We start from the raw sequence: 283,377 nt of genomic DNA, 5'->3' as shown, positions 1-283,377 counted from the left end.
GCAACCCTTTATTTAGTCCTACTCAGTGCAGAGAGTCGAGGAGAGGAGGGGGCATATTCTGCGTGGGCTGGGGTGCCCCACTCTGTGCTGGCGGCAGGTCTTACTAAATGATCACAGACCTTTTAGCTGAGCCTGGAGGGATACAGCTCAGAATCCTTCTTAACACAGTCTCAGGGAGCCTTCAGCAACCAGTCACAATCGACATAACAGGTTGAAACTCATCGACCTTCCCTTCTGCAGCCCACCCCCTGCCAAGGATTGAGGCCAGGGTGAGGCCAGGGCTCCTGCGCAAAGCTATCCTTGTCCTGTCCCACCTTGCACTGCCTGTGCCCTGATTTCTTTGTCCTCATTCTGATGCCTAACACAGGACAGGGAGAGGGCAGACAGGATCGTCTGTCATCGCATCTCAGGTTCCTGTGAGGCACTGATGGCCTGGTTAGGGACTTGGCCCCACCGTGGTGCAGTGCCTTTAGATCAAAGATGTCTGGGTTGCTGATCCGAGCACCTTCAACAGCTGTCTCCATCTGAGAACCTGAGACCCTCCCCAGACACATGTCCCATGTCTTCTCGGAGCTGCCCTGGGGCCCAGGGAACACAGGTCCACTTGCCTGGCTTCCTGCCCCCCCGGACTTCACTGTGCATTATCTCCCAGGTTGAGGACAAGATCCTGACCACTAACTTGCTTTTCGTAGTCACTCAAACACGTGAATTAGCACCTACTGAATGCCAGAGCCTGTGGCAGGGGCCAAGGGCTTCCTTGAGCAGAAACAGAGGGTCCCTGACTCAAGGAGCCTGAGGTCTGCAGGGGAAAGAGGTGTGTTCCAAGATGGTTTGTTGAGAAAGCATTAAACTCAGGATCAGAGAGTTGGGAAGTTAGTCCCAGTACTGCTACTCAGGCCTCAGTTTCCTTGTCTGTGACATGAAGATTATAGTCATGACCCGGTAACACTCTCCTCACAGAGTTATTAAAGGATTAAAGATAATTTATTCCATCTTTCAACATTGTTGAGCAGTTACAACATGCCAAGCCTTGCGTTCAACTCAAGGGATGTCATTGTTCTCTTGGAGCTGACAGGAGAAGGAAGAGCAGGCAAATCACTAGGAAAAGACCACACAGAGGGAGCAGAATCCAGATGGGGGAAGCCTAGGTGCTGGGAGAGCCAGGAGAACCCCTAAGTCCACCCAGAAAATCAAAGCAGCCTTCCTGGAGGAGGTGACTCCTGAAGGAGGAGAATAAATAGCCAGGTTAGGGAAAAAGATGTTCCAGGTGGAGGGAGCAGCTTGGGCAAAGGTTAAGCAGTGAAGATGGTGGACGGGAAAGTGCCTGGCAGTGGGCTTTGGCATTTGTTGAAAAAAATGCAAGTCAGGAGAAGGCCCAGACTGGGTGTCCTAGGCTGGATGTGGGACAGATGAACTGGGTCGGGTGTGTCCAGGGAGCTGCATTATTTACTGTCCCAGCTATAAAATATTTACACGGGCTTCCTGATGATTTATGGTGTTTGCTTTCCTACCTCTGGGCTCCTGGCAGGTAAACCACGTGCCCCAGAGCTCACCCCGGGAGGAGTCCTAAGGCGCTTGCGCCAAGTCCCTAACTGGGCTAGGAGGAGGGCTCTGCTCCCTCCAGCCAAGCTGTTCAGCAGCTCTGAACTCTAATGAAGCGTGAGCCCCACAGGCCTGAAACCCTCACCTGAGTCCCCAGGGAAGAACCAAGAATCCAGGGTGACAGAGATCCAGGCTGTGAGGCAAGGCAGGCCCAGACAGTGGCCTGATACTCACTGGCTGTGTGGTCTTAGACAAGGTTCTGGACTTTTCTCCCCCTTCGTCCTCCCCCTGTAAAATGGGGTGAATAGTGCAGTGTTTTGAGGACACAGAGATCACATGGCACAGTATGTAAGCTGGGTGACAGGAAGCTTTAAATTCCTACGTTTCGTTAAATGTCTACAAAGGGTAATATTAGGACAACTTGTCTAATGTAGCACACCTCAACGCTTATAAAGTGATTCAAAAGTGTCTTATGTGGGAAGTGGGTACGTTGTAACCTGCTTGGGTTGAGAGCTGCGCCTGCAGAAACCTTAGAAGGGCCTGACCTCTGTTTTCATAGGAGGGAGACCAGCCTCCTTTGCTCAGCCCCTATCTTGGAGTCTTTCTAGAGAGCGGCCCAGTTTCCCATTCATTTCTGGAAAGGAAGAAAGAGCTCCAGACAGTGGGAGGTTAGTGGGGTGAGGGGTTCAGGTGAACCTCTGTCCAGGCCAGGTTGATGCCTCCTCTTCCTCCAGGGAGAAGCAACCCCTCAGGCAGAAGACAGAACCCCCGACAGCGGAATGGCTCCTGGCCGTGGGGGCGGGAGGTCTAGGCCATGGCTGATGGGCTCTCAGTTCCCGAAGATCAGGCTACGGGGAAAAGTGGGCGCATGACCAGGTGGGCTCTAGTCTGGGACAGCAGAATGGACAGGACATGAGCTGAGCAGGAGTGCTGAGGTCAGTTGATTCCTGAGAGAGCCTCCTGGAGAATCATGATCCAGTCGTGGATGTGGACCAGGGTCTCCTTCCGGGGCCCTCATGGACCAGCTTGATCAACCTCTCCACTGAGCAGACAGGCACACTGAGGCCAAAGAGAGAAAGGATCAGAAGGCCACACCATATCAGACTTGGGACAGGAACCCAGGGATATCATGCCCGTGTTCTAAGAGTCACAGATCTGTGGACTTTCAGAGAGCAAATGTCCTCAGGGACCACCTGGTCTGACCCCCCCATCACAGTGCACAAAAGAGGAAAGTGCACATCCCGGACCTGTTGACCTTTTCCAGCTCTGATCTTTGTCTGTGGAAGGGGGCCAGCCTCTTCAGGCTGCCTTTCCTGCACTTTCTCTGTGGCTTGGTTTAGCCTCTGGGGTTACTGCGGGGGAAAGTGGACAGGGACAAGAAGAGAGACGCTTTGGGCATGTCTCCAGCTATGGCTGCATCTTCTCCACAGCCTCAGGTCCCCCTGGACAGAGCCAATGAGGTTTTAGCTTCTTCTGGATGACATTGATATCAGTCAGTAATACTTAAGTGAGAATCAGCTGATGGGTTCCTTAAGCTCACTGCACAAAGCAGAGAAGCTGGCACAGAGCTAGGGTGAGGAATGCAGATCTCCAAATGGAGAGGGGGCTGAGGAAGTGCAGTGGGTTGACCTAGGCAAGCCCTTTCGTCCTGGACAAGGGGCCTTACCTCTCTGGGCTTCAAGGTCCAGCAGGAAAAGAGAAGCCACACTACGTATTTCAAATAGATGGAATTAAATGCAGGGGATCCACGACACAGGGGAGGGAAGAGTGGAGACGTTATAGAGGGAAGGGAAAAGCAGCCCAGAGAGTAGGACCAGCAGGAAGCCACCCCCATCCCCAGGCTAAAGGGACAAAGGGTTAGGGGGTGGCATGCGTGTGCTACCCCCTGGAGATCCCCTCCCCAGAGCTCCTCGGCCTGTTGGATTTTCCCCAGTACATTTCTCAACCAGGGTGTTTGTAGCAGCAACTTCCCCATTTTGCAGATACTTCCCTCCCTCGGCCTCAGCTCTAGGACACACAGCTCTCTGGAGAATGGCTGCTTCTTCTGCCCAGCTTGTCTGGACCTGGAGAGGCTGGGACCTGTGCCTCACCCCTACCATGTCCAGAGGGAATGCAGGAGCCCTACTAGGCGGAAATGCCAGGGACCTGGGGAGAGGGCTGAAGACTGATGCCCTCTGAGCAGGGCCCTGGAAACCCAGAAAGTTGAAATCTCCATCCCACTGTCTAAACTTCAAACAGCAGCAGCCCCTCGGGGTCTTGAGACCAATGCTCCATCAACCAGTGGACCCGTAAGTATTTACTGAGCACCTGCTGTGAGCTGGGCATCATCATGTCACCTTGGTTTTACCTGACTCTGGGCCTGTGATGTGAGCATTCTGATATAAGCCCATTTTACAGATAGGAAATGGAGCCTTGGAAGGGTCCTGGGTCCCTACACTAAGATGGGGCTGTGCTAGTTTACATTTATTCCCTCACAGTCCTGAGGTGTAGACGTGGAAAACACTTGACATTCACCATTTCAACATCAAGTGTTTCAAGAATTCAAGAGTAACCCCAAAGGTCGGGGTTTTTTCTGTCATTTATAGCATGGTGGAGGCATGACTTGGAACCTTGCCTATGTCAAAGCAGGTGGCGGGAGGCCGATTTGGAGGTTTAAGCAAAGCAAACCAGGCTGAGTTCCTCGGTAGCGCCCTGTGGGAAGGCATGAGGTGTATCAGGCTCCGGGATCAGATTACCCTCTCCCCCCCGCCCCCCACCATTACAGTTGCCTGACCTTGAGCTGGTCCCTTTATCTCCTCAGTTGTAAGATGAGATTCATAATGCTGACCTTGATGAGTTCTTGCAAAGACTGCAATCGCTCATGTAGAGGTTCTGATGCTCCTGGCTCATAGTAGGGGCTGTGAGGTCAGTGATGTTGACTATGGCCTTGTAGATGGCAAACCCATAAACACTCATGGCTACATGACAGGCCATGGGGCCTGAGTCAGAGGGAGCTCCAAGGACAGGCAGGGTGATTCTAGGAGACCAGGGCAGTGAGGAGGGACCGTGCAAGTGAAATGTGAAGGTCAGACAGGCAGGAGGGGCTGAGGTGTGTGCTCAGGGGCTCCGGCCTTTGGGATCCCAAGATGCCTGGGGACAAAGGGCAGCTCAGCCCCTTCCTGGTGGTATGACCTTGAGCATGTTACTTCAATGGGTCCTCGCTTTCTTCTATAAATCAGAGGTATCATCAGTGCCCATTTCCTAAGGTATGTGGGGGCAGGGAAGTGCCTGGGATGCACCTGGCCCATGCTAAGTCAGCCAAGTCCATAGACACTGTTCTCCAACATCCGTGTTTACTGGCATTTTCATGGCAGCGGGACAGGAACTCTGGGGCGTGAGTAGAGGCTGATGGTCCTCCATGGCGCCAGCGATGTTTCCTGGTCCTGAGCCCCACTTGCCTCTCAGCTTTGGCCTTCTCTGAGTGAGCATTCCTCTGGTTTCCCATCACTTCCCATCAGATTTGGGTAGGGGAGTGACCAAACCCTCCTGACCAGTGGCCTTCTGACAGTTTCATGCTCCCCTATGTGCTCGAGTAGGAAATGGGTCTGGATCCCCCCTGGGAGTAGCTGGCTCCCTTGTCCTGGCCTCCGCACTAATGTCGCTCTGCAGAGACCCTCCCTGACCTCTCCCCCCGACTGAAGCCGGCCTCCGATCCCACCACCCCGCCTTCCAGGGTCTGGAGTTATCTCACCAACTGGGTTATTAGCTTACGGTCCCCCTCTCCACCCTGGGAGGAATGCTTCTTGAGTCAGAGTCTTATCTGTACCTTAGCCCCCAGTGTGGTGTGTGGCCCTGAAGAGGTTCTTGGTAGACGATTGCTGAATGCATGAAGGAAGGATGACCGGGGAAAGCAGAAGGTATGTCTCCGTGGGAGGCACAGAACCCTGGACAGAGACGAGAAGACCTGAGTTCCCAGCCTTGATCCTCCCCAGCTGTGTGACCCTGGGCCTGAGTCTCCCCACACATACCATCAAGTCTTTGGGGAGAAGAGATCAGAGATCCTTTCGGGTTCCAACATTTAATGTCCCTGAGGGGTCCCTGCCAGGCTCCAGCTTGGGGAAGCCTCCTCTGCCACGGGGTAACAGGAAGTTCCGATGACGAATACAGCCTGGTCTATCGTGTAATGTATTCTTGGATTGGCTGTATCTGAGCCATGAGTGACTAAGCCCAAAGAATTCTCCCTTTCCTCGGGGCTGCCTTCCAGAGCATGAGGCTTCGGGCACCCCTTACACAAGAGCATGTGTGCACACGTACACACACACACATGCATGCATTACAAGTTCACACACGCACTTACACAATCTGCACACACAACTCTTCCTTACACCTGCATATAAACACTCACGGACACCTGGTCACACACACATGCCCCACAACACAGGTGAACACTCACCCACATATGTGCTCTGTACATTCTTACTCAGGCACATTCATGCTCAAACATACACATGCCTAAAGGCTTACTCACAAATTCACCCGTACCTACTCACACGTGCACACTCACACACACACACACGCTCGCATTCACTGTCACACACACTTACTCATGCATCATGTACAAACTCATTCAGTCACACACACAGGCACACACTCATACACAGTCACACACACCCTCTGTTGCACGAACCCAACCCCCACCTGTCTGGCAGCTTGTCCTTCCAGACCCGCACAGACCTGGCCTCATCTGGTGGCTGCGCCCTCCTCTTTTCCCCCTTGGTTCTATTTATTTTCTTAGTCATGATGAGCATATTTGGAGAAGGATCTATTTTCACCCTATCTGGAAACATATTTCCCCTTGGCCATGAGCTCTGCAGAAAAGTGAGTAGGCTCCGGTGGCCGTGGTGTAGGCCAGGAGGGCTAAGGCAAAGCCAGGGTGGAGACCAGAGAGCCACAGAGGCTGGAGGGCTTCCTGGGATGGTCTTACTGCCCACGCTGGGTCCCCTCCTCTGAAATTCTTTTTGGGTAGCTCTGAACTCAGGGCAGCTGCTCCCCACAGAGGCAACTGTGACTGGGAGAGTCTGACATCCTTTTTTGCTTCTTCTGTCTGACCTGGGGGTGTCCCTTGATCCTTATCAACTTCTTTCTTCCTTCCTTCTTTCCTTCCCTTCTTTCCTTCCTTCCTTCCTCCTTTCTTCTTCCTTCCTTCCCTTAAGATTTTATTTATTTATTTACTTGATAAAGAGAGACAGAGCACAAGTGGGAGGAGAGATGGAGGGAGGAAACTCAAGCAGACTCTGCTGAGCATGGAGCCCAATGTGGGGCTCCATTCCAGGACCCTGAGATCATGACCTGAACCAAAGTCAGAGGCTTTACCAACTGAGGCACCCAGGCACCCCGTCAACCTCTCCTTTCTATGAGGTAGTCAAGCCTTCAGAGATTATCTTGTCCCTCACAGTTTTCAGATGACAAAACAAAGAACATGAGTTATACTTAGTGAACATTTTCTCTGCCTCAACCTCTGTAAAGGCCTTTACATGCATCATTTCATTTCAGCCTTATAATCACCTAGAGAATGTGCTAGTGTTCTCCCGTTTCACAGATAAGGAAACTGAGACTCAGAGTGCTCAGTCTGAGTGGCTCAGTCGATTGAACGTCGCACCCTTGATTTAGTCTCCAGTCATGATCACAGGGTCATGAGATCGAACCCCACATTAGGCTCTGCACTCCGCAGGGAGTCTGCTTGAGATTCTCTCCCTCTCCCTCTGCCTGTCCCTCCTGCTCATGCCCTCTCTCTCTTTCTCTCAGATAAATAAATAAAATCTTTAAAAGAAAGAAAGAGGGCACCTGGGTGCCTGCGTCTCCTGCTTGTGATCTCTCTCTGTCAAATAAAGAAATAAAATCTTAAAAAAAAAAGAAAACTGAGGCTCAGAGAGGTCAAGGAACATGCAGAAGGCACACAGCAGCAGACCCAGAGCAACGTCCTCCTATCTTCCTATCGCTCAGACCTCAGCAGAGCCCCACTGCTGCCAGCAGTCATGGCGCAGAGCTCCCTGGAGATGACCAGGGGTTATGTGGCTGGCCCTGGCTGGGTAGGAGTAGGTTTAAACTGAGAATCCCTGAGGAAGCATACTCAGGCAGGGCCTACCGCTTGCAGTCAGCTTCGGGCTACATGGTATTGATCACACTGGTGTCAGGTGTGGTGGGGCAGCCAATGGGCAGGGTAGCCCCGGGAGGGTGCATTACACAGACAGAGCCTCTGAAACCCAAGGCCCTTGTCCACTCTGTGCCTCCTCCCTTTTTTGGAGCCGTGTCCCTTCCCCCACACACATGCTCCAATGTGACAGCCCTGGGAGGCTGGGCGGGGCAAGATTTCATGCTCCAAGCAGAGTCCCTACGTTTGCCAACACATAGTAGGTGCTCAGTAACTATTGGCTAAAATAAAAAAAAGAATGTTAAAATGGGCAAAGGCTTTCAACAGACATGTGCCCCAAAAAAGACATGCAAATGGCCAATAAGCACACAAAAAGATGCTCAAGAACATTAGTCATTAGGGAAATGCAAATCGAAAGGACATACTGCTTCATACCTGCTAGCGTGACTATGGTTAAAACATGGACAATAGTAATACTGGTGAGGATGGGGAGACATCGGAGCCCTTCTCTACTACCGGTGGGGACATGAAATAGTGCAGTCACTGTGAAAATCAATTAACATGGAGTTAGCACAACCTCACACCCAGATACCAACCCAAGAGAAAGGAAAACATGTATGTCCGCACAAAAATCTTTATGCAAATGCTCATAGCAACAGTATCCATACCAGCCAAAAAGTGGAAACAACCCAGCTCTCCACCAGCAGCTAAGTGCATGAACAGAATGTGGTCAAGCTACACGCAGAACAGGTTCAGCCTTAAAAATTACGAAGTACTGGACGTTGCCCAACATGGACCATTCTTAAAAAAAACCAAAAAACAAAAAAACCACTATGTTAAGGGAAAGAGTCCTGGTGCAAAAGACCTGGCTCTGTATGATTCCATTTATATGAACTTCCCAGAATCAGCAAATCCAAAGACACGAAGTCGTTTCTTGGTATCCAGGAGCTGCATAGAAGCAAGAAAGGGGAGAGCCTGCTAGTGAGTAGGGGGTTTCTTTTGGGAGTGATGAAAATGCTCTGGATGAGATCCTGGTTGACCCTGGCACAACTCTGGGCATACACTAACACCCCCTGACTTGTACGCTTTAGAAGGGGTGAATTTAATGGTACGGAATTATGAAAATAAATTATAGTTTAAAATATTTCAATATGTAACAATAGAAACAACCAAAAAAAAAAAAAAAGTCAAAAGAATCTCTACAGGGTGGGAGAGGGAGGTCCAGAAAGATGGAACGTTTTGCCAGGGTCACAGGGAGAAATGAGGTCAGCCCTGGCATTGTGAAGTCAGTGGAAATGTCGCTGACAGCGCCTGTGTGTGTCAGGCACGCTCATTCTGTGTGCCCAGCGGTGTGGAGAGCTCTGCACGCGTTACCTCGTTTCATTCTCACCGTGACCCACGTGGTAAAGATTCTGGTTACCCCCGTTTTACAGATGAGGGTAGGAGACTCAGAGAAGTGAGCAAATGACTTCCCCAAAAGGCCTTTGACTTAGATCAGTCCATCTCCAAGTGGTAGGGAAAAGGACCCTGGGAGACCCTTTGTTTGTGGTCCGTTTTGTTTTTTAACATGGCAACTGGCACCCTGAATGCAACAAGAAAGACAGGGACACAAGGAGGGGGGTGCTGCTGCAGCCAACAGGCTGTTAGAGGGCAGGGAAGGGACGCTGGTCCCCAGTCTGGGATCCTGGCCTTCTGCTGCGAAGCAGCCTCCAAGAAACCAGCATAACAGAGTCTGGGGCAACTCTCCATGCTGGGCTGTTGTTCCAAAGAGCAGAACACAGCACATTGCTCAGGCTAGGGGCCTCTGCTGGCTCCAGTTCAAATTCTTTGGGGTTTGGGATAAACAAGGACTGCCCCATTTCACCTCTGTGTGACCTTTCTACGTTGCAGCCCTGGGTCCCAAGAGCCAGGCCCCAGGGGCGGTCCCTTCCCACTTAGCATGAGGAGCCCTGGGTGTCTGTGCCATGGCCAGGCCAGCCATATGCCGGTGCAGCTCCTCGCCACGGATGGCCCAGCAGCAGCTTGTAGGAAACAGGAAGGGGGGGGCCTGGGCTTAGTCTTAGCTCTGCTACCTGCTGGCTGTGTAACCCTAAGCAAATCACTTGACTTTCCTGAGCCTCGGTGGCTTCCTCTGTAAAACGGAGGTAATAACAGATAAGACGATGACATAAGGAGTATAAGCCCACCTCGCAGGATGGAGGAGAGGATGACCCGAGGTGTCGCATGGGAAGCGGGGGCCTGACTCTGACAACATTAACCACTATTCCCCTTACGGGGGCTGTGGACCGCGACTCAGAAAGCCCAAGGGCTGAGTCCCAGAGTATACTCGCAGGCATCCACGCCTTCGTGTCCTCCCACATCGCGCGCTCTGCACGTGACCACATAGTCATGCTTTCGTGTCCACACTCACATATGAGCTCACAAGCATGAGTCCGTTCAGGCACAAGAGCACACACCTCCTCGCCCAGACTTTCTGTAACTGAAGGCAGCCCCTGGCAAGCAGGCCTGCTCACACATGCAAGTGCGCGCTCCCCTCACCATGCCCATGAACGCATGTCACTGAATTTGTATTCATTCACACATGCATGCACACCCCCGTGAACTTGTTCTTCTGGGAGCCACCGGCCCAGGACCTGGGCCCAGGCCATTCGTAGGACTCCGCACTCCAGGGCAGTCAGAGCCAATGCCTGGGTCCTCCAGCGGGCTCGGCCAGTTCCCTCCCATGAGCCCTCGCTGCTCCTGCTCCCTCCGCCCAGCACAGCCCTGTGTTTGACCAAGCCCTCTTGCCCATTCAGGCACAGCCCCAAAACAGCCTCTGCAGGAAAGCTTTGCTGATGCCCCAGCTGGAAACATCTGACCCCCCCTCCCCTGAATTTTCCAGGCTCATTTCTTCCACCCCAGCCTGCCTGGGATCACACTTGTGTTCTCCTGGAGAGGGACCCCAGGCTCTGAGAGCACAGTGATGGTGCCCCATTTGCCCTTGCGCTCATTCCCAAGGCACAGCATGGGGTAGCGGCTCTGAAGTCAGGGTGGCATTGAACTGAACCATACTGCACGCATGACAGGTCACGCTCCTGTCTCTGCGCAAGTCAGTGCCCAGAGGAGCCAGCAGAACCCTGGGCCTATGGCAGCTCACCCTCGATGCATGGGCAGACCCTGGGTCCCCAGGGTGACACGGTACACCTTTCCTGGCAAGGAATTTCCCCAAGGCCCTCACCCAGGCACTGCCTCCAGCCCCTGCTGTCCTGACCACTGACCCAAGCCCAGTCCTGACAGCAAAACCCTTTGCCGGCCGGACACGCCTGGGGCAGAGCTCAGGACTTGCTTTGCCAGCTTAAAGCAGACAGACTCTTTTCAGCTCATCGAAGGAAACAGTTCTGTTTTTTTTTTTTAAGATTTTATTTATTTATTTGAGAGAGAGAGGTAGGGGGAGGAAGCACAAGTGGGGAAGAGAGGGAGAAGCAGGCTCCCTGTGAGCAGGAAGCTCAATGCCAGGCTCGATCCCAGGACCCTGGGATCATGACCAGAGCTGAAGGCAGAGGCTTAATGACTGAGCCACACAGGCACCCCAAGGGAAGCAGTTTGTACAGGGTGCCTGAAGAAGTGCCCTCAGGCAGTGCTTCTCAGGGCCCGGTCCACTGTATCAGAACCACCCAGGGTGCTCGTTAATGCAAATTCCCAGGCCCATCCCAGCCTCTTGAATCAGAACTGCTGAGGTGGAGCCCAGGAATCAGCATTAACAAAAGACATTCTGGTTTAGTCCTGGTTGGGATCTGAGAGCCACACTGCCAGGGGCAAATTCCAGCACCACCATTTACTAGACCTTGGGCAAGTCTGTTACGGCATTGAGCCTCAGTTTCCTGCGTCTGTAAAATGGGGAGAACAAGGATGCCTTACCCCATGGGGCCGCTGTGGAAATAAAATAAGATCATGAAAGCGAAATGCCTGAACTGAGCCTACATGGGCTCCGCAAACGTGGACTATTAGTTGCACCGCCGGTGCTCTCACCTGCCCCCCGCCCCAAACACCCCGCCCTGGGACTTCTGAGAGAGGAGCAGAGCCTTGGGGTTCTCCTTCTGGGAGGGGCCCTGGGGGAGGTTCTTGGTGCTGCAGGAAGGCTTGGGAGGGCAGGGCCCTCACCCAAGACACACGCCACCTACTGGCTGGTGCCTGGGACCGAGCCCAGCTCCGCCTCCTCCCAAGGCACATAGCTTCCTCCCTCCTTAGCTGCCCCCTGGCAACCCGCCCCGCCCTCCCCGCCCTGCTTCTTGGGGAGCCTAGCTGACTTGGTGTCAGCCCTGGCACTCCCTCTAGCTTTGTAATGAAATAGCCTGCTTGGGTCAGCTTTCCTCTGCAGGGAGGCCACCTGGCACAGAGGGCAGGATGGAGGGGGGCAGCCTGGGGACACAGCTCCTTCAGTGACCACCATCTATAGTCTGGTGTTTTCCAAACCAGGTGACCCCTGGGGAAGAACCCATCTTCCCTTTTTTCCTAGTGCTTCATCATTCACTTATCACTGCATTCATTCATTCAACATCCAGATGGGTACTCCATGTCAGGTGCTGGGGCTCGACACTGATCACCAGGACTGACAACCTTTTTCTGTAAAAGACCAGATAGGAAGTATTTTCAGTTTTGGGGGGCACACTATTCTGTTCTGATAGCATGACTGTAGCTGCAGACAGTATGCGGACAAGTGGGTGGACGGGGGAGCTCTCCGAGACCACTTTATTTCTGGACATTGGAATTTGAAGTTCATATACTTCTCTTGTGTCATCAAATATTCTTTTGATTTTTCCCGCGACCACTTGAAAATGTAAAAACCGTTCTTAGTTTAAAGGCTGTGTACAAAACAGGCAACAGCCAGCAGGCAACAGTTCACCAGCCTTGAGCTTAGCCTTCTACACAAAACCCGCATATTGTGCCATACCCTGTGGGTACCAGTACTCCTAGGAGAGGCAAGGCCTTTGGGGAGGCTCAGCATGGAGATGAGGGAATCCTCTAAGCCCACTGGCACTTGACCACTGCAGCCCTCCCAGAGTCCATCCCCTTGATGCCAAGTATGTACTCTGTGTTTCAGATATGGGGACTCTTAGGTCTCTTTTGGGACCAGAAGCTTTTTGAGGGCAGGAACATCTCCAAGCATTTAGGGTCAGAAAGCATCTGGGTTCAAATACCACCTTGACTGCCCCCTCGCTGAATGACCTTGGGTGAGTCACTAACATCTCTGTGCTTCCTTGTGCTCATCTGTAATACCCACCCCAAGAGCTGTTGAGGGAGGTAAAGGAGCTGAAACATACATGTACATTGCACACATGAGTGCCGTGCATGCCACGAGTACCATGGAGTTGGTGTTCAGTGCTCATTGATCCTCAGCAAGGTTCCTCCCCCCACCACCCCAGCACCCAGTATGGCTCTGAGCAAAAAGTGCATGCTCAGTCTCTCCTTACTAAGTCCTAACCTCCAGAATGAGAGAAAAAGGTCCCCTGACTCTGTGCCCAAGAACCCCTCAGAGTCTGCATCCTGGACTCCCCTGAGGCTTTGCTCTTTGGACTTAGCCTGGAGCATTTCCCTTTTGGCTTCTTGGCCCTCAGCAAAACGATCTCCTCGTCTCTCCTAGGCCAGCCCACCAGGATGCCCAGGGTTAGGAGTATGTGGACATGAAGAGCTCTTAGTTGGTTCTGCTTCAGGGGCTAGCCATGGAGGAGGCAGCTGCTTGGCTGGGGATAAAGGGAGCAGGAGCCTACCTCATCTGCCAGCTCAAGCTCCATGGGCATGGAGGCATCCAGGTCAAGCCCTTGGGCATCTCAGCCATTAGGCCAAATACGTTAGGCTGACCTTCTGGCACTTTGCCCTCCTCTCTAGGTACAGTCCTGTCCCAGGCGGGTGCCTGATTTACCTTGCCCTCCAGAACAGCATGTCCCCTCCCCCTCCAAAAGCCTCTTATCTGGTTTCATATTTTTCACAGCTCTTATCACTATGTGAAATTTTATTACCAGGACTGTTTCAATTGGTTTCCCTTCCACTAGATTTTAGGTCCCTGAAGGGCCAGACTTTTGTCTGCTTCCATTCTTATCATTACCCTCACAGGACAAATAGATAGAAAATATCTCCTATTCAACAGATGAGCAGACGGAGGTTGCCAGGTTAGTGAGTAACAGAATGAGGATTCACGGCCAGGTCTGTCTCATAGTCAAACACATTCTGAACCTCTACCATTAGACACGGTTTGAGTAATTTGGCAAGATGGAGTGAGGGAGGAGAGGGGATAGGCCTTGAGCCCTGTGGTCTGTTCCCAACAGCACTAGGCAGCTGTAACAGGGCAGGAGGCATTTATGGAACTCCTAGGAGCGTTCCCAACACTGCTGCAGGAGGCAAAGCCAGGTGGGCTTCACTCTTGCCTTCTTGAAGCTCATGGCTGTTTAGGCAGAGACACATACTCTAGACTCTTCACTGCAAAGCAGATTGTGCTAGAAGCTCTAAAGGTCACAAAGTTCTTTCCAGGTGCTTAGGCTGCTGTAACAACATACAAAGGACTAGGTGGCTTAAATGACAGGGATTTATTTATTGTCGTTCTGGAGGCTGCAAGTTCAAGATAAAGTGCTGGCTGGTTTATAGATGGCTGCCTTCTTGCTGTATCCTCCTATGGCGGAGAGAGAGCATTCCTTTCTCTCTTATGTTTTCTTATAAGGGCACTAACCCCATTCATGTAGGTACCACACTCATAACCTATTACCTCCCAAAGGCCCCACCTCCAAGTACCATCACACTGGGGATTAGGGGTTCAACATGAATTTGGGGAGGACACCAACATTCACTCCATAGCAGGTGCCGACTGTAGTACTCAGGAAAGTCAGGACAATGGGGTCTGGGAGAGCGGGTGAAGGGCTGGATAGGCCATCAGGGAAGGCACTTTGGGCAGAGGGGAACAAGAAGGAAGTCTAAAGAAATAGGGCGTGTCTGAGGAATGGTAAGTGTTCCGAATGGCTAGAACCGGAGAGTGTTGGGAAAGGGCAGTGGGGGCGTGAAAGGTGGCTCAGAAAGTAGACTGGGGACAAATCAGGGAAGGCCTAAAAGAGACTGGGGAAGTGGGCTTCCTAGGACTGCATAGTAGATAAGAACAAGGACAGAGCAGCCGATGCTATGTGTTGCTTTATGTTTTACAAAGCGCTTCCCGCCCGTTCCTCTGCTCTGTCCTCACAACGGGTAGCACGTAGGCAAAAGAGGGGATTTTAGGATCTGAAGCCCAGGGTTGGCTCCACTCACGTCTCGTCTTACTCATTTGACCACAGGGCCCAATTCTCAGCTCTTTAGGAAGGATTACGCGCCCGTGAAAATGCTGATTTAACTTCCGGACCTTCAGTCCTTTCTGTGTAAAATACTGGTAATTCCTGTCTTGCCTAATTCTGGGGGCTGTGGTCCAGCTTTGTAAACCAAGACCAAAAGGCAAGAATCTTACGAACAAGGCCGGGGAAGTTGATGTTTCTTAGCTGGGAGGCTGAGAGCCTCACGGACGGGACTTTGGCTGCTTTAACAGCTTCACTTAACCTATTCGAGACGGGAAGGGGCAGGAACAGAAACCTGACAAGCTCAGACCCAACGAGAGAAGAAACGCGGCGCCGGCTCAGTGACGTCACTCAAGCCGGCCGCTTAATGGACCAGAACGTTTCGTGCTCCGCCTCCGCCGCCCCAAGATCACCAATCAAAGGGCGAGTCGCTCCGTGACGCTATCTCTTTGCGACGCGGCCGGTAGGAGGTGGCGTTTCCTAGTGACCGAGTCCGGGCGCTGAAGCTATGGGCAGTAGGGAGGTGCTGGGTCAGGCGGCCCGCCTGGCCTCCTCCGGTCTGCTCCTGCAGGTACTGTCTGCCCGGCCGGCCCGAGCTCGACCCGCAGCCGGGATGCGCGGGGAGGCGGCCCTGGAGCCCTTGTGAGCACGCCCCGGGGTACACTCAGTCCCGGTGTGGACCCCACTAACAGAGGGGTTGGACACGAGGCGGTGGCGGCGGCGAAGGGGCGCCTGGGCCTGGAGCGCGGAGCGCTGCCTGGGAGACTGCAAACAAGTCACTCTTGTTCTGAGCGTTGTATCTCCCATATGGTAGTAGGAGACGGGTCAGGTGGCAGGTGGTCTAGAATATGATGCTTTTAAGGGAAGGGGTTCACTTTCTCCATGCCCCATCGCTGACCCTCAGACCCCTTTTCAGACGCTCTGACTCCCACCGAGTTGAGAGAGACAGTATGGCATAACTAAGAAAAAGATACCTGGTGTAGGAATCCTCGTTCTGCCTTGTGCTAGCTGCATGACCCAGGACAAAGGACTTATGCTAAGACTCAACTCCTCATGGGGAAACTGGGGTCATACTAGTACCTAGCTCATAAATTTGCTGTGAGGCTTGACTGGAGTCATAAAGATAATTGTACTTAGTGCTGAACCTGACTCTTAGTATGCACTTAGTAAATATTGGCTGCATTTTCCCTCTGGCTATGTGACCTTGGATAAGTCACTTCCCCTTTTTGGCCCTAATTTTCATCATCTCTCAGATAAGGTACATGCCAGTTGGTCCAAATGGTCTCTAAAGATTCTTTTAACCTAGGAGCTGGTCATTCTAAGTCAAGGGGCTCAGTTTTTCTGTGTTGCACTCTTGAGCCGTTTAGCCCTTACTCAGAAGAATCCTGAATCTGCCCTCCCCTTTATTTTAGAGGCAGCATTTCACTTGGATAATAGGAGAGAGAACCCAGCACACTTGAGCTCAAGTGTAATCCTTGTTACTTGGCAGATCCCTGCCCTTGTGAAAAATTGCTTTACTTTGAGCATCAGTTTTCCTCATCTTAAATGAGAACAGTAATGCAGCCTCATGGGGTCATTAGCAAGATTAGATGGCATGACTGTTAAGTGCCTGGCTCATTATGAGTACTTAGTAAATGTTAGGTATTTTTATGATGGTAATAAGGATTTTTAAAATGGTCCTTATAGGGATGAAATGAAAAAATCACATAAAGCATGTAGAAGGGTTCCTTGCACAAGATAAGTGCTTAATAAACATTCACCTAACCTTAAAGTAGGTGAATCCTGAATTTACCAAGTCTTTTTTCTTCTATTCCACAACATAAATAACGGAGTTCGGTGTTTTAGCCATAATGCTGATCGTTCAATCTTTGATGATACCTTACCACCCGGACTGGCTTCATAAACAAACAAACAAACAAGCAAACAAACCACATCTTAGCAGAAAATACAATGGACTAGGAGTCAGGTGCCTACCTGTAAAGTGAAGCTGGGTCATATGATTGTTGTGTGATATTGAGCAAATCACTTTGCTCTTAGTCTTAACTTGCTTCCTGTGCATTTACCCAGTTGCTTTGAAGGGGCCCTTACATTTGGTACCCATTTGCCCCGTCAAAGCAACTGAGTACCAAATGTAAGAGCTTTTTTTAAGTTGTAAAGTCCTTGAGGGAGGTGGGTGGGGGACAGGCTAGATGGGTGATAGGTATTAAAGAGAGCACTTGTGATGAGCACTGGGTTTCGTGTGATCAGGATAAATCACTGAATTCTACTCCAGAAACCAATAATTCACTGTATATTAACAAATTAAAATATACATGTATGATGCATGTAATGAATTCCTTTTAATGTGGAAAAATCAACTGTAAAGTCCTTTACAAAGTTAAATGAAGATTGTGTTGCTAATAAGGGCCACTATGTGGAGCAGATACCGTGTAGCATGAACAACTTCAGAGCTTCATTAACTCAACTCTTCAACTAGGAGATAGGGATATAGTCCAAGACATTTTCTTAGACAATGATAACTTTGACTCTTGTTAGCATAAATAGGTGTATGTCATTTTAAGAATACAGCCATAATCTAGGCTTCCTGAGTGTTTTAATCTGTGTATGTTTAATCTCGTATGCGTCCTCAAATTACGATGCAAATATTTGAGGTAGGTTTGCAATTACATTGTATTCTGCAAGAATTTGAGAGCTTATTCTCTGTCTTAATTCTGAGCTGATCGTAGTGAAAGTATGAAGGTCTTTCATTTGTATGTGTTTTTCAAAAATGCTTTCACCTTCACAATCTTATTTGATCCTTGTTCTCAACCCTATAAGATAGGTAGAGGAGTTAGGAGATGATGGGTTTAACAGCTAAGTGGTGATTTGAGTCTCTGAGCTGAGCGCTTTTTCCATTCAGGGCTCCATGAATTGGCTTCAAACGTCTAAAATTGAGTAAAGAATTTGGTATATATATATATATATATATATATATATATATATATATATCTGCATGTTTCTTAGGAGAGCTACAGAGCTTTCATCAGGCGTTTCCCAAAAGGCCACCTTTGACTCCATAAAGGTTAAGACTGTGGTAGCTTGGCTTTGGAGACCTTGTTGCTCTATGACACTTCAGTGTTAGAGACACTAACAGTGTTAAACTGTACTCTCCGTTTTTGGTCATATCTTTCCCCAGAGATTTTCAAACCGTCATGGCCTGTTGGCATACTTTGATTGAAATCTTTCAAGGTTTAGCTGTTCAGCAGCGCTTAGGTGGCTCAGTCAGGTGAGCATCCAACTCTTGATTTCAGTTGAGGTCATGATCTCACAGTCATGAGATCGAGCCCCATGTCAGGCTTCACACTGGGTGTGGAGCCTGCTGAGGATTTTAAGATTCTCTCTGTTCCTCTCCCTCTGCCTCCTCCTCTTCCCTCCGCCCCGCAAAAGGGCACGTGCTCTCTCTGAAAAAAAAAAAAAAAAAAACAAACAACCAGGGATGCCTAGGTGGCTCAGTCCGTTAAGCGTCTGCATTCAGCTTGGGTCATGGTTCCAGGATCCTGGCATCAAGTCCAGCATCAGGCTCCCTGCTCAGTGGGGAGCCTGCTTCTCTTCCCTCTGCTGCTCCCCCTGCTTGTGTGCTCGCTAGCTTTCTCTCTCTCTCTCTCTCTCTCTGTCAAGTAAAATAAACACAGTCTTTGTTAAAGAACCCAAATAACCAAACAAATTGCAGCTGTTCACAGGTAACTCTGGGTGATTTGTCATTTGCTGGGGAGCGCACTTGAGTTCCACCTGCTGTGCTGCTGGATGCAGAGGGGGCTGAGGTTTGCAGCTGGTCAACATCCCCGTTTAGCATCCCCATCTGGCACCTTGTTCTCTGTCTCCTGCAAGAATTCTTTGCTCAGATAGTTTTCTTGAATTGACAGGTTTGAAATCTTGGTATATATCCTCTTCAATGGCGATAGCTGGACTCTTTCTCCCTTTCCCCATTTTATCTTATTATTTATGGTTATCACTTAAAAGTTACCTCATTGTGTGTCGGTGGTAACTTAAAAATTTTTTTAAAGGATTTTATTTTTGGGGCGCCTGGGTGGCTCAGTGGGTTAAGCCCCTGCCTTTGGCTCAGGTCATGATCTCAGGGTACTGGGATCGAGCCCCGCATCGGACTCTCTGCTCAACAGGGAGCCTGCTTCCCGCTGTGTCTCTGCCTGTCTCTCTGCCTGCCTCTCTGCCTACTTGTGATCTCTGTCTGTCAAATCAATCAATCAATCAATCTTAAAAAAAAATAAAGGATTTTATTTTTAAGTAATTTCTATACCCAGCTTGGGACTCAAACTCATAACCCCAAGATCAAGAGTCACATGCTCTACTGACTGAGCCAACCAGGCACCCCTGTACTCAAAAAAAAAAAAAAAAAAAAAAAATTCAACTCCTCTCAGGAAAGTGGCAAATATTTTTCTTTTCTAATTGAGAAAACAAGTTAAAAGAGACTAAAAGTCATTATCAGAATCCCCAGATATTAGTAGGCAGAGAAGAAAGAGAAATTAGGCCCTGTGATTCCTGGAGATTCCGCCGTACCCTGCAGGCTCCCACTTGCTAAGCTTGTGCTATTTCTAAACAGGCTGGGGGCGGGGGGGCAATGTGAAGCACTAACTAGAATTCTCTGTCTCCTGGAGCACCTAACTTTGAACCCGAAGAAATTCACTGAATATGTCAGGGCCTCCCTCTTATCAATAAATTAGGGAGCCTTCCATGTGCCTTTGTGGGTTCTTGACCATCGCACAGGTGTGCTGAAGGGCCCCAAGGAATGACATTTCAGCAGAAATGCAGACAGGTGGCGCATTTCTGAGGGTCTCTGCGAAGGTGCTTTCAGTACGTTATTAGGGAGAACAGCCACATTGTTTTCATTTCACAAGTAAATATTCCCAACATAATTTATTCTTGTGTATTTTCCCTCTTTTTCTGTAGGTGTTGTTTCGCGTGATCACCTTTGTCTTGAATGCGTTTGTTCTTCGCTTCCTGTCAAAGGAAATCGTTGGCATAGTGAACGTGAGGTAAGAAGGGATGAGCCCTGGCACTGCCTACAACCCACACCCCGAGTCAGGGCACCTTTGTGTCACCCTTGGATTTTAGAAGCACGGCCCTTTCCCAGAAGCGGAGTGTTCTAGCAGTGGACTGAGGGAGAGCGTGCTGGGGTGGGGGAATGAGCAGGCGATGTTGCTTCTAATGGCCCCATGGAGTGTTTTCCATTAGCGGCCTCCAAATGCACATTTCTCTGCCAGCTGTTCCGGATTGCCTGCTCTGGGAACCCAGGAGAGGCGTGGGAGTAATTCCTTGCAAACCCTGTCTCAGGTATAATCCTGTGTTCTTGTCCTGCTGACAGCGAGGGAAGCAGGAATTCTGCAGTGCTTGAGGATGTGCTTCATAACTGCAGGCCTGCAGCAGGCTGCCTTCCCTCCTCAGTGACTTTTATAATTGGAGAGTGGAAGTTAGGGTGAGAGCTTGAGTCCCTGTCATGAGTCCCTCGGCGGCGGCTCTTAGAGAGCTGCCTTGCTTTGTCTTTAAGACTCCTTTTTTCTTTTTTTTTTTTTTACTCCTCTCCTTTCCGTTCAAGGGCACCCACACATATTCTGAATTCACAAATGACACGAAAGTATATGGAGTAATGTGAGTGCTCAGAATAGCTCAGCCTCTCAGGTGTAGCTTCGTGTCCTGATAAATAAGACAGTATGTTCCAGACAGCATTTCACACTGAATACCCACCAAACAAGCTCTGGGCTCTGTTCTCTGAGCTGCAGAAGGTTCTCAAACTTCGATGGGCAAAGGAATCATGTGGTTTACAGTAGGTGGGACTGAAGAGGGGCCCAGGAATCAGTATTTTGACAAGCTCCTCAGATAATTTTTTTAAAAAATATTTTATTTATTTGACAGAGAGATCACAAGTAGGCAGAGAGGCAGGCAGAGAGAGTGGGGGAAGCAGGCTCCCCGCTGAGCAGAGAGCCTGACGTGGGGCTCGATCCCAGGACCCTGAGATCATGACCCGAGCCGAAGGCAGAGGCCTAACCCACTGAGCCACCCAGGCACCCCTACTCAGATAATTTTAAAGGAAGGACCATACTTCAAGAAATACTGTGAAAAGCAGGAAGAGGGGCGCCTGGCTGGTTCAGTGGGTGGAGTATGTGACCCTTGATCTTGAGGTTGTAAGTTCGAGCCCTATGTTGGGTGTAGAGATGACTTAAAATCTTTTTTAAAAAATGTAAAAAAACATGGGCACCTGGGTGACTCAGTCAGTTAAGGGTCTGCCTGTAGCTCAGGTCATGATCCTGGGATCCTGGCATGGAGCCTTGCCTGGAGCTCCCTGCTCAGTGGAAAGTCTGCTTCTCCCTCTGCCCCTCCCCCCACTCATCTCTCTTCCTCTCAAACAAATAAGTAAAATCTTTCAAAAATCTTTTTTAAAAAAAGCAGGAAGGAAGGGGACCAAATCTCCTCTTAGGTGCTCAGATTTGAAAACAGTTTGGGTCTCTCGCCATCTGGTCTCCTCCAGATTGGCAAGCCTCTGCTTTGACGGCCATGGTCTAGCCCGCCCCCTACTTACCATATGGTCCAGTCTCCTCATTGGCAGTGGTGGACGGAAGCCTTGGGTGGCCACATGATCCTTGAACAACCTCAGAGAGACCTTAGCAATGGGCTGTTCCCACTCTAGCTTCATCAGCCACAGCCTGTTGATGAGGGAAAACCTCAGCTACCACTCACCCAGGTGCAGGAGGGTCCATCTAGGTACTGCCCACCCAGCAAGTATGCAGACAAGCCTTGCTGACCTGGGTTGCGGTGACATGTGTAACAAGTCTGTTGGCTGTCCTGAGAAAGCTTTTGGCCAGAGCTTCCGCTCAGTAGAGCCTCTGCTTCTCATAAGAACTGATGGGTCACCGGTCTCAGCGTGACCAAGAGATCCGCTTGCTGTGTGTGGTCATACCTTGTCCTTTTCTCTTTAATGTCAGAGCCACACCTCTGCTATTTGCTCTGAAGTGGTATGTTTTGGGGGCCACTGCGGCAGTGTCTATTCTGGCATAATGCTCTGTAGGCACACTCTCAGGTGTCCCTTGTTCCGTTCCTAACTCTGCTGTTCAAGTGGATCAGATTAGTATGGGGCCCGCAGGAACTCACTGCCCTTCACATCAGCACCAGTGACTTATGCCCAAGACTTTTCCTTCCTGTTGCTGGCAAAATCTCAGAAATTCTCTATGTGAAAAAAAAGAGTCATTACTGATTTCTGCTTTTCCTTTACAGGCTAACACTGCTTTACTCGACCACCATCTTCCTGGCCAGAGAGGCCTTCCGTAGAGCATGTCTGAGCGGGGGCCCCCAGCGAGACTGGAGCCAAACCTTTAACCTCTTGTGGTTAACGTGAGTTGTGGTTTGGCAGGAGACAGTGTGAAAGCAAGTGTCTTAAAGGTTAAACAGCAACATCTGCCCAAAGCTGAATTGTCTCCAGCTTTGGTTCAGTGGGGGGTTTCTGGGGCCTGGGCATGGGGCAAGAAGGAGAGAGTGTCCAATTGGAAAGAGTTTGTTGGCTGTTTTCTCTGTGGGTGGCCAAGAGCTCCGGGTGGGGGTTTCGGGGCCAGGTTTCTAGCCCTGTTTCTACCCTCTTGGGAGGTTGTTTCTGCCATTCCTGATGCCCATTTTGGGCCCCACTGGGATTGTGCTATCTTCTTCATTAGTAATCTTTCCCTCTGTAGTCTTTTCCGAGCTTTTAACAACCACTTAGTATTTTTTTAAAGCCTTTTAGAGCTTTCATTATATCTTTCTTCAATTTTGTTAGGTTGATTTCAGTTCTGAGCCTTTTAGAATATTCCTGAAGGTCAGATACATCAGCTAAAACTTGTAATGGCTTTTCTGCAGTTAGATCCCTACAGAGAGGGCTGGTGCTGGCTTACATGACTCCTTCTAGCCCCATGGAAATGACTATCGTGAGGCTGGTAGGTACTCATTTTATTCGAGGTCTGACAGTTAACTACTCAGTCATATTGAAGTGCTCTGTAGTGTATGTGCGAAGGGACGCTGAACACTGGAGTGTTGCTTATTTGGGTGCAAGAACCAACTGGATACTGTCTTTTAGTCATTCATGGTGCCAACAACAGGCATGTACCTTCCAGGAATTTTGCTTATCTCCTCAGCGTAATACACTTGATAGGAGTGTGGGTTTTGGCGTTAGATGGGCATCGGGTTCTGCTTCTGCCCTTGACTAACTGTCCATGACCTTGGCCAGATTAGCCAGTGCTTGTCATAAACCTTAGTTCCCTCATCACTTAAATGGGGATAATGACAGGATCACTGGGAGGTGTCAGAGACGTAAAGGGAGTGGATTGAGTACCTGGCGTGTAGGAAGTGCCTTAATAAGTGGTAGCTATTTTTATGATTTTATTTCCTTTCTGTTCGGTGCGACTATTTTAATGTATATTTATTTTTATACTTAGCATATTAAAAAAAACTCATTTTTTTCCCTTTTCTAGCGTCCCCCTGGGGGTGTTTTGGTCCTCGTTCCTGGGCTGGGTGTGGTTACGGTTGCTTGAAGTGCCGGATCCTAATGTCGTCTCCCACTATGGAACTGGAGTGGTGGTGTTTGGCCTTTCGGCTGTGGTAGAGCTTCTGGGAGAGCCCTTCTGGGTCTTGGCACAAGCACAGATGTTTGTCAAACTCAAGGTCAGTGTGCTTTCTGCTTTGATGGGAAGTGTGAAAAATAAAAGGAAGAGTGGTTTCTTAAAAATGTTTTCTAGGAAAGGATGATTTTTTTTCAGATTTGCATCTAAAAATGAATTTGGAAAATCGGTTTAGTTCATTTCCTTGAAATTTGGCAGACAGGCTGGGCTTAAGTTTACCTCTGCTATACTATTAATGCAAAATAGGTTTGCTAATAGGGAAGTTATTAATTTAGGTAAGAATTTAAGAGGACTGTAAAGGTTTTTCAGATTTTTCTAGTGATTCTGTTCGTAATTGCATACTAACAGTAACTTTTCATCTTTCAAAATAGGTCATTTGATATGTACAAGAGAATATATAGCATGTGTGTGAATCTTAAAGCATGACAGTATACTGAAGACCCATGAACAAACCGCCCAGCCCACTAGAGCATTATGGGTGCTGTGTCTAACCCTGTGCCCCGTCCTCACTGCCAGGGTGACCACTGTCCCAGGCTCCTATTCGTCATTCCTGTGCATCTTTAGCTTTCATTAATGTGAGGTGCCCCCTTTACCCCGTTCCCGCAGGTGATTGCTGAGAGCCTGTCCATCATCCTCAAGAGTGTCCTGACAGCTTTTCTCGTGCTGTGGTTGCCTCACTGGGGGCTATACATTTTCTCTTTGGCCCAGGTAAGAGTTATAGCTTTTCACTTTTGTATAATCTATGTTTCTCCATTTAGTTTTTTCTTCTTGTTCCCATTACTGTGTGATTTGCATTTGCAGTACTCATGCATGTGAGGCAGGCTGGGAGCTCTAAAAAGACCGCCTTGACAGTGCTTTTCCTTTGACTGTCCCTCCTGCTCCACATGCCGTTGCTCCTGGCGTCCCCAGGGGCCTGGTGAGGTCCCTGCACTAGACCTCGCTGTCAAACATAGCGACTCCTTCAGATGTTCTGTGGGCAAGCCCGTTCCAAACTCACCTTTGATTGTCTTATGGAGGAGGGGAGAAAGCAGCGAGGGGGTGGGGTGGGAGTCAAATTGCATGTGTGTGATTTTTCCCTGGATTTCAATCAGGTGTGTTCAGAATAGGAGGAAATTCTGCCAAGCCTGTTTGGAGCTTGGACTGTAATCTCACACAATGCAGAGCACAGGAGCCAAGTCCTGGCAGGCACACTCTCACTTTCGGCAGGCCTGGCCTCGTTGCCATCCCATGTTCTAGTTCTAGTTCATATCCCTAGCTCTACGGAAAGTACAACTGGAGTACGGTGTTCATTTTAAAAATGAAACCTATGATCACGTAGTTATTGGAACAGCTTATAGTACAAAGCAGTTTGTAATTTTTCTTGATGTATAGGAAGATAAGTTAAAATTTTTAGTAGCGACTTATGTGAAAGTCTTTCCCGTATCTTAGCAAAAACTACAAATATTGTTGTGAGACACAGAAAAAGTAGATTTCAAATCAGTGGTATAAGAATGAGAATTGCCTCCTAAAAGCAGTTTGCAAATAGTTGCATATCTTAGAGGAGTTATTTGTGATAATTTTTGCCATGTTTTATTCGATCGGGGACCACAGTTCTCCACATTCATCATGTTTTTGATATACTCTCCCTAATAGGACAGGAGGCCATGAAGATGCCCAGTTATTGGTTGACTCCTCTTGGGAAAGACACTTGTGTTAGGACTTTCTGATGCTCCCACCCAGGATATATCCTAGGTCAGCAAGGCCCATTCCGAGTTTACTTGCTTTCTTATTATAAGACTTGGGAGAGCTCTTCTCTGGCATGTTCTCTGTCAGTGTCTGTGTGAGAGGTCTAAGAGCCAACAGCACCTCATATCAGCAGGCGATCCCCACCACGGCTCTGGGATTCCCCTTTGTCCAACCCACTTCCAGGTTCTTCCTTAAACAGCCCCTTACCCCGTGGCATCATATGTCGAATAAAAGGGTCACTCTAGAATATATAAAGAATTCTTACAACTCTCCAACAAAAAGGCACACTACCCAAAAAGTAGGTAAAGGACCTCAATAAACATCTCTCCAAAGAAGATACCCAAATAGCCAATAACCACATGAAGAGATGCTCCATATCATTAGTCATTAGCAAACGTAAATCAAAACCACAGTGAGATACAGTGAGATACTACTTTGCACCCATTAGGGTGGCTGTTACCAAAAAATAAGAAAATAACAAGTGTTGATATGGATATGCAGAAATTGGAGCCCTCACATGTCTCTGGCGGGGATGTAACATGGTGCAGCCATTGTGGAAAACGGTTTGTCAGTTCCTCAAAAAGTTAAATGTAGAACTGACGTATTATGCCCAGAAATTCTGCCCCTAGGTATATCCCCAAAAGATTGAAAACGTGTTCAAACAACTCATACGCAGATACTCACAGCAACACTATTCACCACAGCCAAAAAGTGGAAACAGGCCCGATGTCCATCATCTGATGAATGGATGAACAAAACGTGGCATACGTGCACAGTGGATTAGTCCTCAGCCATAAAAATGATAACGTGCCACGGCACCATGAACTCGGAAACCATTGTACTAAGTGGATGAAGCCAGGCACCAGGCCACCCATTGCATGCTTCCATTAATATGCAGTGTCCAGATAGGCGAGTCTCTAGAGACAAAGCAGATTTTCATTGCCGGGGTGTGGAGGAGCGGAGCATGATGGCTTAATAGGCACAGAATTTCCTTTTGGAGTGATGGAAATGTTCTAGAATAAAGTGGTGGTTGTACAACACTGTGAATGTACTAAAAGTCACTGAATTGTATGTTTTAAAATGGTTATAACACTCAGTGTTATCCTATGTAAATTTTTCCTCAGTCAAAACAGGGGAAGGATCACGTAGTTAGGATGCCCTCCCTGGAGACTACCCATAGACTGTCACTCTTTCCCCGGGTGCTGGTCTGCGGGAAGGTGCAGGGAGGTGGAGGAGGGAGTCCTCTTGTTTTTTTTTTTTTCATTTGTTTGTTTTGTTTTTAATTTTTAAATATTTTTTATTTATTTGACAGACAGAGATCACAAGTAGGCAGAGAGGCAGACAGAGAGAGAGGGGGAAGCAGGTTCCCTTCTGAGCAGAGAGCCCGATGTGGGGCTCGATCCCAGGACCCCGAGACCATGACCTGAGCCAAAGGCAGAGGCTTAACCCACTGAGCCACCCAGGCGCCCCAGGGAGTCCTCTTGTCACAGGGGCTGTTGCTTCTGGTGGCATGGCTCACGACAGAGCAGAGCTGCCATGTCTTCTTACAAGGCATGAAAGGACGTTGGACTCTGCCTTTGCCACAGGAGCAGGCTTAGCATTTCCAGATTGAAAGCAGGACCTGGAGGGCCCGTTCCCTCCCAAGCTAGTATGCATTGCATTCCTGGTGTGGAGAGAAGGCAGAAGGGAGCCTGTGAAAGGGGCTGTTTGGATACTCCTCCCAACCTGCAAACAAAACCCCAGGCTTCGGCTCTTGGCCCCAAGCCACCCTTTTGTCCTGGCTCTGTGGAGGGAAGGGTGGGCCCGCTAATCACCCCCCAACCCCGAGTCCCTCCCCCATCCTGGAGTGGCTCTTACCCTGCCCATGCACCCGGCTGAGAGGAGGGAGCTAAGAGCTCAATTCTGCTTTGTAGTCCTCGTCACAGCTTATGGGTTTCTGGGAAAGCCCCCGTCATCTAGGACAGGGGTCTCTGCATATTAGCACAGGACATGTGGGTCCTCGTGGGGTGCTGTCAAGGCGGGAGGGTTGTTCCTTTGAGAACACGTCTGTCATTGCAGTGGTGGTGGCACTAGGGGATGTCTGTCAGGGAAATGATGTTCTGCCTGCCCAGAACTGTTCTCCCAGTCAGCTGCCGTGTTTGGAGCCCTTTCCCCAGAGATGCCGCAGTGGAGCTGGCTCTTCCCCGGAGCGGGAGGCACTGCTGACTGGAAGGGGCAGTTAATGAAGACAGTTCTCCTTGTTGTTTGGCCTTAGAGGTCAGATTTCCAGGCATATCTTAATTCTGCCTGTATTAAAAGCATGCCACTTAAATCCACTATTTTCTTTTTTCAGCTGGTATATACTGCGGTTCTAGTGCTCTGCTATGTTATTTATTTCACAAAGTTATTGGGCTCTGCAGAATCAAGCAAGCAACAGACTCTTCCCATCTCCAGAATGACAGATCTGTTACCCAGTATTACAAGAAGTAGAGTAAGTAATACACTCTATCTCTTAGCATTTTAATCACAGATGCTGATTATCCTGGAAAGGAGGAAACTATTACTTTCTCATTGATTGCTGTCATAGTAAGGATGATTTCTTAGCTCACATTTATTGAGTGCTTGTTGTGTGCTGGGGCAGGGTTTCTCAGCCTGGGCACTCCTGACATTTGGGACTGGATAATTCCTTACTGTGGGGGCTGGCCTGTGCATTATAGGATGTTTAGCAGCACCCTTGATCTTCACTCACTAAATGCCAGTAGCTACCACCTCTCAGCTGTAATAACTGAAAATGTCTCCGTGGGGGACACATATCCCATGGGGGACAGCACTGCCCCCCCCTTTAGAACCATTGTGTAGCCACAGTACTGAATGCTTTACCTGCCTTATGTTTTAAGTTTATACCGACTCTGCGAGGCTGACCTTATTAGTTCTATTTTAGGGTTGAGTAACTGAGGTTTAGAGACTAACCCTCTGGCCAAGGTGAGGGTCAGAGTGAGGGCAGGAGCTTGGAGAGCTTGGAGAACTCCGCCCACAGAGCATGGACTGTAACCACCGCATGCGTCTTTCTACTCAGCTGTGTCTTGGTTTTTCTCAGGACTGACTTGCAGCACAGGGAGTCCAGTGCACCGACAAAGCAGGGATGATCCCTGCATTGCTCCATCACCTAGAGCCGGGCCGGTCTTTCTGGTGACGCCCTTTCCCATTGAGGGAAATCCCACTGAGGATTCCAGGTGCTGATGTGTAGGAGCGAGGCATAACCTCTTTCTTCTGAACTCTTCGACGCTCAGTCCATTTGACTTTTATTTCCTGACTCTGGTGGGGTCGTTGCTACTGTTTGCAGCCCCTGACTTGTGCACATGACATGATTGCTCACTGCCTCCGTTCAGTGCTCTGTGAGTGGGGCTGACCCACTTTCCCTTTTTCCCATGCTTGTTTGCCGGCTAGATGCGGTGCACATAGCTGAGGGAAGGCTTCAGCCGCGCTTCTCCTTTTTCCTGTTTTGTGATTACTTGAGAAAGTAGGAAAGTACTTGAGGCATATATCTCAGAACTTCTGGAATCCTGTTACACAGCTTTTCAAGAAAGACCAGATATTACGTAACAAAGAAAGATATGTTCTCATTTGTTAGATAAGAGTTCTACGTTCTGATCAAACAGATCTCACCTTTAACCTAAATCACCATGGCAGTTTTGGGATACCTCAGTGCCTCATCTGTGGGCTTAGAGGGTATGGACTTGGGATCACTTCTGTCTGGTGCTGCTGCCGCCTGCCCACAGAGCAGGTCTGAGTGTTCAGGAAAGTTCCCCTCCTGAGTGCTCCCCAGTGTTCATCTGTATCAGGCCTGGCCAGCTTTTCATACTGTGCTGGTCCCTGTGCCCAGCAGTATTTTGGAAAGGAGCATTTAGTCCATTAATATAGGTAAGGGGACAGTGGGTAGTGACAAGAGCCTTAGTGTATATTTAACCCGGTGGTGGGCTCACAGCTCCAAGCTGCAGTTTCCTTATCTGTCTAAGGTACTTGTGTGAGTATGATGAAATGGGGCATGGCTGACACAAGTGGGTGTCCATAAGTGACAGCTGATACCGTCACCCCGTGCCACTGCTGCTCTGTTAGGGATAGGTCCACCCGCATAGCCTGGCAAGGCAGTGTCTGATGGCATTGGGCTGGGAACTCAATGGTTTAATTGGCATTCCATCCTGCAAGTTTCCAGGCTCCGACTGCTGGTACAGAAGCCTTGACTGTGAGAAGGGATGTGTATCTATCTTAGATAGTGGCACCATCCCTGCTTATAGATAGAACACAGCCGCATGCTGTGTTGGGGGATACAGACATGTAGGAGGATGATTACTGGGCCTCGGGGAGTTTCTTGTGCATTTGCGGGGCAGTGAGTGCAGATATAAAGCCTATAGGACTCTCTCCAGACCTCAGGTCCTTATTTTTAAGGTAAAATTATTTGGTCTACATGACCCATGAGGCCCCTTTGAAGACTTAAGGAATTGTGAAGGTATTTGAACTTGCACAAAGCTGTTCACAATAGCTACCATTGACTGCATGGTTACCGTGTGCCTGGTGCTGTGCTGAGCACTTGACATGGACTTGTGTGTTGAGCCATCCTGGTAACCGTGTGAGATACTGTCTCCATTTTGCCGGTGAGAAAACTGAGGTTCAGAGGAGTCCAGTGACAAAACCAACATGACCTACTTCTCTCTAACTTGTGTCTGTGGACTAGCCTTAGTCTGTAGCTTAATCTCTCTGCTGTGCAGTCTTCCAAAAGAAATTGGCTTATTGCCCAAAGTAGTTATTTGTAGACTTAACGATTGGGAAGTTCGAGGTAGAACAATCCATGATTCAAGTTTATTTTTTGTAAAAGAGGAAGGAAGTGAATTGAATCTGAATGCATTGGATGACTTTCCCACCAGCGGTGTGCCCATCTTGACTCGAGCAGCTTTGTGCCCTGGGGGTTCCCTCAGACAGCTCCTCGAGCAGTTACTCCCAAACCGCTTTGACCAAATGGGGAGATTTGTTTCTGTACTTGTAGAATTCCATTTTCTGTAGAGACTTACTTAGCCTTAACATAAATAAGTGATACCTCAAATTAATGGCTGCCTTTTCTGTCTTTTATATTCTTTGACACTTCTGAGTGATTTCATAGGAGAGATCTGCTAATATTTAGGTAAAGCCGAGGAATTTAACCAGTGAGCATGTATTAAGCAGTATTCTGTGGTAAGCACTGTTCCAGGTGTCCTGAGTGGGGGCCCCGCCCTCAGAACTTGCCTTGTGGAAGGGAGATAAGGTGTGAACTCAGCTAACCACTGCCAGAAAGTGTGTGTGGAGTGTTAACAAAATAGAAGCACAGAAAAAGGACCTGAATTCCCTGGGGAACATTGAGGAAGGCTTCCTGGAAGAAGCTGCTTTTGAGCTGGGCCTCGACACGTGGGCAGGCAGAGGTGAATGTGCACGTGTGGTGGAAATGCGTGTGTGCGGCTCAGGGAGAAAGGACATTTGCTTGGGGCCGTTACATGCCCATCACTGTGTTGGCGTTGGGATTGCAGGGATGACCGTGGTACTTAGGTTGGCTGGACAGTGGGGGTGAGGCGAGGAAACAAAAGTTGGAAGGAGGTTCTGGTCTCCTGGGCTAGGGCCAGTGGTGGTGGCCTTGGTGCCCTGGAGTGTGGGCTTGATTTGGGGGCAGCAGAGCCTGATGAAAGGCTCGGGAACAGTGCTGTGATCAGGTTACTTATGTTGAGGCACTTACCATCTGCTTCACATTTATCGAGTGTCTCGTTCTCTCATTCAGTCCTTAGACCAGCTCTAGGTGATGACTCCTCATCCCATTTTGTGGATGGGATATTGGACGCCTAGCAAAATTAAGTGTCTTGCCCATAGCTTTTGCACTCAGAAGTTGGGAGCTGCAACTCTAGTTGCAGACTAGTCCAGGAGTAGGACGGGCTAGAGAAAAGTTTGGAGATGAAAGAACTCATGAGGAGGCAGTGGCAGTTGTCCAAACGAGAGTGATGAGGACAGTGGGTGGACAGGGGAGTATGGACATAGCTGGGGCAGAGTCGATGGCCCCAGAGCAAGAGGGAGATGAAGGGGTCCTGTGTGGGATGTGGAGGTGATACAGGGTAGGACACAGGACCATGGCTGTAGACCCCCGACTGACTCTTGTCAGTGGAGGCACATGGCTACTGGGCCATCCTGAGGCTGAAGAGTTTGGGAAGGGAACACTGACTCACTCCATCCTGGGTCCCCAAGTTCTGACTGCAAACCTTCCCCCAGGGCACTGCCCATCACCTTTTGCCATCCATGCCTCAGTTTCTCTACTAGTACAGCGAGGCAGTTGAATGGCTTGTTGGTGAAAGGATTCCAGAGAAATGCATAGTCATGAAGACCAGCTAAGCAGTAACAACCTAGCTCTTGTGAAATAGACCTCTTTTGACCTCCCAAATGACAAATCCGTTCTAAAGAAAATGGTAAAAGCCCAAAGAATATGCTACTTCTTTCCTACTACTTAGCAGACACCTTGGAGAAGAAACCCAATCTCTGATCAGACTTCCTGCCTCTATGTCCTGAGTGAGCATTTTGGAGATAAGCAGTGTGATCATTCTTTCTAAACTGTGGGCCCATTTAAATTGAAGCCATTAGGAGAATGGAATGCTCCCGTATGAGCTTTCAGGTCAGACGCACTGTCAAGATTCCACTCTGGTAACCCTTTTTTTTAGAGAGCTCCATCCATCACGTTCCCAAACCCATTCACAGCCTCTGGCAAGTAGGCGCCACGGGAACCCCATGGCCAGCTGTAACTGTTCATTTCCTTGGAAGAGAGCACGGGCACTGCTGCAGAGATCCTCCCCAGGGGACCACCTCGTGTGGGGGTGTAGAGTGCAACAGAGAGAGAAGGTGCTGCCCTTGGCTTTCCTGGAGCGAAGGGCCATCAGTGCTGGAGATGATGCGGTTCACAGTGCCCCCTAGTGGTGGTAAATACTCTGGCGCTCTTTGTTCTGGGGGAAGGAGATGCCTAATTTTCTCCTACAGCAAGAGGGGAGATTTACCCCTTGGACTAGAGCTCCCGGTGGCATCTGCTCCAGGACCAGTGATGCTCTGAGGGCAGCATGGTTTGGGAGGATTCAGGCCCGTCTTCACAGTGTCTGGAAGAAAGGCTCTGAAATCAAGGGATGAAGAGATTTGAAGATGGAAAATGACCCTTGTTTTCAAGGGATTCTCTAGACTTACTCTGTCCTAAATGGTAGCCACCAGCCACGTGTGGCTATAGAGCATTTAGGATTGAGATGGGCTGGGTGTGCAATGCAAGCACTGGATTTCAAAGACTTGGTATGAAATGCCTTTAATACTTATTTATGTGTTGAAATGCTGGTGTTTGGGGCTAAATAAATATACTAAAATAATCTTACTAAGAAATTAAAATAATCTTACTTTTTTTTTTTTTTTTTTTTTTTTTTTTTACTGTTCACTGTGACTGCTAGAAAATTTTAAATTCTATGTGTAGCTTGCATTATATTTCCAGCGGAAACAGTGCTCTATACAGTGGGTTTGGGCCGAGGTAAGGGGACCATGAGACTAGGACAGGTTCCACATCTACCCTTCGGCCAACTTCCATAGCTGTAACTGATCTCTTAGAGAGGTAGAGTGGTCTTGGCCTTTGTGACTCAGCCCTTTCTTCCCAAAGAGCCCCCTGAAATTCTACCTTTCAAAGTCATCACTTTGAGTTAATAAGAATTTTTCAAAATGCAGGTACTCTGAGATTAAAAACCTAACACCTAGACTAAACATTCTGGGATCCAAGGATGCCTCTGAGAGAGAAGGGGCCTCCAGAGGGGACTGCGGGAGATAGACAGAAGTCTTGTTCGGCTGCATGCCTTATTCCTCCGTTTTGTGGTCAGCAGGCTGCCTTTGAGATGGCCTCTCTCTTACAGGTTGACCTCTGCCTTTCCTGAGTGTTTGCTTTTCTTCTTACCCTCCTCGTCCTTAGGAAATGGACAGTTTGGGAAGAGCCATATCAAAGCTCTGGGCTTGTTTTTTCTTTTCCTCTGTCATACCAGTCCTGAGCAGTTTGGCTGACCTAGGAAGCCTGGTTTCCTTTTGAAACACACAAACAAAGCTCATATACTTTGTGTAAAGGGACTCTGAGTGGCTAAATATAGCATTAAATTAAATATAGCATTAAATATAGTGGGGTGTATGGAGCAGAATTTGTTCTGCACCATGGCACGCTTCAGACGTTTTTTAAGGCAAGAAATGACTCTGAGTTGTGTGTGTTGGATACGGCTGGCTCACCTTTCTGGGCAGCGAGGGGACAGCACAGTTCCTTAGGGGTCTCAGAATGACTCTTGGGCAGAATCCTTACATGGGCGCTGTTTCCACCTAGAGACTTTGTCTCTGTGTTTAGCAATGGAAACCCTTTGCAAGGATTCATTGGATCCCTTCTGTGTGCTTAGTATTAAATGAAAAATGAATGGGAACTCTCCAAGTTGGGATTTAGGGAACAAGATGAGTTTGCCTCCTGTGGAGGCTTCTTGTACTAGTAGACTTGGAGTGTCTGGGAGCTTTTTGTTTTGTTTTGTTTTCTCTCCTAGGCTTTTGTAAATTGGAATGAGGCTAAATTGACTTGGAGTTTTTTCAAACAGTCTTTCTTGAAGCAGATTTTGACAGAAGGTAAGTAAAAGTCACTCTAAGCTGTCAGGACACCATGGTATAAGGGAGGGGATTCCACAGAACTGCATATTATCTAGACCCAGACTTCCTGCTTTCTAGAGCCCCTGTGGGCAGAGGAATCTCAGAAATGGAAGCTTTTAAAATAGGGAGAGGGAAACTAACATTGATTTAGTTTGATAGTGAGGGACAGTGCTGTTGCATAACTTCTACGGGGTCCTACAGTAATGAGGAACAACTTACCTCTTCTTTCTTTCTTTTTTAAGATTTCATTTATTTATTTGAGAGAGAGAGAGAAAGTGAGAGAGAGCATGAGAGGGGGAAAGGTCAGAGGGAGAAGCAGACTCCTTGCGGAGCTGGGAGCCCGATGCAGGACTCGATCTGAGACTCTGGGATCATGACCCTAGCCGGAGGCAGTTGCTTAACCAACTGAGCCACCCAGGTGCCCTGAACAACTTATTTTGAATCCAATTCTAATTCTCAAACACTGTTTTATCCTTTGAAGAAGTGTATTATGAAGTTTTATATCAATTAGAGAAAATTTGGAAAATAAAGAAAATTATCCATAGTCTCATTATCCTATTCTTTTTATACATTTCTTTTTTTTTAAGATTTTATTTTATTTATTTGACAGAGAGAAAGGGATCACAAGTAGGTAGAGAGGCAGGCAGAGAGAGGGGGGGAAGCAGGCTCCCTGCCAAGCAGAGAGCCCGATGTGGGGCTCAATCCCAGGACCCTGAGATCACGACCTGAGCCAAAGGCAGAGGCTCAACCCACTGAGCCACCCAGGCGCCCCTACATTTCTTTTTTTGAACATCAGTTTTAAGAACAGGATTTCATCACTTCTTTTCTTTTTTTTTTTTTTAAAGATTTTATTTATTTATTTATTTAATTGACAGAGAGAGATCACAAGTAGGCAGAGAGGCAGGCAGAGAGAGAGGAAGAAGCAGGCTCCCTGTGGAGCAGAGAGCCCGATACGGGGCTCGATCCCAGGACCCTGAGATCATGACCCGAGCTGAAGGCAGCGGCCCAATCCACTGAGCCACCCAGGGGCCCCTCACTTATTTTCTTAAATAAGATTCACCTGTGTGGTGGTTTGGCCAGACTTCCAATATCTTAAGGCTTTCCAGCTTAACGGTGACAGAGGTTTCCACACGGAGGGCTGACATGGAGCTGAAAGTACATCTAGTTTTTCTATGTATGTGCAAGGGTTTATTTGTGCCTAGCTTTAATTCAAAGAATGAGATTTGAAGCATCTAGAAGTGGATAAAGGTAGTGGTTTCTCTCTGTATAAATTTCATATGTCTATGTCCATATATCTATCACCGAATATATTTTTAAATCTTTGCAAAAATTATCTTTTTTTTTTTAAGAGAGCAAGGGGAACACACATGTGCACGAGCTGCAGGGCAGGGAAGGAGGGAAGGAAAGAAGATCTTAAGCAGGCTCCACCCTGAGCACAGAGCCGATGCAGGCTCAGTCTCATGTCCCTGAGAGCAGGAGCTGAGCTAGAATCAAGGGTCGGTCCTTTAACTGATTGAGCCACCTGGTGCCCCTCAAACATTGTCTTTTAATTATAAAAATAGTATAACCTCATTATAAAAATTTTGGAAAATAGAAAAAAGTGCCCTACAGTTCTAGCATTCTAATACAATCATTATTATTACCTTATTATTTCCTTTTCTCCCCTCTCTATCTTTATTTTTCATTAATTATGCTTTGAAAGGGAAGGAACTCCCCTAAGCCTCGCTTGCCCTGTCTGTGAGCTAAGGGATAGGACCAGGAGGGGTCTGAGGGCTCTTGAGCCTTGAGAGTGCTTAGTTCTAGCTTGAGCCTGTAACATTGCCATTTCAAAGTAGAACTTTGGGGGAAACCAGGACCCCTGGGGGAATAAGGGTCACAAGCCTTTGGAGTGAAGGTGCCTTAATTATATGTTTCTTGGGAACAGGATGTGCCATTTACCACTGTCTCCCCAGTACCCTGCTGGAACTGGCACACAGTTGGTGTTCAACAAGTATCTTTTGATAAAGAAAGGTATCTGTAGTGAAATTGTATATTGTGATAGTTTATATTATTAGAACAGGAAAATCAGTAGAGGGAATTTTCTTTATGCTTTATACTTCCTTTTCCTTCCAAAGTTTTAGGAGCAGTTTAAATGAGTTGAGGAGTGGACCCAGTCCAAGCAATGTCCCAAAATTGACTGTCTGGACCATAGTAGCTAGACAGCAGCAGGTGTCAGTGAGCCAGGCCTCAATATGGTGCTGATAGCTCACTCGCCCCGTGGCTGGACCTCTCCAGCCTGACTGGCAGAGGGCTGTTAGGAACCATCTCCATCTCCATCACTGTAAAATAAGGCAGTGACTGGACAAGAGCCCTTCCCCCCCACCCCCAAATTCTTTTTATGTAAAAACAATGCTAAAAAAAAGTTGAAATTGTTCATTGTAAGAGCAAAAATATAGATGCTTTTACCTTCTGCCCCCACATTTCCTGAACACTGTGTGCCAGGTGCTGAGAATACACAGATGAATGAATTATAGGCCACAGCCTCAAGGAGCTCATTCTCTCACTCAAGACGCAGACTTTTGTGTGGTTAGTTATGAACCAGGGCTATGAGGGCTGTACTTGGAAACATTAGTGTCTCTCAAGTGCCATTGCATTTCCTGGAGCTCTGCTAGGAAACCAGGGACAGAGAAATGAGGGAGATGTGTTTCCTGCCTCCAGGGAGCTTACAGAGTGTGGGAAGAGAGGCCAGTTGTACCAGAGCACAGGGAGGTCCCTACGGAGAAGCCAGTCTAGGTAGCCAGTAGTGCTAAGAGCAGAGGCTGGGAGCAGGAGGGGCCCAGCCTGAAGCAGGACTTTAGCCCCGGAGGGGCTAAAACCTGATCAGGTAAAGCAGAGGATGACAATGTAATGCCAGGAGGTGGGGATGAGTTTGCTGAAGAAAGGCTAAAAAGATAGTCTGGGGTCAACTTAGAAAAGGCCTCAAATGCAGAATTAAGGAGCCTGGACTTTTTGTAAACACCAAAGAGCAATTTAAAGGCATGGAAGCAGGGGTTGCCTTAAGATCTGTATTGCTGAAGCTGGGACTGTTAACAGTGAGGATGGATCCAGGCAGTGCAGAGATGTGGACAGGAGCTAGTACTGTCCTGTGGGCCACTCCGAGAGGGCCTGCAGAGGCCCCTGCTACTGATGCAATGCTACGAGAGTGCAGGGAGGCTGAGACCGAAGGGAGACTTAAGAGAAGATCCTCACTGCTTCTGGTCTCTGAAGATTGCTTTCCTTTTTGAGCAGGTTGCGAGGAGGTGAGAATTTGCCCGTTAGGGCCGTGGTCACTCCAGAGCTCCGTCTCCACAGTGGGTTGTGTTTTCCACTGACAGATAATAAAATGTATGGAAGATGGGGGAGGGACTCTGGACTGGTGTCTTCACCTTGAAGGCATTAGCCTGTCTTATATTTGAATCGTGAGCTTGGGCTCCAAAGCCTTTCCAGTCTCCGTGGAGCTTTCTCCACCCAGGGAGGCAACTTGACACATTTGTGCATATGATCATGGACCTCTCATTTCACAGAACTTACACTTAAAATTTGGGACAATCATTTTCATTATTAACATTTTTGTAATCTCCCCCCTCCCTGCTTTTTAAGTTACTAGACTGGTTTTATTGACTTTGTTTCATTTTTAATTTAACTGGTTTGGATATTTGCTGTCAGTAAATGCCCCACCACTTTCCCAGTTGTTACTATTTTGAGATTATTTGAAATCAACATTAGGACAAGGAAGATATCTTCAATTGACTATATAATTTTTTTTCCTTTGAGAGTATTTGCCAGCTGGAGAGTTGCTAGACAATAAGAAAAAAGGAAACAAGAAAATTACGTCCCCTTAAAATGCTAATTATTTTGCTTCTCTGTTTGTAGGCGAGCGATACGTAATGACGTTTTTGAACGTGTTAAATTTTGGTGATCAGGGTAAGATGAAAATTCTTTAGTGAATACCATTAGTAGATACTTTCTAACATTTTTCCCAGCAGTTTGACACATCTAATGAAAAATAAGCCTGATGATTATAAAAGATGGAGACCGTAATAAAATGATGCCTGAAGATTGAAAATTGTGGGTGTCTGCAGATATCTACAGTGTACTGACTAGCCGCTCTCATGTGACTCGGGTGGCAGGTCCTCTTGAGAGGTCCCCTGGTTTCTGCAGGCCTCTGTTGCCCGTTGCAGGGTTGCGGTGCTAAGAGAAAAGGGAGCTTCCTTATCACAATCACAGATCCGCCCTGTGTTTGTGCAGCTGGATAGGTCTTGATATTTTCATCTTATTTATTTATTAAGGATTTTATGTATTTATTTGAGAGAGACACAAGCAGAGGGGAGGCAGAGGGAAAGGGAGAGAGAGAGAGAATCCTCAAACAGACTCACATCTGAGTGTGGGGCTCGATCTCAGGACCCTGAGATCATGACCTGAGCTGAAGTCAGACACTTAACCAACTGAACCACCCAGGCACCCTTCTTCGTGTTTATTTTTAACTGTAATGCTAAAGTAGAGGAAAGAAACATTTTCAAAAATCAACTTTGCATTAATGATTTTTTTTAAAGATTTAGTTATTTCTTTGAGAGAGAGAGAGTGAGGGAAGGGGCAGAGGGAGCGAATCCTCAAGCTGACTCCCTGCTGAGCACAGAGCCTGATCAGGGCTGGGTCCCCGGACCCTGAGATTGTGACCTGAGCCGAAACCAAGAGTTGGACGCCCAACTGACTGAGCCAGTCCGGTGCCCAGCATTAATGATTTTTATAAAGAGGTGCCAGTGACGGGAATGTTCTATATTTGACTGTATCAGTGTCAGTCCCCTAGCTGTGATATCCGCCAAGACTGTCCCAAGATGTTACTGTCCAGGAAACTGGGTAATGGATCTGTTATGTTTTCGAACTACATGTGAATCTATAATTATCTCAAACAGTTCAATTAAAAAGATTAAGTCAGAAAAAATGTTAACGGTGCTCTGAAATTCAAATAGAAAAACCAGAAGGATTGTTGTTTCTTCCTTTTTGTCTTCTAGGTGTATATGACATAGTGAATAATCTTGGCTCTCTAGTGGCCAGGCTAATTTTCCAGCCGATAGAGGAGAGTTTTTACATATTCTTTGCTAAGGTGCTGGAGAGAGGAAAGGATGCCACGCTTCAGAAGCAGGTAGTCTTGGTTCTAATGTCACTATCTCTCAGGTGAATTCTCCAGTTGTGGGATAAACAGACTGAAATGTAGAGCAGTCAGTTTCCCTCTGTTTGGAATTTCCTTCTAGGTCTCATTCTTCCATCTTAATGGAATGATGGCAGGACTCTGACCTCACTTCTTTCACAGCCTCCTCCCTTTGCCCTGGCTGGCCCTTTCCTTCCTACCCTTACTTCTTCTCTGTGACTTCATTCTTGATCCAGAAGTCTCTGCAGCTGTCTGTGGCACAGACCCCCCCCCCCTTTCCATGGTCTAGGCTTAGCTGGAAGATTGAGATCACCTCCTCCATCCTCAGATTCTCAAGAACCAAACATGAACTGAAGGACGCCAGGGCTGGAGCAAGGCTCGCATACAGTGTGGGGAAGAGAGGACATGTTCGTTTCATTTCACTCACCACACCAGTTGGTTAAGTTTCTTAAAGACTATGAAGTGCCCAGACAGCACTCTGACCGTGAGAACCTACCTACTCTGATTGGCAAATGCAGAAGAGATTTTAATCCAGGCGTATCTGGTTGTAGAAACTTCCCTTTTCTGAAACCATTGAAAATGTCTGACTTATCTGAGAATTAAAAGGAAGCTAAGTTGGCCTCTTACATGTCTTAGAAGACACTTTGCAAAATACAATTTATGCATAATATCTGGAAACAAATTAATCTGGTTCTTGGTTGATTTAGTAGTATTTTCCTCAGCATACTTCGACAGGAACATCAGGATTTGGAAATGTTTGTCAGGAGAAGCACTCTGATGAAGTGAGTCAGCTAGCAACATAAAAACTTGCTCTCTATTTAAGAATAAATATCAGAGAGGAAAGTGAATGTTTTCTAAGCGACCTTTGAAAAAACGAATCCCAAATGCGCTAAAAACCACACCTCTCCCGCACTACCTAAGGAGGAACAGATTGGCTTTTCCCCTTCATTTCCTTCGTGCTAATTGACATGAAAACACACACAGGCTGCAGAGAAGCAGGGATGCCTCTCAGCAGTTGAAAGAGTGATGCGTGAGACAGCAGAGAGAGAAGGGCACATGTGAAGTTTTTCTTTAGCTCATGATTCATCCAACTTCCTTCCCTCTCCCCTCACCCCAGGAGGACGTTGCTGTGGCCGCCGCGGTTTTGGAGTCGCTGCTCAAGTTGGCCCTGCTGACTGGCCTGACCATCACCATTTTTGGCTTTGCCTATTCTCAGCTGGCTTTGGATATCTATGGAGGGGCCATGCTCAGCTCTGGATCAGGTATGCACTAGAGTTCTGCCAGATTTGTTCTCATGTGCGAACAGAAAAGAGTCTTGCGAAATTCAAAAACTTGGGTGCATACAGGTTGGTGTCTGTTGGTGTAGGGAGCGTTGTCCATGCCTGGGTGTCTGAGACTGTTGCCCTCACAGGAGGTCAGAAACAGCTCAGTGCCGTCTGGGGCTTTAGCACTGTCTGTTTGGGCCATCAGTCCCCCAGCCTCACTTGGAGAAGTCATTATGAATCCTTGGCTTTCCTCCCAGGCCTAAAATGTGTTTTGCTGGGTCCTTCCCTGTGCACCCTCTGGAGTGAGGGAAGAAGGCAGAGAGCAGGCTCTGATGAGTCTCCGCTTGATATTAAACATGTCTGAAGGTAGTAAATGCTGCATAAATCTCCCAGCCTGATGCATGAGCCTCTGAAGGGCAACTCAGAGCCATTTGCAGAGAATAAAATTGATCTCAGCAAGCAAACGGGATATTTAATCCAGTGACTCTGGGTTTTTGAAGGACAAAAGTATGGAATGTATCTAACTTAGAAGCACCTGGTGCCCAAGCCACTGAGCCTCTCACGGCACTTGCTAGGCCCTGGGGACTTCACCAGTTTCAAAATGTGCTGGGCCATAGGCTGGCAGTCCATTTGCAGTCCGTTTCATCTTGGGTTCAGCAATAATGCTTTCAGTTCCTCCTGTCACTAGACAAGAACTCTGCAGACTTCTTTCTGCTGCTCTATCTCAACATAAAGGGCTCTTTCAAATGTCATTTTACAAGTTCGCTGACGTGTTTCGGTCTCCGCCATAATGGGCCCAGACTTTGGTATTAGGGGACGAAGGGCCAAGTTTCTACCCAAGAGCAAAGGTCATTCAGTTTGTAGAAACACCTGTTATGAAACCATGATGTGACTGCAGCTGCCTGGGGCTCATGCTGTGAGACCTCTGTTTCCATCAGGCAGGCAGGGAGGCTCATCAGGAAGCCATTAGTAAGTCGTGTGCAGACACTGGGCACTCAACCGTTTTGCAGCAGCGCAGCCCCTCCAGAAAGGTGATCCCCAGGGAACAGCCTTGATTATCATGAAGTCACAGGCCTGGTCATGAGGAGACGGCTGTCCCATCAGCACAGTGTTCACCTGGTGGAGTACTTAGTCACAGAAGGTCTAGAAACAGACTGCTGTGACTGTGTGGGCCGTTGGTGCCAGTGAGAGTCTGGTGCCAGTTTTCAGCATTGGTAGTAAGAGTTACCAGTTAAAAGGGTCAGTGGTAGTTGATTTTTAAGGTAGTAAATTCTGTTTCTAATGGCTTATGTCAGAGCCATTAATCATTTTAGACCCAACACGACGAGCACTGAGTGATGTATAGAGTTGGGAATCACTGCACTGTACACCTGAAATGAATACAGCACGGTAAGAAGAAGAACTTGAGACTCAAAAAGATACTCTCTTGGTAGCATCTTCTGGAGGAGGAAGGTCTTGAGAATGGTCTGGTTTCTCAGTCTCAGGAAAGAATGTGCTGTCTGTAAGCCAGGACCACTGTCATGTCTGGCCCAGGGCCCCATCATTGTCACTGTCCCAACAGGGTCTTCTAGCATCTGTCTCCTTGTTGTAGCTGCCTCACACTTTGACCAAACTTCTGGCTCTCTGTAACCCAAGCGGCTCCTGGTAGTCCGTCCCCTCGGGGCCCCTGCTGCCTTCCCTCCCTCATCTCCACGCGACCCTGCATCTCCTTGCCCTGTTCCTAGCTCCTCAGACTAGTGCTGTGGATCCAAACATTTTTCCTGTGCTGGAAAAGATGAAAGCTGATGCTCTCCCCTGCTAGTCTTCATTCACCTAAATACTCCCCACAGCTTGGGGCACCTCAGGGGCTCAATCAATGAAGCCTCTGACTCTTGATTTTGGCTCAAGTCATGATCTCGGGGTGGTGGGATTGAGCCCTGTGTGGGGCTCTGCACTCAGCATTGCGTCTTCTTGAGATTCTTGCCCTCTCCCTCTTCCTTCCCTTGACTCGTGTGCTCGCTCTTTCTCTAAATAAATAAATAGAATCTTAAAAAAAATAACAAAAAACAACTCCACAAAACTTGACTGTCTCTAGCCTGAATTTAATAAGAAAAGAATGGCAACTTTCTGTGGCTCAACCGAATCACCTGAGTTTTTTTGGTTTTTTTTTTTTAAGATTTTATATATTTATTTGGTAGAGAGATAGAGAACACAAGTAAGCAGAGCGGCAGGGAGAGGGAGAGAGAGAAGCAGGCTCTCCGCAGAGCAGGGAGCCCGATGCGGGGCTCAATCCCAGGACCCTGGAATCATGACCCAAACTAAAGGCAGCCGCTTAACCAACTGAGCCACCCAGGTGCCCCCACCTGGTTTTGAAAGTGAAACTTGCAACACTGCTGTCCTCAGTTGTCCCAGTTGCGTGTCGGTCTTTGTCCTCACCTGGGAAGTGGACTTACCTATGACCTGAACTGGCCTCTTTGAGCCCCTGTCCCCTGTGCTGTCATCTCCATGTGTGGGACTTGGACGCTGCATCGGTGGGGGCCAACATCCTGATTAAGATCTGCAACCTTTCCTTTACCCAAGAAATTTATTTCAGGGCTCTTTCCAGTCAACGGCCCATCCTCCATCTCAGAGGCAACCACTCTTCTGATTTCTATCACCATAGAATAGTACTGCTTTTGTAATTTTTTTCACTTGAGTGAGAGAGAGAGCCTGAGCAGGGGGACGGGCAGAGGGAGAAGCAGACTCCATGCTCAGTGCAGAGCCCGTCATGGGGCTCGATCCCATGACCCCGAGATCATAACCTGAGCCAAAACCAAGAGTCAGATGCTTAACCGACTGAGCCACCCAGGCACCCCAGATTAGTATTGCTTTTAAAAGGGACTTCCTTGTCCCAGATCCTTGTCCCAATGAAATCATACACCATGGACACTTTGGTGTTCGGCTTCTTTCTCTCAAGATATAGTTTTGGGGATTCATTCATATTTTTGCATATCAGTACTTTTTTCCTCTTGGATTCCTTCTCTAAGAGGTATTTCTTTATATTTCTTTATATGGATGCCCATAGTTTATTCTTTCTCTTGATGGTCAGTTTGGACTATTATGGGCAAAGCTTCTATGGACATTTTTGTACAAGTGCTTATGTGAACATGTACATTTATTTTTGTTGGTTGTATATTTAGGAGTGGGATTGCTGGGTCATAGGTTGTTTTGTTAGAAGTTGCTTGGCTGCCTCTTGGTAATGGCCCTCCCAAAAGAAAGGACCCATTCCATTTTTTTTTTTTTAAGATTTTATTTATTTATTTACAGACAGAGATCACAAGTAGGCAGAGAGGCAGGCAGGGGGCGGGCGGGGTGGGAGGGGGGAGCAGGCTCCCTGCTGAGCAGAGAGCCTGATATGGGGCTCAATCCCAGGACCCTGAGATCATGACCTGAGCCGAAGGCAGAGGCTTTAACCCACTGAGCCACTCAGGCATCCCGACTCATTCCATTTTTAAGGCCCCCAGTCTTTTGTTAGCAGATTTTTTCATCAGCTATAGGTCTGCATCACTATGTTTTAGAAGAAAATGTCATGGTTATTCTGATTCTCTCTGCAGATTTGTAGGTGTGTTCTGTCTCTAGTGTTTTGCTGCTCCCAAGTCCTGGGCTTCTCCCCATGGTCTTGTCTTCAGGACCCCTTCAGCCAAGTTCTCTTGCTATGCAGGGCCCTTGAGTGTTCAAAACACCAGACCTCTTCATGCTAGTTTAAGAAACAAGAAGATTTGCTTCCTGGGCAGATAACCTTTTGTTAAGCGAGACATTTGTAGATCTATTCCTTTTTTTTTTTTTTTAAGATTTTATCTATTTATTTAAGAGAGAGAATACACACAGCGGGGAAGGGAGAGAGACAAGCTGCTTCCATGCTGAGCAGGGATCCTAGTATGGGGCTCAGTCCCAGGACCCCCAGATCATGACCTGAGCCGAAACCAAGAGTCAGACACTAAGCTGACTGAGCCACCCAGGCGCCCCGGAGGTTTATTCTTAATTGCCCTTTCACTGTTTTTTTATTATTATTATTTTTATTAACATGTATTATTTGCCCCAGGGGTACAGGTCTGTGAATTATCAGGCTTACACATTTCACTCCATATCATATACCCTCCCCTATAATTGCCCTTTCTTTTTCAACTGTTTATCCTATTCAATGCCATGGAGTATTAGAAGTCCTTCCAGGATTAAGACCACAGGCTCAAGTGTGTGTCTGCCTGTTGATGACAACAGCCGGGCTCCTGACCCAGTTCTGGTACATGCAGACCTCCTGTCTGGGCTCTAGAGTCTCGAGAGATCTAGAGTCTCAGTGGGTTGTTTCCTTATAGGTCCTATTTTGCTGCGTTCCTACTGTCTCTATGTCCTCCTGCTTGCCATCAACGGAGTAACCGAGTGTTTCACATTTGCTGCCATGAGCAAAGAGGAGGTCGACAGGTAGGTACCCAGAAAGACCCACCTTTAATCACAGCCTTGGGCCAAACTGAAGTAACTTGCCCGTCTTCTTTCTTTTTGTTCTGAACATGTGTTCCCGGAAAGCCTTGTAGAGGTAGCACTGCCTACTAGTGTGGCACCATCGCTGGGTGTCCAGTGCTGGCTCGGGAGCCGTGCGGGGAGTTCTCCCCACGCAGGACTCGGGTGGCAGCTGCCTTCACCTCCCTTTGGAGGAGGGAGAAACCTGGACCCTGAAGGGCTGTGTTAGCCAAGTTTGCAGCGACAGGCACAAAGACAAGCTCCCCTCCTCTGCCTCCATGCCCAGCGCCCCAGTGGGTTATCATGGAGCTTCTTCAAGGTAATAGTGTCCTACCCCCGAGACTCTCCTCCGTCCTGGAGAATCTCAGGCGTCTGTGTCATCTCTCCTCCAAGAAAGGCCCAAGTGCACGTACACATTTTGCCACCATTTTTTCTTATCCGTTCACCCCAGATCAAGACCTCTGCCCTGGTATGTCAGACAGTAGTGCCTCATTGCTTGTGTGCCTGTCATGTCCCCCATGGAGCTTGTTAGACGTGCGGATCCCTGCCCACCCTTCCTCCACCCCATCTCCTAGCCGCCTGCAGACCAGCAGCCCCCTCAGGGATTCTGCGGACACTGGCTTAGAGCTTCCGACCCACACCCAGGGTGTGTCCCAAATGCCAGAAGTGGCATGGAGGCGCCGCTGGCGGATGAGGTTGAGGAGAAGGATAGAATTGACAGAGGAAAAGGAAAGGAAGAGAAGGCAAAGACAGCAGAGGGGTGGTTAGAGGTAATCGGGCATGCGGTCCTTGTTATCCCTTTGCCCCCTGACACCTGGGTCTCTTGGGGGTTTTCGTGCTGTCTCTGTAAGGCCTTGAGTGCCTAGACCAACTGTACTAACACTGAGGGGCTTGGGCCAAGGAACCTGTCATTACAGCCCCAGGAGATTTCCGATGATAGGGCCTTAGGAACTGGGGGCGGGACCAGCTTATCAGTAAAACAGCTCGGAGCCCTGTGACTCTCTACATAGGCAGGTGGGCGTGACTGAGCAGAGCTTTCGCCAAGCAGTAATGCCCCAGTTACGTGCAGGACACACTGATAGATTTTACTTCCCTTATAGTTCATTTTTCAGACTGCCATGTCATGACTCATTCCCTGAGTCAGTTGATTTCCCTGCCCACTTTTAGCTCCCAGCCCATAGTTTTCAAATATTGGTCCAGATAGGGTTTTTACGTCAGAGAGTTAAATATATAGCTGGCAAACCACTTTGAGGCCATCCTCCCCACCCCTTATTTTTTTCATGGATGAAAAGGCCGATTTAAGTTTGATTTTGAGATAGTATTTTTATTTAAAAGGTGCTTCAAACATGAGATAATTTTTAGATACAATGTGAAATATCCTAAAGGAGGCACTGAGCCATGGTGGAAAGAGCTCTGGACTAGGAATCTATCTCTTTGAAGGGAATTTTGTGGTAATGATTTCAGCGTTAGTGTGGAGAGGGAGAGTCAGCATTAAGCCTGCTTAAAATGTTAAAAATGGATCTTACAATCAAATCATGAGGGAATAAAGACAGTGCCTAGTTGCTTTCTTTCCTCTTACGTAGCTTTGAACTAAAAGAAACAACTTTTTAAGTTAGTTGTAATAGGATTTTGATGATACATAAACATCTGGAAAATTATTTTCATGATATGAGTAGTTAACATAGAGAAAAGACAGACCCAGAGCGCCTTCTAATGCACTCTTCGTCTGCAGTAATGCATTGCCCCAAAGAGTTAAATGTGACTTTAAACATGGTCTTCCTATGTGTATTAACCACAGCAGCCTAGGTCCTGTCTGGGCCCCTGGCCCAGCCCCCAGCTGTGGTCTGAGCACATGGCACCTGGGCTCATCACAGACCCCAGCAATTTTTCATCTCTGTGAATTTAACCAGATGTAAAACTCTAGTAAGGATTTTTACGGTGGGATTGGGTGGCTTAATTAAGTGCCATCATTGATTTACATTTCAGACTCTGAATTGAAAAAAAATACCATATTGATAAAATCATGGGCTTTTACTTAACTTCAGGTCAATCAGTGTTTTTCTAAATAAAAATAGGGCATTTGGTTGGATGTGAAATATTAGAACATCCTTTGAATTCCAAGTTGCTTTTTTGTTAATAACTGCATAATATATATAGAATATGACTGACAGATTTTTCAACCCACCCCGTTGAAGAATTTTGCTCTGTTTTGTTAAGGGCGTCTCATTTTCTTTTGTTCATTTGACAAGTGCTTTTTGAGCCTCTACTCTACCAGGCCTCATTTTAAGTCCCAGGAATATAGCAGTAAAAAGACAGATGAGATCCCTGCTCTCCTGGAGCTGACGTCGGGGAGGCAGACATCAAACAAGTAAATAAATAAGGAAATATTGCACCGTATGGATAACTAAAACAAGGTTATGCAGTGAGAGCGGGGCTTTTTTAGGTTGGGAGGCCCCTCTGGGAGGATGGCATTTGGGCTGAGGCTGGATGACCAAGCAGAGTCTGCCAGGCACAGAGGTCAGTGATGCAACAGCCCAGGACTGTCTGATTTGCTGGCCCGTGAATGCCCACCTTGGAGCTGGACTCCGTAACTCAAGAAGTGAAGGGTGAGCACAATCTTCTCACTTTGGCAATGAGAGAACTGGCGCCATTTCCGTGGCTGCCAAGGCTAAAGTGATGGATGGCGGGTCTTGATGTGTTCAGCCAGTACCCACTGGGGGGCGCTTTGGTTGCTGCCATGGTCAACATCCTTGACCAGGGGTCTCTTGATGACCCTGATTTTAAGCCCAGTATCTTCTTGGGGCCATGGAAAAACTAGCGTTGACTGTTTTATAAATAAATAATAACTGACTGTTTATGTTAACCGAACCTTAAAAAATAGTCATTGTCACTAATTTTGCATTGATTTTAAAAGTGGCTTTTTTTTTTTAATTTAATAAGCATTTATTCCTTTAGGTAAACAGTCTATACACACAAAATGTATATGGTTTAGGATCTCTTTCTGAGTGGAAAGGAATTTAGGTCGCAAGAAGTTTTGAGCCTGCTATGTTTTCTGGAAATCATTTAACTGAGCTTAAGACCCCTGGAAAAAAATACAAAAACTGGCTCAAGGAAACCGGCAATTAGATTTTGAAATCAAACTGCAGGTTGGGTCAGCAAACTTAGAATTGGGGCAGTTCCTCTTTTGTGTTTCCCACACTCAAATTCACCCTGGGAAACAGAAACCTTGTCTAGTGAAGATAAGATAGAAACACAGTGTGGTGCTATGCTTGACATCAAGATGGGTGCCATTGATGGACTGCCAAGTTCATGGTGGAATGGTAAGGATTTTGAGGGGTTGAGCAACAATGAGATAAATGACTGTGGATAACACCTAAGGTTAGATCTGAAACTATAAACTGGTATTGAGGTATTGACACCAACTATGTGATTTTTCTCGGTAGCCTGTAGGAATGCATAAGGTGAGTTCACCTAAGATGACTTAAGACTTGGAATGAGCAGTGGTGTACTTTTAAGTAAAGCCAACCATATTTTTTCCCCAAGGTGGCTTGTGGGTACGTAATGATCACAGACACCACAGATAAAGCATTTAAAATTTAAAATTCTGATCACAGCCAACTTTTTTATCTTCACACTTAAAAGGTTATCTGATGGCCACCAATTTCTCAATCCTAACATTGGTTGATAGCTTACAAATCTCAAGGTAGATTCATGTCCTTTACCCCATGCTCAGTTTCCATCAGTTTTAGTATACACCAGTATAAATACCATTACTGACTATTTTGTATGAAATTCAATATTCTGCAGATCCCATGGAGTTGTGGGATAGAACCAGGAACCTCTGCCTTTTATGTGAACTTCAGTGGTACTGTGGAGATCAAGGCAATTTGCTTACCTTTATTTATTTTCATTTGTAAGAGAACCCTCTTCCAACAGGTTTATTCAATTTTAAAAAGTGGTATTTTAATTGCATCTTTAGATTTCTTTTTTTTCCTGAAGTGGATTATGCTTTTAAGGCTCTAAATTTGTGAGTTCTGGAAAGTTCCACAGCTGCAGAGCCCTATTCTAGTGAAAAACAGTGGACCCCATTATCAGCTTTTCCCAAATGGCCACACCAAAGAAGCCACACTGTTGAATAAGCATAAACTAACTACTGATTTCATTCATTATTGACATTTTACTTGGAGCTGGGTGAGGATGATTTTGAAAGTTTGTGAACCTATAGCCCCCACTCAAAGGATTTGAGTTGGATTCTGGGGGGAAAGACCATACATCTCTACTCTTTTTTGGAAAAGAGGTCAGATAACTAACCCGTCTGGGATGGCCCCCACCCTCAGGGGCTTGTTACGAAGTTGGCTATTCTGATCCTTCATCAGTAGTTAGTGAAAAGCACACCTCCTCTGATGGGGGGGAGTGTGTGTGTGTGTGTGTGTAGTAGTCGTATCACCCCCTCTGATAAAGTATATCTCCGTAACACCTTGGACTTGGTCAGCCCAAGGACCAGTACCTGGGCATTCAGCAGACACAGTAGCTTTCTTGCCACCCTTCATGTGCAGAACCTGAGTGACCTCCCTAACCTAGCAGACAGGGCTGGGGGACCTAACAGTTTGCTTCCCTCAGCAACTGTGTACTTAGAATTGCCTGCTGCTCACTAAGCAGAAACAAGATGCTGGAAAATTTTGTGCATGGCTGTGCCACAAGCCTTTTGGAAGACTACAGCAGCTGTTTCATCTTTGCTGAGACTCAGTTTCCCTTGGTGAGGACTGAAGGTAACTAAGCTAAGTGGAAGGGTAGTATAATCTATCTGGTGAGGAATACAGAGAGCTCTGCACAGGGAAAAGATGTGTAAGAGTCTGAGGATCACTGTCATGGTTCCGGCCTTACTCCCTAAGTGCATGTCATTTTGAAGGCGGGTTACTTACTTTAAGTGAGCGCCACAGGCCAAGGTTACAGGGCTTCTCCATTCCCCTAGGGAAATGGTGTGCATTTCCCTAAGTTGAGGGACCAGAGTCAGGTCACTCCTTAGGCAAATTGCCTAGCCTCCCTTTGCCTGGTTTCCTTGTCTCCAGAAGCAGCCAGACCTCACAGGGCAAGGGCCACGTGTGTTCACTCATCAGCGTAGGCCTGTGCTCCTGGCGGGCTGTCAGAGTTTGCATTCACGTCTAATTATTACCCTTGTGCCTCACATTGAACACTTGGGCTGAACAGGATTTTTATGTGTTTGGATCACAAAGTGTCACTTACACTAACCAGTTATCCTTAAAAACCATAATACCTTGAGTCATTCATTTCCTCACTCTTCTCCATACAGTGGTCACAGCTAAGAAAACCAGCTGGGTTACTGCCGCTCAGAGGTACTCTCTGGGATTCCATGGTCACGGCCGCTCGTTTTGGAGCAGGCTTGTTTGGGACAAGGTACCCACTCCCTGCTTTGCCGCTCTCCCTCTCCCCAGGTACAATTTCACAATGCTGGCCCTCTCGTCTTCATTCCTGGGGTTATCCTATCTCCTGACCCGATGGTGCGGCAGCGTGGGCTTCATCTTGGCCAACTGCTTTAACATGGGTGTTCGCATCACACAGAGCCTTTGGTTCATCCACCGGTACTATGGAAGGAGCCCCTATAGGCCTCTGGCGGGCCTGTACCTGTCACCCTTCCTCCTCGGGGCATTCGCCCTCAGCGGTGGGATTACCAGTGTTTCCGAGGTGAGACCCCCCTGCGGGCCCCCCACCCCATACTTCTGCAGTCTGCCCGTTGTTCCCTGGCTCTGCTCTTCCTGGACCAGCTGGGCAAGTAGCTGCCTCCTCTTCCCCCTTCCCCAAGCCTCGAAGACAGCATGTCTTGATAGATGTGGCCAAACTGAGTCACCGGCAGGAACAGAGTTAGCCCCTCAGTACATAGCCATCACACCTTTTATCTGACTCCAAGCTGGAGCAGCTGGGCTTCCGCTCCCCCGGCTTGCCCCCGGCTTGCCCCCGATATCCGGGTGGAGGGGCCCGGAGCCATGACGGTGGTATCTCTCCGCAGGTGTTCCTCTGCTGTGAGCAGGGCTGGCCAGCCAGGCTGGCACACATTGCTGTGGGGGCCTTCTGTCTGGGAGTGACTCTTGGGACGGCGTTCCTCACAGAGACCAAGCTGATAAACTTCATGAGGACTCAGTTGGGTGTGTCCAGACTGGCCGACAAAACCTCGTGACCTCAGAGGCATGGACACCTGTGGCACCTGGACCAGCTGCGGGGCGGTTTTGTGGGCGGAACGCATTAGCCGTGCAGGAGAGCCCTGCTGAGGGGTCTGCAGTGGGGGAGGACTGACCGCAGTGGGGGAGGACCAATCCCGGTGGGCAAGACGTAAGAGAGAAGCACCGGCCTAAACGCCATCCGTTTGAAGCCTCAAACAGCAAGGAGGAGTTCCACTTCTAAGGGAAGACCAGAGACTCTTTTAAAATAGATACATTATTTTTGTCACCATTTAGTTCTCATCAACATTTTTCTTTTTGGTTAATGTATTCCTTTTGGGCATAATTGACCTGAGGAGGTCCGTAAGGCAACAAACTATATCTTGGATATGATAGTTAATAATCTAGCCCAGAAAGAGAGAGGTAGTAGCCATTTAACATGTCACATGATGTCACAGGAACATGCCACTGTAAAAGCAGGAAGGAGACCTGATGTGCACCGAATGAGACCAGAGGTGGCCCAGGAGTTGTGGCTTCCCTCATGCAAACCCTGTGGTCTGGGTTTTTAGAGAGGGAATGACATTTCTCAATGAGAAATCCAGGAAATGAACACAAAGTTTTTCAGGTTGCTTTTTCCAGAGTTAGCTGGGGGGAGTCATGCCCCTTATCATCATTGCTGCGTGCCCTTGACTGCGTGCCTTCCCAGAGCCGGTGCAGGCTGGGACCAGACCCTGGGCCTGCCACCTGGTAGAGAAGGCTCTGAAGGAAGCAGAGATCTGGTGTGAACTACCTCGGCCCCCGAAGGAAACACTGCTCATGTGGGGATTGCACGGATGGCAGCCGACGGTGAAGTGGTATATGTTTTCCCCTCAAACAAAATGGGGTAAGTGCTATATGGCAAGCCCTTCCCACTGACCCCTTGCTTCCTGCACTGGTCAGTAGACCTGAATGTCAGCTTCAGGACCAGCATGGCAAGCCTGGGGGCCTGGTGCTCCAGCCAGCAGTGTGAGCCCAGGCCGAGGCCCAACTCCCTGCGTCCCGCACCCTGCACCCAGCAGGCAACGTTGTTGGGCATTGTTCTGAGGTGACAAGGCATCTTTCTTCTTTCAATAATGTATTCCTTATGGGTGTGATTGACCTTTGCAGCTACACGCACGGACAATAGGTTGATAACAGTAATCATCTGGGCCTGGTGTCCCAAACTTGCTGTTTATACCCAGAGAGCAGGGCACCTTGCATCGGAGGGAGGTTTGGCCAGAATGCACACATTTACATCCACTGGCCAGGAGCCAGAGCCGAAGGGCCGAGGACCAAGACCCACCAGCACACTGAGACTAGCACCCAGGCTCTTGGGCCTTTTATATATTCAAAGGGAGAATGCTTCCCGCTAACTGGAAAAATAGCTACGCGTAAGGTATCATGACCAGTCAGAGACCCTCCAAAAGCATGACTGTGGTTATGGTCTTATGAGGCTCGGTCAGGCTGCCTCAAAAGAACCGATTGTCCCATGGTGGGGAGCCCCGGGGTGGGTGGGGGCGGCACACACTGAGGCAGCCGTCCCTCCCTCTCATGTAGTTTTGTTTCTTGATACCCAGAAGTGAGCCTTAGCCCTCACAAGTTTCTTCCCTGCTTCCCGGAAGCCCCACTGCCTCCCCCAGAACCCTGTTACCCACCCACGCCCACTCGACCCCAGACCCCAAGCATGGCCCTGCAACTACCTGTGTCAGAAGTGCTGGAGGTGAGTCAGAAATGTAGGTTCCCGGGACCCATTCCAGACCTTTGCAACCATCGTCTCTGGGGACAGGGCTCTGGAATCAGCTTTTTTAGCGAACCAAGGTTGGCACACCCCCATTGCCCTTACCTCATCAGGGCCTGAGACCTGTTGCCCACAATGTCCGTCCTCTGCTCCAGGAAGAGTCACTGTTGCCTGGACATTGCCAGCCCCCCAGCTTTCGGGAGCAGGCCCACCCAGGTTTCTGCTCTGCTCTCCGGCGTGGAGAGAGGCTGTGCCTGACAGTGCCCGCCTGGCCTTGCCTCGTCCCAAGCTGTCCTGCCGGCACTTCTGTTCACACAGGGCCACTGTAGGCAGGAGCAGCCCCTCTTGAAAGATGGCCAGCGGAGCCAGCAGACTGGGGCTCCTTCCCACATCCTACTTCCCCTGCTTATAGGAAAAGCCCCATGGGAAGCGGGTGTTTACTTAACCACTAGCACCTGCCCCCTGGGCTGTCTGCCCGGAGGTAGCAGGCCCTCTGCACTTCACCGACCTCTGCCGCCACCCCCTGGCCGCCTCCAGGAAGTGCAGCTTTGGGCCTGAGCGCTGCCTCTGGAGCTTTCCCTTGCTGACTCCCTGAAGCCGCATGGGTGCCCCAGGGAGCTTGCATACACGTGTGCTGAGCTGCCGTGCTTTCCCCAAAGGGCTTCTGGGGGGGATTCACACGTTTGGCTTTAAGTACCGCTTAAGATATTGTGAGGCTACTTTTCCATGGAAACAAGTCTGTAAAGCACATCCTTTTATGAACCGAAGAAGCTTTGATGGTAGGAATAGCGGCATTCCTTCTGTGCTGCTCGGGCCACACCTTTGAGTTGGTGACTTCAGATTGGGCCTCTTGGGTCCCTCTGTGAGGGGCTGCTGCCGCCTCGCTACTTCCTGCTCGCTCCTGGCTCGGAGGTGCTGTGTGCTCTGTCCCACTCCTGGCCACCCGCCAGCCTGATGCCAGCAGGGCACGCCCTCCTGCCTGCCTCCTTTCATCATGAGTTTGTGTTGCTAGTTTCATGTCAGTCTCCTGATTTTAAAACAAATCAATTATTTTTGCATCTCTTCCTTTCAAAGAAGAAAAAAATTCCAAAAGGAAGGTAGGCCAATGGCTTGAGTACGTGAACCATCTTTATTCCTTATGGTAACTTTTCTCCGCACACGGATGCTGTGCCTGGGCTGTGGGTCCTGACTCACAGGGGGGCCATTGCCTGGCCTCTGTGAGGGAACCTTCGGTGTCCAGGGCAGAAAGGCCTGGCAGCACGTCCCTGCTCTTCCCTTCCCGCCCTGAGCACTGTTTCTTTTTGCTTAACTGTGCACTCCTCTCTCCTGTCTTCTCTGTCTGGCCTGGACTTCATCTTGTTCTTTTTTTTTTTTTTTTTTAATCAGCCATTCTTTGACAGGTGAGTTCATATATCAGGCCAATAGGGCAAGTGTGTTATTTTAGTGTGATTTGGGGGGAGCCCACAGTACCCTCTCACCTTTATCAGGTGCTGGACCATGTTTTTACTTCAGACATTGGACTTGTGAGCCGATCAGTTGCTATTGTTTCCTTCTGCCCTGCTTGCTGTGCCTGGGTGAGGGAGCTTTTAATGTCAGTATTTCATTTGCTAATTAACTGTCAAAGGTAGGGGGGGGAGATGCTTTTTTGGAAGAGTTTGAGGGGAAGGAAGGACTTCTGTTGATTTGCACCATCTCTCCGACCCGTTACCATTGCATTATCCGTCTCGCTATTTAATGTCAATTCCTTTTTAACCAGAATCGTCTGGGTCCATCGCAGCAACATTGGAAAACTGGGCTCCTCGTGTCGTTCGACCTCCTTTAGGGGCCTAATGAAGAAGGCTTATTAATACTTCTTAATGAACAGAAGTTGCTGCGTGCCCCTGTCCCAAAGTGCAGTCGGTTTTTGCCCAGCAACTTCTCCATCATCCCTGGGCAGTGCGGCTTAGGTGGAAGGGGCTGGAGGTAAGGTGTAGGGAGTTCGGTCTTTCCCTCGTGGCTAGATCCTTACCAGAGTCAGTGCATCCAGAGCTCCGTGCCAGCCCCTGCGGGCTCCAGCGCCCTCACGGAGACCCTGCTCCCAGCTTCTCAGAGCTAGTGCTGTACACTGCCCCCACCATCGAACACGGCGAGTGTACACGGCACAAAGTTGTGGTTGGTGAATTGGCACGCTGTGTTGTTGCTGGGTCAGGTTCCTCAGGAGTTGAGGGACCCTGGATGCTGCACCCGAGAGGCCCAATGAACACGGGGCCCTGGGAGCCAGGAAAGGAGGGAGCGGTGCCCGTGAAGCCACCTGGCTGGGAGGCTGGAGGCCTGGCGCAGGCACCAGAGCAGCTCCCGGGCCTCTCTGCTCTTTCCGGCCACATGCTGGGGTGATTCTCACCTCTCCTGGGGCCCAGACAGTGGGGTGGAGGGGTGCTTAGGCTGGTGGGCGGTGCAAGGATTCATCCTCAGAAACAGGTGCTGTCTCAGGGCAGAGGCCTGGGCTTTGCCACTGATGAGACCTTCTCTTTCACCTGTTCTTTTGTCTCCAGCCCCCAGTCCTCTCAGCTTTAACTTCTGTTCCCAGTGCAAAACCCCTGCAAGAGAAAGGGAGCTGGTGCACATTATCCATATAGGGCTGAGTCCGTGGGTCAAGGTCATAAGCGAGCCAGTGGCTGAGCCACCCATGGGGCAGCCGAGCCCAGTTCAGTCCGCTCTCACCCCACCGCTCTGGGTGGGGGCCAGGCAGGGTGGTACGTGCCATCCAGGGTTGCCCCTCAGCCTCAGGAGCTGCGTAAGGGCCCACGATAGAACAGCTGACTTGCGAAGGAATCTTCTAAAGCCCCATTAGTTTGCCTCTTTGCCTCCCTCCCTCCAGTGGATGTGTCCCACAGTTATGACCCTGTTGACCCCGCTGTGTCAGTGTTGCCCTGGCTGACAAATGCATTTGGCCGAGGCCACCTGGTTTACAGCGCTTGGTGGGAAAGCAGCCGAGAAAACTGGGGGGGGGGGGGGTGTCTCAGTCCTCGCATCTCATCCCCGCCACCCTGTCACAAACCGGGGCCTCGAGGCAGGGCTCTGAGGCCATCAGAGCAGGCAGCGAGCAGGGACAGATTAAGACATGACTGCATTAGTCACACTGGATGTGACAGCTGAGCAACGTATCTCTGGTTCGTGTCTGAGAGACCCTGACACCCTTTCCAATGATGCGGAAGTAATAGTGTGTGGCTTCCACAAGCCTGTGTGGCAGGGAGAAGGCGGTCCGGAGTGAAAGCATGACTCACTGTGGGCAACACCGGTTTTGTTCCTGGCTCATCTACTCCTCGCTCACTTCTTTGCACCTGCTTTTGAAAAACCACAAAAAGTGACACAAGAGAATGACTTACGGGGGACCAAAGGGCCTCTCCCAGCTGGCCTCTTCACTTCCACCCCATGCCCAGGCGAACTGTGAGACACCTCCGGTGACCCAGGCACCTCCCTCCTTCCCGTAGGTGTGCAGCACCCCCCCCCCCCTCAGCTGGTTAAATCTCCCCAGTCTCGGACCACACTCCACACTCTTACCCAGGCCTCCTCGGGGCCTGGCATGGCTGAGCGGGGCAGGGGGGGCGCTACGAAAACACAGGAAAAGCAAACCTCTGTAGCCATGACAAAAATGGGAATGTTTTCCTCCGCACATAATCTCAACCAAACTAGGGAATGTTGCGAAAATAGCTTTCTGTTTCCCCTAGGGCATTCACAGTTTTATGAACAAACCAGATGAGCAGAGTGCATTTTTGTGTTCCTGAACTAGAGCCCAAGATTCCTTCTTCCCCATGTAGGGCATGTGATCCCCGAGTGGTGTCCCTCCAGCAACAAGAGGATGTCTTGCAGGCGTGCAGATGTCAGGCTGTGGGGGGCAACAGAAGGGACAGAGCTCCTTGCCATTTTTTCTTTTGTATCGTTGAGTGAAATCCGGTGGCACTCTGGCTCCCCGGCGGGGTGATGGCGTGACGCCCAAGCACTCTGGCGACTTGGCCTTGCCTCCTCTCAGCTCTCCTGCAGCAAACCTGCAAACACAGGGCTGAGAACCAGGCTCTGGGGGCAGGACCCCAGAGGTGTCCTGCCTGCGCTGTTTCTTCCATCTGCATGGTCACTGAGGGAACCCACTGGCGGCTTTGGAAGCACGCGAGCAGGGTTGGGTTTTCTAAAGGGCATGTGGCAATGCGCACCTGCCGTCGGTTAAACTGCAGCCTAGCCGCCCTCGCCTAACTCACTGGGTGACCTTGAACACGCCCCTCTTGCTCTGCCAATTATGGAGCACTGACCACGTGCTGGGTACTGGGCGACCACACACCTGATGAGTGTCAGTGGTTAGGTCTTCGCAACAGCGCCGTCTGTTGTCTGCATGATGCAGGTGACGAAGCTGAGGCATGCGGAAGTCACTTGATTTCCCTGGGCCACCCGCTAGGAAGAAGGTGGCGGAACTGGGCGTCTGCCCGATTCCTGAGCCCTGCCCTTTACTCCGGCAGATCCCATCCTCCCCGATCCTAAGGCCTGGTGTGATCTGTGGTGGGAACACCTGATCATGAGTGGGGGCAGGCACTGTCCTGCTCCTGCTCTGCTCCTGCCAACCCCCCCCCCCCCACACACACAGCTCCTCCTGCTCCAGAAAGAGCAGTGCTATCTTTTATTCATTTTGAAATTTGGCCATTAGTTGAAGAATTTGCTTGAAAGAAGAGTTCTTTTTGTTAAAAAAAAAAAATCCGCTTTGAAACCTACAGGACTTGATGTTTTGAAGCGCTTTCCTGACCTTCTCAGGCTCATTTCCCCCTACAACACCTGCCTCTGCCCCTCAGTCTTCATCCCATCTTAAAGAATCTGAGGTTGTCGCTTTGCACAGGCATTAGCATTAGTGCAAATAAGAAATATTCGAGAGAAATCAATCTTAACCAAAAAATGGTGTTGCATTACACAAAAAAGCTCCCCCCGCCTAGTCTGTGTCCTTCACCCCTGGGGGTGCCACCAAGGAGCGGGAAGGCGGCTGACTTTGGGAGTCCCAGGCCACTTCCTCACTTTGCAGGAGAGCTTGCCCGCTGTGCTCAGCTTTCTCACCTGTCACTAGCCACCCTGCATGGCCCAGGGGAGGTGAAAGAACAGAGGCAGGCCAGCAGAGGCCCCTCTGAGAGCTGTGGGAAACAGGCCTCAGCAAGGCTTCCTACACACCCCATGGGCCCACCTCCCTGCCTGCTTTCCCTTGTGCTCCCCATCCCTTTGCCAGGTTTACCCCCCAAGACTCTTTACCCCCCTCCATGCCCACCCCGGCCCCACTCTTCCACCCTGTGGACCCAACTCAGAGGCCTATTTCAGGCTGAGCTCGCAGAGGAGAGAGAAGCAAAGGCATTACACACTTGGGAGCTCATTGCTTTTCCTCGGCTCTGTCACCCACAAAAAGCATTCATCCGGGGCATGTGGCATGGGAAACCCACTCCCCATCCCTTTCCTCGGTTCCTATGGGGGCTGACTCTAAGGGTGCGCCAGGGAGCCTGGATGCTGTCCACACCTGCTGTCCGACCTCCAGCCCTCACACCTTTCCTCACCTCGCCAGCTGCTTGGCCCTGGTCCCTATCAGGCCCAGCTGCCTGTGCATTTGACCTCCCAGGCTGCTCTGTCCCCAGCCCACTCCTTTCCCTTTCTTCCAACAACCCTGTGCTCTTTCTCCCTTGAGAATTAGAAAGGCGGGTTGTGGTGGGGGGGGGGTCCTCCAGAGAGGGACCTGGAGGTAGATCCAGCCCCACTTCAAACTGTGTGACTTTGAGCAAGGCACTTTCCCTCTGAGCCTCAGTCAACTCATCTGAAAATGGGCACAAGAGCACGTGCCTCCTGGGGTGTGGCCAGAAATGAAGGAGAGGCTGTAGGGCCCTGAGCAGGGGTGCCTAGCTCCAGCCTCGTGTTTGCCCTGAGTGAAATGATATGTCTGCCCCACAGAGCTCGTGAGGAACTGTGGCTTTGGCGACATCTGTTTCACCCCTGCCTGCTTCCCCATCCCCATTCCCAGTCCACAGAAGATACACGCATGTGGTTGAGTCTTTTCTTCCTCAAGCAGGAACATTTCTTTCCCCTTTCCTTGAAGGTGAAGCTACACTTGAAGAGGAAATGAAAGCTCGTCTTCAGCCCAGCTTGCCCGGAGGAGCTAGTGAGGGTGAGAACATGGGTCGGGACTGCGCAGAGCCAGGCCTTATGCCCCCGAATCTTGGCAGACTCTGGCGGCCAGGCCTGGGGAGGCAAAGCCACGGCTTCCGGAGGGGGCCTCCAGCGGCCAGCAAATGCCTCTCTCTCGGGCTCAGCCTGAGCGGCTTCCCAGAATAAAAGGAGATGCTTCGGGAGCTGGTTAAGTGATTTTCAGCAATTTCAGAAATTGCCTCCGCTGGTTTAGATTTCCCCACAGCCTTAGATTAAACCAGAAAGAAAAAGGGCCCCTGGTGATTAGAAGAAAGCATGGCTTTGTCCTAGGCGGGCCAGCCACTGTCGGCTGCTTCTGAAGGAGAGGGAGAGGCCTGAGTTGGTCCTGCCATGTGGGCGGCCTGCCACAGGCCCTGGCTCCCCCTGGCCTCAGCTTTAGGCCTGGGGCCCTGGCACCCCTACACGGCATCACTCACCAGTTTGCCACGTCCTCAGCTCGAACCTGCTCATCACAGCTGATGTAACACTTCCTCCTCGCCCTAAAAAAAGACAACAAAAACCAAGCATTGTCTCTACAGTCCACCTATCAGACTTAACCTCTAAACTCTCTGTTTGCTTCTGTTTTTCCTTCGCTGGATGGGGATGAGGGTGCCAGGTTCAGATCAACTAGCTTTCTCTTTCCAGAAACAGCTGGGAGGAAGAAAAAGCCAGTTCTTGGGGTACCCAGTGGGTGCTGTCTTGAGTGCTACTGTTAAGATGGGGTTTCCTAAAAAGGGACATGTGTCCTGGCCACAGCTAGAACTCATAGACAGCCTGCAGACAGCAGGCATGTCTGGGCCTGGTGCTGATCTTTGGGGAAGGAGAAAGGCTACTGACATTGAGTGTCTGGGTCATATCTCAGTGGTGGGGGTCTGTCAGGCCTTCTTCGTCCTCCCCTTCCTCCTCCTCAAAGAGCTGTGACCTGGGCGTGCCTGATTCTGACCCACACAGCCCATTGCTCCAGGTTGCCCCATTCCCATCTGCCTCCATGGGCCACCCCTCCAGCCTCTGCCAGGGCTCCAGTCACCTTCGCAGTCTGGGAGATGAGGTTTTGGCCCTGGAACCCGCTGTTGATCCGGATAACCAACAGAACCAGAGAACCTGAGAATCACATTCTAACTCCAGCCCTGCTTTTGTCTCCACATAAGACCCTAGGGGTTAACTTGACCTCTTCTCCATCTCCAGAAGATTCTCATCTCTGCTCCCTATTGCTCCGGCACCATCATGGGAACCAAGAAGAAGTCACTGTTCTTGGGGCTGGCGTGGGGAGCTGAAGAGCGGGCATGCCTGTGCACTCCGTGGCTGAAGCCCGGGCCATGTTCAGACGGGGGAGGTGGACCAGGGTCACACGTCTGCATGCACTGTTTTGCCTGATAACAAATGGTTTTATCTCCTGATACTAGCATGTATTTTATAAATTCCTTAATATTAAATTGTAAATTATAAATTATCCCAGGGCAGGGGCGCCTGCATAGCTCAGTCGGTTAAGCGTTCGACTCTTGGTTTCGGCTCAGGTCCTGATCTCAGGGTCATGAGATCGAGCCCCACGTTAGGCTCTGAGCTCAGCAGGGAGTCTGCTTGTCCCTCTCCCTCTGCCCCTTCCCACCTTCTCTGAAATAAATAAATAAATAAATAAATAAATAAATAAATAATAAAATCTTAAAAAAAAAAAAATTCCCCAGGCAGCCAGTGCCCTGCAGACAGTGTAAAAGGCCACATCCTGTCGCTGCCTCTTTCACGTTACATGTGGCGCGCACACCCCGCCCTGCTCCTCCTGCCCTCTGTGATGCCCATCCTTTTACCATGTGTCTGCACCTGAAGGTGGTCTCCCGTTTTTTGCTATGTTGTAAACTGCATGGGAGTCGGGATCCTGACATGGAGACCTCTCCGTACCGGACCTACGTCTGCATTTCACCTGCGCGTGAACCTGGGCAGCGCACTTGCCGTATCAGAGCAGGTCACTGCCTCCCAGCAACAATCAGAGCCCATTCGGAGCCGGAGGAAGTCCGGGATGGAGTGAAGACAGCCCAGCTCATGCTGAGCTCATGGCTGACCGGCCAGCCTGGAGGCCTGGACTCAGGGCCTGCTGGCCAGTGGGCCAAGCCCTCCTTTCACAGGTCCCATGTCTGGAAAAGGCTTCACGTGATGCCAAGCACACAGTAATGGTCAGCATTAACCAGGGTATTACAGCAGCTTGTCATTTGGTCACTCGACCAACAGTCTTACTGCTGACGCCAGGAACAGCGGACCTCGGTGTCCCTGGTGACCACAAACCAGCAATGAGGACATGAAGCTCCAGGCTCCGCCGCCTCCTTGGCCGCAGCTGGAAGGCGAGTGTGCGTCTGTTGCAAAGAATGACTTCCCGGAAAGTGTCAGGAAAGTCACTGATGCCCCAGGTCTCCTCTGATTAATCTGAATAATCAGCCTGACTGCATGGGGAACTTGGGGACAAAAGACACCAGTAAGGAAAAGGAAGGGAACAGCCCAGGTAAGCGTCTCTGCCTGCTACTCCCCCTCTACCATGGGGAAGACGTGCTCTCCACGGGCTGGTGGCTGTGAGCCCTTGTTTCCCTGCCCAGAGGCATGGAGTGCATCCCATTAAGCTCCAAGCCCATTTTGGCAGCCTTTGTGGGTGCTTAGAGAGCTGCCCAGCCCATAGGTTGAGTCCCTGGTCTTGACAAAGTCACCCCAAGCTCTCGTGCCTTCGGCCACAGACCTGAGTGCAGATCCCCGCTAGGCTGTCTCCCGATTTCATGATTTACTGGACGATTTACTCCCTCTCGAGCCTCAGCCTGAACTCTATCTAAATGCTACCTATGTTTTATTTTCAATTTTTCTTTTGATCAAAATAATCCGTGTCCAAAGTTTTAAAAGTGGAGATATATTACAAGGCTGGTAACCCAAAGGTGACAGGTTTCGCCCTCCCCCCACCCCCCACCAGCTCTGAGCTTCCCTCTCCCTGGCCCCTCCTTTCAGTCCTTTTGGCCGGTTCTTCTTCTGTTTCCCTTCTCATTTCTAAATAATTTGCTTATATTGCTATTTCTTGATTTTTCCCCTGTTAGAACACAGACCTCATAGTATGGAGAAATGAGCAAACTTTATATACTTCCCTCCCATCCTTCCGAAGGCACAGTCTGGGGCAAATGGACAGTCAGTGTTTATATGTTTTAAAACTATGTAAATATTGTTCTCTGCTAAACCAAATAGTATACTATTTCCTTTCTGCTACAATCCATTGTTTTTCCTCAAGCTACTAATTATTATCTCTTTTCTTTCCATTGCGACTGCCGCTTCTCCTCCCCCTCCTCCTCCTCCTTCACGCTCTACCCTACAAAATCAAAAAACTCTGCGCAAACACCATAAAGACCTAAACCAGGGGAGAGCCCCCAGCCTGAGGCTGCTGCAGCCCAGAGAGGTGACAGCCAGGTGAGCAGAACCGCACGGAAGGTTTAATAGGACTGCACGTGAGGGCAGAGGGCAGAGGCAGTTCCTCCTGCTTGTCCTGAATATTCCTTCCCCCATGCCCTTTCTGTCCCTACCCCAGGTAGACCTGACCACAGGCTGGGCCACACTTTCTCTGACCACCCTCTGGCTACCTGCCCTTAAATGTGCTCAACCAGGCCGAAACTGTGAAGAGTCATGGCTCCAGATCAGGTACTGAGCATTTAGCACAAACAAAGTGACCTGCCTGGCCCTGGGAACAACTGGCATCCAGGGTAGGAGGTGACCGATGACAGCCCAAGCCCCAGAAAAGGACTCAGTGCCCATGAGGCCCCTACATGCCTCCAGGGCCACCAGCACCACCACCCGCCATCCCGGACAGGGCCATTCTTCCTCACTCCCAAGTCTCCTTCATCGGGGTGCTGAGCTCTGACCCCACTCCCAGTGAGCTCTGATCTTTGTTGCTCAGAGTTGGCTAAGGTCAGCTCTGGGGAAAGTGTGGAGGGCCCAGCCATCCAGTTGTTTCCACAAAGGCAACCCTCAGCCATGGTTGCCTGAGTCCCTAAAAGCACCACACACCCCTGCAGGGGACAGAGAGAGCCTCCTAAGTCCAGAGCTCTTGCCAGAAACCCCTGTGCCTCACATCAAAGAGGCTTATGCATTGTCTGGGGCCACTGACTGCCACTGTCCGGCTTACCTCAGAGGCAACACACCAGAGTGCCATCCACGTGGTCATGCCAGTGCGAAGTCACATCTCAGGGGGTCTGCCCCTGGGCCGGACCACCCCCGGGAGCAGCACCCCAGGGAACAGCGCCGGGTGTACCTCCTCGGCCTCAGCCATCAGGAAACAAGGAGTGGGCGTCAGAGGCACTTGGGAAATTGAAGACGCAGACATCCCTCCAAGCAGCTGCACACTTTCTAAACAGACAACTCACCAGGATCTAATCTGCAACTCAGATTCAATTGGCTAAGTAGGGAAGAAGAAAGTGTGTGGTTGTCATGGCAACACCAAATTGCCCAGGACTGGTTGATCTCTAAGGTGGAGAAGGGAGGGGAACAGAGCCAAGCTTCTGTTTCACTGGCAGGGATGTTCTGGGGAACGGGGGCCAGGCTGGACCCACCAGCATTCTTCCTGTCCCCCCAGCTCGGGGCTGCAGGCCCGAGCCGTGTGGTGTGGGGCCGAGGGGGGCTGGCTGGCTCAGGGCCCACACTTGGGGGCTGGGTTCAGGTGGCTTGGCGTCTGTATTCCAGACCTACCATGTAGCAGCTTGGATTTGGAGCCCCCCTGCTCCTCCTGACCCCAGTCCTGGGCCTTCCTGCCCATGCTTGTGCCCTTGGGCCTGCTCACGGATGGCACAGCCCCTGAGTCCAGTCTGGATGATCGAGGAAACAACAGCCTCACCAGAGAGCGCAAGCCACAGCCTCACGGAGGAGGATATGGGGCCGATCCTTCCACTCACCAGCATGCCACGCTGCCAGTCTGGCCCTTCCTCCTCACCAAGAATGAAATGGAGCCAGCCCAATGGGTTGCCAGCGTGGACCATGCCAGCCTGGGCCCAGGCCTGAGGCCCACCTCATCTCTGCTCAACCTCTGACCATCCAGGGCCCATAGGAGGAGGTCCTGGCCCTCAGCAGACCTCCAAGGCCCTGCCGATGGCGGCGTGTCATCTTTGTGGTTGCAGGGCCTGGCCGTAGGAGGGCCTCCGTGGACAATCCGTGAAGGGATGAGCGAGTGAATGCATGAGCAGATAGCTGGATGTGTGAGGACCGGGAGCAGAAGAGACGGGAGGCCAGGTTGGGGTGACTAACTGGCGTGAAAGCCTCAAACTAGGCTGAGAGGGGGCTGTATGTCAGGCTCCCTGTCCCCAAGTTCTGCCCTAGTCCTGAAGAAGCTCCTGTCTTCCAGAGGGACCACGGGGGTCCCCTGCAGATGTGGCCTTGTTACTTGATCCCCCCTCAAAGAGACTGAGACCCCAGGGCCCATCCCCCAAAGCCTGGCTCACCTGGGCCCTGGTGGAGCCTCCCTGGGAGCCTGCAGACATGACTGCTTTGCTACATGGCCTGTGGGTTCTCCCTCTTGTCCAATTAGTGCTAATTGGGAGCAGGAAGTTGTGGGGGGTGCTGGAGCTCTGATGTCCTTGGCAGAACCTAGAAGCTTCCTGCACTAGGCCCTTCCCCAGAGCTGCAGGGTCTCCTGTATGACCCAGGCAGGAAGGCTCTCAGCCACTGCAGATTGGGTTGTCCTGGCCACCGCCTAGCCTGGGTGCCAGCTGCCCCCAGGGATGGGCAGGCCCACCTGGTCCACATTGCATCTTGTGCCTGGCAGGAGTCATGACTCTTTGTAGTTTCAGATGATAGAAATGGAAGGGCAGGAGGTCTCAGAGCCTGGTGCGGAGGGACTGGGTTGGGGGGGTGTCTCCTGAGGCTGAGGTCTTAGCCTCCACCCACGGCTCAGTAAAGGCAAGGAAAGACTTGCTTGTCTGCCCAGGCACACACTCTTGCCTCCCTGGAGAGGTGGGATTTCCCTTTATGTTCCTCTCCTCCCCCATGTCCCCTGCCTCCTTTCTCCTGAGGTTGGGGCAGAGATGGGGGTGTCCAGAGGCAAAGCACCTTTTGGCTCAGGGCCCTAGGCCAAGTTCTCAACTCCAGTGGTACTTCCCCACTGACGGGCACTGGCCACAGCCTGATGTCAGAGGCTGCAGTCAGGGAAGGCCCCACTCCAGCTGGGCAGGGACACTCCCCATTCCAGAGCTAAGGCTCTCCTAAACCCTAGAGCACTTGCATTGACCAGCATCTATGAGTGCCTTCATGCTGGGCACGGGCAGGCCTCCCTTGTGACAGACTCAGACTCCGTCACCCTAGGACCACTCAGAGCCTCAAGCTGGGGGGCTCATATCTGGAAGCAGGGATCTCAGAGCTCAAAGGTGCTGAGAGATTAAGATTCCTGGGCGCTGGCTCCATGGACCAGCCTCAGTTTCAGCCCCTGTGCAATGGGCCTGTTCCTGTGCAGCAAGCAGGCACTTCAAGAAGGCAGGGAGGGGGGACGTGGGGCTCCTCTGAGGCTCGGGAACTGGGGAGAGGCCCAGCCACCAGTGACCACTAGAGGGCGGAACTCTCCCATGTGTTTCCTCCAGAAGGCTAGTGAGCGGAGCAGGGCTGGAAGGAAACAATGGCGCAGCGGGCCCCTGGATGTGGACGTCCTCTGCCTGCCGCAGGACTGCTGTTAGGCTCCAGCAGACGCTGGGACACTGGCCAGGTGTCCACCTGGGCCCCAGGCCCCATAAGACTTCCCTGTGCCTTCAGGCTTTCACTTCCGGCCTGCCCGGCTCTCTTAGAACATCAGCAGGAGACACCCTTCAGCATCCTCTGGGCACAATAAGGAAACTGAGGCAGGGAAGGACGTACCTGACTGCATCCTGTCAGTTGGGTTGGGGGAGACATTTCCTGAGGGCTGACCATAACTCCTCAAGGCCATTGCTATTGGAATCACCCCGCTTTTGCAGATGAGGAAACTGAGGCTCAGACAGGCTTTCATTTGCCTCAGGTCCCATAGCAAGGGTGGGGGCCGGATTCCAGCCCAGGCAGGGTAATGGCCGAGCAGAGACATCTTCCTGTAACCCTCCCGACGAGAACATGGGCATGCACGCAGGGCCTGGTGGCTGCAGCAGGAACAGGGTGCCAGGCATCCTGCCATCCGCCCTCGTCTGGACCTGACTGACAACGAGGCCAAGGACCGCTGTCTCGGGCCCGTGCTCTCCATGAGGATGCCCACCTCCTCCCCCAGGCAGGAGGAGCTGTGAAGAAGCTCCTTCATGCCTGAGCAGCACCCCTCAGGTAGGGCCACTCGGTGCTCTCAGGAAGTGGGTGCCCTTTAAGGGCACCGAGGGCAGATTGCTGACTTCGTGAGGCCCTGCCTGCAGCCACGGAGATCAAGGACCTGCTTCTGGGCCCTTTGCTTGGCCTGGCTCTCCCAGCCAAGCTTGGAGCTCTCTGACCAGGGCAGGGGAGGGGTAATTCCTACCTCAGACAGCCCCACTTCTGCCCTGTGACAGAACGAGGAGGCCTCGGGCCCTAGAGCTGCTGCTGGGCATCATATCCCCAGTAAGAGCGCAAGCAGTTGGAGGTTGAGGCCGGCTCTCCCACTATTGCCAGGGAGCACCGGACGTCGAGGGTGTGTTGAGGGCCTGTTTGTGGGGCTAGCACTGGGCTGTGACCTGTAAGGCTCATGAACGAGGCTGATGTGAATAGAGACCCAGTTCAGCAGCTGGGTTGGGGTGCAGGGGCCAGGGTCCGCTGGGAGAGGTATCTCTGGAACCAGATCTTGCTCTGTAGCCCAGATGGGGGCCCCCGGTGTGTTGAGACCATCAACATCAGGCCGGCCTGGGAGAGTAGCTGCACAGGCAGGTACAAATGAGGGACTTAGGGGAACCCTGCCCTCCAGCCAAGTATCTGGGGAATAAAACCCCTCAGACTGCAGAGTGTACCCCCTTTAGTGCAAAGGTCCCCTCAGCAGCTCCAGGGTCCAATGGAATCACTGTACCCATTTTACAGATGAGGACACCCAGCCTCTGGCCTCACCACTCTTTTGCCAACAGCTTCTTCACCAATCTCCTTGGCTTTAGTTTTTTTCTTCCTTATTTTCAGCTTTCAAAGAAAATAGTTTAAATTCTAAAAGTAATTATTTAGTTTTTATTATGTAAAAATACACGAACATACCTTCCTTTTAAAAATGTAATCCAAAAAAATTAGGGGCACCTGGGTGGCTCAGTCACTTAAGCATCCAGTGCCTGGTTTCACTCAGGTCATCTCAGGATCCTGGGATCAATCCCTGCATCAGGCTCTGCACTCAGCATAGAGTCTGCTTGAGATTCTCTCTCTCTCTCCTCCCCCCCTGCCTCTCTTCCTGTTCACACATGCCTGCACCCACATGCATGAGCTCTCCCTCCCTCTCTTTCTCTCTCTCTCTAAAATAAACAAATAAATCTTTAAAAAAGAAACAAAAAAAAATTTTAAATAATAAAACAAAATGCAATACAAAAAGATTAAGTGAGAAGAGTCCCATGGCCTGTTCCCCACAACTTCATGGTTTGCTAGAGTTAGTAGTTCAGTATTTCTCTATAAAATGAGAATAATACTACTTGTGCTACCCAGCCAATAGGTTTGTTACATAAAAACAGGAAGTGCTCGTTAGTATGTGAGTTTCACATACATAGCTGATTTTTCCAATGTCCTATGAAGGTGCAATGAGTGCAGGTCCGCTGGTGCTGGTCCTGGGTGGTGCTGAGTGCCCTCATCCTATAGGTAACCCATCAGTAAAGGAGTCAGGCCCCGACTTCCTCTCTCCGTCCCCTCGTGTTGGCTTCAAGACTCAATCGTCTTTAAAATTTCACATCTTGGGGGCGCCTGGGTGGCTCAGTGGTTTAAGCCTCTGCCTTCGGCTCGGGTCATGGTCCCAGGGTCCTGGGATCGAGTCCTGTGTCGGGCTCTCTGCTTGGCGGGGAGCCTGCTTCCTCCTCTCTCTCTCTCTCTCTCTCTCTGCTTGCCTCTCTGCCTACTTGTGATCTCTCTCTGTCAAATAAATAAATAAAATCTTAAAAAAAAAATTTCACATCTTGAACTATTTTGGGGGCTTATTTTCTCCTTTCTCCCCACCCCTCCACAATTAGATTTGGGTTGGGATGGAAGCAAATAGGGAGGTGGGAGAAGCCTGTGCCTCCCCCACCCCAGATAAGGAGACTTATTACACTAATACTAGGCCAAAACATTTCATTTCAATGTGAATTTTCATCATTACTCATGAATTTGCTCATATTATTATTTATTTGTATGTATGTGTATAAGTTGGTGATTTAAAATGCATATGTATTGTGATAATCAAGAAGATCAACATATCCATTATTTCACATAGTTACCTGTTTTGTGTGTGTTTGGTGAGAACTTAGGATCCCCTTTCTCAGCAAAGTTCAAGTATATGATACAGTGTTGTTACCCACAGTTACCATATTGCAGATCAGCTATCCAGAATTCCTCCATCTTGCATCACTGAAACTATGTACATCTTCATCAATGTCTCCCACTCTATCCCTCCCCCAACCCAGACCCTGGTAACCATTCTACTCTTTGTTTCTGTGAGTTTGGCTATCTTAGATTTCACATGTAAGTGAGATCATACAGTATTTGTTTTTCTGTGTCTGGCTTAATTCACTTGGCATAATGCCCTCCAGGCCCACCCATTTTGCCAATGGTGGGGTTTCCTCCTTTTTTGTAGCTGAATAATAGTCCTCCGTGTGTGAGTGTGCGTGCGCGCCTGAGCACATACCACACTTTCTTAACCATTTATCCACTGGTGGACGCTTAGACTGCTTCCATGTCTTGGCTATTGTGAATAATGCTGCAATGAACCTGGGAGTACAGATGTCTCTTTGAGATCTGGAATTCAGTTTCTCTGGGTAGATGCTGAGAACCCCTTGCCGGGTCATGTGATAGTTGTGTTTGTGTTCCCACCAACAGAGTGCTGGGGTTCTCTTGCCAATACTTTTTTCCTTCCTTCCCTCCCTCCTTCCCTTCCTCCCTTCCTTCCTCTCTTCCTTTCTTTTTTCTCTTTCTTTCTTCCTTCCTTCCTTTCTTTTTTTCTTTCTTTCTTCCCTTCTTCTTTCTTTCTTTCTCTCTCTCTCTTTCTTTCTTCTAATAGCCATCCTAATAGGTGTGAGGTGATATCTCATTGTGGTTTTGATTGGTGATGGTGAGCATTTTTTTAAAAATTTATTTATTTATCTGACAGACAGAGATCACAAGTAGGCAGAGAGGCAGGCAGAGAGGGGAAGGGAAGCAGGCTCCCTGCCAAGCAGAGAACCCGATGTGGAGCTCGATCCCAGGACCCTGGGATCAGGATCTGAGCCAAAGGCAGAGGTTTTAAGTCACTGAGCCACCCAGGCACCCCAATGGTTGAGCATTTTTGCATATGCCTGTTGGCTATTTGTCATCTGTATGTCTTCTCTGGAGAAATGTCTATTCAGTTCCTTTGCCCATTTCTTAATCAGGTTATTTTGTTGTTGTCGTTGCTTTGGTTTTTGCTGTAGCGTTGTCCGAGTTCATTGTCAGATGCGAGGTTTGCAAATATTTCCTCCCATTCCGTAGGTTGCCTTTTCGTTTTGCTAACTCATCTTTTCTTATTTAGCAACCACTTTTTTTTTTTTTAAGATTTTGTTTATTTGAGAGAGAGAGAGAGTGAGTGAGCGCACGCCAAAGAGCTCAAGCAGGGGGAGGGGCAGAGGGAGAAGAGAAGCAGATTCCCCGTTGAGCGGGGAGCCCAGAGCCCAAGGGCAGATGCCCAATCAACTGAGCCACCCAGGTGCCCCTTTAGCAACCACTTGTGCTTCCTCTTCTATGACGTCTGTTTATATCGTTGGTCCAACCCCATTACGCTTTTATCTGTTTCTTACTGATGCTGCGTTAGGGATTTTACTCCTTTGTGACACATGTGCGCAAGTGTTTTCTCTAGTCTCTCACTCGCGTTTTAACTTCGTTCATGGTGTCGTTTGTCACACACACGTATACTCTTTCTAAAATGTGTGCCTGACCTTGTCTCTGCCTTGCGCAAATCCCTGGCTGTCTCCCCAGAGGGCGGTGCATGCCTGCCGCCTGTCCGGGGAGCACAGGAACTGAGAGCCTACTCCCTCCTTCCTCCCTGTGCAACCCTCTCTGAGCCTCGGAGTTCACAGCTGTAAAAGGGGCTAATGACAGTCCCCACCCCATGAGGCTGCAGTGGGACCATCACGGTCCCAATGAGCCCTTGTACCGTCATTGTCAGTATCATTACCATTCCCCGCATCGGGCCCTTTGGGATCAACCCCCCAAACCCTTCCCAGCCCTATCTCCTGCACCACGGCCAGGGGATCTCCTCACTGTTCCCTGCACTTGCCCATGTCCCCCATCCAGACCTTGTCTTCGCCTGTCTCATTCTTCTTCTCTGTCCCTCCCGGCCCCAGGCCTCTCATAATTTCTTAGTCTGCCCTCACTAAATTTCCATCCCCCTCCATTGGATGAGACCTGACCCCTTCACCCCACCCCACTCCAGAGCCCTCCCACTTCTCTCCCTTTCTGGGGGCCCACGCCATGCCCTTGATCCTCAGCTACTGTGATCTGGGGCCCAGCGGGTCTTCCCATTGATGGTGCTCTTCTCAGGGACAGAAGCTAGGTGCCTCTCACCCCTGTTAGCCTCCCCTGCTCCCTGGCCCACAGAGGATCTCACCACGGCCTGTAGCCTATCCTGTTCTCCTATCTCCTCCCCAACCAAGGAGATACCGCTCACACTCAGCTCATGTGGAAAGGCAGGGGCAGAGCTGGGAAGATCACCCGAGGGCCTGACCTCTGCCCAACCGCATGGCACGTGCCCAGATTACAGAGTGGGAGACACCTGGCCCCACCCCCAAGGTCTTTGTGTCTGCTGAGGCAGGAGCTGCCTGGTGAGCCCTGTCCTGAAGCACAGCCTGCCGACTCCTGACCTTGGCTCCTTCCCTGAGTCTGGGAGACCCTGGAGATTGGGGTCAACTGTTTGACGGGCCCTCTGCTCTGGGCTGGATCTGGACAACACCCCAGCCCCAAGTTCTCCCCGACACTGACAGCTGGGCCAGCTGAAGATGTGGCTGGCCTGGTCCTTGCTTGAACCTAAAGTGATCCACTTGGGAAAGGTCAACCTTTCCTGGACCTCTGTCTCTGGAAGAGCGATCTCTTTCTCTAAGCTTTACTTCCTACCTCCAGAATATGGGGTGAAGGGGGACCTGGGGCAGGAGGTAGAAATGTGATGGGCAGGTGGGTGCTTCGGGCAGCTGAAAGGTGGGGCCCAGGTACTGGGAGCTCCGTGTGGATTTTAGTGTCCCCCGGGCTAGGTGCTGGGAGAGGCTGAAGTGTCCTGGACCTGTCTCAGGTGTTGCTGCAGACTCTCCCGGAGCGCATTGCCCTTCTTCCATGCCCTCCAGCAAAGAGCGCTGGCGCTTTCTGGCTAGCCACCAGGGGCTCCAGGGCAAGAGAGGGCAAACCAAGAAAAGCCCATTCTTAGGAGGCCCTGGGCTCACTTTTCTTTGCTCAAAGAAGGCTCTGAGTGGAAGAGGGTGGGTAGAGATGGGGAGCAGGGGGGAGGGGGAGAGGGGCCTCCTCCCTGACTGAGGCACTTGGGGGTTATGTTAGAGAATGTCTGGGCAGGTGATTCTTCTCAGCACTTCTGCTTCACAATCTGTAAAGGGGACAGCATGCTGCCTAAGTCCCAGGGCTGTGGTGAGAACTGAATGAGCCAGCGTGCGAACAGACCACCCACATGTATTGGGGATGGGGCACAAGCCCTCACTCGTCCAAAATGGCCCAGGGTTTAGGTTTAGTAGATAGATGCCCAATAATGGTGACTGGAATCCCAGGGCCAGCTGTCTGTGGGCCCATGCCTCCAAGCACCTGTGCACACCTGTAAGTCCACGCCTTAGCTGGGGGTCCTCCTGGGGTGTGGGTGTGTGCGCGTGTGTGCATGTGTGTGTGTGTGTGTGTGTGTGTGGTCTGTTCCAACGAGCGGAAACCATGTCTTGGCACAGGTGTGGGTGTACGTCCCTGGGGATCATTTCTTCCACAGAACCGGCTCTCAGAAGGCAAAAGGTAGGGGGGCAATCTGGGAAGGCTGGTGCTCGGGTGGAGGGAAGAGTGGACAGGCCAAGCTTGAGGAAAAACAGGGCAGAAAAAAACACAGACGGGTGACCCCGGAGTGAGTGCAGTGGCTGAGGTCTGTTGGGGTCCCACCTTGTGGCCTCCTGCCCTAGAGTGGGCCCACAGGAGTGGGTCGTGCTGAGCACCCCGCCCCAGCAAGGTTGGCCACAGCGGGCCTTCATGCCCTACCCTAGCCGGGCAGTCCGAGGGCCTCACAAGAGCCCTGGGGTCCAGCCCTGAAAGGTGGCCCAGCTCACTAGAGGGCAGGATGTGGCCCACTGGCTGTGATCGGCCGGTGTGGCCGTGGGAAAAGCTTCGCAAGCCTTCATGCTGTCCGCTCTACGTACCCGTTAATGAGCTCAGTCACCAGCCGGTGGGCTAGGCGTTCACTTGTGACTGATACCCGAACGAGGAGGAGGAATCCCCAGCCAGGGTCCTGCAGGACGTATTGGATGAAGGGAGTCCTAATGTGCAGGCAGAGGCCCAGCCCACTAGTCCCCGCAGCTGCCCCATGCCCAGGGCACACACTAGGCATTTATTTCTCCTATTGAGGAATAACCTACATGCAGTAAAGGGCAGTAATCATGACTGTACAAGCTGACGAACAGATACCTGTTGTAACCGTGACCCTGAGCAAGGGTCAAGGGTCACTGTTCTAGAAAAATCCCTTGTGTCCCTTGCCAGTCAATACAACCGACCCCAGAATTAACCACTATTCTGACCTCTATCATCAGAGGCTGGTTTTGCCGTCGTAGACTATCAAGTAAATATAGTTACACGGTACGTTCTTTTTTTTGGTCTGTCTTCTTCTGGTTGGCATAATGTTCTTCAGATTCATCCTTGCTCTTGTCTGTGACATTTGTTCACTCCTTTTTCTTCACTGGGTGGTATTGTGTTATAAGGGCGTACCACAATTTGCTTATGTATGCTTCTGCTGGCGGGCATTTGGGTGGTTTCCAGTTTTTGGCTATGGTGGATAAGAGCGCTGTGACTACTCTTGTGCAAGTCTGTGTGTGTGGACACGTTTTTACGTCTGTGTTTTTATTTCTCCGCCTATGAGTGGAGAAACTGGATCACAGGGTAAATGTGTGTTGAACTTTATAAGAAATCGCCAATAGCAATGTATGCAAATTTCAGTTGTTTCTCATCCTTGGATGTCCTTCTGCTCCAGAACCTCAGGAGTCTCAAAGGCCCCACCTCCTTGCCCCATCTGGAGATGAGCCTGCCTGTTAGGAGCCGCAGACATCCTCCAGGGACCTAGAATCCTGCTGCAATGGGGGGGAGGGGCGTGTCTGGCTGATGTGGGCGGGTGCAGGCTGCACCCTCTGGGAGAGAGAAAGGAAACTCACATTTGGTGATCACCAACCACAAATCAAGCACCCCATGAAGGCCTTTAGATACATGCTTTTATCAAATCCTCTGGTTGCTAGGGTCCTGTCAGGAAGTGCACACAAGATATTTGCTGTTTGGGAGACAACCTGTCTTCAAGGCTGCCAGTCCCTAGCAGCCCTTCCCCTGCCACCATGTTGGATATAGTCCATGACCCAGCACAAAGGCACTGAGAAGGTCTGTAGACCCTCTCTCCAACCTGTCCACCTCACCCCCTTACATAGACGAAGAGCAAGGCCCTTAGAGAGAAGGGATTGTGCCCCTACACTTATAAGCAGAGCTGGGCTACGACTCAGGTTTCCTGCTTCCTTCTCAGGAGAGGAAATCAGGCTTCCTCCCTTGGAGGGAAGCTCTGTCTATACCCCCGTCATGGAACCAACCCTAGGGAGAGCATCCCCCAGCTGAGAGCCCCTCTGGGGGTAGGGCATGTGAGGACTCAATCCAGACCGCTCGGGCACACAGCAGGTGTCAAGGAGAGGAAGGATGGATGAGTGATTCAGTCTGGCTCTGCTGCTTGGAAACATGCTAGAAAACCCCTTCTCGGAAATAGTCACGAGTGTGTTCACAGCTCAGTCCCGGATCTTGGAGCTGAAAGAACCCCAGACATCTTTGAGCGCCATGTTCTCCTTTCAACAGCCCGGGTGCCTCCAGCCGAATTTTAAGGATAAAGGAATTGATACCAAGATGTTAAGTAACTGCCTCAGGTTTTGTACTCCAGACCTGACTGGATGAGGATGGTGGAGAGTGGAAATTGGAGGCCTTAGGAGCCAGACCTGGCAGGAATAAAGAGCACACATCTCAGGAATTACAAAGTAAGTAATGAGAAAATTAGGATTCAATTGACCATACTTCATTTTGTACAAAGCCCCTGGGTAAAGCAAGGTCCATTGACATTTTTCCTGATTTCGTCTGTATTATGCAGAAATCTCTTTCCTTCTAAATCCCTGATAAACAGGGACTAAATTGGGGGCCTAGAAGTGGCATCATGTTTTTGGCTGGTAAGCCCTTCTGGGTAACTGTGAGGCTTTTTTTCATCAGGGAGATTAAGTTGCCCTGTTGCTATAAGGGGCATCAAACAAACATAGTAAATGTTCTTGTTAACATTTTATGGATTCACACTGATATGCTAACAATCATTATATATAGGCTAACCTTAATAAAAAAGAAAAAATGGCAGCATGGGAAGGGGTGGGGAGTGGGACACAAGGTGGATGACAGGTGGGGACCATGGTCTCTAGTTACAGCAAGCAGGCAGAGTATGGAAAGAGGACCCTGAACATCAGGGGGATTCAGGCTAAGTTTGCTCAAGCCCCACAGGTGGCTCTGAGGAGAGACTGGAGGGTCCAGGGTCGTATCTCCCTTTAACTTTTCCTCTCCTGGTGGGCTTGAGCTGCTGACTCCTTTCCAAGGGTCCAAGAGTGAGCTCTCTTCACGAATCTCTCAACTTTGACCCTCCAGGAGGGCCATGACAGGCCTGGAGAATGTTTAATGGCTGAGCTGGCTCTGCGTCCAACTCCCTCCTGGCTCTTGGGCTTTAAGCAGCCAGAGATAGGAGTCCTTGGCCAGCACAGGGAGACTTGGTGTCCTGGTTTCAAATGCCAGCCCCTCAGTCCCAACTTGACCCTCAGGTCTTAGAATTTGCTTCTCTGGGGTGAAGCCTGGGTGACTACCTTTTTTGAATGTGCTACCCAGAGCAAATATGGGTAGAGGACTGCAAGGAATGGGGACTAAATGCCCCATTAAAGACATACATGCTAAATATAACTGTGTATGTATATTTATGTATTTAAATACATAAGCATGTGTGCATGTGTGTATACATATATTTTTGATATATTTGACTGTTAATGAGGCATTTATTATATATTGAACATATTGAATACATGCTATATATTATTATATAGTCATCATATATTATATATTATATAATCACATTATATTTTTATTTACACATTACATAGCTCACGTTACATATACATATTCATTTAACATTTCACATTAAATTTTATTATACATTATATTTTCCTAAAAATGTTTTCTTACTAGTTATTAATTACTCATTATTTGTTCATAGTAGCCCTACACTGGAAAGAACCCAAATGCCTATCAAAAAGGGAATGGATAAGCAAATTGTGGTATATCCATACAAGGAATACTACTTGGCAAGAAAAAGGAACCAGCTACTATCACATGCAATAGCATGAAACATCTCAAAATGATGCTATGTAAGAGAAGACAGGCCAAAGAGAGTACCTACTATATCATTCCATTTATATAAGATTCTAGAACACACAATCTAATCTGTAGTTTAAAAAACTAAACCAGTGGCTGCCTGGGGGTGGTGGCGGAGGGTGGAATAGATTGCAAAGAGATGTGAACACACTTTGGGGGATGACGAAAATCTTTGTTTTCTGTATTGTACTGATGGTTTTATAGATATAGTTGTATATTGACACTAATCAAGTTCTACAATTAAGTATGTGTAATTTATCGTATGTCTTCCTATACTTCAGCAATGTAAAAATGATTTCCAGGGGCACCTGGGTGGCTCAGTGGGTTAAGCCTCTGCCTTTGGCTCAGGTCATGATCTCAGGGTCCTGGGATCGAGCCTTGCATGGGGCTCTCTGCTTGGCAGGGAGCCTGCTTCCCCTCTCTCTCTGCCTGACTCTCTGCCTGCTTGTGATCTCTCTCTCTGTCAAATAAATAAATAAAATCTTTTTTAAAAATGTGATTTCCAATCACATTCTTTTCTTTTTTTTAAAAAGATATATTTATTTATTTATTTATTTATTTGACAGAGAGAGAGAGATCACAAGTAAGCTGAGCAGCAGGCAGAGAAAGAGGGGAAAGCAGTCTCCCCACTGAGCAGAGAGCCTGATGTGGGGCTCATCTCAGGACCCTGGGATCATGACCTGAGCCGAAGGCAGAGGCTTAAGCTACTGAGCCACCCAGGCGCCCCTCACATTCCTTTCTTTAACAAATTGTAGACGCCATAATTTTCTTTAATGTTATTATATAATCATTTAATATAATATTTTGTGAGGGTCACAATGGTTATAGCCTTTGATAAATGAAAATTATTTAAAAGCAGTATTTTCTCATCTCTTAAAATTTCTATATTTAGCATGTTTTATAATGTCTGTGATATTTTGCTTAAATAGTATATATGTATAGAATAATCAAATGGAAATAAACATACTGAAAGGTATGTACTTGAAATGTCACCTGTCACCAGTGTGAACACAATATTTTGAAGACCGGTAATATAAGGAGATGCTGGGGCACCTGGGTGGCTCAGAGGGTTAAAGCCTCTGCCTTCGGCTCAGGTCAGGATCTCAGGGTCCTGGGATCGAGCCCCACATCGGGCTCTCTGCTCAGCAGGGATACTGCTTCCCCCTCTCTCTCTCTCCCTCCCTCTCTGCCTACTTGTGATCTCTCTGTCAAATAAGTAAATAAAATCTTAATATATATATACATATATATATATATATATATATATATATATATATATATATAAGGGGCTGCTGAACTTCTATTCCTTGGGAATTCTGTATGATTGAAATAATATTATTTAACCTGAAATAAAGGGGTGGTTGAACAGTAGAGGGGGAAAAAAAAGGAATCACCTGGGCACCTGGCTGGTTCAGTCAGTAGAGCATGTGACTCTTGATCTCAGGGTCACAAATTCAAGCTCCATGTTGGGCATAGAGCCTACTTTAAAAAATTAAATAAAATAAAAAGAAATCATCTTCTGACACAGAACAACATGGATGAATCTCAAAAACAGACACAAAAAATTTTATTAAAAATAAATTTTTAATTTTTATCTTTCTACAGAGAGAGAAATCAGATCAGCGGTTGCCTATGAGCGGCACAGTCCCTGGAAGGGGATGAGAGGAACTTTCTGGGGTGATGGAACGTTCTGCGTCTTGATCGTGCTGGTGGTTACCTCTGTCAGTGCTCAGAGAACTGTACACCTGTAAAATGGGTGCATTTTACTGTATGCAAATTATGCCTAAACAAAAAAAAGGAGCATTGTGAACAGCCTCACTATGGTGCCCAAGCAATGCAACACCTGTCCCAAGGGTCATATCCGACCCAAGGGTGACCAGTTTCCATCCTCTGTGACATTCACTATAGACTTTTCTCACAAATTTTTATTTTATTTTATTTTATTTATTTGAGAGAGAATGAGCTGGACGAGGCAGAGGGAGTGGGAGAAGCAGACTCCCCGCTGAGCAGGGAGCCCGATGCAGGACTTGATCCCAGTACCTGAGGTCATGCCCTGAGCTGGAGGCAGATGCTTGACTGAGTCAGAAGGGCGCCCCTACATTTTGTTTGAAGTAAGCTTTATGGGGCATCTGGGTGGCTCAGTGGTTTAAAGCCTCTGCCTTCGGCTCAGGTCATGATCTCAGGGTCCTGGGATCGAGCCCCGCATCTGGCTCTTTGCTCAGCAGGGAGCCTGCTTCCCTCTATCTCTGCCTGCCTCTCTGCCTACTTGTGATCTCTGTCTGTCAAATAAATAAACAAAATCTTTTAAAAAAAATAAAGTAAGCTTTATGTTTAGTGTGGGGCTTGAACTCACGACCCCGAGATCAAGAGTCACATGCTCTCCCTAAGCCAGTGAAGTGCTCTTCTCATATGATTTTTTAATTGAGGTCTTAGTCACATACCATAAATTTCACCCTTTTAAAGTGTACAATTTTGTGTTTTTTAGTTTATCATAAAGTTGTGCATCATCATCATGTCTGATTTCGTAACACTATCCCGCCCCAAAGAGAAACCCCAGCCCTGTTGCCCTTGCACTGCTAAGTGTCCTTGTCACCTGTTCAGGACCTGTGAGCTCTTATTAACAGATAAGAAGTTGAAGGTGCAAAAATACATGGCCCGGTAATATAAAATTGAGGACATTGTGTCCGTTCATTTATTTTTCCTCCATCAATTGAGACAAGAGGGGTGTCGAGGCAGAGAAGACCCTGAGAATGAATGGGGCATGGCCCTGGGCTTGTAGTACTCAAGGTTGGAAAATGGGGTCCGGGCCCGTGCCTTTCTCGAGACAGGCAACTGGGGGAAAACAAGCTAAGTGACTTAGGTAGACAGAGAAAGAAATGGAGAGATCGTGACGGGTCTCCTGGAGGAGTGGCTTTGGGACCGGGCCAATTATTTCTCATATCTCTGTTGTTTACAGTTTGCAAAGAATATTTACAAACGTTATGTCCTTGGATTCTTGGGCCCCAGGTAGACAGGTGGCTTCATCCCCATTTTACAGAGATGAGGGAACTAAGGCCCAGAGAGGTGAAGGCTCCCATAAAGAAGGTTCTATAAAGAAGTGATGATTAAATCTGGACTTGACGGAAGCCTTTTCCATTCCAAGACCGGATAGGAAAGAAGGATGCCTGGTGGAGGCATTTGCAGGAGCTGAGACCGTGGAGGTGGAGCAGGGCAGGTGCTGGGGGGGACACATATCAGTGGCCTATGCCCCCAAAGCAGCAGGTCCAGCAAGTGGACCAGGCTTCTGTGACGTGAGCAGTGACTTGATGGTGGTAATCACTTGATCACTTGGGTAATTCACCACGGGGAGTCAGCTCCCTTGGGCTGGGTAAAGGGAGCTGCCTGCCCAGTGGCAATGGACAACTGCTGATGGCTGACAGCAGGGCCTGGCATTCTTTGGAATTAAGTTTTTTTGGAGTTGAAAACAGCCCCTAGCCCTGGCCAAGGGCTCTACTGGTGCCTAGGGTCCAGGCCTGGCTCTCACGTTCTCATCCAGAATAAGGTCCTGGGCGGATGCAGCACGGCAGAGAACAGGACTGCCTGGGAGTAGCAGGCAAGGGTTCGAGGAATAGGGCATTCATATGGGGTGGCTGAACACTCACCCCATGGTCAGTGAGGACGGGGGTAAAACCTCTACCCAACAGAGCCAGAAGGAAATAGAGACAGCGTTGGGAATGGCCCAGGTGCTTCACGGTGTGCCAACCTCTGGTCTTAGATGCCACCAGCTGACCAGTGGGCACCTTCTTATCCACCCACTGCCTGCAGGGAAAGGGCTAGCTAGCGTCCTCTCTGCCCTCAGGGGAACTGATATCTTTCTGTGGGATTAGATGAGGTGATAGAACTCAAACAAATGACAAATACAGATTAAATTATAAAAAGTAATTGTGAAGGGGCTCCTGGGTGGCTCAGGTTGGTTAAGCCTCTGCCTTCAGTTCAGGTCATGATCTCAGGGTCCTGGGATCGAGCCCCGCATCGGGCTTTCTGCTCAGCGGGAAGCCTGCTTCCCCCCTCTCTCTGCCTACTTGTGATCTCTCACTTTGTCAAATAAATACATAAAAAAAAATCTTTTTAAAAAAGTAATTGTGAAGAAATAATTCGAAAGGAGGAAGGGAGGGAAGGAGGTTGAGAGAAAGAGAGAGAGAACCTGTTTATGTGGGATAAGTAGGGACATCTTCTCTGAGGAGACCAGCTTACCTTGCTAAACAGATACCAGAACAATGTGAAGGTACCAGCTATGTGAATGTGGGTAGGGAAGGTGAGATGAAGAGTGTTCCAGGCATTGGGAACAATGTGTGCAAGGGCCCTGTGGTGGGAAGGACTTGGACATACTTATGGGGTGGAAAGGAGACAGACACATCTGAACTTCGGCAAGCAAGGCAGATGAGCGGTGACTGGTAAGTGAGCAGGGTGGTCAGGGCCTGTCTCACAGGCCAAAGTAGGTCTTTTGGACATAGCAGTGGCAAAGCCCTGGGATGCTTTGGGGTGGGGAGGGGGAGGGGTGCCATGACCAGAAGTCCATTTTCTTCGTGCTCTTCTGTGCAGGACTCCCACCGGAATTTCCAAGCAGCAGGAACCGGCATACCTGGTTTGTGGCCTAGCTCTGCCTTTCACTAAGAGTGACCTGGAAGTTTCCAGTTTGCTCTCTGTCTACAGGGAACAGCATGATCTATCCTGAGGGATGGTGCAAGGGTGAAAGGAGATTTCATGCGTGTGCATCCACACCCTCACCTACACCCGCCAGACACAAGGCTGATTCTCAGATGGTAAGTTTTTAAATCTTCCTCCACTGTAAAGATTTCTTCAGATCGCCACCCTTCCTCTTTCTCAGGTGTCATGAAGTAGAGGGAGGTTGGAATCAACAAGGAACCTGATTTCTGAGTTTTAAAATATTCAAATAAATTGAAAGATAGTACATTTCCCAGTTGGGAAAATGACATATTATAGAATATTCTCTCTATTTAAATTAATTCATGGGTTTAATGCAACTTCATGCAAAAACCTCAATTTCGCTTTAGAACTAAAAATATCAGTAACAACAACTGACATTTCCTGAGCATTTACTATGTGTCTAACATTGAGCTTGTCAGGCAGGTGTTACTCTTATCCCCATTTTATGCATCCCCTAGGCCTAGATGGGATAATAACTTGCCAAGGTCATGGGACTGGATGGTCCTATCTTCAAAGCCAGCATTCTTAACTCTTCTTCGTTAACTAGGATGTGTATGGACACAGAAACCGGTGTGTTTACCAAGTGATATCTTGAATAATAGGAAATCTGTCTGCAAGATAGCCCTGTTAGATGTTAGAACCTATGCTAAAGAACCAATATTTGGATCCATATAGTTATCTGCTCAAACTGAGGTCTGTGAAAAGAAATGGAGAAACAGATTGACCTGAATCAAAAGCCTACTGTAAAAATAGATTTTACTAAACAAAGGGTAGGGAAAATTTATTTAATGATGATTGCACAAGCAATAAAAACTGGTTGGTGCTGGTGGTGAGTTAAACCCATATTTTATTCCACACAGGAAAATAAACTTGGGATGGATAGTCATCAAAGAATTAAATATAAAATGAAATTTTAGAAAATTCACAGAAAACAGACCATCAGATGGGTGGAAGAAAGCTCATTTTGTCAACATAAAAGCAATAAAATCACAAAGGACTAGAATGACAGATTAAACATTAAAGTAAAACAGAAAAAGAAAAACACACTGGGAAATATTTGCATCATTGATGACACAGGAATAATACTGATAATCTAAAAATAAATGCATATTCGACGTTGGAGAACTTTAAGTCCCCAGCAGATGAATGGATATGAACAGCTAGACAATAAATGAAAAAACATTCATTTTTTAAAGTCATCTAAGAAAGGCTAAAGTAACCTTGAACTACTGACATACTGGTAAAGTAGGAGTGGACAAAAGAGATGGTGCCCACTGCTTAGTGATGTGTATTATGCTCCTTACACTCATCAGTGGTAGGCAGCAGAGTGAGCCGGGTGGTGCTTAGGGAAAGTCCTATGGCACTGTGGAGCAAGACCCCTCTGCCTTCCACCTGGCAACTGCCAGCAATTTGTCCCGAGTGCAGAATTAAAGGACATATTAGCCAACAGTGGTAAAGAACCCAAATATACCACATTGGGAGACTGAGTAAATGTAGGAGGATCCTGCACACCTTCAGAATGAATCATGTGAATAGAAGAAAATGTGAAGTGATAGTAGCAAACACAAGAGAAAAATGCGTGGTTGGTTGCAACTTTGTAAAGACATGTATATAGGTGGAAGGTTTTATGGGTTCCCTAGTATTATGGATACTTTATTTGTACATTTTTCTTGCTCTAGTTGTCATGTTGTCTTTTAAGTGATGGTTAAAAAAAAAAATTCAAATTCAGCCAGCAGCGTGACTTTTGGGCAAGTTTGTCCGTAAAGTGGGGTAATATTTCTCAGCGCGTTTGGCACCTCGGATCTCGTTCTTGCAGTGGGGCCCCTCCTTCCTTAAAGGAAAGAGTCATTAGCGCCCAGTCGGAGACCTCCTACCCGGGCCGGGGAGTCGGGGCACTCCTGAGTCTCGGTTGCAGGAGGACTCCCTTCCGGAGGGAACTTCCCATAGCAAGAGGGGAGGAGGGTGTCCACCGGCATCTGCACTCGCAGGGGAAGGGGCGAGCTGGGAGAACGTAACCGCTTGTGGGCACCTTGGGTTGCGAGGAATCCCTGCATCCACCTTTGAACCTCTGTTCCGGCTCCGGGCCCCTGGTTCTCCTGCCCGAATTCGGCAGCCGTCTTACGACCCCTTGCTAAGGCCCCGAGCGGCAGGAAAACTCGGATTTACAGGGCGCCTCCTGCGGTGGCCTGAAGACACCCAGTGCGCCTGGGGGCCCGAGGCTGCCTTGGTACTTGGGTGCCCTTCCAGGTCTCGAAGGACGCATCAGATTCCCGACGTGGGCCAGGCGGGTGGACGCAGCCCTCTCTGGCTGCAACACTCGCCCATCTGGGCTCAGCCGCCGCTCGGTCCGTTCCTCCGCTCATGCCATCTTGCCCGAGGCGGTCACGTGCGGACGACAGCGGCGCGCTTCGCCCCGGCCCCGGCGCCGGGACCGACCCGCGGACGCCAATGGGTTCCGTGCGGCTTCGCGCACACCCGAGGTGAGGCGCGAGGGCCCTTCCCTCGTGGGTCGGGTAAGGGACAGGGTGGGCGTTGGGTCCCTGGAGCGCGTCTCCCTGTAGGGACCCGCCCGCACCCGGCCGCCTTGCCGTCGGGGACCGGAGGCGCCGCCGCTTGCCCTGCGCCGCGGCCTCGGGGATGTCCGCGGCAAGTTGTGGCTCGGGGCACGAGGGGCGGGGTGGCTGGCGGCGCCGAGCACCCCCTCCCCGACCCCTCACTGCCCGAACACCTCGCATCCCGCGCGGCCCCAGCCGGTCTGGAAGACTTGCGGGCCCACTCCGGGAGGCCCGGCCCGGGGGCGCCACGCGCGCGGCGCGAGGGGCGCGGGCTGCCGGGAGGAGCGCGGATGGGGGGGGGGGCGCGGGCGCATGCGCCCTGCACCCGTGCCATATTGGAATGAGTCGGAGCGCGGAGCGCCGCCGCCGCCGCCGCCTCCGCCGGAGCGCGGGTGGAGGGGGGCGGGGAGAGCTGCCGGCCGCCCCGCTCCGCCGAGCCCAGCAGGAAGGAGGGCGCGAGCGGGCGAGCGCGGGTGGCGCGAGCGGAAAAAGCGCCCGCGCGGGGAAGCGAAAAGAAGGAAAGAAAGAAAGAAAACGAGCGCGAGAAGGGGAAAAGCCAGCGATCGAGCGAGGGCGCGCGCGAAAACTCCCGGCAGGTAAAAAAGCGGGGCCGCCAGCTGGGCCTTCCCGCGCGGCGGCCTGAAGGGGCGGCGGCGGCGCTGGGGCGGGGGACCGCGCGGCGCCCCCCTCGAAGGGGCCGCGCAACTTTGCCAACGAAAAACCGCCGGGAGCCGGCGGGCGGCGGGCGCGCGGGCTGAGGCGCCAACGGGCGGCGGCGGCACGTTGGGGGCGGGGGCGGGGCGGGGGGGGGGCAGCGCGGCGCCCGCGCGCGGCCTCGCGCGGCCCCGCGGCCCCGCGCGCCGGCCGGGCGGGCTGCAGGAGCGCGCCTGGGCGCCTCGCCGCGGCGGCAAGCGGCGGCTGCGGCGGCCCGCGGCCCCGGGCGGGCGGCGCAGTGCGCGGCCGCCCCGGGGGCGTGAAAGGAAAGTGGCCGGGCGGCGGTACCGGCGGGCACCCAAGTTCCCCGGCGCGCTGGGCCCGCCGCGCGCCCCTCCCGGCGCGTCCCGCGCTCCCGCCCGCCGAGCCCCCGCGGACCCGCCCCCCGGGCTCGCTCCGGGGCCGGGGCGCGAACCCGCAGCGGGGGTCGGGGGGCGCGCTGCCCGCGCGGCGGTCGGAACTTCGGAGGGCCGAGGTGGCCGCTGCGCTGTTGGAGAGCGTCTAGCGGCCGCCGCAACCGGTTGCTTCGGGCCAGCGTGGTGGAGTGCGCCGGGCCTCCCCGGAGCCGCGCGCGAGCGGGCAGTGGGCTCGCCCGGCACCCGCCGGCCGACCCCGGCCGGACCTGCTCGCTCGGGGCCCCGACTTGCGCTCGGGAGGGCCGCGACCGTTTCGATTTCTGTTCTTCAAGTCTCGTTGTAAACCGTGAAGACGAGACGGTGGAGAGGCGAGCAGAGAGTCCTGAGAAGCAAGGCCTGCTCTGGTGGGGAGCAGAAACGCCTTGTGAGAACAGAAATAAATTCCCGCGGAAAGGATGTATGTTAAGTTTTTAGCGAGATGTCAGCTGTTCACTGGGATCGGAAACTGAGCCGCAAGGCACAGGTCACCTGCAAGTCTTGTTCTGTGCGAAGAGTTGGGTAGGACATCCCGGGCAGAGGCAAGATTTCTATTTAGTGGGGGTGATTCCAGGCGAGTCACCCAAAGCCTTGCTGGTGAATGGCCCCTAGCGATGTTTTCCTGAATCCTACTTAGTGACATAGTTTTGAGAACCAAGTAACCATCAAAGAGATTTGAAAGGAAATAAGATGGATTTTGCCAATCCCTGCATATACCTTTTCCTCCTGAACCACATCTTAAAGATGTCACACTTGATTGCATTGCAAGAAAAATGCCTGCCTGAAAATGTAATTGATCATTTGCCAACTGTCTAGAAAGGGGGATGATGAGCGTGTCTTTGTGTGTGCACTTTGGGGCCTGTTGGCCTGGTATTTTGAGGAGCGTGTTGAATCCTCCTAGGCCATGAGTAGATCCAGAGTTCATATTTGTTTATAAGGTCACAAAAGTAACGGCCGGGTGGAAACGGGAGTGGCTCCAGCTCAGGACAGTGCTGTTACTACTGTTGTCATTGACTGGCTGCCTTATCTCCGTATGGTTCTTACCCTAAAGATTTGGTTTTCCTTATTTGCAAATCAGAGAATGAATAGCTCATCTTTCTGCATGCTTTCAGATGTCAATTTGGCAACTTTTTAAAATGAGAGATTAAAAAAAAGTCTGTATTTTGACAGGTTCTACATAAAAGTGCTCACAATAAATATACATCTTAATTAAAATACATTTGGAAAAAAAATCTTAGTTGCTACATCTAGTGTTATTTTGTGTCTCTTGTTTGAACAAAGACATTTACAAATGTATTTCAATGTGTTTTAAAAATTATATATGTATTTTTAATTGAGGTCTGATTTACAGTAAGAACTTACATGACCTTTATGCCCTAATAACCACACTCCGATCAAGATGCACAGCACTTTCAGCCTCCCAAAGGGCTCCCTTTACATTGCTCTCATTCGGCAGGCTCCTCTCCCCTCCCCAAGGTGACCACTTCTGGCTCCACTGGTGAATTTTTTTTACATAACAGGGCCCTTTTAAGGGTGAGGGGCAGTATTAAGCTGAAGGACAACAGGTGTGTAAACCTGGAGTTATGGTCATTTTTGCCGTGACTCTGTGCTTTTATAACAGTTTTTACACTTTTAACGACCTGGAATTGTGAGACTTCTTAGCCAGAAGGCTACTTGTCAGCTGAGGTAAGGCTTTGCAGATTTGGATCCGTGGTTGTTGGGCATCCTTGTGGTCACGGGCCCAGTACTGATGTGTTACTTCCCATTTTTTGAATACTGGTGTATTTCCAGACAGTAGGTTTGGAGGATGGATCATGAACTTTCCCAACAAGTCAGTGTTTAAGGTGTTAGGAGATGAGTCAGTTCCTTAAAGCCTAGAATTTGCTGAGAAAATTGAATGAAAATTGATTTTTTTAAGTTCAGTGAATTAAGGAATGTGGGCATAAAGCTTTAACAACCTTTTAAATGACAGCAATTAACTTGATTTATATATGCAGGATATTTGCCTGGTTTATCAAGTCATTAAAACTCTAGTGGTGAAAGCAAAAACAAAAGGTAACTAAAAATGCCAGGTGTGGTTAATTTTTTTTTTTATTTCAACATGATTAGGATACCTTTTTATATTGGCCCTCTAGGAAGTTGTTTTTTTTTTTTTTTTTTTTTTTTTATTCTCCACTGAAGCAAGTATTTCCAACAATTTGCTTATCTTCCCAAATACCTTTTAATGGAGTCCTATACATTTTCTTGTTTCTGCTCCTAAAGGGGAGGAGTTAGAAGTTGTCAGTGAATTCTTGGTAAGTCTTTGCAGTGGCCTGTGTTTTTTACTGTAAGGACACCTGTGTGAAGCAATGTTGGGAACAGTGTTAAGGCCTGTGGTAGGGATTTATGGGGGCATAGTCCGCAAAGTTCAGTGATTTTCTTTTGTGAAATGGTTTCTGCTAAATAATTCTGTTTTCTTTGATTAAGCCAGTCAGTTGATTAGCCAACAGCTAAGCTGGATTTGGTTACTCTGCTCCCAAGATTCACTGCATCATTAGCTAAGATAGTAATCCATCACTTAGTTAAAATTGATGCACTGGTTTTTTGTGTGTATGTGCACACATGTGTGCATCTTTTTAGATTTCTTAACTTTTGCATTGTCAGATATTTCACTTAAAATTTATTAAATTTTGAGAGATGTAACTAAAGATGCAGCATGAGAAACAAAATGCGTATAAAAGAGCATTTCCTCTTTTGATATTTGTTTTTTTGAAAATTTTGATTTTTCTCTTTAAAACTGCTTTTCCTGTCCATAACCTTGCTGGTTCTGTATTTTTGCTTTCACAATGGTAACTAGACTGGGCTTAGCTACAGAGTGAGGGTGTGGATGCAGACATCATTTGACACCGAAGTCTATGGAACAGGTGACTGTCTAAACTTCATTGACCTTTCCATTAAAACTTCATGTTATGTTCATATTAAATAAATGAATACAATCCAGAAAGCAGACCATTATGTAGGCAGGTATTTTGAATGTCAAAATTTTTATATTAAAGGTTTTCTATCTTATGATTTCCTATAACTTTGTAATTGCAGGGTAGTTTTCTTTTAGTAGATAGTATTTATTATCTAACTGGGATGTTTTGTAATTGAAAAAAATATTTCTCCTTATACATAGTTGTTAAATTGGATAAAAGTCTCTGGGGATTTTGGTTACTGGGGTAGATTTTGAACCATTCGGCTTTAGGGAGCGGGATTTTGATCTGACTCTGTTTCTTCAAGTGGTACTAGCCCCACTGGAAAATGATTTAAAATAAAAAGGATGTGGTCAGGTTGTTGCAAGTTCATTTTTAAATTTTACAAAAGTGGAAGAGAGGATAAGAACAAAGACAAGTTATTAGTAGAAAAACTATGACTTCACTGCAGAAGTTTTAACAAGTTTGAATGTAAACCTTTGCCTTTAACTCAGAGGCACCCGAAGATTTGTATCTGATTAATTTCTAGTCTCTTATCCAAGAGGATGTTTTTAACTTTATTCAGCTCTCTTAATCTTTAGATGACCACTCAAGGACATAATTAAGAAACAAAAGATGTAGCCTGTATGTTGTGCTACAAGATAATACGTTTCAAACTTTGTGGTTTCATTGTTGGTAACTTCAGAGTCAAGTATTTGGCTGTGCAGGGAGAGGCTACAAGGCGGCATTTCTCATGGTATCCAGTGCTGCCTGCAGGTTCCGTTTTGATATTTCTCCTTAATTTAGAGATGGGTTACTTACTACACTGATTGATTTGGGGGTGGATAAGGCAGTTGAGATTACCTGTTTGGTCTGGGATGACATTTGGAGAAGGTCTTCAATGAGGGAGGGAAGGGAGTTTGTCACCGTGGCAAGTGCAGGACAGTCACGTATTTGGAATGACGAGATGGGCGGAGAAATTGAGCCGTTATTAAAATACCTCAGGTTTTTCCTGCTGACATTCAGTTTAGTGTTAACCAACAAGTATTTTGATTTGAATTCCAAATTATTAATTATTTTTACCCTGAGTAGTTTTGAAAAAATATTTGAGGGGGCTGCTGTGTAATATCTGCTCGGTGGTAAGACTTCCTGTAAGTTGCTGGTAGTTTTTCATTCTTTTCACATTAATTTGCTCCCCAGATTAGAGTGCTTTCTGGTCTCAGAGTTTTTGCTAGTGTTCTTTCTTATGGGTCATTTTTTATAAAACATACTTTCTTCATGTGAAAAATAATACATAGTAATTTGGGATCATCATTTTAAGATACCATTTTAGCTCATTTTTACTTGTGTCAAAATAAATAATGTTCTTGGAATGAGATGGTGACAACACAGAATCACTTAGCATGTCACCTGTCTAGGACATAGTGAACAGTGAGGAATTATATGTAACATAAAATTTCACATTTTATTTATTTTTTAAAAGATTTTATTTATTTGAGAGGGAAAGAGATAGCTAGAGGTAGAGTACAAGCAGGGGAGCGGGGAGAAGCAGGCTCCCCGCTGAGCAGGGAGCCCAGTGATGCAGGACTCGATCCCAGGACCACGGGATCATGACCTGAGCTGAAGGCAGACGCTTAACTGACTGAGCCACCCAGGCATCCCAAAATGTCCCACTTTAAAATGTACAACTCAGCAGCATTAACTACATTCACAGTGTTGTTCAGTTGCCACTGCTTTCCATTTCTAGAGCGTTTTCATCTTCCCAAACTGAAATTCCAAGGCCATGGACAGTAACCCCCCCTTTCCCTCTCCCTGCCAGCCCCTGGCAGACAGCATTGTACTTCCCGTCTTACGACTGACAACTCTGGCTGCCTCAGGGACGTGAAGTCCTGTGTATCTGAGTTCTGGCGAGTGACTGTTTCACCATAATGTCCTCAGGGCTCGTCCGTACCGTAGCATGTGCATCAGAATTGCTGGTGAGGAAATACGTTTTTAAAAAGATTTTTGGCAGCAGGTGAAATAGAGGTCACAGAACGCTGTGCAGGAGGGCTCTTTTCTCTCCCTTGGAAGAGTCTGGAGGCTGCCGGCAGAGCTGTGAGAACCAGGTGCCTCTTCCTCAGACGCAGTCCTGGCACACTTGGCTGTCGGGACGTCAGAGAGATGGAAGCGGCGTGGGCCGGCAGGGTGGGGGACGGGAGCGTGAGAGCCGGGTCGCTGCAATCTGGGGTCTCACCTGGGTGGGGACAGAGAGCCTTGTGTGTTCTGGGACTACATCTTCCCGGGTAATCACAGCTGTTCACCGTGTTGGTCCGGGTCGGAGCCTCTCCCCAGAACAGTGAGCCCAGAAAGTTTGTGCTCAGATCGTCAACAAGCCTTCCGCTCTGAGCGGTGCGAGTCGGCGGTGACTCATTCGCCAGCTGTTCCGGTGAGTTGAGGTTTGGCCATATTGAACATCTCATTTCTAGTTTTGTGGAAAACTAGTGAGGGTTTAAAGAGGCTCAATAACCTACATAATAATGATGCTACATAATTAATGCTTCAGATTTTAAGTTTATTGCGTTGCTTTTACTTTGCATTTGTGTTGTTCAGATAGCCAGTCTCAGACAGGGAAGGCAGGTCTGACAGAGCTGAGGATTACGAGTGGAGCAGTCAGTAGTCCCAGAATGGCCAAAGAGGTGAATGTTTTTTCTTTCACTATTGTTTTGACTCTTATTTTGTAGTGCTGGGCTGTGTTCGTGGAGTACACATGGGGTAACTCTCCCGAATGCTGTTTGTTACTGGGCGACGGCGGGTCCTTTGGGGTACCTCTGGATCCCCACCCCGTCACTATCTTCTTGACGAGGCTGCTTTTGACTATTTTTCTTGAAACCCTTGAAAAATTGACAATGTTGTGAACCCCTTTTTTTTTCTTTTTGCTTTTTTTTTGGTGCCGTAACTTCTCAGTTCTTATGGAAATCAGAGTGGTTAGTTGCTGCTTAGAATTAGTAAGGTTTTTCTGAACGTGTCCGTTTCTTTGGTGGTTGATAATCTCCCTAGGACACTAATGAGCACCTTTTATTCCATTCTCTCCCTAGTGTGTGTCATGCTCCTGAATTGTCAGTTAAATATTGTGAAGAGACCAGTTTATATACGAGTCAGTTTGTTAATTTTTAAAATAAACATTGGGGTTTGTAGGTAAACTGTTAGATGAGACATTATTGTTACGTTTTTGTAAGTAAGCTCCCTGCCCAGTGTGGGGTTTGAACTCAGAGCCCTGAGATCAAGAGTCACAGGCTCTACCAACTGACCCAGCAGCCACCCCCATTTTGTTTCCTTTTTAAAGCTAATTTCCCAGTCCTCAAGCACGAGTTATATTTGCATTTAAAATATGCTATAGTTAGGGGTGCCTGGGTGGCTCAGTGGATTAAAGCCTCTGCCTTCGGCTCAGGTCATCATCCCAGAGTGCTGGGATCGAGCCCCGCATCGGGCTCTCTGCTCAGTGGGGAGCCTGCTTCCTCCTCGCTCTCTCTGCCTGCCTCTCTGCCTACTGTGATCTCTGTCTGTCAAATAAATAAATAAAATCTTAAAAAAAATAAATAAAATATGCATAGTTATTATTTTTAATACAGGTAACATTTTACACAAGTTGGAAAACAAACTTTGACCTCCTAGATGTTATTGGGGCCCTGTTTTCCTAATGGGGAGATAGAGGCTCCTGGGTGAACTGAGAGCAGCTTTAAATGACTTTTGCCAGACCCTGTTGCCTGTAGTAGGCATGACAAGGGGCTGGGTAGGCCCAGCTCTGGCCTTTCCTGCTAGGGTGGGTGTCCCTTCTCTGCAGTGAGTGCTGAAGGGGAGGATTTCATGACTCCTGCTGACTCCTTAAGGCATTACAGGGTTCTGAAGACATTGTCCCAACCCTTTACTCCGATTTTGGCTTCCTATTAACTTGTCTAAAAGGAGCTCTTTCCAGAACACCTCTACCAGTGAAATCTTAAGTTTTGGTGTGGTGTTCTTCTGTAGCTTCCTCGAGGGGCTTCCATATTCCCCTGTCTCATCTTGGACCTCATTATGATCTCCTTTTTCTCTCAGAGTTCCAGCCCCTTCAGGCCTGGACCCATTGTCCAGTCTTTCACTTGCTTCCTAGCCGGTACCCTTACTCTTGCCCTGTTGTCCTTCTGCAACCTCTGCTTCGTAGACCACCACCCCCAAGCTGTCTAGACTGTGCTCTCTCTGTTCTTGGACACAGGCTTTCTTGCATTTAGGGTCCCCTCTTGAAGTGGCACTGTGCGTGCGTGGCCCCCGGGGTCCTGTCTTGAGGAAGAGCCTTTTCTTTTTGCCTTCTGTGACTTTTTCAGACCTTGACTTATTTCTCTGTTTACATCTGTCTTGGTGGATTCATCCACATTCACCTTCCCCTAGCCTTTGTGCCTTCCTAACCCTTTCTGCTAAGCTTTACATCCACATGTCTGTTGCTGTCTGGATCTCCAGTTTGGTTGCCTCACTGGACCCTCAAAAGACACAGGTCCCAGACAACCCACAGTCCCTCATTCTACCCCGAAGCTGCTGCTCCTCCAGCAGGCCTGTCTGCCCAGGTCTCTTTCTTTATGTTCCTCTTCAGTGATGGTGTTTGTTTTGTCCCCCGGCAGCTCTCTTGTGGAACGCTGAGTCTTCTTGAATTACCAGCCTCCGACTTAGGAATATTCATGCAGATCTGACTCCTTTGCTTTGAGACATTTTCAAAGCTAAGGAACATTTTGTTCAAATGAATCTTTCTAGGAAGCCCTGTGTGTAACATAAATACAAGTAGAGGTGTCCGGGGGAGGAAGGGAGTGAAGGGCCAGTGTCCGGTCCTGCCCTTAGCCAGACTCCCAGTGCTGCCCTCCGCCTCCTCCTCCTTCTCGAGGCAGGTTTGGCATCTGGCCCCTGGACTCTGTGCATGGAGCGCCTGCAGTTACTGCCAGTACTGTCCTGAGGGCACTCTGTGTATTTGAAAATCGCTTTATCTGTTTTGCACCCCACCTCTTTCCCATTGGTTTTCCTTTGGAAAGTTTTAATTGTGACTGATAAATACAAAGTTAGTGCCAGTGATGAATCTTGCCAAGGAAAAGGAAAGCCACTTTGGAAAGTGAAACTGGGTATTAAAAAGAGCCAGCTCCATTAAATGCTGAAAACTGCACAAGTGCCCAAAGGCTCCTTTCAAAATTTAGTCTCTCCTGACTGTACCTTTCTGTCTTTAAAGCTGCATTTCTGTAACATGAACATTCAAGATAAGCTTAGTTTAATTTTATGTTTTTGTTTTGTCCTTTTACCAGTATAGCAGGTTTATTCAACCCATAATGTAACTAAAATACTTGCAGTGAAAAGTATAAACCTTGTTTTCTTGACTCCAAATGCCCCCCCCACCCCGCGCAATTTTCCCTGCTCCCCAGTCCATCTGAAAGACTGTGGCCAGAAGAGCTTTGTCAACAAATGTGATTGTATAATGTAAAACTTCCACTGCCAGTAGGGTGAAGTCCAGACTCCTCAGGAAAGCAGGCAGAGTCCTCACAGAGCTTCGCTTCAGTGACCGTCCCACTCACCTCCCTCTCTTTCACTGACACCCTGCTCTTCATGCATCCTTTTCCCTGGAGGTCCCTTTGTTTAGAGTGTCCTGCCACTAACACAGCACTTCCAAAATGTCAGTCTTGCATGGACCACTTTCACACTTTTTTTGCCATGTTTGATTACTATAATCATTCTTGTAATATTTAACAAATTGACTTTTAAAAATTGATCTTTTAAAAAAAAAAGATTTTATTTATTTATTTATTTGAGAGAAAGTGCACACGGGATGGAGGGGCAAAGGGAGAGGGAGAAGCAGAGTCCTTGGTGAGCAGGGAGCCAGACCACAACCATGCGGGCTCCATCCCTGGGCTCCCGAGATCATGACCTGAGCTGAAGACAGACGCTTAAGCAACTGAGCCACGCAGGCACCCCTAAAAATTAGACTTTTAACTTTATTATTACATTTAGAAATGAAAAATAGTGGGGTACCTGGGTGGCTCTGTGGTTAAAGCCTCTGCCTTCGGCTCAGGTCATGATCCCGGGGTCCTGGGATCGAGCCCCGCATCGGGCTCTCTGCTCAGTGGGGAGCCTGCTTCCACCTCTCTCTCTCTGCCTCCCTCTCTGCCTACTTGTGATCTCTGCCTGTCAAATAAATAAATTTTAAAAAAAGCTTAAAAAATGAAAAATAGTGAAATATAAATAATAGCAAATCTAATCAGTTTATGAAAATACATTCCTTCAGTAAGTTTCTCAATAAAACCCTTTCCTTGTATTTAAAAAATTTTGAAACTATGTACCTGATGATAGATGATATTAAAGAGTTGTTGATATTTTTTCTTTTTTCTCTTTTTTTTAGGTGTACTGATGGTGTTGTGATTATATAGGAGAATGCCCTTTCTACGGGGAGACAGCAGCTGAAGAGTTTAGAGGTGAGATGTCGTCATGTCTCCAACACTCCAGGTAGCTCTGGAAGTATATGTATGCCCGTGTGCAGACACAGAGAAAGCTTTCAGGAGATTGTTAATCATTTTTTTAATCTAAGTGGAGAGTATTTGGAATTTTTTCTACATCTCTGAAAACTTTGTTGAAAGCCTGTATTGGTTGGAGAGCATAAAAATGACTGCAAAAAAGTTGGTATTCAAAAAAGTCTTTAACCCCATCTCATGATGGGTAACACACACACACACACACACACACACACACACACAGATAAAGTTCTTTTTAAAAGATTATTAATTTTAAAGTTGGGCTACAGTTGACATACAACATTGTATTGGTTTCAGGTGTAAAGCATAATGGTTCAGAATTTGTATATATTGGGGGACGGTCTCTGCAGTAAGTCTAGTTAACATCCGTTACCACACACAGTTAACAAAAGCCTTTTCTCTCTTGTGATGAGAACTCTTTTATTCTCTTAGCAAATACGTGGTACAGTGTTATTACCTGTAGTTGCCATGCTGTACGTTAATCTCTAGGACTTAATTTATTTTAGAACTGGAAGTTTGTGCTTTTGAAGTTCTTAATAAAATTGTATTTAACCAATACCTGTGAAGTTGCGGTTGCAAGTTTTATGTGTTAACTTTTTTCCTCCATTCCACCATAAAAATCCTACATAATATACTTTAAAAGAAGGAGTCTTTGTAGCGCCTACATTTTCTTGTGTCCCACCAGTGGCTTGGGTGTTGCCCAGAGGGGAGTGCACTGAGGAAATCCCTGCTTGCCCTCTACAGGACTCTGATTCCGGTCTTGTGTGAGGTCTTCCTTCCTGGACTCCTCCAGACCCGATTACCCTTTGCCCTGGGTGCTCGCTGGCATTGTGCATGCTCCACTCTTATAAATATTACAGCTATAATCATTTGTCCCATGTTTCTCATCTCCACCAGGCTGTGAGCTCAAGGTCAGAGACCCAGTGTACAGTACCTTGCACACAACCTAGCAGAGAGTAGAGAGCGGAGCAGCTATGGCTGATGAGGGCACAGAAGCGGTATTGCCACACGGCGGTTTATAATGTTCTTTCTCCTTGGAGATGGATTGTGTTCTAAACAAGAAGCTATTATGTTTAATCAGATTCCCTCTTGTCACTCCCAGGCTTCGAGGCTGCCAGTGACTTTCCACAGTCATTAGAATAAAATCTAAACTCCTTTTGTGGCCTATAATGCCCTATGTGGTTTGTCCCCGTCCTCTCTGCCACTTTCCCACCACTTTCCCACAGCACAGCCTCATGGGTTCCCTGTCCCTCCAAGCACACCACGCTTGTTAGCGTTTGTTCCTTTTCACTGGAAGGGGTTCAGCTCAGGAATGAAACCTTCCTTCAACATCCTTAGTTCCACTCCAGGCGCTGCATTCTCCTTAGTGTTTGGTTTTCTTTGTGGCACTTATCGCTATATGAAATTATCTTGTTTCAGCTCATTTTAAAATTTAAATTAAAAAATTTCAATTTATTATATATATTTTGAAGCCACATTCTAGAGAATATGAAAATCTACTTGAGGGTGTTTTTCCTTATTGTTCCTGTGACAGAACTAGACAATGCCCTGATGCCTTGTTCTTGTGTTTACTCTTGTAAACTTCATGAAGACAGGAACTGGGTCTTTTTTTTTTAATTAAAGTTTTAATCTTAATTCCAGTGTAGTTAACAGTGTTATATTAGTTTCAGGTGTACAGTATAATGATTCCGCACATCCATACAACACCTGGTGCTCATCACGAATGTCCTCCTTGATGCCCATCACCTGTTTGAACCATTTCCCCCCGCTCCCCACCTCCCCTCTGGTTACTATCAGTTGTCTTGAGTTAAGAGTCTGTTTCTTGGTTTACCTCTCTCTCTCTTTTTGCCTTTGCTTGTTTGTTTTTTAAATTCCTCATTTGAGTGAAATCATACGGTATTTGTCTTTCTCTGACTGACTTATTTAACTTAGCGTAATATTCTCTAGCTGCATCCATGTTGCAAATGGCAAGATTTCCTTCTTTTTGCAGCTGAATCATATTCCACTGTATATATACACCACATCTTCTTTCTCCATTCATCTGTCGATGGACACTTGAACTGGCGTCCATAATTTAGCTCTTGTAAATAATGCTGCAGTAACATAGGGGTGCATGTATCTGTTTCTTTTCTTTCTTTCTTTTTTATTTTTTTTTAAAGATCATATTTGTTTATTTGACAGAGAGAGAAAGAGCAAGCACAAGCAGGGAGAGGGAGGAGCAGACTCCCTGCTGAGCAGGGAGCCCTACGTGGGGCTCTATCCCAGGACTCTGGGATCGTGACCCGAGCCCAAGGCAGATGTTTAACCAATGAGCCAGCCAGGTGCCCTGTGTGTTTCTGTTTCAATTAACGTTTTTGTATTTTTGGGGGGTAAATACCCACTAGGGCAGTTGCTGGATTGGAGGGTAGTTTTATTTTTAACATTTTGAGAAACTTCCATGCTGTCTTCCACAGTGGCTGCACAGGTTAGCATTCCCACCAACAGGGTACAAGGAGGGGCTGGGTCTGTCTTAGTCAGCATGGCACGCCTGGTACTGAGAACAGTGCATGGCAAATACATATATGTTACATGGGGGTGTGAATAAACAACCAACTTGTAAATGATCTAAGGAGTAATTTTTTATTCTAAGCCTGGACATTTTTGTACAGTATTACAGTTCAGTTCTGGATGTTCGGAAATTTTTTTATGAGAAGTCAGTATTTTGTCATATTTTGCTGCTTGGAGTGTTTGTTTTATTTATTTATTTTTTTTTTTTTTAAAGATTTTTATTTATTTATTTGACAGAGAGAGATCACAAGTAGATAAAGAGGCAGGCAGAGAGAGGGAGAGAGGAGGAAGCAGGTTCCCTGCTGAGCAGAGAGCCCGATGCGGGACTCGATCCCAGGACCCTGAGATCATGACCTGAGCTGAAGGCAGCGGCTTAACCCACTGAGCCACCCAGGCTCCCTGGAGTGTTTGTTTTAGTTAATCTTTTAGGTTAGCAACATTTCTTTCGTTCTCATTAGCATATTAACTTATGTCATTATTTTTGCCAAGGCACCTGCACATTTATACATCCTTACGAAATACATTTCAGGTGAAGGGCATTAGCTCCGGGCCTTTGCTTCACTTCTCACGGTGGTGGTTGCAGAGACTGCTGTCTAGCCTGGTTCTCTGTGGGCGTGGGGTGGGGCAACAGCACTCGCCATTTGGTTTGCCCGGTGTGACTGGTACCTGAGCCCCGCTCGGGGCTTCCGGATCAGACCCAGTGGATCCGCTATCCTCCCGCTGTTGTTCATTGAGTCAGTGTTCTGGGGGCCCTGAGACCAGGGAAGGCATCCACAGAGGTGGAAGAAGGTTGGACACGCTTACTTGGGCTTTGCCTGTAACCTCCCTCCCCAGTCCTGTTTGGAAATGGAGAAGTTTTGGAAATTTTGAAGCTATGGGGGGAACCCTCTAGTTTATGACTAAAGTAACTTTTGGCTGGGGCGAGTTTAGGAAATTTGGACTCTTCAATAATACTAAAGTTCTTTGTTGGTTTAGCAGTAAGACGATCTTAGATGAAACTGTTTCTCATAAAATGTGATTAGAACATAATAATAACATGAAATGTAATTGAACTTCAGTTATAGATTTATTAATATATTTGAATCATTTAAACTTTGGTTACAACAAAGGGAAACATTTAAGAGATTTATACATCTTGGTTGGGGAAGCAAGTGCAATTTTTTTTAGGATTATGTCTAGAAATTGAAGGTTATCATGGTTTTGAAGTAGGAGGGTAGAGTGGACCTCTCTATATCCACCTTTGTTTAAATAAATTCAAATATTTGCCACAGAGAATTTAGAGATAGGTAAGAACAGTAAGATTGCTGTTGAGAGGCAGCACTTTTCCTTCCACTGCTGTGATTTTGTCATAATCATAGACTTCAGTACTTATTGATTTTTTTTCAACAGGGATATATGTACATAGTAAAATGTTTTCCAATTGTGAAAAAGAATGTATTCCTTAACTGAGACCCCCAGTCCCTCAGTCCCTTCTGTAGGCCACTCTTATTGCTAGTTTCTTTTTTTTCCCAGAAAAATTCTATTTGTATAAAAACATATAGTTCCCCACCCACTTAAAAAACAATTGGTGGTACTCTTCATTTAAAATACCTTAGATAGGGCGTCTGGGTGGCTCAGTGGGTTAAGCCTCTGCCTTCGGCTCAGGTCATGGTCTTGGGATCCTGGGATCAAGGGCGCATTGGGCTCTCTGCTCAGCAGGGAGCCTCCCCCCGCCTGCCTCTCTGCCTGCTTGTGATTTCTCTGTCAAATAAATAAAAAAAAAATTCTAAAAAAAATTAATAAAATACCTTAGCTATATCCAAGTACACAAAGCTTGGCCTCATTCTTTTAATGATTACCTAGGAGTCTATTGTATGGATGTACCTTTTTTTTTTCTTTTCTTTTCTTTCTTTCTTTTTTTTTTTTGTAGGCTGGGCTTGAACTCACAACCCTGAGATAAAGGACCACATGTTCTACCTTAGTAGGTATGTGCCAGGCGCCCCCAGGATGCACCTTAATTTATTCCGTCAGTTTCCTGTTTGTATACATTTTGGGTTATTTCCAGTCTTTTAATGCTATAACAGTATCATGGAAATTATCCCGAATGACAACTGAACGTGCTTGGATTAAGATGAGCTGTCTAGGGACACCTGGGTGGCTCACTGGGTTAAAGCTTCTGCCTTCGGCTCAGGTCATGATCCCAGGGTCTGGGGATTGAGCCCCGCATTGGGCTCTCTGCTCAGCAGGGAGCCTGCTTCCTCCTCTCTCTCTGCCTGCTGCCTACTTATGATCTCTCTCTGTCAAATAAATAAATAAAATCTTTAAAAAAAAAAGATGAGCTGTCTAATACTTAAAGTTTTTTTCTGAGTTAGTGTATTTGTAGAGACCATTCTCCAACCACTCCCTGTCCCTCAAATGCAGAGAAGAAGCAAGTGGGTGCAGTCGAGTCAGCCGACTCGGAGATAGAGTCTTACAGAGGCCTTCTGCCTGCCCGCCACTCTCTGCCTTCCCCTGCAGGCAGCGTCCGCAGATGCCCCTGCACCAGTGAGGCGTGGACCCTCCTTGAAGCCCCAGCCCTGAGTGCAGTCTGCCTGTAGATAATTTGTTTTGTATTTTGGTTTTGAGAAAATTGCTGCACCATAGATTGACAAACAAGTTATATCACTTTCTGGAATTTTTTTTTTTGCGTTCTTTTGCTTGTTTGGCAGAGATATAGCTAAATTAAAAAAAAAACAGTTGATTTTTTTTTTTAAGATTTTATTTATTTGACAGAGGGATCACAAGTAGGCAGAGAGAGAGAAGACCTCAGGGTCAGAGAGACCCTGAGATCATGATCTGAGCCGAAGGCAGCAGCTTAACCCACTGAGCCACCCAGGTGCCCTACCAGTTGATTTTTATTTGAGCTACTTGGTAAGGAATTTTAAACACAGTGCTGTGGGTCCAGGGCAGTGATTTCTGAGGAATTTGAATTTGGAATTGTTATGCATTCTATAGTTGAACCCTAGAGTGTTCTGTATATCTCAGTAATCCAAGTTCTTAGTTCTTACCTTTTTTTTTTTTTTTAAGATTTTATTTATTTGACAGAGAGATAAAGAGAGAGAGCACAAGTAGGCAGAGTGACAGGCAGAGGGAGAGGGAGAGGGAGAAGCAGGCTCTCTGTTGAGCAGGAAGCCCAATGCGGGGCCCAATCCTAGGACCCTGGGATCATGACCCGAGCCGAAGGCAGTTGCTTAACCGACTGAGCCACCCAGGTGCCCCTAGTTTTTACCTTTTATTGGAAGAACTTCAGAACACTGCTCAGAGCATATATTTGTGTCCCCATCAGTATTGCCTCTGTGTGCTACTGTCCCTTCTAAAATGCATGACAGTTGATGGTAATATATTCTTTTCTCTCTGTGGTCGTCTGTTCCTACTCTGTGACCCTTGTCGTGTGCTCAGAGAACATGCACGCGGAGCCAGTGTTGGGCAGGCATGCATGAGTGTCTGTGCGTACCAGTGTTCTTTCCTGCAGGGTCCCTGAGCCACTGAGGGTGCTGCTGGCTGTGCCTGAGCCAAGTGTGTGTGCTCTGCTGGGCCCTTCTCTCTGCTGCTTATTTTGTGTTCTAGGGAGTAATTTTGACCAGTGGAGTCAGGCAAAAGGATGTGACTTGTAGTCTTGGGCTTATGGCAAAGAAGGTGTAATACGGTATCATTCACTATGTTAGAAAGCAAGTTTTAAGGTTTGATGAGGTGCTTTCAAGAAGGGGTATGAGAGGAAGTATAGAAATCAGCAGGCAGTTAGGGTTAGTCAGATAAGACCACAGGACAGCCTGGCATGTTGGACCATCTAGTGCTGAAAGAGCAGGTAGAAGAAGCAGTGGCTTGAAGGCATGTTTTCACTTGAAGAATTTGGAGGGCAAGGGATTGCCTATGGGTAGTGCCTGGTGCATTTATACAGGGACTCCGCTTTAATGACCTCTCAGATTCTTCCACTCCTTGTTGAGAAAGGTGCTCCTGATTGGCTGGCTTGCACACTAGGACGAGTCAGAGGGACTGACTTGAGACAGATGGTAGGCATTGAATTTCCTTCTCTTGTGGAAGCGGCAGTACCCTTCCCTGGGGGCAGCAGTTTTATTGCTGCATTAGAAAGTTGTATTTTTTTTTCTCAGTAATGAATTGGAGATATCATGATCTGATACCACAGAAATTCATTTAGCAAACGCCAGATAGCCATGAAGTGAAGCCCTGGTGCCAGGAGTTTGAGAAATGCAGAGTAGAATGAGGTCCCTGCCCTGGAGAAGCTTCTAGTGCGGTGGTAAGACATGGCACAGAATACTCCCGTGTAAGTGCTGTCAGAAAGGTACAGAGTGCCTACCGTGGAAGATATTTCGACAAGGGTGTGGGAAGGGCTATCTTGTAGGGTATTGTTTTGGGAAAGAATTTTTGTGGGACTTCAGGCAGTGAGTGATTGGTGAATACTTGTGTTGTTAGTGTAAGACTTTCTAGTAAGCGAAATTATTTTGGTTTTTAATGGAGAAAAGGCCTATTGTAAAATAAGAAAATAACCGTGAACTTCTCCTTTGCAAATCCCCTTCCAATCCTTTACCTTTAGTGCTCCTTCCTCCTGAAGCTGTTTAAAGCTGGTGGGGTTCCTACCAGCTCTTCCTCTCTGAGAGCGGTAGAGGAAACAAGAGCTAGCTCTCGTGATCCCTGGGCTGTTAACATCTGGAACTTAGGCCCATGGGGACCCACCTGGAGCTGCAGTGTGTAGTAGTCAGGACACAGGGATGGAAGGAAAGTGCTCGATCTCTGGCCATGAGCGTGGAGCTTGGCAAGAATTAGAGTATATCCTAAGAGAGCCCCAAACTGTTTACTTTACGTTATCTGTTGAGCTCCCATATTTGCTGTTTAATTGCTGAGGGGGCTTATGTTGAATGCTTACATGCAAGTCATTTGCAGTTTTGATTTATGGTTCTCTGTTTTTGTGAATCTTTCGTTTCCAATACAGATTAACCTCAAACTTTTTTTTTTTTTTTAAGATTTTATTTATTTATTTATTTCACAGACAGAGATTACAAGTAGGCAGAGAGGCAGGCAGAGAGAGGAGGAAGCAGGCTCCCTGCTCAGTAGACAGCCTGATGCGGGGCTCGATCCCAGGACCCCGGGATCATGACCTGAGCCAAAGGCAGAGGCTTTAACCCACTGAGCCACCCACGCGCCCCAACCTTAAAACTTTTTTTATTGTTAATTTTTAAAATAAGCTAATTTTGGTAGAATGGTAGTAAAGGGACCATTATTATGACATTATTATGTCAGCCTACTGGAGAACTTTGGTGGGGTAGGTTGTAGAAGAAATAAAGTCCCCTTTTATTTAAAGCTCACTACTCTCTTATTCATACTTCTAAGCTGTTGTTTCAGAAGTAAATACTACCTTGGCAGTTTGCCTTTTTTTTTTTTTTTAAAGTAGGCTCCATGCCCAATGTGGAGCCCAGCGTGGGGCTTGAACTCTTGACTCTGATCAAGACCTGAGCTGAGATCAAGAGCAGGATGCTTAACTGACTTAGCCACCCAGGTGCCCTGGCAATTTGCTATTTTATGTGGTGATATTTATAATGTTAACGGTCAGAAAGTTAATTTCTCATTAAGTAATTTTAATCTTCGTCTTTTCTTAGAAGTGGTGAATTGCATTTGGGGGCAGAACTTTTTTCTGAAGGATTGCACTTATATCACCTCTCCAGACGTCCTTCTTGGAGGTAGTCTTTCCCCCCACAACACAGCCCAACAACTAGAACAGCCAAGTCCATTTCTAAGTGCTAGCGGTAATTGCTATAGAGCTCATGTACCAAAGCTGATCGTATTTCTTTTTCGGTTTTAACTAGTCTCACTTTTGTTTGTGGATGGTTCCTAACTCTTTCCCGGTCTTGTAGAGAGGCAGACGAATGGAGATTGTCAGGGCTGCACACTGGTGGCAGCGGTCAGCAAAGCCCAGCATTACTTTGGGGCTGGACATCCAACAAAAGGTTCTTTTGACTTACAAAGTTATCAGAATTATCAAGAAAAACTTAAAAGTTTGTTCAGGATGCACACTTATGGAGATAAGGAAGTAAAAATATATTTCAGAAATATTTTCATCTACGTTAAAATGTGTTCTGATACTTGAAGAAGGACCAAGCCTCGTTTATATCTGGGCTTTATTACCTTCATCCCAAAATGACGAGAAGGGGAGTTCTTCTAGGTTTAAAATTCCTCATGGCTCTCTAGAAAATTTACATATGATAATTTTCCTCTTAGAAATATAGTTAATAGGAGCGCCTGGGTGGCTCAGTTGGTTAAGCCACTGCCTTTGGCTCAGGTCATGATCCCAGAGTACTGGGATCAAGTCCGCATCCGGCTCTCAGCTCCACAGGGAGTCTGCTTCTCCCTTGACCTTACCCCTCTCATGCTCTCTCTCATTCTTTCTCTCTCAAATAAATAAATAAAATCTTAAAAAGAAAGAAATATAGTTAATAAAGTAGTACTTTATCTCTAATCTGATCAGCTAAATAGAAACTGAATTTATAGGTACTGTAAGTTCTATACTTCTATATCAATTCTTTAATATTTCTATGAAAATATTAATATTTTTATAGCCCTGATATATGTTGCACTTTAGTTTTTCCCTATATTGATTATTATAGAATGTTAATTTGCAATTATTTCGTTTTCTTTGGCTAAAGCCATTATATTCTCCCTGGGTAGGAGTCTTAGGAAAATTTCTATTGATGTGAATTCCAGCAAGATTCAGGGACCGGCCCCAGACTACAGGCCATGTAGGAGTTCAGAGTCTCTTGAGAATTTGCTCAGTGTCCTCATTGTCACCATGTGGTGCTTGCTAACATCCAGTTTTGTTTGGACTTTAGTAGCCTCCTCACAGCTCCCCTTCCTTCCGCCCTTGCCCCCTCCAGTCTACCCTTGACACGTGGGATCCTGTTGACAGGTAAGTCATAGGATGTCACTCCTTTGCTCAGAATCTACAGCTGAACTACCATCTTTCTTGTCTTTCTTGTCTCCCACAAGGCTCGCATGGCCTGGCCTCCTACCTCTCAGACTTCGGCCCCTTTCTCCAGCATGTAAGGGGTCTCCTTCCATGTTGTTCCCTCTGCCTGGAATGCTCTTCCTGGAGATATCTGACAATTGGCTCCCTCAATTTCTTTGGCCTTTTCCAAAAATCACCTCAGTGATCGACCTGCGTATCTGAAATTTTTTTTTTTAAAGATTTTATCTATTTATTTGACAGAGAGAGATCACAAGTATACAGAGAGGTAGGCAGAGAGAGAGAGAGGAAAGCAGGCTTGCTGCTGAGCAGAGAGCCCGATGCGGGACTCGATGCCAGGACCCCGAGATCATGACCTGAGCCAAAAGGCAGCGGCTTACCCCACTGAGCCACCCAGGCGCCCTCTGAAATTTTTTTTAAAGATTTTATTTATTTATTTATTTGGCAGATGGATAGGGAGAAAGCACAGGTAGGCAGAGTGGCAGGCAGAGGGAGAGGGGAGACGCAGGCTCCCCACCGAGCAGGGAGCCCATGCGGGGTTTGATCCCAAGACCCCAGGATCATGACCCGAGCTGAAGGTAGCGGCTCAAATGACTGAGCCACCCAGGCGCCCTAGTGTATCAAAATTTTAACCCTCTTCCAACATTTCATATCCCTGCCCCCTGCTTAGCTTTTTTTTTTTTCCCCCCTTCTTAGCATTAGCTAACACTTGTATTTTGTTTATCTGTTTGTGTATTATCGCTCTCTCCCACTGGAATGTTAGCTCTGAGGAGAGGGATTTTTGTCCCTGCTGTTTACTGCTCTATCTCTAGCACTTAGAACAGGGTCTGGCTGATGGTAGGTGCACAGTAAAAATTTGTTGAATGAGTGAATGAATGAATGAATATTTACAGCACAGAAATAGCATAGATTCACCCTGGTCTGTGAGTTTTATAAATTCTGAATTTGGTAGACTATCAGTTAGGGTTTAGTTGGGAAACCCCTCCAGCTGCTTCAGTCAAGAAGAGGTACAATTCAGGGCACCTGAGTGGCTCAGTTAAGCATCCCAATTCTTTTTTTTTTTTTTTTTTAATTTTTAAAAAAAGATTTTATTTATTTATTTGACAGAGATAGAGATCACAAGTAGGCAGAGAGGCAGGCAGAGAGAGAGGGGGAAGCAGGTTCCCTGCTGAGCAGAGAGCCTGATGTGTGTCTCGATTCCAGGACCCTAAGATCATGACCTGTGCCAAAGGCAGAGGCTTAACCCACTGAGCCGTCCAGGTGCCCCAGCATCCCGACTCTTGATCTTAGCTTGGGTCTTGATCTCGGGGTAAAAAAAAAAAAGAGGGGTATGATTCTAGGAATTAGATAGAAAAGGAAGGGCTGGAGGAGCAAATGGGGAATGTGATATTCCTCAGAGCCCATACACCCCCATTTTGCCCCAATGCTGCTGGAGTTCCCTCCTTCCAGGGCTGCTGCTAGAGCCTTATGGGAGCCCAGCTGCCTGGGGCTTGGGAATGTAGATTTCAAGCCAGATGATTCAGGGACGGTCTGGAAGGGAAGGTATAGGGCTAAGTACCGACATAAACTGTCCAGCACAGGGGATATTTATTTAATTCATTTGGGGAGATAAGCTTAGATGTAGGACAAACTAAATTGAGTTGTTTGTGCTGTGATCCCAAATTAATAGCGCAGGGTGAGATCTGAGATTATGAGTGCAACATTAGCAAGCTAAGAATTAAATCCCAACTTAGCCTAGTCACATCCATGTGTTGAACCACAAACTGAACTCAGCCTCTAGAAATGGAGCACGACAGGAAACATATCTTCACTGTGGCCATGATCTCTTAGCGTGATTAAGTGCTCATTTCCGTGAGTTCAGTAAATCTGTTTTTAGGCCCGATTGTGTCCCAGATTAGATCTCTGTCACCTAAAGGATCATACAGGCTTCTCCTAATCTGATTACAGAGTCATTACTCAGAGTCCTGGTGTCATTTATAGGCCTAGGATGTGACAGGCTTGTATTTATGGTACCTCTGACCCAAGTGCTCCTTTCTCTGCTGCTGAGATCATCCCTGGCTCCCCACTCCCCCAAGATGAATTGCCAGTATCTTGTCACTCCTCTTCTCCCTTCCTTTCTCTTCTGACTTTACGAACAAGGGCAGCAGAGTCTAAATATACTTGATTGCTAACCATATTCATGTTCAGTACTCATCAATATTTATGACATTGATCTATCAATAATAAGCTTATTTTTATTAGGGATGACAGCTTTTTAAATCTCTCATGATGCAAAGGGAGAAAATAGTGGAAATGGTTGGAACTGGTAGGATCTCTGTTCCCTTTGCCCTTTTCCTCACTTTCCTAGGCCCCAGTTAATACTGGTCCAGGGATCTGGGTTGAGGGTATGTTTCTTGGATTCGAAGTGTGTCATTGATAGACCAAGAAACTCCCTCCTCCATACTCCCTCCCCCTCACCCCCTGCAAAATGAAATCCTCTGCCGTGATTATATTTGTAGATTTAGAATTCTGCTGTGATTTATTTTTTTTAAGATTATTTATTTCACACACAGAGAGAGATCATGAGGAGCACAAGCAGGGGAAGCGGCAGAGGGAGAGGCAGAAGTAGACATCCACCTGAGCAGGGAGACCACCACAGGGCTCAATCCCAGGATCCTAGGATCATGACCTGAGCTGAAGGCAGATGTTTAACCAGCAGAGCCACCCAGGTGCCCCTACGATTTATTTTTTATGAAATTCACATTCTTTTTTCCTTAAAAACTGAAATTCCAAGGGCTATTAATGTTAATAAGTCTCTTCAGAGAGTATTTTACCATGTTTTTGATGAGTTAAATAATTTATGTTCAAGTACCAGCTTATTTCATTCATCAAGTTATTTTGGATTTCTGGATGCTGACTATTTTTATTTAAGGATGATCCTATGCTACTTGTAAACATAAATTAATGGACCTTTCATCCATCTCATTACGTTCATGGATTTCCTTGTAAGGATGTAATTGATCCCTTAAAATTGTACCTAGATGCAATCCCTTAGTTTTCTAATAGGATTTAAAAATTATTTTCTTCATCTAAACAAACTGAAAATAAACTTCTATTATTTTTTATTTTCCCATATGCCTGAGTAATTTCTACAGCAAAAAAATTAACTGCCAGAGCAGCTTAGATTCTTCTGTTCTTTGTGCCCTGAATAAATGAGGACTTAATATTTGCGTTTTTACTACTGACAGCCATAACATTTTATTTAATGCTATAGAGAAGGAATCCATGAGAGGAGGAATTGTACTGGGGAAGGAAGGGGGATAGCCCCTGGTGTATTTGCCTTTTTAGTCTTCTGAAAGTCCCTTTCTGAATTTGAAACACCGTGTTAGTGAGAAATATTACCTCATCAAAATTCTACGAGAAAAATGTTCTGTTTGAATTTAAGCAAAAACCATTTATTTTTCTCTTCAGCATGCTTCCACTGCCTCTCCCTTTTAAATGATTTTATTCGCACCATGAAGTTGCTCTGTTTTTGAGCCGTGGTTGTTGGAGGCTTTCCTCGGAAGGTGCTGGGCTGACGGTGCCGGGGCTGGGAGGCTGCGACCGGAGCAGGTGGGTGGGCGGTCCTGTTCTCCTGTGCCCTCAGATGCTCCCAAGAAGCTGATGTCTTAGGAAGACACCTTTAGAAACTGTTACACACTCATTTAAATTAACTCTCCAAATGGGGTGCACTAGAGCCAGGAAAATGTCTGTGACTCAAAGACCCTTACTCTTAACTTCTTGCAAGCATTTGCTTTTATTTATTAACTTCTTATTTTGGGACATTTCAAACATACACAAATGAAGAGATAATAATGCAATATACCTCCATATACAGATCACGCCACATTAATGTTCTCTTATTTTAGAAGTATTTTCTAATGAATTTAGGCATGAAAAGCTTGGATTTTATATATATGTATATTTTTTTGGCATTGTGCTTTAGGCATATTTTTCTCAGTTTACATTACAAGTTTAGTTGTGCCCTAGTAATTCCCGAGACTAGTTGTAATGCACCTAGTATGAGGTAGGCAGATTGCTGCTGGAGCGGTGCTCGACAAAGAGGAGAAGTCGTATGCAGACTATTTCCGGTATTGCTGGTAGGCTCACCTTTGCCAGTGAGGAACTTCTTTTTTCATTTACAGGGAGCACGAATCTAGGTTATAAAACTGGTGGAAGCTAGATACAGTTTGGAAATGTTTTCTTCCCTTTTCTTTCTTTCCTCTTCTCTTCTTTTCTTACTCTGTCCTTCCTCCACCCTCGATTTGTCTCTCCTTTCTGCCGTCTGTCCTACAGGTGTTCGTCTGCTCTGTGTGTACAACGCTACAAGGTGGGAGCCTATGCTGTGGGAGGGTTGGGGGATGGCAGACCCGCCGGACATAAATAGGATCTAGCATTGGCAACAAGGACTTGGCAGGTAGACCGAGTGATGTGGCAGAGAGTAAGATGGGGACGTGCTCAATAAGGGAATGAGAGAAAAACTGCTGGTAATTTCAGATGTGCAGGTGAGAAACAGCTGTGAAGAGAGCACTTTGGGCAAGGGAGCAGGACTTGCAGAGGCCCTGAGGTAGAGAAGAGTCTGCAGGGAAGTAGGAACCCAGCAAGGGAGCATGAGTGGAGGGAGCCACAGTGGTCTAAGCAGTCAGTAGATCTTGCAGGTCTTGTAGATCTGGGGTAAGGGGTTTGGAGTTTATTTTTTAGTAAGCTACTGAAAGGCTTTCAGGAGGATCGTGACAGGATCTGCTTTGCCTTTTATTTATTTATTTATTTTTAAAGATTTTATTTATTTACTTGACAGAAAGAGATCACAAGCAGGCAGAGAGGCAGGCAGGCCTCCCGCTGAGCAGAGAGCCCGATGCGGGACTCGATCCCAGGACCCTGAGATCATGACCTGAGCCGAAGGCAGCGGCTTAACCCACTGAGCCACCCAGGCGCCCCTGCTTTGCCTTTTAAAAGATATCTGTCTGCTATTAAAATTTTGAAAATTCTTAAAAAAGAAAAAAAAAGGTATCTGTCCACTCTTTGGAGAATGGATTTCTGGGAGTAAGAGGAGAGGCAGTTTGAAGGCTCCCGCAGAAGTCTAGGTGACTCAAATTAGAATGATGGCAGCGGGAAAGGAGAGAAGTGGTTGATTTCAAGCTACGTGGGAACAGTAGACTCAGTAGGATTTGCGGATGGCTGGGCTGATGGTTGGTATCTGGGCTTGGTTGGTTGTGTAGTACAGAAGTGGGGAAGCTAGGGAGAGTTGAGTTGGGGCGCAAATTGGAGATCAGCTTTGGTTGTCTGTGGAACGTTGATGTGGAGATTCCGAATGAGTACTTGGACACACCTGTCTGTAGCTCAGGGAGTAAGTCCTCATAATATTGGTAGCACTCATCATCATGGATTGGCATGATATCACCTAGGAAGAGAATGTCGGATGCATGTGGGGAGCAAAGAGAACTCAGCATTCGCTCCAGGGAAATCCCAGGTTTGGTTGATGTGCTTCTGGAGGAGTCAGCAGACTGAGAAGGACTGGATGGAGGGGAGGAAGGAGAACCAGGAGAGCGTGTCACAGTTGCTGAGAGAAGAAAACACTTTGAGGATGAGGGACAGTTTCCTGAGTGGATGGGGCCTTAGACTGGCTTAGGCGATCAGAAGGTCACAGTGGCTTAGCCAGCAGCCACTCTAGTGTGTTAGGATAGATACTAGCCAGATTGGGGAGGATAGATACTAGCCTCCAAGATGAGACGTCTTACTGTGAAAGGGGTGGAGAAGGGCTGGGGGCAACTGGAAGTTTTCTTTTCTTCCTGGCATGGAGCATTAGCGCATGTTTGTGTGCTGCTCAGAGAGGATGGAGTACCGAAGGAAGCTCCTGGCACCCTCACATGGGTCTGCGTAGGTATCTTATTCTCTCCTGGCTCTTGGATTCTTCAGTTTTCTGAATGTGAGTAGACATCTGATTTGTAGTAAAGAAACAAGGAGGGCACCTGGGTGGCTCAGTGGGTTAATGCCTCTGCCTTCGGCCCAGGTCATGGTCCCAGGGTCCTGGGATCGAGCCCTGCCTCGGGCTCTCTGCTCAGCAGGAGCCTGCTTCCCCTCCTCTCTCTCTGGCTGCCTCTCTGCCTACCTGTGATCTCTGTCTGTCAAATAAATAAATAAAATCTTTAAAAAAAATAAGAAAAAAAAGAAACAAGGAAGCAGGAGTTTATTGCTACTTGTCGTCTGTCCATGGAGATGTATCTTCTTTAAGGAGTGGAGAAGGGTTTAGAAATAGCACAAGATGGGGGCGCCTGGGTGGCTCAGTGGGTTAAGCCGCTGCCTTCAGCTCAGGTCATGATCTCGGGGTCCTGGGATCGAGTCCCGCATCGGGCTCTCTGCTCAGCGGAGAGCCTGCTTCCCTTCCTCTCTCTCTGCCTGCCTCTCTTGTGATTTCTCTCTGTCAAATAAATAAATCTTAAAAAAAAAAAAAAAAAAAGAAATAGCACAAGATGTACCCAGATGCTTACAAGAAGTCACACTCATTTTGTCAAGGGTATTACTTTCGAAGTATTGTTGATATTTTTTGAAAAGTGGAGGTCTAAGCTGCAAGAGAAGGAAAGAGGCATGGGGATGCTTATTGCATGAGGTCCTCTACGTGTGAATGCTGGAACTTCTCCCAAGTTGCTGTTTAAGTTCAGCCTTAAACTTGACAATGTAACAGGTTGGCGTCCTTTCCCTCTACCTTTGAGGGGGTTTTGTTTATTAAGTGTGAATGGCTGAGGCTTGTGGGAGGGGCATGGGAGCTTGCTGTAAGCAGGTTAGGCTGTGATCTCCTAAGACCACAGGGACTTCGTTTTGTTCACCACTTGGTAAGTGTGAATGAGTGAATGAATAAATGAACTCTGAAAGTAAGCATCACTGGGGCACCTGGGCGACTGTCAGTTAAGCAGCTGCCTTTGGCTCAGGTCATGATCCCAGCATCCTGGGATTGAGCCCCTCGTGGGGCTCCTTGCTCAGCAGGGAGTTTCCCTGTCCCTCTGTTCTCTCTCTCTCTCTCTCTCGCTCTCTCTCTCTCACCCTTGTTCTCTCTCAAGTAAATAAATAAAATCTTAAAAAAAAAGAAAAGTAAGCATCACTATATTAGTAGTCATGGATAGTAAAATGACTCCCGCATTTTCAGAATTTTCAAAAATGTCCTTTTTGGACCACTGTTGCTCCTTGCACCACTCTTGCACCTCAAGACAGATTTTATAGAAAATAAGCTATGTTCCTTCCTGAAATAAAGATACAAATTAATTGATTATTATCTAATATAAACGAAATTAGAACATTTTGGCAAAAGAAAAAAACAAACATAATATTAGGAGTCACACTTTTGTTTTTTTTGTTTTTTGTCTATTCTAGGTTCTTTTTAAAGAAGATTGATTGATTGATTGATTTATGAGAGAGAGACAGACACTGAGAGAGCACAAGCAGGGGGGTGGGGAGAGGGAGAGGCAGGTTCCTTGCTGAGCAGGAAGCCTGATGTGGGGATGTGGGGCTCTATCCCAGGACCCTGGCCAGAATCATGACCTAAGTCGAAGGCAGACACTTAACCAACTGAGCCACCGGGTGTCCCAATTCTAGATTCTTCTATTTCAAGGTATAAGTCATTAAAAATTCTTCCAGAAGGGGTGCCTGGATGGCTCAGTCAGTTGGGCATCCAAGTCTGGGTTTCATTTAGGGTTGTGGGATCAAGGCCTGCCTTGGGTTCTTTGCTTAGAGAAGAGTCTGCTTCTCTCTCACGCTCTCCCGCACTGTCCCCCACCACCACCCTTTGCCCTGCCACCATGCACCCTTTCTTTCTCTCTAAAATAAATAGTCTCTTTTTTTTTTTTTTTTGAGATTTTATTTATTTGAGAGAGAGACACAGAGATAGAGCACAAGCGGAGACGAGAGGAAGAAGCAGGCCCCCCACCAACCAGGGAGCCAGGACCCCAGGATCATGACCCAAGCTGAAGGCAGATGCTTAACTGACCTAGCCACTCAGGTGCCCCAAATAAAGTCTTTAAAAAAAATTCTTCACAGAAGATTTTTAGAAGTCACAATTATATTCTAAAGTAAAGTGTGCTTTTTTGCAACAAATTTGAGAAAATGTTTCTGGTAAAAGGCAGAGGGAAATGATCATAAGTTCATTTATTCCCCCTTTCTTTTGTTGAAAATCATTATTATGTCCTAGTTGAGAAAACGTCTCTCTCTCTCTTTTTTTTTTTAATGTAAGATGAGATGGTATCAGGTCATGTTTTGTAACAAGTGAGGTTTGCATCCTGAGTTAATGACTCATTAAGGTTCCTGAATATCTGTTACAGTTTGAATGAATTGAAGAATCTGTGAGGACTCTGTTGTCTGGATTCTTTTATCTGGAATCAGGTTCTTGCAAAGTGTTCAGTATTATGAAATTTTGAAACAGTGGAGGATAGAAAGATGAATTTAGCAGAATGCTTGCCTTAGATCAACTTCGAACAACTCAGTCACGTATGCCACTAAGAGCTGTACCCACGACGCCATATTCTTCCCATTCTAGGTTGATTTATTACTCATTCCCCCTCTGTTAAAAGAGTATTTTTTAGGCAAAGGATTGAAGAATGAATACTTTTATTATTTTGAGTACAAACTAATGCATCAGTTGTAACTAGGCATGTTTTATGAATGGGTCAGACTGTCTCCCTTTAAGCCTCGGCACTGAGAGCAGATAGAAGAATGTTTTCCACTGAACCAGTGAGTGTTTTTGCCCGCATTATAATCAAATCGTATAGTAAGCTTTTAGATGATTTTTTAAGATTTTACTTTTAAGTCATCTCTACACCCAGCATGGGGCTCAAACTTACAACCTCCAGATCAAAAGTCTCACAGTCCACCAACTGAGCCAGCCAGGCTCCCAGCAGGTTTCTAGATGATTTTGATTAGTCTCTTGGATGTTTTATTTATAAAAACATGATTTAGGATTTGGGGAGGATAGTGTAAAATATTTAATTTCTTAATAGTATAACAATCTGTTTTTGTTATTAGTCTCTTTAGCACTCAGTTTTGAGAGGTGTTAGCTTTTCAACTGTAAAGCAGGTGGAATATGCTCTCATCAGTATATTTTGATTTATTATATCGATAGCTGAATTGAAATTGGGCTCGCAAAAACAAAAGTGTGCCTGTCACTTTCTTCAGTTCCAGCACCTTGACTAATATGAAGGATGGGCCCTAATTCTTGACCTTTGGGTTTCTTGGTCAGTGTTTTCCTAGTTGCTAAGATGAACGAAGGATTCTGAGAACTGCACAGTGTTGCTGTCCTTTTGAGTGCTGTTAAATCTTGTGCACCTGCTGCCCAGGTATCCAGAGGCACGCTCGCTTCCATTCATCGCATTCACTTTGAACTGTGCCGCGTTCTCTTCTCGGCCACCCACACCACAGCCCCTGTGCCTGGTGCCCAGTGGAGCTTCCCAGTGGCTGCCGGTGGTCTTCGTGCTGGCCGCGCGGGCGCCCTTTTATTTCCGAGTCTTCCCCTTTCCTTCCCTTCTTGAACGTCCTTTCTTACTTGGCGTTGTTGGCGGCTCCCTCTTTGGGAGACAAAGCCTTCGTGCTTCTCACCTCCGGGCTTCTTTACTGCATATGGTACACTGAGCGAGTGGTCCCGTGGCTGACAGAAGCCGTTCCTCCCTTCCTCCCCTACGGCTCCCTCCTCCCGAGCTTCCCAGGCGCAGCTCCCGGCGCCGCGCGGGCTCCTCGCCTGCCGCGCCGCCCGTGTGCGCATGCTCCGCCTGCGGGGTCTTGCGGTGGCCGGTGGCCCCCCATCCCGCGGGCACGCTCCCCGCTCGCAGAGCTCCGCCCTTCTTCGCCGTCTGGCCTTTGACCTGATAACCTGTGGAGTCCCCTAAGATTTTTGTCTTCCTCCTTTGAAACGTCTCTCAGGCTTAGTCAGTCCCTGCTGCTCTGACGGCTCGTTGTCTGCGCCAAGAGCTCATCCCCGGGCTGGTCCGCACCTTCCTTCCTGCCGGTCGGCCTCTAGTCCTCCCTGGCCTATGCTTACGGCGGTGACAGATACCCTGTGAAACGTAGTACCGCTCAGGCCTCTCCTGCCCGCTGCTTCTTGTGGCCTATATAACTTTTGCACACTATCTCCGCTCTCCCGTGCGGCCTTATTCTGTACAGCGAGAGACTGAGCTCTCCCGCCACCTCCCATGCAAACGTCACGCGGCTCATGCCAGCCCCACGCCGCCGGCCTTGCTGGCCTCTGCACGCTGCTCACGCTGGTGGGAGTGCCTTCCACTCTCCCCTGGCTCTCCAAGGTTCTTTCCATCCTTCAAGATGAAGCTCCTGCTTCCATTTTGATGAAGCTGTTTGCAGCTAACTTGATTCATAGTTCACGCACTTTTCTCTGTGCAGCCAGTTTTCTAATGCCTTGCCTTTCAAAAATCCACCCCGCCCCCCAAGGTCTGTCCCAAGTTGTAAAATCCTTTAGGGCAGGGTGGGACTGAGCTTTGTAGCACACTTGGCCATGCCTGGGGTAGTGCCAGGAACACAAAGTTCAGGAGTGGTCAAGGTAGGTTGTGAGAATCGTCGAGCAAGCATCGTCAACATGCTGGTTTCTAATTGTGTTGGTAGATACTGGGAAGTAATTCTAAAGATAAAGATATGGAATAGATGTTATAAGGTTCATGGTCCTTGCCTAGGATAGTTTTAGCTTTTACCTGGTGTCCTTTTGTTGGTAGGGTATTGCAGATATTATGGGATTAAAATTCAGTGGGGGAAGCTTTGTACAATTTACCGTATTTAAACATCTTGTTTTATGAGTTAGGTTCTACTTACACAGAGAAAGGCCCATTTGCCTCTTCCAGACTCAGCTACTGTAAAGCAAATACTGTGCCATAAATAAAATGTTATTAGATGGACATCCTATGTTTTGATTGTACAAATTAAGTGAATGGCATCCTACTTTGAAACACCAACCCTTGTGTGTTTTTCCTATTTACTTTGTGTAAAAAATTTTAAGCAAATTTCTTCTATAATTTCCTTTCCCAAAAGCATTTCAGGAATAGAAAGGGCCTACCAGCTCCACAGAGGGTTGAATCAGGACCCACGAGCCATTCTCCCCTGGGTGGACGGCAGTGTGCAGTCACCTCCCAGCTGCCCCCTTTGATACCTGTCTCCCTCTGCCTTCCCCCCTGTGCTCCAGGCTTTAGGAGTGACCGAGAGCTAGAACAGTTTTCTGCTGCTTCTCCCCTTCCTGATGTGCCTTGTTGGTTTGTTTGGTAAGAATGAGAGAATCCATTGTTAGAGTTCAAAGGTTTCTATTGTCCTGCTTGTTTAGTATTTATATTACTCTACCTTGTTACTTGCTTTTGTCTTCTTTCCCACTAGTTTGAGGAAAAGGGATAATGTTTTATCTTTGTAGCTGCTACACAGTAGAGCGTAGTCTAGGAACCACAAAATATTTGTTGAATGAAACACTCATGTGTTTAAAAGCCAAATTTAGGGGCGCCTGGGTGGCTCAGTGGATTAAGCCGCTGCCTTCGGCTCAGGTCATGATCTCAGGGTCCTGGGATCGAGCCCCACATCGGGCTCTCTGCTCCGCAGGGAGCCTGCTTCCTCCTCTCTCTCTGCCTACTTGTGATTTCTCTCTGTCAAATAAATAAAATAAAAAAAAAAAAATAAAAGCCAAATTTATTCACAGAGTAAAGGATTATATTATCCAGCATCAAGCTCCCCCCCCACCTTGTTCTCTGAAATTCTCGGCAGATTAACAACCTTATTGTTCAAACCCAGGGCTTCTTAAGCTTTTTGGTATTCATGTACCCCTTTGGTAAGCTAGTGAATCCTGTAGATCTGTTCTGAGATTAATGGTTTTAAGTAAATGCAATCCATAGGATTACAGAGAAAATTAGTTGTATGTATCTGTAACATCTGTAATGTAATATAAGAATATCTCTTCTTTCGGTGGTGACACAGTTACAGTTACTGGTAATTGCTGTGATTGGTTGCCTACATTCGTGTTTGAAGGCAGTCTTAAATTTCAGTTTGAGGTTAATGGAAACAGGAAATAACTTCCTTTCACACAAATTCATGGACCGCTGTGTTCTCTTGATGGACCGTAGGGCTCCAGGTTAAGAACCTTGCTCCAAACAGTGGGAGCAAGGGTGCCTGGCTGGCTCAATCGGAAGAACATGCGACTCTTGATCCCTGGGTTGTGAGTTTGAGCCCCACATTGAGGTGTAGAGATTACTTAAAAATAAATAAATAAATAAATAAACTTTTAAAAAAGTGGGAATAAAAGGAACTAGGTAGGAAGGTGGGAGGATGTTTTTAAGAAATTTACCTTATTTAGCACTGTGGCTGATTCTCCTATCTTAAACAAGTCTAGGGTAGGGGAGTGAATAAGATTATTATACATTGCTGAGGATGTTGAGGGACAGAGACTCAGGGCTTAAATAGTTTCTGTTTTAAATTTTGGGCACTGTGGGAGTAAGGGACTCATAGCTTGAGTGCGTAGGATACAGAAAAGCTTTTAAACATATGCATGTGGCATCTTTCTTAATCATGTTTGGAAATAACAAAGATGGCATTTAGTGGAAAATCTCATGAATTTTGGAGTCTGAAAGAATTCTGAATAAGTTTGTTAATCTTGCTTGAGGCTTGGTTTCTTCACCTGTTCAGTTAAGATACTGTTTGCGTCAGAGTTCCACGAGGAGGACTGAGCACCTGTGCCAGTGCTTGGAGCTGCAGACCAGCGCCGGGTTCTCTGGGGTGGGAAGCGGCTCACCTCTGCTGACCCGGAAAGCAAGGGTATTGGTATAAAGGGATCTTTCATATCCCTTTAGCTGGAGAAGCTGTTTGGTATTAGTAAGCCTACTTCTCAGACTTACTGAAGTACAGAACTTCCCAACTAGACACAATTTGAGAGTAGATTGCTTGGAGCAGCAGAGAACGTTTTGAGTGCTAATAACGTGGAAGGCATTCTCAAACATGCCATCTCATTTCATCCTCAGAGCCACTCTGCATAAAAAGGCGGCATTCCCACCTTATAGATTGGGGTATTAAGACCTAGAAGGGTAAAAAATCTTCTAGGGTCGTGAATTTGTATGCGATGAACTGGAGTTTGAAGTTGGGGTTCCTGTGCGTAAATCCTGTTTCTGCTTCCGTGTTTTGTTACGCAGTGTTATTTCCCAGTACTTCCCTAGTACTCTGGTGCGATACTCCTTTTGTACTCTTCCTACAAGGAGAACACTGTGTTGGAAAGAATATGTATGTATGTATGTATGTATGTATGTATGTATGTATGAAGATTATTATGTTCACTTTGGAGAGACTATTTTTAAAACGTTTAAAAGATACTGAAGCTGTGGAAAACAGACTGAAGTTGTGAGAATAGGAGAGAACCATCCTGTCCCTCCTGCCTTTGGCAGTAGGTTGTCCCTCTGATGCGCATCTCTCCGGGATACCCGGATGTGGGTGTCATACAGTATGGACATCCCCCTGCACAGTGAGGACGGCATAGCCACAAGTACTCCTCAGACCACAGTCAGCTTTGACCAGTTGCTGAGGGGCAGCCTCCCCTCTCTAGCCCGCACCACCCTCCTGCGTCTGGTGGGAGCAGAAGGAACCAGTTAGGGATCATGCTTTGCATTGAATTGGTGAGTTTTCTTCAGCCTTTCTTTTGATTTTCATGGTCTTGGTGATCTTGATGTGTTTCGAAATTAGGCCTGTTTTTTTATTTTTGTTTGTTTGGAAATATAGGCCTGTTATTTTGTAGAATATCTCTCAGTTTGGGTTTGTTTGATGTTTTCTCAAGAATAAACTCAGGTTATGAATCTTTGGCAGGAATATCACAGAAATAGTGCTGTGTCTCATTAGATCTTATTTGTAATTAATGAGTATTTTGTAATTCGTATTTTGTGGGTAGGTACTTCAAACCTATCCCATTCCTCATCAAGCTTTCAGTTTATTTATTATAAATTTATGTCTGTATGGACTCATTTTTTGTTTTATTCAATGAGCTATAATTTTGTTATTCTCATTACTTTATAATGATGTGTAAATTTTCCCAAATTTGGCCAGTAGGAGCCCTGTCACGCTCACTTCTTTGTTCTTTTGGTGTGTTTCTGTTATTCTGTGGAGCATTTTCTTTCTTGCTTTTTGGCACAAGCGTCCTAGGCCAGAGTTTCTTACCTCGGCACTGTCCGTGTTCATGCACGTGGTTGTTTATTTAGTGTCCAGTTCGTTCTGCAAGAAAATAGAACATTTTTGAAAAAATAACTACCAAATGTTACCCTTTTTTGTATCCTTAGTAATATATCATTTGGAATGCATTTCTTTCTTTCTTTCTTTCTTTTTTAAAGATTTTGTTTATTTATTTGACAGAGAGATCACAAGTAGGCAGAGAGGCAGGCAGAGGTGGGGTGGGGGAAGCAGGCTCCCTGCTGAGCAGAGAGCCCGATGTGGGGCTTGATCCCAGGACCCTGAGATCATGACCTGAGCCAAAGGCAGAGGCTCAACCCACTGAGCCACCCAGGTGCCCCGGAATGAATTTCTGACACTACTGGGAAGGTGGCAGGAAACCTGCGATTCCCTTTTGTACGTTTCTTCTTTTTCCTACCTGAGGGAAAAAGAAGTCTTTTTCTCTCAGTGCTAAGAAGAAGAAGAAGTATTGTAATTGTGGAGGCCATTTCATTGTCAGAATAATCACTTAAAACAAACCACAACAAATAAAAAACATTTTTGGTTGACATGAGAGTGGAAGAAGAAGCGTGCTCTTCATTTGCTGGCTTGGCCACCACATATGTAGTGAGTATTTCTGGAGTCAGGCACCAAGCAGGGCTCTTTGCAAAGCAGCAGGGTTACTGGGCAGACAAAAACCAGCATAGTCCCTGCAGTGCCCTCAGAGAGCTTACAGTGTGTGGCTAGAGTGGGTCACAGAAACCTGGAGGGATAGTCATGAAATGTCCTAAGCTGCATTTCTTACATGTGAAATGACCTGTTCTGCTTTACAAATTGTTCTGGCGGTAAAACGAGATCATTTAAGCAAAAGTCCTTTGTGAATTATAGATGTGTTCTATAAATGAAGTATTTCTTTCCCGTCATTTCCTCATGTATTTGTGGTCTTTTTAGAATTACTAAGGGGAAAAAAAAAAAAAAGAATTACTAAGGAAGCATCGCCTGAATTAGCTTCCTGTCTCTCCTCCATCCTGAGCATCACTGTCCATCTCTCTGTATGTGCACTCCACTTACTTTCACATCACTGGACCCTGGTCACAGACCTTAAGTGTGGCCGTATTTCCTTCAGGTTGAAGTCCCAGACCCGTGATAAGTAATACCTCTAGGCTCGCCCCAACCTAACTTCCCGGTCTTGTCTTGTAACTTGTCCTGAAGCCCTTAAACCAAACCAAACTGGCCTGTCACTGCATGTGAGACACACACTGCACTCTCCCATTCCTGTGCCTTCACTCTTATCCTTCGCCTGGAACTGTCTTCATCTTCCCCATTTTGCAAAATTACATTTTCATTCTGGACCTGGCTTTTAGCTGAGGCCTCCCTGTACTTTACTCCCATCATGGGTACAGTCTCTCTGGAGTATTTAGTAGTCATCGTCTGTCCTCTTATGTCGTTGTGAGGTTTTCTTAACTGGCATTCTGGCCCTCAGAGTACGGGACCATATGTAGTATGGGTTTTTTCTGATTGATAGGCAAAGTGACCCGACTGCATTCATCTCTACTCCCAGGAATTTAGAAACAAAAAAACTCTGACTTTTCAGAAACACAAAAAAAATCTGAATTTGCATTGAAAGAAAAAAAAAATCATTACTCTGTACCAGTATTGCATTTTAGTAAGTCACAACACATCTGACTTAACTGTCCCTTGCCTCAGCAAAAGATAAACGCCTTTGTGCTTTTGAGCACCTTGTTGTCCAGGAGACTTCAAACTGAGATGGTTGCAGCTCCTTTTGTCCCTCCCTTTGACCCATTTTGGTACCAGGGATGGTTTGCTTCAGCTTAGCAGATGCCTTTAGTGACTGGGTCAGGTCGGGTGTCCCAGGTGGTCCGAGTGAAGGAGCACGCTACTGAAAGCTGGAGGGACTCAAGATCCAGCAATTCTTTTTTGTATGTTAGTGATAAAGAAGTTTGTCTCAAAATCTCAGGAATCAGCCACTTGATTATCTTCCATAATTAAGAAGGAAAATCAAGATAAAACTACCTAAGTCATTAAAAGCAATTCACTAGAAAAAGAAGAAAGAAATGCCCTTGAGTGCTATGAAGGAAAAATGTCTGATGCTATGAGAGCTTAAAACAGGAGGAACCATGAATTTCTATTTTATTACCCAAGTGTGACCTAGCAGTTGGTGATAGTGCTTCCTCTCAGTTAAAAATCCCCTATTATGACTTCAAAAGATGGATTTCCAATGATAGACCAGTTTTTTTCTCTTACTGTTCTAGCTTCAACATACATTGTTAAAAGGATAGGTGTTTCAATAGAATTGTCAGAAATTGGAAATATCCAGGTAACATTGATGATCTTTTAGTCAGTACATACTTGTTAATATCATTGATTTTTTTTTCCAGAAAGGTCTCTCAAATACAGACTGTGTTTTGGATATAGTGCAGTGTGGTTTTGGATATTCGTCATGAGAATCCACTCTCGTGGCGCAGAACGCAGCCCGTTCTCCAGTCGAGTAGGAGCACCATGAGTGTCGTGGCGGTACCGCGTTGTCACTTAGCATGCACTCTGTCAATGCCTGTGTTGAAGGCGGTTAATGGGGATGCTGCTGCTGCTTTGTCGTAACCCCTAAGAAGGCTGATTTATCACTGTAGTTTTATTTCATGGTTTACTTTTTATTATGGCAGTATTTAAACATGTACAGAAACAGAAAATCCCTTTACTTGGTTTCACAGTTATCACCGCATGGCTGGCTTATTTTGTATACACTTTCCTTTCTGACAGACACAATTTTGTTTCCCTTACTAGATCATTTTACAGCAAATGTTGAGTATTATATCATTCTGTAAGTAATTCAGTATTTATTTCTAAAATTATGATTTTTTAACCACAATACTTTTATTGCATGTAAAAATCAGTTAATTTAAAAAATATTATTAAATATCCTGCTGGCATTATCACTATTTTAAGTTCTTCTCTATGTGAATATTACAGTTTGATTTGTGGTATTGGCTGTTATGCAGAACCTATAGAGATTTTTTCAACTATGATATAAAAAGAATAGCTCTGTTTCTGGAATGAAATGTAATATACTTTTGTAAAATATTTTGGGCTAAGACCCCCCATAAACGAACACACACATACAAACAACCAAGCACTGGAAATCTATCTATAAATAACAATCCTGATTAAATTACACTTGAATGACTTTATTTTTCTGTTGTTTGTGTACTTAATAACATATATCTTGGAGAAGAGAGGAGACTTTTGAAAATTCCTGTTTCAGGTTTGGCAAGCTGATGCTGACCAGGCGAGGAGTTTTTGTGGGCTCTTGAGCCCAGTGGCTATTGGGTTCTTGGTAGCTCAGTGGTCTTGAACTGTGGGGCTTAGGGCCCTTAGGACCTGCATCCAGGTTTTGCCCCAGTTATTGGGTACAGGCCATTTCAGCAGGTGCTTAAATGAGCACTTAATATATGCAAATTAAACTGGGGAAAATGCCTCACAACTACTGAATGTGGAGTTAATTTGAAACAGTAATTCTCTTTTGTTATAATTCAGAAATAGCACAATACATAGTGCAAGTAATATTTGAACCTTTCAAAGAATAAACGGGCAGTGACATGTAAAACAGGTAGTTTTAAACAGTTTAAAACAGGTAATGATCTTCTGTTCTATACCCATTTCCTTCCTTTGCTGGCGCAGTAGTGTGGTTCCCATAGTAAAAGTGAGGAGCTGCTCACTGGGGGGCACAGAGTATGAGCTACCACCCACTTTCTGTTGGATTCAGGATGTGTGAATGTGAGATATTTTCTACTCAGGATGACCTGAGGATTTAATAAAAACTGAAGTTTCTGGAACCTTGATATTTATATGCACCCATTTAGGTGGTATAGAACCCCTCTCCCCATGTTGATACTATTGAGTTTTAGTAAGTTGCTACAAACATCTGTCACCAGAAATTCGTTTTAGAACACTTCCATTCCCCCCGCTCCCGCCCCATGATCTTGTGACTAGTTACCAATAACCCCTGCCTTTACCCTAGCGTCAGGCAACCACTGATGGCTTTTTTTTTTTTAAGATTTTATTATTATTATTATTATTTTATTTAAATAAAAGGTTCTTTTTTTAACATTTTATTTATTTATTTGACAGAGATCACAAGTAGGCAGAGAGGCAGGCAGAGAGAGAGGAAGGGAAGCAGGCTCCCCGCTGAGCAGAGAGCCTGATGCGGGGCTGGATCCCAGGACCCTGGAATCATGCATGACCTGAGCTGAAGGCAGAGGCTTTAACCCACTGAGCCACCCAGGCGCCCTGGTGTTTTTTATTTTATTTTTTTTTAAAGATTTATTTATTTAGAGTGAGAGAGAGAGAGAGAGAGAGAGAGAAAACAAGAGTGGGGGAGGGGCAGAGGAAAGAGAGGGTGGTGAGGAGCCAACTCCCTGCTGAGCAGGGAGCCAGGACACAATGCGATCCCAAGATCCTGACCTGAACCAAAACCAAGAGTTGATGGCTTAACCCGACTGAGCCACCTGGCGCCCCTGTAAGAGTTTTTATATATAAATCCTTTATGAGAGAAACGTTTTGCAGATTTTTTCCTCCAGTTTGTGGCTTGTTTTTGCTTAATAGAATCTTTGAAAAGCAAAAAGGATTAAACTTTGATACAGTTCATTGAATTTTTATTTATTGTTTGTGCCTTTTGGGGGGGTCATATCTAAAAAAAAAATCTTTGCCAATCCCAGGTTGAAAAGATTTTCTTCTATTTTTTCCTAGATGTTTTATAATTCTAGCTCTTTTTTTTTTTTTTTTTTTGGTACATTTAGGTTTATGATTCATTTTGAGTTTTTATGTATGGCGTGAAGTAAAAGTTGAGATCACCAGGGTGACACTTACCCTGTTCTTCTGACTTCTCTATTGGATCTAGAAGTTCCATCCAATTCTGGTTTGATTTTTTTCCCCCAGGACTTTTTCATAGTTGGTGTTGTATTTGTCCATCGGGGATGCATAATGTTTCCAGTTGTCTTATTTTATTTATTTATTTTTTTAGATTTCATTTATTTGAGAGAGAGCTTAAGGAGGGGGAGGGATAGAGGAAGAGGGAGAGCTGACCACAGAGCCAGATGCAGGGCTCAATCCCAGGACCCCAGGACTCTGAGAGCATGACTTGCGCTAAAGTCAGACACTTAACGGACTGAGCCATCCATGTGCCCCTTAGGTTGTCTTTTGTTTTGCGATTGATGTAAGCTGCTATTGAGGGTCAACACTTAGATCCATTAATTGATTTTATTAGAGAGTCTGTCATTCCCTCATCCTTTATTAGCTGGATTACTTTTGTTAAAAGATACGTCTTTTTCTTCTATTTTGTTATCCAGTGGTACAGTTGTGTATGATCTCTTTAGTTACAAATGCAGTGACTCTATTAACAAGTTGTTTGTGGTGGGTATTTTTTCTAATGCACCATTTCCCAGTTGAATTGGCAGACAGTTTCAGCTAATTAGCAAATTGAGGTTTTTTTCCCCTCTCTCTGCATTAATGTCTTCTGAGCAAACCCTTCTTTTGGAAACTCTGCTTAAGAGTGTTCTTCTTGGCTTCTTCGTTTGTAGGCAAAGACTGTATGTATGGTGAATGATTGCTTTATAAGAACAAATTACAATCTCGACTGTATTTTTTTCCAGTATAGTATTTTGTAATGAGCATAGAATAATTGCTTTTCTCTTTTTTTACAGCTTTGATTTATGGTGCTGCTGTCTCTTACGCTGCTTTATTGTGATGAAATGGTTTTCTGTTCTTTCCTTGATTTTAACTATAAATAAGAAAAGTTATAAAGTTGATATAAATTTGATTATGCTTTTACTATTCATACTTTTCACTTTTTGTGTCTTAGTTGCTAACACCATTTTCACAATTCTTCCCAAATGGGATCATTTTTTTTTTCTTTCTTTGGCTGTCATTATATTTGTTTTAAACACTAATCTAATGTCACAGTAACTTTGTAGCATGTTGTAAGTAGATGTACCTTGAATAAAAGGACCTGTATGGAGCAGATGCTCAGAATGGTCAGAGCTAAGTAGGTGGAGTGGACGAGGGTGGAGAAGGTTTGTGTACTAACGGATCAGCTTAGAATTCGTCCTTGGAGCTGTAGATATTTAGTGCCTGCACGCAGAGATCGTGTGTTTTGTAGGTAACTGCTGTGAATGTAGCAGGCATTTCAATAGTGCAGCGGAACAGCCAGTGTGTGTCTTGTATTTACTAAGTCCACTTTAAAGTAATTTATTTTAAAATGGACTTTTATGTGTTACGTAGTGCATCAGATGTAACGGTTTTGTCACAAATAAAAAGTACTGCCTAAGTGGGATGCCTGGCCTGCTCAGTCAGCGGAACAGGCAGCTCTTGATCTAAGGGTTGTGAGCCCAGGTTGGGTGTAGAGATTGCTTAAAAACTTGGGGCGCCTGGGTGGCTCAGTGGGTTAGTCCTCTGCCTTCAGCTCAGGTCATGGCCTCAGGGTCCTGGGATCGAGCCCTGACCCTGTGTCAGGCTCTCTGCTTGGTGGGGAGCCTGCTTTTCCTTCTCTCTGCCTGCTGCTCTGCCTACTTGTGATCTCTCTCGCTGTCAAATAAATAAATGAAAATCTTTAAAAACCAAACCAAAACAAAAAAACATAAAAAAATACTGCCAAAGATATCTATAATTAACTGTCTATTTAGCATATGGATTGAAGTGCAAAAACTGCAGGTTCTTACGGCTTTTTAGTTGGAGTTTATAAATGTTAAGGCTTTTGCTTAGAAAAGAGTTTTTTGGTCTCTTTATTTATGTGATATTTTATACATTCTTTATTTTTTTAAACTGGTAAGACATGGCACATTTTCAGAGTTAAGATGCTTTTCAATAATTATTTTCGTTTCTTGGCATTCTTTCAAGTTAAAGGATGATTGGGCACCTGGGTGGCTCAGTTGGTTGGGTGACTGCCTTCGGCTCGGGTCACGATCCCGGAGTCCTGGGGTCGGGTCCCACATCGGGCTCCCAGCTCCACCGGGAGTCTGCTTCTCCCTCTGACCTTCTCGCCTCTCATGCTCTCTCTCACTGTCTCTCTCTCAAATAAATAAATAAAATCTTCAAAAAAAAATTAAAGGATGATTATGAGAAGTATTGAGAGTTGAGACTCGAATTCTCTTGGAATAGATGACAGAACCATCCCCATTTATTTTATTCTGCAGACCATAGACTGTGTGTTCACCGCAGCCAGGCAGGGCGCCAAGTCCTGGAGACTGAGGAAGGGCCCGCCCTGAGATGCAGGTGGGCTGGAGGGCTCCTCCTCTGGAAGGTCCGCAAGGTGCTTTGGTCATTTCTGAGGAAGAGAATTGCATTCTGTGTGGGAATGTGTATTTACTTACTTTTCCCCTTATGTAGTAGGGATATGGATCTACCTATGATTTTTCTTAGTTTCTCCTGAAAGGTACTTTGCTTTTGCAAAATGATTGGTAATTTTTTTTTCCTGGAAAGGCCGTGCTAAGACTTGGGAATCTGAAAATTTAAAAATCACAAACCAAGCTGCAGCCAATTTAGATCACCTGAGAATTGGCTCCTTTTCCTTCTGTGGCTTTCGTTTCCATCCAGCTCTCCACTTCGACAGTTGTAACCTCATATGCTTACTGAGGTCTGGCTGAGATAGCCAGCTTCTTCCCAGAGTCTGGGACTAATCTTCACCCCAAAGGAGATGCAGACATGAATTACTTAAGTGTGGCAATATCTTGCTAGTGCAGCTTCAAGGTCAGTCTTACTGTTGAGTCTTTTTGACCTTGGTAATACAGTTTCTAATAACTGGATCTTTACTGTTTCCCTCAGTTATATAATGATTAAGTCAGTGCCTTGAACTCCTCAGTACCAGTTGCTAGATTTTGTCCTTGAAACTTAATTTCCCCAATATTTATTCTGAGTTTCTACATAGGCCACCAGCCTGCTTGCTTGTAATTGTTAATTACTCTGCACTCTGCATTATCTTGACCTGCATAGATTTTCCTTTCTCACACAAATCTCTCAGCTTTAGAGTTAAGTTCTCATCCCTTTTTCTCTTCCTTCCAGACATTTATTGACTACCTATTTGGAACTGGGACTAGAGAGAGAAAATAACCAAGACCCTGACTTAAAGAGTAGCTGTGGGTATCAACATCAAAATTCCTCCCCCCGCCCCCAGTTTTATTGAGATACAGTTGGCATATGACGTTGTATTAGTCCCAGGTGTACAACATAGTGATTTGATATATGTTTATATTGCAAAATGATGGCCACAGTAAGTTTAATTAATGTGTGTCACCCCACATATTTACACATTTTTGTTTCTTATGATGATAGCCTTTAAGATCTACTCTCCTAGCTGCTTTCAAATATACAATACAGTGTTGTTAATCTAGTTATGTGCTGTACACTACATCCCCAGGACTTCCTTATCCCGTAACTGGGAGTTTGTACCTTTTGACCACCTTTACCCATTTGTCCACCACACTCCCTCCCCCACCTCGCCTCCCTGTCTCTGGCAGCCACGAATCTGTCTGAATCTGAATCTATGAGTTTGATTTTTTTAGATTCCCCATATTTCCCCAGATTTTTTAGATTCCCCATATAAGTGAGATCGTACAGCTTTTGTCTTTCACTTATATCCTTTAGCACACTGCTCTTACAGTCCAATCATGTTGCAAATGGCAGGATTTCCTTCCTTTTTTTGGCTGGGGAATATTATGTTGTAGAAACGTGTAACCACGTTTTCTTTATCCATTGATCCATTGATCCATTGATGGACACATCGGTTGCTTCCATATTTCAGCTGTTGTGACTCATGTTGCAGTGGACTATACCGTGCAGAGATCTTCCGTGGTAGTGATTTTGTTTCAGATACTTAGAAGTGGAGTTGCTGGATCATGTGGTAGTTTTATTTTTCATTGTTTGAGGACCCTCCGTACTTCTCAAAATGGCAGCAGCAGTTCAAGTTCCCACCAGCAGTACACAAAGGTTCCCTTTGCTGCACCCCCTCACCAACACTTGTTCTTTTTTGTCTTTTTGGTACTAGCCATTCTAGCATGTGTGAGGTGATATCTCCTTGTGGTTTTGATTTTCATTTCCCTAAAGATTCGTGATGTTGAGCCACCTGTTCATGTACCCATTGGCTATTATATGTTCTTTTTGGGAAGGCATCTCTGTAGTTCTGTGATTGGTTGATTTCAGAGGAACACCATGAGAAAGAAAGAGTTCTTCGTTCCATCAAGCCTGATTACCACGATCTCAGGCTCAAAGTTTAATTAACTGTGCAAACTTAGCTTTGAAATATTTTGCCTAGCTGTGTGTAAGTAGCAAGCCATTTAAAGTGAAATCAAAATTATTTTAAGGCTTTAACTAAATCTTTTGTGTTCTGTTGGAATACAGATAAACTGAACTGTGTTTCAAAGGAAGACCAGGATGCTGAGGGAACTTAGGACCCGTCTTTAGAAGGACTGTTTGTTCTTTTGGCTTTGTGAAGTGCTCTTGTGTGAACGGGGGTGCAGATGCGTTGTGAGTGGGAAACACCTCTGGGTAGAAGCCTTTGGAACTTGGGGCAGTTGAAGGATACATTTTATGGTGAAGCAGCTCAGAAGTGGTACAGATTATCCCAGAAGGTGTTTCTGGGAGCTCCGTCACTGTGTCACTGATGTTGTTTGACAGGGAATGGACAAATTCCTCTTCAAGGATGCATGAAGAATGTGCTAGAGAAACACCCTGGGTTAATGGAGAGGTGTTCCTTGTGGAAGTGTTGGGGCATGAGAATAGTGGGTAGATAACCACAAAACTCTGAGGACCGCTGGACGAGGTGACTCCTGTTGAAGTATCTCCCAACTTTTAGATCCACCAATCTCCATCACTTAATGAAGCAAAAAAAGATATCTTTTTTCTTTTTTAAATCATCCAGGCAGTTGAGTTCGTATCTGTGAAAGTGCAGCACAGGGTGTAGTTCCTGATGGCACTAAGCAGATGGTTGAGAATGGGAGTGATAGGAGCATTAAAGCATTTATTTGAGGGGGAAGTGAGCAAAAAGAAAAATGTTTGTGTGTTAAAGTTCATCACTCATCATTGGAGTCAAGTAGAAAACTTAATTTCTCCTTGTACTTCACCCCAGTCCATCAATATCCCTCTGAAACTGCAGGGTTGGCTGGGCAGCCCCATGGCACTGAGGTCTGTTTTGTAGGGTTATTCGTTTGCTTCACAGATGTCTCCATTTCCAAAAAGGCCCAGATTCCATGATATTTAGTTCCCACCATGGTATCTGTTAAAGTCAGGAAAACTTTCTTGACCAGACTGTTATTAAGGTGGCTCTTTGAAGTATGAATTTGACGTTTCTTTAAAGCTTCGGGTAAGAGTATCACTCTGCTGTTTGAATGGCTTATTGATTTTTTTTCCCTTAAAACATTGTTTTGAGAGGAATTTGAAGTAAGTTCATGGCTTTTGGTAGTTAGATTTGACATTAGGCCTCTGCAAGCACCGGCTTTCCTGGTCAGTGTGGACTGAGGGTCCTGTCTCTGGTCGTCTGGCTGAGGCCATGAAGGTTCAAACCTGATGCTGCTGAGCTCATGCTTATCTGCACATGACCATTGTGGAGGGATTTAATGTGAGTTTAGACAACTGAATTGACTTCCTTTTTATCCTTTATGCTTTAGTAGAGAATAGTATTGCATTTATAATCTCACCACTTACAAGAAATAGTGAAGAGAAACACATAAACGGTGTAGGGTGTGTGCTTTGAGTTATCTTGATGATGATGTTTTTCCTGAATGCATGTTTTCACCAGTTAGCTCATTTATTTTCTCAACAGTTTAAACACAACAATTAAAATTAACAACCTCCTTCTGCCTTTGCCCCCATCCCACACTTTGGAATATAAATCAGAACGGTTTTCATACACAGTCCTAGAAATTTTGCCCCTTTGAAAGAGTCATCAGTAACTGTTCACTTGCATTGAACCTACCTTGTGTTAATTTGCAAATAAAGTTTTGAATTCTTGTCAGCTAGCTTTGATGACTTCAGGCACCTGTCTCTGTTTCAGTTATCGTTTTAGCCAAGAAGGAAAGTCGTTTTATATTTTGTAAAAACTCTTTTTTCTTCTATAATATGAAAATTAGTTTAGCTTAGTCAGTATTATTAAGAATTGAAAATTATGTAGATATTTTTGTACTACACACGAGAAAGTGGAATTAATAAGTGCTAATCTTGGAAAACTAGCAATTTTTATAGTACTGTATTTAACTTAAGTAATAATTTAATGGTAGGAAAAAACATAGTTTTTAGACAAAGAATAGGAAAGTGGAGTAGGAGGCATTGTTTCGTGGTTGTTTAAAAGGAATAGATTGGACCAAAAGTTTCTGTGTATTTAACATAAGCACGTCTAGTTTTCAGAGGAAGTTCACTGTGGGTTAATTGTATGGGTTTTGCAGTCTGCAGAAACAAACAACGAGCTGGGCTGAGTTCTGTACTGAACAGACAACAGGCTGCCAGGCAACCTGCTGAGCTCCAGAAGAACAGGTAAGGAGACTGTTGGTCTGCCAGTTGGGGTTTTAAATCTTACATGTGAGTTTAATTACTTTCCTAATTAGCGTAAGTTAGGCTCTTTTTTTTTTCCCTTATGCCTATTTAACTTTTTGTTCTGAATTATTTTACGGATGTAACATATGTCCCAGCCTATTTCTAGTAGTGACCAGAGGTTTACTCCTTTCCTGGAAGCATTTATTTTAAAAGTTACTGAAGAGTTGTTTTGTTTTCTAAGTAATTTATTCTTTTTCTAAATAAGCTTACCCTTGTTCCTTGTATCACCGTTATTAAATGTTCAGCGTGCTTCTTTACGTTTGTGGACGATGACATGCTGGCCCGAGGGTTTTGCGCAGACTCAGGGTTTCCCAGGGATGCCCCAGGGGGCAGCATCATTGCCCCGGAGTTGGGAGGCGTTCCTGAGGGACTGGTTTTTACCTGAACATGCTGTTTAGGTGCTTATCGTGATTTTGAGGGGTAGAGCCTATCCAAAGGTCCTTTACATTTACAACTGATAGTCTGCTTCTTTTAGGACCTTAAGTCTTAAAATTTCCTAATGAATTAATTGTGCAGCACATGCGATTATAGTCTTGGAGTCTTTAAAGTCTGACATAAAGCTTTATAAAAATACCTGTGTGCTTAATACAGCAAAATAAAGCGGAAAAACCCCCAAAGTATCCTGCCTTAAGATGACCATGCCTTGGGCTGGAGGCTTTGAGGAGATTGAGTAGAGTTTAAAGTTTGGTGACTAATGGGCAAAAGGCAGCCTCCCAGGGGTCTGGAGACAGTAGTCACTACAGCTTGCCTGCCACGCTTCTCCAAACCTCTAGGGGAAAGGAAGAAGCCTCTTCACTCGCCTGGGAACAAAGACTTTGTTTATGTGCTTTCCTGCTGATTCTAAGGTTTTTGATGGTGGCTGCTTATCATACTGATTCTTTTTTAGCCCTTTGACCCCTCTCTAAACTCAATGTCCTCCCATTGCATCAAATAATTATTAAAGAAGTGTACTTTAATTAGAGAAAAGTTACTGTATAACTTTGCTAGTAGGTGTTAGAAGGGTGCTGGGTAAGAAAAATGAGGGTGTTTCAAGTACTGGGGCTGGGAATCATGGTTCTACTGAGAGATTTTTTTTAAAGCAGTAAGAGCCACTGTGCTTTGAGGCCTGCTGTGCTATAAACTTCTGTATGCATTAATTGATTGAATAAGCAAAAAGTAACTTCATGGGATAGGTACAATTGTTAACACTTCCATTTTATAGATGATGACACTGAGGCATAAACTGGTTATGTAACTTGCCCGAGTCAGCCACGTACTCCCCCAGTCTGGCTGCTGAGGCCACATGCTTCCTTATCAGGACTGTCTAGTTATTTTTGATACAGTGTTGATCATTCATACACCTTGATTTTCTCCCCTTTAGAAGGCTAAGTTAACCCCTAAAAATTTTTATTTTGTGTGGTGCCATATTTTATGTAAATTATTTCGTCTTCACGACAACCCCTCAATCTGTGTATATTCCATATTTAACAGTCTGGCTGCTGAGGCCATATGCTTCCTTATCAGGACTGTCTAGTTATTTTTGATACAGTGTTGATCATTCATACACCTTGATTTTCTCCCCTTTAGAAGGCTAAGTTAACCCCTAAAAATTTTTATTTTGTGTGGTGCCATATTTTATGTAAATTATTTCGTCTTCACGACAACCCCTCAATCTGTGTATGTTCCATATTTAACAGATAAGGAAGCTGAGCTAGCAAGCGTGGGCCTGGGGAATTTTAGCCAGGTCTTCTTATGGTTTATCTGATCCATTCTCAGTTTCCCATTCCCCAGCTGTGAGTCATCTTGTTTGCTGTTCAGAGAAGCATGTGCTCAACCAGTGAAGACAAAGGTACAAAGTCAAAGAGACCTGAATTCCCTTCTGAGCACCTCTGCTGGTTTTGCTGAGTGATCTTTTTCGAGACATTTAGGGTGCTGAACTTTGTGTAGAGCAATTTTAGTTCTACTCATTATTTAGCTTCTGCTGTTTTTCATTTTCTTCAAGAGAATAGTCTGCTTTTAGCGAAATATAATTGGCTTTTATATTACTTCCAACAGTTCATGTACCAGAGAATTTGCAAATGTAATATCACGTCTAAGGCCACTAGGAATTTATAGGGAGAGAAAAGCGTGGACTGTCAGATGGAGGTTTGTTTTTGGTTTGTTTTTGGTTTTGTTTTCCTGGCATGTGTGTGTGTACTTGGTATCTTTTCTAATTGACCTGCCTTTCTGATTTCTGATGTTAGTTATCTGGGAGTTTTCAGACCTTCCCTCTTCCCCTCCCATTGGGCTTCCTTTTTGAGGGAGTGCCTGCAATGAAATGAGCACATTGGCAGCCATTTGGGAGGTAAAGACAGTTAAGTAACTTTCTAGGCTTGATTTGAACTTCTGGGACTTTTTGGTTTCCGGTCAGTTCCTTAACCTTGAGGTAAGAACTTAAAAAACATGTGGAGGTCTTTATTTTTGGGTTTCTGTTTATTCTGCCTACAGCTGAACTCTAATAGGGTTAAACTGTATTAGTATCTCTGGTCTCTTGAAGATCTCTTTTAAGTATTAATCTAATCCCACCACCAGACTTGCTTGTAGGGTAATGTAAATTTGATCAAGTGTCTGGGAGTTTTGGGCCACCCTTACCAGATGTCCACATTACTGTCATGTGACTTGTTCTTCTTGGTCATGGCAATTGGAGGGAGAATAGGGGAACAAGGATATCAGAATTCATGAATGATTAGAAGTATTCATTATTTTGTTCCCAGCTCCGACTTCCCCTTTTTACCTTTTGCAATAGTTTTTGGGGGGGGGGGTGCAGAAAGCAGATTTTGAATTTTGATTTAAATTTTCATTGACTACTTTTCTCTGTTTAGTGTATTCTTCAAACATATTTCTTAGCAAAATTAATGCCAAAGGGGCACTTTCCCTTTCAGTTAACATACATACTTTTTTTTGGTGAGACATCGGAAATTCTCCGATTTGCTTATAATAAATATGATTGCCTGCCAGTAGTTTTCACATTAAATATTCTCTGGTGTCCAAAAAAGAAGTATGTGTGTGTGTTTGGACATATAGCAAAAGCTGCTTGGTCTAGACGTACAATATATAAAATTATTTGAATATTAGTTTCAGTTAAACTTACAAGTTTTACAATTTAAAAATAGTTTGTTCTACCAGAGTTTTGTTCAATAATCATTTGAATTTGTAGTTCACTAATTGAGCAGGTAGTCTTAAACACCCGCTATGTTTTAGGAGCAGGGATATTCATCTGATTTATTACTCTACCCTCCTGCCCAGCCCAGAGCCTGGCATGGAATAGGCATTCAGTAATATTGGTTGAATGAAATGGTCTGCATGGAGTTTACATGCCAGTGTTATACCCACATCTGGCACTAGAAGTTTTTCAGGCCCCAAGAGAAATAGAATATGTGGTGTATATACATTTTAATGCAGTGTGTTTGCTGACCTGAGTTGTAGGAGGTACTATTGCAAGGTGAACATTGGGTTGGTATTAACAAGACTCAGGATATTTTGAAACTATTTTGCCTCTCTTACTGGGAATCAGCATATATTTTCCAGAAGCTCCCAGCAGACTTTCTCTTCTCTTGTAGCCAGGACCGGGTCACACAGCCACACAGAAGGCCCAGAATAGTTACCTGACAGCAAGGAGTCTGGTTGACTGGTTGAGCAGGTCCATTTTGTGGAACAGGGTTTTGCTGTGCTGAGCACATCTGGGATTCAGGGCAGGGGGGAGAGAGGAAAGGACTGACCGGGCTACTAGGAGTGACTGTACCAAATTGGAGAGTTGAATGTGGACTGGGCTTAATTTCATGCAGTGATATGAAGAAAGTGGTTTCTAGGTGTGTACAACGGTTGAAACAGTAAAGTGTCATAAATTAAAATTCTTTTTAAGATTTTACTTATTGAGAGAGAGAGAGAGAGCACAAGCGAGTGGGAGGGGTGAGGGTAGAGGAAGAGGGGAAGTATACTTCCCACTGAGCAGGGAGCCCGACACAGGGCTTGATTGCAGGACCCCAAGATCACGACCTGAGCCAAAGGCAGACACTTAACTGACTGAGCCACCCAGGTGCCCCTGAACTGTTATAAATTAAATACATTTTTTTAAAATCATTTTCTCTAGAAACTGAGAAATTAGTTTGATTATCATTTCATTTAAAGAGTAAAGACCTTTAGGACATCTGGGTGGCTCGGTCGGTTAAGCATCTGCCTTTGGCTCAGGTCATGATCTTAGGGTCCTGGGATCAAGTCCCGCATTGGGCTCCTCCCTCTCCCACTCCCCCTGCTTGTACTCTCTCTTTCTGTCAAATAAATAAATCTTTAAAAAAATAAGGGCCTTCTATTTCTTTTTACAAGTATTCAGTAACTCAGAGATACTTTTTGAAAGATTTGAGAGAGAGAGCAAGGGAGGAGGGACAGAGGGATTGAGAAAGAGAGAATCTCAAGTTGACTCCCCTCTGAGCAGGGAGACCAAGATGGTGTTCGATCGCAGGACCCTGGGATCATGACCCGAGCCAAAGGCACCTGCTTAACCAACTGAGCCACCCAGGCGCTCCCATTTTAATTAGGCTTTTATCCTTTCATATGAACTAATCTAGTGTAAGGCCCTACTAAAAGAGCATTGTAGAAGAAGTCCACAGATGGTAACACTTAGGTGCCATCTAGACTCCTGGTTACTCATCATTTTATTAGAACAATATAGAACCTTGAGGCTGAATAAATAATGAAGAGCTAGAATATAAAATATAAATTAGAATAATAAAGAACTAGAGTATAAATCATCTGGAGCCATCACTTTATGGTATAAGCATACCTCACAGTTGTCCTTACCACCTGAGCTCTGAGAAAAACCTGGAAGTCTAGGGGAGTTCAGAGTCTGGAATCAGACTGGGGTTCAAATGCTGCCCTTGTTTGCTTACTAAATGAACTGACTGGGGGTGCCTGGGTGGCTCAGTGGGTTAAAGCCTCTGCCTTCAGCTCAGGTCATGATCTCAGGGTCCTGGGATTGAGCCCCACGTCGGGCTCTCTGCTCGGTGGGGAGCCTGCTTCCCCTCCTCTCTCTACCTGCCTCTCTGCCTACTTGTGATCTCTGTCAAATAAATAAATAAAATCTTAAAAAAAAAATAAATGAACTGACTGGTTGTTTAGCTTCTCTGAATCTCAGTTTTCTCATCTGTAGAATGGGGGAATCATGTATGGAATAAGTAGAATGGTTAGGTTTAAATAAGATATAATTTGAAAATAGTTCACACTTGCATTACGCTTATCATATACTGTTGGGCAGTGCTTTATTTAGTATATAACTCACAAAAAATGCTAGGCACGTACGGAGTAGGTACTCAAATATTCTTTTTTTTTTTTTAGATAAATGGTAACAAGCATCTGTTGGGTAGGAATGAAGTTTCTGAACTGTCGCTTGACGTGAAGAGGCGGAGAAATAGCTACTAGGAGATTATAGGAGTTTCAGGGCTTCTCATAACTGAACATAGCCTACTCATGTAATCATTTTATAATATTACTGAAATGGGTACATTTTTGGCAGTGTTTATTGGTGAACCAGATACCTCCTTATTTAATCAGAATAAGACATACTGACTGTTCCAACATGTGCTCCTATAACTGTCTCCTATAAGTAAAGCCCATAATCCATGAAAAATATGATAATATTTGAACTCTAAAAGATCTGCCACTTTTCTAAGGTAATATAAAGATACAGAGTTGATTTTTAAATGCTTCTGTTATGTCTTCGTACAATGAAAGATAATTTCAAAACTATGATTTAGTGATCTTGTTGTCTGGTGTAGAGACAGTGCTTGGTACTCTGGTACTAATTAGCAATAGCTAAGGAAACAGGGCTGTGAAGTAGTTGTACTTACAACTGTGAATCAAGGATTTATGAATTGGTTGGTGTGAGATTTCCAGCTTCATTATAGTATGAATCAGTTTTTAAAAATTATTTATGCTTGACATTTTTTAAAGACATGTAATAAAGAAGGTTGGAAAAATTGACCTTGAAGTTTTAAGGGAAGTTTATGGGTTTTGAAATTAGGATTTTTTTTTTTTAAAGATTTTATCCATTTATTTGACAGAGAGAAACCACAAGAGAGGCAGGCAGAGAGAGAGGAAGGGAAGCAGGCTCTCCGCTGAGCAGAGAGCCAGACGCGGGACTCGATCCCAGGACCCTGAGACCATGACCTGAGCCGAAGGCAGCAGCTTAACCCACTGAGCCACCCAGGCGCCCCTGAAATTAGGATTTTAAACAATAAAACAGCATAAATTAATGAATTAGTGTGATGAAGTGCCTTCATGGCTAATCAGTAAACCTAGAAGAAAAGGTGAAGTGTGAGAGCAGGACTGAAGCTGACAAGAAGATTCCCAAGGTGTGAAATCAGGATAGAAGCCGTTCTAGCTATTTTAAAGATTTTCTTTTAAGATTTTATTTATTTATTTGAGAGAGAGAGAGAACATGAGCAGGGGGAAGGGCAGAGGGAGAAGCAGGATCCCCACTGAGCAGCAGGGAGGCTGACGCTAGGCTCAATCCCAGGACTCTGGGATTATGACCCACTGAGCCACCCAGATGCCCCTTGAAGAGTTTTTATTAGACTTGAATGAAGTATAGCATTTGGAAATGCTTATGAATTGGGAACACTATTCTTATAAAGAGGGTAATAATTATACTTTTTTTTGGTGGTAAAAAGTTTTCCTGAAAATTCAAAGAGCGAACCTTTATTAATGAAGAAATTAATCCTATTGGTCGATTTTCTACTGAAACCCCTGCTTTTTCTTCCTCAGACCACTCCTCCTTCAGACTTTACCCTCAAGTGGCAATTGCATCCTGTCTGTTTTGGAGGCCAAAAAACTGGAGTCAGCCTAGACCCTGCTCTTTCTCTCACACCCCACATTCCCTGCTCTCCTTCTCAAAACCTTTCCACCCCTGGACCTGGCTGCTAGCACACTCGCCAGGATTGTTCTTGGATCTTGCTTATTGGTTTTCTGGCTTCTGCTCATGCTCACTTAACAGTCTGTTCTCAAGTGATCCTTTTGGAAGATAGGTCAGATTACATCTCTTCTCTGCTCAGAATTCTCCTTTGGCTTCCTCAAAACCAAAATCTTCACAACAGCCTACACGTTTGTATATAATGTGGTGCCTGGCACTTTTGTGAGCTCATCTCCTGGCATCTTTGCCTGATCATTCTGCTCCAACAGCAGGGGCCTCGAAAGTGCCACACAAACTCCCACTTCAGGATCTCTGCACTTTCTGTCTGGAATGTTCTTCCCCCGGTACCCACTTCTTATTTCCCTTAGGTTTTGGCTAATGCCACCTCATCACTGAGGCCTCGGTTACTGTTTTGAAAGTGGTAACTCCATGTCGTCCTTCCTTGCCTCATTTCCCCCCTTTTATTGTCGTTCAGCAAACTTTATACTTTATTATCTGCCTTCCCAGCCTAGATTGTAAGATCCACGGGGGCAGGGTTTCCTTCATGCTGTTTACTTCGAACAGTCTATGGCAGATAATATGTGCTCAGTAAATATGTGTTGACTAATTGCAGTTCCGTGGCAGTTCATCAGTATCACTACTGTTGACTCATAGAGCCTTCTTTAAACAAAATCGCTGATATTTTCTACTAATGGAAGTTCTAAAAAGTGGTTGTACTAATTCTAAACACTCATATTTAGTGGCGGGAAGTGCTGCCTTCTAGTTACCAGCTTCCCTTGAGGTCTGACGAGGTCCATGTATGAATTTTAACAGTAGAATGTGGGTGGAAGGCCTGGATCAAGGAAAGCTCCACGAATGACAGCCCTACCCCCGATGGATTCGGGAGCCTGTGTTCAAGATGTGGAGTGATGAGGTGGAAGGTGCTTGGCCCAATGAATTGCCATGTTGAGGAGAGGTGCCTTCTCATCAGGAACACCTGCTGGCACTTTTGCTCTCTGAGAAATGTCTTGGATTAAGCAAGTGTGATTTGGAACTTATCAGTTGAAGCATAGCATTCCCTTAACTAACACAAACCAATGACAGCTACATTCTCCTTGTTCTGTTGCATATCCAATGGTACCCAGATTTCTCGTCTCTTTTTTGTTCTTGGTTTCTGTATTTGAAAATGGAAATAATATTCTTTTAAAGATTTTATGTATTTAACTCAGAGCTCGGGGAGGGATAGAAGGGGAGAGAAAGGAACAAGCAGACTCTGTGATAAGCATGGAGCCCAAGGTGGGGCTCGATCCCACCACCCCAAGACCATGACGTGAGCTGAAACCAACCTTAAGACCAGGACCTGATGGGCGCCTGGGTGGCTCAGTGGGTTAAGCCGCTGCCTTCAGCTCAGGTCGTGATCTCAGGGTCCTGGGATCGAGTCCCACATCGGGCTCTCTGCTCAGCGGAGAGCCTGCTTCCCTTCCTCTCTCTCTGCCTGCCTCTCTGCCTTCTTGTGCTCTCTCTGTGTCAAATAAATAAATAAAATCTTTAAAAAAAAAAAAAAAAAAAGACCAGGACCTGAGCCAAAACCAAGAGTCAGATGCTTAACTGATGGCACCTCCCAGGCACCCCAAGAAATAATGTTATTTTAAAAGCAGTTGTGTTCTTAATACCGATGACTTAATTTGTTTTACAGCTTGATAAAGAGATATTTTATATACCATAAAATTAACTCATTTAGAGTGTACAGCCGTGTGGAGTGTTTATAGTTGATAGAGAATCTTATACTAGTTTCAGGTGTACCATCCAGTTGAACCGTTTTTATTCAGAGTTGTAGGGCTGTCGTGACAATCTAAGTTTAGAATGTTTCAATGCCCCCATGAGAAACTGTATATGGTAGTAGTCCCTTCCCATGCTGCTTCTTCTTTGTTTTTTTTAAGGATTGTATTTATTCATTTGACAGAGAGAGAGATCACAAGAAGGCGGAGAGAGAAGGGAAAGCAAGCTCCCTGCTGAGCAGAGAGCCTGATGCGGGGCTCCATCCCAGGACCCTGAGACCGTGACCTGAGCCGAAGGCAGAGGCCCAACCCACTGAGCCACCCAGGCGCCCCCCCCCTTCCCATTATTCTTTCCCTCTAGCTCTTGGCAGCCTCACTAATCTACCTTCTGTCTTGATGGACTTGCCTGTTCTAGCCATTCTATACAAATGGAAGCATTTAGTATGTGGCCTTTATTTTTTTTCTTTTTTTTTTTTTTTTTTTTTTTAATTTTTCAAGATTTCTTATTTATTTATTTGACAGAGAGAGATCACAAGTAGGCAGAGAGGCAGGCAGAGAGTGAGAGGGAAGCAGGCTACCTGCCGAGCAGAGAGCCTGATGCGGTACTCGATCCCAGAGACCCTGAGATCATGACCTGAGCCGAAGGCAGCAGCTTAAACCACTGAGCCACCCAGGCGCCCGCCTTTATTTTTTTTTCTTAAAAAAATTCTTTTTTTTAGTTAAACTTGATTTAGTTAACATGTACTGTATTAGTTACTGGGATAGAATTTAGTGACTCATCAGTTTCACATAACACCCAGTGCTGATTACATCACGTGCCCTCCTTAATGCCTGACACCCAGTTGTCCCTTCCTCCCACCCACCTCCCAATATGTGGCCATTTATGTTTGACTTCTTTTACTTGGTATATTTTCAGTTATCTAACTTATAGCATGTATCAGTGCTTCATTCCTTTTGTGGCTGAATAATATTCCATTGTATTACATGTACCACGTTTTACTTACCATCTGTCAGTTGACGGACATTTGGGGTGTTTCATACCTTTTGTCTCTTATGTGACCTTTCCTGTACGTGTTTTTTGGGTACATGGTTTCAGTACTCTTGGAAGTACATCGAGGAGTGGAATTGCTAGGTCATATGGTGACTCGATGTTTAACATCTTGAAGAACTACCAGGCTGTTTTTCACAGTGATTGCAGCATTTTACATTTGCCACTAGCATTGTCTTCATGTACCGTTCACCCCAGATGAGTCGGGTCCCTGGTAAATACCATAGTTCCATTAGGGCTGAAGGCATGTGGTGCTCCCAGAGCAGTCTGGGAGTGGCAGGTGGCCTGCCTTCGCTCCTGCTGCCCTGTCTTGCTTGCTCCCTTGCTTCTGTGGCCTCTGCTTCCCTGGCCCCATGCCTTTCTGGGAATACAGCTTGTGTGCTCTCCCTGCAGCCTCTGCTGGCCTTCCCCTCGGCGTGGCATGCTGTCTCCTTCCACGTCTCCAGGTCTTTGTCCTGCACTCACAGAGCTCTAATACTTTTACCGGGCCCAACACACAGGTTTCTGGTAAATATTTGTTGAAAAAAATGAATAGATTTCCATTTTAATAAATACATTTGCATTTTCTTAAAATAAAAATTTAAGTCATAGAAATACACATACGAATACATTGTCATCCTAAAAAATTTATCCAGTGCAGATAAAGCAAAAATTCCCTGTTGCTCTCTACCTGAGTCTGTCTCATAAACACTGATAGTGACTTGGATGTATTCTTCCAGACCATTTTAAGGGCTTTTGCACATACATATGTCTACATGTAGAAGTAGATAGTTTTGTATGTGTTTGGCGATACACACATATACAGATACAGGCATACCTTGGAGACTGTGCATTCAGTTCCAGACCAACCCAATAAAGTAAATATCAGAATAAAATGAGTTATAGGAATTTTTTGGTTTCCTAGTATATATAAAAGTTATGGTTATAGTATTCTATAGTCTGGCAGGTATGCAGTAGCATTATATCTCCAAAAAACAATGCACATACCTTACTTTAAAAATATTGCTAAAAAATAGGGGCGCCTGGGTGGTTCAGTTATTAAGCATTTGCCTTCGGCCCAGGTCTTGATCTCAGGGTCCTGGAATCGAGCCCTGCATCTGGCTCCCTGTTCCACAGGAAGCCTGCTTCTCCCTCTCCCACTCTCCCTGCTTGTGTTCCCTCTCTTGCTGTCTCTCTCTGTCAATAAAAAAGTAAAATCTTTTTTAAAAAATTGCTAAAAAATGCTAACCCTTATCTGAGGTTTCAGCAAGTCATAATCACTGATCATAGGTCACCATAGCAAATATAATAACACAAAGTTTGTAAATATTGCCAGAATTCCCAAAGTGTGACACAGAAACACAAAGTGAGTATATGTTCTTGGAAAAAGTGGTGCCAACAGACTTGCTTGACATAGGGTTGCCACAGACCTTCAATCTGTAAAAACTGCAGTATCTGTGGAGCACAATGGAGTGAATTGCAATTAAACAAGGAATGCCTGTTTATGTATTAACTACTGTGTAGTCCCCAAACTGTGGAACACCCCACCCCCAACACAAGTTCCGTCCCTATGAAACTATCCTGTTCTTTCTAACCTTCGCATTAGGGAGGTGCCCTGACTTACTGATGGACGTTGGCATCCTCGTTTCTCCCTTAGTGTAGATGGTGTTCAAGCACACATTTAGGCCCTGACATTGTGCACATGGGGTGTTTCTCGTGTATGCCCTGGAAGGGACAGCCGTTTCTTCTCTTTCTTTGAAAATGTATGCTACTTATTTCTTTATTTTCTTTGGGTATTTTTCTGAATCAGATATTGGAAATGGAATTGTGTGGTTGTAGAGAATCCAAGTTAAAATTTTTGATGGAATAAAATTTCTCTCTAAAGGGTTGTAGCCATTCGTGCTCTTCAACTAGTAATGACAGCATCCATTCCTCTCTACATTTTCACCTGTATTGGATATTACTAATCTTTTATTTTTGCCAACCTGAGTGAGAAATAACTCACTTAAGCCCTTGACATTGAACATATTTTCATATGGTTATTGATCATTTGCATTTCTTCTCTAAAATTCCTATTCATACCTGTCTTTTTTTCTCCATTAGGTTTGGCTTTTTTCTTTCTTTCTTTTTTTTTTTTTTTTCTTTATTGGTGCTTTCTGTGATTTATTTCTGTGATTTATTGGTGCTTTCTGTGATTATGACTGTTAATCCTTTGTGTATTATATATGCTGGAAATATTTTCTTCTAGTCTGTGGCTTGGTTTTTAAAGTTGTTTATGGTGTCTTTCTGCCAATCAGAAGTTTTAAATGTTTTTAAATGTTCCATTTTATGGCCTCATTGCTTAAAGATGTCTGTACTGTCCCAGGGTTTAAAACCATATTCCCTTATGTTTTATTTTAATTTGTTTGGAGTCTTGTTTTTCATGGTTTGATCTTTTAATTCAGCTGGAGTTTATTTATGTGGCAGCATGAAGTAAGGATGCAGTGTTTTTCCTCTTAGAATGTGTAGCCAGTTCAAGACTCTGTGTGTGTTTGTCCTTTCACAGTTGATATGGGATGCCATTTTATCACCCACTGTATCCTTGTATGCATACATCTGTTTCTCAGCCTCATTCTACTTTATTGATGTGTTTATCTTTTCTTGCACTAGAACCATACTATCTTAATATTCTGGTAGAAGGAACTAGCCTCATCACATATCATCTTTTACAAAAATGTGGCTGGGTTGTACATTTTCTCTTTTAGATGCATTTTTAAATTAGCATTTTATTTTATTTCTTACATTTTTTAAAGATTTATTTATTTATTTAGGGGAGAGAGAGAGAGAGCATGTGCAGTAGTGGGAGGGGCAGAGGGAGAAAGAGAATCTCAAGCAGACTCCCCGCTGAGTGTGGACCCCCCCCCCCCCAACATGGGTCTCAATCACATAACCCTGAGATCATGAGCCAAAGCCAAGAGTTAGATGTTTAACCAACTGAGCCACCCTTAAATTAGCTTTATTTATTTATTTGTTTGTTTGTTTATAAAAGATTTTATTTATTTATTTGACAGAGAGAGCACAAGTAGGCAGAGGGAGAGGGAGAAGCAGGCTCTCCACTTAGCAGAGAGCCCAATGCAGGGCTCCATCCCAGGACCCTGGGATCATGACCTGAGCCGAAGGCAGACACTTAACCGACTGAGCCCCCCAGGTGCCCCTTAAATGAGCATTTTAAAATAAAATACCTTCTTGGGATTTTGATTGGAAAGAAAAACATTTCTGTAAGGCAATTTTTAATGGCCCTGTAGTATTACATTGTATGTTTATGCCGTAATTTACTTAGAAATTTCCCATGTTAGTTCAAAACAAGCCTTTTAAAATATTGGCTTCTCATTTAGCATCTTAAATTGAGATATAAATAGAACATTGTATTAATCGAAGGTGTACAACATAATGATTTAATATATGAATATATTGCAAAATGATGACAACAGTAAGTTTTGGTAACATTCACAACCACATAGAGTTACAAAAACTTTTTTTATTATGGTGAGAACCTTGAGGATTTACTCTCTTTGCAACTTTCAAATACACGATACAGTGTTGTCAACCATAGTCATCATGCTGCACTTTACATCTTTGGGATGTATTTATTTTGTAACTGGCATTGGTACCTTTTGACCACCCTCACTCACCTTGCCCACCCCTCATCCCTGGCAACCACCAATCTGTTCTCTGTATCTGTGAGATGGGGAGGGGGGGGGTTTGGTTTTGATTTTTTTTTTTTATTCTATTTGTGAGATCATATAGCATTTGTCCTTCTCTGACTTATTTCACTCAGCATACTGCTCTCAAGGTCCATCCATGTTGTTGCAAATGGTAGGATTTTGTTCTTTTCTTGTGGCTGAAGAATATTTCATGTGTATATGTGTGTGTATACCACATTATTTATCTGTTCATCCATCAGTGAACACTTAAGCTGCTTCCACGTCTTAGCTCTTGTAAATAATGCTGTAGTGAATAGGGGAGTATTGATATCTTTTTGAGTTCTTGTTTTTGTTTTTTTCAAATAAATACCCCAAAGGGGAATTTCTGGATCATATGTTACTTGTATTTTTAATTTTCTGAGGAACCCCCATGCTGTTTTCCATGGTGGCTGCAACCAATTCCCATACCCACCAACAATGCACATGAGGGTTCCCTTTTCCCACATCCTTGCCAACTTTTGTTATCTTATCTTTCTGATAATGGCGTTCTGACAAGTGTGTGGTGCTATATTATGGTGGTTTTGATTTGTATTTTCCTGACAGTGACAATGAACACCTTTAAAAAAAATTCAGGGTATTCTTGAGCTCTGGGTTTTGTTTAAAACTTTTATTGGTTTTATAAATTCATTAGTACTGATTTGTTTAACCGAGATATATGTGCCTTGTGTTGGGTTTACATAATCATAGAAAAGTGAAGTTAGGGTCCGATTTAATTTAGATGATGTGAGTGGCTAAGATTGACTTTATTAGACTTTATTTTTTTAAATTTCCCTAGTTAGACATGGAGCAGTGGGTTAAAAACAACAGCAATAAACAACTTAATGAAACAATGGAAGATTTCTATCCCTAATAATCAAATTACATGACATTTGACAGATGGAAGCAAAACGTTTAATTTAGGTAGCCTGTCAGATAGGGTGTGTGTACAAGGTCAGGGAGTAATGACTGACTGTTGTGGAGAGTGAAAAGCCAGTAGAAATCTACATCTGTTGGGGAATGAAAAAATACAGTGACTCTGCCACTAGCATTTGCTGTCAAGGGCATTCACTTTACAAATAGGCCCAAAACAGAGCATTGAATTTGCTGAATTGTTTGCATTTACCATATTTAACAGCATACTTGAAATTAATCCTGGACTTCCATCTGTTAAGTTGAGGGACACGAGTGAAAATTTAAACATTTCAGTGGGAATTTTCCTTTTAACTACCTGGTAGATACTTATTGAATTAAAGTATTTTCTTGTAACTACTATATGAACTGGATACATACTTCTAGAGCCACTCTGAGTTTCTTTCCTTCTTCTAACGAACGCTTTAAAAGTTATTTATGTTGGACTTGTTAAATGATTTTGGCGGAGGCTCTCTTCTACAGAAATCTCTCTTGGGTTGTTGTAACTTCTTCACATAATGCTCTTACTTAGTGTTTAGTCTTAGCCTTGAAGACAAAGTGTGTTAACATGAAGCGGGCTAGTGGGAGGCTCAGGGTGTGGACTGCATGTGTAAGCCAAAACAAGATGAAGGCTGGTTGTTGTTCATATGGCTTTTAGGTCTTTTAAAAAAGCTGTTAAAACAGAAGTGTTCCATGGGTTTACACTGATGTATCTCCAAACATGAAATAGTGAATTCAGTTTCATTTTATTCTGCCTGGGTTTCATTTTCATTTTTGTTTTGTTTTGTGTGTATGTGTGTGTTTGACCTCAGGGCTTATTTTGTACCCTTAGCTTTTAGTATGCCTTATACTGGCTTCAGTATGTCTTCTTGGAGCACTTTTTAAGTATCTAGGCACTATTTATTTCACTGAAATATTCTAAATAAGATGAGCAAGGTTCAGATAGTTCATGAGAACTTATTTAAATGAATAACTCTAATGTGTTCTGGTCACCACAAGAGGAATTATAATACCAAAATCAATGATAAAGTAAAGCAATTTAATATGAATAGGAAATAAATGAAATAAAAGGAAATAAATGAAAAAGGAATTAAATTTCCATATTCTAGGCTCCCAGATATTTTACTGTTTTTTCCCCCTCATTGCATAGAAAGAGAGCATACTAGCAATAAAGAGATCTAACAGATGTTCCACAGCAAATGGCTTCATGAGTTTATTTCTCCTAATCCTATTAAGATGCTGAACTGATTATTCATTGGTTAAAATCTTAGTGATGCTGTAAGATTGAAAAAATAGGGATGCCTGTGTGGCTCAGTCGGTTAAGTATCTGCCTTCGGCTCCGGTCAGGATCCCAGGGGCTCAGGTCATGATCTCAGGGTCCTGGAATCAAGTCCTGCATTGGGCTCTCTGCTCAGCAGGAAGTGTGCTTCTCTCTCTGCTTGTGTGTCTTCTCCCTCTCCCTTTCTTCGGACAAATAAATAAATAAAATATTAAAAAAATATATCACAGCTTTAGCTCTCAGCTTCATAAGACTTCATAAAACAAAAGTTTTCCCAACTTTCTCTTATCCTTGGCTTTCAAACTTCACTTATTTTATATATATATATATATATATATACACACACATATATGTAATCATTTTGCCCTTGGTGGCTCTCTGCACAAAATATGCTGGCATATTCCAAGAGTTTATGAACATAAGCAGTGGATGACATCTTCAAAGCCTAGTGAACCAACAGATATTTATGTAGTCTCGGCTTTGCTGCATCAGACCCCCGATGTAGTGACAGGATCTCCCCTGTAGAGGTAATGCACTATGTTAGTGCCGTAGGAACTTGAATCAGTCAACATTGTATAAAGATAACATTAATTCAGCATTTACCGTGTAGTCAGATCCGTGCTTAGTGCTGTTCACGGATTGTCTTACTTATCTACATAGCAGTCCTCTGAAGTAGGTGCAGTACTGTTACCCTCTTTTAAAGGGGTGCCATTGGCACAAATGAGTTAAGTCATTTGTTAAAAGTCTCAAACATTGGGGCTCCTGGGTGGCTCAGTCGGTTGGGCATCTGACTTCAGCTTAGGTTTTGATCTTGCGGTCCTGGGATCGAGCCCCACTTCTGGTTCTGTGCTCCACTCGGGGTCTGCTTGTCCCTATCTCTCTCTCCCTCTGCCCCTCCCCCGCTTTCTTTCTCAAATAAATAAAAAAAATGTTTTATAAAAAGTCACAAATGTAGTCAAATAAAGAGTAGACATGGGATTTTATTTTTTTTTATTTTTATTTTTTAAAGATTTTATTTATTTATTTGACAGAGAGAAGATCACAAGTAGGCAGAGAGGCAGGCAGAGAGAGAGGAGGAAGCAGGCTCCCTGCGGAGCAGAGAGCCCGATGCGGGGCTCGATCCCAGGATCCCCAGATCATGACCTGAGCCGAAGGCAGCGGCTTAATGCACTGAGCCACCCAGGCGCCCCTAGACATGGGATTTTAAAAAGTTAATACAAATAGTGTCCTTCGTTTGCTTTTTCCACTCAGCAATATAGACAGTATTCCCATGTGCTTTTATGGATCTACCTAAATTTTTCTAACGATTGTGGAGTATTTCTTAGTATCGGTGTATCATAATGTGTGTGGCCATTCCATTCCTGTTTGGTAGACGTATGGGTTGTCTCTGGTTTCTCACCATTAACGATAATACTGCTGCAAGCATCACTGTTATGAAGCCGCCCACACATGTGTTTTGTATGAAAGATTCTCACTACCAGAATTACTGCTCAAAGAATTTGTGTCTTTTAAATCTTTTAAAAGTTAAACTTTTTCCTTAAATTCTTCTCCAGAAAAGTAGTACCTACCAGTCTATACTCCAAAGTTCTCCCATTCGTCTACCTTCCTTGCCAACACTGGACTTTTTTAGTTTAAAAAAATTTTACCAGTCTGCGGGGCACCTGGGTGGCTCAGTGGGTTAAGCCTCTGCCTTAAGCTCAGGTCATGATCTCAGGGTCCTGGGATCGAGCCCCACATTGAGCTCTCTGCTTGGCAGGGAGCCTGCTTCCTCCTCTCTCTCTGCCTGCCTCTCTGCCTACTTGTGATCTCTCTGTCAAATAAATAAATAAAACCTTTAAAAAATAAATAAAATAAAATAATTTTACTAGTCTGAAAGGTGAAAAAGTCATATATAATTAAAAATTTCTTCTTCCTAATGAGATTGAACACATTTTTATAAGCTTTTAACTTTTTTTTAATGTGGATCAGTTACCTATTTTGCCCATTTTTTCTTTTTTGTTGTTGAATTACAGGGAATGAACCCATTATATGTTGCTAATATTTTCACCAATCTCCATTGTCTTGTTTATCTTTAGTAAAGTATAATTGACAAATAATATTCTGCTAGTTTCAGGTGTACAACATAACAATTCAATATTTGTGTACCTTGCAAAATGATCACCAAAATAAGTCTAGTTATCCACTACCATAGATAGTTTAAAAAAAATCTGTTTTCTTATGATGAGAACTTCTAAGATACACTCTCTTACCTTTGAGTTTTATTTATGGTGTCTTTTGGCATGTAGAAGTTTTTTTTTTTTTTAAAGATTTTTATTTATTTTATTTTGGCAGAGAGAGATCACAAGTAGGCAGAGAGGCAGGCAGAGAGAGAGGGAAGCAGGCTCCCTTCTGAGCAGGACTCCATCCCAGGACTCGGTCCCAGGACCCTGAGATCATGACCTGAGCCGAAGGCAGCGGCTTACACTGAGTCACCCAGGCGCCCCTGGCATGTAGAAGTTTTATGTTTGCCTGTTTTCTTTGCTGTCATTCCTTTATGCTTTCTCTGTTTGGGTCCAGAGTGATTTTTTTTAAAACACAGATTTGATAATCTTTTTCTATGCTTAAAGAAACCCTCAGTTGCTTCCTATTGAGAGTCAGTAAAATACTTGCTTGAGGACATGGGATAGAGACATTTTGCTTGGTTTGAAACCTGGTTCTCTTACTTCCTTGCTGTGGAGCCCTGGGAAGGTCAAGTCCTTGACAGGATGGGGAGGAACTGCAAGTAGGAATGAAGTATTTTTTTTCAAGGTAATGGAAATATTATAAAACTGGATATGATAGTAGTTACACAGTGCTGTAAATTTACTCAAACCTGTGGAATTACATACTTTTGAAGTGGGAAATTATGGTATGTGAGTATAATAAAGCTGTTTTAAAAAGTAAATAGGTTCTGGGTTGCCTGGGTGGCTCAGTTGGTTAAGCGACTGCCTTTGGCTTAGGTCATGATCCCGGGGTCCTGGGATCGAGCCCTGCTTCAGGCTGCCTGCTCAGTGGAGAGCCTGCTTTTCCCTCTCCCTCTGCCTACTTGTGCTTTCCTCTCTGTCAAATAAATAAAATCTTTTAAAAAATAAAAATAAATGGGTTCCAAGCTTATTTTGGAGAGGTTCCCTTTGTAACTGTAGACTAATGTAGTCGATACTTTTTGGTTCTGCATAATAGCCTAGATAAATGGAATGAAAAACTAGATAAAATAATATGTCCTTAATCTTATTCATTGGATAAGACAGAGCATTGAAAGCTACCTTTTCCTTCAGGAATTCATTAGGAATTAGAGTTTTGTGAGTAGGAGTCATGGTGCTAAGAGTTAAAGAGTGATTCATATACGTGTTAGTGTGTTGTGATTTTTAGATATCAGGATCTTGATAGTGCTGTCTCTGCATATATAGACAGACACACACACGCTCACATTTACATACACAGTCTCCAAAATTAGGAAAGATACACATTTTTTTCTCTCATCCCCTCTATTCTGCCAGTGTGTGTCTGTTTCATGCGCCCTCCCCACTCACTGGAGTGCCAGGTCTTATGAATGAGTAAACTACACTTGGGCTTCAGGCTTTTATGTGTTCTTTTTGACTTTCCAGCACTTTCATTTGGACCCTTGGATGCCCACTGAGCAGATGCTTGAGACCTACAAGTAATCTTCAGATCCGAGTGGAACCATAAGGCCTGTCCTTTGTGTGGGGAGGAGACAGCCCATGTTCTGTGGAAATGAACGGGGAGCAGCAGCTGGATGCAGGTATTGGTTTTGCTGAAGAGAATTCATTTTTTCATAGTGCAGAATTCTCTTACTTACCTGTGTTGTCCGACTTGTCTTTCTGCCACTGAATGGGAAGCTCTTTGAAGATGTGAGTTCTTTCTCTGTCCCTAGCAGAGAACCTCGCACGAGGGGGTACTCATAATGTTTGCTGAAAAGGCAAGTAACTTTTTTTGAACAGATATCTTTAAAAAATTTATTTTGATAGTTATTTTGAATTATTTTGAAATAATTACAGATTCATGAGAAGTTGCAAAGATGGTACTAACAGGTCCTTATGTACCCCTCACCCATTTCTACCATTAGTTACGTCTGCTCTAAGTGTAGTACAATATAAAAGCCAGGAAATTGACTTATGTACAAAGTATATGTAGCTCTCTGTCATTCTATCACATGTAGCTTCCCCTATCCTCAGTCAAGATATAGAACTGTTCCATTACCACAAAGAGTTCTCTACTACCCCCGTCATCCACTCCCTGCTTTCCCCGAACCTTCTCTTGCCCCAGGCACCTTGTTAGTCTCCTCTCCATCTCTGTGTCATTTCAAGAATGTTATTACATTCTTGAAATGTATTATTTCATTACATAGTATGTGGCTTTTTGAGATTTGCTTTTTTCACTCAAGATAATGCCCTTGAGAGTTATCCAAATTCATGCATGTTATCAGTAGTTCCCTTTTATTGCTCAGTAATATTCCATGGGTGTACTACAGTTTCATTAACTATTCATCTACTGTAGTACATTTTCGTTGCTTCCAGTTTTTAGCTATTACAAATAGAGCTGCTATGAGCAATCATGTATGTTAAGATTTCATTTTTCTGGGGTAAATGCCCAGGAGCACAATTGCTGGATCGTATGTTTAATAATGAAATAGCCAAACTACTTTCCAGAGTGGCTGTACATTCTTACCAGCAATGGATTAGAGATCTGGTTTCTTCACATCCCCTCTGGCATTTGGTTTTCAATTCATTTTGATTTGTATATAGTGTTGTTGAATGTATCTTTTTCTATGGCTGTTTAGTGGTTGCCCTAGGTATAACACAATCTATACATAACTTAGCATACTTTGCTGGTGTCATCATTTTATTAATTTGAGCCAAGTGTGGAAACTTTACCTCTACAGACTTTGAGAACCACATCAGACACTGTTAAAATTTTGCTTCAACTGTAGAACACAAAGTCAGAAGGAGGAGGAAAATGTATTATATTTTAATATTTGTACTCTTCGAATTGTCCCTTGTTCCTTCCTGATTTTCTAAGATTCCTTCTGTAATTCCATTTCTATTTATGGAATTTTTTTTTTTTAGCCATTTTTTTAGGGTTGATCTGGTAGTAATAAAATATTTTACCTTCCTATGACAGTGCCTTAATTTCCCTGTTTATTATTAGAGGATATTTTTGCTGGAAATGGAATTCTGGGTAGAAAATTCTTTTCTCTCATCTCTTGAGAAGTCCTGTGCTTTCTGGCCTCCATGGTTCTGATGAGAAATCTGCTGTCATTGGAACCTCCTCTCCTCCAGTCACCCTAAGAGAGGTGTAGTTTCTCTTGCTGCTGTCAAGATTTTTTTCTTTGTCTTTAGTTTTCAGAAGTTTGACTTTTGGTGTATCTTTGCACATATTTCCTTGGGTTTATCTTGTTTGGAGTTTTCTTAGTTTCTCAAAATTATGGTTTTTGCCAAAATTGGAAAAATTTCACCCGTTATTTCTTCAAATAATTTTTTTAGCCCTGTTCTCATTCTCATTCTGGGATTCTGCTGGCACTAGGGTTAGATCTTATATTGCTATTCCATACTCTTTTCATTTTTTTCTTTTCTCTGTCTTTAATTTTAGTCATTCTTCCCTCTGTCCTTCGTATTCTATTAAGGGGCTTACTACGGTGTTTCCTTATGGTTATTGTATTTTCAATAACAAAATTTCTATTTTGAGCTGAAGAGGGATGAGGAATGGGAATAGCCCCAACTTAAGCCACAACCTGGCTCCTCTAACTAGGCCTAGGAGCTTGTCTTGAGTAGTTAACCTTTCAGTTTGTCCTGTGCCATCAGCTAATTTTGCAACTTTGAAATAGTTGATTTTCATCATTTTTAGCCAGTGATTTGCTACTTTTCTGGGAGACTGGGTTCACTGAAGTACTTACTCTGCCATTTAGGAAGTTGATCAGTTTTTTGTTTTAAATGCTATTGTTAATGCATGGATATTAAGTGCATGCATGTGTGTGTACAAACATACACATACACACACCCGCACATATGTGATGAGTTTGATTCCATTGGTGTCATCTTTCGTTTGATGATCAGACTGCCCTGTTCTAGAGCAGTGAGTGTTCTTTCAGATTGGTTCCTGTGTTCTTTTGGTGTGATGTCATGTGTCTTTGATAGTTCAGTCCTTGCTTTCAAGTGTAGTAAGAGTCCCAGGTAGCTCTTGCCCATTTTTGCCCCAAACTTAACAATCTACCATTTCTCCATTTCTCAGGGAAACTGTGGTTTTGGTTGTTTTTTTTTTTTTTTTTGGACAGTGGATATAATAATATAATATTTAGAGACCATAGTCTGGGTGCTGGGGTGCTCATTGATATTCAGTTGTCGTTTCTTATAAGGCCTTATCCATAGACATAGCTAGAAACTACACGTCTTTTGAAGAGAAAAGAATCAGATGGGCTTCATTTTATAGTCACAGTTTTAATTTAAAGTTGCAGGGCATTTACTTCTTTGATTTTATGCTTGTGTCTCTTTTTTTTTTGGAATTGTGTTGTTTCATAATGATGTTAACATCATCATTTATTTACCCTGTAATATTTCTATAATTTTTTCAATAATACCAACATTCCAAGTATAACAGATAACAGTGTGAGGTTTAAAATTTCTTTATGGTTTTTGCCTTAAAATATATTCCACTGGGGTTTGCAGTTAGACATTGTATTCTTTTTTTAAAGACTTATTTATTTATTTATTTATTTGACAGAGAGAGATTACAAGTAGGCAGAGAGGCGGGCAGAGGGAGGAGGAAGCAGACTCCCTGAGCAGAGAGCCCTTTGCGGGGCTTGATCCCAGGACCCCAGGATCATGACCTGAGCCAAAGGCAGAGGCTTTAACCCACTAGGCCACCCAGATGCCCCAGATATTGTATTTTAATATGACATAAAGTAATCCTGTTTTCCTTGTGATTATGTAACCAACAGTTAGGTATTTTTGTTTCAGTTCATTTTTAGTTAGAATTTTTTTCTTTTGATTTAAATATGTTTCTAAGATTTTATAAAGTATCTACATAGTGATAAAGTTAAAATTATGTAACACCATTCCCATTTTCAATCTGATAGTGTTCACCCTTTTTATTTTTCCCTATATATACAATTGGTTTTTATTATTTGACTCTTCTGTTGTTCATTTAAAAATTATAAACATGTATATGTGTGAGTATATACATAACATATATTCATATTCATATTCATATTTCTTAGATACTGGAGATTGTCCCACAGCAGTATGTAGTATTCTTTCTCCCCTTTTTACAGCTATATAGATATATATACCATATTTTATTCAGCCACTTCCTTACTGATGGACGTTTGGGTTGTTTCCAATCTTGGTATTACAAATAGTGCTGCAATGAATAGCTTTGTACATATGTCTTTTTGTATTTTTGCCAGCATATCTTTGGGATAGAGTCCTAGAAGTGGGATTGCTGGATCAAAAGGTAAATACATATGTATTTTGCTAGATATTGCCAAGTTCTCTTGTACCAGGTTTGTGTCGTTGTGCTTTACCTGCTTAAGCGCACAGCCTTACCATAGAGTATGTTGTCAAACTTTGGGATTTTATTTCCAATCTGATACCTTAGTGCTGTTCCAATTTACATTTCTTTTCTTCTTTTTTTTTTAAAGACTTTATTTATTTGACAGAGAGACAGTGAGAGAGGGAATATAAGCAGGGGGAGTGGGAGAGAGAGAAACAGGCTTCCCGCTGAGTGGGGCTGTTGGGGCGGGGGAGGCGTTTGATCCCAGGACCCTGGGATCACCACCTGAGCCCAAGGGAAGGCAGACACTTACAGACTGAGTCACCCAGGCGCCCCTCTAATTTACATTTCTTTTAAAATGGTAAATTTCCGCATGTTTCTATATGTTTAAGGATGACTTGCATTTCTTTTTGATAAATTCTCTTTTCATGTATTTTGGTCATTTTTCTACCAGATTATTAGTTTGTTTCTTCTTGGCTTATTAGTAGTTTTTAATTTATGAGGGTTTAGTTCTATAATTCATTATTTATAATGTTGCTCTTGATTTTTTATTTGTAAGTTAGCATGCTGTTTGAGGGAGAAGGTTCCTCCTAGTTAAGGACCATGAGTGTTCAGCCTTATTATGGTTTGGTAATGAAAATTGACTTTCTACTAACCCATACTTCCAGGATGCTCCCAATTTAGTCTTTGTTGGCTTGTTACATTTCTGGTGAAAAATTTCAAAACAATTAAAAACAAATGGAAAATAATATAACAAACACACCTGGATAAAAATGAATGGAAAACAATATAACAAACACTGGTGTTACCTACTGTGAAGAATTAATGTTATCATTGTCCAATATTCGTTCCCATTTTTTTCATCCTGTAAAATACCCTTAACACAAAGTCTGCATTTTAACCATTTTGAGGTGTATAGTTCACAGCATGAAGTACATTCACATTGTTGTACAACCATCACCACGGGGATCTCCAGCACTTTTTCATCCTCCCAGACTGAAGCTCTGTATCTGTTACACAACAGTAACTTCCCTTCTCCCTTTCTCAGGCCTTGGGAGCCACCGTTCTCTTTTCATTCTCTCTGGATGTGGCTGCTGTAGCTCTTGCATGGAAGTGGAATCATACAGGATCTGTCCTTTTGCAAGTGGCTTACTTAGGGTCATGTCCATGTTCATCTGTGTTGTCATGTGTGCCAAGATTTCCTTCCTTTTTAAGGCTGAGTAATGTTCCATTGTATGTATGTACCACCTTTTATTTATCCGTTTATCTATTTATGGATACTTAGGTAGCTTCTACCTTTTGGCGCCTATGACTGTTACTGCTTCGAACCTTTGTGTACAAACATCTGAGTCCCTGCTTTCAGTCCTTTGGGGTAGGTACCCAGAAGTGGAATTGCTGGGTCATAGGGTGATTGTACTTTTAATTGTTTGAGAAACCACCGTATAATTTTCTACAGTGGCCGCACCATTTTCCATTCCCAGACTAGCAGTGCACAAAGATTCCGGTTTTTCACATCCTTGTCAACACTTGTTTTTTGCTTTTTCGGATAATGGTCATTCTAGGGGGTGTGAGGTGTGTGTCATTGTGGTTTTGATTTGCGTTTACCTTATAATGTTAAACATGTTTTCATGTGTTGTTCCGCCCCTTTTTTTTTGAAAGAAAAATTTCAGCCTCTTTTGTACTTCCCTTCTAATCCTGTTTTCTCCTCTCATTGCCAAAGGTAGCACTGTTGAAGTTGATGTGTAGTCTTCCCACCTTTGTTTTTATACTCTTACTAGTATGCATGCATTTATAAAGAGATACTGCGAAGTTTCCTTTGAAGTCTAAACTGTATCTTGTGCTTTTTATTCTGCACCTGCTGTTTTTATTCGATGTGGGGTTTTATTTGAGATTTATCTATGTCAAAACTAGTTCATTCATTTCATCTGCTATACAGTACTACTCTGCTGTAGAACTGCCGTAATCTGTCTCTTCTCCTACTGATTGCTTTTGTCTGGTGCTGTTACACACAGCGCTGTGGTGAGCGTCCTTGTACTTGCCTCCTTGTGTTTGTCTGAAGCTCAGGCTCCCCTAGGGTGCACTCATTCAGCCACTGTTCATTGTGAACTCTAGTGGCAGGCGTTGTTTTGGGCAATGGGGATACATCAGGAAACAAAACCCTGCTCTTAGAGAATTTATGTAAATTGGGATTATTGGATTCTGGAATATTTGAATCTTTGCCTACTCTACAAAAATTTATTGAGTCTGCTGTGACAGAGATATAGGAGTAACCAACACAAAGTCTTGTCTTGACAGAGTTTATTTTCTAATGGGGAGGATAAAAAGATGTATGGTACACTGTCAAGTAGAAATGAATGCCTTTAAGATAATGAAGCTAGAGTCTGGGTTTTCTGCATTAGATAAGTACTGATGGAAGGCCTTTCTGGAGAGAGGATGTTCGAGGGGAAGCTTGAATGAAATGAAGCCGGGAATGACACTGGGGAATGCGTCTTTGAGCTGAGGAAATAAACGCAGAGGGGACTCTGAAGAAAGAACATGATTAGAGAATCGTAAGAATCCAGGGTCACTTGAGTGCAGGGAGCAAAGAGGTTGGTTGGGGATGAAGTGGCAAGGGAGGTGGCCAAAGGTCAGACCATGTTGGGCCTTTGCACTCTCTGGAATTCAGATTTTATTATAATTGGGATTAAAAGGTGAAAGATATAGTGGTTAGGTCTTGGGCTAGAGAAAGAGAACAATAGAAATGGTGGGAAGTGGTTAGATTTGGGATATATTTTAAAAGTGGTACCATAGAATTTTCTGATGGTTTTGATGTAAGGTGTGAAAGAAAAGTTGGAAAGCAAGGATAACTCGACATTTTTGGGTTGAGCCAAAATACAGATTGGTGATGTCTTTTACTCAGTTGGAGAGTACTAAGGAAGAATCAGGTTGAAAATTCAAGTTTGAAATACCTATTAGGTATGTCAAGTAGTTGGCATTAGATATTAAATGATAGTCCAGAGTGACTGTAATCATTACACTCTCACCAGCTTTATATAATGCATTTGAGTGAGTTCCTGATGGATTCTAGCAGGAGACAACATGTCACACTTCCGTGCTGTTGGGATTCATCGATAATCAATGCAGTATGGGAGCCCGCCATTTAAAAAGAGCATGTGAATATTCTGTGTGTGAAATCAATTAACTTGTTGTGAAGTAAATTGTGTAAGTTATGGTTACTAAGTTTATGTTTTTATACCTTGAGTTTTCTTTAATTGGGGCTCATCTGTTTCCTTTTGTTTTGATTTTAATTCCAGATGCTGGATCTGGTGTGGAAGAAGTGGAATTAAGCTGGGAAGATTATCTAGAAGAGACCGGGTCCACTGCAGTTCCCTATGGATCATTTAAACATGTAAGCAGTGACTGTATTTTACTGACCATATCCCATTGCTTTGTCCCACGGTACCATTGTTAGAGAGTTTAGAGTTATTTTACGTTGGAGCACTTGAAAGGATTTGAGTGCTTTTTCCTCCTCCTGCCCCCTTCATTAAGAAAACTGGACATATTTTATTTCTTTTAATATGTTTTTTTAAGTAATCTCTACACTCAAAATTGGGGCTTGAATTTTCAATCCGGAGATCAAGAGTCGCATGCTTTACTGAGCCAGCTAGGCCTCCCTGGACATATTCTAAAATCTTTTTCGGTTTTGTGTATTTTCTGCCACTCAGTGCAGGACTTACTTGTCTTTTTGACTAGTCAAGAATATTGCTTTATTTTTGTCAAAAATTAATATTTTATTTGTAATTGAAGAACCTCTGTAATTGAAGAAAATGGTTTATTTTCTTACACTTTTTTTTTTGTTTTTTTAGGATTTTATTTATTTGACAGAGATCACAAGTAGGTGGGCGGGGAGGGGGGGAAGCAGGCTCCCTGCCGAGCAGAGAGCCCTATGTGGGGCTTGATCCCAGGACCCTGAGACCACGACCTAAGCTGAAGGCAGAGGCTTTAACCCACTGAGCCACCCAGGGACCCCTCTTGCACTTTGTTTTATGACCACTGACTTGCACATTGGGATTAATTTCAGTAACATTATTGCTCTTTCTCATGTTGAGCAGAAACCTGAGTGATGTCATATAGTGGGTCAGATTAGTAGCTATTGCAGCGCAGTTTTGTGCCATAATAGCCCAGTTTAATTGTTAATCCATTGACAACATATACACCCTGTGTAATGCCTGTAGAATGTAAGAAAATACTCCAAATTTTATTAATAATTTATATTCAGATCTAGTTTTTTAACCTGTTCACTTACACTCCCTCTTAAAACATAGAATTCTTGATTCTGTTGATTTCATGTTTGTCTCAGTCTCTTAGGGCTGCCATCACACAATACTGTAAACTGGGTGGCTTAAACAACAGAAGTGTATTTTCTCACAGTTCTGGAGACTGGCAGTCTGAGATCAGGGTGCCTTTATGATTAGGTTCTGGTGAGAACTCGTTTCCTGGTTTGCTGACAGCCACCTCACCATGTCCTTAGATGGCAGAGAGTGAGAGAGCAGGCCCTCTGGTGTCTCTTCATATAGGGACATTGATCTTACTGGATCAGGTCTCCATCCTACGGCCTCCTTTCCCCTTTACGACCTTCATAAAGGTGCTATCTTCAAATGTAGTCACATTGGGAGTTGGGATTTGAACGTACGGATTTTGGGGAGACACAACTCAGTCCAAAGCAGTGTTCAACAGGGCGGAGTTCCTTTGTTCTGGGGTTTGGGAAGGCAACAATGCCCACTCAGAGTTGTTTGACTTTGGGAAGTTGAACTGTATTCTTGAAAGTGTTTTTATAAGCTGAAGAGTCCTGCTGTTTTCAGTTTGTTTTGTAAAAACTCAATCATGATATTGTCCTTTCTCTTTTTTAGTTCATTTATGTCTTTCTAAAATTGAAGTGGTGAGATTTATGAATTTTAAGTAAAGATTTCATTTTATATTGACTAATCTTTTATAATCAATTTCAATATTTTTTTAACATAGAAAGCCTAATAATCATGTGATATTTTTCATTCTTGTTTTAAATGTTATTACTAATATGATATGAATTTATACAAGCTTATTTATTTATACTAAAATGAAAATGGGGGCACCTGAGTGGCTCAGTTGGGTAAGCGGCTGCCTTTGGCTCAGGTCATGATTCTGGAGTCCCAGGATTGAGTCCCACATTGGACTCCTAGCTCAGCAGGGAGTCTGCTTCTCCCGCTGACCTCTCTCCTCTCATGCTCTCTCTCTCATTCTCTCTCTCTCTCTCTCAAATAAATAAAATCTTAAAAAAAAAAAATGAGAATGGAGGACAAACTTTTTGACCAAAATTCTGGATCTAAAAAATGGTTCCACCTCTCCTCTTTGACAAAGCAACAAGGAGAATGAAAAATAGATGTGTCCTCTCTCATCATCAAATATAGGAAATATTTGTAAGCTTGAATCAGTATATTGTGAAGGGCTGCCAGATACAGTGAAAATCAGGCACTGGTATAGGAAAATGCTGGGGAAGGGTGCTGGTGGATAGCTGATCACAGGCAAAGCTGGTAGAACTCCGATCTCCAGAACAATGGAGATGGATGTTTAAGATGCTGGCAAGAGTTTTACAGGACCCAGTTTGGAATAAAGGAGGGTGGGAAGATGGGGCTGCAGAAGAAATTAGAGGCCAAACCACATTTGCAAGGAGGATGCGTCTAAGATAGTAAAAACAGTTTTCCTTATGGTACATGTCTGGTACCATGTATGGTACATGGAGGAAGCAGTACCAGTTTTGGGAAAGGCACTGAGCTTTATCTGGGTCTTCTAGAACAAAACCTTTAAGATGCTAGGGGAGGGGATGCAAACCCTGTTAACCCCAGGATGCAGTGAAATCCATTGCATCCTGGAGATAGGACAAAAGAAGTAAAAGCCTTTTGTTCCTGGGAGGGGGGTAGGAATACAAGCTGGAGCAATAGAGGCCCCCTACAGTTGGGAGAGGGGTAAGATCACTGAGAAGTTCCTATTTCTTTTTTTTTTTTTTTAAGATTTTATTTATTTATTTGACAGAGAGAGAGAGATCACAAGTAGGCAGAGAGGCAGACAGAGAGAGGGTGAGAAGCAGGCTCCCTGCTGAGTGGAGAGCCTGATGCGGGGCTTGATCCCCAGACCCTGGAATCATGACCTGAGATGAAGGCAGAGGCTTTAACCCACTGAGCCACCCAGGTGCCCCGAAGTTCCTATTCCTAAGACTCGGGACACAGAACCTGACTGAGACTGAGGCTGAATCTCAGAGAATGTGCTTTCCTGCTCGTCTTCAACCATGAAGTGAGGAAATACTGGGTAACAAAGATCTGTTTGTAGGAGGCAGACAAGAGTATAGAGAGATGTGATCTCTGAGATGCAGTTATACAGAGAAGACCTAAGTCTGAGAGTGGAGCAGCAAATATTGAGCGGGGGGAAAGCCACCTGGCAAATGAACCTATACCTTAAATCAAAAATGCTAATGTACCTTGGAGCCTGTTGTGTACTGTGAATAACTAAACAACAACAAAATCCAAACCCTGTTCCACTCCTTAACTATAGTGACTTAACCTTCTCCCTCAAATTTAAGGCCTAAAAAGAAACATGCCCATTTCCAGGCATTAATGTTATTTGCCTCAATCTCGATTATTCTACACAGGATGTCTGGCTTTTAACCAAAAGTTATGGGACACATGAAGAAGCAAGAGAAAAACAGCAAACTGTCAAGAGACAAAGCATTCAACAGAACCAGACTCATAACGTCCAGATGTTGGAACTATCAGACAGTTGTTTTTTTTTTTAAGATTTTATTTATTTATTTGACAGAGATCACAAGTAGGCAGAAAGGCAAGCAGAGAGAGAGGGGGAAGCAGGCTCCCCACCGAGTGGAGAGCCCTATGCGGGGCTTGATCCCAGGACCCTGGGATCATGAGCCAGGCTGAAGACAGAAGCTCAACCCACTGAGCCACCCAGGCACCCCATCAGACGGTTTTAAATAACTATGAGTAATAGGTTAAAGGCTGTAGCAGAATAGATGGACAACCTGTGTGAAAGTAGAGATGGACACTATTAGAGTCAAGAGGGAATCTAAGAAATGAAAAACATGGGGCGCCTGGGTGGCTCAGTGGGTTAAAGCCTCTGCCTTCGGCTCAGGTCATGATCCCAGGGTCCTGGGATCGAGCCCCGCATCGGGCTCTCTGCTCAGTGGGGAGCCTGCTTCTCTTCCTCTCTCTCTGCCTGCCTCTCTGCCTACTTGTGATCTCTCTCTGTCAAATAAATAAATTAAAAAAAAAAAATGAAAAACATGGTAATAAGAGATGTTGAATGCCTGTGACAGGCTTATTGTAGACTTGTAGACCTCACAAATGAGGAATCAGTATACTTGAAGATAAGTCAATATAAATTGCCCAGGCTTGAAATACAAAGAGAGAAAAGGTGGAAAAAGTCCAGACCAGAGCATCCAATGCTGTAGACAGTATAAAAAAAGCTTAATGCTTGTGTAATTGGAATCTCAGGAGACAAGAAAGCGAGGAAAAGATATTTGAAGAGCATAATTGACCACATAAGCAGAATAAAGGAGAAAAATCGTATTATCAACTCACTATACAGAGAAAAATACTTGATAAAATTCCACATGTACTCATGATACAAAAAAACTCTTAGCAAACTGTAGATGGGCATATCTTTAATTTGTTGAAGGATATCTATAAAAAAATCTGTAGCAAACTTTATTAATAGTAATATGACACATACCTTCTTTTAGATGTGGAACAAGATGAAGGTGTTGTCTAATATGACTTCTGTTTGATATTGTGTTACAGGTTCTGACTAGTACAATAAGAAAAACTATTAGAACATATAAGAATTAGGAAGAAAGGGAAAATTATTTACAGATATAAAATTAATGACCAACTTTTGCAAGATTGTTAGAAACAAGATAGCATAAAAAATCTATTATATTTCTAGGGGCACCTCTGTTTGTTGAGTGTCCGACTCTTGATTTCAGCTCAGATCATGATCTCAGGGTTGTGAGATCAAGCCCCGTGTTGGACTCCTCACTGGTGTGGAGCCTGCTTAAGATACTCTCTCTCTCCCTCTGCGTCCTCCTTCCCCCTCTCTCATATATGTATATGTATGTATGTATGTGTATATATATATACACACACATATATATGCATATATATATATATATCCACTATATATCTATTATATTTCTGTATACTGGGGACAAAGAAAAGTGGAAACTGAAAGATGAGATTTACAATAGCATAAAAACATTAAATGGCCAGGAATAAATGTAACAAAAATTTGTAAAGTAACTTCAGGCCATTACTGGTGTCAGTTAAAATGAAGGAATATACATTGTTTATGTAATGGTAGATTCACTATTATAAAGATGTCAGTTCTCTCCAAATAGATCTATAGATATACTGCAACCAAAATACCATGTCAAATACCAAAAAAATTTAGGTAGACATTGACAATCTGATTCTTTTTTTCTTTAAGATTTTACTTATTTGAGAGAGAGAGAGAGCATGAGAGTGTGAGCACAAGTGGGGGTGAGGGGAGGGAGCAGAGGGAGAGGGTGAAGCAGACTCTCCGCTGAGCCAGGAGCCCAATGCAGGTCTCAATCCCAGGACCCTGGGATCATGACCTTAGCTGAAGGCAGATGTTTAACTGACTGAGTCACCCAGAAGCTCCTGTTTTCTGTTTCTGTCATTTTCTCTGTATTTATTAATTGGTCTTTTATTACTCTGAGAATCTATCCCTTTATTGTTAATTATTTTTTACAGTATGGACTCATGGGTATTGTTTAAATCTATGGGTTATAACCTATTAATTTTACTGTTTTATTGCTCAGATTATCCCTTATATGAACATTGGGGGATCTTTCTGTTTGGCTCCCATGTCCTTTCTAAATGCCCCCATCATTTTTGGAGCACTTCCTTACTTTCTGGCATCACAAGATATCCTAGGCACTTCATGTGTTTTTTCTGCTCCAGAAGTGGAATCACTCATTTCTCCATGGAGCCCATGTTCTTTTTCATTGGAGGATGGCATTTATAAATGAGGAATTTGTACACTAAGTTTGCTTATTGCTGATGAGTATTATTACTTAGAGTCCCTGTCAATTCACAGAGCTAGGAAATGTATTAGCACCCACATATGTGCACATCTGTACTATTCTCTGTCTGTCATTGTGACCTCATTCAGACATTCCTGATTCCAGCTCAGTGCCACCAGGATCATGCTGATCTGCTCTTTCCTTGCTTTTACTTCTTTCTCCCACAGTGAGAAATATGGCTCTCATTTCCCACAATATATGTATGTATTTAATCTTTGTATACACATGAAATAGTTCAGAATTGCTCACCTTTGCCTTTGTGACCATATAATTTATCATCTGAATTAGGACACTCTGAGAGAGGAACAGGGCATTATTAATTATTATTCAAGGATAATAGGTATAAACATAGACTGTTTCAGGGAAACTGGGAGGTGTGGCCCCTACATATGGTATATATTATACTAATATATTATCATTACAGCTGTTTTTGTCCTTCCCCTTTTTTAGCCTCATAAATTTTTTTGAAGGATGGAGAAGTCACTCTTGAAAACATAATGTGTTGAAGGTTACTAAAATGGTGAACATTCAGTGATTTATGTCTGAATAGAAAACATTTTCTATAATCATAGTAGGCTGCTTTGGTGAAAATACTGACTTCTATTAAAATTCCTTTGGCGTCGGCAGGAAGAGAGCGTTGTGCTGTTCTCTGTTCTGTTTGGATCACTGCTGTGAGTTAGAATTGGGGTTTCTCAGGTTTCCCTTAGAAGATTTTATTTCATTTAGTGTTTCAGAATTATAAGTTTTAAAAAAGAATTTTGGCTAAAGAAATACTCATTTGAGGTACCTATCTGGTGGTTAGTAACATTTCCCTGTTCAGGTGGACACACGTTTGCAAAATGGATTTGCTCCTGGGATGAAACTGGAGGTGGCTGTGAAGACAGACCCTGAAACCTACTGGGTTGCCACCATCATCACCACCTGTGAGCAGCTGCTGCTTCTCCGCTATGATGGCTACGGGGAGGACCGGAGGGCCGACTTCTGGTGTGACATCAGGAAGGCCGACCTCTACCCCATTGGGTGGTGTGAGCAGAATAAGAAGACCCTTGAAGCCCCAGAAGGTAATCAAATACTTGCTCACGAGACGTGATATGGTACTGCTGTGTGCACAACCTTGAGGTTTTCGTTCTCCCACACGTGTAGGTTTTTCTAACTTTCTGGGGTTAGCATTTTGAGTGAAAATACTGATAAGGAATAATGCACATTTCCCTATCTTTAAAAACTATTTTGGAGGCTTCGTAAAGCCTTGGTTTTTTATATTACTCCTAGGAAGCATCAGTTGCGTATCATCCTGTAAAACTGTGAGGCTCTTTGAGGTTGGGACTTGTAGGTCTGTTTGTCTTGAAGTAGTTGGGCCAGGTTGCTGTGCTGTTGATTCTCTTCTGATTTTATTGTCCTGCCTCTTCTCACCCTTCAGTGATCTGGGACCTGTGAGTTCTTAAAATGAGTCACCTGGAGTTCCCTTCCAGGAAAGAGCCTTACTGGGAGTAGAATCCAAATTGAGCGGGACAGAGACAGTAGGACAGGAGGAGGAGGAAGGTCGTGTAAAGATGGAGAAAGAGAAAGAAGGCTTCAGGTTTAAGAAAATACTAGAGCTTACATATTTTTCTTTCAGCTACTTATTTTGATATAATTTCAGCTTTACAGAAAAGTTGCAAAAATAGCATAGAAAATTCTTAGAGACTTTTTGCCAATTTTCCCTAAATGTTGTTTCACCAAGTTTATGTTCTCCATCCCTCTTCCTCTCTCCCTCTGCCTCTCTTATACACACACGTGTGTGATTTTTCAATGAACCATTTGAGAGTCAGTTGTAGGCACGATGCCCTTTTATTCCTACCTTCATGTACTAATAAGGGCATTCATTAGCACAATAAAATAACAAAATAAGGAAATTAACTGTGGTATAACACTATGATTTAATCTGTAGATCTTATTTAGTTTTTACCCATAATGTTTTTATAGTAAAAGGAAATCCCAGATCATATGTCGCATTCAGTTGTCATATCTCGTAAGATTCCTTTAATTTGGAACAGTTTCTTAGTCTTTGTCTTTCATGACTTTGACGTTTTTGAAAGTTAATGGGCCAGTTTTCTCAATAATGTTGGTTATGCCTTGTTTCTTTTCCTGGTCCAGGATTCAGTTCAGGATCATACATTGTATTTGATTGTCATGTCTTTTTAGTTTCCCTAAACTTTCTTTGTCTTTCTTGGTGTTGATTTTTTTTTTTTTAAAGATTTTATTTATTTATTTGACAGACAGAGATCACAAGTAGGCGCAGAGAGAGAGAGAGAGAGAGAGAGAGAGGAGGAGGAGGAAGCAGGCTCCCTGCGGAGCAGAGAACCCGATGTGGGGCTCTATCCCAGGACCCTGGGATCATGACCCGAGCCGAAGGCAGAGGCTTTAACCCACTGAGCCACCCAGGTGCCCCGGTGTTGATGTTTTTGATGAGTACAATCCAATTATTCTCTTAGAACATCCCACAGTTTGGATTTGTCTGATGTTTCCTCAGACTCAGATTGTGCACTTTTGGTAGGAAAAATGCGGAAGTGACTTTCTGTTCTAGGGCATCAATCTTTATTAGGGCACACATACTGTTTGTTTGTCCTTAACTGGTGATATTAACTTGTATCACTTGATTAATTTTGTGTATGCCAGGTTTTTCCACCATAAAATTACTTTTATACCCCTAAATAAGTATCTTATAGGAAGATACTTTGAGATAATGTAAGTATCTCATCAGTCTTCAAACTTTTATCCACTATTTTTAGCACTGATTTATCATTTTTATCTGAAACAACTATTATTCTAATGTTTACCAAACTGTGTTTTCTAATTCTGCCTACATATCATAATAGGCTTTCTACAAGAGAAAGAGCTTTCCTTTTCCCCCATTTACATACATACATTTGTGTATGTATGTGAGGGTAGACTCGTGATTCTTACTTACTCCGTGGGTTATAATCCCTTACTGTCATTATTTATTTTGATGCTCACATTGTCCTGAATTTGGCAAGTGGGCACCCCTTTAAGCTGGCTGATGCGTCCTTTGTTATGTTCCCATCATTTTTGAGTAGTTTCTTACATTTTAGCTCAAGAAACTCTTCCCTGAAATCAGCCATTTCTTCAAGAAGTCCTGGCTTCTTTTGGTGAAGAATGGTATTTTGAAATGAAGATTTAGGTGTTAGGGTCCTTGGGGGTCAGTGGGCTTTTTAGACGCCTTTTCTTTTCTTTTCTTAAGATTTATTTATTTATTTTGAGAGAGAGAGAGAGAGAACGGGGGTTGGATGGGAAAGGGAGAAAGAACCCCAAGCTGAGCCCAGAGCCTCATGTGGGACATGATCCCAGGACCTTGAGATCAGGACCTGAGCTGAAACCAAGTGTTGGACGCTTAACCGACTGAGCCACCCAGTAGCCCCTAGCTGCCATATTTTAAGTGCTTTGTGAAAAAACATTTTAAGAGGAAGCTCTAGAGATGTGAAGCTACTGGCCTACCATCTGATCATGAGAGTCTAGGAAAATGCCTGCATCTAATTTAAGTGATTTTAGTTGAATACAAGGTTATTATAATGAAAGAGTGAGAGGGAGAGAGTGGAGAGAACAGTGGAGTAAAATCGTTCCAGAGAAACATAACCACAAAAGAGTTGAACATTGTGTCACAAAAAAAATTTCAAAACCAACTAAGAGAAAGTAGTAACAATGATAGAAGCAGTGAGAAAAAGTATAAATAAAATTTATAAAAATTCAGAAATGAGATGGAAAAAGGGAGATTTGAAAAGAGAAAAAGTAGGAGTTAGACAAGAACTAGAAATAAAAAAATACTGGAAATGAAGACTAAGTTAATGTGAACTCAGGAACAAATCTACCATGGATAATAGCTGAAGAGAAATGGAGGATGAAAAGGAAGAAAATTTTTAAAATAAAAAAGAAATGAGGAAAGAAAAAAGACTCGGGGTAGAGTCCTTGAAGAAAACCACCACAGTGAAACAATAAAGTACTATCAACTTTCATTCAAGAAAACTTGACTAAAATACATATAAAAGGGGCTCACTTGCGCACAGGAAAATCAAGTGAGAACAGCTGTATCAAGGTGTGTTCTAGTGACACTTGAACGGGTAATTTTTAAGATTTTATTTATTTACCTATTTATTAGAGAGAGAGAGAGAATGAGCAGGAGGGAGGGGCAGAGGAAGAAGCAGGCTTCCCACTGAGCAGGGAGCCCGATATCGGATTCGATCCCAGGACCCTGGGATCATGACCTGAGCTGAATTGAAGGCAGACGCTTAACCAACTGAGCCACTGAGGTGCCCCTGACACTTGAACTTTAAAGGAAAATAAAATCCCTTGGTTATTCAGGCAAAAGGTCTAAATTTCTTGAAAAGGAGGGAAAACAAGATTGTTATCAGACTAATGAACAATAGTGCTTTATGATAAAAGATATTAGGGTAACATAGTTAAGAAATTCAGTAAAAGAATCTATGAGATAAGGATTTTACATCTGGCCACACTGAACTTTAGGTATAAAGGCTATAAGCCGACTTTTACGAAGATGTGAAGATTCAGGAACAGTGTTCCTATGAACCCTTCCTAAGACATTCCTTGGGGAATGAGCTTCAGAAAACCGAGTGAGTGAAGAAGAGACATTAGCATAAGAACTGTGAATGAGACATTAAATATATGTGTAACTGTAGAACTTGGAACTAAAGGAATGTCCCAGAGGAGACAGTGTAGTAGTATGTAATGGCTCCATGATCTGACAGTACAGATACAGTGTGACTAAACCTGTGAGGCCGCCGAGTGGGGGTGGGGAAGGGCGTGTGCATTGTGGTAAACCTCACTTGCTGCCTTTTCAAAAAACCAGCTTTACTGCAGAGTAGTTAAATGAATTACCTTTTATTTTTTATTTTTTTAAACTAATTATCTTTTAAATGTTAGTTGAGAGTAAAAGACAGTTACCTGAAACGAGATGGTAAAGGAGAGGAGAAAAAAGAGGTTTTGGCTAATGTTAGTGTTGTTTAGAGAACAAAGAAATGGAAAATAGTCCAAAAATAGAACTCAAGTGTTATATGAAGGTACTAGTATATACTAAGTATATATAAAGGAACAAAAACACAAACCTTTCTAAATGCCGAAAGATAGATTTTAAAAAACATGTATGTTCAAATAAAATAGATCACAAAGTTAGAGCCTGCGCATACACACACACACACACACACACACATCAGTAACTTATATTCAACAATATGACAAAATTGAGGGCATACCTTTTTAAAAATTTTTCTATTTTTTATTAACATATAATGTATTATTAGTCCCAGGGGTACAGGTTTGTGAACCGCCAGGCTTACACACTTCACAGCTCTCACCATAGCACATACCTTCCCCAATATCCATAAGCCAACCACCCTCTCCCTACCCCCACCCCCAGCAACTCTCAGTTTGTTTTGTGAGATTAAGAGTCTCTTATGGTTTGTCTCCCTCCTGATCCCATCTTGTTTCAATTTTTCCTTCGAGGGCATACCTTTTGATAGCATCCATAAACATTAATGGGCTTAGTCTTCTATTAAAAGTAAAAGTATAGTTCACGTTCACTCAGAAAGCAAAACCCACTTTTAAAAATTTAATTTAATTATTTGAGAGAGAGAGAGTGAGAGAAGGGTGAGGGACAGAAGGAGAAACAGTCTTCCCACTGAGCTGGTAGCTACATGCAGGGCTCGACCCCAGGATCCTAGGATATGACCTGAGCCAAAGGCAGACACTTAGCCAGCTGAGCCACCCAGGCACCCCTGCAAAACCCACTCATGTGCTGTACAGGAGACCCACCTAATGGAGAGATTCGGCAAGGATTAAAATACAGGGATGGACAAAGATATATAAAAATCAAATCAAATAGAAAAGAAAGTAGGAGTGTAAGTTGGTATTTCATAAAGATCAGAAAGCATTATGAGATAAAAGGGCAACTTTATAATGATAAAAGCTGCAGTGCCTGGTTAAAAAAAAAAGGTGACCATCTACATATAGTCACAAAGTATTCTGGTTATCTTGTTTCTTGAAAAGAGAAAAATGTATGAAGAATGAAGGAGGAAGCATATGAATGTGTAGATGTGAAGTTCATTTTTTTTGTTTTGTGAAGTTCATTTTTTTTAAAAAAATAAAAGGGTAAGTCTATTAAAAAAGTTTCCTGTGGGAGGAGGAGCCCCGGTGGCCCATTTAGTTAAGCATCTGCCTTCAGCTCAGGTCATGATGTCAGGGTCCTGGGATCAAGTCCCTGCCTTGGACTCCCTGCGCAATGGGGAGCCGGCTCCTCCCTCTCCCTCTGCCCCTTTCCCCACTCACGCTCACATGCTCTCTCTCTCTCACGTGCTCTCTCAAATAAATAAATAAAATCTTTAAGGAAAAAAAAAAGTCACCTGTGGGGAAGGAAGGAATTGGAATGAAGGGGGGGCCAGGGATAGAAGCTAGGTTTTCTGAATGTACCTATTTTGTAGATTTGAATTTTGAACTATGTATTTTATATAACTATAAAACAAAGTTAAATTTTAAAGAAAATTTCTAAAAAATAAAAATAAAAGCAGCATAGAAATGTAACTGTGTATGGAGATTGTGAAGTGACCATTCTGAGAATTATTTCATTGGCTTTCAGCAGTAATTTAAATGTACATTCCTAATAGGGGTATATCATAACCACAAAAACAAAAGTAAGCTGTTTTCGGTCATCATTGTTAGTGGCAGAATTAATGTTATTTTGACATAATATGCAGGTATTGAGGGATCAAGTCATAATGAAATGTGTGAGAGCTAGGGTTTTTAGCAGGAAAGAAAGAAAACAGAAGTTGGATAAATGAAGTTAAGTAGAAACAATGTCTTCATGAATTTGTATTGGAAGTATCGATATGAACTCCTGATATGATTTATGTCTTTAAAAAAAAGGGAAGATACTGTTCCAGATACTGAAAAGGTCTAGAAACACAATCAGTATAAAGAATATTAAAAAATGAGCACCCGGGGCACCTGGGTGGCTCAGTGGTTTGGGCTGCTGCCTTCGGCTCGGGTCATGATCTCGGGGTCCTGGATCGAGTCCCGCGTCCGGCTCTCTGCTCTGCAGGAAGCCTGCTTCCCTCTCGCTCTCTCTGCCTGCCTCTTTGCCTGCTTGTGATCTCTCTCTGTCAAATAAATAAATAAAATCTTTAAAAAAAAAAAAATGAGCACCCTTGGCACCTTAATTATGACCTCTAAATACCATTTTACCTGAGTAAGTTATTGCTCCTTGGAGAAGGAGCTGATTCCTGGACAGGGGCAGGAAAGGTACAAGCTGAGCCTGGGACACCATTCATACCAAAAGTAGGAAAGATGTCAGTAACTGTTTACTAGGGTCATGTATCAAAAGAGATTCCTTGTGGTTAAAGACAGGACAGTATAAGCATCAGTAAGACAATAGCTGCAGTGACCTGGAACATGTCATATGTGATATAGCCAATAGTTTCCCAGTGAGACTTGTAAACAGAACGCTCATTGATTGCCTTTGGAAGGTACTAGAGAAGCCACTGATGATTTTGAAGGCTGGGAAAGATAAAGAGAATCAAACATGTATCCTGGCTTTTTTCTGTGAACTACACCTCAGGGTAATGAACTAGTTGAAGAAGTGAAATTTTTCTTTATAGAATATTTTTGTTAGTAAACAAAAAAAGGGATGATGGAAAAATCACCATTTTAAGCTCTAATGAATCAATGTATCTATGCAGTGACCATTAAAAACTGCTAACACCACAAAAGGAGACAACCAGACTGTGCTTCTTGATGGACGTGGTAGAAGGTTACAACTCCACTCACGAACTGTTCTCGACAGTGCCTACCCTCCCAAAAAAGAGATCTGAATTTGATCAAGCCTATAACCCTAAGTACTGATTTATAGAAAATACAGAGGTTAATGGAGCAGCTGTTTACCCACCCACAGGGAAGCAACCAATAAAAGCAGACTCAGAAGAACTCTAAACAGACAAAAGGCTCTCTCTCAACAGCAAATACGCTGCTAGAAAAACAGAGAGAGAGTGGGGAGTTGGAGTGGGAGAAAGAGCATATGGATTAAAACAGACTTGAGCAATATATCAGCCATTTGCAGTATATGTATCTCATTGGGATCCTGATTTGACCAAGCAAATTGGAAAAACTGTTTATGAGACATTTGGATAAATTTAAATTTTGGACTAGATTTTTTTTGTTGTTGAAGAATTATTAATTCTTAAATGTGTGATATTGTTGTATTTGCATCAGAAATTATTTTCTTTTAGAAATACATACTAGGGTGCCAGGGTGGCTCAGTGGGTTAAGTGTCCAGCTTGTGATTTCAGCTCTGATCAAGGTCTCATGGGTCATGGGACTGAGCCCCATGTCACACTCTGCACTCAGTGGGGAGTCTGCTCAAGATTCTCTCTCTCCCTCTTCCTCTGCCTTTTCCCTTCTCATGCACTCTGTCTCTCAAATATATAAATAAAAATCTTTAGAAATACATACCGAGATTAAACTGGATTAAATTATATGATACAATTATATGATGTTAGGAGTTGGCTCTTCAATAATCTGCGGTTGGGGTGGGGCGGACTGTGTGAGGGTGTAGATCATCAGGGATTGACAAAATACCTGTAGAGGACCAGACAGTAAATATTTTAGGCTTTACAGACCATGCGATCCCTGTAACAGCTACCTAATGGTACCTTTGTAGTGTAAAGTAGCCGCAGACAGTGTGTAAACAAATGGGCATGACTGTGTTCCAATAAAACTTTAATTATAAAAATAGACAATAGGCCGAAGTTCACCCCCAGGTTGTGGTTTGCGAACAACTCCTGGAAAGACTGACCATGAAGTGACAGTTGTGAAAGCTGGGGTACCTGGGGTCATTATACTATTTTTTCTACTTTTATATGTATCTGAGGATTCCCATGATAAAAAAAAAAAGAAAGTAGTTAATTTTTGGATAAAATTGGGCCCAGCTGGGGCACCTCGGTGGTTCAGTTGGTTAAGCATCTGTCTTCAACTCGGGTCATGATCCCAGAGTGCTGGGATCAAGTCCCGCATCGGACTCCCTGCTCAGTGGGGAGTCTGTTTCTCCCTCTCCTCCTTGCTTGTGCTCTCTGTTGCTCTCTCTCAAATAAATAAAATCTTAAAACAAAACAAAACAAAACTGGGCCCAACTCCCTGTTGCTATATTCTCTTTGTTTTGTGTATACCTCCTATTAAACTAATGAGGAAGTAGATCTATTGAGACGGGGATTTTTTTTAAGCTCTGAAAGAAGTAATATATTGGAGTCAGATATTAAAAGTACAAATCTCTAAATCACTTTCAGTGGTTTAACTTTCCGTATTTGGTTGAGTTTAGTTTCTCTGTGTTCTGTAGCTGACATTATGAGTAATCACTCATTTATCCCCTCATCTAGGCATCAGAGATAAAGTGTCTGATTGGGATGAGTTTCTGCGGCAGACCCTGATGGGAGCGTGCAGCCCTCCTGTTCCACTTCTCGAAGGCGTGAGTATTATTGCTTGCAGAATCAGTGTGGAAAACCATTCTCATCTTCAATGATATTTCCTGTCCAAGGAATCTTAAAATTGGCTGCTCATTTATCACTCTAACGCAAATAAGCATTGTTACTACAGAGCTAGACAATGGGTGTTGGTGGGTTTAAACTTATCCTCACAGCCTGCCAACTGGTGCTTTACTTAGTGCCTCGAATGTTCTGAATTTGTTGCTAACACATAAAAATCTAGTTTTCCAGATTCTTTTATGAAATTGGAAAATGTGGCCTCTTGGGGCTCTCTATCATTGAGCAGGTGCTGATTTCACTTCAGGAATTTTAACTCCCACCCCAGGTGACTTGAGACTCCCTTTTGTTTTGCTCAGAAGATAGCGGACCTATTGTATTCTTACCACCTACCTGCCTTCAACAGTCCTTTTAAATTAGTGTAGCTTTTAAGCTTGTTAGTGAATATAATATAGATTTCTTGTTTTTATGAAATCTGTTTATTGGTTGTGACATTTCTAAGTTCTATTCTGTCACTTTCTGTCATACCAGTTACATTCTTTGTGGCATATGTGAAATGCGATGTATGAACATTCCAATTTCTCTACATTTTTGCCAACACTTGTTACTCTCTTTGGGTTATAGCTGTGCTACTGAATATGAAGCAGTTTCTCATTTTGAGTTGCATTTTCCTAATGACAAATGATGTTGAATATCTTTTTCTGTACTGTTTGTCATTTGTATATCTTCTCTGGGGAGGTGTCTTTGCCCATTTTTAAAATGGGTTGTCTTTTTATTACAGAACTGTAAGAGCTCCTTATGTCTGGTAACAAGTCCAGGTCAGACATATGATTTCCAAATATTTTGTGGACTGTCTTTTCACTTTCTTAATGATACTGTTTGCGCCATAAAGTTTATTTTGATGTACTCCAGTTTATCTATTTTGTTGTTCTTGTTGCTTATACTTTTGGTGTCGTACCTGATTAGGCTTTGTTTAATGCAGGGTTACAAAGATTTACTGCTATATTTTCTACATGTTTGATAGTTTTGACTCTTACATCTCATTCTGTGATCCATTCATATTCCCCTTTAAAACTCGATTGACAGATACTCTCAGCTGACCTTTATATTTTATCCTCTGACTCATTTCCTTATGCTTAGCCAGGTCCTGGCACACACTAAACAAACACTGAGTAAAATTTTAATGAATGAATGAAATCTCGAACAAATGATTTAATAGATATCCAGCTCTACATTGACCTTGATTCTGCCATTCTGATTTTTAGCTGTGAATGCGTTCCTCCATTTGTTCATGTTCTTTTGCATACATATGAATATGTAAGTGTTGCAGAGCAATTCTTATTAGCGAAAAAAAAGTAAGTTTGAATATTAAGAAATGGTTAAGTGAAGGCATTGGAATCAGCATTCCCTTTTATTTATTCTAGCTTTAAAAAAAAGATTATTTATTTAAGAAAGAGAGAGAGAGAGTGTGCATGAGTGAGGGGTAGAGGGAGAGGAAGAGGCAGACCCCTCTGAGCAGGGAGCCCTGTGTGGGGTTGGATTCTAGGACCCCGGGATCTTGATAGGAGCCGAAGGCAGATGCTTAAACCGACTGAGCCACCCAGGCATCCCTATTATAGCTTTTAATATGCATCTAGAGAGTGATAATTAAACTTATCCATTCCATCAGCATAATCAAAACACTCTGTTGATAGGAACATTGTTGTGAAATGAGTAAAAAATCAGAAACAACTGAAGTGCCGTGAGTAGATAAGTGGATAAATTGCTGCCCATTTATAACACAGAATATCAATAAAACAGTGTAAGAGAATGAAGGAGATTTATATGTGCTATAATAGAAAGATAGCCATGATGTATTAAGTGGCAAACACAAATTGAAAGAGTATACAGTGCCCCTATTTTTTTCAAAAAACATGAGAGAGACAGACACAGGTGGATGTTGACTGGTGTGTAGAAAACCCAGGTTCAGAGTGGGCGCCCGGCTGTTCACCATGGTTCTTTCTCGGAGGTGGGATTGTGAGGGATTTTGACTTTTGCCATGTTTGATTTTTTTGTTTAATGGTGATCATATTTGCTTTTATAGTCAGACTAAGTAATGATGATAATTTAAAATTTTTTACTAGATGAAACTATACAACATAGTCCTAGAGACAGAAGTCTGTTAAAATAGTTTCATTGCATTATAAGTAAAATTTTCTTTAAGGTTCACATTTTCATGTCATCTAGGAATAATGCTGTAGAGACTTGTATAATATTAGGCCTTTCAGTGTCATGGCTTTGAGTGGGTAGAAATATAAAGGCTCATTGAAGATCCTTTACAGCTTGACTTTTTAAAATACTGTGTGAGCTTCTTATAATTGTTTTCACCTCTTGTACCTACAGCTCCGCAACGGGAGGAATCCTTTAGATCTCATTGCTCCAGGCTCCAGGCTAGAATGTCAAGCTTTCCGGGACTCATTAAGCACTTGGATTGTTACTGTAGTAGAAAACATTGGGGGAAGGCTGAAGCTGCGTTATGAAGGACTTGAAAGTTCAGACAATTTCGAGCATTGGTTGTATTACTTGGATCCATTTCTTCATCACGTTGGTTGGGCTGCTCAACAGGGATATGAGCTTCAGCCCCCATCAGGTGAAGATGTCTATATAACATTTTTCTTCTAACTGTTATGCTAATGTTATGTTTTTACTAACGTTATATTTTTACTAACATTGACAAGACTGAAAAATAGTATGATACTGTGTATTACAAAAGTGTAATAGACACTTTTAATAGACAATAGTAATTGCAAAAAAACCCTCACATATTTAAGTGTCTATTTTTCTTTTGTTTTGTTAATTTAGTAATTTGCCACGCATCTTGATGTACCTTAGAACTCCTGCCCCAACTCATACTGACCCCTTACCAAAATTGAAGGAAAATTTTCTAGGTAGCATTTAGCTAGATACAGGAGTAGGATAGGTCTTAGGATAGGTCTTGGTTCAGAGTGAATTGTTGACTAGAAGAAATGACAACGATCTCAAAACCAGAGTTACCGTTTAAAGCAGTCTGCACTTCTTATGTGCTTCCCTTGGGGGCTTAATGCGACTTTGAGGCCTGCAGCAGTCCTTCTGATCTTGCTGCGGGGGTTTTGCCCAGGTGACTGCCCAGCTCTCAACAGAGTCCTGAAGTCAGGGTGCAGGTTGTGTGAGTGCTCTGGAGCCTTTTCTTTTCCCCACGGAAAGTGACTTTTCTGTTTACGCGAATGCTTTCAGAACAGATAGAACGTGTGTACATTCTCCTCACTTAAAATGTCCTGTCTTGTTTTATAAAAGCCATCCGACCTCTGAAGAATGAAGCTGAGTGGCAGGAGATCCTGGCCAAAGTGAAAGAGGAGGAGGAGGAGCCATTACCATCATACTTATTTAAGGTAAAAACAAAACAGGACGGATCGGTGCCCACCTTCTCACAGCAGGGTCCGGCAGTCAGGGGAGGCACAGAGCGGACAGTAACCCAGAGGGTCAGTGAGAATGCTGGGGTGTCTGAAGGAGGAAAGGTTTGAAGGCTGGAGTGTTGGGGATCCTGCTTTTCTTCTAAAAGTAGTCTGTGTTTTCTCCCAACATTCTCTAAAACCATTTGAGTCTGTTCTTTTCCATTCTTTTTTTTTTTTTTTTAAGATTTTATTTATTTATTTGACAGAGAGATCACAAGTAGGCAGAGAGGCAGGCAGAGAGAGTGGGGAAGCAGGCTCCCTGCTGAGTAGAGAGCCGGATGCAGGGCCGGACCCAGAGATCATGACCTGGGCCGAAGGCAGAGGCTTAACCCCTGAGCCACCCAGGTGCCCCTTCTTTTCCACTCTTAACTACATAGCCCCAACTTGTTATAAAATAAGCTTGTTTTCCTCCAGGTGGCCTTTGTGTACCAAATACAGGGAGTAGGAGTACTTTCTGTGTTCTTGTTTCTGAATAATTTTTTCCAGGAAAGAAAATACAGGATTAAATTATTTACCAGGAACTGGACAGTTCTATTTTAATTAATTAAGAGTAGTATTCAGCTATATATGAGTATAAAGTGAATGTGAAAATACTGTATTTTTATTCCCTCTTGGTGTTTGCATTTCAGGACAAACAAGTTATTAGCAATCATTCATTCTCTGTAAATATGAAGTTGGAAGCTGTGGACCCCTGGTCTCCTTTTGAGATCTCTCCTGCTACAGTTGTTAAGGTAAAAGGGGGACAACTCTCTTGGTATGAATACCTGCAAGGGTGACTTGTTTAGGAAAGTGGTTAGAGTTTTGGTTTTCAGGCGCTGCTACTCTGAGCCATGTTTCTCCTAAGCGAGGCTAGAATGACTTCTGTGCACATTTTGTATTTGTATTGTCCAGTTCTCTGTGGCCCATTCCTTCTTCTGGGCCTGGTCGCCCCAGCCAACCACAGCTTGGGCACCCGAGTAGTGGGGCATGGTCTGTGGGGCAGGCCTCGTGGTGCATAACCAGAGGGTACTTATCCAGCAGGCAGGTCTCGGTGTCTGAGAAGTCTGGGCACAGGCAACAGTGTCATTGTCCACCCAGGTACAAGGCTCAGTGGGTGAGGGGATGTGGGGGTGGGGCAGGTGGTCTGTGTCATGAGCTCTGTCCAGGATTGCTCCAGAATGGAGTCCGGAGTCCAGTCTTTTGGAAGGCTGACAAAAGTAAGGCTCCTATCAGGAGTAAGCACAGGAGCTGGGCAGGTTGTCAGGCCCTGGTAACTCTGTGACTGGCCCGAGGCACAAGACAAGGGGTTAGTTCAGGATTGGAGCAAAGGCCCACTGACCCAGAGTAGAGCCAGAAGACAGGTGTGACTAGAGGAGTGGTTGGTTAGATGCGGACCTCTTGGGATTTATTTTTTTATTTTATTTTATTTTATTTATTTATTTTTTTTGCCTTAGGAGATTATTCTAAGAACAGGGAGGGATTCTGAACCGCAGTGTGGTTAGAAGGCCCCTTCTGGAGACTAGAGGGCCGTGGGGTGGCAAGGAGCCAGAGCGGGTTAATAAAATCTTTTTGGCATTTGAAACTAGGATAGGACCCAGAAATCCAATGTACAAGTTGTCGTGGACTCCTCACTCAGCCTAAACTAAGTTTTGTTTGGAGCCCAAATTCTTAGATTTGAACCGAGGTTCTGATTCTTTCTTGCTGGGTAGAATGGGGCAAGTTGTTTAACCTCTTTTTAAATCCCATTTCCTTATCTTCAGAATGGGGTTGATAATGGTACCTCCCTTATTATGTTGTAAGGAGGACGAAAACTGAGTTAATGCATGAAAAGCATTTAATGAGAACAGCGCGTGATGTTCTTTACACCCGCTGTGGCTGTGCAGTTTTGTGACATGTTTGTCCCCGCCAAGGAAATGACACACACGTGTCCTTCCATATAAAACCATTGGCCTGTGTTGTCTGTTCGATTGTATGCACAGGTTTTTGATGAGAAGTACTTCCTGGTGGAAATGGATGATTTGCGACCAGAGAATCATGCCCGGCGATCTTTTGTGTGTCATGCTGACAGTTCTGGTATTTTCCCCGTGCAGTGGAGTCTGAAGAATGGTTTACACATCAGCCCCCCTCCTGGTAAGTAGTTGTTCTGTTCTGAATTGTTCATTATGGGCTTCTTTTTTGAGAAGGATTTATCAGATGGCATCACCTGGATCATCTCTCTCTCTCTCTCTCTCTCTCTTTCTCTTCCTTGCCCGAGCCTGTCCTTAACATTTTTGGGTCTCAAGACAAGTACAAATGAAGGCCTTGATTCCATATATTTACATATTTGCAAGTTTTAAGTTAAGCTAAAAAACTATTAAATATTAAGTGTGTTCTGTCCTCCGACCTTGACAAATGTGTCTTCCTAACAGCCTGGGCTTTCATGCGGGTTCCTAGTTTGCTCCCTCCTGTGTCTGTTGTGAGGGCGCAGAGGAGTGAGGGGAGGGCGTACAGGGAGTGTCAGGAGCTGGCGTACAAGAAAATGCCTCAGGGCCAGAGCTGGAAGGTAGGAGGCACATGACTGTGATTTTTCGGTTTCTGGGCATCCCTCCGGAGTGAGGCTCATCAGACTTCAGAGGAAGGTTTATGATTAAGGGCAGGACTCAAGAGAAGCTGTAGGTAGGAAAGCAGTAACTCATTTTCCTGGTGTTTGCAGCTTTACAAAATATAATCTTTTTATATATTTTTTAGGATTCTATTTAGAGAGAGCATGTGAGTGGGGGCTGGGGGGAGGGTCAGAGGGAGAGAGAGAATCTCAAGGGGGCTCCATGCCCAGTGCAGAGCCCACATGGGGCTTGATCTGACGACCTTGAGATCATGACCTGAGCCAAAGTCAAGAGTCGGATGCTTAACTGACTGAGCCACCCAGGCACCCCAGCAAAATATAATCATTGGTCCTTTCATCAAGGCTCTTAAATATGACGGTAGTTAACCTTGACTGAAATTTTTAATATTTTTCAACTGACGATATCTAGACATGTCAAATGTTAATCTGGCTTTTGTATTAGCACAACAAATTATTTGATCGGCAGTCTGTGTATCCTTTATTAGTAGACTTTTGGTGAACACAGCTTCACTTTCTAAATGCTGAATGCTGGAACACTGGGATAGAAGTACTCTTCTGTGTTAATAAGAGTCATACACTCAGACCCTTTTGCTGTTTATTCAGCCTCCATTCATCCAGCAAACATTTATGGAATGTTTGCTATGAGCTAGGCATTGGGCTCGTCTGTGACTGGGGAGACAAAAGTGAGTACAGTGGTTCCTTCAAGCAGCAAGTAGGAGAAAACAGTAATGGAGCCTCCCAGGTTCTCCCATCAGTGAACAGAGAGTGGGCATGCCTGCCTGGAGGAGGGCACAAGCCTGCAGGAGGAAGTTCTAGAAGGTTCTGGATATCCCAAGTTCTTTATCTTACCTGCTGCCTTTATGTGAAAAGGAAAAGCAATTATTAAAGATATTGGAACTTTCAGCATTGTTACAGACCGCTCATCTGTCTGTAAGTAGGAGGAAAGTAGTAGATGATGTAACTGAAAATGGCAACTAATGTAGTGTGAGGTATAGAGGTGAGAACAGGGGGAGAGCGTGGTGCCAGTCTAAGTTGGGGAGAGGAGGGATTGCAGGGGCTGTACGTCTGTCAGGTGATACAGTGTGGTAGCCCGCTCTGTGCCTGGGAGGTTGTCCACTCCGGGCGGCAGCTGGGGGGCCGGGTCTGAGAGGCTGCTACCAGGAACCTTGGGGGACTGAAGCAGGCAGTTAAGCTGGACTCTTGCTGAAATAAATTCATGATTAAGGTTTTTAAGAGCATTGTGATTCTGTAAAACAGGAATCTGAAAACAGTGCTGAGAGCATTGTGTCAGGAGTGGCTAAGATATATGAGGGCATAGCTTTGTGAGAGCAAAAAGATTATTTGCTGTCTCTTCCTTTAGAGCCCAACTTGGAATGGAATGTATAGTGAGACTGGATTTATTAGAACGATTCAAATCCAGTCGTAAGTGTCTTAAATTCTTTCGGTAAACTGCCAGGAGCTAATCAAATAAAATAGTGTTGAAAATACATACATAGTTTGGAACTAGAAAGTTTAAAAAAATGTATCTGAAGAATTTTATTATATTGCTACAGTTTAACCAGAGTTGCTCTGCTTTATAACATGAATGATGTTTTGGATTTATAGCTTGTTTCCCCTCCTCCCTAAAATGAGCCAAGTCCTCAACTTAGCAAATGAGAAGTTCTGGGTGGACACCTGGCAGAATGGAAGAGCCAGGCAGGCACATGTGGTGTGAATCTTTTGTTTTTGTCCTTCCCTAGGCTACCCAGGCCAGGACTTTGATTGGGCCGACTACCTCAAACAGTGTGGTGCTGAAGCTGCTCCCCAGAGGTGCTTTCCTCCGGTGAGAACCCCGGGCCCCTCATCACCGTTCTCATCTGCCCGGCACTGCTGTGCTTCCCGGGCTCACATGGTTATTACTCAGTCCTCTCACTCAACCCAAATGAGCATCTTGTTGACTATAATAAAATGGTCCAAGGAAAATTCATTTACTGTGGAAGTTAATTTGTTAATTTAATTGGTTTTTAAAGTTTACCCTTTTTTTTTTTATTTAGTTGAAATCATGTGCATTTTTTTAGTTCATAATTATTTTTGGTAGTTCAAAAATATGAAAAAATGTTTAAATATTAAGTAGAAAGAAATCATTAAGCTTATTTAAAAATACTTGTGTGAAAATATTACATGCATATGGTTTACAACGCCAAATAGCAGTCAAGGGCTTACAATATCAAATAACAGCTCCCTGCCGTATCCCTCACTGTGGTCTCCTTTTCCAGGAGTACTCATTCCTGTTGTTCTGATATTTGTACTTAAATCGTTTTCAGAATAGCACACTGTCATCTTTTGAGGCATTAATTTTAGACATGTCTCTTGGTTGTATGTTATGGTGAATGAGCACTTAGCTATTTTATATCACCTTTCTCCTCTGTCTTGCCCACCTCTTCCTCCTGTTGGAGTTATGTTACATTGTGGAGTTGAACCTGGATTGAATACTTACACTACTGTATGCATTCGTATATTATTCACAGTTGAGCACTGCATTATTTTATGATTTTCTTTTATTTATCCTCAAGTTAATAATTGCCTTGTTTTTGATAACTTTTTTTTAAAGATTTATTTATTTATTTGAGAGAGAGAGAACATGAGCCAGGGGGAGGGACAGAGGGAGAGAGAGATTGAGTATCCTTAAGCAGAATCCCTGCTGAGTACAGAGCCCGAGGTAGGGCTCAATCCCATGACCCTGAGATTGTGGCCTGAGCTGAAATCAGGAGTCAGACGCTTAACCAACTGACCCGCCCAGGTGCCCTTTCATAGCTTAATTTTCTTTGTTTCTATTGGTAGTTCTTAGCATACCTTCCAGTAACTTCTTGTAACTGTTTCACAAAGGCAGTCACATCTGGAAGTCTGTGATCGCCCCACCAACACACACCTTTATGAAACTTAGAGTTTATATGAGGAGTGGGGAGACACTAATAACATATGCAAAAGTTCCTTTACCTGACTCTCCGATGGACTTTTAGTGGGTAAATTGAAAGTCAGCTAAATCAGGGAATCATCCTTTGATGCAACAGTCTATTTTAACTTAAGATGTATTAATATGCATTAATTTGCTGACCTTTTTGGTAAGGCTTTTCCTTTGCATGTGGATTTTCACGGGGGTTGCTAGTGCAGTGAGAACCCTGGTACTCTGAAGCAACAGGGCTCCAACCTTCTTGTCAGTTGGTGGTTACTTTTCCTTCCTCAAACCTTTCACACTCATCTTTCCCACACCAGTGGTTTTCCAGTGACTGCTTCATTATTCTCAGCAGCAGCTATCGTTTTCTTGGGCGTGTGGTTGCGGAAGGCAGCTGTCTCACTGACAGGAGCCCAGGAGGACCAAGAAAAGGTTGTGTAGCCAGCCACTTCTGCAGGTGTCTGAGGTTCTGCCCTGAGCACCTGCTGCTTTGGCTCCATCCACCCTGGGGTGGGCCGTGAGGCGAGATGACTGTGAAGAACACCGGCAACTGGGCCAGGGTCATAGTCGTGTGTTTGGAACAAATGCTCGCAGAAGCTGCCCTGTAGCATTTCCCAGAAGTCTCTTTGGTCCAACTAGACCTGTGTATCTTTTCTAGTTAGAGTTATTTCTTTGTATTTTAGGGTAAAAGGGTTAAAGTACAAGGTATTCCATAGACACATTCTTTTTTTCTCAAGTCTGTGAAGATGTGACCATCTCAAGTCTGTAGATAACCTTGATATAGGAACTTTGCCATTTCTAATATTTTTCTTCGAGACATCCCCTTTAGCAATCTCCGTTCTCTCTCTCCCCAGACAGGTTGCTCACTAGGCTTGCCGTGAAATATTTAGTCCTGGGGACTGCCTTTCAGTGTCACTCAAGGGTTTGCCTCTCCCCTTTCTTAAGATTTAAGATTCCTGTTCTGTAAGTCTAACCCCCGCCTCTTTCTTGGCTCATTCCCTTGTTTGGATGGAAGCCATTTCCCAGTAGCTTCCTGAAGTGAGATGCAAGAGAGGTAAATTTTTATAGACTTTGCATGTTTGAAAAGTCTTCATTCTTTTGGAATTTTAGGTCAGAAGTTACTTTACCTTTTGAAAGCATTTTGAAAATATCATTTAGTTGTTTTCTACCTTCCAGTGGAACTGTTGAGAAGTTGAAACCTGTCCTTATTCTTGATCTTTCATAGATGATCTGCCTTTTACTTCGTCCCTGGAAGCTTATAGGTTCTTTGCCACCACGTTTCCTAGCCAAGCCGCAGTAGCCTATTGGCCTGTCTACATTCACTTGCTGGGTTCTCGGAAAACACATTCTCTCTAGAGATTTGTTCCTCTCTGTGCTGGGAAGTCCTCTTCCATCTCGTCTTTGATTTCCTTCCTTGCATTTTCTCTCTCCTCTTTTTCTGGAATTTCTTTCTTTCTTTTTTTTTTTTTTTTTTTGTATTTTGGCCCTTTGGATCAGACCTCTACTCTTCTTTCCCTTTTCTTCTGTTTTCTGTTTCTTAGTCTTTTTGCTTTACTTGATGAAAAGATTTCCTAAACTTTATCTTTCAACCCTTCTTTAGAGTTTTTAATTTTTATTACCACCTTTTTAAATTTCCCGAACCATTTCTGGTCTCTGAATATTTATTTTTAATAGCATACCATTCTTATTTTAAAGATGTGATAGTTTTTCTTATCACTCAGGGGATGTTAATTAATTAACTCGTGCTTTTGGGAAATTTTCTTGTTGCATAAAAAGTTTTCTCCCCTTTGCTTGTTTTGTCTACTTTGGTCCCTAGCTTTCATGTTTTTAGATGTCTGGTAATGCTTGGTGATTTGCTCATATTTAAGAAGGGAGGGAACTAAAAGATAAAAGCCGGTTGGAAGCTGTGAGCATATGGGAGGGACTTGTCAACCTTGAACTTCTCTTTAGGGTGGGATCTGGCTGGCCATTTGTCGAGGATGCTAAATCCTTATTTCTAAATAAAGGATTTGTCGAGGATGCTAAATCCTTATTTCTTCTTGGGCTTGTCATCTAAATCTGTGTTTCTTCTTGGGCTTGTCATCTCACTACATATTTCCCCATCTGCCTGGAGGGTAGAGGCAAGGGCTGGACCTCTCAGCATTCTGTGTGCAAAGCCCTGTTTTGGGTACTGTGTGTATGCTCTCCGCAACTCACGTGCCCTCCTGTCCCGGGATCTCTTGTCTCTGATCCTCTCTGGAGGATAAATCTCATCTTTTACAGGGGAAGGGATGGTATAGTTGCTCTGGGGTATGGAGTAGAAGAGCCAATGGTATGACCTAAATGGTAGATATTTAAGAATATCTTCAGCGAATCTTTTCACTGGACTGTTTCTTCTCTACCTGCAGTTGCCTGGTACCTGGTGCTGCCTATTCTTAGCTTGCGTCACTGCCCGCTTACATTTGCCCTTCTGTAGTCTACTGCGTTAGTTCTAGATGCTCTTCTAAATTTTAGCTTATATGTTGTTATTGTCTCCTGTTACCTCTGTCCTAGTAGGTTTATGTAAAAAAAACCAAAACCAAAACAAAAAAAACAACACTTTAGTTTTAGTGTGATGTCAGAAGGAAAAGAGAACAATCAAATATGTTTTAATTCTCCACTTTGACCCAGAAGTTGCAAAGTTTTCAAACATATATTTTCCCTCATTCATAAGCATTATTTATCCTGACTGCCTTTTAGGACATACATAGAAGGAGGAACCAGGCAGCTTGCTGTGTGATAGAGCCCTGTATGGGAGGAGAAGCAAACCAACAGTGGGTGAGAGCCAGCTGGGTCAGGGCACAGAGCCTTAGGGACTTTATGTTATTGAAAACTCCTAATAACCCAGTGAGGTAAGTGTTCTCAGGGTCATCTGATAGAGGAAGAGACTGAGGCAGAAAGCTTGAGCGAGGTCACACAGGTAGCAATAATGCGGGTTTACCCCATCTCAAGACCGTATACTGTTTACAGCACCAAGAGAGACAGACATTTTTGACTTTAAGAAACAAAACAAAGCAAAACAAATGTATAGCTTTGAAGTGCTACTGTAGGGTTAAATGTTACTTATGCCAGGTCTCTGAGATGAGCATGTGAGTTAGTACTGAGTATGTTTTTGGATTTGATCATCTATTCTCCAGTCCATTTCTGAGCATGAATTTAAGGAGAATATGAAGCTTGAGGCAGTGAACCCTCTTCTCCCTGAAGAAGTGTGCGTTGCCACCATTACTGCGGTGAGAGGCTCCTACCTGTGGCTCCAGCTGGAGGGTAAGCCATACCCCTGAGAAGCCCTCTTGCGGCCGCTCTTCTCTACCCTGCCTGCCCACCCCTGTGATGGGGCTGTTAGGCTGCAGCCGTTAGCTAAGTAGGGGTCTTGCTCAGACACTCATAATTTGCAGTGCAAGATTCTTTGCTAAAAACTTCTCTTCCTGTCCTTGACTTTCAGACTTTAGGAAATGAATGTAAGTAAAAAGCCCTCACGGTAGAGTCTCCTGTTTTCTTGAAGGTGGCGTATGTTTTGATGTAACCAGAATATACAAGCATCAGCATTAACATGTAGCTCATTTAAGAGATGATATTTTGTTTGCCCCTACCCAGTAGAACCAAAAAGTATGTAAAATAGAAGATATACTAAAAGTAATGTTCAGTGATTGGATGGGTTTGTGGATGAAAAGCCTTATGTGAGCACTCAGCACTGCAGTTACTGAACGGCTTGGGTTTCTTCCTTACATCCTCCCAAACAGACTTGGTACCTACTCTTTCCAGTTGTAGAACAGGCATTTAATGCAGATGTCGGCGACGGGATTAAATCCAGACTATTGCACAGCCCCCGCTGAGCAGCGTCACTTGCTGAGTTGACCTCACTGGTTTGTTCCCAAGGACCAGAACTAATGTTCTCATTGAGTAGAACTGTCACTGTTGCCTTTGATTTTGCAGTTGTTTCATGGAATTGATTTTATTCGTCAGCCATCTGAGCGATGCTGCTGTTAGTTCCACTTGCTTATTTGCTATTCTGTAACTAGGGGTCACCCTGTATGCCCACTACCCATTTCCTTTTCCTTTTTAAAAAATTTATTTATTAATTTACTTGAGAGAGAGAGAAAGAGAGACAACATGAGGGAGGGGGAAGGGCAGAGGGACAGGAGAGGGAGAGAGAGAATCTCAAGCACACTCCCTGCCGAGCACAGAGCCTGACGTGGGGCTTGATCCCAGGACCCTGAGATCATGACCTGAGCTGAAACCAGGAGTTGGTTGCTTAACTGACTGAGCCACCCAGGCGCCCCCATTTTCATATTTGTACCGGTATGCATAGGGGATATTTACTTTTTTTGCTTAATGTTTGTCACGTATGTAAAAGTATGACTTCTGTGTAAAAGGAACTTGCTCAGGAGATTTTGTGTCTGCATTACTGCAACAGTAGAATATTGTCTAGGAAGTACTTTATGAAGAAGGCTGTTTAATGATCTAAAACTTTGTTTTAATCTAAACAGGTTCTAAGAAGCCCGTACCGGAATGTATTGTGAGTGTGGAATCCATGGATATATTTCCTTTGGGCTGGTGTGAAACCAATGGCCACCCCCTCAGCGCCCCTCGCCGAGCACGAGGTAGCTGTCCATGTCTGGCCCAGGGGCTGACCCATAAATAATGTTGTGTGACTGCCACCATTAGGATGAATCTGGACCGTGCAGAGAAACAAAGTGGTGTTCTGGCTGTCTCTTCCTCATAGGAAATCTCTTACGGCGACGAGCATGGATTATCTTAACGGTTTCTGCAGGGCAGGAATCTGGGTGCTCTGGACCCAAGCCCCTCAATGAGCCTGTCTGTACTCAGGGTGTCAGCCAGTGACTGCAGCCATCTCAAGGCCCACAGTGGAGAGGGTCTGCTGCCGTGTAGCAAGTTGCATTCCCTCGTGGCTCTTGGCCTGAGGGCCTCAGTTCCTTGCTGGCTGTTGGTGGTAGGCTTCCCTCAGTTTCTGCCACGTGGGCCTCTTCATAGGGGAGTCCACAACATGGCAGTTGGCTTCCATCAGAGCTAGCCAGGAAGAGAGGAAGAGAGATTGAGAGAGGTGGAAGCCAGAGTGTTTCTGTAACCTAACCTTGAAAGTGTCATCCCACCCCACTCTCCCTTTTAAAAACGGCTTTATTGAAATATAACTTATATAACAAAGAATTTGATCATATAATTCAGTGGTTTTTAATATATTCATGGAGTTGTGCAATTATCACCACAGAACATTTGAAAACATTTGCATTCTCTCAAAAAGAAGCCCTGTACCCCTTGGCAGTTGCCTCTTTACCTCCTGCCCCCAGCCCCAGTCACCTAATTCTCTTCTTTTTCCTACTATGTGTGTTTGCCTGTTCTGGACCTTTCCTGTGGGATCATGCAGTAGGTGCTCACGTGTGACGGGCTTCCTTACTCTGCATAATGTCTCCAGAGTTCATCTGTGTGCTGTGTGTGTCGGCACTTCGCTCCTGTGTGTTTTTAGTGCCATTGCACTGTAGTGTTAGGCCCCATTTTCTTTATCCATGTCTCAGTTGAGGGACATTTGGGTTGTCTCCATTCCTTAGTGGTTAGGAAGAATGCTGCTGTAACATCTGTCTGCAGGTTTCTATGTGGACGTGTGTTTCCATCTCTCCAGTGTAACTCTCTGTTTAACACTTGGAGGAACCATTAGACTGTTCTGCATGCGTCCATGGGATGAGGATTCCGCTTTCTTCACATCTTCCTGCACTTGTTACTTTCTGAGTTTCTTTTTTTTTTTTTTTTAAAGATTTTATTTATTTATTTGACAGACAGAGATCACAAGTAGGCAGAGAGAGAGGGAGAAGCAGGCTCCCTGCTGAGCAGAGAGCCCCATACGGGCCTCAATCCCAGGACCATGACCCGAGCCAAAGGCAGAGGCTTTAACCCACTGAGCCACCTAGGCGCCCCGTCTTTCTGAGTTTCTTGTTTGCTTGCTTGGTTTTTGGGTTTGTTGCTATTGTTTGCTGGGTGGTTTTTTGTTTGTTTGTTTTTTATAATAGTGCTGCTGGTAGGTACAGGGTGGTGTCTTACTGTGGTCCGGGTTTGAGTTTTCCTAGTCCTTAGCTCTGTTGAGCACCTTTTCATATGCTTACTGGGTATTGGTGTATCTTCTTTCAAGAAATGTCTCTTCAGGTCTTTTGCCCATTTTTTTTTTTTAACTGGGTTTTTTGTTGTTGTTGCTGAGTTGTAGGATTTTGTTATATATTCTAGATAATAATGCCTTCCTTATCAGATATGTGATTTGCCAGTATTTTCTCCCATTCTGCGGGGTGCCTTTTCTCTCTCTTGATAGTGTCCTTTGATGCACAGAAGTTTTAGAACTTGATGTAGTCCAATTTGTTTTTTCTTTTGTTGCCTCTGCTTTTGGTGTCATATCTAAGAAACCGTTGCCAAATCTGATGTCATGAAGATTTTCCCTTATGGTATCTTCTGAGAGTTTTATAGTTTTAGCCTTTATGTTTAGGCCTTTTAAAAAATTTTCTGTTTATTTAAAAAAAAAGATTCTATTTATTTGACAGAAGGAGAGTGGGGAGGGGTAGAGGGAGAGGGAGAAGCAGGTTCCCCTCTCAGCAGGGAGCCCGATATGAGGCTTGATCCCAGGACTCTGGGATCATGACCTGAGCTGAAGACAGATGCTTAACCAACTGAGCCATCCAGGCACCCCTTTAGGTCTTTTTTTAAGCTCTCTCTTTTTTTTTTTTTTTTAGGGGTGGGACAGAGGGAGTTGGATAGAGAGAATTTCAAGCAGGCTTAACACCCAGGACAGAGTGCAACGTAGGGCTCTCTCTATCTCATGACCCTGAGATCGTCACTTGAGCTGAAACCAAGAGTCAGCCAGTTAACCAGCTGAGCCACCCAGGTGTCCCTGTGTTTAAGTCTTTGATTTGTTTAGTTAATTTTTGTGTTTTTGTATTAATTTCATTAATGTGAAATTTTCTTTTGAATATCTTTTCCTGTGCGAAAGTATTCATAGGAGTCGATGGATTTAAGAGCCTTGGAAGTATTATTTTTGGTCTTTGTGTAAAGACTCCTCCTACCCAAAAAATGTGCCTCTGTCTGGATATTCAGCTATATCAGCACTTAATTCATAGTACTTACTAGTTAAGTACACACATGACTGGGTTTTGTATATGCTAATGTTAGCTTAATATATATGTAACTTTTCCTTTGTTTATTTTTCTTGACATTTATAGTTTTGTTTTCTTCTTGCAGTACACAAACAGAGGAAAATTGCAGTGGTTCAACCAGAAAAACAGTAAGTAATATACCAGTATGTTTGAACAGTTGACATTTGAAAGTTAGAATATCTAGAAAACGAAATCGCTATTTCAGAGAATGTATCTCGTATGTTATTTTCTTGGGTGGAAGCATAATTCTTTAATTCAGCTTTTGCTAGGTTACATACTTTTCCTTACAGCATATGCATTTTCTGAAATGGCCTTATATACAAAGGGGTAAAATGCCTCCTCAAGATGTTCCCACCAGTTGAGTTTTCTTTGGCTTTTAGAGCCTGAAAGCATTTGCATAAGAGAGGAAATAGAATCTCTGTGCTGTTATTTGTTAAGGAAGAGCAAAAATTAGAAATTAGGATATGATATGATTTCTCAAAATGAAAGAAAAGTTGGGGTGAAGGATAGTGGCTGTAAAAGAGAAGGTGTGCTCGGGGGAACCTTTGTGCTCTGTCGGGACGCCCTGGGTGGTGTACCTTCCGACACAGCTTTGAGAAGCACTTAATCAGAGATGCCTTAAAAATACATGTAATGTGTGTTTCTGAGCACTGGGTTTTCAAGTCTGTGTTAGTTTGCACAAGCTGCCATAACAAAATACTACTGACTTGGTGGCTGAAACAACAGAAATTTATTTTCTCCCAGTTCTGCAGGCTGGGAAGTCCGAAGTCAGAGTGCCAGCCTGATTGGGTTTCTGGCGGGGCTCTCTTCCTGCTGACTGCCAGCTTCTCTCATCCTTACATGGTAGGGCCAGCTGGCAGGGAGAGCCAGCCCTCCTAGATCAGAGCCACGCCTTTATTTACCTCCCAAGAGCTCAGTCTCCAGACGCAGTCGGCGTGGGGCTTCAGTGAATGGATTCAGTCTGTAGCAAATTCTGTGTGACTTATGGCTGCTTCTGTGGCTGTGTGAGTAGTAGACTGACAGCAGAAGTAGACTGACAAAGGTTCCAGGTAGAGAGGTGAGATAGCAATGTCAACATCGGACCTTGGAGTTCTCCTTGACTTAGTTGTCGAGACAGATCCATGGTTTTAGTCAGGAAGTATTCTAAAAAAGACAAGTTAGCCTTTTTCATTGATTGCTACGTATAGAATAAGTCTCTGATTTTTAAAACCTAATTTGTCTTTGATTTTGAAACCGATAGAAGAAAACAGACCCTTATGAGAAATCTTTGACTATTGAGAAAGATGAAAAACTTACTTATGGTTTGAGAATTCCAGAAGGAATTCTATAATTTGTTGCTCACATGAGTGAGAGAAAGTTGATTTGAATATGAAGTAATACAGCACTGTCTACAGACTGTCTGTTGGCTCATTAAACCATGTACATAGTTTTAAAAACCATTGTTAAAAATATAAAAGTGTGATCAGGGAAGCACCTTCTGTTATACAGTTTGCAATCTGCCGCATTTGCTTTCTTAGATTTGAAAGAAACTAACCGTCACACTTCACTGACCTTAAGGATTGTCTTACTGTTTTGTTGTGTTATCTTGACCCAGAATACCATCCTCCAGGACTGTCCACGAGGGTCTGAAGAATCAGGAGCTGAACTCCACAGACTCAGGTATAAATAAGTGCATGCAGTCTTGTGGAAAAGAGAACCTTCTGAGTTTTTTAATGGACTGTATCTTAAACAGTACCTTTAGTTTATAGACGTAACTTTGCAGAGGGGTCTCTTATGTTTAATAATTACCTCTAGATGGTATTTCTGCCCATTTGTAATTATTAACTATTCTCTCCTGATCACTTGTTGGGTGCCAAGGGCTCTGGAGGGGTCAGTATTCTCATCCCTAGTTTAGATGAAGAGCCAGGAGCTTTCCAGGCAGTGTACCTTCTTAAGCTGGATGGTTGACAGGTGGATATTTATTGTTCTTTAAACACTTTCTGTGATGTACACATTATGTTACATATTTCACAATTTAAAAAAAAATAAAGCCCTGGAAAAATATTGTACCAGAGACAAATGAATTAAGAATCCTTGTGGAGGGGGCGCCTGGGTGGCTCAGTGGTTAAAGCCTCTGCCTTCGGCTCAGGTCATGGTCCCAGGGTCCTGGGATCGAGCCCCACATCAGGCTCTCCTGCTTCCGCCTCTCTCTCTGCCTGCCTCTCTGCCTACTTGTAATCTCTGTCTGTCAAATAAATAAATAATCTTTAAAAAAAAAAAAAAATCCTTGTGGAGGCCAGAGCCCTTGTCAGGGGGTCTCTCCCTGGGACTGCTCTTGGCTGCACCTTTGCTGGTTGTGTGCTTAGCGTCTGGATGTGCACTGTAGCACAGGTTACACATTTGGATGGCATTTAGTAAGTGCCTAGAACAGAAAAGAAATCAAAGCTCCAAGAGGCCACACAGCTTTATGAGTAGATGGGTCAAAAAAGTAACTCGGCTCTTTCTCAAGTTCAAAACTCTCACTTTCTTCTTCTCCACTCACTGCCTTCTCATTGTGTCACTCATGGGTGGAGGATCAGGGCCTTTTCAAAAAGGTGATGCCCTTCATCGTAGTAACCAGCTGGCTATACTCATTTACTGTCACTTACTTGTGTCTCCCTATAGAACTTATCCCTGTATTTAAAAGGCATGATGACAGTGGCATCACTGTTTTATTCATGATATTAAAAGGAAAGTTTTTAAGCTTCCTCTGTTCAATAGGTGATTGGCATGTAACTGCTAAAGAAGTTCCCTTCTGTTTCTAGTTTTCTAGGAACTTTAGTTATAAACCCATGTTCACTTTGACGAAAGAATTTTTCCTTAGCATTGGATGATCATATGATTTTTCTGTCTTAGATTATTAATGTGGTGAATCTCAGTGATAGATTTTCTTCCTAAGGTTGAATCCTCCTTACATTGCCAGGATAACTCTTACTTGACCATAATGTTATCTTTTGAGTACCCAGCAGAATAACATTATTAGTAAATATCTTTTTTAAAATTACCCATTTTTTATTGAGATGTAATTGACACAGAACATTAGTTTCAGATGTATAACATAGTGATTTGATATTTGTATATATTGCAAAATGGTCACCACAGTAAGTCTGGTTAACATCTACCACCACAGGGGCACCTGGGTGGCTCAGTGGGTTGAGCCTCTGCCTTCGGCTCGGGTCATGATCTCAGGGTCTGGGATCGGGCCCCCGCATTGGGCTCCCTGCTCAGCGGGGAGCCTGCTTCCCTTCCCCTCTCTCTCTCTGGCTGCCTCTCTGCCTGCTTGTGATCTCTGTCTGTGAAATAAATAAATAAAATCTTTAAAAAAAAAAATCTACCACCACATAATTACGTTTTTTTTCTTGTGATGAGAACTTTTAAGGTCTATTCTCTTAGCAATGTTCAGATGTACAGCACAGTAATATTACTGCTATACTCACTGCTGCACAGTACATCCCCAAGACTGACTTAAAACTGGAGGTTTGTACATTTTGACCATCGTCACCCATTTCGCCCACTTCCTACCCCGGCCTCTGGCAGCCACTAGCCTGTTCTCTGTATCTGTGAGTTGGGGTCTTGTTTTTGTTGTTTAAATCCCACAAATGAGTGAGATCATATGATATTTGTCTTTCTCAGTCTGATTTATTCCACTTAGTGTGTGAACTCAGGGTCCATTCATGGTGTCACAAATGACAGGATTTCTTTTTTTAGATGGCTGAATAATATTCCATTCTTTATCCATCTGTCTGTCCGTGGACACTCGAGTTGTTTCCATATCTTGAGTATTGTAAATAATGCTGCAGTGAACATGGCAGGGGTGGGCGGCAGATATCTTTTCCAGTTAGTATTTTTGTTTCCTTCAGATAAATTCCATATGAAGTGGAATTACTGGATCACAAGGTAGTTCTCTTTTTGACTTTTTGAGGAACCCCCATACTGTTCAGAGTGGCTGCACCTGTTTGCATTCCCACAGGATACCAGCGTTTTTTCTCCATTTCTTCGTCAACACTTCCTATTTCCTGTCTTTTTGATAATAGCCATCCTAACAGGTGTGAGATGATAGCTCATTGTGGTTTTGATTTGGTATCAAAGGGTAAGGTAAATTAAAAACATAAGGCAGCTCTTTAATTTTGATGTATTACTGGCTATTCTAATGCCTACTAGAACTATAGAAGTAAGACACTAATATTTCCCAAGTGACCTCAGCCATGTTCTTTTTGGTTTGTGTTTTGTCATAGTTCTGGTTACCTTAGAAACAGTCTGAGGCTGCTATTTGCATGCAGGAGTGTCACTGGGGTGTGCTTTTGGGGAACAGCTTCAGGGGCGGGGGACAGGAGTTGGGCAGAGGGAGAAGTTGAGTTGCAGTGCTGTTTGTAACAGAAGTTCCTCCCAACCCACAAGGAAGCCTTTTAGCTGGTGTGGCCACTCAGAGTCATTCCTAGTTGAGGCACAGTGGCCACACCTTTGTACTCCCTCTTTGGGCAGTTATTAGAAGTGGGCTGCAGCTCCCTGTCTACTCACAGAGGGTGGAACCTTGGGCAAGGTGTCTCTCTCCTGTGAGAAGTTAGGGCCAGGCTAATTCCAGGATAACGTACAGCTGAGACCTGTGAGCTGCCCATACTGTCAGCAGTGGGGAGCATACGAGCCTTCATCCTGAAGAGTGGGGTCTGGGTGGCGGAGTTGAGATGGAGAAGTGGGCACAGACATGCTGACCTCTGTGCTGAGACTGCGTTCTTCGTTCCCGAGTGGACATTCTGTGCTTCAGGAGCCCATCGGCAGTGGGCAGTGCACACATTCCCTTTCCCAAGACAGTGTCCAGCAGCAGGGCTTCTTTCTGCTTTCGTGACTACGAATTTCATATATTTATTAGTGAAATTGCCAACTACGATGAGGGAATGAAAAAAAACATATTGAAGTATAGCATTCACACAGAAAAAGGTTTGAAGAGGGGTCTCTATGCCCACGTAACAGCCCATGGTGCTTAAAGGACTTAGAGATGTGTTTGTGGCTAACTTTCAGCCTTTGGAGGAGTCCCAGATGTGGGAGGGTGCCTACCTCATAGTACACTGCTGACGTGCTAGTTTGGTGGTTTTAAGGGGAGAAACTGTAGTTCTGGAAATGATTCATCGCCACTGCCTAGAAACATTCCAGAATAGATTATTGAATAGTTCAAGATCAAGAATAGAAAGATATGAATAGGATCAAGAATCATTGAATCATCATGGGTTCTCATGGGGAGCCTGGGCACGCAGTCAGATAAGCATGTGACTCTCTCTCTTTTTTTTTTTAAGATTTTATTTATTTATTTGACAGAGAGATAGACAGTGAGAGAGGGAACACAAGCAGCGGGAGAGGGAGAAGCAGGCTCCCCGCTGAGCAGGGAGCCTGAAGTGGGGCTTAATCCCAGTACCCTGGAATCCTGACCCGAGCTGAAGGCAGACACTTAACAGCTGAGCCACCCAGGTGCCCCAAGCGCGTGACTCTTGATTTTGGCTCAGATTATGATCTCAGGGTCATGAGATCATGGGTCATGAAAGCCCATATGGGGCTCTGCGCTGAGCACGGAGTCTGCCTAAGATTCTCTTTCTCCCTCTTTCTCTGCCCCTCCCCATTTGCATACGAGCACACGTGCTTATTCTTTTTATTTTTTTTAAAGAATCATCATGGGTTCCTTCTTTTTTTTAATTCATTTTTTTTAAATTTTAATTCATTTTTTAAGAGTGTTTTCTTTTTAAAGATTTTATTTGTTTGAGAGGGAAAGCACGTGGGTAGCTGGGGGAGGGGCAGAGGGAATCTCAAGCAGACTCTGCGCTGAGTGCAGAGTGACCCTGAGATCAGGACCTGAGCCAAAATCATGAGCCCAATGCTCCGCCGACTGAGCCACTCAAGGGGCCCCATCATCATGGGTTCTTAAAGTTAATCCTTTACTTCCCTTGTTGATAGAAGTGTGGGACTCTGAAACAGAGTCGTATTAACCCTGAAGTCAATCTCCATGTAAACGTGTTAAGCTTCAAAAAATGAGACGTATAACTTTATATAATGGCTATGCTTGCCACCCCCCACCCCCCAGTAATCCACTTTGGAAACACGGAGTGGAAAATGACTGTTCTGAATATTTGTTTTCTTCGTTTCCCAGTTATGATTAATGGAAAATACTGCTGTCCAAAGATATATTTCAACCACCGTTGCTTCTCAGGGCCATATCTTAACAAAGGAAGAATCGCTGAGCTGCCTCAGTGTGTAGGGCCTGGGAACTGTGTTCTGGTCCTCAGAGAGGTAAGCTGCTCGCCCGGGGCGGAAGAATGCACAGCAGTCTCATAGACTCATCAGTACAAAGATGTGCTTGCCTTACGTGTGACAGTGCTAGGTCTTATCAGAAAGGATTCCCTTTTCTCCTGTATTGTTCAATGAACCAGACACGTCCTTACTTTTGGTCCTGAGGGAGCATTCATGTAGGCAGCTCTGTACGTAGCATGCCCACCTCTGCTAGTGGAGAAAGGGCTTTTGTCAGAAGCTGCCTGAGTGTGGTGCGAGGATGAGCGGGAATGTAGTCAAGGAGCTGGAGGCTGCGTGGCGCTCGCAGGGGCCATGAGAAAGCTGCACACCTGCCGGGTTTGCCCAGCTGCCCAACCAGACCGCCACGCGCTGTGCACACCAGCTATAAGGACTGCTGGCGCTTTCAGTCCGTGGCGGGGCAGGGCGGATGTGGGAGGCCGAGCTGCTGTGTCTGCCAGGACTGCAAAGGATTCAGAAGCATATGCCAGAGTCGTTTTTATTTCATGCTGCCTGTTTCATCCTGACCATGATGTTTGGAATGTCCAAGAGGGTCTGATTATTGTCTTAGCTCCCACTTTGGTCAGCGGTTGTATCTTGAATATTATTATTTTATTAGTATTTGTTAACGAATATTAGATTTAATCTCCTAAATGAAATTCTGGGGGATAACAAGATTCTAATATCTGCTTTTCTCATTCCCAACCGATATTTCTGCTTTAAAAATGGAGCGCAGGTCCTCACTTTACTTATCAATGCAGCCTACAAACCCAGTCGCGTCCTTCGGGAGCTGCAGCTGGACAAGGACTCCGTGTGGCATGGATGTGGGGAGGTCCTAAAAGCCAAGTGAGTAGCCTCCTCTGCCCTTTATTCTTACCCGTCTGACAGGCCACGGAGCCCGATCTCCCATGCATCATGTTAGAGTAGTTCTGTCCTTTTGGGCAGTTCTTCAGCTCTTGGTGGTGAGGGACCAGATTTGTTTCGTTTTGGAAGTTTCTGCCCTGTTGTGGGCCAGTACTGTTATAAAATACGGTAAGAATGAGTTATAAGAACTACGAAAATTACAAGACATAAAATGCAAGAATAATTTGTTTTTAGATTTAAGAGCCATGAACTTACCTTTGCAAATTACTGTGAAAGGCTATAAACATTTACTCTTGTTTTTTGACCCTGTCAGCATGACTGTTGGCAGGTTAACCTGGTCCATGTCTGAGGATCACTGCCCAATGGTAAAGGAAATCCTTCGTTCTAGTCCCTTTTCTTTTAGTAGTTTGTGTAGAAGTTCCTATTTAGAAACCTTAAACTGAGGAACCAGAAAGCAAGACCCTCATCTGCTAATATAAAAACCTCAACATTTATCTGTTATAGCTTAGGTGATAAATTTGATTTAAGTGCAATATGCATGAGCTCATTTTTAGAATCCTCAAACTATAAAGGACATGTACTATTCTGAGAAGTGAAGACATTTTTCAGGCCTGTGTATGCACTTGATTTTCTCTGGGCAATCACTAGCCCAGTAAACTCGGTCTCTGGCATCTTCCATGGCAGATACAAAGGAAAGAGTTACCGGGCTACCGTTGAGGTAGTGAAGACAGCAGATCGCGTGACCGAGTTCTGCAGGCAAACCTGCATCAAACTGGAGTGCTGTCCGAATCTCTTTGGCCCGAGGATGGTTCTGGACAAGTGTTCTGAGAACTGCTCTGTGCTTACAAAGACCAAATACAGTGAGTCCGGTTTTCCAGATTTGTTAACTCTGACGGCTGGCCACACTTTATATCTTGGAAAGTTTTTATTCTGTAGACATTTCACCTATAACACAGATCTACAAACTGCTTCTGTAAAGGACCAGATAATGAATATTTTAGGTCACCAGTCAAACAGTCTCTGCTGCATATTCTTCTCTGGTTTTTTTTTTTTTTTTAATATTTTATTTATTTGACAGAGAGACAGCAAGAGAGGGAACACAAGCAGGGGGAGAGGGAGAAACAGGCTTCTTGCTGAGCAGGGAATCCGACGTGGGGGCTCAATCCCAGGACTCTGGGATCATGACCTGAGCTGAAGGCAGACACTTAGTCAATTAAGCCACCCAGGCTTCCCTCTGTTTTGTTTTATTTTCACTTTTAAAGAACGCTTTTAAAGATGTAAAAGCCATTTTTAGCTTGAGGGTCATACTCAAACAGGCTATGGGTCAGATTTGGCCCACAGGCCCGTTTGCTAACTTTCATGTAAATTAGCTTTTGCATCTGATGGGATACGTGATTCATTCATGCAGTCCATAAGTATTTATTATGTGTCTACCGTGTGCCACTGCTGTTCTAGTACTGGGATGCTACAGTAAAGAAAAACAAGTTCCTGTGCTCATTGGGTTTTCATTTTAATGTGGGAGACAGATAATAAGTGAACAGAGACAGGTACTATGGAGAAAAGTGAGGAAAGATAAGTAAGCAAAGGAGGGGAGTGGGGAGTAAGGAAGGCTAGGATGGGGTGCTGTTCAGAGGTGGTTGAGGAGGTCTTCCTGCCAGGTAACAACCTGAAGGAAGCAAGAGAGCCAACTGTGCAGACATCAGGGTGAACGTGCTCTGGGCAGGGGCAGCAAGAGCACAGGCAGGAGCAGGAGTCTGCAAGGAGCAGCAGAGAAGCCGTCGTGGTTGGGAGGCATCAGTGGTAGAAGCGGGGTACTTGCAGGCCTCACTCAGAACTGTCACAGCAACAACCCGTTCCCTCTCATTGTTTATCTTCTCCCGTGTGAAACTGCCCACTGCGCATGCGCACGCAAACATGCACACATCATACAAGAGGAAATTTCCAGATCGAGCCTTGTCAAGGCATTGTTGCCCAAAGACAAAATTCTGATCCTACCTTTCCTTAAATTTTATAAGCCCTGCTGTCACTTGGGAGAATTAATACAGAGGAAGATTTTTACCTTGTTAAATTTGAAGATTTCTTTTAGGGATCTCTAATCCTGTGCCTCTTAAACTTTATCATGCATGCAGACTAGCTAAGGATCTTGTTAAAATGAAAGTTGTGATTCATCAGGTCTGTGGGTACCTGCTTTTCCAGCAAGCTCCCAGACACTGTTGATGCTGCTGATCTGAGGTCATTTAGCATGATGAGCTTGCTAATCAGTCAGTGTCTGAATTGCAAAATCATAGAAGAGTCTAACCTTGTAATTTCTGTTTATATTTTTTGGATTGTAAACTCCTTGAAGGCCGGGATTGATGTTAGCTTATAGGGTTAGATTCAGCACTTAGTTGAGCAAATTGCAAGTATTAGTAGCTATGTGAAATATACTCTACATACTGCCTATCAGTTTGAGCCTGTGGAGGATATGTAGATTTTATTAGCTTTTTGTCTAAATCTATTTTTCTAAGTGATACAAGCCTAGACTTTAGGAGAGAATGTTTATAATTTTCCTCAGTTAGTAATCTGAGTGATATCAAATGGATTTATATCCTGTATAACCCATTTTTTGCAAAAAAAATGTATTATCTTTTTGTTTTTATGTTAATATAGAACTAGTATATATATTTAGAGCTGGGATATATATAGTTCATTTTGGGAATTATTTTTATATTCTAAAATTTATATGAAAATGTGCAAGATCTAGAATAGCCAAAGCAATCCTGAAAAAGAATAAAGTTGGAGAACTTACTATGTCTGCCTTCAAGTTTTACCATAAAGGTAGAACAGTCAGTAAGTGGGGTGGATGAAATAGTCACACAGAGTGATGGGACAGAAGAGAGGGGCCAGAAATGCACCCAAATTTATGTGTGAAATGATTTTCAGTCAAGACGAAGAATTTAGCAGGAAAAGGAAGTTCTTTCAACAAATGGCACTGGAACAGGATTTCCAAATCGAAAAAACAAAACCAGAACTCCTTGGCTCCTACCTCACGATATATGAAAATTCATTCAAGGTGTATCTTAGGCCTAAGGTAAAAGCTAAAACTATAAATCTCCTAGAAGAAAACAAGAAGGGTATCCTCAAGATCTTGGGGCAAGCAACGATTTCTTAGAAAACAATGCACTAACGTAAAGGAAAAAAATCACCAAAATTAAAAACTTCTGCTCAGAGAATTTCTCTCCAGTGTAGTAAATACGCCCTCAACTCTGTAATAAGAGAAACTTGGGAGCCAGAGAAAGCTGATAGTTGTAGGACATTGTGAATATGCTGAATACCGCTGAATGGTACGTGGGAAAATGGCTAATTGTATGTTATGGGGACTTTTACCTCAATTTTTAAAAATTTAAAAATAAAAATGTTCTGGAATTAGATAGCTGTGATTGTTGTAGACATCATATACTAAAAACCACTGGATATGTACACTTTAAAATGGTGGATTTTATATTGTGAATTATATCTCAAAGTAGAAAGAGAAAACCATTTTAAAAATGAATAAAAGACTTGAATAGGCACTTCACAAAAAAGATACATACGTGGCCAATAAGCACATGAAAACGTGCTCAGTATCATTAGTCATCAGGGAAATGCAGATCTAAACTATAATGAGAAATTACTACGTATCCACTAAATTGGCTAAAATGAAGAACATGGACAGTCCCACAAGCTGGCAAGGTGTCGACAACTAGATCTCTCATACAGTGCTGGTGGGAGTGTCAGCTTATGCGACCCTTTAAGAAAACTCTCTAGCAGTTTCTTTAAAAGTTAATCTACATCTGACATATGACCCAGCAGTTCCATCCCCAGGTATCTACCCAAGGAAAACAAAAATACCACCCTAAAAGCCTTGGACAAGAGTGTTCATTGCCAAATAGTAACACCCAGAACCTGGGAACGGCCCACGTGCCTGTCAACAGGAGACTAAACTAGTATATTCTTTGCAATGAGACGCTGTTCATCAGTAGAAGGGAATGAAGTATTCATACTCACAGCAGCAGAGGTGAAACTCAGAATCGTACTGAGCGAAAGAAACCTTGTCCAAAAAGCATCTACTGATTGGGGCGCCTGGGTGGCTCAATCATTAAGTGTCTGCCTTCGGCTCAGGTCATGATCCCAAGGTCCTGGGATCGAGCCCCACATCGGGCTCCCCGCTTGGAAGGAAGCCTGCTTCTCCCTCTCCCACTCCCCCTGTTTGTGTTCCCTTTCTCGCTGTGTCTCTCTCTGTCAAATAAAAAAATAAAATCTTAAAAAAAAAAAGCATCTACCGAATGTTCCATAGGTGAGGCAGAACTGATCAGTACTGATGGAAGTTGGAATATAGTTGTGGTTGCTTCTGGTGAGGGGGACTGACTGGGAAGGACCCTGGAAACTTTCTAGGTTGATGGAGATGTTCTACGTCTTGACAGAGGGACGGTTATTCAGGTTTGTGCATTTGTCAGTACTAATGGTACTGTCCATTTAAGATCTAGACAGTTAAGATTGTTCCATGACATGGAATTTAAACCTTCATCACATACAGTGTACCTGTTCTCTGCTGTGCTGGTAAAATCTCTTGTGGTATGAAGTGTACAAAATTGTGATTCTACTTCATTTTCCTCTGTCCTTCACATTTAGCACACTATTATGGAAAGAAGAAAAATAAAAGAATCGGGAGGCCACCTGGTGGGCATAGCAACTTAGCATGTGCCCTGAAAAAAGCCAGCAAGCGGAGGAAGAGGCGGAAAAATGTCTTTGTCCATAAGAAGAAACGCTCCTCTGCATCTGTTGATAACACCCCGGCGGGCTCGCCCCAGGTACGAGATCTGTGGTGTGCCTGTCCAGCCGAGCAGGCAGGAGATCACGGCCATACAGCACAGACGCAGAAAGGCCTCCTGCAGGCCTGTCTGAGTCCAATCCCTGCCCCAGCAGAAAGCGGTCTGTGGCCAGGAGCTGGTTTGTTGTGAATTTTCATGATACTTTTCTCTGCGTTTCCTCTAGGGAAGTGGAGGTGAAGAGGAGGATGACCCAGATGAAGGGGATGACGATTCCCTGAGTGAGGGCAGTACGTCGGAGCAGCAGGATGAGCTACAAGAAGAGTCAGAAATGTCGGAAAAAAAGTCTTGCTCTTCCTCGCCCACCCAGAGTGAGATCTCTACATCACTGCCTCCCGACAGACAACGGAGAAAAAGAGAGCTTCGCACTTTTTCATTTTCTGATGATGAGAATAAACCTCCTTCACCAAAGGTACCCGTTTTTAAAATACAGTGCCTTTTATTCCTCTCTGTAGAATTCCCCTCTGAAGGCGGGTTGTTAATGATGTGGGTATTCCGATTATTTCAGTACAGGCTTCAGTTGAATTTCCCAGGTCTCTCTTAAAAGAATTCCAAATTCAGGGCGGGGGGTGGGAGGTTGGGGAAGCAGGTGGTGGGTAATAGGGAGGGCACGTATTGCATGGAGCACTGGGTGTGGTGCAAAAACAATGAATACTGTTGCGCTGAAAATAAATAAATAAATAAATAAATAGGAAAAAAAAAAAGAATTCCAAATTCAGGGATTTACTTGGGTTGCAAGGATTATTTGGAGATTAACTACCTACCAGAAAGAAGGTCTTTCTGAGTAGCTGCTTACTTTAGATTAGACTTGCAATGAAACTTTTCTTTCTTTCTTTTTTTTTTTTTTTGTTCCTTAGCTCTAGCCTATCATTAGTTTAGGGAAAACTGCTCGTTTGATACTTTTGATAGATGGTTCTGTAGAGATAAGTTATTTATCCTTTTGATTCGGGTGAAGCTGTTTTGCTTGGTATATAATATGTACATATATGTGTGTTACATAACGTACACACTATGAGAGTGGCAGTTAAGTCACTGTTTCAAAACTGGGTTGCGTTTTAATTATATTGCCTGAACTAAAGCAGCAAATGGTTTTTCCTGAAGATTTAGTTACGTCTTCTTTCTTCCGAAGTAGCATCCTGTTCACTGCAGCACCCTACAGACAGCGAGTCGAAATAGACCAGGGAACAAATGGGAGACTGAAAAGCCATTTTTCTCTGTAAAAATTGTCCAAATTATTTGTGCTGGAACTTTGAGATAAATTCTTCCCCACTGATGTCTCTTATTATAAAAGATCTACATTTCCTGGGTACTTCATGTGTGTGGACCTTGGCTCTCTTTGCTGGGAGAAATCATGCCCTAAAACCTAACCCTCCAATCCTGTCTCCAAGGGTTTTGAATTTATAGAAGAGAGACTTTTTTAGAATAAAGTAGCTCTGACAACATTTGGTTTGCTTTGTTGCGGACAATGAAGGAAATAAGGATTGAAGTTGCCGAGAGGCTCCATCTGGACAGTAACCCTCTCAAGTGGAGCGTGGCGGACGTGGTCCGGTTCATCAGATCCACCGACTGTGCTCCGCTGGCGAGGATATTTCTAGACCAGGTAATTACAGACACCTGTTTCCTTAGGGAAGGACTGTGGGTGTAGTAGCGATTTGTTTACAAGTCTGAGGAAAAATGTTTCTCTCATACAAAAGAAATGTAGTTACCCTTTTAGGAGTCTAGAAAGAGGGTCGTAAGAGGTCATGGTTCCGACTTCCCCCACATTTGAACCAGATGATCCCTGTGTTGCCGTTTTTCCCAAGACTTTGTTTCCATCCCTCAAGTGTTTGAATGGCTTAAAATCAAGGACGCAGTTCTTAACAGTGCTCTTGTTTTCCAAAGTAATGATCTGCTTGTTTTTAAGAATAATTAACAACTGTAATATGTGAGGCTCTAAACTGGTGATTGGTCTTAAGGCAAGTTTTCTGAAACAAATAGTCTGTGACCTTAAATACTAATTTTATTTTTTTATTTTTTTTGATAACTGGGGAGATTCTAAACTGAACATCTTTGAAAGAGCTCATCGGCTTTTATGAATGTTACAGAGTAGGAAAACATTGACGTTTTTATAGTTAATGTTTTCTTTCAGATTTAGAAAGCATCCTCTAAAAAGATGTTTCTTTTGGTACATTCAGTAGCCAGTTACAAAGCTAGCTCGTTCACTGAATTTCTGCAGAGCAGAAACTGTAGAATGGATGCCCCCCCCCTTTTTTTTTAAGATTTTATTTATTTGACAGAGCACAAGTAGGCAGAGAGGCAGGCAGAGAGAGAGGGGAAAGCAGGCTCCCTGCTGAGCAGAGAGCCTGATGCAGGACTTGATCCTAGGACCCTGAGATCATGACCTGAGCCAAAGGCAGAGGTTTAACCCACTGAACTACCCAGGCGCCCCTGTAGAATGTATTCTTATACTGGGTAAAAGGTTATCCTTAATTTTGAAGATTCGTTAGCATGGAGGACTGCAGGGGGCACTTAGAAGAAACTGTGTGATACTTGTGAAAAGGGGGAAAGCAAGGAAAGGAAAGCACAGAGACTCAGATTTTAACACAAGCGAAAGGAAACAGGGGCTGTCTTTCCTGAGCTGCCATCCACATGCACATCATAGATAATGCGTATTTTGTGCTTTAACAGGAAATTGACGGGCAGGCCCTGTTGCTTCTTACCCTTCCCACTGTTCAAGAGTGCATGGATTTAAAATTGGGCCCCGCCATCAAACTCTGCCACCACATAGAGAGGATCAAGTTTGCTTTCTACGAGCAGTTTGCCAACTGAGAAGGACAACCACAGTGAGCTGTGTCTTTGCAGCACATCCTTCTCGCTGCTCTCCAAGCTGCGCTCGATGGCCCTGGCGCTCGGGGCCCTGCAGGGCTCGGCTGGCTCTCTTTGCACTTTCAGGGAAGGAGGACCAACACTGAGGAAGCAAAACCTGCGCAGAAGGGGCTCCCCTGCCAGTGGGAATGGGGGCCTCTCTTGGTCAGCAGATTGCAGTTTTGAAAAGAAGAAGGGTTGTGAAGAAAAGACTCGTGTCAGAAGAACGAACATTTCCAGTGCTGTGGCCCGAAACTGAAGAAGCACCTCGGCGGCCGGAAAGCACCCTTATGGTTGTGTTCTTTTTGTTCTGTTCCTTCCCATTGTAGATGGAACTCTTTCCTGGAAAGAGAGGACATAGCTTTAAGTCAGCACTGATTTGGGACTGTGCCTAAGGCACCTCAGTGCTTCATTGTCATTGTGTTTTTAAGCTTTTTTAAATTAAAACAGTTCATTTTGGGGATGCTTACGTGGCTCTAGGGTTTTGAATGTACATTCACACTTTGGTCCATTTTAAAATCTATTCTTAGGAGTTCCTTTGTTTACTACCTCTGTTGTTGATTGAGCTTACAGCCATGTATAAGGTTTTTTGTATGATGCCATTTTTAAGCTACATGAACACTAAAACTATGACAGGAGCTGGAGGGGAAAAAAAAAAAACAACAAACCCAATACTGTTTGCTTTCTTAAAAATACCATGTGAGCACTTACATGAGTTCCTGGCCTGATCCGAGACCCCCACCGTCATTGTTTCCCATCTGGGCCTGGTGTGGTGCTCCCTGTGAGGTGGTCTCTCAAAAATTGTGGTTATTTCTGTTTAGTTGCTGTCTCCCCATCAGTCTGCAGACGGACTTCAGTGGCTCTTGTTTTATGTTTCTTTCCTCCACGGTTGTCTTTCATTTTGAGAGTCCTCACTTCGGGTGCAAATCAGTAGGTGTTTCTTGGACCCAGTGGAAAACCCATTTCCCTTTCTTTTTCGGGGTCTCTAGGCAGAGAGTGAAGAAGCACAACAGAGAAAGTATTTTGGGGGGTGATGCAGAACATGGAGTTTCTGTAACTGTGTGTCCTCATGTCCTCAGTGGCCGCATAAAGATTGAGAGGTAGTTAAGGATTCTGGAAACGTCTTTGCCTGGTCACATTTACATGTCCTCTTAGTGAAACCTTTAAATTGAACGTAATCTACAATCTGAGGATTCCCACTCAACAGCTCAACAACTTGGTTTTCTTTTAGGTGTTTGTTTTGGCCCAGTTCAAGCTGACATGAAACTACAGGCAAATTTTCACTTAGGATTGTACTTCGAGCTACTATAGGACAGTAGCTGTGCTGTTCAGCCGGAAGGAATGAGGAAAGATGCACGCATAGATTGCCTCCTTTGAATGGTTTGCGTTGCTGAGTGTTTTGTTTGTTTGTTTTTTAATTATCCTAGTTACCTGCAAATTTATAACTTAATCACTCATCGTCAAGATTTGAAAATGTTTTTTAAAACTACAAACTTGGTGAATTCTAAACAGCTATACAAATATAAGGTAATATCATTTCAAATTTAAACTGATTGTTGATTTTTCCCTTTTCCTTCCCTCACTGCTCCCACCAGTGGACGGACCTGGGCAGACAGTCTGTAGTCTGCACACTCTCCTCCTTAGATAACTCACGAACCACCTTAATGCAAGCCCTTCAGCCAAACCGCATGTTAAAGCATCAGTTCTGTGCTTAGGTTACCACCAGATAGACTCGGAAAGAAGCTTCTTTTAAGTAAAAGTCAATATGTTTGAACTTAGAGACCCAGTTTTTTCAAATGTAAGGCTATGCCTGTGGAAGAGGAGCACATAGAAGATGCTTGGGAATAGTTAGTGTTAAGTACATGGTCTTGGGGCAGAGGGTGCATAACTTACATAATTAAAGTTCTGCAGAGCTCAGTAGTTAAGGCACTACTAGGCAAAGGGAGTTCCTTGGAGAAGATCAGTGTTTGTTTTATGTAGGGAGAGGAGTTTTACTTCCCGTGAGCTGGAGTTGACCAAATGCAACAGTGAATACGTTAAGTTGTCTCTCTTCCGCTTTCTCCAAAACCATAGGTGAAGGGGGCGGAGCCCTGGAAAGGTGAAACTCACAGCCCTGAGTCGTCTCTAATCTGGATATAGTCAGGGCTCAGCCTGCTCCTCTGTCTCTACAGTGATTATCCAAGCTCAGCTTTCTCCTAGAGAGAAGCCAACTCTAAGTTGGTTTTCCCTTAATATTTCTTGCATTCTCATGGTGAGATGCAGTTTCTCAGGCAACTGCATTAAAGAATTATATACCCCCCCCACTCCCAGATATTAAATAAGAGAAGGTAATTGGGAATTTGGCACAGGGCATTTTTTTTTTTTTTTTTAAGTACACAATTTAGACTCCATTTCCCTCATAAAGCTGCTGGGACATGGCTGGACACTGGTGACAGTCTGATTACTCTGATTCTGAAACATTTTAAACCTGATAATGACTCACCATGTTGAGGTAAAATGTTTATATATTACACATGGATACATGAACTTTGTTTCTTAAAGGTTGATACCCTCTTAAATTTAGAGAGAAACATTGTGAGGGGCTGCATTTATCTGAATTGCAGCTGGCCCCATAGCCGCCTGAGGTCACAAAGTTTTCCATGATCCATTTTTTTTTTATCCTGTATTGACAAACTTGGAAACAGGTGAATGGACTGTGTAAGCCTCCTGGACCTTGAAGATGACCGGCTGCTATTAGCCTATGTGTGTGTTAGGGAAACCTTTTATTGTACATGAAGATTTGCTGTGACATTTTGACTGTATTTTGTGGGCTTCTGGGAACTATGCTATTTTCCTTTGTAAACTGCCCTCATCCTTCTCAGTTGAAGGAGAGTTAAGGTGTCTAATGCAGGGGATATATTACTGGGGCTTTAACCTGTGTCTGCCTTTCTTTGGTGATGTAAGTGACTCCCAGCATCTATGTTGTGGATACATGAGGTCAGGGAAAGATACTTAGCAGCTCCTGGAAGAGATGGGCTTCTTGGTAAATATTTCTTGAATTACGATAGAGTCAGACATGGAAAACCAGCTCAGAGGTTGGCCTTTCTATGCCTCTTCTCTTGGAAGTAAAGTTATTTTCACTGCGAGAGAGAGGGCCTTGGACCAAAGTTTCCTGAGGACTTGAATATATTTTACTCACTCTGTTTTATTAATCCTGTTACTAATGTGGTACCTAAATACAGTTTAAAAGCTTTAGGAGGACTTAGCTAGGGCAGGACTCGGAACTGTTCACCCCTCCCAAGCCAAAAAGTATTTCTGGGGGACACACAAACATCAGGAAATTGTTAACAGTTGTTAAGAATTATCTAGATGGGAACTTTGGGGAAACTCACAGATACTTATATTTACTTGGCGCCTACCACCAAAGACTTGTATTGAAGACCCCGTTCACTGGTTCGATTGATGCTCACAGAAGCTCTGAAAGAGATGTTAGGAGCTTAGTCTCGACAGTGGAAACACGTACTAGGTTTGAACACTGGTCCTGTATACTAGGGATGGTGTGTGTGTGTGTGTGTGTGTGTGTGTGTGTGTACGTTTAAGAGTTCTATGTTATCATTTGGCCTTAGGAAGATGAAGGAAAAGACATCACTAACAAGTGAAGTATAAATCTTGGTGGGAACCAGGGCCTCCCCCCCTTTTCAAATTTGAATGTCTTTGGTCCTGGGTCCACTGTAAATAACCGCATGTCATGGTCATGATGCTTTCTCAGAAACCCTGTAGAACAAGTCCCTGCAAAGCCAAAAAGAAGTCAGTCCCTTTCATGCAACTGCAATTCTTCCATGACTTGATTTACTTTACCATGTTCTGTTAGTGAATTTTGATGATTCTCACCATTTGTGTGAGAAGTATGTACTTTGAAAATTTGAATCTATCTAAGCAAGCCACCTGTGGACTTGGAGTTTTTGCAGAAGAGTTCTAAACTCAAAGCCCAGTCCACAGATCTGGTTCTAAGCTTTCTTACTTGGGGTTTCCCTGTACTTGTTCCAGACCACAGAGGTAGCCTTGCTTCTGAGGGCAGCCTGCAGGGTGAAGATATAGAAGGTACTGGGCAGTAAATACCCTGGAGATTTTCTTGCTTCTGGTGTTTCAGAACGCTTAGATTTTTCACATGAACCCGCAAAACCAGCAAGGGGTAATGGAGAAATAGGCCTAAGACTCCCTCCCCTTATGTCTTCTTTGACTTACAACACCATTTGGGTTTGTCCTGGTGCTATGGCTTCTCACAAGGCACGGTTGTAAAAGAGAATCTACAGTTTTGGTGGACAAGTCCGCAACACCAGCAGTCAAGTGTGGACCTGAGCTATTTGGGTACATAGGATGATACCGCCATTGCCAGTGGGGGTGCCTAGTCTCAGGATGTGTGGAAACTCGGTCCTGAGGGGTTTCTACACAGTTTAGTCAACCTAACTGCATGCCTAGCTTGGCAGCATGGAGGTGGGCAGATAGTGCTGGAAGGATGAAGGTAGTAGGCTTTGGGGGCAAATCAAATCACAAAGCAGATGATTGAAGGTCCTGTACAAAGTTTAGACAAAGTTAAAACTGGACAGTTCCTTATTTCCTTTTGTAAGAAGGCTCTAGGGAAGTGTAGTTTGAATGCTTCTTTTGAGATTTTTAAGCTTTCATTTATTTTCCTTTTTTTCTTCCTTTTTTTTTTGGTTAAATATTCTCTAAAGACAATCAGAGGCCTGCTAGGGTGGGACTTCTGGCTGGTTCCAGCACTGTCCTTGGGCCTGTTTCTGATACTAACTTGTTGGAACTGATGCACTTTGTTTATGCTAGCCTTTTTTTTTTTTTTTTTTTTTTTTTTTTAGCTGCTTGTTTGGAACAAAATGAAATGCATATTGCATTGTATCCTTCCTGCTTGCTGTTTTTCTCTTAATTTTAAAAGTTATGCTTTGAGGGTAAAGTATAATTAAGGAGAAATATGCACAAGAATACCTATGAAATAAATCCCATCCAGTTTGATGGGTATAACTTCAAGGGATTAGAAAATAACTATTTTGGATGAATATTCTGCGTGGGTTTTTTGGGTTTTGGTTTTTTTTTTTTTTTTGTAAATAAGAGTGTATAAGAACTTGTGGTATATTGTAACAGTTTTAAGTGGTTATAAGAATTAAAACACATCTTAAGCTATGTTTAACTTCATTTGACAGCAAAGAAGACATCTTGGCCAGAGTAAATCCTTCAAAACTCATTCCAGTGGGGCCTCAGAATCATCTCTGAAAGGAGAAGAAAGTTCTTTCTACTTCAATAAAATGTACATTTCCAGAATTCCCACCCCCCTGCTGCCCAATCTTTACCCTCTGGATTTGGGTACTTTTTAACTGCAGTTCAGGAAAGGTAGGAAGAGCAGAATTTCCCCATAGCACCTTTGCTCCTGGCTTTGGGGAATCTGCCCCTGATCTCGGAAGAATCCTTCTCCTTTGTCTACATTTGCCTTGGTACAGCAGCAACGGGCCTTAAGGATCCCTCCACATCTGGGTGTGCAGAGCAGTGCTCTGTCAAAACCTTCATTCTTCAGTTCTGTGTGCAACTTTCCTTAAGCTGCCTGTATCTTCAATCAATTAACAGTCTTCTTATACCAGCCCACAGTCTCTCCTGCTTTAAGTACTCGTCCTCTCTCATCTGGTTCCCTCTGAACGTGAACTGTAACTGTTGAGTATCCCCATAAGAGACCTTCTTAGACTTAAAGTAACACAATTTTCCCTGGCCTATTTATTTTCTTAACCTGATTTTCTGTATTTTCCCATGGTCAATACTTGTGGAGAGTTTTAAATTTTATAAATTAAAATTCAGTTTAATTTAAGAAGTGTTGCCATGTTCTCTGTGCCAGGCACTATGTTGGATTCAAGGGTGAATAAAAACCAGTACCCACACTCAGGTGTGGGAGAGAGACGTGTACCACTGTCTCTTGGAGCAGTTGGAGAAGTTCTAACGGAGCAGTAGACACAAGGTCACGTGGAAGTTGGTTGGGGAGAGGGAGGTTAGATGGGCCTCAAGCACGAGTAGCAGTTCATTCTGCAGGGAAAGGGAACATGGTACATGCAGCTAGAATGCCATTTAAGACACAGGAGCTTTGAAGTGCATCCTAAGAGAAGGGCTAGAGAATTGGCTCTAAGGAACCAATAGCATTTTTGTTCTCTGGATAATCCAGTTAATTCCTGTTAACCCAGAAAGCTTTTGTAAGCGTTTAGCCCATTGGAATTCCGTGGTGGCTATCTTTTAGGGAAAATTTCCCTCAGTACAGTTTTTCTTGTTCTACAAATGTAGCCTGGTGTCTGCTGGAGTGAATACCATGTGTATACGGTCATTAAGTGGATGCAGCAGGAAAGGCTAGGGACTGGAGAGCTCCAGCAAGAGGTGTCTGGAGAAAAGCCAGAGAGGCTTGGGAAGTTCCATGAGACAATAGGGACTAGAGGCCCCGGCAGAGGGAGAGAGATGGTTCCAAAGGGTCAAGGGGTTAAGGTGGGAGTAAACAGGCATGTGTGGAGGGAGGGGGTCCTTAGGATTCTGCCGATTACCAACAATTTGACTTTATGAAGCATGTTCAAAACAAGACGGGGATATGTTGACATGTTTTCAGTATAAACTTTGTATATTTCTAAACGACAGCGATTGGATTAAAATGACCATTTACATAATGTTTAGGGAAGAAAAAAGTCAACTCGGGCCTGATTGACGAAGATAAGCTTCTGGCCACAATATTCGTACTAACAAGGAAAGTAGAAGGACGCCAAACGTCTGGATGGGAAGGAATATTCCTGTGTGCAGAGTCTCGGTTTATTTTCCTCACCGCCTCCTTCAAGATAATCTAGGCCGCTGACTGAAAATGCAGATGATTCCGCCCTGTCTCCCAACTACTGAATCGGAATCTAAGAGTGGAATCCAGGAGTATTTTTAATAAATTCTGCGGGGTGTGAGGGCTTCATCTTGGAAAGAAAAGAATTTAGTCGCAGATGGTCCCGGGCTCCTGCCTTTCCTACATGGAGCTCGGCGAGGGGAGGGTGGAGGAGAAGAAGGGCGCGCCTCGGGCTCACCTGCCCGGCTCTACCTGCGGCCTGGACGCACGGCCCCGCCCCCACGCCCGGCCGGAGCCCCGCCCATGGTGGGGAGGGGAGAGCCGGAGAGGCCGAGGCCCGCCCCCACGCCCGGCCGAGCCAATCCGGCGCTGCGGTCTCAGACGTCGGGTTACGCGCGGCGGCGACTGGGCCGCGGGGCGGAGGTACCGGCTCCCGGCTTGGACTCCCGGCCCGGAGCTCGGCGGCGCGGCCCCCGCAGGCAGCGAGGCCGGGCGGGCGGGCTGGCCGCGGCGCCCCGCGCCCCTCCGCCAGGCCCGCCATGCAGGGCCCCGCCGGGAACGCGAGCCGCGGGCTCCCGGGCGGGCCGCCCTCCACCGTCGCGTCCGGGGCGGGCCGCTGCGAGAGCGGCGCGCTCATGCACAGTTTCGGCATCTTCCTGCAGGGGCTGCTCGGCGTCGTGGCCTTCAGCACATTGATGCGTGAGTCCGGGACCCCCGCCCCTCCTGCGGCCCTGTGGGACCACCGCAGGCCCAGCCCCGCCTTGGAAACCCTCCTGCCAGAAGTGTTAAGGCCTGGGGCCCCGGGACCTCTGGCTCGGGTGCCTTCTGTCCGCGAGCGCAGGCTGGGCATTCCCGGACTAGCGGGAGCTCCCTCCCCCGACCTAGGGTCCTGAGTCCCTCGCCTTATCAAGACAGCCCTTAGTCAGGGGGTCACTCGTTCTCTGCTACAGCCCGCACACGCCTCTCTTCCGATGTAACTGCCTAAAACTCGCCCTCCTGCTACCTTGTCATCGCGAATTAAAGCTACTCCACTTTCCAGCCTGGGGTCATGAACCCCCAGCTGGAATAATCCTTTGTGCCCCCTCACAGAGCCTTCCTAGTCTCCCCTTCGCACTTTGAACCCGCATCCTTAAATCCCCAGTCTGATGCTGGGCTTTTCCATGCTCCTTCACTCCGCAAAGATTTGCTGACTCCCCTTGGCTTTTAAATCCCGCTCCTTTGCAGTACCTGGATTGTAAGGCCATGCATTGCCTTCCCAGGACTACTTCCTCCTGCCTTGCTTCCCCCACCTTTCCCCCAGCTTTGTTTTCTGTTTTGGTTGGAGCAGGACCCACCCCAGACTGCTTTCTTCTTCACTGCTGCTCTTTCCCCTCTTTACTTCCTGAACAGGCCCACCTGTTCCGTCTCTGTCCCAGGCTTCCCTAATTAAGTTGCATCTCAAGCCTCCCCTGGCTATTCCCCTGCCCAACCCACTCTATTATTCGTATTTAAAGTTTCCTTCCTTTTCATGAGATTCGGGCAACCTAGTGGCTTAGTGAAGGAATCTGCTCAGAGGGTCTGGGAGGTCACAGAATCCCCACGCTAAGTCCCTGGGGGCCCTTTCTTGAGAGTTTCCCGATGAAGAAGAAAGCCCCAGATGGCCCCTCTTGAAAACTGGAAGTTCCACCATAGTTGTCAGGTGCGCCGTGCATTTGGGGTTGTGTTGTTTTCTTGGTGCACGTCCTTCCCTTGATTTCAGTAACAGGAGGCTTCAGTTGGCTGTGGGCCTAGGAGCGCCCCTGTGATTGCATCCTGGAGGAAGGAAGGGTTACAACGATCTGTACAGAGGCATTAATTCCAGAATGACGGGATCTCAGAACTTCCCCCACTGTGCTCACATGGGCAGAGTGGAAGTTTCTGCAGAAAGTACGCTTCCTCGCACTGGGGACAGATCCCGCAGCTGTGTGCATTTGTCTTCTAGGGTGGACTTGCTGGAGTTACAGCTTTGCTTGTCCTAACACGGGGCTTGTTTGAGCGAATTCTCCCAGGCTTCACGCAGGTAACCCTGAAGAGGCTGTTCTTGGAGGACACTTCTTCTGGTTGCCTGGCCTTGGTAAACCTTACCCCAAGTGCCCGACTCTGTATGTTTGCCACTCTTTCTTTCCTTTTTAGTCTCTACTGGTCTTGCTATTTTCGTAGCTGAACAAATACCTGCTTGTTCCCACAGTAATAATTTGTGACGACTTAGGCAAAATCAGCTGCTGACTTGGGGGCATAAACTGTATGTGTGTGTGTTTTCAAGACACTGTGTGTGGGTCTCCCCTCCCCTCCCACTTCTGTCTCCCCCAGCTGGCCTTCCTTTCTCTTTGAGGGAACTACAGGCTTACTTTGCATTCTGTTCCCTAACTTATGATTTCCTAGCCTAGCTCTGGCTATTTCCGTGGATTTGATTGCTGCTGATGGCCCCATTTACTCCGTGAGGCTTTGAACTCGTGGTTCAGGGAGGGAAATGTGGTTATGACAGGGCAGAGTTGCTCGCTGCTGAGAAGTGTCCCAGGTTGCCTGTGTTCAGAGTGATGGCGCTGCCCCTGGAGTCTTCAGGGACATAACTCACTTTGCTTAATCTTCAGCGTGAGCCCATGTGCAAACCCCACTGCGGTGGGTGCTTTCTGTATGCAGAGACCAGACTACCAAGCGGCCTTTTGCTCAGTGTAGGCCTAAACGTGGAGGGTGCCTATGGCAATGGGCGTTGGTTCCTGGGACAGTGATGAAGATGGTGACAGGGAGAAGGGGTGGAAGGGTGAGAACCCTGTCTGCCCTTGCTGATCTCTTCAGCTTGTCGGTTCTGTTCTGAGAGCGGTGGGGCTTTCCCCTTTGGCACTGCGGGGGTGAGGAGGTAATCTCTCAGGGGCTGCATCACATTTTGCAGTGACTTTGCTGGGGACAAGGGAAGGGGGAGGTGCTCTCTAGTAAGTGCACGTGTGAGCAGTTTGGTTTGCCCGGGCTTTGTCTTCCCAGACACAACGTTGGTTCCCCAGTCAGGCACAGCTGCTGGCAAGAGGCCAGGCTCCCGTGACAGGTGTCCCGCTTGCTACTCTTGAGGGACGTCTCCGTGTGTTAAGATGAGACCACCCCATCCTTCATCAGTTCCACTGTTTTCTTTGTCGAGCATATTTAAAAAAAATTTTTTTTAAGATTCCATTTATTTATTTGACAGTGAGAGAGAGAGCGAGCACAAGTAAGCAGAGCAGCAGGCAGAGGGAGAGAGAGAAGCCGGCTCCCCGCTGAGCAGGGAGCCAGATGCCGGACTCGATCCCAGGACCCTGGAACCTGGAACCACGACCCGAGCCAAAGGCAGATGCTCAGCCAACTGAGCCACCCAGGCGCCCCCATCGAGCGTATTTTAAATAGCAGTCATCTCTCCTGAGCAATTTACGTTAACCTCTTTGGGGTCACAGTCTGTTCCCTCCTGGGTGCTTTTGTGCCCCCCTCCCCCACCTCAGCCATGGGCTCATTGGCTCTCTCCTCTGACAGTTCCCCTGTCCTATGGGCAGGCACTGTTCCATTTTCCTGTCAGACCAGCTCTGTTCCGTTGGCTGCACCCCCTTCCCTGCCAGACAGGCTGAGGCATTTTTTCATCACTTCACATCCCTGAATTCAGTGAATCCTCAGACTGGTGTCTTTATGGTTGTTTTTTTTTCTGCTCAGAAAAATCACTTTTTTCTCCATTTGCAGGTGGTTGTGTTTTTTTGCCCTAGAGGGTTTTGTCCTGGAGGAAGACTTCACATATGTATACTTGTGTGTGTGTGTGTGAGAGGATTTTGATTCTCACAAGGATTTCTCATGCTGGTGCTTGCTCTGTGTGGGGGGTTTCAGACCGCCTCAGCCCAGACGGCCGAGAGTTAAGAATGCCAGGTGATGTATGTAGCCTTTCTTCACGCTGCGTGAACACACAGACCCTCCCCAGCCGGCATCCACGGGCATGTCGTTGCGTCAGCTAAGACATGGCAGCTTGTCTCACCTCCCTAAGCGATGAGCTTCCTAGAGGCTCCACCTAAGCGACCCCCTGTGAGGAAAGCTGAACGCACTCGGAGGCAGGCTTGTTACAAAGGGACTTCCCAGTCTGGGTCCTCCGGATTCTCTGGGACATCAGCGCAAAGCATTGGTGTCTGAGGAGAAAGAAACGCTTTCAGTGAGGGAGCTTGTCATGACCTCCCTGCTGAACAGTCCATCTGGTTTTGGTGGCTTTATTTCTAGTCTGTGCCTCGATGAAGTCGCTCAGGCCGGAGTCACAGCACACCCAGAGCTCAGCACCCTGTTCCGCTGCAGGGCCGTGGCCCACCTGTCAGCCAAAGGTCGGTGTCAGGCAGTGTGTGTGTTGGCATTCGGGAGTGTTGACTCTGAGGACGTGTGGTGCACAGCAAACACCAACCACCTTCACCCTGCACAGAACTCTGGGCTGCAGTATAGACAGAATCGGTTTTTAACACAAGCGGTTTGAGAACTTGGATAGACCTACCTGCCTGTTCTCATGTTACAGATGTGGGGATTAGCCGGCTGGGAGAGCATGTCGGTGTTTCACAAAAATTGAGAAATGAGAGTTTTCCTGAGACCCAGAGGTACATCACACACCAGTCTGCTCAGCTTTGAAATCTCAATCTCATACGAGAGTCGCTCTTTTTCTCACACGGTGAACCGGCCTCCCTGTGTCTTCAGTACACGCAGACCTGCGGGGGCCACCCTTCCTGGGGTCCCCTCTCCCTACCCTATCCTAGTCTTTACCTCACAAAATGTCAAACATCTAAGAAAGAAGAGAAATAATACAGTGATAGTACAATATCAGCCCCCCACCTAGATTCAGAGATTGCTCATGTTTTGCCACATTTATCTCTTTATACTTTTATTTTTTTTTTCCCAAACCATTTGAAGATACTTTGTAGCCAGGATCCCACTTCACCCTTAAGACCTTCCAGTCAAGTCTTCTGAGAAGGGGTACAGTCTTCTGCATCTTCACAGCCTCGTGATCCTGCCTAAGAACATGTAACCTCCACGAGGTCACCTGACAGCTAGCCCATAGTCACACTTGCCCACATGCCCCACGTCTCTCAGAGCTGAGGTCTTTAAAAACCATGAGTGGTCAAGGGCCACATGTCGTGTTAGTTGTGTTTCGAAGTCATTTTTACTGTAGAACAACCTCCCCCTACGTTCACTCACACACACTTTTTCCTGTTTAATGACGTTGCTGTGTGAAGCGCGCTGGCCCGTTGTCAGGTACCGTGTATTGTGTTCTGGACTTGTCTGGGTATTTCCTTGTGGTGGTGTGTGAGCTGTTTCACAGCCCTCTGTGTTCCTTGAGTTCAGTCTGGGAAAGGTTTTAGGTTCAGGTAACCTTCCTTACAGCAGGAGCGGTAGGCAGTGCTGCGTGCTTCCTAGTACAGCATACCAGGCTGCACGTGACCGCAGGCGGCCCTGCTATCAGTAACAGTGAGGTCATTACCTGGTGGAAGGGTGAAGGTCTCTGGATCTCTCCCTTGTAAAGGTATGCTTTCCCCTTTGCAGTGAATAAATCATTTCTGGGGGTTTATCCCTTGAGAGCGTGGGAATATCCTATTCCCCAGTAACTTTTCACTCAGTGGTCACCTGACAAAACAGTGGGACACAGTGGTGGCCGCCCTGGAGCTGGAGCTCAGGAGAGAAGGCACCCGTCTCTGGGCCCGGGACCCAACACTCAGTAAATACTGGTTTCCTTTGCTCCCTCCAGAGTGCCAGCCAAGGCTAAGGAAGAACATCCCTTCTTCTGTCCCAGGCTGGTATTGTGCCCACAGGGGAGGGGAGGATGGCCAATATTAGCGTGGCAGCTGGTTAGGAATCTTTATTTTTAGAGAGTTTTCAGGGTTTCTAAACACTGATTTATCTGGTAGCATGTATCCATAATGGTGATCTCCTCTATTTATAGTAAAACTTAATTAATTTGGAGTAAAATCAGGCCAGAGGGAGTTGTCTGAATTAGAGGACAGTCTGGGTTGTAGAATAATTTAATGGAATGCATTTTTAGCCTTTTAAATACCTCTGTTTGTCAAGCGTTGCCCTATAGGGGCCTATCCAGCCTCCACTGCTCTAATGATCTGTTTAAAATCCTTCGCAATTAGTATAATATTTGCATGAAGATGAAGTCTCTTTGAAGGAATTTTACAGGTGGTTAAAAATAGCAGGCTCCCTGGCTCTGGAACCAATCGGACCTGGCTTGCATTTCTGCTTCTGCCTCCCTGTGCCCTTGAGTAGCCTACCTGTATTTCCCGACTGTTCTGTTTGCTCCCCAGAAGGATGGAAATAATAATTTTCCTGGGACTGTGGGGATTAGGAAGAATGTAAGGAAGCTGGCATCAGTATCTGGCACGTGTCAGGCCCTCAGCAGGGGCCTAACACAGGGGGGTGACGTTATCCTCATTGTTACAGTATTTGCATTGAGAGTCCCATTGAAGAGCTTGAGTAACTTGTTTTCTGAATTAGGTTAAACATTTCCCTTGCTATCTTGTTTGCACAACATCTATACCTTTTAACATCTTTGCCTTTCGCCCTCCTTTCGTGGACGGCATAATAGTAGAAAACTTGAACACAACCAGCACAATGCTGGTGAATTCCAAATTAGCTTGTACCCAGAGCAAGTGGCTTTTAGTAGAGGTAATGCTCTCCTTCCTTCACCTAACCCTGACCTGTTTTCACCTACAGAGTGTTGCCTGGGCATTGAGAGGGCAACCTGGTTACAGGTGCTTGACCTGCATCCCAGGCCCCGGCCTTCTCTGCCCCTGGAGATGTCAGGGCGTAGTGCTGGCCCCTAGAACCCGTGTCCTTCCTGCAGCTTGCTCTGTACCCAGTCCCCGTTGTGCTGGCTCCTGTGCCTGGCACTTGACGTCCTTCCCAGGCACCCCGGAGAGAACCAGGACAGCGGACACGGGCCTGGTTAGTAGGTGTAGAGCTGAAATGAGAGCCAGGCCCAGCAGACTCCAGACCCTCCTAACCACTTCCCCTACCCCTGCCTGCCCTCCTTGGGCCCCTTTCCACACAGGTGCACTCTCTGAGGACCCTAAGCCCTCGCTGCTTCACCTCATTTTTTCCCAAACAACTCTGATTTTCTTTCTTAATAGTTCTTTTTTATGTGGAACTTCAGTTTTATGGCTCTTGATAGCATGAAAGTAGACATTTGAAATGACTTACGAGTCATTTTGTGCATGTCTGAGCTCTACCTGAGGTGCGCTCTCCCAGCCTGGGCCTTTGTGCGGGTTCTCCCCAGCTGCTTGAGGACGGCCATCCCGGCTGGGGACTGAGCCTCCTGGAGCACCAGGGAGGGAGCACAGCCGAGTCGGTTGCGTAGCTGATGAGGAGGTTCTGCACGGCTCTCAGTGCTCTCAGGTCACCTGCTGCTTTTCACAGTTTGTTTCCCTGGTGCTGCAGGAGTGTGGCTAACAGCCCTGCGTTGGGGAGAACCCTGAAGTTATCCTTTTCCTCACGGATGCCTAGAGGTGGTCTGGGAGCCTCTCAGACTGCTCCACTACTGGGAAGTGTTTCGTCTAACCCCGGCTTTTCCAACTTGGCACGGTTGGCACTGGGGCCAGATAATTCTTTGCTGCGGGGGCTGGCCTGTGCATTGTCGGGTGTTCAGCGCGTCCCTGGCCTCTCCCCACCGGGTGCCAGTTGTACCACACCCCCAGGCTGAGACAGATAGAAATGTCTCCAGACACTGTCCAGGGTGTCCTGGGGCGGGGGCAGAGTTGTCTCTGTTGAGAACTGCAGTTACTCATTTTGGGGGTGACGCAGCACACTCTCAGGGGAGACCTAGAGAACAGATTCGGTCAGTATGTGCCCCTGAAGGATGAGAGCAGCGCCCTGGCAGGGCTTGTGAAGGGCCTGGCTGCTGCCTCGAAGGGGGACTGCCGAGACCTGCATCCCAGCCTCCAGGGGCTCTTGGCTGGAGTGGGCTGCGCGGACAGTGCGCAGGTGGTGGTGGATTGCCTGCAGCCGGGGAGGCGTCCATGGGGGAGCCCTCCTCCAGCACAGCACGGTGCGGGGTGGGGGGGAGGGGGAGGGAGCGGCAATGCCAAGGTGCCACAGGAGGTTGTGAGAAGGGCCGCTGTCTGGGGGCCTGGAGAGCATGGGACAGAGGTTCCAGGAAGAGGCTTCGAGACAGCCTTCCCGTTCAGTTGCAGGCCCCTTGTCCTATAGCTTGGCGCTTATAAAGGGGGGGTGAGTTCAATTATTGGGTGGCAAGTCAGCTTCTGCCTTTACCTGGTGCTCCTTTTGGACTGTTTCTCTGCCAGCATTTCCTTTGAAGCAGCTTTATCGGGTCCCTTTTAGATCTCGTGGTGCCCCCCGAGGAACCGGCCATCCAGCTCCAGAGGCATCGCCACTAGCTCATAGAGGGAGCAGCTCGTGCCCGTGAACTGGCTGTCACTGGTGGCCGTCCGCACTGCACCCAGGTGTGGAGGAGGCAGGGCTCTGGCCTGGGTTCTGGACAGTAGCCAGGGGGGGCGAGGCCTGGTCTGCGAGCACAGTCCCAGGCTTTGGTGGGCTGGGGCTCTGCTGAAGAACGTCTCTTAGGAGAAGGCCAGGTATGAGCACATTCTGGAAATCCTGTACCTACCCCAGCAGGATGGTCAACCCCCGACATCACCTTTGTGACTGTGATGACAAGAGTTCTGACTTGAGTTACTGCGATCCCATCTTAGCAAATGACAGGTCCTCCCCCGTTTCCTTTGAGTTAGAGGGTCCTCTTCATCCTAAAGGGTGTGTTGTGCCACTGTCAGGCTCCGCTTGAGCTGCTTTGTGTGAGGCTGGGTCTTACCTGGGGCGTGCTTGGGGCGGGGGGGGGCGTGAGGTGGCACCCAAGGGTAGGAGAGATAGAGTCACTATGCTGGCCAGGGAACTCAGCTGTTGTGTTGTTGACTCTAAAATATCTTTGAAAGACTTGGTGTTGTGCTCGCTTCGGCAGCACATATACTGAAAGCCTTGGCGTTGAGTATCTATGGCTTTTCCTATCCCCAGTCAGTGGGAGGTGTCCAGAGCTTTCATAGTTTGTCTTTAGTTTTCTCTTTCATGGACCAAGTTGTATGCCCAGTAGCTCGGGACATAAGCAGAACCAACCTTATATTTTTTATATGTTCACCTTTCTCAGAATGCTTTTCTTCCCCCTCCCCCCTGCTTTTGTTCTAGTCCCTGGGCGCTCCTCTAGCCTCTCTTTTTTAAAATTTTTAAAAAAATTTTTTTGTGTGTGGTTTTATTTATTGGAGAGAGAGCAAGAGCAGAGAGAGCAGAGAGAGAAGGAGTAGGTAGAGAGGGAGACGCAGACTCCCTGCTGAGCAAGGAACCCGACATAGGGCTCGAGCCCAGAACCCTGGGATCATGACCTGAGCTGAAGGCAGAGGCTTCACTGACTGAGCTACCCAGGCTCTGACCGCTTAAGCTCATCAGTGGTCCTTATGGGCTTCTGCTTTCTTTCTTTCTTTTTAAGATTTTATTTATTTATTTGACAGAGAAAGAGAGTACACAATTAGGCAGAGTGGGAGGGTGAGCGAGAAGCAGGCTCTCTGCTGAGCAGGGAGCCCCACGTGGGACTCAGTCCCAGGGCCCTGGGATCATGACCTGAGCTGAAGGCAGCTGCTTAACTGACTGAGCCACCCAGGTGTGCCCCACTTTTCCGTTTTCTTAGAAGATATTTTCACTTAATAACATGGAAAATGATGTAGAGAGGTGAGGTGCTGGCATCGCCCCAGTTTCACAAGCCAGTGACTCCATCCTACAGGAGCAGGGCACACCACCTCTCTTGCCCAGACCCGAGGGCCCTGTCAGCATCTTGGCCGAGGCGGTGTCGGAGGGCGAGAGCAGGTTTTCTATTTGGGTGGGGATTTGGGGCCCAAAACATTTGCATGTTGTTCTGATGTAGCAGACTTGAAGATTGTGGGTCTGCTGTTTTCACCACTGCTCCCACCCTCTCTGAGCCCTGCAGGGAACTGGGGTCCAGAAGTCTGGGAAGGAGAGGCTGATGACGAGGGGCGGGTGCTAGGGTCCTGCCGACAGAGTGGAGGAAGTCTGCATGAATGTGTTTTCTCTGTCAGGAACCCTGGTTTGTAATTCTATCCCCAGATTTCTCTGTCAGAAATCTGATCAATTGCTGGCAAAAAAAAAAAAAAAAAAAAAAAAATTGCCTTATGAAAGGAGAGTTAAGAAGAATATTAGGTTGTCTCTCAGACCACTCGGCAGATTATGTAGGGATTTGTCTTTTTTACCGTGTTAAGGTAAATAACTGACTAATAGCCCAGATAGGTAAAAACGTCTTCGGGGAAACAGCCAACGAACACACTGTGGTCTTGCTATGGACCACCGTAGTTCAAGGGCCGCTGCTGTGGATGGGATGGTGTGCGCGGTGGCAGCTGTGTTATAGTGAGCTTGTCCCCCCCAAAGTGGAGGTTTTCGGGTTGGGCCAGCGTGGACGTGGCTTCGGCTGGATTTCGGTCTGCACTGATGTGAGTGAGGCACAAGGGTGAGGATAGGATGTGATGGGCGGGTTGCTCTCTGAACGTGTTCGTACAGGGGAGCCATGGGACCTTACCAAGGAGCTCCTCTGTCCTCACTCACAGTGGCCATAGCTACCAGGAGTCCTTCTTTGCCTTGAACTAAGGTGGTGTTCTGGCGTCTTGCAGGACAGCCAGGTTCCAGAACCTGCCCTCCTTTTCCCAACTCTTTCTGTGCTGTAGACAGCACAGCCCCCATGGTCTGCCTTGTAGCCTGGACCAAGAACAGCTATGTTCTGGGACACTGGATGTGGCCATATGCCCCAAGGCTACTCTTCTCCTGGCCCCTGCACCTGCCGAACCCGTTCCTGCCTCTTCCCCTTACCCACATCTCTCTTGCCCCTGAATGCTTTTCACCTTTCTCCCCACCTAGCCACATCCTCCTCTGCTTCCAGGAAACTTCCCCCAGTGACCTTAGCCCATACGGTTATGTTGCAGGACGGACAGTCTGTATTGCACAGGTATGACCTCTGCCTCTCCCTTGGCCTGATCTGGCATAAGGGCCAAGCTGGTGCCTGTGCAGTGCTGGGTGTTCCCCACCTGGAGGCTGGTCTTGGGATAGTTCCTCAGCCTTTCTTTGTCCTTTTTGGCCTTGACACTTTTGAAGAGTAGTGGTTTTGTAGGCCAATGGTTTTGTAGAATGTCCCCGATGGGGTTTGTCTGATGTTTCTTCATGATTCCGTTCGGGTTACAAGTGACCTCCTCAGTGCGTGGGACCCCACGGCACCTGACATGGGTTTTTCCCAGTACTGGCACAGTTCTCTTGATGACTGCAGTCAGGTGGTTCCTCAGGTCTCTCCACTGTGAAGTTAACATCTTTCCCTTTGTAATTACTAAATTGCGAGGGCATGTGTTGAGAACATGTAAATGTAGGTTCTGTTTTCAGTCTTCTTGTAAAGCCTCCCCTGGCTGGGAGGTCAGAGCCACAGGCTCGGAGGGATTTTGGCTGAAGGGGCCTTGGCCCATTTGATTTGGCGACAATACTGGGTCACACTGTGTAGTGCCTATTATGTGTCGATCCCTGTAAGCACCTTATAAACGTTAACTCGTTTATTTCTCACATTAGCCACCCGAAGCGGGTACTCCTCTTATCCTGTTGTATACCTGGGGAAACTGAGGCACAGAGAGGTTAAGTGAAGTGTCTCGGGTTGTGGCAGCCTCTAAGTAGAATACTGGATTCAGTGCCGGGGCTCCCCACTGCTCCCACTGCTCCGCCTGCCTGCTGTGCGCAGGGTTCACGTGTAGTTTGTGACATAGGGACGCTGCTTCTCTAACCTCGGTGGACTTCCTGTCACCTCTGCACATGGACCGCTTCGACACCATCAGGTTACATTGTCTCTCACCTGCTTGGTTTTTTACTCAGAGCATCATTGCAACACTTCCGTAGGCCTGGCAGGTGCACCAGGAAAAAGCCAAAGGCTTTTCCTTTTGAGATTGGAGTCCAGGACTTGTGAAGTCAGAGCAGTCTATCCCGTGTGGCTAAATGTGGCCTTGGAGCCTCTACAAAAATGGGTGAAGAGACTTTTGCCAGTGAAGGAGTCAGTGATATAGAACTTGCTCTTCTTCTAGAAGCAACCAGAAAACATACGAAACAACTGTTCGTAGGCATTGGGCGACAGGTGTCTCAGAGGGACCGAAAATGATAAGGTAGGCCCTGTGGTCTCCTCTGAAACGTTCTGCCGGAGGCAGTTTCCAGAGCTCAGAACAGTGAGGAGGAGCCCGCGCAGAGCCCAGAGGCCTGGCCAAGTTGAGGAGACAGAGTTGAGGAAGCCAAGGCAGTCGGAATTTCCAGGGACAATATGGAGAAAAAGGAGCTACCTGGAGGAAGAGCCCTAGACATTTGCTCAGCGGTCTCCTCAAGTCTCTTTCTGCACATGAGTCTGTGCGTGCGTGGGGGGAGCCTCGGGGCAAAGCCAAGGACAGCTGCTGGGAAGCTGGGAGCTGAACTGCTTCTGGTGTTCTGTGCAGTTAGACATGAGACCCTGCTGGACACCAGGGGCGTTTTGTAGATCCTCTGACGATCCTCCTCCTCTGAGAAAGCTGCTCTCAAACTTGGCTGCCTACCTGGACGAGAGGGGTGCACAACTTGAAAACATGCCTGATACCGTACGCAGAAACAGCAGAACTATAGCGCGGATCTGGATGTGGAAGTGGAAACTGTAATAGGAGCCAGTCTTTGTGACCTTGGGATAGGCAGAGGTTTCTTAGGACACAAAAAGCTTGAACTGTTGCCCAAAAAAAGAAGAAGAAGAAGAAGAAGAGAAGAGGGGCACCTGGGTGGCTCAGTGGGTTAAAGCCTCTGCCTTTGGCTCAGGTCATGATCCCAGGGTCCTGGGATGGAGCCCTGCATCAGGGTCTTTGCTCAGCGGGGAGCCTGCTTCTCCCTCTGCCCCTCCCCCTGTCATGGTCCCCTACCACCCACCAAATAAATAAATAAAATTTTGGGGGGTGAAGTTAGGCCTACATCTAAACTAAGGATTTCTGACCTTCAAAACATACTGTAAGGAAAAGGAAAAGGTAAGCCAAAGATTGGGAAAGAATGTGACAAGGACTTGCATCCAGAATAGGTAAAGACTTCTCACAACTCAGTTGAAAGTCAACGTGATTTAATGATAGGAAGGGATCGGAAGACGTTTCTCTAAAGAAGATACACAGTTGGCCAGTGAGCACAGGAGAAGCTGTTCAGTATCACTAGTGATCAGGGGCATGCATGTTAAACAGCAATCCCACCGTGTACCCACAGGATGCTACGATCATAAAGACTGATGAACTTTATTCATCAGTTAAAGTTAAAGAGAGTATGAACTTCGAAACTCTTATATATTAACAGCAGAAATGTGAAATGATGCAACCATTTTGGAGAACTGAAAGTTTCTTAAAAAGAAAATGACACGTGGGGCACCTGGCTGGCTCAGTTGGTGGGGCAGGCGACACTTGATCTCAGGGTTGTACGTTTGAGCCCCACACTGGGTGTAGAGATTACTTAAAAATGAAATCTTTTTTTTTAAAGATTTATTTATTTATGTGTGTGCGTATATATAATTTGTTTATTTGATAGAGAGCACACAAGCGGGAGGGCAAGGAGGAGCAGAGGGAGAAGCCGGCATCCTGCTGAGCAGAGAGCCCGATGCGGGGCTCAATCCCAAGACCCTGGGATCATGACCTGAGCTGAAGGCAGACACTCAACTGAGTCACCCAGGCACCCTTAAAAATGAAACCTTAAAAGAAAAAATGAGACCTGCCATCCAACCCAGCAATGTCACCCCTAGACATTTACTCAAGAGAAAAGAAAACAGGGCTATAAAAGGACTTGTACATAAATATTCATAGCAACTTTATTCATAATTGCCCCAAACTGGAAACAATCCAAATGTTCATCAACACGTGAATGGATAAACAGATTGTGGTATATCTGAACAAGGGAATACATGCCGGCCACAAAAAGGAATGAGCTAGTGACACATGCCACACCATGGGTGAACATGCTGACCAGAAGAATCCAGCTCAAGTATATTCTTACTGTGCGACCCAGTTATATGAAATTCTAGAAACGGGACTTAGAGGGAGGAAAGCCGATTGCCTTGCAGTCGTAGGTGTGAGGCCAGGTGCAAAGGAACAGGAGGTAATTTGGGGGGTGATGGAAATTAGTATGTTGGTTGTAGTGAGGGTCACATCAGCATACACATTTCGTGAAACTCTTGAACTGTGTCTAACATGGGTGCATTTTGGTATGTAAATTATACTTCAGAATTGATTTAAAAGAGGTGGGGGGAAGCCTCAGAACAGTTGAACTATTTCACAGACGTAAGTGCTCCCCCTTATTTCACAGACGTAAGTGCTCACCCCAGCAAACTTCAGTCCTCATTAAAGGAAAACAGCAAAATCCTGTTGCTTCACAGTGTAGCAGTCATAATGTATGGCCTCCAATCAAAAATTACTAGGTGGAGAAGCAGAAAATTATGACCTATAGTCAGGAGAAAAGTGAGTCAGTATAAATGAACTAAGAATGAAACACAGAAGAAAGACAAATAACCAGCAGCTCCAGTGACCCATGGGAAAGTATCAGAGATCCTATGTGTAACTGGATTTCTGGGAGAGGCAGAAGAAAGGGCAGAAAAAAATATTTGAAAACTAATGGCTGGGGGTGCCTGGGTGGCTCAGTGGGTTAAGCCTCTGCCTTCCGCTTGGGTCGTGATCTCAGGGTTCTGGGATGGAGCCCCACATTGGGCTCTCTGCTCTGCGGGGAGCCTCTGCCTGCCTCTCTGCGTACTTGTGATCTCTCTGTCATAAATAAATAAAATCTTAAAAAAGAAAAAGAAAACTAATGGCTGAACATTTGCCAAAGCTGATGAAAAGTATAAACACACAGATCCAAGAAGCTTCATAAAAGCCCCAAGCAGATGGACCCAGAGTAAATGACACTAAGCCACATCATAATCAAATTGCTGAAAAACAATGATAAAAAGAAAATTGTGAAAGCATTATGAGGGGAAAAAGACACTACATGCAGAGAAATAAACATAAGGACTGATAGAGACTTTTCATCAGATTAATCAAACTAGAAGACAAGGGAACAACATCTTTTAAGTGCAAAGTAAAACCTTTTAACCCAGGATTCTGCATACGGGGAGGAATAGCTTTTATAAATGAAGGCTGGAAAAAAAAGTGGATTGATCCGTTTTGATCCTTCCTTACCCAAAGCAAGTGGCTCCAGTCTTTACGTACTGCCTTACCAACTCAGCTTCTGAGCCCCCACCCTTTTTTTTTTTTTAACAGATTTTGTCCACTCAAGTTATAATCTCAGGGTTTATGTCTGATGGTAGGAATTACATGAGTTGGGGGGAAATTGAGTTGCTTTCCTAACTTTAAAAAATTCCTTTCACCATGCTAATGAGCCCCAGCACAGTAGCGTGGCTTTGGGCTCCAAGAGGCCGTGAGTGGGGGGCGGGTGGTTATGTGATCCCAGGGCCTCCTTTCTGTTGTCGGGACCATCTGCCCTGCCCTGCCGAAGCAGGCTGCCAGCACCAGGCCCTCGGCCCTTCTTGGTACCCCTCCATGGATGGCATCATTTGGGTCCATGCTCCCTTTGTCAGCAGACTTCATTGCACTGATAGAATGACTCCCTTGTTTGGGTGAGTGAGAAACTGAATTTAGCTGAAAACACTTTTTTGGTTATTGAAGTAAAATTGGGGAAGTTCTGTAGGGTTGGACAGAAACATTGGTGACTATTGCTAGTGCCTTGTTCACTTTCCCTGCCTTGGAGCATGGTAGCCAGCCAAGTCAGCAGAGAGCATGAGCGCGTTGGTTGAGACGGAATTGAAAAGCAAAGGAACAGCTTCAATCCACGCCCCCTCTCCCTCCCCCGAAAGGGTCATCTGTTCCACATTCAGTAAGAGTGCCCTGTGAACATAGAAGGGCACAGGATAGCCAGCCTCCATGACAGACCCCAATGACCCCCACTCCTGCTAGCCGCGCCCTCCGTCGTCCTCTCCCACATCGCATCAGGGTTAGTCCATGTGACGCACAGTTTATGGCAGAAGTGCGATGGTGTGTTGTTTCGGAGACTAAGTTAGCTAAAAACTGCACCTTTTGTCTTGGGCGCGCTCCCTCTGGGATCACTTGCTCTGGGAAAAGCCATCAGCCATGTCTTGAGGACACTCAGCGAGTCCTTTGGAAGGACCCATGTTCACCGCATGGAGCTGAGGAGTCCAGCCAGTAGCCATGTGTGTGCAGCTTCTCAGAAGTGGCTCTTCCGACCTCAGTCAAGGCTTCGCGTGGTTTGTTAAGTTTGCAGTCTTACAAGAGACCAAGAGCCAAAACCACCCAGCTAAGCTGAGAATAAATGGTCCATGCTTTAGGCCGCTGAGTTGCAGAGCCATCTGTTACACAGTGGTCCGTGACTAACTCGGTGAAGACGAAGATGGGAGAAGTTGAGACTTGATCGCTACTCACCAAGAGTCTATGATCTGTACTTGAACCAGTAAGTCATGACTCCGGTTTATATGTCAGGTGGCCAGAGGGGGTTGATTCAGGTATTTCTACGACAAGCGAGAGCTTGTTGACTGGACAGACTTCACCTTGGTGAGTGGGCCGAGCCCCCAAAGGTGGTTGCAGAGGCTCAGAGATGCCAGTAAACATCTCCTCCAAGATGAGAGTTGGCTGCTGCTTTAGTCTTACGGGCCTCGGAAGAGCAGCTTGTCATGCTCTGTTCGCCCAGCCAACCTCGTTGCTCACCGCGTGTATTTTAACGGGTAGGAAATCAGAGTTTCTACAGTCTACACTAGATTGTTGAACAAGATAAATTTCAAACTAATTTGTGTAATGAGCCTTTGAATTACGTGTGGGAGGAAAACAGGGACTGATAATTGAAATGGAGCCTACTCATTCTACTTGTTCATGAATTTTTACCTGTGTTTCATCTTCTTAGTATGATTTTTATAAGGATGCACTTGACGGATCTTCCTTTGTACCCCTCTTTCAAAGATACCAGCAGCCCAAGGAGCTCATATGTCAACGCTAAGAGGGAAGAAGTGCTAAACTTCGGGCCTGTATTTAGTATATAGCTTTGTTCTGTAGGGTCTTTTTTTTTTTTTTTAAGATTTTATTTATTTATTTGTTAGAGAGCGCGCACACACATGAGTGGAGAAAGGTCAGCGGGAGAAGCAGACTCCCCACTGAGCAGGGAGCCCGATGCGGGACTCGATCCCAGGACTCCAGGATCATGACCTGAGCTGAGGGCAGTCACTTAACCAACTGAGCCACCCAGGCGGCCCCTGTAGGGTCTTTGTACAGAGTCTTTGTTCACTGCCCGAAACATCTGCCTCTCGCCGGCCACCTGTCTTCCCTTGCCCGTGGCATATATGCTGGTGTGGTCACTTCTGTCCTGATCCTTGTGTTGGATTGTTTGGGTCGTTTCCCAACAGAGTGCTCTGGTTTCTTTGGGTTCTGTACTTGCCGGCCTACGTGAGTGGTACAGCCTCTGGCTTCTCTTGCGTGGCATTAGGTGTGGTAAGAAGCGTATTACCTAAGTCTCCTGCGGGTAGCTTGGCGGACAGCAAGCCCGAAGGAAGAGTGTTTGCTGGCACTGTTGCTGCGTCACCGGGTCTGAGGACTGGTAGGGCCCTACGCCTCCTTCTCTCCCAGAGCTTCATGAGTTGTGTCTGACCTTTCTCATCAAGAGCTGGCATAGGCAGGCCTGTTTGAAACGGTGAATAGCAGGGGCAGCGTACTGTGATTTTCTGAGACCGATTTATGTTCGTTCTAGACTTCTAAGAAGGCTGGAACCAAGGGCGACATGGTTGTGAGTCAGTCCCAGAACAGCACCCACAGCAGGCCCCTCTCTGAAACCCAGCAGTGCAGATGGCTTTCCCTCAGTACCTATAGCTGTGGTGTCTGGCGCCCTCAAGGTGAGAGATGGAGGCGGACCTCCCTTTGACTTGCTCTTCAGCCAAGCTACTTGCCTAGCCTTCATCCCTGCGGCCACTCCCTCTGCAATCTGTGTGATCAGACAAGGGATGCAGAAAAATTTGGAAGTGCCTCTTGTGACCACCATGCCACAGGATGGTCGTTTCTTAGTGCCCTCACAGAAGGAGAATTGATTGGAGGGATCCTAGAAGGCAGGTGGACAGAGTGAACACTGGGAATTGAGGAATCCTAAGTTGACTCAGACCCGCCTTTCCTGGGGCAGCCTGGGCTCCCCATCCTAACGGCCGTGGTCCCCTTACATGTTCCTCCTCCTTTACTGGTGTATGCACTGCTGACGTGTTCCTCTCACCCCATCCACCTGTTCTGTGTAGAGAAGAGAGGTCTCTGAGCAGAACCCAAGGTACCGGAGGAGTCCATCAGACCACTGTGGGTTGGACTCCCTCTGCCTGCTAAGGAGGACTTCAAGATGTCTGAGCTCCTTGTGGTCTGATGATCTGGGCGCTTAAGGTCACAAGCCCCCCTGAGGTCAGCTCACTGTTGGAGGGAGACAAGGGCTTCCTCAGTTGCTCTCTGTGCTGCTCCCGGATTCCCAGGCTTTGGGGCTGAGGAAATGAAGTCTGTCACTTCTCTTCCGCTGAGGTTCTGGTTGATTACACACCTTGGATTGTTGGGAAAGAGAAGACTCGGGGTGCTCAGTGGCCTGGGTTGAGAACCTCAGGAAAAGGTCTTAACTGATATCAAGAGAAGAGCTGCTCTTAATTTTTCTGTTGAGGTTGCTTATTAATTCCACTCCTGCTAATAAAATTCAAGGGCAAAGCCCCCACCTGTCCTAAGGGAAGAAGCTTCTGCCAGTTGAACGCCTGGTTCTCTCACAGGAGACCACAGTGCCACATGACGACTGGGCGGCCTCAGCCCAGGTGACGTGTGAACGCTGGGGCATTCTTTCCCGTGCTCCAAACGAGGGAGCTGATAACCTGTCTTAACGGGTCCATACAAGCATTAATTGAGCTGGCAAGGTGCCTCACCTGGTACATGGGAGCTGCTGAATAGATGGGAGCTCGCCGAGGCCCACTGTGGCTCACCGACCTCCAGAGCAGGTGACCCTGAGGAGGTAGGACAGTTCACACCCTACTGTGGCTTATTAGAATTGGAAAAATACAGGTGACTTAATGCAAGACTCCAATAAGGCAGCACAGGAGGGGTTCACAGCAGGTTGGAAGCTGGGTCCGGACATGAACCCAACGTCCTGCCTCCCAGGCCTTCATCCTTCCCCCACCACAGCCCATTCCTGCTGCTGTTTCTTCGCCTCCTCCCCACGCCACCCAGACATGTCTACAGAGGCTTGTCGGTTTGTCCAAGGGATTTGTTCCAGACTGCAGCATGAGACAGGGAACTCTTCTGTTCTGGGAACTCATCTTCCCAGATAACTGTGCCGCTTAGCCATGACAGCCCAGGAGCACAGAACCCAGAACAGCAGCCGGTGAAAGGTGCCAGAGGAATATGGTGATGGAGGAGGGGCTTGCACCCTCTTGGGAGATGCAGGGCTTTCCTCCTCCCTGCTGCTTGGGCCGGCCTGGGGCGCAGGGTTGCCCAGGAGCCTGATCTGTACTGAGGGAGGCCAGGGGGTGGCTGGAGCAGCCTCAGGCAGGGTTTGCAGAGGGGACCTGGGAGGGCCTCAGCCTGCATGTCCACTTTCATGTCCTGATGAACTTTGACAGCCAAACCATCCCAGGATTAACCTGAATTAAGACTTGATTTGACTTCTTACCCCAAGCCTTGAAATTTTGGACCATGCGTGCTTTGTAGAGGTATATACTGCTGGCACCTTCCATGTAGGGTCAAGTTCTTGAATTGTTTGTCTACCTGTATTTCAATTTTCTGAGCTACCTCTCTGGGAGGTTGTTCTTGACATCTGGTAATGCTGTCCGGATTGCACGTAGAGTTGTGCATTTCACAAGCTTTATGTTTTTGTATCACGAGGCCAAACTCAGTCAGACCAAGTTTGGAACCTGTTTAACAGGGAAAGGAGGGGTGTTGAAGGTCAGCAGCGAGGCCTGGATCTTGGTCCTGACCAACGTTTGCCACCTGTGAGACTTTGGAAAGTTCTTTACCTGCACTGAGATGCCGTTTCTTTGTCCAAAAGTTGGGATGGTACCATCTACCACCTAGGGTGGGCGTGATGCATGGCTGGGTCGATTTATGTCCAGTGCCCGAGCCTTTCGTATTCTGCACAACGGTGAAGCCTCATCTGATCAGGTGTTTCTGACATCCTCCCAGGAACGCCGTCAAATGAGTTACGTGTTTTGGGTGTGGGCAGTAGACGAGGCTCTTTTTCTTCAAAGGTGAAGCAGGGTACGGTCAGGGGCCCTGCCTGCCGGGTATGAAGAAGTCCTCAGCCGTTGCCCTCACATGGCTTTCCAGAGTGTTCCCGAGGTCTGCCAGTCGAGCAAGATGGGTGGCTGGTGGCCCCTTCACCACTGCCTGGGAATGGCACTTAAAGAATATGGCCTGCAGGAGGTCAGAGGGCGAGTGCGATCATCTTTATGAGTGAAATGTTGTTCACTGGGGTTTTTCTCCTGGTCAGAGTCTCGGAGTTGAATAACCCAGTTAAGTGAGTTGGCAGCTTTGTCTTCAGTCCTTTGGCTTCTGTGTTTAACTCTTGATGGGTGGCTCTGTGGCTGGATCTGTACCCTTTCCTTCCAGATCCCAGGTGTGAAAACTATGTCAAGAGAGCCCTCTCTGTAGCCATCATATGTTCTGTCTGCTGAGCTGGAATCACTTCAGAGCCGTGGGTCACAAGGGTGAAAATTCATCTTGCGATGTGGAGCTCAGCCCTGCACAATGGGGCTGGCGGGTGAATCCTCTGACCAGGGGAAGCAGTGCCCAGACAAGCTTCTGGCTGCCTGAGCTGTGGGTCGCCCTGTGGGGTGGGTCCGGGCCAGGGGCCGCATACGTTACCTCTGAGAGACCCAGGCTCTGGGCTGTGTCTTGTTCTGTGTGATTAGCCATGAGGTTGCAGGGGCAGAGGTGCTGTCCGTGTCCAGTGAGTTCTGCCCGCTGGAAGCTCTTCTCTCAGAAGGAGATTTGCTAATGAGGTAGGTTTGAGGAAAGCCTTTAATTATCTGATGTGCACAATTGTAATTTTGTCATTTTTTAAATTATTGTTTTTAGGGGCGCCTGGGTGGTTCAGTTGGTTAAGCCTCTGCCTTCGGCTCAGGTCATGATCTCAGGGTCCTAGGATCGAGTGCCGCATCGGGCTCTCTGCTCAGCAGGGAGCCTGCTTCTCCCTCTCTCTCTGCCTGCCTCTCTGCCTACTTGTGATCTCTGTCAAATAAATAAAATCTTTTTAAAATAATAATAATTATTGGTTTTAGCATCAGAAGTTTTTTCCCTCCTCAAGTAACCATTTTTTAAGACCCTTTTTTTATTAATTTTTTTTAACTTTTTATTTATTTCTTATTTTTTTATAAACATATAATATATTTTTATCCCCAGGGGTACAGGTCTGTGAATTGCCAGGTTTACACACTTCACAGCATTCTCCATAGCACATACCCTCCCCAATGTCCATAACCTTCTTCCCCCCTCCCAACCCACCCCCAGCAACCCTCAGTTTGTTTTGTGAGATTAAGAGTCACTTATGGTTTGTCTCCCTCCCAATCCCATCTTTTTTCATTTATTCTTCTCCTATCCCCTAACCCCCCATGTTGCATCTCCACGTCCTCATATCAGGGAGATCATATGATAGTTGTCTTTCTCCGATTGACTTATTTCACTAAGCATGATACCCTCTAGTTCCATCCACGTCGTCGCAAATGGCAAGACCCTTTTTTAACTACAAAAGTAACAGATGCTCTTTGTAAACTTTATGTAAGTACTAGCATAAGAAGTGAAAGTTCCCTGTAATTCCATCCTGTAGAGAGCTAACCATAGGTAACAGTTAATGCATGTGCCTTGAAATCTGTTTGTATGTAGCATTAAAAAAAAAAAATCAAAGTAGTTTCCCATGACACATTACTGTTTTGGTGACTTCCTTTTTTCCCTCCATTTAACATGGGCATTTTCTGCATCATTGCAGACAGACTCACCTCACTTTTTAAGTAGCTTTGTTGAGGTATAATGGATAAGCCATAAAATCCACGCATGCTAGGGTACCCTCTCTGCCTTGCTTTTTAACAGTGATTTCCACTGGATGATAATTTACCTTTAACCCTGTGCCCCACTGATGGACGTTTAGGTGGTTTTAAATCAGTGCTGCGGTATTTTGCACAGATTTTTGGGCATTTGTGTGAGTGCAACTCCTAGTAGTGGAGTTTCTGTGCCACGGTGTATAAACAGTTAAAAATTATGATAGATATTCCGAAAATACCCACTGCCAACTTTCCAAGTCATCTGTGGGTCGATAGGGAAAAAAACCACACCCATCTCCATCCTCTGAGATCAAATGAAATTCTGAAATTTATGGCTGGGGAGTCTGGGTCTCAGGCCGGGAGCGTGTCTCAGAATTCCCCAGACCTGGAGGGTCCCCAGCAGCCCAGGGACACTGTCCTAGGCCAGCCCCAGCCCGTTTACGTGTGGTGCCTCCATCAGTGTGGAGGAAGAAGTTACACGGACAAGCCCTCCCTCTTTAGGAGTATCTGCAGGTCTCCCACTCCTCCTCTTCAGTTTCTGCATGCTGGAGGCCTCACTCGTCCCTCCTCCAGCGTGTCCCACAGGGTTCTGTTCATGGTGGCTACCCCGACACCAGCCAAATGTCCCCTCTCAGCTGGGGATTCTGGGGACAGGATCACAAATCTGCTCCCCTACACATCCGCATTTACTTGTCCACCAGCAGCTTCAGAGCCCCTGTTTCCTAATACCCTCGCCCAGTGTTTTCATCTTGGCTACTCTGGCCTAGTGTAGTTAATAATTTGCATTTTTAAAACCCACCTGATTGAGCTCACCTGTGTTGTGTGTTTATCAGCCATTCACATGTCTGTCCGTCACACAGAGCCCGGTGGAGCGCCTGCATGGTGACCCTGCCCCCTCGGCCCTGTTGAGGCCGTTGTCGTCAGCAGATGGCACAGCCTCCCTGCTCCCAGGGGAAGTTGCGGTCCTAAGGAGGCCCCATGTTTAGAGAGCTAAGCATATTTATTTGCTAGACAGTTTAATTTTTTTTTCTCATTTCTTTCTCAACCTTTGGCAGAACCTCCATGTAGGAGGATTCAAGCTGGCTAACTGTGACCCTTGGCTTCATCTGGTCCTTTTACCAAAAAATGGTTGCCAGCATTTCATCTGTTTACAAACCCAGATTGTCTAGGTTTTGCATCTAAGGCCAAATGTGGTGAGGGAGACCTTGACTGGCCAGTTCTCCCTGCCCTGTGGCCAGTCAGGAGGAAGAGAGGTTTGGGGTGGCTGTCCTTTGGCAGTCTTGCTGGCAGATTACTTTGTCCAAAACCAAAGGGCTAAACAATTTTGTCCTGTTGCAGAATGAAGGGCTTGCAGGCTAAGCTTCTGGGAGAACCCGTCGTGCAAATTCATGGACCTTACTGAATTAAAAATAAATTCTGGACAGTACTTAATAAATATGTCTTAAGTGACAGGCTGAATGCATTCCTTTGTTCAACAAATACTGTTTAGCTATCTGTGAAGAGCCAGGTGCCCTCTCGATGCCAGGAACATGGGGATAAACAACCACAGTCCCTGGTCTTACAGGGCTTACTTTCTAGGGGGAGAAGACAGAGAGTAGTCAAGGAAGCACATAAGGATTTCTGAGATGAGGGGCACCTGGGTGGAGTGGGTTAAGCCTCTGCCTTTGACTGAGGGCCTGATCTCAGGGTCCTGGGATAGAGCCCCACATCGGGCTTCTTGCTCAGCGGGGAGTCTGCTTCTCCCTCTCCCCCTGCCCTTTAACCCTTCCCCTCATTGTGCTCTCTCTCAAATAAATCTTAAAAAAAAAAAAAAAATCCTGAGACGAGAGGGGTAATTGTGGAGGAGAAGATCGAAGAGGAAAATGGGGGTGGGGGTGGAAGCAGGGCAGGATGTACATGGCTGGGGGTGCAGGGGTCCGGAGAGGCCTCCAAGGAGATGAGCTGAGAGCTGCGACGGGGAGAGAAAGGAGGAGCCGCCACTTGGCAGTCCGGGAGGCGCTAAGGCAGGATGGAGCTTGGTGTGTGCTGTGCGTAGAGAGAAGCCCGTATGGCAGGAAGGAAGGCGGGGACGAGGCCGGAGAAGTGGGCAGAACCCTAAGTCCTCTGGTCCCTTGGCCACAAGAAGGAGCCTGCGTTTTATTTTGGCTGCTGTGGAAAGGCAGGGGGGCTGGGGGGAGAGTTGTATTCATTTTGTCATTTTGAAAATTTTCGTGGAGGTATCATTTACATGAAGTAAAATGCACACATCTTCAGTGTGAAGTTTTGACTGTTGGCACATGTATGTGTCTTGGGGGGTTTAAGTGGAGCAGTGGGTGATGGGATTTTATTGGCATTTTGAGACCTCCACCAGCAGCCAGGTGGTGGACGGACGGACAGACGGACGAATAAATGAACGGATAGTTGTGTGCATTACTGCAGGAACAGGGCGACTCTGAGCGGGACGCTTTGCAGTGAAGAGCCGTTGCAGGTGGCCTCGGAAGTGTGTCCTTGTAGGCTCGGCCGGGGAAGAGGAGTGGAGGTGGGGGCAGGTGTCAAGCCGGAAGTCCACAGTCAGTCCCAGGCGGGCTCTCCCCAGCTCATGCCTGCGGGTTCTGCATTCCCTAGTGGCTTTCACGGCCCCTTCTGCTCAGACAACCTGCTTGTTGAGGGTAGTGAGCAAACGCAGCCTTCTCTCTGTCAGGGTCAATGTCAGCCCCGTGATCAAAAGGGCAGTGGTATTGGCCCGGGGGGTGTGATTTCTGAGGGACAACTGGAAAGATCTCTCTCCAAAGATAGCTTTTCCATCAACCTTTTTTGGCACTGAATTTCCACCATTTAAATGTTTTGATTTTAGAAACAAGTGTTGGTGAGGATGTGGAGAGAGGGGAACCATCTTGCCCTGTTGGTGGGAATGCAGACTGGTGCGGCCGCTGTGGAAAACAGTATGGAGTTGCCTCATGAAGTTAGAAATAGAACTACCCTGTGTTCCAGCAATCCCACTTCTTGGTATTTACCCAAAGAATACAAAAATACTATCTCAGAGGGAGACATGCACCCCAGTGTTTACAGCAGCATTATCTACAGTAGCCAAATTATGCAAACAACCCAAGTGTTCCTTGACTGATGAATGGATTAAGAAGTGGTACACACACACACACACACACACACACACACACTGGAATATTATTCGGCCACAGAAATGAATGAAATCTTGCACCACTTGCAACAACATGAATGGAGCCAGAGAATATTATGCTAAGCAAAATAAGTTAGAGAAAGACAAATACCACAGATTTTCACTCATAGGTGGGATTTAAGAAACAAGCAAAGGGAAGATAAAAGAGAAACCAGGAAACAGACTCCTAACTATAGAGAACCAGAGGTTCTCTGGTTACCAGAGGGGAGGAGGGAGAGGTCACACAGGTGGTGGGGATGAAGGAGGGCTTGTGATGAGCACCCGGAGATGTATGGATGTGCTGAGTCACTATATTATACACCTGAAACTGGTATTACACTCTGTTACCTAACTGGAATTTAAATCAAAAACTTTCAAAATATACCATTTTAAAAAATAATAAAATGTCTTGATTTTGAGTGTGTGAAGCCACCAGGGGCACTGTCCTGACAGGGGCTGGTGGCAGTTCATGGATTTTCTTTGCAGCATAACAGTGGAAGGGAGCAAGGTGCAGGGCGGACAGTTAGGAAGGTGGCTTGGGGACCGAGAAAGACCCAGGGCCTGCGGCATTCTGTCCTGGTGGACAGGCCCAAGCGAGGGACTGGCACAAAGGCCAGGATGGCAGAGTGCTGAAAGGTGCTGAATCCCACGGTGCCTGTCAGCCTACCCACATGGGCAGCAGCCCTGAACTGCTCCCCCTTCTGGATCACTTTCTGGGGACAGGTGTCTCATCTCATGGTGTTTCTTGAATCAGTGCCACGTCGGTTCTTTCTCTTCCTGATTCCGAGTGATTAAGGAAGAAATTCTGCACATCCAGACTTGATTTCACAGTGGGTCTCCTCCTCTCATCTGCTGAGAACAGTACGAGGCAGAGCAGGAGCCAGCTGTGGCCAGCCGGTGGTCTTCTGAGCCTTCCCAGTTGGTCGTGGGCACCCGTCCTGCCAGTCCTTTGGTGTTTCTACACTGTGCGTCCTGCCCCCTGGGGGTGGCGAGGTGGGCATTCAAGGCTCGCCTGCCCCCGGGCCGCTGCAGCCTAGGGCATACCCGGCCACCCAGCTGGACTCATGCCTGTCACTGCTGCTGTGCGCTCACCTCGCGGAGCCCCCGCTTTTGGGAATTCTCTGAGCCACCAGTGACCTGGCTTTGTTCTGGTCCCACCTGGGAGGCTCAGGCCGGAAGGAAGGTGCTCAAGCAGCCTGCGGGCTTGGTTGTTTTCCGATGGTTACGTGTTAGATAACTGTTCTTCAGTTTCCAAACTGGTTACAGTGATTCACAACGTAAGAGGAGGGATGCACAGGCTACCCTCACCCGTGTGCTCCTGCTTTGAGCCATCGCTTCTTCCTCCAGCCGTGAGAGTCCTGCTGAAACGTGCCCAGTCCTTGCTGAGTGCGCCCACCTGTTGTCTCGCTAATCCTCGCAGGTGGTGGCTGCTCGGATTACCTCCCTTGTCCAGAGGAGCCGAGTAAGGCCCAGAGAGGTTAAACAACTTTCCTCGGACCCACAGCCAGTGTTGCCGCGAAGGCTGGGACCAAAGGTGGCACTCCGTGCTCTAAGCTGTGGCCGCCTCTGACCCGAGTGTTCCTCCAGTCTGTTCTGTTCCGAAGTTAAGTGTCCGCTTCCTTCCACGTGCAGGGCCATGAGGAAGACAAGGTCTTCCTCCACTTCCCTAACTAGCAGTCTAGTGGGAGAGACAGACAGAGCCTCAGGATTGATGTGAAGTGTTCACCCGTAGGCGTGCAGAGGAGCATGCTTGGGAGACCTTAGGGACCCAGGTGGAGGGGTGCTTAGCTTCGCTGCCGAGGGGGCCAGTCTTGGGGCATTGTGATCTGAGTCTGCAGGGATGCCCAAGAGCTCAGCATGGGGCCCTCCCAAGCCACAGTGACCATGCGAGTGACAGGACCGAGACAGAAGGTGCCAGGCCATGGGGAGGGCCCAGCCGGCCAGCCCAAAAAGCCCGAACTGTGTTCCCTGAGGAAGGGGAAGAAGGGTGCACTGAAAGCCCTGACCGAGGGGCATATCATGCTCAGTTCCTTCCAGCTCGGGTGTGCGAGGGCTTACGGGGAAGAACACTGGAGTCAGGAGGCCCTGATCTTCTGCCCTTCTGGAACCTTTGTGGCCTTTGGGCTAGGCTTCCTCAGGACAGTGGGGGAAACGGCTTTGCAGTCAGACATGGATATGGCTCTTCTAACCTTTGGGGCCTCCAGGCAGACCCTTTGGCCTTACCTGTAAAATGAGAATGATCCCTTTCGAGGTTGTCATGAAGTTTAGAAAGAATCCTTGAAGTACCTGTAATAAGTTCCCAGTGACGGTGGCCGCAGTTGCAGCTGCTTTTCTCCCCACAGTGACCCTCCGAAGTCGACAGTTGAGAAAAGTTAGACCCAGAAAAGTGACTTGCTTAAATTAATAACATTTTTGATAAAGCAGAGACTAGATTTCAAGCTGACACCAGCTCGACTGCCTTTAGTTCCTTGCCCTAAGAATCACCGGTCCTTCATGTCTCCCTGGAAAAGGGGTTCACCCTGGGCTTCACACACTGTCCAGCTGGAAGTTACCCGTGGCCACCTCCAGCTGCAAGGGCTGTGGTCTGACAGCTGTGCAGCTAAGTCCTTAGGAGGGAAGAAGGGGGTACGTGAGCTTGGGGAAGGCAACCAGCAGTCTACCTCAGTGGTTTTCTGGGACCTTTCCCTGCCCTAAAACCTTCCAGGTTTTTCCTACTACTAGCAAGCACTGAGGAGGTCAGGGGAGGTGCAGAAACCTTTTCCTTGATTGCTGGTTCTATCAGAGGGTGGATTTGCTCAGCGCCCCCTTCCCCCGGACCGTTTCTGTCCTTTTTGAGCACTGGGGCCCCGGGCTTATAGAACCGGCAGGGCATGGCTTAGGGTCACTGCCAGGGCCGGCCGGAGGAAGAGGCTGGCTCAGGTGGCTTGATATCATCCCAGGCCCATGTCACAACCTGGTGACCCTGCACAGATCACTCCCTCCCCACCATTGTCTCCACTCTACACTGAGGGGTTAGACTCCCTTCTCTCGCACTGCCCCTGGCATGGACCAAACAGCTCTCTGAAACTGTGTGGTTTCATCTCAAAACAGTTGTGCTTTTTTATGACTCGTTTCCAAGTAGGACTGCATGGCAATTGTTTCCCCTCCAACCCCTGTGGGGGTTTTTGTTTTGTTTTTAAGATTCTATTTTTAAGCAATCTCTAATATCCAAGACGGGGCTCGGCTCAAACTCACAGCCCCAAGATCAAGAGTCTCCTTCTCCACCGACTAAGCCAGCCAGGCACCCCCATCGACCCCCACCCCCGTGATTATTTAACACCACCTCTTATGTCTTCCTCCTTGTGACATGACAGGAAACGCCTGTATGTAAAACTCAGCTGTCTTCTGTCGCGCAGCAAGCCTGTGGGCGCGCCAGCAGGCCAGGTTCTGAAAGGGAGAATGAAGTTGGGGGTGCCTGGCCCCCACCCTGTAGATGCGGGCTTGGAGAGGTGTGCAAAACCAAGCAACAGCTTTATGTGGGCCGTCAGTGACACGGCTGCTGGCGTGGGACCGACAGGTAGAATCAGATAAGCCATCACTGCCTTCCTGTGGCGAGGCGCGAACAGTGCAGAACTTCCAGAAGTTCTAGAGCAGTGAGTGCTGTGCTTTGACCTGTCTGGGGAAGCTGCGAGCCAAAAGCACCGTGTGACAAAGGTGGTGGGTGGTGGCAAGCCCCGCGGGCGCCTGGACACCTGTGTGCCCCAGTTAGTACACACTGCTGGGTTTGCTCCTGCGCCCTGCTGACAAGGGTGGGGGGAAGCAGGCAACCACGGGCATTGTGGCAACCCCCGGAGAGTGGTGTGGTGAAGTCAGCTGCACGTGTAACCTTTATCCGCCACTAGAAGTTCACCCACACGGGCACAGACGCCACATGGCAGAGACAGTGCGTGGCGCAACCCAGAGCCTCGAACAGAGGTGGGGGCGCATGTACAGTAGGTGAGTCGGGGGAGGAGGGCCCAGCAGTGTGCAGAGTGTGCGACTGTCTGTCTCTCTTGAAAGGGACGTCTGTCCCTCTTTGGACTCACCTGGTGTGTCTCTGGAAGGCCACACAAGAGCTGGGTGACAGTGGCTGGCTCTGAGCAGGGAAGCAAGGCCTGGGATTCCAGATGGAAGGGAGACTTCACTGGGTATGCTTATACTCTTCAAAAGAAATTTTTTTTAAATAAGAAAAAGAAATGCTTTATTAGTTTACTAGGGATGCCATACAAAAGGTCACAGACTTCTTTGGCTTAACACAACAGAAATTCTCTCTGTTCTGGAAGCCCAAAGTCCAGAATCCAGCTGTTGGCTGGGCCACGCTCCCTCCAGCGGGTCTGGGGGTGAATCCTTCCCCATCTCTTCCTCTTCAGGGGTTCCCTGGCTTGGGGCTGCAAGACTCCTCCATCTGCCTTTGGCTTTACAAGGCCTTCTCCTTCCCCTGTGCTTTCTGCTTTCTCCGAGGACACTTGTAATTAGATTCAGGGCCCACCTCATTAATCCAGGATGATCTTGTCTCAAGTTCTTTAACTTAATCGCACCTGCAAAGACTTTTTTTCCAGATAAGATCACATCCATGGGGTTGGGGGAAGGTCAGGGTTTGGATGTATCTTTTTGGAGACCACCATTCAACCCACTACAATTGTGAGCCAATTTACAGGAAACACTCCCCTGTATGCTGCTTACAATAGGCCCATCTTAAGTATAATGTTGAAAAAAAAAAGGGATTAAAAAGGATATACCATCCAAACACTAAGCAAAAGAACGCATTTTGAATTTTATATACTCTCCATGTGTTCATCTCTTCTAAAAGATGTATTTTAATTCAAAAATGCCTAAGATTAGGAGAGAAGGGAGCAGTGTTTTAAGACAAGTGAAATGATGTGCAGAGTAATGGATAGAAAGTTCACTGAGGGCAAAGACCGGGCTATAGGGGCATCTGATGCTGTGTCCCCAGCACTGCTGGGGTGGAAGGAAGCACAGGTCAGTGGCCGGGGCCATTGGAGAGCCTGTGACTGGGAGGCCTGTTAGGAGGCAGTCACTGTAGCGCAGGAAGGCAACCCTGAGGCCTGGACTGGTTTGGTGGTAGAAGTGGGACCCAACTGCAGAGTTCGCAGGAGAGAGCCGCAGTTGAGTGGGGGAGGAGAGTAAGGAGCCCCAGAAGAGAGGATGCTTCCATTCTACCAAGCAGTGGTGAGGCCGGGCAGTACTGGGGGTGAAGGCTGGGAGGGGAGGAGGCTGGAGAGCCCACAGCAGACAAACTGGGAAGAAGGGGAACCTATGGAGGGAGGACAGAACCATGGAGAGGCAGAAGAGAGACACAGAGGAGCACTCAGAGCGCGGGGGAGTCAGCCTGGGGAGGACAGCAGGGTCGGGGAATCCTGGGCCCCTGCGGAGAGGTGAGGTTGCGGATGGAAGCCCAAGGTCACACACTTCTCAGAGACCCAGACACCCGTGCCAGGCCTCGGGAGAGTAGACACTGAGAGGAGGAACGGGAAGGCAGGGTCCAGGTCAGGGACCGCTGAGCGCAGGTCGTCATCCCGAGCACGAGTTCTGTGCTAGCCCCTTCCACTTGTTTCTTCTCATTTAATCCCTACACCCACCAAAGCCCGTCGGCTAGACAGTAGCAGAGACAGGACTCAAAGCCGCACCTGTCTGGCTCTTGACCTCGCCTCCTTTTCAGGGGCGATGGGACCCTGTGCCTGTCTTATGACACATGCATACACAGAGCACCTGCTTCAGAGCCCACCATAGCCTGGAGGTGGTGGTGCACAGTGTCACTCAGGGACTGGAAGGGGGCCTGGGAGTCAGGTGTCAGGGCGCACTGAGTGCCGCACACCCTGACAGCCCCTCCCCCGGCCCCCCACTCGGCTCTCGTTCTTTCTTTTCCTACCGTGAGCCTGGGATTCTGGGTCTGGTGTCCTGCCTTCAGAGACCTGACCTACCCTTTGAGCTGTGCGCTCTGCCCCAGCCTTCTGCCTCAGGCTGCACTGTGGCTCTGTGGGAAGGGGTAGATTGCACTGCTTTGGCCTCTGGCTCCCTCTGAGTTCTCTGCGTCCTGCAGAAGCAGAGATGAGCTGGCCTCGAGCTGCGCCTGAGCCCCTCTCTGCATGGCTTCCAGGCGGCAGCTGCCAGGCTCCTGTGGGGAGCTGACTTGCTTCCAGGGCCTGGGTGCCTTGGCTCACCGTCCGTGAGGGACCTGGAGGCAGCTCTTGTTTCCTGTGCACAGATGTCTTGAGCCTTTCAGTTTACCAGCCCGCTCCCCACAGGACCACCCTGAAAGCAAACAGATGCGTGGAACTGTGTCAGTGCCCCGCTCTGGAGTCCTCCCGAAGCCACCTCCACCGTGTCAGCGAGTCCTGTCGGCTCACAGCCGGAGGTACAGGCTCCCGCCTCTGCTCGCTCACCCCCTCCTGCCACCACCTGGGCCGGGCACCCACTCACCCGTGGTTACTGTGGTGGCCTGATCTGCCTCCCACCGTGGTGCCCTCAGGCCACTCTCCACCAGCAGCTGTGGGCCATAGCGCCCTGCCCCGTGGCTGCCTCCAGGTCACCCTGGCCATGAGGCCTGGGCAATCTGACCTCAGGCCCACATTCCTGCTGCTCACAGGCCCAGCCTTCGGTCTGAGGGTGCTTCCACAGCCACCTGTGACCCTCGCCCCTCTCCTTCTGGTCTTGGCTCACCTTCCAGACCACCTGATCAGCAAACCCGCTTCCCAGACCGCTCTCCTTTCCTGTTCTAGTGTCACCGTCGCCCCATCCCGAGAATGCAAGGAAGGCAAGGATTTTTTCTCTTTCATCCCCTGAACGCAGCCTGTCACAGCACAGGCCCCTTGGTACAGCACAACTGGGTGGGTGAACGAAGTTTCCCGAGTTTTCCAGACATGTTAGATCTCGAGGAGCTCTTGAAATGTTTCTTCTGCGTTTAATTAAAAAATAAAAAGATTTTAGATGCTGAAATATTCTGAGGAGAGGGGATGGCAGATGGAGAGGAAGAAGGCAGGAGTCACACTCCTCTGTTTAAGGAGAATCTGAATGCATCCTGAATCCCATCTGAGGCGCTCCTGTGTGAGGCACACCCCAAGCACGGACCAGCACCCACACACAACCTTCTCCCTTCTTATCCCAGAGCCCCCCGTGACCCACCCTGCATCCCCCGTGTCCCACTTGGCCATCTTAGCACAGGTCGCTGACACAGGTTGTCTCTTGTTTGTAACTGAAATAAAAGCCATGTGAAAATAGAAGAATGTTTAAAACCAATCAGAATGATACAGAAGGTCTACTCCCCTGAACCCTAATTCCTTTCATCACAGGCAGTCCTTAGTAATAGTCACATATCCTTTTAGGGAAGGAACACATGCATAACACCAACATAAATATTTACGCTTTAAAAATGGATATGAACCCAAAAAACAGGTATGAGCAGAATCATGGGAGGCATATTATTAATGTAACAGTCCCTGCAGATGACCTTGTTGTTTCCAGGGACAGCCTAATGTTGCATCGTACCGTGGTGTGTGTCCCCAACCCCACAACGACAAACACTGGTTTCTCTCTGGGTTATTCAGGCAGTCTTATAGTGCAGAGCCCTGTATGTCTTGGCACGTGTTGCAATAATGCCTGTAGAACACATACCTGGCAGTGCCTTGCAGGTTAGAGGGACCTGGGCACTGAGAACTCTGACTAACATTGCCAGGTGGAACTCCGAATGGCTATACTCATGGGTGCGTTTTACGGTATGTTTTCCTCCCAACTTTTTATTTCAAAAAAATGTTAAATCTGCAGAAAAGTCCAACGAGTCATTTAAGGAATACTCAAATATCCTTCATCCAGGTTCTCCCATTATAACACTGCCCCCTGTGCTCGTGTGCTAGGGCTGACATAAAGTACCACGCACTGGGTGGCTGGAAGTCCCAGGTCAAGGTGCGGGCAGGGTTGGAGTCTTCTGGGTCCTTTCTCCCTTGGCTTGCAGATGGCCCCTTCTCATGGGGTCCTCACATGGTGGCCCCTGCCTCTCTGTGGGTCCTAATCTCTGCTTATAAGGACATGAGCCCTACTGGATTAGGACCCACCCGTGTGACCTCATTTTACCTTGATTACCTCTTTTAAGACTGTCTCCAACTACAGCCACATTCTGAGGTCCTGGGGGTTAGGACCTCAACATGTGAATTAGGGGAGTGGGGACATGATTTGGCCCATAACACCACATTTGCTTCTCCTTATATGTTTTGGATCATATCAGTATAAGTAACAGGTGTATTAGATGATAGTTGATGCTGTGTTTATCACTTCTAATGTATTATGTCATTTGTCATGCAGTTACTTCATATAATTGTAATGCATGTCGTGTAATTTTTTCTCTAAACCGGTTGCAGGGGAGCTGCAGCCGTTCTGGTACTTCAGCATGTGTCTCCTCAGAAGGAAGACATACTCCTCGGGTTGTGTTGATCTCATACTGGTGGGGACAGAGTCCCCTGAGACAGAAGCACAAATGTGCATGATGTGGCTCTGGTCCTAACTGGGGGCTTTCCCTCCAGAGGGTTTTATCCTGGCCCAGTCTGCTCTGTGTCTCCTTCCCGACAGCCCGGGGAGACGTGCGTACTCGTGGGGCGTCGGCCCCTGCCTCTCGGAACCATCTGGGTGAGCAGAACCTCTTGGCCGCTCCAGGACCTCCAGGTCCTTTGACGCGGTTGGTATTTCGGCTCTATGATGAATCAAGAGAGTCACAGCGCTCCTTACAGCTCCTCCTGTTTTTTTGGTCGCTCAAAATGACTCTCCGAACCCAAGACCTGTTTTGTTTCTGTGAACAAACAGCTCTCTCTTTGCAAACTGCAGGAGGCTTATGTTCATTTAGAGAAGTAGGGTCGATCGAGCTGGGCACCACCGGGGTCTCCCTCCCTGCACCCTCATGTGCAGCTCGGGACTCTGCCAGAAGTCGGTTCTCGCCTCCTGCCCATAGGAAGGAGGCGTCCTCTGTGGGCTTGCATCCGTGCGTCTCTTGCTTGGTACTTGTGTGAGGGGCCGGTTTTCGTGGGTAGACTTGTGGAGACAGTCTGCTGGGGTTGTGTCTACGCACCTGAGGTGAAGGTGTCCGTCTCTCCAGCCCTCTGCCATATGAGGTTGGCCTGTGGCTGAAGGAGCACCCCACCCCTACTGGTTGTTCTGTAGTGGGGTGCACCCCTGCCTGGTGCCGGGGCTCAGCTGGCATTTTCTCCAGCCCCAGGAACCCACCTTCTACACGATTCAGAGCCATTTGCCTAAAACACACTTCCAGCTGTGTCTCTGATTCTGCCCACCACTCTGTCCCAGCTTTCCCTTCCCTACACGGTTCATTCCATACTCCTTAGCCTGGCATTCTAGACCCTCTGTCACGTGGCTCCTGCTCGGTTTGTCTGCCATGTTATGTCCCTGTCCCTGTGAGCTCGCCGTGTATGCTCTGTTCCCTGCCCCCGGGGCCGCCTCTCCTGACCAGTGTCGTTCCAGGCAGCCATGGGTGGTCCTCCTTCTCTTGTGCCCTCACCCTGCCTCAGACATACCTGTCCTCTGGCACTAGCCTCACTAGGTGGTTACGTGCCTGCCCTCCTGCCGGACACCTGCCTTTGTGTCCTCAGTGCCCAGCTCGGAGTGGGCACCCAGTGACTGTTTGGGCAGGGCGGGTGGGGGGCTGAATGGATTTGTCACGGGTGTGGAGCGTATCCTGAAGCTGGAAGTAGCTGCCTTCCACTTCGTGGTCTCCAGGCCCTCTCTGAGAGAATCTCGTGACAGAGGAGAAGAAAACACAGCTCTCCACATCCTGTGAGGCGCCGTTCTTCCTCAGTGTCCAGTTCTGACAAGGCTGTGCTGGTCTCCCGCAGAGCAGGGCCTCTGTGACCTTCACAGCTTAGTGTCTATTGTCACATGTCAAAAGAGCAAGGACCTTAAGAGTGTCAACCCCAAGTGTGCCGGTAACCCTCCTTGTATGCATTTTGCTTTGTTGTCGCTGTGGCAAGCCGCTGAATGTGTGTGTTTTCTTCCAGTCAAGCGCTTCAGAGAACCAAAGCACGAGAGACGGCCGTGGAGGATATGGTGCGTATGTACATATGAACACCTTCCTAGAATGCCATTGACTCTTTGGGGTTTGCCGGGGGGAAGGGGGTGGGCAGCGGGAGCGATTCTGCATCACATAAAGTGTTGGAATCCCTTAGTTGGATTGATCATCTCAGGAACTATGTCTAATACGAAAGACTTCTAGAAGTTCCTCTAGGTAACGTCAGGCTCTGCCTTTATTCTGTCATCACACAGCTGCCCAATTTTAGGAAACAGAGGTTGGGACAGATAGGTCAGTGTATGCAGCGAGCTCCTTTAATTATGTCTTCGTGTCGTCAGGCCGTGAGAAATCCTTGGGTTCTGTAGTCTGTATGTGTAAGCAGAGCATTCTCTGAATCTGGAGACAGTCAGATACACCATGGAAATGCTCCTCTTCCCATAACTCGTCTTTCCTGGTCCTCGGATGACCCCGTGGTAGCAGTTTGTCCTTCATTAAAGGGTGGTAGAACTTCGGATATCGCCTTCAAAGACAGAACTCCAGAAAGAAGGGCACAGCCAGCCCTTCAGGACAACGTGACGTCCACTAGAAACAGACTCTCTCGGGCTGCCTTAGTTCTGCAGCTGTGCTAACAGAACAGTCATTTTGCCCCGCAGAGAAGACTCCAGATAAATGAGTGTGTTGAAGGGCCTTTACAGCAGTTGGAGCATATGCTTGATTGATCTTCAGTGCCTTATTTGTGAGTGTTGATCAGTCTTGTCTTTATTTTCCCCCATCGGTTTCTCTCAAATCTGGGTATCTAGCTTAGGCCAGGGGACCTGGGAAGGGTCTGGAATTGGGGCACTCTGTGGGGCACACATTGCCCTTTGGGGACTTCTGCTTTGCCAGTATTTTAAGAAATGATTTTCAAGCTTCAGTCATAGGGTTGGTCTGGATAATCTCTAAGGTCTGTTCAGTCCTGAGATCCCATGGCTGCTGTCCAGTGCCTGTGTGCCCCTTCATGACCCCCTTCAGTGGCCCGGCCCAGCCCTCGGTGCCCAGCCCAGGAGGCCAGGAGACTTGGCCCCAGTCTAGAGGTTCCTCGGCCACAGACCGAGGTGTTCGTGGCAGAGAAGAAACCAAGGCCCTGTCTGGACGGGGCAGTGGGTGCCCCCAGAACACCCTTGTTTTCTTCTCTTTTGAAACTCCCGCCATCTAGCCCGAGGGTTGGCAGACGACGGCCCACAGGCCCAGTGTGGCCCACTGTCCATTTTCCTACTGAAGTGTTAGGGCAACGGTGGGCTCTGTGGCCGCTTTCACATGCGGTGGCAGGAGGACCAGCGGCCGACCTCTTCAAGAGAGTCTTTAAAGACTCTCCAACCCTTTACAGAGGGAGGTTGCCCGCCCCACGTAGCGCAGTGCATACACCGCAGCAGCCGGAATCTCTGGGCTTCAGCTGCGGGGCTGGACCCGCGCGTCCTGTTGGTCTTGCGCAGACGGACTTCAGCTTGGAGGGACGTCGAGCGGGACCTCTTTAAAACAGAGACACCCTGGACCTCATCAAAAGCCGTGATCCAGCATTTCATTTTGAAGTGACAAAAAGTGAAAAAGTAAACACACCTATTTTTAATATGTGTTTAACGTATTTAAGTATGTGTTCTAAATCCGCGGCCTCTTAGGGAGTTCAGATGCGGTTTTATTGAAGGTTTTGAAAGGTCGCTGAGACACCAAGCCTGAGTTCATGCCGATGCTTCAGAAAGAAGCACCTAGTAAAGGGGAGGTTGGGAGCTCCCCAGTGGCTTTCTTCCGATTTCAGACTTCTCATTTTCCCCAAATTGGGTATAACCCTCCTGTCAGGATGGTAACAAGTGCTGATCCTATTTTGTACAGGTTTTTAGACACTTCTAAACAAGCCATAGGAATGCTGTTCATCCACTTTGCAAACGTGTACCTAGCAGATCTCACTGAAGAGGACCCTTGCTCACTGTAAGTGGCCCGTATCTGAGGACAAACGTCACCCACCTGTCCACCGAAAATGCCGGCTGGCCTTGCTTTCAGCCACCAGTCGTGTTCCCTCTAGCTTGGGTAGGGGGCAGCCGCCACTTTGTGCTCTGTGCTCCCCTGAGAGATCCCCCGTCTGTGCTGCCTGTGGGTTCACACACACAGCTGTCAGCTGGCTGTGAGGGCTTTGTGCGTCGGCTCCCTGCTTACCTGAGTTCTGGCCCTTGGCGTTCTCGTAATCCTTATGTCTCCCGGCAGGGAGTGGCCCCTGGCCGGGCAGCATAGTGCCCCGAAGGAGTATCTCTGCTAGAATAAGACCCATGGGGGCTTCTCTGTGGTGCCGGCTGCTTGGGGTCAGAGCCACTGTGGATCATCATTGACCTCTTCAACCTGAACACCAAGGGTGGTTCTGGCTCATAATGGTGCCTCTCTTAGCCGAGGGAGTGGGAAAAGAGGCTCCCCTACCCTATCCCAGTTCCTGGGATATCCTGGCTCAGACTTGTTCCTCCCGTCATGCTGTGCTGGAGGCCTTCCACCCCACCAGCTGTCTCCTGCCTCCATGCCTTTGCTCACGATGCCCTCTGCCTGGAGCACCCCCACTGCTGTCCTGCCCCGCCCTTGAGAGAGCAGGGCGGAGAGCTGGGAAGTCCCTTGCCAAGAGGCTTTGTGTATGTTTAAGATCATTTGGACTGGAAGATTCTTTCAAGCCTCCTTTTTTGGTGACTGCAGATTAGGCCAGGGCGAGATTTCAGCAGGAAGCTATGAAGTCTCCCTGCCTAGAGTCTCTCTCTGAGACCTGGAAAGGCTATGATCTGTTTGGATGGGGATGGTTAGGAGATGGTTGTCCTTCCGGCTCCTGAGCCCCCAGCAGGCTGGAGTCATCCTCTGGCGAAGGGTCTTGCCGTTGCTGACCGGGATAGCCCACGCGGCAGCGGCTGACACTTGGAGGCACTAAGGTTACTCCTGGTGCAGCGTCGGTCGCGTGCCTCTCCCCGGCGGCACCTCCACTAGCCGGGGGCGAAAAGACGACGAGACGGCTGTGAGAAGGACCTTGACAAACTGAATCACAGCCAGGAGGGAGAAGGGGCTGTTGACAGCTCTCAAGTGCTCCGCCTGGAGGAGGAAGGACCCAAGGTGGAGCTTGGTATGGTAAAGGCACTTGACTAAGAGGCCAGACCAAGCCCCACTCTGCTCCCCTGGCCTGTGTCCCACCAGATCCCCAGGATTCCTGGGCAGGTTTCAGGACTTGAGTGTAAGCGCCACTGGGAACCATAGGGTCGCTGCTCAGTGAGGGAGTTAACAGTTCAGTTGGAGGATGTTGTTATTGAAAGTTAGGAAAGGTGTGAGAGCCCCAGCAGTGGGTAGGAGAGCAGGCAGTGTTTGGGCAGTGGAGGGTGCCCGGGCCCTGGGATCTGTTCCACGTCCTGCTGTCCTGGCTCTGCCCTGTGACTTTTCACAGGTCAGGGGCAGGCTAGGTCAGGCGGGCCTTGAGGCATCTTGGGAAGCTGCAGACCGGAAGGGAGGCCAGCTTCAGCTCCGGGAGATGAAAAATGTTCAGAGGGGGACGAGCTACCCCTGTGGGAGCAGGGGTCCCGTGGGCTGCGCACTCTGCTCTGCTCCTTGCTCTGTCCAGATACTTTGGGAGGAAGTTAAGCTTTTGTGACATCCAGGGTTCTGAGACTCTGAGGGGCCAGGATTCAAATCACACATTGGTGTAGCGCCTACTACGTGGCAGGAGTTGCTCACGTGTACTGACTCTTCAATCCCGATAACAACCCTACAGTTTAGACACTTTGGTTATCCACGTTTCACAGCCTGGGGAACTGAGGCACAGAGAGAGCACGGAACTTAAATTAACACGGCCGAGTAGTGACGGAGCTGGGATCTGAAGCCAGCCCATCCCCCGGCCTCCTATGTGTTAGGTAGACTGTAGAGAGCATTCCGTCTTTCGTCACAGGACCTGGCACCCAGTAGGCGTAAATGTTTGGGGAGGGAATGAATGAACTAACACATGTCTGTCAGGAGTTCTTGTGACTTTCAGGGTGAGCCTCAGGTGTGAGAAACATTTGAAACCAGTTAGATGTAAGCGTCTGAGGGTAGTTTAGGCTGGGGCCAGCTGGGAGCCTGGAGAAGTCGCCTTGGACTTGGCTGCTCTGCCTTGGTCTCTGGTCTGAGAGTGACCCCTTGTGATGTTAACGAGGAAGGACAGGTGGAGACACGCTGTCTGCCCTTCTAGTTTTCTGGCCACAGAAAACCCCGCGGTGAGCCCCCTCCAGAGTCAGCGTGTGCCCAGCTCCAGAGCCTTGATTCTAGGTGGGGGCTTGGAGTCTGCATGAAATGTCTCCGGCCTCGGTAATGGGAAAGCACCACAGTTGGTCTGTGGCATCCGGAACTACTTCGAGGGCTTTCCAAGCCACTTGGCATCCCAGAAGGCCAGTACCTGACCCAGTGGTTGCCTGTCTCCTGCTTTGTCTGGAGCGCTGGCACCTGTGGTCAGGGTGCCTGGCAAGATCCAGGTACAGGGCCCTTGAGGAGGGCCTCTCCTTGGTGAGGGAGGAGGTGTGTGTCGGACACCTGTAAACAGACCTTACAAGAACACAGGATCGTGGTGGGAGATCTCTTCTGACCCTACTCTCCTTCTGTCAGCCTGCCTTTTCCATGGGAGTGAATCTCTCTCTAGAAACACACTTGCTTCCATGGCAGGCTCTGAAACATGGGGATGAGCGAGGGGCCTGTGGCCTTGCCCTCTTTGGTCTAAAAAACCCCGGAAGCCACATCCTGAACAGCCCTGGAGCAGCAGCACTAGGTCAGGGCCGTGCATGTGAACAGCATCATGGAGCAGATTTCTTTCAGTGAATTAAGTTCTGTTTCCCTATTGATGTCCTTGCTGTTTCCAGGCACTCTGTCCTGGGTCAAGTCTTTACTTGGTGGGAGCTTTAGGGTCTTTCAAGTTTCTCTGTCCCTTGTCCACTCCTCCCTCGAGTTCTTTGACCCCGACGAGTGTCGGACACATCATGGGGAGGCTGAGGCTCCTGGGAGTGAGCCCCGTAGACTCTTGCACGGACCCCCCAGAACAGGCCAAAGTGCTGGGACTTCAGGCTTGAAGTTGGTCTTGGTAAGCACCCAGGGCTGGGCTCAGGGGCCCTTGCTGCCTGGGTGGTGCTTCCTGATGGCGCTGCTGTGTGCTGTCCTCCCAGGTACCTCATCAACTTCCTCCTGGACGCCACCGTGGGCATGCTGCTCATCTACGTAGGGGTGCGCGCCGTCAGCGTCTTGGTGGAGTGGCAGCAGTGGGAGTCCTTGCGATTTGGCGAATATGGTAATGTGGCATGGACACTGGGTGGGGGTGTGGAGGGGGCTTTCCGGGGGGGCAGGGGTGGTGCTCTGCTCCTCGCCCCAGTCAGCTCTCCAGGCCTCTGGATTGGAAGCTTCAGGAGCTGGTGGCTGTCTCCTCTGGTCGGGGGGCTAGTTCTGGGGCCGGAACACCATCGCCCTGCTAGTGTCAGAGTGCCACACATGAGGTGTGGAGGAGCACACTTCCCTGCCACTCCGTGGCAGGAGCCAGGAGACCTTAGACACGTGGGAGGGGCCCAGCTCTGGCCTCTTCCACCAGAGGGCACCGGTGGCCCCACCTGCAGGCCGTGAGGCCACCTCACCCTGCTGGGCTTCTCACCCAGCACACAGGACCCGCCCACCTCGTTAGAGAAATGGGAGGTGGTCCTCTTCTGCTGCGTGTCTTTGCCTGTCCTGTCATTGGGCCATCTCGATACAGGGCTATCCATCCCACACCCCACGGCCAAGTCGCCTTACTGTCCCCTGACTGGAGGCTGGCCCCCCACTGGCATCGGGTGTGTGCTGTCACCAGGAACCCCAGGTCCGTCCTCACTCACAGAGACATGCCTTAAAACAGATGACCTGTGGCTGCTGGCTCATCTTTGACCCCCTCGCCTCTCCTCAGACCCCCAGGACAAGGGCCTGGTTAGGAAGCTGCCCTCACGCTCTCTGAGCACAAATGCATTGCCCCCCTTACTTCGTGGGCCCAGAGAAGCAGCTGGCTGTAGCTTCCACGGGGCTGTGGTGAGATGCCTTCCTCAGGCCTTGCCACACCCTGGGCATTCAGGCCCCAGGGTTAAGGGGCAATGACAGATCTCTCCCACCTTCACGCCTGGCCCCTGCTGTCTGGGAGCACGAGCTCCTGGTCTCGGTGGGAACAACATCCGTGGGGCCTCAGCCACCTAGGGACACACAGGACAGAAGGAAGGAATTCTGGATCTCTACTCTCCTTTCCTGGTCACCCCTTCGGCGGAGTTCCTGGCGCAGCTTCAGGGCCACCCACTCCTGGATGACTGAGGCCTCACAAGGCACTAATGAGTAGAAGGGCAGCCGATCCGTGGAGCCAACTATATGAGCGCCTTGGGTATTTCTAGACATCTTAAGTAATTGTTTGTCTCTATTGAGGGGAGATGAACTCAGGGGAGGACTTTTCTTAGCCCCGTTACTTGATGCCTGATGAGTCACGGACTTAAGATAGCATGTGACACACGTAGTATGCTCCTGTGGCTCAATGGAAGCCCCGAGTCATGACCCCTCGGCTTGGAGGACACCTGTGGACCACAGCGTCATCCTCACTTATAGGCTAGGTACCCAGACGGGTTAAGTGACTCCAGAAGCCAGCGCACAGCTGGGGGCAGGCAAAGCTGCTCACTGCTTGCCGTTGAGATCTATCCTCAAAGGCCGCTCTCGACTCAGCTGTAGTGACCAGCACTGCGGGAGAGCCACCACAGCCAGTCACGTGCCACTCAGTGACACCCCCCCAACCCTGACTACCCGCCAGAGGGAGAGCAGGTCCAGTCCTAGAGCACCACCCATTCCCACCCTCGCCTTCCCAGAGCCTTCAGACCAGGGTGTCTCCAGATGACCATCCTGAGTCCTCCCTCCCCGGGCTGAGGGAGGACGGTGCACGTCCTCTCTTACCTGATTTCTGTTTCTACCTGTATTCTTGTGTCCTGTCACTGCTACAAGAAATTTCCACAAAACTAGTGGCTTCCGACAGCAGGTGTCTCACTTTACAACTGTGTAGTAAGGCATCCCACCTGGGTCGCCCTGGCTAAAGTCAAGGTGTGGGCCGGACTGCTTCCTTCTGGAGTCTCTAGAGGGGGCATCCATGTCCTGGCAGTCTGCCGCTCCTAGAGGCTGACCGCCTTCCCTGCTTGTAGCCCCCCTCTCCCCTGAGGCTGCGGGTGAGGCTCCTCTCCGATGGTATCCTGCTGTCCTTCCAGATCTCACTCCAGTGCCCATGTGAGTGCGCCGGGCCCCCAGATACTGCAGGATGCTGTTCCATCTTAGAGGATGCTGTTCCATCTTAGAGGATGCTGTTCCATCTTAGAGGCAGCTGGTTAGCAGCCGTACTTGCCCTGGGCCACGAGACTTACCATAGTCCCAGGTCCCTGGGACTCAGGTGTGGATGTGTCTGTGGGGCCACATTCCACCTGCCACACCTGTTAACTGACCTGTCTTCTTGAGGCAGTATTTCCGTGTCAGCCCCATAGCTCTCCTCTCAGCTAAGTGAAGAAGAGGTTGTTTTCTAGGTGCTTCCTTTGTCCTTAGAGGAGAGGCTGAACTTGTCAACAAGCACATGGGACTTGGGGAATAAGCCACACAGCCCTGAGCGGGGAGACAAGATCCAGGTGATAGGTGTGCTTGCGGTTTAATGACCAGGCAGCATTTCCCACAGCAGACGCTCTGAAGGCAGGTCTGTGTCCCATGGGCACCAGTGGTCTGTGGGCTTTGCTGGCTGGCCCTGTCCTGATGCTCCCTTCCTGAAGCCTTAGGAGACAGAGGGGTTCTGTCTGTTTGCGCCCTATTCCTGCGATTTCTCCTGAGGAATTTGTTCAACAAACACAAAACACCCATCTACCTGAGATTGTCCAGGACATGTCGATAATGCCTGGCGTGTCTGTCCTTGAACAGTGAGACAGTGGGAAATGTCTGGGAGGCTCTCCAAGGAGCAAAGCAGACCAGCACACGTGCTCGTTCCAGCCAGGGCTCCCAGTGGTCTGGACGTGGAGGAGGAGGAGAGTGTGGGAACGCATTTACAGAGGACTTTCCCTTTTCTTACCATGTTTTTGAACTGTCCTATTAAAGCATGTAAATGAAGACGCAACCGCAGCCGAGCTATGGCGCTGACACTTAGCAGTGTGGGGGCAGTGCGGGGTTCGGGGCATCTGTCCCTCTCTGTCAGTCACTGCAAGCTTAAGGGCACATGGAACGAGCAGATTTTCTTTTGGCATGAAGTGTGGCCCCTTGGTCTGCTGACTTGAAACGAGCTGGTCCCTGGTCAGAGATGTTTCCTACTAGTGCTTTCTCTTGGTCTCTGATCTTAATGATTTTTGACAAATATTTTGATTTGTTACTTCTGAGAACTTTTCTCAGTAAGGTCACGCAGTTGACTGAAGGGATTCCAGCACTGCATTAAAAATCTAGCTGGAGGGTTGTGCTTCTGAAGTGGTTTTTTGGCTCGGATGTGTCTAATCCCAGAAGTGAAAGTAGGACGAGCTTAGCAGCAGCCCCGATGGCTTTCTGCATGCTTTCTGCACCCTTCTCCCGAGGTTTTCCAGAAAAGGGAATGGCCTGGTGTGGTGTCCATTACAGCTGTGTGAAGGCATTCATGTGCGCTCCCACAGCGTCCCGTGGCAAGCTCTGGCCGGGCTGAGCCTGCTCCTGCACCCGTGTGCCTGGACAGGGATGGCTGCAGAAACCTAGCATCGCACCGGGAAACTGGAGCCCGCTCTCTGGGGCAAGTTCTCGCCTCACAGCCTAGATGGGGGCCTTTGCCTCCCCTGAAATGCTGCCCTCCACCCCCTCTTCTGGCCAGTGGTGCTCAGGCAACCCCAGCAGAGCGTCCAGAGCCGGCTCCTACTGCCTCCCACCATCCCCTGGCTCTTCCCTAGGTCTCCCACTTTAGCATGTGTGGCTCCCTGGGGGCCCATCTCATGAGTTCTGCCTGTCCCCAGGGATATAGATCTGTCCCTGGGGCTGGTCCTCCTCCCTTCCTCTAGTCCTTTCTGAAACCTTTTGGAGGCCCTCCAGGACCTGCATGTGCCCCAGCGTGGACTGTTGCCTTTCTCCATTTCTCAAGTACAGTGACGGATGGGTCACAGATGGACCGTTGTCACGGCCCCACGCACAGCCCTCCCTCCTGCCTCTCTGCCCCCACTTTCCTTCCCTGTCCCCAGTGCAGCTGTTTTGGACTACCTATTGAGACAGAATAGGGATTCCTCCAGTCCAAGTTCCGCTTTCAGGGCTGAGGGCAGCAGGAGCAGCCGGGGAGACGGGCTCGGGGTAGCAGACCAGCAAAGGGGAGGTTTACTGCCTCCGTAGTCACAAACATCAGGCAGTCCACGGGTGGAGGAAAGGATGGATAGCACCACAGTCACTGGAAAAATCAACAACAGATAATAATAGCAGTCTTGCTTCACACAGCTCTGCCCGTGGACAAAAAGAGCCAGCTCTCTGAGCCCCTACAGTGAGCACTTACTAACTTTAGTCTCCTTAATTATACCCTAGAATCTCTTAAACCCCACTCTGGTATCTCCAAGTTAGGAATTCTGTGGTTTTTGTCTAAGACACCTGCATGTGTCTGGTGGAGCTGAAGTGATTCCTGGTGCTTTGGGGGCTCGTGAAGTGGCTTTAGAGCCAGGGTCTGGGGTGGGCTGCGGGGCCCGAGGGCTCCTAGGAGCTGTGGGCATGGGACGGGGACATGGGCTCGGGTCCTGGTGTCCAGGCCCCGCGTGACTGCGCACCTGCTGTCCCTGCAGGAGACCCTCTGCAGTGCGGAGCCTGGGTTGGGCAGTGTGCTCTTTACATCGTGATCATGATTTTTGAAAAGTCTGTCGTCTTCATCGTCCTCCTCATACTTCAGTGGAAAAAGGTTTGCTTCTTGTCCCTTCTTTAGCAGCTCTTTGGGCCGCCAAGCAAGATAGTACTTGTTCCCCTACCACCCACACACCCCAACCTTATTGGAAAACCAAATCTTTTCTTTCTTTCCCTTCTCCCCCACCCCCACCTCCACTAACTCAGTCTGGCTTGCCTGTCGGGAGCAGGAACTTGGTTTTTCACTTAGCACCCATCTACTTGAATAATGCAAGTACCTGCCCTCGATTAAGCTTTGCGATACAGGGGCGCCTGGGTGGCTCAGTGGTTTAAAGCCTCTGCCTTCGGCTGAGGTCATGATCCCAGGGTCCTGGGTTCGAGCCCTGCATCGGCCTCTCTGCTCAGCGGGGAGCCTGCTTCCCTTCCTCTCTCTCTGCCTGCCTCTCTGCCTACCTGTGATCTCTGTCTGTCAAATAAATAAATAAAATCTTAAAAAAAAAAAAAAAAAAAGCTTTGCGATACAGAAAGCCAGTGGGGATAAGCATCCCTGCCCTTGGGCTGCTTCCTGGCTGAGACAGTCTTCAAGCCTCACTACTGTAACTATCGGGAAGGTGTCTCTCCATTTGTACATGTCTTCCATACTTTTCTTGGCCAGTGGTTTAATCAAGACTCTGGGGGCTGTAGGAAACAGCTGCTCACAGGCTGTTCCCAGGGTTCCCTCGGCCCTGCCCTCTGGCCCCGGGGCTGTGTAGATAAGCCTGCACTGCCCAAGTCCCCCACATGGCTAACCGGCTGAAGAGCCTTCGAGTAGCTTAGAACTTGGCCTTCTTTTGTATTTGTTGTTGTTGTCGTGTGTATTTTTTGTTTTTTGGGTTTTTTTTTTTTTAAGATTTTATTGCTTTGAGAGAGATCAGGAGCACAAGAGTGGGGAAGGGCAGAGGGACAGGACAAGCAGGCTTCCCGCTGCCCTGAGATCATGACCTGAGCTGAAGGCTGACGCTTAACTGACTAAGCCACCCAGGTGCCCCTCCTTTGGTTTTATTTGTATCTGAGTTTTATTTTTCAAGAAAATAAACCAAGGCTTTTCAGAGCTTTTGTCCTTCAGGAGGTGGTTGGGGTGCAGGATTTCTGCTAGAAAATGGTCTGGTCCCTCACTGCTGGTGTCCGTAACAAGCATCCACCGACCTCATTCTCTCCAACGCCCCGAAGCCCCACCACCCCTACCCTCCGCGCTGCCTGGTGGGTGGGCCCTGCCCTGCTTGGTGGTTGTAAGCACATTATGTTTCCCAAGTCCATGGCACTAGGAAGGCGGCTAAAACCCTAACTGCTGCAAGTGTTCTCCCCTCCCGGGGATCTGCCCCTTGTCAGCATTCCCACCTGGGGACTGACCATGCAGCCCTGGCCGTGAGGCACTGTTCCCATCAGGGCTCCAGGGGAGTGTCATCGGAGCCAAGCCACCCTTCTCAGGGCCTCATGGATGATGTGTGGTGCTGCCCCGTTACCCCCAGGCCCCTTCTTTGTGGTCTCTCCCTACCTCACGGAGTCTGCTTCTCTTTACAGGTGGCCCTGTTGAACCCCATTGAAAACCCAGACCTGAAACTGGCCATCGTCATGCTGATCGTCCCCTTCTTTGTCAATGTCAGTGCTATGTTGCATTTTATCCCCACGTGCTCTCTGCCCTCCAATGTCCTGTTCACAGTCCTGAGTCTGACAGAGAAAGCCCCTTACAGCCCCCAGGCCCCTCCCCACCCCAGACCTGGAAATGGCGGGATTGCTTCCTCAGCAGGCAGATCCCTGCTCTAGGCTCCCTGTGCAAGAGGGAGGGTCCTGAGAACTTTGTCTTGCCCTCCCTTCTGGGGACTTCGTGCCAAGGAGGCCCTCCGCATGCACAGCGAGCAACTTGTAGATCAGGATGTTTGGAATCCAGCCCGTCTCATCCCTGACCCCAGAGCTCCAAGAGAGACTCATAAGCATGCTGGGTAGAAGTTAGGAAATGGAAGGAACGAGAAAGTCACGTGGGGCTGACGGTCGTGGCAGAGTGCACGGGCCAGCCTCTCAGCCACAGCAGGAGCCCAAAAACCTTTCCAGTGGCTAGTCCCCAGCGGTGACCAGCACTCAGGGTGAAGAGGACTAGGGTTTTCTTGCTGGTTCTCCGATAAGAAAGCAGAAGCAAAGGATGTGGAGGGTGGGAATCTCTCTGTAAGCTTGTGAGAGAGCTGGGGGACTGAAGGAGGATTTTCTTCCCCTTGTTCTGGACATCGTAATCAGGAGCAGGTGGGAAGGTTGGTGATGGAGATCTGCTTTGCTTTGACAGATGCCTTATCCCAGAGTAACATGCACGTTTCCTCCCCACAGGCTTTGATGTTTTGGGTAGTAGACAATTTCCTCATGAGGAAGGGGAGGACGAAAGCTAAACTAGAAGAAAGGGGAGCCAACCAGGACTCGAGGAACGGGAGCAAGGTCCGCTACCGAAGGGCTGCGTCCCACGAAGAGTCAGAGTCTGAGGTAGGGCCAAGCCCTCATGCCACACCCCATCCCAATGGGGTCTCTGGCCTCTGTTGCATCTGGTCTTCCCAGCCTTGGCCAGGGGGAGGAAGAAGAGGCTGACTGCTCCATCCAGCAGGGAGGGATCCATTCCTACGTCCCTTGGCCTTCCCATGGCAGGGAGGTGGAGTGCCCGATGGGGTGGCAGGAGCTCATCTCCGACAGTCGGGACCTCCGCCAGTGGAGGAAGACAGGGAAGAGGGGGGCTGCCTTGTTCCAGGGAAGCTGGCAAGGACTCTCATGGGCCTGATAGTTGATCTTTAAGCCTTAAGGTGTTTCAGTCCCTGCCCACCACTGCAGACCAGCAGAAGTGTTGGCTAAACCCACTAGAAACTTCTAAAACTTAGGGGTAGCTAGACCTTCCAGGGAACCTCCCCTGCCCTTATTGTCAGGTTTCCTAAGTTCAAAGGTTTGGACTTTCGGGGAGACTGGTGGTCATCAACAGAAGCCTGGAGGCAGAGTGATGCTCCTGGGTGGCCTGCCCACTGCATGCTGCGGGGCGAGGCCAGGGCTGTCTCCTGAGAGGCCTCATCAGCTTTCTCGGTGTGCGCAGCTCTGCAGTGAGTGTGGGGCAGCAGAAATGGCTGAGGCAGAAATGGCTGAGGTAAGGTCTTCCCCGAGAGACCTTCAGACTGGATGAGGTGAAGGTGAGTGTCTGAATAGGTCCTTCTCACACGGTGTGATCCTTCTGACACTGAGGTGCTCACAAAGCCCTGTGAGGACCCCAGAATGATCTGTTTGATTCCCGGGGGCCTCCTGGGGGGAGTTTGGAAAGCTGACTGGAGGAGCAGGACAGAGTGTAAGCCTGTATCTTCTCTAGCTGTCCCCAGGATCTGGCACGGGGCCCATCCTGTCATAATGAACGTTAGATGAGTGGCAACACTACAGGCAGAAGCAATCACTCAGGAGCGGTTGTGGTCACGTGGGGTGGCCTCTGGGTCACATGAAACCCCTCATGGCCAGAGCAGCGTGTGTCCTTAGGGAAGGACGGAGTGACATGGAATGTGGTACAGGCAAAGGTCTCAGCCAGACGGGCAAGGTGCCTCATGATGCGGCCATGCCTGGACAGGCGGCAGGAAGCCAGAGAGGTCTAACCAGGGACCCCCAAGGGGAGTGGTCCGGGGAGAGGTGACGCAGCTGTCCTCTCCCTGGGAGAGAAGGAGCTCATGGTGCGCTGTCCCTGGGCTTCCTGGTTCTTAGAGGCTTGAGGAGCCCACAAGCAGCGTGGCAGGGGGGCAGGAAGGGTCTGTGTTGGCCCGGGTGCCCTTATCCCACGGCCAAGTCCTTCCCGACACCCAGAAAAGTGCAGGGCTCCCGTTCATCGGCACAAGTTGCAGAGTTGGTTCAAAGCAGCTGATCTGAATGCAGCCTGCCTTGTGTGTGCTCCACAGAGGTTCTCTTCTCTGGAAAGGGACTTTTCAGTTTGCTTTTGCGGTCTATAGCGTACCTTCCAGGACCTGGGATGCCCTGTGTCCAGATTGGGCTTGTTTACCAGGATGACCTTAGGGTGGGGGTCCTTGCTGAGTTTGCTCTGACTGGGGTTCAGTCCCAGCTGGAGGTTGGCTGGAGAAGCGAGGAGTGGACATTCCACTCAGCGCTGGCTTCAGGAGTCCGTGACTACACTGGGAGTAAGCGACATCTGGAGTGGTCCCACTCTATAAAGGATCCTTCCCGTCACCCTCCCCTAAAGAAACCTGAGACCCCAGGCCTTCTAGAGGGGTGAGACCCCAGTGCCAGGGTGCAGGGAGGGCAGAGGAAGAAGGCCTCGTCGGTGGTGACTCAGGTTGTGCCTCTCCCCCACCCCAGATCCTGATCTCCGCCGACGACGAGATGGAGGAGTCTGACGCAGAGGAGGACCTGCGCCGACTGACCCCCCTGAAGCCTGCGAAGAAAAAGAAGCACCGCTTTGGGCTGCCGGTCTGACGCACTCCTATGCTGGGGTCAGGCGTGGGGGCCCCCTCGGGTCAGCAGGTGGTCGCTGCGCAGTGTCCTTCCTTCCTTCCTCTCTGCCCGTCCTCTTCTACCTCCACTCCTCTCGCTGTCTCCGCCCGCTCCCAGACTGCTGTGACTTGCCAGAGGGAGGCCGGGCCAGCGCGGAGGGGCTCCAGGCAGCCGGAGGTCCCCACTCAGTTGCACTACAAACACTGACCAAATATGCAAGTGAGGCGTTCTGTGTGTCTGTCATTGTCCCAGACGGTGTTGCGAGGGACCCAGAAGCCCCGTCCTGTGTCTGGCTGGGTGGCATTGAGGAGGAAAACTGACGCGCACACAGACTGGGTAGAGCCTTTCCCCAAGGCTCGGGGAGCGTGAGGATGTAACACATTTTGGGCTAAAAGTCACTCATTGACCAAGTTGGAACCGCAATGCTTTCTTACTCCAAATGGCTTTGTAACTACTGATTTCTAAAGCCGGTTTTATGAGCTGTCACAGTGTTAATGTTTTTTGAGTATGTGTTTATTTCCTATGGGACTAATGGGCAAAACATAGATTTTTAAGTCTTCCGTATGCTGTTGACTTTTATATTTTTAAGTTATATTTTCATACTATTTAAAAACTCTTTTTAATCCCCCAAAGAAATGGGTTTGTCTGCCTTTCATGGGATGTGAACTAGTGGGAAGAAAAAGTTGGGAGTTTTTTTATTTGGGATATTTTTAGGTAATCTGAGATGAGATGAGGTCAGTGACCCCAGCAGGAAGGGAGGGGAGCCCTTGTCTGAAAGGAATGAACCCAGTGGGTCTGTAAAGGCCGCAGTTGAGTGGGAGGCAGCTGGTCCGAAGGCCTGTCTGGGGACAAGTGGGTCCAGCTGCTTGGCTTTCTGCTGGCAGGTTAGAGGTCTGAGTTAAACATGACCAAGAGAAAAGCCTAGAGGTCTGTGTCCAGAGAAACTGAGACCATAGAGGCCACCCCTATGAGTTCCCTGCCTCTCTTCGGTCTCCACAGCTGAAGTTTAAAATTCAGTCTGAGCCTCCTTGCCTCCCGTGCAAGGTGGAGCCTTTGGAACCAGCTGCTGGACCAGCCCCAGGAACTTCTTCTCAGGCTGCTCTACGTCTTTTGTCTTGATGTTGTCCCTCTGTTGAGCACAACGGTCTGAGAAATGCCTGCCTGACCCGGTGATCCTGTTTCTCACAGCCTCAGAGCAGCAGGGGGTCGAGGTGTGGGAGCTCACTGTCCACATCTGCAGGCAGGGTAGGTGCTTCGAGGCCTACGTCCCCTCCCTGGGGAGTGACCCTCACTCCTCAGCATGCCACAGGCCCCCACAGCTCTGGAAGGGTGCTGACCACAGTGGTCCGGGTTGGCCTGAACACTCGCCCTGCTGTGGGAGCAGCACGGTGGTGCAGCCAGTGTTCCGTCACGGCCCTGAGGCAGCCACAGAAGTTGAGGAACGGAGAACTGCACCACTAAGGTGCAAGCTAGAAGGGAAGCCACCTGGCCCAGAACCTTCCTTTTAGACCTACGCACAAACGTGCTGCCCTTAAGTAGATTGGGTCTGAATTGTGGTGTGGGAGCCAGGCCACTATGCTCTGGGCCTGCCTTCCCCCTCACAGTTGCACCCGCCTTCCCCTGGGAGTCCGGAACCAAAGGCCTGAAAGGAACTGGGCCCTGTCACGGCCCTGGGTGGCCTCTCTGTGAGTGTAGGTGTCTGCAGCGGGAGAGAAGGCTGCATGTAAGACAAGAGGCCATGACCGTTTATGCCCTCACTTCGGCTCTTCACCCCCGCCCGCCCCTAGCCATAGTGGACTGTCCCCCCTGGAGAATCGGTGCTGGGGAAGGCCAGAACTGACATTGTGCCTGCTACGTGTCGGCCCCTCGTGGCGTTGCTGGCTCTCCCTACTTTTCCCCCCTGTCTCATTTTGTATGAACAGCCTGTGCCCACCGCTGTCCCCGTACCTTCCTGAGCTCCGAATCAGCAGTGCTTTCGGTCTTGAGCTCCAGGCACAGTGGTAGGGGACCCACAGTCTCTGGAAGGTGGAAAGTAGGCTTTGTATAGGCCTCAGACAATCTGCTCATCTCAAGGCCTGTCCAGTGCCTGTAGGGCAGGGGTTTGGGGAGCAAAGTGGTGGCTAGTGAGGGCTGGTTTTCCCTTGGATCCTGAATTTCAGTAAGGGCTTTAGTCTCTGAGCCACTGTCGTAGAGCTGACCAGCGGATGGGTCTCTAATCGTAGAGAGCCATGTGGTGTGTGGGACTGGACAGCGTGGCCTCGCCGGTTTAGCCGTCCCTTCCCTTCTGCTGTGTGTGTGTTTGTGTGTGTGTGTGTATGTGCAGGCACACACATACGCACACACAGAGTTTGTATTCCCTGGAGTGTTTCCTGCAATCACTGGGGGTTTTTTTGTGTTGCGTTGTTCCAAGAGACCAGATGCAGCGGGCCATGGTCAGAACGTCCTCCTGAGCTGTCCTCCTTCTCTGGGATGAGTCTCCTTACCACCTGCCCCGAGGTGCCTTACTCAGTACAGCTCTTCACCCAGCCACATGGCAAGTGTCACAGTGCTTGAGAAACCGTGGGACACCAGCCGGATATTGTGTGCTGTCCATCTGATCAGTGCAGATGTGGACCTTGGCCAAGGCCCCCGTGATGGATGCTTGTAAGTCAGGGTCATGAACGAGTTTCTTGGACCCAATGGAAATAACCTGGTGAGGCAGAAACTGTCATGTCTGAATGGAAGGAATCGTTGTTGGCCTTATTTCCTTTCGCAGTCAGTGGGATGTTGAGAGTGGCAATGAGGGGGATGTCGGTGAGATCTTGGGCGGCAGTGGCTTCTTGGTCTGCTCAGAAGACCTTCGAGGTAGAGGCCTGTGGCCCATCAGTTAGTGCTCAGGCACGCTGGTGGCCTCCTGCCTCAAGCTTTAACTCATGCCCCTTCCCGGCAACTGCAAGTCCTAGGCGAATGTTGACCGCTCATGCCTTTAAAGGGAAACCTAGAAGGGCTCAGATTCTAGGCAGTCTAGTCCTGTAGGCTGCAGCCCAGAGTCCCCATCGGAAGGCTGCACAGGAGCCCACTCTGCCCTCCAGACAGCAGTGTGCTGGTCTTCTTGCAGCCAGGCCAACATAGACGCTCTGGAACTTCTCATTGGCCAAAGCAGCCACCCTGTAGGGTTGGCTTTTAGAAGTTGCACACACTTCTGACCGGGAGAGGAGACCTCTCTGTTCTCCCCTGTGAAGCACTGGCAGCTCTGAAGGGCTTTGCTCTCTGGGAGGGACTTCGAGTCTGCTGGCCGTCAGCACCTTGAGCTTGGGGGGTGGGCTGTCTCATTTGGTCTCTCTTTCTCATGATGTTTATTAGAACTCAGAACTGTGTGAGCAAACCATGGCCTATTTCCACTGCCCTTCCGGTGGGGGTGTTTCAGCAGTGGTGTTAAGATAAACAGAAACACATTTTTGAAATGAAAGGGAAGACGATGTACTTACATTGTAAAATGGTTTACAATAAAGTTTCACATCTTAATACAGTTTTTTTTTTTTTTTTTTTTTTAAAGAAACCATCACTTATGGTTGTTGGTTGTGTGGTCTTTGGAGTTGAAACAGCTTAGTGGGTCAAGAAAATTTCCCCAGTGAGTTAAAAGATTGTCCCCAGGGGTGTCCAGTGGCTCAGTTGGTTAAGCTTCTGGCTTCGGCTCAGGTCATGATTTCAGGGTCTTGGGATTGAGATCAAGCCCTGCGTTGGGCTCCCTGCTCAGCAGGGAGTCTCGTTCCCCCCTCTGCCTCCCCCCACGCGTGCTCTCTCTCTCCCGGTCTCAAATAAATAAGTAAAATAAAATAATCTTAAAAAAGAAGACAACGACAGCTCTCCCCAGGAAACCAAGTGTGAATGAACTACATCACCTGGTGACAGACACAGGAGCCAGAATCTGCCAAAGGACAAAGCCAAACATACTCTTACCTTTCCCACGTCCCTGCTAATGCCAGTAAAAGGAGCTTTACCTCCCCCTGAGGAGCAAGTGGTGCTGGGAGGATGAGCTGTGAGCAGTGAACAGCCCACATCCTTGTCCCTGGAGCTGCGGGGCAGGCAGGTGCCTCCCTGTACAGAGCCCACTGTGGGGACGGTGCCAAAGCCCTCCCAGGCCCGGCTTGCCCTCGGTTCCGCGTGGCCTTGTTTGCAGGCCTGGGTCCGTGGCCCTGGCTGTCGGAAGGCATTCCTCGTGTCAGCACTTGTCTCAGATGGAGCTGGCAGTCCTCACACTGGCCTGCTGGGGCTTGGAGTGGGATTGGAGATGTTACCGCAGTGGAGTGGCATTCAGGATAACCAAATGTCAGTGCCCGGTGGGGTTCCGTCTGCTTGAAGCCTCCAAAGATAAAAATAATCTCCCATCACAAACTGACAAGGAGCTCAGGGATGGCTGCCACCCCACCCCCTCTACTCCACGCTCACCCCAGGTGCAGAGTCCTGTCCTGCACCATGAGGGTCTCCCCTCCAAGGATGGGCAATGAGGAACTGGCAGCCAAGTGACTGTCAGGGGACACCTTGGACTCGTCCCTCTCTCCACAGCTCAGAGCCTGGAATGGGCTCGGATGTCACCCACCCTGTTTTCAGCAACCTGAATGTCCTCAGGCCAGGCACCTTTGGGTGACCTCATACAGTCAGAGGCTCTGTGTCCTTCCTGGGCGCTTTCCCCCTGCCTCGGTCCCTTTGCTAAACCTACCCTGGGAGCCAGACAGAGGACAGGAACTACAGCAAACAGACGGAGCAGCTCCCCAGGCTTCCCTCGGCCACAGCTGCTCCCCCGTGAACCATGGGGGGCTGTGCGTGCCAAGAGCACATGCTCCCGGGTGTCAGACACGGGACACTTCTGCCCTGCTGGCCAGGGATGGCAAGTCTCCCTCCTCTGGAATCCAGGGTGGGGTGGAAGAGAAGGAAAAACAAGCTCAGAGCGGCCCAGCCTGGCGCAGGGCCCTCACTTCCCTTGGGGACGCCCAGTGCATAGGGATGGACGGTCCCAGGCGGACGGCTCGGGCTGCCTCACACATTCCGAGATCTGGGTTCATCAATACCCCTGTTGCTCGCTGCCAGGCCCGGCCCCTTCTGCCAGCGTAGAGCAGCTGTTCCCAAGGGCACAGGGTCTCCCCAGCCACCTGCTCTCACCAGGGCCGCAGCCCCCAGGCAGCAGTGCTCAGCCAGCCCCCTCATCTCCAAGAATAAACTCTGAAGCTAGAGGCTGCGTGGACCTGAATCATCGGGAAGGCCGTCGAGGAGGGGAGTGGCTTTCCGGGACAGGCCCGGGGACTATATAAGCCCCAGAGGGCTGGCGCAGCTCCCATCTTCCAGCGGTTTCTGCCTCTGCCGGACGAGCACCTTCTTCGCAGCAGCTCTCGCACAGGACCCACCATGTCCCAGGTAGGAGGGCCCGGCACGGGCTGTGCTGGTGTCCGGGCGGGGGCAGGGCTGGGAACCTGGACACTGTCATCTCTGACAGTTGTGTCCTGAGCTGAACCCAGGCGTAAGCAGGAATCTCTGCAGCCCCTGAAAGGCCAGGGCCCAGCGAGGGCAACCCCAGGCCCCAGCTTGCCAACAAATCCCTATTTATCTCGGGTTCGGTGGTATTGCCTGGTTGGCCCGGAGGGTAGAGACGACCTGTAGGATACTTTGAGTCTCTGCGTATGCTTTTGTGTGTGAAGAAGCCGACTGTATGACTCGTTTGTAGCCGTGTGTGTGTGTTCATACATGTGATGCTGGATCTATAGGCACACAGTTCTGTCCGGCACCTCCCCAGCAGGACCGATGTCTGTGCGGGGGGTGAGGGGGGTAGCGTGTTGCCCCAGGAGCCCAGCCCAGACTCAGGGACCAGGGATTCCCTGCACCTGTCCCCTGGGATTAGGAAGGAGTGAGGTATCAGACTTGTGGGCGCCTGGGAGTGACAGGATAAGCACTGAGTCTGAGTATCCCTAGTCCTGGAGGGACGGAGTGACTGGCTAAGTGGAGGGTCCTCCTTGCTGCCTGCCCCATGGGTAGGGACTCACTTCAGACTGACCTCACAGGCATCTGATTCTCTACTTTATTCGCACCCTCATAACTCGCAAAGTAGAAGCAGGTAGTTAGGGGGAGAGGAAGGCAATCCCTAAGGGAGACCTTGCACCCAGTGAGCAGGTCTTAGAATTCACCCCTTGAAACTCCACCTGAAAACCAGGGCCTTTCCCATTTGCCCTTTGTGTCCAGGCCTGAGCACTTGTCCAGGCAGGTGGACAGTGTGAGGCCACAACACCCACAAGCTCCCAGTCTGTGGGAGAAGAACAGAGACTTGGGGTGGGGTGGACTACAGTTGGGAAGGCTGCCTGCAAGAGGACTGGAGTCTTCAACTGGCTTGAGCTCGGTGACCAATGTAGAGGGATCTCAGGGCCAAGGCACAGAGATGGGAAGGAGCTTTCAGCTTCAAGGCCTGGGGGTGTAAGACTCTGGCTTCTCCAAGGCTGGTGCACAGGAGGCCCCCATCAAGAAGAAGCGCCCCCCGGTGAAGGAGGAAGATCTGAAGGGGGCCCGTGGGAACCTAGCCAAGAACCAGGAGATCAAGTCCAAGACCTACCAGGTCATGCGAGAGTGTGGTGAGTGTCCTCCCGGGCCATGGGGGTGGGGGGCGTGGATAGCTGTCAGTGGAGGGGAGGGATGGGGTGAGGGGTCCCAGGGTCATTTCCTGAACTCAGGGGGGCACCACCCACGAATGTCCCTCCACACCTTCTCATCCCCCCCCAGAACTAGCCGGCTCCACCGCCCCGTCCGTGTTCAGTGGCAGCCGAACTGGCACCGAGACCGTCTTCGAGAAGCCCAAAGCCGGACCTGCCAAGAGTGTTTTTGGCTAAGACGTGTGCACCATTCCTCTCGCTGCTGCCAACTCCCAGACACAAGAGAATTTCCCCAAAACTTTTTTATGCCAGAATGCACCTTCTCACCTGCTGCCTGTGGGATGGCCACCCGCCCCTCACAGCCTTGGCCCCTCGGCCCAGGGACTCTGCACCAGTGCCCAGGGAGCACCAATAAAGCACATGCCCACGTGGCCCTGGCATTTGGAGGCTGATAGTTGGTCACTGGCCACGGCCACCAAGTGTAGGGGAGAGGCAGGCGGGGTAGGGTGGGGGACATGTTCTGTACCCTTTGTGGGCTTTTGGGAGGCTCCAGAGGATAAGGCAGGTGCTACTATGGCTACTGCCACACACGAGAAACAGCTTCGGAGTGGAGACCTGATGCTGAGCTCCCGTGTGACTTCAAACCAGCCTCTCCCTTTCTGAGCCTTGGTTTCCCCTCCTGTCTGACAAGGACCACAGGAACACTGCTTGGAGTGAATAAAGCAGGCGGGGGCCCAAGGCTTACCCCTTCCCCTGCCTTCCACAGAAACCATCAAGGTACTTCCAAGGACTCCAAGGCTCTGCTGGGCCGGGGACCTCAAAGCCCCTTCTCCCGGCATGCCTGTTTGCACTGCCCCCTTGCCAGCTCACACCCCTCAAAGGCAAAGCCAGATCGAGGCCCCTCTCTGGCCAGTGGTCGTCCACCTCCTGAGCTATTCTCCCACACTCGGGGTGAGCCTCCCCGTTGCCACTCCCACAGCTCTGCCTACAACATGGGAGTTCCAGGCCCTTGGCTCACAAGGCCTCAGTGTCCCCTATGTGCACAGAGCCGTCAGATCTGGGGACTGCTGAGGCCCGTCCTCCGTGACGGCAAAACCACAGGCAGCCCCGGGCTGGACCGGCAGAGCCGGGCCCTGTGGCACCTGACTCCAGGCTGCTGCCTGCAGGGAAGCCGGCCGGTCCCCTGGGCAGGTCCGGCTGACTGCTCGGAGCCTTTCCCACGTTCCCAGCCAGCCCAGCCTCCTCATATAGCCGTTTCTAGGCTGGGCCTGTGCTGTGTGCCCCAGGGAGCAGACCTCCTGGGGGACAGGGCCAGGGCCCGCCCACTGGACTCCTCAGGGAGGCTCCTTTCGGATAGCCGGGGGGGGGGGTGCGAAGCCCCCTATGACCCCAGCCATATTCAGAGCCAAAGGGCAAGCAGCACAGACATGCACAGAGCGGGGGCAGGTGTGCTAAGGAAGGGGAAGCAGCCCAAGACACAGCACCGGAGTCCCTATTGCCCTTCCCCAGGGCTGGATGCTGCCTGCCCTGGTGGAGGGGACCCCCCGGAGGCCAGTCACCACCTCAGAACCTTGTGTGGGCCCCAGCATGGCTGCTCCACTCCACCCCACCCCACACCCCAACCAGTGTCACCAAGCCATCCTCCCTCGACCCAGGACTTGGCACCTGGCCGCACTGCTGAAGCAACCCGGCCTGGCCCGTGGCCAGACTCAGGAGCTGGGCTTTCCCAGAACCGCCAGGGACACCAGTACCAGCTGCATCCCGACACTCAGTATTTATTCACTTCATTGCTATTCGTTACAAAAGCATTTCAAGTTTATTAAAGAATAATTGAAAAAAGTTACCGGTAATCCTACCCCAGGCCCTCTAGTACACTCCCACGGGTCTGGGCTCAGGACAGCGGCACCGCCTGCGTGTGCTGATGGCTCGGCATTCTCATGCAAGCTGTGACCTGTGGGCTCCCTCGGCATGACTGACCCCCACGGTCACCCCGCAAGGGTTCTGTTCCTTGATTTCCTCTCAATAAATTTCCCAGAGGGAGCTCTCTGGGCCACAAGGTGCAGACGTATTTATGGCTCTCGGTTTGTATTGCCAAAGTGTGGGTCTCATTCTGAGGGCCTTGCTGGAGTTGAACCAAGAGCCCTAGGTAGATTAATAGGGCCCAACAGCAGCCTGGGACCCAAGGGCAGAGAAGGGGACTCCTGGGCTCAACCCCTCTCACCCCAGAAACGAGAGGTCTCTGTCCTGCCCTGGCCCCAGCAGATCTTGCCCCCGGTCAGACACCCCAGTGCCTGCTCAGTACCTTAAGGGCCCCCCCAACTGCCCAGTCACACGTTGCTGACCTCCAGGCTGCCTTCCTCTGGGGAGTCATTCCCTAGCCCCCCCCCCCCAATCCCATTCTGGCCCATCCGTTTCTCCCAGGGTGGGCGTATGGAGGGCAGGCTGGTTCACTGTTGTGTCACCCAGATCTAGGAAGCCTGCTGGTGAAAGGGTTGGTGCGAGGGGTTGGTAGTGGCCTGGGATGATTCTGGATTTTTCAGAAGGAGTGCCAAACCCAATTCCCACCTGAGCCTGCCTCTCCTCGGTACGTATTTCCGTCCCCAGCCAAGGTCCACAGGACATTCAGTTTGCTTAGCCAAGGTTACTGCTGTTTTTTGGCTTGGAGGTCCCAACTTCCCAGAAGCCGCCCCCAGAGGGGCGGGACAGTGAGCATACTACTAATTCACTCCCCACATCCTCTCAAGTTCAGAAGCCACCTGCCAGGCACCAGAGCCAAAATGAAGACTTCGGCCCCCCGCTGCACCCATGGCATCACGCTGGTGCTGCTCTTGCTGCTGGCTGCCCTCTGCACGACCACCGCCCAAAAGGTAACGGGTGTCTGGGTGCCCGAGCGCGGGTGCTGTGGGCTGATGAACAAGGAGAGCCTCTGCATGTGCAAGCATGTGCGGACAAGGGAGCGTGGGTCAGCGTGTGTGCAAAGATGTGGTGCCGACCATCCACCAGGCACTAGCCTAGGGCTGTATGGCTGCTCTCCCACTGAATAGCAGGGAGACCCTATTCCCATTTTGCAGGGAGGGGCTGCAGCCCAGCGAGCTGCTGCCGGGGCAGTGTGTGGGGTGGGTGAGAACGGGCTTCATGAGCCCTGCTCTCCCTCTCCCTGGCTGAGTGGCCGCGAAGGAGTTATCTATGCTCTCTGTCTGTTTCCTCTCTGTAAAATGGTAAAAAGAAAAGCTATTCAGAGATTTGTTGTGAAGATCAGACCTGTAATATCCAGAAAGAACTCTGTACGGGGCCTGCCATCGAGCAGACACTCCACAAGCCCCCCAGCCAGTCACGCGCCTCGGTGCTAAGCCACGCGTGCACCTGAACGTGCCGTGTGCAGAGAGCAGGTGTGCAAGGCCGCAGGTGTGCCCAGGTCCTTCCTGGGGAAGCAGACCTAGAGGGGAGTGTGGGCCTAGGGAGGGTCCAGGGCTGCAGGGTGAAGGGGGCAGAGAGGAAGGCTCCTAGTGGTTAGAGACTGGGTCCTCGTCTCCTCCGAGTTCCTCCAGTTCCTATAAGCACCTGGTGGGAGACCGGCAAGAGCTGCGTTTCCCAGTTTCTGTGGAGGCTGAGGTCACCAGAAATCACAGAACTTGTTCGTTACCCTTTCACGGGCAGAGCTAAGATCAAATGTGAAGCTGCCTGACCGCGCTAGGGTCCCCTCCCCGAGGAGGAAGTGAGAGTCACCTCCCAGACACACTGGGGCTCAGTCTCCCGAAACATGGCCCTGAAGGGTGGGGGACAGGGCACGCAGCTCCGTCTGCCGTGAGCCCGGTGTTCACGTGCGCAGTGCCTCCTGGGGTTTGGCCAGAGGCATGGCCAGTGGCTCAGTCGGGGTTGGGGACCAAGGGCAGGGCCCCCTCTTCAAGAGTGCTATCTCAAGCTGGGGTGGCATGGAAACCATCCCACCCCTCCCCCTTCGCTGGTCCAGAATGACATCGACATCTACAGCCTCACCGTGGACTCCAAGGTGTCGTCCAGATTTGCCCACACAGTCGTCACCAGCAGGGTGGTCAACAGGGCCGATTTCGCACAGGAGGCTACCTTCCAGGTGGAGCTGCCCAAGAAAGCCTTCATCACCAACTTCTCCATGTAGGTGCCTCCCCGCCCTCCTCCCTGCCACCCTCCCCAACCCAGCGCCATGTCGCCATCTTCCCTGGTGACACCCTGTCAGGAAGAGTGACCCTCTTCCTGATGTGAGATGAGCCAGGATGGATGCCTCAGGCGTGTGTGCTCTGCCTGTAGGCAATACGAGGAACCAGAGGCTTAACCCAGGAACTCCATGCGTTCTCAGAGATGTTCCATGCCTCCGTCCTCCACCCGTCCCTCCTGCCATCAGTCCCTCCTCCCTTGTTCTCTCCCTTCATCCTTCCCTCCCACCCTGCATCCCTCTCTCCCTCCCTTCCTGCCTCCCGTCATTCATCCCGTCATCCATCTTTCCATGTATGCTTCCTACCCCCCGACCAGCTGACGGATGGAGCACCACAGCTTCTTGGTGTGTTTGCCTCTGAAGAGTACAGAGTTGGAGCATCCTGAGGCCAGGCCCAGGCAGGAGGGAGTCACAAAAGACAGAGGCCAGCTCAGAATACAACTTCCTAACTCCTGGGCTGCCCCACAATGGAGCAATGCCTCGAGGAGGGGGATCTCTGTCAGAGGAAGTTCTAAGCCAGGCTCATCCCCTCCCTCCCACCGGGGACACTGCATAGGGTGTTTCTGCTCTGGGCCAGAGGCCGCAGTGGGGAGCCCCTGGAGTTTCTGTGTACTCTGTGGCTCAGGGCTGACCCTCACCTTGTCCTCTACCAACCTCCCCCACCCTTCCTGACTCTTTTGCAATGTTTGCTGAGTGCAGGAGAACCCTCCCCGTCTGTCCCTGGCCTCACAGGAGAGGCAGGGATTGAAGGCCAGCCAGAGAGACGCTGACCCCAGAAACTCAGGGAGGGCGTTGTCTGGGGCTGAGAGCAAGCTTCTCCCAGCCGGGGCCCCCAAACTACCCTGAGACCTCTGAAAAGCTGCAGTGGGGCCTGGGTCCCCTGTGGTCGGCTTCTCCCTCACACCCTGCCTCCTGTCAGCAGCCCCTGCTTCTCCTGACCCTGGAGCCAGGCCTGTGGTGGGAGCGCAGCTGGGTACTTCCAGCTTCCCACTGGAAGGGCAAGGCCAGCAGGTGACCAGCTTCCGGGCACATGGCCTATGCTGAGAGCCCTGGGCTGGCACCCCCCTCTGGATCAAGATGGTGTTGCTGCAGCAAGTGGGGAAGCAGGGGGCAAGATGTCCTGTGCTCTGACCTGGCGGGCAGTCCCAGCTGGGCATCTGGGAGGAGGAGCCCTGTGGCCCACTCAGCAGCCCTGGCCCAGAGTTAAATTATGACTAGGAAGGTCAGGAAGGTTGGAAAGGAGGGACACTGGGTCCTAATGCCCTGGTGACAGGCGCCCTGCCTGTCCCTGCACGCTCTTACCCTTTCACATGGCCCCAGGTGGGGCCGGCAAAGGTTTGTGGACACACCCCAGGCTCACCTCACCAGGACAGTTTGGAGCCGTTCTCCTTCCAGAGGAAAAGCCCTGGCAGGTCTTTCTAATCCCAAAGAATAGCCATGAGGATTGTGTCCACACCTCTGGGGGTCTCATCCACCAATTGTCAAAAATCTACTTCCCCAGAGGCCATCCTCTGTGCAGGGGGCCCTGCGCTGTGCCAGCAGGAAACGGGGACAGCTGCAAGGGAGAGGGAGCAGAGCCTTTCAGACCTGCGTTTCCCACTGGGCTGGGAGCCCGGCACCCCCCGCCTCCTCCGTCTGCCCCACACGGCCTCACACAAGGCTGGGCCCACGTGCGCCCCATAAAGTGCTTGCTGGTGACCGACCAGTACCTCTGGGAGCAGGCTGTGAGGTAGACCAGGCAAGCCGGAATGTGGGGCCAGACTGCAAGGGTGGAGGCCAGGATTTATTTACGTCCATCCTGCCTCCTCTACAACCTTCCTCCAAGGTCTGTTCAGTAAATGCATGTGTACCAACATGGCAAGCCTGATAGCTTGCAGAGGCCCTCCACCCTCATCCGGGGCCCTGCACAGACTCTTGTATACAGTAAGTACATAATGAATGGGGTGGGCTGGGCGCCTGGGTGGCTCGGTCGTTTAAGCGCCTGCCTTCGGCCCAGGTCATGTGCCCAGGGTCCTGGGATCGAGTCCTGCGGCTGGCTCCCTGCTCAGAGGGGGGCCTCCTTCTCCCTTTGCCTCTGCTGTGCTCTCTCTCTTTCTCTGTGCCAAATAAATAAATAAATCTTTGAAAGAAAGAAAGAAAGACAAACGGGGTAGGCTCAGGCAAAGACAAGAGTCAATCTGTTAAGAGGCATGCCAAGTCCAGAGAGGCTCCCTAGAGGAGGTGGGATTAGAGTGATGATCTCCTGTCAGGCCCTCCACGACTCCCACTGTCCTGCCCCAGGATCATCGAAGGTGTGACCTACCCAGGGAATATCAAGGAGAAGGCTGCAGCCCAGGAGCAGTACAGTGCGGCTATATCCAGGGGAGAGAGTGCTGGCCTCGTCAAGTGAGCCAAAGATGGCGGCGGGAGGGACCCCAAGGGGTTGCCCCTGCCTTCAGCCCTATACACCCTCTCCAGTCCCCTGCCTGGCCTGGAGGGGCAGACCTGATGCTCTCCTCCCACAGGGCCACCGGAAGAAAGACAGAGCAGTTCCAGGTGTCGGTCAGTGTGGCTCCCTCTGCCAAGGTCACCTTCGAGCTGGTGTATGAGGAACTGCTCAAGCGGCATCTGGGAGCGTATGAGCTGCTGCTGAAAGTCCAGCCTCAGCAGCTGGTCAAGCACCTGCAGGTACCGGCACCCCCTGCTCCCGGGGGGCCTCTAGGAAGACACGTGCTCTGCTGAGGGCAGCCCATCCTTCCCCTCTGCCTCCTGTGAGGCCCAGCCCCAACTCCCCGCTGACCCAGTGAACCCCGCTTCTTGCCTCCAGATGGACATTCATATCTTCGAGCCTCAAGGTATCAGCTTTCTGGAGACAGAGAGCACCTTCATGACCAACGAACTGGTAGACGCCCTCACCATCTCACAGAACAAGACCAAGGTGGGCCCGCCGCGATCAGCAGGCAAGGGTCCCAGGGGCCTGTTGTCAGGCCAGCCTTATGGGTGTGTCCAGAGAGCAGGACAAGTGGGCAGACTGAGCCGGAGGGACTTTGGAGGTCTGTGTCCATACTGCCACTTGGCAGAGGTGGAGGACAGGGCTCAGAGAAGGCTGCAGAGTGCTGGTGTGAAGTCCGAGATGGGGGAGAAGGCCATGGGGAAGAGCCAGAGTGAGGCCCCCACAGCAGGGAGGGGCCAACAGCTGGATCCTGCACAACCTGAGCCCAGCCTCTGCTCACATGGCTCCCACTTCTCTGTGTGGAGGCAGTCTCTCCAACAGCTTGGCCTCAGAGAACGTTCCCTGGACTGCGGCCCAAGACAGCAATCTAGAATTCTTGCTTCAGAGGGGGTGTGGGTGACCATGAGGATCCTCCCAACTCCAGCCTGTCCCTCCCCAGGCTCACATCCAATTCAAGCCCACGCTCTCCCAGCAAAAGTCATCAGGGCAGCAGGACACAGTCCTGAATGGCAACTTCATCGTCCGCTACGATGTGAACAGGACCGTCTCCGGGGGCTCCATTCAGGTGTGTGGTGGACTTTAAGGTGAGAGCAGGACAACCAGAAAAGGACCTGAGCTTGCATGCTCTAGAAAGAAAGGCAGAATAACCCCCCCTACTTATCAGGGTGAACCAGTGGCAGAACAGCCTGAAAACTAGTAATTTTATTATGCTGTCCCTGAAATAGTTTTCTTTTGGAGGCACCAAAGTGTCACCTCTGCTAGAAAGATGCCCTGCAGGATTTCCTTATTGCCTTGCCTGCCAGGAAGCTCACAGTTCAGTTTTATACTCCATGGCAGGAGCTTCTTTCACACACGTCTCTGGCATCATTATGCTTTCCTTTTCAACTTTATTGGACCTTGTTTTAAAGTCTTTACTCTTTTGATGGATTTCAGGGTTATTTTGTCTAAACTTTTTAGGGTAAGTTGCCTCAAATACTAAAATAAATGGGTGATGAGGTGGGCGTACAGTAGTGGGCCATGTGTGAGCAGGGGAGGTGGGGGAGCGGCTGGACTGAGCTGTCGAAGATGGTGAAGACTTGGGGAGGACAGCAGTGGGACCCAGAGAGAGGGGGCTGTGTGTAGAGAGGAACCCAAGGATTAGGATGAGAAGGCTGCTTCCGGGGCAGGGGAGGCTGCAGCTCTTTTTACCTGGGTTTGTTTAACTGTGATCACAGATCGAGAATGGCTACTTTGTGCACTACTTTGCCCCCGAGGGCCTACCCACCATACCCAAGAATGTGATCTTTGTCATTGACAAAAGCGGCTCCATGAGTGGCAGGAAGATCCAGCAGGTGGGTCCCCCTGGCTCAGGGCATGGCCCTGGAAACTCACACATGCCTCACACCATTAGCTCTGGTCCAGGAGGCACTCTCCTTCCTCCATCTTCCTGGGTAGGGGGCACCCAGAGGTTGAGTGTGGGCAGGGCCTGCCCCTAGAGCATTGACCATGGGAGCCCAGGGATGCCCCCCAAGTACACTTGAGCCCCAGAGAGGCCCTACTCAGACATCCTCCTGAGTCTCCCACCCCCCTGCCCAGACCCGGGAAGCCTTAATCAAGATCCTGGAGGACCTCAGCCCCAACGACCAGTTCAATCTTGTCAGCTTCAGCGGGGACGCAGCCCAGTGGAAGCCCTCGCTGGTGCCGGCCTCAGCTGAGAACGTGAACCAGGCCAGGAGCTACGCGACCGGAATCCAGGCCCAAGGAGGTGAGCGCCTCCGGGCCCCTGAAGCATAGGGGGCTTCCAGCGCAGCAAGCCCCTGGGCTGGGGAGCTGGGCTGGAAGCTGCCACCCTGAGAGTACGTGCCCCCCAGGGACCAACATCAATGGCGCGATGCTGATGGCCGTGCAGCTGTTGGACAGTGCCAACCAGCAGGAGCTGCTGCCGGAGGGGAGTGTCTCCCTCATCATCCTGCTCACCGATGGCGACCCCACCATGGGTGAGGGCACCACCAGCAACTCCAGGGCACACAGCCCTGGGGGCGCAGACAGCTGTGCCGTGGGACCCCAGGGAGGGGTGGGGGGCGTATCTGAGACCCCTCTGGCTCTGCGATTCCAGAAAGATCTTTGAACAAATCACTGTTTCCTCACTCCCCCTTCCCAACCCGCTGGGTCCAGGGGAGACCAACCCTGCAAGGATCCAGAAGAACGTGAAGGAAGCCGTAGATGGCCAGTACAGCATCTTCTCCCTGGGCTTTGGCTTTGACGTCAGCTATGCCTTCCTGGAGAAGCTGGCGCTAGACAATGGCGGCCTGGCTCGGCGCATCTATGAGGACTCTGACTCTGCCCTGCAGCTCCAGGTGCCAGAGGGCCCCCGCGGGCTGCACGGGTGAGGCAGGCAAAGCCCAGTCCAGCACTCGTAACACTGCCCCCCGCCGCCTTGCAGGACTTCTACCAGGAAGTGGCCAACCCATTGCTGACAGCAGTGACCTTCGAGTACCCCAGCAACGCCGTGGAGGACGTCTCGCAGGACAACTTCCGACTGCTCTTCAAAGGCTCGGAGATTGTTGTGGCCGGGAAGGTCCGGGACCAGAGCCTTGATGTGCTCTCAGCCAAAGTCAGGGGGAAGATGGTGAGTGTGGCCAGCCACTCTGCAGGGGGAGGGCTGCTGGGGCAGGCAGTCAGAGGGGCTGACTTCCAACCCTAGCCCGGCTGGGCTCCAGCTACTGGCCTTGCGCAAGTCCCACGGTGCTCTCGGCTGCTTAAAGGGGACACCCAGCGGTCTGTCTGCGCTGCTGCTGGTCCTGAGAGCACCAGGGGCTTGGCACGCCCTCCTGCCCTCGCACCAGCGCTCGGAGGTTGCGTTCAGGCAGGGGTGACTGCTCCCATTTTACAGACCCGCAGGCTGAGATCCAGACAGGGCAAGCAACTTGCCTAGGGCCCCAATGTAGCCAGGTCAAGAGCCCGGGTCCCCACGCGGTGCCCCAACTCTGCCCACCTTCCCAGCCTCTGCCACGGGAAGTCTTCTCATTCCATGGGGAGAAACAGCATCTGCTCCGCGCTAAGTCCTCTAGGCCCTACGGATCCTGTCGTCCCGGGAAAGGCAGTGCAGGGAAATCATCACACAAACAGGGAGCTACAGGTGGGGAGGTTGCCAACAGGAGAAACTCAAGGACTCAGGGGAGCAGCCCTGGGAACCCAAACCTGATCTGGGAATCAGGGGGAGCTACCTGAAGGAGGCCCCGCTGAGGCTGAAGGACGAATAGGAGACAATAGAGATGTGGAATGGTACAGGACCATTCTGGGCTTGCATGGCAAGCAGGCAGCCTGTGTGGGAAGAACAGCAGGTGGGTGAGTCAGGGGGACACGGAGAGGGTGGGGGTGGGGAGGCAGGGTGGGGGGCAGGGCCTTGCCTTGGAGGAAGTAGCCAAGTATTGTGATGGGCATCGCCTGCCCTGTGGCCCGCCTGTCTGGGTTCAAACCCAGCTCTGCCACCTCCCAGAGGTGAGGCCGGGGGCAGATCATTTAACCTTCCTGGGCCTCAGTTTCCTTGGGTGTAAAAATCAGAATAGGTCACCCTACCCACCTTGTAAGGCTGCTGTGGGGATTAATGTCTGGCCCCAGTTTAAACACTCCATTCGCGTTAGCTGCTAAAATAACCTGAAGGCCAGGGGTTCCCAAAGTGCAGAACTCAGGGTGACTCAGGGGAGTTTATAAACATGTCTTTCTTTCAGTAGTTGTGTATTTATTTTATTTTTTTAAAAGATTTTATTTATTTATTTGATAGAAGCCACCACAAGAGAGGGAACACAAGCAGGGGGTGTGGGAGAGGGAGAAGCAGGCTTCCTGCTGAGCAGAGAGCCCAATGCGGGGCTCCATCACAGGACCCTGGGATAACGACCTGAGCCAAAGGCAGCTGCTTAATGACTGAGCCACCCAGACACCCCTGTGTATGTATTTTAATGCATCTCCTGCAAAATAGAACTTGAACGCCAGACCCAAGATTTCTGCAGGTGTGATTGTTTGGGACAAAGCCAGATAAATAGTATTCATCTATTTAAAGTTCATTTAAGGAAAACGATCAAGCAAATTGCTGTGTGTGTGGACAGGACGAAATTCATGTAGGTGGCCTACGTGACACCGTTTTGGGAAACGAGGCTGTGGGTGAGACAGAGAAGGTGGCCCCAGCAGGGGTAATGGGATTTGATCCATGATAAGGTCTTCAGCTGTTGTTTGGAGCAGTGGTGAGAGAGGGCAGGTTTCCTCTGTCCCTGGACCCAACTTCCCAGACTGTGGCCAGGGCAGCCCAACAGCAGGAGGCCTGGCCCTGGGGAAGGAAGCAGCGGTCACCCAGAGCTTGGCACCCGCTGTATTGCCACGTCCCTTTGCGCCCAGCCCCAGCAGAGGGCACCAGCTTGGGCAGGGGACAGCTGGTTGGGGGGCCCCGAGGCCTATCAGGGCCGTGACACCTGAGTTCTCTTCTCAACTCTGCCTCTGACTGTCAGAGAACGCTCTTCTCTCTTGGTCCCCAGAGTCTCTTTCTTTGGGGTGAGTGTGGAGTGCCTGTGGGGTCCCTTTCTGCCCCCCACACTGCAGTTGCATGTCCTTCTCGCTGCTGTTTCTACCTTGGCCTGGGGTTTGGATCCCATTCTCATGTCCCTTTCTCTGGAAGGATCGGTCTGACCTGAGCTCCTGGCTCTGGGCCTGTCATGTCGGCCTTGGCAAGGCCCTCACTGCTCCTGCCTGGGCTGGGCCCCCTCTTTCCAGCACATGCAGAACATCACCTTCCAAACGGAGTCCAGTGTGGCGGAGCAGGAGAAGGAGTTCCAGAGCCCCAAGTACATCTTCCACAGCTTCATGGAGAGACTCTGGGCATACCTGACCATCCAGCAACTGCTGGAGAAAATGTGGGTGGCCTGCACCCTCGAGGGCCCGCTGGGGCCACCACACACAGCCCAAGCACCTTCCCGAGCTTTCCCCTGGGGTGGGGGGCAGCTGCAACTGGCACGGGGTATCTCCCGGGCATAGAGAGAGGCAGTGGTGGCATTGTGGGTGAGCTCCAGGCTCTCCCAGGTGGAACCTCCCAGAAGGGTCTGGAAGGGAGGGAGACTGACCCAGCATCCGGGGAGGACACGCCGAGCCTCTGATGTCCCCCACCTGCAGGGTTTCGGCGTCCAGTGCTGAGAAGCAGGCCCTCGAGACCCGAGCTCTGAACTTGTCACTCCACTACTGCTTTGTCACTCCCCTCACATCCATGGTGGTCACCAAACCTGAAGGCAAAGAACAGTCTGAAGTTGCTGAGAAGCCTGTGGAAACCGGTAGGTATGAGAGTAGGACCCCACCCTTCTCAGCAGCGCAGTTTTGACTCAGCATTCTTCAGAGCCTCCCCCCGCCCTGCCTCCCCACCAAGTCCCTGACCTAGCCACCCCTAATCTCCCAGGAGCCTGGGGACACTGCTCCATTTCACAGATGAGGAAGCTGAGGCCAGGTCTGCTGACCCCAGAGTTTACCGCACCTGTTCAGTGCTGGGGTTGGGAAACAAGGTTAAACAGAAGCACTTCAGACTTTTCAAAAGCATCCTAACAGCATTTTTTCCTTTTCTGTCTCTTTTTGTTTTATCCAGAAAACAAATACAAGAACTTCAACTCAGGTAAGGGCCTAATTCACTCAAAGGCTGGACTGGGGGGCAGTCAACTAACACAGAGCCTGAGGCATCAGCCCCACGAGGTTGCCAGCCAGGGCCTCTCCAGCTCAGCCCTGCTGCCAGGAGCGGGTGCTGTCTGCCACTCACACCCTGTCGTGGGCACTTAGGGACACAATCCCTGGTCAGCGAGGGACCCCAGATATGTATAACCAAGAAGCAAACCCAGGTCCCTCTGATTTCCAGGTTATCCACTCTCTAGATTTCGTACTGCTGGAGACAGAAGGTCCAGAATAACAGGTGGCAAAGGAGGAAAGGGGAAGGGGTGGGGGAGATTAACAGGACCTTGACCCCAGGCCACAGACTGGGTTCTGCCCTGGTTGTTGGGGACATGACTTGCCTGGCTCCCTTGGCTGGCTGGTGGGGCTGGGACTCAGATCATTATATCTGATCAGGAGGCATCTATGCAGACTCTGTCCTCATGGAAACAAGAGTCTATCGAGGACAAGGTAGTTTGAGTCGGGGCCGGGGGATGGGCGCTCATATCCCAGAGGCAGGGTGGGCAGCTCAAGAAGGGTCCAGCATTCCCACGCTGAATTTCTCCTGGCCATGGGGAGTTAGCTCCCAGAGTGATTAATGTAGGGAGGGGAACCATCTGCCCTTTCCTCATCCCTCTCCTGGCCTGGGTCCCTGAGCCCTGGCTGCAGGGAGCCATGACACTGCTTGAGAGAAGGCTGCATGTGTCAACTTTTCCAAAGCTGGAACTACCGGGAAGAGACCTAGTGACCTAGGGAGAGCCGGACCACGAGGACCTCCTGACATGCCTCATCATCATCCACTCTACCAGAGGGCTGGAGAATCACTGCTACCAGACATGTTGTTAGGTTAGCCACTTTCTGACCTTCGGAGGGTCTAATTTCTTCAAGATGATCGTTGAACATGGCCATAGAGTTGGAGAGGTAAAGCACACAGGACAGGGCGGGGCACAAGCCAGGGAGAGCTGCTGTGGGGCATGACATGACATAATATGTCCTTTATTTTCACGGAATTGGATTCATTACACTCTGGAGTCTGGCTCAGGATGGAACCTTCTAGAAAGGGAAGTCTTCCTCCCTTTCAAAGCCAGCAGTGGACCCTTGAGCTGTTTCTGATCTCCAGGTCTGGACTCAAAAACAGCACTGAGCCAGGCTAGACCCCCTCTCCATTTTCCCTGAGAGCATGCTCTCCTATTTGCAAATCCCATGGCAAAGGCTCTTCTAACTCCTGCATAGGTGTGTCAGGAGTTGTGGGGCTGGGTGGGGGGAGGGCAGCCGTGATGCTAACTGGGGGTTGCGTGCTGATTGTTCTCAGTCCTGACTGCCCTCTTCCTTTGTGTTTCTGGCTGGCCCTGCCCTGATGCCTGCTTTGGCACCGTCAGCCCCCTCCATGCCTGATGGAGCGTTTCGGAGTGTGGATCCAAGAGCCAAAGATATCTTCCAGGCCAGAGTCCCCGCAGTAGCTTCTGGCCCTGTGACAGGGAGACTCTGGGAGAGGAAAGCCTCGGGTCGCTCTACAGATTTGCCACGTGGGTTCCCCAGTGTTGAGGTTGAGAGAGTGCCCTGGCTACATACACCCATGTCTCTGTCCCTACCCCTCTCCCCCATTCCCTGGGAAGGTGCTCCCTAAACCTAGACTTTTCCTTCTTTCAGAGATACCCAAGACAACCTCACTCCCAGGTAAGTTGCCAGCCTCCCTCAGGCCTGGCCCCCCTGTTGTCCTTGTCTCCCAGCCTTCTCTACCTACTCTAGGAACAATAGCTGCTGTCCCAGCCCCCATCCAGGCACCACCCGTCATCCTGATGCTGCCCGGACAGAGCGTGGACCGTCTCTGTGTGGACATCAAGCACTCTCAGGGGCCGATGAACCTGCTCTCAGACCCTGAGCAAGGTGAGAGGGGCACATCCCGTCAACCACCCAGAGAGGCCCAGACACCTCTCACTCCCGACTTACTACCCCAGAGACTTGGATGGGAAACCCGCTTGTGGAGACACACCCTGCCCCATGCAGGTCTGTTCCAGATCCTGGCACTGCCACACCCCTGAGCACCACCGACGCAGGTCTGGGTGGCCTGGCCACTCCAGGATGACGAGATGTGGACTTGCCCCCAGGCCCTGCCATACTTCGGCGGTGGGGAGACAGACTTGGGCACAGATGAGCTCCATGGCCTTGAGTCAGTGCCCAGAGCGACATGGAAGCAAACCCAGAGGAGGGGACAGGAGCTATCGGGAATGCGGGGGTGGAGGGGCAGGGGTGGCTACGCAGGGTCATAAAGGAGTGACTGGGCCTTGGCAGACAAGTAGGGGTCCACTGGGCAGAGGAAGGGGAAGGCGGAAGCAGAGCGCTAGAGGGTGCTGGTGGGACTGTGGAGGGTGTGGAGGCGGTGAATGGTCTTACTGCTTGAACTGGGTGTTGGGTTGGATACCAGGAGGCCCAGTGCTCGGGGATGCCCTACGCTCGCCTGCAGAGCCGGCCAGAGTCCATTAACACAGATGGCTCCCTCGCTCCTCCCATGCGCACACAGTCCGCCGCTCCTCCCGCCTGGCCTGTAGTCTGTTTGCTCACAGAGGAGGGGGCCCACCACCCCTTTTCCATCTTGCCCTTGGCCATGGCGCCTCATCAGGCCAAGCACACCCCAGGGGCCTTATGAACATTCATGGATTTCCGACACCATCTCCCTTCTCAAAGGCTTGTGTGAAACTGGCCATCACTGAGGATTCAGGGGTCCTTGCATAGCCATCTGAAACCAAGGGATGAGGGGAGAGACTGTGGGAACCAGCTCCCCATGGGAGGGAGTGTGGGAGAGAGGGAGGCAGGGAGGTCAGCTGGTGAGAAGGGGTCTGGGTGTACCTCCCGCTCAGGCCAGTGCCCAGCTGGGGCCATGGTCTTGACCTTTCTGCCCCCGGCTCTCTCAGGGATTAAGGTGACTGCCCAGTACAAGACAGATAAGGCCCAGTTCTCGTGGATCAAGGTGACCTTCAAGAACCCCGAGCTGCAGGTTCACGCCTTCTCTGAGCATGCGGTGGTGACCCGGAATCGAAGAAACTCTGCCTACAAGTGGAAGGAGACGCTGTTCTCAGTGATACCCGGGTACGTCCAGCCTGGGTCCCTCTCTGGCCACATGAGTTAGCTGGGTCAGTGTCAACAAGTGACCTGAGCCCGCCAGCCTGGAGACGGGGTTGGCTGGGCATGAGTCTTCTGAAGCGGGCTGTGCCTGCAGGAGGAGCGGAGATGCCGAGTGCTCCAGGGGGCACCGAGCGGCTAGGCTGGGGCCTGGCTGGCCTCATACCCAACCCAGGCCACTGCCCCAGGTAGGGCACGGTGTGGTTTGGAGCTAGCTCTGCTGCTAATCCTGTGTGACCCTGGGCAGGCTGCTCACCCGCTCTGAGCCTGTTTCCTCACCCATCACCAGAGATAATCATCCAGCCCTGAGTCAGAAGATCCCGTGAGAGGATGTGGTCCTGGAACGCTTTGCCCATTAGACAGTGCGGTGCCCAAGGGGTGCTGTGGAGGGCAGTGCTGGCAGTGTGGCGAGGTAATGACAATAATGAGGAGCTGGAGAGCACTGTCCCCCGGGGGAGTTTAGGAACGTCATCCCTAGTATGCTCCTGGCCCACCGTCAAACCCTGGGCTGCTGGTGGGTAATGCAAGTGGATGGCGACCTCTTCAGGGTGAGGCTGTCCCACCGCAGAGCCTTCCAGAGGCAGCTCTCCAGCTCTGGGGGTGCTGGGAGTGGGGCAGAGCAGCCTGACCCTCTTTGAGCCGTGACCTGCCACCCCCCCCAGCCTGTACCAGGCACAGGGAGCCTTGCCCGCTGCCCTCTCCCTGCCCCACAGCAGACACTGGTTTCCACTTGACAAATGCGTGCGTGCCTAGAAAACCCAAGGGCTTCACCTGAAAACCGCCCGGTTTCATAAGAGATCTTAGTTTCTGTTTATCTGATAGATGCACAGGGAATGACAGCATTTCTATGCCTCGGACACACACGCTGGAAGGTAGAATAAAGAATTCCTATCACCGGCAGTGAGAAGTCCACATATGTTTACGAGGTACAGAAGACACACACAGGGAAAACAGACCACATTTTGTACGTTGCCTCGAAGACAGTGTCAGTTTAGGGCAATTCCGTTTAAAATAAACCCAGAGTAACAGCAGGACCCTATTCAACATGCTTAAAAGAATCTAACATTCCTAAGGAAGCAAAAAAGTAAGAATTTCAAAGATTATCTTAAGCAAAAAAAAAAAAAAGGGACAGGCTAGAACAAAAAAGGACTTGCTCTTCTAGACCCAAACATCACTGATCCTCAGAAGAAAGTGGCACCGGCCATAAGAGTGAAAGGGACGGAGTAAATGTACCGACACCCGCCGAAATCCCATCAGACTAACTTATGAGAGACCGAATCTAAGAGAACCAGGGAGCGGAAGGAGCTGTTGTTTTATCTGATAAAATTAACATCAGTCCCAGTTTATCACAAGGAGAGGGAAGCCCACGAGACTGAAGGGACTTGGCCCCCGAGGCCACAGTAGGAATTCCTGAGGACAAGAGGGGAACCCCTGCCGGCTCCCCGCCTGACTGCTCAGGACCCCGGGTTTCCCCCACAGCCTCAAGATGACCATGGACAAGGCGGGGCTCCTGCTTCTCAGCAGCCCAGACAGAGTGACCATCGGCCTGCTACCCTGGGACGGCCCTGGGGAGGGGCTCCGGCTTCTTCTGCGGGATACAGACCGCTTCTCCAGCCATGTTGGCGGGGTCCTCGGTATGCTGCCTGTGGCTCTAGAGGTGGCTCTCAGGAGCCACCTCTGCGGTGAACAGGCAGTGCCCTCCCCCTCTGTGTGTCTCCCAGCCTCCCTCTCTGTCCTTATTCCTTTCTGACCTGCCCTTTGTATCCCAGGCCAGTTTTACCAGGACGTGGTCTGGGGGCCCCCAGCAGCGGCCAATGACAGCCGGCGAACACTGACAGTTGGTGACCTTGAGTACACTGCCACCAGGTGACTCTGTGCAAGCAGGCCGCCGAGCCTGGCCAGGGGTGGGGGCCAGGAGGCTGGGAGCTGGGCCCCTATTCCTCTGTCCTTGCCTGGCAAATAGAGACAGTCAGGGCAAAGGCTGATGCTTTAGATATGTCTGACCCAGCTCTCAGCTACCCCCAAAATGACAGAGAACACCCCAGTCCAGAGATCACTCGGGTGAGGGTGGCGGGGGGGCAGTAGGAAACTCCTCCCGAAGTGTCAGAGCCCCAGACCCTGAGGACCACACACAGCTGGGGCCACTTGGGTGACCGGCCTAGTCAGCAGGTACCGGCGGAAATCCTAAGGGCCCCGAGACTCTTCATCCTCCCCGTTCCTAACCCTAGCTATCTCCATCTCTTCCCATCACACCTGAGATTTGCTGACCATCTGTCTTTCTGTCTATCCGTTTTTCCATCCCAGATTGCTCAAACTGGATTACCAAGAGGGGTCCCCAGGAACAGAGATTTCCTGTTGGTCCGTGGAGCTGTAGTTATGGAGGGGTCAAGGGTACCCCATCATGCCCCCTGGAGATGTGCAGAGGACTGCCACTTTGTGACCGGAGGGTGGCCTGTGGGGCCTGGGCTGCTATGGGGAGGATATTTTTGACTCATTACAAATAAAGGCCAGTGCCATAAGCCCAGGCAGTGAGCATCTCTGCTTGCCTCTGGCTAAATCCCACATTCGAATTAGAATCTTAGAATCTTAGAATCTTCTACCGTGAGCCCCTCAAAGGCCTGTGACCAGTAAGCCCCACGGCGAACTTTCAGTGCAATCTCTTCATTTTACAAGCAGAGAAACTACAATTTAGAGATTCAGCCACTCATTTAAAATCTTGCCCTGCACTGTGGGTTATACACAGCTAATGAGTTATGAAA

General features: G+C 47.3%; 5 protein-coding genes and 1 long non-coding RNA gene across 20 annotated transcripts; 5 read left to right on the top strand and 1 right to left on the bottom strand.

Moving 5' to 3' along the window:
* The first annotated feature begins 15,430 nt into the window (after positions 1-15,430).
* On the top strand, positions 15,431-51,090 carry RFT1 (RFT1 homolog). 3 transcript variants are annotated; one of them, XM_045991738.1, is made up of 13 exons: positions 15,437-15,529; positions 19,903-19,988; positions 22,222-22,338; positions 23,445-23,634; positions 24,198-24,299; positions 27,649-27,786; positions 33,893-33,971; positions 37,884-37,934; positions 39,023-39,153; positions 40,277-40,421; positions 44,756-44,861; positions 50,351-50,600; positions 50,923-51,090. In XM_045991738.1, the coding sequence occupies exons 1-13, from the start codon at positions 15,467-15,469 to the stop codon at positions 51,088-51,090; spliced, it is 1,626 nt and encodes a 541-aa protein (XP_045847694.1). In that variant the 5' UTR covers positions 15,437-15,466. The 3 variants fall into 3 exon arrangements, with proteins under 3 accessions (XP_045847693.1, XP_045847694.1, XP_045847695.1); XM_045991737.1 differs by having other exon boundaries at positions 15,431-15,529; positions 50,351-51,063; XM_045991739.1 differs by lacking the exon at positions 37,884-37,934 and having other exon boundaries at positions 50,351-51,063.
* A 2,773-nt stretch (positions 51,091-53,863) lies between these two features.
* On the bottom strand, positions 53,864-63,316 carry LOC123932952. The gene is made up of 3 exons (XR_006816488.1): positions 63,142-63,316; positions 59,441-59,503; positions 53,864-56,851 (listed from the first exon to the last, which is right to left on the bottom strand). It is a non-coding gene; the product is annotated as an uncharacterized LOC123932952 (long non-coding RNA).
* Positions 63,317-82,919: 19,603 nt separating this feature from the next.
* SFMBT1 (Scm like with four mbt domains 1) lies at positions 82,920-201,783 on the top strand. 7 transcript variants are annotated; one of them, XM_045991128.1, is made up of 23 exons: positions 82,920-82,939; positions 93,436-93,508; positions 128,708-128,795; positions 148,095-148,249; positions 155,289-155,383; positions 161,943-162,183; positions 170,551-170,639; positions 173,035-173,281; positions 173,965-174,059; positions 174,752-174,853; positions 176,081-176,231; positions 178,443-178,525; positions 182,791-182,917; positions 184,141-184,254; positions 186,887-186,929; positions 188,390-188,460; positions 192,953-193,092; positions 193,826-193,935; positions 194,638-194,813; positions 198,604-198,782; positions 198,967-199,212; positions 200,272-200,400; positions 201,468-201,783. In XM_045991128.1, the coding sequence occupies exons 4-23, from the start codon at positions 148,222-148,224 to the stop codon at positions 201,606-201,608; spliced, it is 2,607 nt and encodes an 868-aa protein (XP_045847084.1). In that variant the 5' UTR covers positions 82,920-82,939; positions 93,436-93,508; positions 128,708-128,795; positions 148,095-148,221; the 3' UTR covers positions 201,609-201,783. The 7 variants fall into 7 exon arrangements, with proteins under 7 accessions (XP_045847084.1, XP_045847088.1, XP_045847083.1 ...); XM_045991132.1 differs by lacking the exon at positions 82,920-82,939 and adding an exon at positions 83,387-83,610 and having other exon boundaries at positions 188,396-188,460; XM_045991127.1 differs by lacking the exon at positions 82,920-82,939 and adding an exon at positions 83,387-83,610.
* A 7,117-nt stretch (positions 201,784-208,900) lies between these two features.
* On the top strand, positions 208,901-261,613 carry STIMATE (STIM activating enhancer). Of its 5 annotated transcripts, none has more exons than XR_006816449.1 (9): positions 208,901-209,181; positions 243,767-243,815; positions 245,644-245,739; positions 248,952-249,073; positions 253,572-253,684; positions 255,187-255,264; positions 255,982-256,131; positions 257,977-259,356; positions 260,522-261,613. XR_006816449.1 is itself a non-coding variant. In XM_045990939.1 (8 exons), exons 1-8 carry the CDS (start codon positions 209,022-209,024, stop codon positions 258,091-258,093), a joined length of 885 nt encoding a protein of 294 aa, XP_045846895.1. In that variant the 5' UTR covers positions 208,901-209,021; the 3' UTR covers positions 258,094-261,613. The 5 variants fall into 5 exon arrangements, 2 of the variants coding, with proteins under 2 accessions (XP_045846895.1, XP_045846894.1); XR_006816447.1 differs by lacking the exon at positions 260,522-261,613 and adding an exon at positions 256,573-257,798 and having other exon boundaries at positions 257,977-258,088; XR_006816448.1 differs by lacking the exon at positions 260,522-261,613 and adding an exon at positions 256,573-256,817 and having other exon boundaries at positions 257,977-258,081.
* A 1,469-nt stretch (positions 261,614-263,082) lies between these two features.
* On the top strand, positions 263,083-265,162 carry MUSTN1 (musculoskeletal, embryonic nuclear protein 1). The gene is made up of 3 exons (XM_045990941.1): positions 263,083-263,502; positions 264,572-264,704; positions 264,853-265,162. The coding sequence occupies exons 1-3, from the start codon at positions 263,494-263,496 to the stop codon at positions 264,957-264,959; spliced, it is 249 nt and encodes an 82-aa protein (XP_045846897.1). The 5' UTR covers positions 263,083-263,493; the 3' UTR covers positions 264,960-265,162.
* A 2,304-nt stretch (positions 265,163-267,466) lies between these two features.
* ITIH4 (inter-alpha-trypsin inhibitor heavy chain 4) lies at positions 267,467-283,137 on the top strand. Of its 3 annotated transcripts, none has more exons than XM_045991766.1 (23): positions 267,467-267,589; positions 268,693-268,853; positions 271,192-271,296; positions 271,416-271,578; positions 271,718-271,828; positions 272,283-272,408; positions 273,058-273,174; positions 273,419-273,587; positions 273,694-273,819; positions 273,998-274,179; positions 274,266-274,451; positions 276,587-276,726; positions 276,983-277,137; positions 277,443-277,469; positions 277,707-277,760; positions 278,219-278,344; positions 278,878-279,024; positions 279,149-279,175; positions 279,269-279,385; positions 280,411-280,585; positions 282,098-282,252; positions 282,388-282,484; positions 282,923-283,137. In XM_045991766.1, exons 1-23 carry the CDS (start codon positions 267,500-267,502, stop codon positions 282,990-282,992), a joined length of 2,826 nt encoding a protein of 941 aa, XP_045847722.1. In that variant the 5' UTR covers positions 267,467-267,499; the 3' UTR covers positions 282,993-283,137. The 3 variants fall into 3 exon arrangements, with proteins under 3 accessions (XP_045847722.1, XP_045847721.1, XP_045847720.1); XM_045991765.1 differs by having other exon boundaries at positions 279,257-279,385; XM_045991764.1 differs by having other exon boundaries at positions 279,248-279,385.
* The last annotated feature ends 240 nt before the right edge of the window (positions 283,138-283,377 follow it).

The sequence above is a fragment of the Meles meles genome, chromosome 20 (assembly GCF_922984935.1).
Source record: "Meles meles chromosome 20, mMelMel3.1 paternal haplotype, whole genome shotgun sequence".
Taxonomy (NCBI): domain Eukaryota; kingdom Metazoa; phylum Chordata; class Mammalia; order Carnivora; family Mustelidae; genus Meles; species Meles meles.
This window is presented reverse-complemented; position numbering and strand designations above follow the sequence as displayed.

Bases quoted from the DNA above. Each gene is read 5' to 3' on its own strand.
- RFT1 (XM_045991737.1), top strand. From the start codon at position 15,467: ATGGGCAGTAGGGAGGTGCTGGGTCAGGCGGCCCGCCTGGCCTCCTCC. The intron at 15,530-19,902 runs GTACTGTCTGCC...CTTTTTCTGTAG, and splicing joins CCTCCGGTCTGCTCCTGCAG to GTGTTGTTTCGCGTGATCAC. The intron at 39,154-40,276 runs GTAGTCTTGGTT...CCCTCACCCCAG, and splicing joins ATGCCACGCTTCAGAAGCAG to GAGGACGTTGCTGTGGCCGC.
- ITIH4 (XM_045991764.1), top strand. From the start codon at position 267,500: ATGAAGACTTCGGCCCCCCGCTGCACCCATGGCATCACGCTGGTGCTG. The intron at 274,180-274,265 runs GTGCCAGAGGGC...GCCGCCTTGCAG, and splicing joins ACTCTGCCCTGCAGCTCCAG to GACTTCTACCAGGAAGTGGC. The intron at 279,386-280,410 runs GTGAGAGGGGCA...CGGCTCTCTCAG, and splicing joins GCTCTCAGACCCTGAGCAAG to GGATTAAGGTGACTGCCCAG.
- STIMATE (XM_045990938.1), top strand. From the start codon at position 209,022: ATGCAGGGCCCCGCCGGGAACGCGAGCCGCGGGCTCCCGGGCGGGCCG. The intron at 255,265-255,981 runs GTCAGTGCTATG...TCCTCCCCACAG, and splicing joins TCGTCCCCTTCTTTGTCAAT to GCTTTGATGTTTTGGGTAGT. The intron at 256,132-256,572 runs GTAGGGCCAAGC...AGGTTTCCTAAG, and splicing joins ACGAAGAGTCAGAGTCTGAG to TTCAAAGGTTTGGACTTTCG.
- SFMBT1 (XM_045991128.1), top strand. From the start codon at position 148,222: ATGAACGGGGAGCAGCAGCTGGATGCAG. The intron at 188,461-192,952 runs GTATAAATAAGT...TTCGTTTCCCAG, and splicing joins GCTGAACTCCACAGACTCAG to TTATGATTAATGGAAAATAC. The intron at 200,401-201,467 runs GTAATTACAGAC...GTGCTTTAACAG, and splicing joins CGAGGATATTTCTAGACCAG to GAAATTGACGGGCAGGCCCT.
- MUSTN1 (XM_045990941.1), top strand. The intron at 264,705-264,852 runs GTGAGTGTCCTC...ATCCCCCCCCAG, and splicing joins CCAGGTCATGCGAGAGTGTG to AACTAGCCGGCTCCACCGCC.